This window comes from Equus asinus, chromosome 3, assembly GCF_041296235.1.
Source record: "Equus asinus isolate D_3611 breed Donkey chromosome 3, EquAss-T2T_v2, whole genome shotgun sequence".
Lineage (NCBI taxonomy): Eukaryota > Metazoa > Chordata > Mammalia > Perissodactyla > Equidae > Equus > Equus asinus.
Window position 1 is genome coordinate 33,295,656 of NC_091792.1, and position 288,358 is coordinate 33,584,013.

Below are 288,358 nucleotides of genomic sequence, written 5' to 3' on the forward strand. Positions count from 1 at the left end.
TATTGAGATTTTCCTTCATTATCCATGCTTTTTGTGTCTTATCTAAGAAATCCTTTTTTACATGTCATAAAGATATTTTCTCATGCCTTCTTTTAAAAGTCTTGAACTTTTTCATTTTTACCTCTGTAATAAATCTGGAATTTATTTTTGTAGCTATATAAGACAGCAATGTGATTTTATGTTTTGCATATGGATAACCAATTATTTCAGAACTGTTTGTTAAATGTTCATTCTTACCCCACTAATTTTAATGCTACCTCTGTCCTATTCCAGGTCCTACATACCCAGAGGTCTTTTTCTGGGTCTTCTAGTTTCTTTCATTGCTTATTTTTCTATACTTGCAGTAGTACCACACTGTAGGGGATGAAGACATATCCTCTACCTGCTCTGGGTACTTCTGGCTGGACAACAAATTAAATTCACATGAGACAGAATAATAGGAGAAAATTAAACAAAGTTTTATAACATGTATACATGGGAGAGGCTCAGGCAAACTGAGCAACTCACCAAAATCACTGAAGCCACCACCTTAAATATTGTCTTTGGCTAAAGACAAAGGGGATGTTGAGGATGGGGGTGTCGATCATGGGAGGTTACCAAAAAAGCACAGTAAACAAGAATAAGCTTATTATGCAGATTTAAGTCCTTGCCTTCTGCATTGATAAGGTCATCCCTCTTTCCTGACACAGAGAGGGAGACACCTTTACAGATGAAGATTTCCTCTACAAATGTAAATGTCTCTTAACAAAGGGTAAGTAAATTCTACTTTTCAGAGTTTCTTTCCTGTCTGCAGTTTTTAAAAAGTAGCCAGCCCAAAATAATCCTCATGCCAAAGAGACACATCTTGGGGTGGCCAATTCCAGTCCCCCACAACACTGTCTTAATTTTTACAAGACTTGACATCTGGTAGAGTTACCAGCCAAAGGCTCTCTCCACCTGTGCACACAGAAGCCAACACTGTGTACACCAGTCTTTGAGCAAAGAAGCAGTTTATTACACAACTGATTGGTAAAGAGACAGAAGGAAGGCTCTCAACTCTGTCTCCCTGATCCTGGGCATAGAGTAAGGTTTAAGGGATCAGAGAGGGCAGGCTAGGATGCAGAAGTGCTGGCAGGGTGAGTTTCGAGAGACAGATGAAATTTTCTCTTTTGCGCATACTCCTGGCTGGCTTGCTGTCCCTGAAAAAGAGCCCTCACATTCTGTTGTCAAGATGAGGCCAGCACAGTAAACAAGGGTGAAGTTGTTATGTAGACTTGTCCTTCCCTTCTCTACTGATAAGAGTTTCTAGAGATTTAGTCATCCTCTCCTTCCTGGCTCAGAGAGGAAGGCACCCTTACAAATGGAGATTTCTCTTATAAATGTAAATTACCCTTACAAATAATGGGTAACTTGTACTAGGTTTTCAGAGTTTTTCCCTGTGTCTGCTGTTTCTTAAAAATAACCAGCCTAAAATAATTCTTATGCCAAAGAGGCATATTTTGGGGTGATGAATTCTGCTCCTGGTCCTGTGGTTACAGTAGAGCGAGTCTCACGACATTGCTCTTAAAAATTGTTTTGGCTATTCTGGGCAGGCTAGAGGCTACAGTTGTAGACTAGAAGAAATGAGGTTAGCCAATACAGATAGATTAGGGGGTATCATGTGGCTCACACCATTAAACAAATCAAATACTGCATTCTAGACTCTATCAACATGTTTTCCCTTGACTAAATTTATCATTTTAAGTTTTTGACCTTCAACTTCAATAACCTTCTGTTCGTACTGGTTAATAAGTAACAATTACATATAATTCATCAAGTAGATAAGTGAATCATGAAACCCTTTTGTGTGTGTGTGTGAGGAAGATTGGCCCTGAGCTAACATCTGGTGCCAATCTTCCTCTTTTTGCTTATGTGGGATGCTGACAAGCATGGTCTGATGAGAGGTATGCAGGTCCACGCCCAGGATCTGAACCCAGAACCCTGGGCCCCAAAGCACAGTGTATGAAACCAAGCACTATGCCACTGGGCCGGCCCCTGAAACACATCTTTTAAAGCTGTGTTTTAATGACTTTACTATTTAGCCTCAAAGAAGAAATTATATTACAAAATGGTATGTTCAATCTGTTTATCTCTGAGTCGACTAACTTCCTTCAATTACAAAAAAGAAGTGTACATGTATGTACCTGTGCATATCCAGTTGTCTTTCAATTTCCCTTACCCTCAAATAACCTATTTTAAGAGTAAGTCTGTTTTTCGCTTAAATTTAAGAGTGATCCCCCTTTATACAAAGCATTCCGTAGAACTGACTCATTTAACTCTCACAATAAACATAGGAAGTAGTGTGTAATAAGAAACATAGATTTGGTCTTCTTCCCTGGCTCCTGTCACAGAGCTTCTAAAACCTTTGTAATTTCTTGAGTGATAAGAGCATTTTTTGTTATAGTATTTGGTTTCTGTACAGAATTCCTAAAACCCTCGTAATTCCTAAGTGATAGAAGTGTCTTTTGTTAGTCACAACAGGTCTTTTAATCACACTTGGGTTTATGCTAATGAAATAATTTAGGGTGGGGTCCCTACATAGCCTCAGGATGGGGCTGGTCACCAGAAAGACCAGTGATCACAGTCATGAGTTGCATAAGGACACTTCAGTCAACTTACAGACCCCATATACCTTAGTGGTCCCACAGATTATAATGAAGCTGAAAAATTCCCATTACCTAGTGATGCCATAGCCATTGTAACATGGTAAAACAATGCATTGCTCACACGTTTGTGGTGATGCTGGTGTAAATAAATCTGCACTGCCAGTTGTATAAAAGTATAGTACATATAATTATGTACAGTACAAAATACTTAATAATAAATTACTATGTTAATTTATGTATTTACCACACTATACTTTTTATCATTATTTTAGAGTGTACTCTTTCTACCTATAAAAAAAGATTTACTGTAAAGCAATATGCTGTGTTATGCTGGCAGCAACCTCATACATCTTGGGTTTACTGTAGCCTCTTGATTGCATCATTTTCTCTTGATTTAATCTCATGCTGTTTTGTTCGTCATGGCCCCTAAGCATACGAAGTCCACTGCTAATAGTGTCAATAAGAGGTCATGTTGAGTAATTTATCTGGAAACAAAATTAAAAGTGATAAAAGACTACAAAGGTGGAAAATCAGTGATGGTTATTGCTCACCAGTCAAGTATGTCTCATTCCACCAGAGCTATGATCTTGAAGAACAAAAACAAAGTGATGAAAGCGGTTGAAGGATCAGCTTCATTGAAGGCAATGATACTAACAAAAATTCAAGAAGGGCCTATACCATACATGGAGAAGCTTCTAAAGACCTGGATTGAAGACCATAAACAGAAGTGTATCTTTCTCAGCACCATGACAATCACAGCCAAAGCAAAAAGGTTATTTGTGATGAAAGAGAAGGCTGGACTCGACTACAAGGTTGAATTTACTCCTAGCTTTGGGTGGTTTAAATGACTCAAGAATTGTTATTCTTTACATAATGCGAAAGTGAGTGGTGAGTCTGTGAGTGCTGATGTGAAGGCAGCTGAAGAATTTTTGGAAACCCTAGATAAGCTGATTATGGAGGAAAATTACTTGCCAGAGCAAATATTCACTATGAATGAAATCTTCCTATTCTGGAAATGAATGCCTGAAGGGACTTTCATCCATAAGGCAGTCAAGTCAATGCCAGGTTTCAAGGCTTTTAAGGACAGGATAACAGTACTGCTTGAGCACAATGTTGCAGTCTGCAAATTGAAACTCTCTCTGATCTGGCACAGTAAGAACTCCAGGGCCTTCAAGCATATTAATAAGCATGCACTGCCAGTGTACTACAGGGGCAATAAGAAGTCATAGATGACACAGCTCCTCTTCCAAGATGCCCTCTTGAATTGCTATGCCATCAAAATGAAGAAGTACTACTTGAAGAATAACATATCTTTCAAAATTTCGCTTATTGTTGATAATGCTCCCAGACATCTTCCTTTTATTGATGATCTTCATCCCAGTATCAAAGTGGTGTTTCTCCCTCCAAACACCACCTCTTTGATCCATCCGATGGATCAAGGAGTTATAGCAGCTTTTAAGGTGGACTACCTGAGGAGGATCTTTCCCCAGGCTATTGTTGCAACTGAGGAAGACAGTGATGCAATTCTGGAAGGATTACAACATCTCTGACTGCATCAAGTTTCTTGCTACAGCTTGGGGTGATATTACCAAGGAGTGTATGAATGGCATCTGGAAGAAGACACTCAAGAGGTTCGTCCATGACTTCAAAGGATTTGCCGAGGATGAGGAGGTTACAAAAATCAACCAGGCTGTGTTTGAGATGGCAAACAACTTTAACCTGAATGTGGATGAGGATGACATTGAGGAGCTCCTAGACGTGGTTCCTGGGGAAATGACTAATGAGGAGTTGTTGGAACTGGAACAGAAACACATAGCTGAAGAAGAGGCAAGAGAAAAGGAAACTGCAGGATAAGAAAAAGAAGAAGAGCCCCCAAGAAAATTCACAGTGAAGGGTTTAGCAGAAGCTTTTGCAAACATCAACAACCTCCTTAAAAACCATGAAAACATGGACCCCAACACCAAAAGGTTTTCATTAATAGAGAGGAATGTTTATGGTACATTATCTGTTTACAAGCAAATCTATGATGAAAAATAGAAACTAACCAAGCAAACCACCATGGACATATTTCTGAAAAGAGTGACACCTCCTCAAGAAGAGCCTCAGGCAGGTCCCTCAGGAGGTGTTCCAGAGGAAGCATTGTTATCATAGGAGATGACAGCTCCATGCATATTATTGTCCCTGAAGAGCTTCCAGTGGGACAAGATGTGGAATTGGAAGACAATGATATTAATGATTGTGACCCTATGAAGGTCTATGCTAATATCTGTTTGTGTCTTCGTTTTTAACCAAAATTTTTAAAAGTAAAAAATTTTTAAATTTTAAAAATAGAAAAAATCTTATAGAATAAGGATATAAAGAAAGAAAATATTTTTGTACAGCTGTACAATGTGTTTGTCCTTTAAGCTAGGTGTTGTTACAAAAGAGTCAAACTTTAAAAAAAGTAAGCTTATAAAGTAAAAAATTTATAGCAAGCTAAAGTTAATCTATTATTGAAGAAAGAAAAATACTTTTTTATAAATTTAGTGTAGCCTAAGTGTACAGTGTTTGTGAAGTCTGCAGTAGTGTGTAGTAATGTGCTAGGCCTCCACATTCACTCACCACTCCTCACTAACTCACCCAGAGCACCTTCCAGTCCTGAAAGCTCCATTCATGGTAAGTGACCTATATAGCTATGCCATTTTTTTTTTAAAGATTTTATTTTTTTCCTTTTTCTCCCCAAAGCCCCCCCAGTACATAGTTGTATATTCTTCATTGTGGGTCCTTCTAGTTGTGGCATGTGGGACGCTGCCTCAGCGTGGTTTGATGAGCAGTGCCATGTCCATGCCCAGGATTCGAACCAATGAAACACTGGGCTGCCTGCAGTGGAGTGCGCAAACTTAACCACTCGGCCACAGGGCCAGCCCCAAGGTATGCCATTTTTTATCTTTTATATCGTATTTTTACTGTACCTTTTCTATGTTTAGACATGTTTAGATACACAAATACTTACCATCGTGTTACAATTGCCTAAGCATTCAGTACAATAACATCATATAAGGTTTGTAGCCTAGGAGCAATAGGCTACACTACATGGCCTAGGTGTATAGTAGGCGATGCCACCTAGGTTTGTGTAAGTGCCCTCTATGATGTTCACACAACACGGAATCACCTAACCACGGATTTCTCAGAACATATCCCCATTGTCAAGCAACACATTACTGTAGAGAGTTGGAAACTTCAGCCACAGCTACTGGCCTTCAGGAAAGGGGGTCAGGGGAGCTGGAGAATAAAGCTCTATAAAAACTCTTGCAAGATGAGATTTGATGAGCTGCCAGGTTGGTGAATGCATCCATGTGCAGGGAGGATGGCACACCCCAGGGCCACAGGGACAGAAGCTCCTGTACGCAGGATACTTCTGGACCTTGCCCTATGTACCTCTTCATCTGGCTGTTCAACGGTAGCATTTATAATAAACCAAGAAATGTACACAAATGTTTTCTGGAGTTCTATGTGCCATTCTAGCAAATTATCAAACCTGAGGCAAGGGTTGCAGGAATCTCTGTAGCCAAATCAGACAGAAGTTGTAGGTAACCTCAGGACGCACTACTTTCTACTGGTATCTGAAGGGAAGGAGGTCTTGTGGGACTGAGCTCTTAATGTGTGAGGTCTGACCTAACTCTGGGCAGTTAGTGCCAGATAATTAAGTTAAATTGTAGGACATCCAGTCGATGTCCACCAAAGAACTGAATTGCATAGTTGTAGGAAAAAACACACACATCTGGTGTCAGAAGTGTTCTGCGTGAGAGTGTAGAGAAAGTGTTTTCCCAAAAGTAGGCACTATTATAGCATGCCCATTACACAGAAGTGGAAAACAAGACACAGAGATCTTAAATAACCGGGCCTGGACCTCCCTGTTAATAAATGGCAGACCTGAGGCTTGAACACAGGCAATGTAGCTTCGTCACTCTCCCAAATAACCACTACAACTCTACTGCCTCTCATTAAACTAATGATCACAGAGATTGATAGTTACAACCAAAGACAAGTACTTACGAAGAAGGACAAAGAGCTATGAGAATAGGTAAGAAAGAGGACACGACCTAATCCGGAGAGAGGGAGCATGTAGTTAGGAAAGGTTGCATTGAAGGAGAAATACTTAAACTGAAATATGAAAGATGAGTAAGGTTTAGTTCCATGCAAGTTTGTTTGTTTGTTTTGACAAGGGGATGGGGGTAGTGAGAAGAACCTTCTAGGAAAAGGGTAAATACAAGAGTATAGTGATGCCTTTGAAGAAGCCAGCGCAGCTGGAATTCAGAGGCAGAGTGGCGTGAGCTGAAATTTGAGTGGCAGCTGGGTGGCCCATGTCACATTGGGTCTGGATGCCCTGGCAAGGGATTTGAACTTTTTTTTTCTTTTTGAGGAAGATTAGCCCTGAGCTAACTGCTGCCAACTCTCCTCATTTTTGCTGAGGAAAACTGGCCCTGAACTAACATCCGTGTCCATCTTCTTCTACTTTATATGTGAGATGCCTGCCACAGCATGGCTTGCCAAGCAGTGCCATGTCCACACCCGGGATCCAAACCAGCGAACCCCGGGCAGCCAAAACAGAACATGCACACTTAACCGCTGCACTACCGGGCCGACCCCAGGGATTTGAACTTGATCCTTCACCTCCACAGGGTTTTAAGCCAGAAGCGACATGAACAATATGCAGTTTTTAAAAAGATGTGTTGAATATGTTAAAGAAGGCACAATGCTAGAATTTCATTAATAAAGGAAAAATTTAAGTTTTCCATAAATAATTACCTTTATTAAAATTTTTCTGAGAGGCTGTAAATTTATCATCAAAATTTAAAGTTAGCACAGAACCAGAATAAAAGAACAAAGAGCACAGTCTTTGGAGAATTCACATCAGACTCTCATCCCAGCTGTTCAAATTACTTGTGTGATTCAAGGCAAGTAATATCATTGCTATGAGTCTCAATTTCCTCAGCAGTGAAAGGGAATACTATTTACTCGGAGGCGTTGTTAATACGATTTGTCTATCAGCAGGAGCACTCTAAGACTTCGAAATCTAGTTGAATTTGTCCCAACTCTCCAACCTGTGACCATTAAAAGCCCTTCCCACAACTTCCTGTAACTTCCAGTGGCTCATGGCCCTCGTTATCTCTGCCTCTACATCTCTGCACCCACCAGGCTACCTCCGCATATCAATCTGGAGGGCAGCCCAGCCCCTTTGCAGTCCCATCAAGTTTCCTGACCCAGACTTTGCATACATTTCACAAATGTACTTGAGATTTGATGGAAGGGCCCACAGGGAGGATTATATTGAGCACTGTGGTCTCCCATCACCTCACTGGTTCTCCTTTCTGTTTGCTTCTTTTCCTAGTCCCCTTTTCTCTCTGATTCAACAACAGCAACACACCCTCCCTCCACTTACACCTCCATCCTCTCACTGGCTCACCTTCAGTCATTGCAGTATTTTTCTAGCAAAGACAACTCTCATTTTTTTAAAAGGAATTCTGGTGAATTATATTTTCTTCCCATGAAGATTTCAAAATCACTAAGTATAGACAGTAGCTACTGTTATCAATATTATTATTCACGGGTGCAGATATTCTGTTTCTTAGTATATAGAAAAGCATGCCTTTAACTCTTTATTTAAGTTTTCCTTAAAGCAGAACAATCCCTTATCAGAGTCTCTGATCCAAACCAGAGGATGACTGCATTAGTTAGCTCTGTTGCATAAACAATGAACCTCAACTTATAACGGCTTACAAAACAAAAGCTCATTTTCTCGCTGACATTTCAAATGGACTCCAGCTCCACTGCAGCTGTGCTTTCGGCAGTGGGTAGGCTGTGGCTCTGCCCCGTGAGTCTTCACACAGGGGCTAGAAAAGCAGCCCCTATGTGGGACATGCCATTCTCACGGCAGAGGAAAGAGGGCCAGAGGTAAGCACACAATGCCTCTCAAACCTGCTCAAACGTGACATATTTAATGCCCACTCACGTTCTATTGGCCAAAGAAGTCCCATTGCTAAGCTCAATGTCAATGAGACAAAGAAATGGAGAGACTGAATATGCAAGTGGATAATGGCCAGACCTATGCAATAAAACTCTGACCCACAACCTCGACAGCAACCAGCCCAAGAAGCCAAACCACAACCTCTGTAGCAATTGGCCCCAGATGGTTAGGACTTGGTCGATGACTGCCAGATTTTTTTCTGTTCCTGCTTCAAATTCAGGATCAACCAGAGAAAGCCAAATATGCTCCCAAACCAATCACATACCATTCCCCACTTCCAATTAGCCCACCTCCAGCTTCCCCATGCCAATAGCCTCCAATCAGCACACCTGAAGCCTTCCCTTTCTCCCATTATGAAATAGCTCTCCCACTCCCCTGCTGCCTTTGAATCTCTGCCAAACGTAAGCGATGGAGGCTGACTGCTTTGCTGTATAGCAAACTGAATAAATGGCCTCTGTTTGTTCTCATTTGGGTGGTCTTTGCTGTTTCCACAAAATATACCCTCCTATGATGGCAGGGTCTGGTGGGGAGGGTTACTGCAAGTCACATAGCAATGGGTGACGATGAGTAATCTTCTTGAGGGAAGAAGAGAATAAATAGAGAAGGGACAATGACACAAGCTGCCAGAGTTCATCCTCTGGATCATGAAGCTTTGCTTTCCCCCTCTCCACATGCAAAATTCCATCCAATTATGAAAGCACGCTTCAAGTCCAGGATCTCCTGATAGTCTCTGTTTCACATTTGGATATGTCTACCCTGTCTTCAGAGACACATGAACTAAAACACAAGTTCTATATGCAAGATATAATAGTAGCTCAGGAGTAAAATAACGGTAACAAACAGTCTTCAGAAAGGGGAAGAATGGGAGCTAGATGGCAGAAACTTATCAATAGCAATTCTAAAATCCCCTGGGCAAATGTTGCAAAAGTCTCCTCCTCTGTGGGGAGGAAATGTTCCTAGATTCGGCTCTAGCTCTACTTCCTGGAAGTGTTTCTTCAGTCCATTTTTCTCTATCACTCTTGGCTCTACCCTCTGAGAGGCCCTCCCTTTTTCATTATCCTCCCTGACTACATCTAAAGAAGTCATCGGACAATATGCCCTCCTTTGTGGCTGAGCACTGTTAAAGAAAAGATTATTTTGACACTTGTTAAAATGGAAGACTTTATTCAGGACTATTGCAATAGGTGTGAAGACTATCATAACAGGGGAGAGAAATTGGGCTCAATTCTGAATTCAGTAAGGACAAGTGGGGATTTACAGTCAAGGAGCAGAATGAGGAGGTCAATGGATGGAAAATTACTAAGAGGAAGACATCAAGGTTAGGGGGGATTCTTGCTAACCTGACAATAAGATTCTTGCTGAAGGCAAGATAGGGTGATAAGATATCAAGGATGGAAGATGAGGAATTATTTGATCAGATATTGAGGGTGATCAGATATCAAGGGTGGGAGGAATTCTTGCTGGAGTGGGACTAGTCAAAAAGGGGGTTCCTAAGGGTTTTTATCAGCATCTTTTTCAGCCTGCTCTCTGCCTGTAGACATTTGGGAACCCAAAGATTTTCTTTTATGTCTTGGACAGTCATGGTCTTTTAAAATTCAGACTGGTGACTCTTTTGACAATCTCTCTCTTTCTTTCTCTGTCTTACAAACACACAATGCTGTTGGCTTTATATCTATTTGATTCCAGTTAGATCCTTGTGCCAATAGCCACAACTACAATCAATTTTTTCAAGACCCCTCTCTCTCTGTCTCCTTACAAGCACTTTGAGCCTATGTGTCTTTCATTGGGTAGACAGGTCCTCACCTCTTTTTTTCTGAGTCATTCTGTCCAGCTGAAGGGGTTTATCTGGGGGAGGGGACACCTTAATACATTTAGAGGGTTTAACAAGGAGTGTGGTTGTCACATCCCTTGAATTATTCTTTGGCCCAACAATGAGTTTTAGTTGACTTCTGTTCCTCAAAGCATTTCTAAATTTTATCTTTTACTGGAAGATAAGAGAAACGGTTATATATTTCAACCCTGCAAGTCTCAACACTTCCAAATTCTCTTTTTCCTCTCATCCCTGCTTGGCCAGTTCTTTTCTGAGTTCCTTTCTTCTTTATAGTTACTTGTCAAATACATCTAATAACAAACATGGTGCATTAGGGACATTCTGTTTCACCATATCTTAACCTAAAGTCACAAGTATATCGTTTTATCTGCCTTCAAATTATTGTGGATAGCTGTTGTACCAAATATTCACCACTCCATATCATAGATTGCCATTTTTTTCCTGTCTTTAATTAAAGTTTCCTTGTCATACACTGGCCAGAAGCCAATGCCACATCTTTTAGAATTTCTGTTATGCAGCATTTCACTCCTGGTACCTAGTCAGCTTTGCTGGAATAACAAATTATCCCCCCCAAATCTCTGTGGCTTATAAAATAAAGGTTTATTTAGTACTTGTGTTACATGTAGGCTGTAGATATGTTGTGACTCTATTCCACATGGCTTTTCATTCACAGAAGCAGCCCCTATCTAGGACATACTATTCTCATGGCACATGGAAGACAGCATTATAGCCAACCATTTAATTTCATTTATCACATCTGCTCAAATATCCTTGGCTACAGGAAGTCACATGGCTAAACCCAACCCCAAAGGGACAAGGACAAATACTCCTTGAGGGGTGGGAACTGCAGGACAAAAAGGTACAATCTTCTCACAAATTAAGACGAGCAAATAACTGGAGAAATAATAAAGCTGATCATATCAGTAAAGAATAGAATTATTTGAGGAATATGTTTTTGTCTCTTGACACTGACAAAGAAAGAGAATTAATAAATGAGTTAAAAACCGCCACTAAAACTTCGATAAGAAGAAGACTATGATTTCCTTTTGCTCTTTTTTTTAAAAAAAAGATTTTATTTTTCCTTTTTCTCCCAAAGCCCCCCAGTACAAAGTTGTATATTTTTAGTTGTGGGTCCTTCTAGTTGTGGCATGTGGGACGCTGCCTCAGCACGGCTTGGTGAGTGGTGCCATGTCTGAGCCCAGGATTCAAAGTGGCGAAACCCTGGGCCACTGAAGCAGAGCGCACGAACTTAACCACTTGGCCACGGGGCCAGCCCCTCCTTTTGCTCTTGATTCCTTTGTTTTCACTTCCTTTCTAGGCATACGTAAAGTGTAATAAGTCATATGGAATAAAAGAAAAAATGTTCCCCATTAACTCTGCTCACTTTACATTCCTAACACCAGCCAGACCAGAAAACACTGGGCGGCAATGGAAGAAAAGGATTATAGAGTCCACCTTCCAGGGACACACGCCTATCCCTCCCTCCTGCAGCTTATTCACTTTCACCAGCAGACTAGGCAATTCCTGGAATAGCGTGCAGATACCAGGGCCGCATCTACCCTTCAATAATAAGAGTTCTCATAGTAGAAGAGTAATCTGCCTACAGATTAGTAGCTAAAGGCCCAATTGCCCTCTATGTTAGTCTTTTCCTATGGTCCAATTTTGAGAGCACAGACTCAGTCTTCCTTCTTGAACAGGGCAGCTGCTAGCTTATACGTGCCTTGTGCCAAAGAGGAAAGAGCTGTCTCCTCTAGGTGGACAAATTAGAAAAAGCACCATTAAAAAAAAAAAAAAAAAAAAGATGCCCCTCCCTCCCATTAGTAAAAGATGCCACCTGAGAGAGAGAGCACATGGCTTAACTAAAGAAAGTACCTTTGTGGGATGAAAAAAAAGCACTCTGACTCCCAGCAAATGTAGCCCTCAGCCAGGGTTTTAGCTTGGCAAGTGCAACATGGCTTTGATTGCAGCCCCCACTCACCTCTTGGACCAAGTGCCTTTGTTCAGTGCACAAAAACAATTATAAGTGACAGCCCTACATTTGACATTAAGCATGGGATGCAAAAATCTCATGTAAAACTTGTCAAATGAATATTTTCCCCCAATAAATTTCATTCTCAGCTTCTGCAAACCAGTGTTGAGTGGTTTAATTAAACTCCACACTGACGTGAGCCAGTCACTTGCAACCATTCTCTATTGAGAAAGGAGCCTTAGGTAACTTCGTGGCTTGAGCACAATAAGACCTTTCTCTTCCATGTAGGTAATATGTCATGTTTAGTGCCCTCTGATGGAGTTATTTATACACTCCCTTAATGTAGAAACAAGCTGGTGAGCTGGGGTTTTTAAGTTTTCTTTTTTTCTCTCTCTCTTTCATTATCATTTTGCATTTTATTCTCCTTTCTGGTTCAATCCTCCACATTCAGATCTTTACCTTTTCTTGCCAATTGCCAGTAAGAGTATACCTGAAAATGTTCACAGGATTTTCTCCAGACACCTGCTGTCAAGTACCACGTAGGAGACTTGTGCAGTAAATGGCTTCTCATTAGAGAGATTTGCCATATGCTATTATAAAGAAGTCATTCTTCAACCCCTTTGCTTCGCACAGCATCATACTCAGCAGTGCAAATGTACAGATTATTTAATGTTTCATAACACTCACAAATGGAGTTTTAAGAAAAAATGATCAACAAACTAAGACTATTTACTTTTGGGAGAAGCCAGTGTCAAAGCATTGCAGAGGCCTGAACTGTAATGTGAGTTCTAATTTTTCACATTTGTACAGTGTCCACTCTGGCGATGTGTGTGTTCAAAGTGCAGAAAGAGTGGCTAGTAACTTGTTTTTCTTAAAATATACCTACTCACAGTAGAAGCAGTCATGAATAATCTAGGGCCACTCATCAGAAGCCACACAAAGTACATAAGATGGAAAATAAAAATAAATAAATCAACGTTTTAGAAACTTGCTCAGGTCTAAGATTTATCAGTGTAATTTGAAGACTGACTTTTTAAATACTACTTTTTTGAAAAACTATTAAAATTAAAGAAAATCATCTATTCACCCAGCAGAGGAGAATCAATGTGGTTGGTTCTTTCAGTGTAACCCAATTGAATTTACATGGCTTTAATAAGATGGTTATACATTTTCACTGCATTGTGATACTCCTGTGGATTCTAAGAACATCTCATCCAGAGATGACTGTCACCAGATCTTGTCCTTCTCATCTTTATTTGGGGTGAAGATGAAAAGAAGGATGTTTTCAGTTATAAGTAACAGAGACATCAAATCAAACTAGCCAGAATACTAAAAAGTGGAAATTATTTCACATAATAAAAGGTCCAAAAGTAGCGAGGGCTATAGGATTGGTTAAGTCAGTGACTAGCAATGTTATCAGCTCTATCTTCTCTCCACTCTCAGCTTTATCTTCAGGCTGACTACAAGATGACTTTGGTAGTTCCAGAGCTCATGTCCTAATAAAGTACAGATTGGATCTCTCTTAGGAGAAAGAAAATGTGCCCTAGAGGCTCCCTGAGAAGCTTCCATATTTCATTCCTAAACCACCAACGGCAAAAGGAATGAGATTACCCTTGAATAAAGCAGACCCACTGTTGGAGCGGGGGAGGTGTCAGTTATCCTGGGGCTCCGTGGTGTCAGGGGGCAGAGGGGTCAATTCTTTCACAAAACTGAGTTTCTGAAAGAAAAGAAGAGAAAATGGATACTAAGTGAGGAACCAATATGATCCTCTCTGAAAGCTAAATCTGTAAGTAGTTTAGCAAATCTCAGTAAAAGTGTCTCCAAAAATACTACTAAAATCCTGATTACAAAAACAAAAACTCTTCCTTCTCAAGAGATTGTCCAGTTTCTTCATAAGATTTAATATTAAAAAGAAAAGAACAGAGAAAAGAAAAAAGGAAAGAAAAACCCTATACATTCTTACAGATGTACTTACTGAGCCCATTCAACCTCAAAACTCAGAAATTTCTCACTCAAAATTTTAGAGTAAATATTTTGGCTCCTCTTAATTGTTGGATACTCACCATAGAGAAAGCTAAGGGACTAAAAAAATATAGATCTTCTCAAAAGATAAGGGAAACATTTCCAGCTTACTGTCAACTATGATTTTTTCCAATGTTACAGTTACCAATACACATATTTTTGGATCCCGTCTAAGTATTCTACAAGTTTTTTAAATAGTCTAGCATCTTGCTACTCCAAATATATTCCTTGAACCAGCAGCATTAGCGTCATCTGGGAACTTGTTTGAAAGGCAAAATCTCGGGCCCACCTCAAACCTACAGAATCTGCATTTTGACCAGATTCCCAGCAGATTCATATGCACATTAAAGTTTGAGGAACACTACTATAAGGTATACGTAGTCACTCATTGGTTCCTGGTGTCTGGGGGATACATATACATAATATGAAATCTAGCAACTACAGTGTATTATAACCCACATCACTTTAGCTTGGAACTTGAGGAACCAAGAAATGAATATCATGGACTCAGAACACATAATTCCTTCTCATCTCTTATCTCTATTCCATTAATCCAAATAACAAGATTCCATTTAAAATGATTGACTTATACATGAAGGATGCCAGAAAACTTTCTGACCCCTTCTTCTGATCACATTAAAACAGTCTGGATATTTGGACATGGGTTTGACGGTACATGGTGGGAAGACTAAAGAGCAGAACTTGCTTGGAGTCATTTAGATAAATGCTGGCACTATTTCCACCAAATACGGACTCAGGGCAACGTGGAGGCCAACACATGGCTGGTGCCCAGCAAATACCCCCATGTTAATTTTTTTAAGTGATAATAAGGCTAAAGTTACAGAGTGAAGTTTGTTCCTATGGTTTGATCATTTGGACAAGTACAGTATGTTCAGAGGCTTATCTACCCCACATTTAGCAAACTCCCTTTCTTGGCATTTCTCTCATTTCCTCGAAAAGCCTTTTCTGGAGAAACTTCAGATCAGAAGCCAAAGAAAATTCAGCTCAATTTGCCCTGCTCCCCATGGAGCTCCCAATGACTTAAGGCTTTCATTCCCTTCTCTCCCACATTAATTCTGGCCATGCGTTAGTCACCATCAGTGTTTCCCTAGGTTTCACGATGAGAAAGCACTGAATTCGCTGGCCTTCTCTAGCCTAAGTTAGCAGCCTGCTGCTTCATTTTCATGGGCATCTGTTTTGCTTTGCTTTGTTTGTTTCTGTAGTTGTTTTGTTTTACTGCACAATATTGATGAAAAATATAACCAAGGCTCTATAAAGGTATGGTCAAGTCTACAAATGTAAGATCTGCAAATAGATAGTCCCCAGCACCTTAGCTCTCGCCTTTGCCCTTTACCTGTGCTTTGTCAACTTCTCCTCCTACACCCTTGGCTTTTATAAGATTTCTTTTTCCCCTATGCTCAGTCCTATCCCTACTGCCTTTCCTCTGAACAGATGACCTTGCCTCCTGCTTCATAGACAAATTTGACGCTTCCAGGTGAGAACTGTCTTGGCTTCTGACCCACCAGCTACAATTTCTACACATCCCTATCTTAATTTCCTTTCTCTAGTCTGTTCATATCCCTTTGCTAGTTCCAGACCCATCCCTTTACCTCTACTCTTGAACCCTTCTGCGGGGGGCGGTGGGGGGGGGGGGGAATGGCAGTCACTAAAAATATATGTCCACATCCTAATCCCTGAAACTGTAAATTTGAAAAAGAGTCTTTGAAGATGGGATTGAGTTAAGGATCTTGAGAAGAGGAGATCATCCTGGATTATCCAGGTGGGCCCTAAATTCAATAACAAGCGTCCTGTAAGAGAAAGGCAGAGGGAGATTTGAAACAGACAGAAGAGGCGAAGGCGATGTGAAGATAGTGGCAAAGATTGGAGTGATGAGGCCACAAGTCAAAGAATGCCAAGGGAAGCTGGCAGCCACCAGAAGCTAGAAAAGGCAAAGTAGGGCTCTCCCCGACCCCTCAGACTCCAGAGAGGTGGCCCTGCTTATGTCTTGATTTCAGACTTCGGCTTCCAAAACTGTGAAAGAATAAATTTCTCTTGTTTTAAGCAACCAAGTTTTTGGTAATTTGTTATGGCAACCATAGGAATCGAATACACCCTCCTTACTAGAGGAAGATCTTGCTGTGTCAATTAGTTCTTCTTTCTCCTACATGTTTTTGTTCCATGAGGAAGATTTTGCCCTGAGCTAACATCTGTGCCCATCTTCCTCCACTTTGTATGTGGGATGCCTCCACAGCATGGCTGATGATTGGAGTAGATCCGCACCCAGATCCCAACCCGTGAAACCAGGCTGCTGAAGCAGAGTGCAGGGAACCTTAACCACTCAGCCACCGAGCTGGCCCCTCTCCTACATTTTTAATCCTTCTACTGCCTCGTTTCCCTTAGCCACACTTCCTTGAAATTTTCTTTCACCTTAAAAAATGTTTTGTTTTGTTTTGTTTTACTCTGTACCCCTTTCTCTTTCCTTTCCAGGTAAGCACTTCAAAAGCAGTTTGCAAGCTTAGTTCCCTCTCATATTTTATACTGCTACAATCAAACTTTTCTGCCTACCACGTCACTGAAATGTTCTTGCAAATGTCACCTGTGTCCTCAAAATTGCTAGAGCCAACAGATTCTTCAACTTTCACCTTATTTGACCTCATTGTTGTATTTGATACTACTGCCTCCTCCTTTCTTGAAATGTATTCTTTTCTTGAATTCTAAAGTGTAAATTTCTCCTAATCCTCTTTCTCCTCTCTGACCATCCCTTCTTAAACTCCTCTGTTGCTCCTGTTTTCCTAGTCATGTAAACATTGGTAATTCCCAAGGTTCTTTCTACTCATCACCTTCCTCTCATTTATATGCTCTCTGAATAACCCATCTTCTATGGCTTTAAATACCACCCATATGGATGAAAATCTAATCAATTTCTGGATACAACCCCTTCCCTGAAACTCTAAATACGTATAGCCAATTTCTTACTGGCTGTATATTAAGAGGTATCTACTTTAACACCCTATTAACACCTCAAATTTAATATTCCCCAAATTAAACTCATTGATTCCACCATTAACTGGTAAAAATGGGAGTTATTGTTGGGAGGCAATTCTCCATGCCATTTTTAGCTACACATCTCAGATTATCTTTTCAAGGATGTTAGTACAGCAAACAACCTTGGAAGATAAAGGCAGTGTCTCTCTCTGGGTCAGAGGGCAGATATTTCCTGACCAGAAAAATAAAGATAATTTCTCCCTTGAAGGCGAAGGTTGGCAGCTTTGCTAGCAGCACCTTTAAAAGATTAGAGCATTCCTTCGAGCAGAGTTCCTCGGCTCTGGCAGACCAATGTATGCTTAGCGTTCACTGGGTCTGCTCCACATTGCCCGTAAGACTTGGAGAATAAGAGGAACTGATGCAGACATGAGGCTCATACTGCCTGCTGTGCCATGAATAAGCAACTGTCTAAGACTGTTTGGCTTATTGTTTCCTTGTTGACTACATTTATGGACGTGTGGCCAGCAAGCCTAGCAGCTGCAGTAGTCACTGCTGCCTACAGACTGCTTGGCCACAAGACAGCTATACGCCTAGACAGGAAAGGAAAGAGGAAATGGCCAAGATATTGCATAAAAAGTTTGGCATTGGGTTAGTAGAGGCTGGAGTTGGAAATGTTTGGGCAGAGCAAAAGCCTGAGGACCTCAGCTGGAGGCTGGCCAAGAGCAGAGGTAGCAGATCCTAGAGATCCTTGGGTACTTCTGTCACTGAGGAAGTCATTAGTTCTCTAGCTTAAAAAGCACAGCAGAAATCTGTCTGCCATGTGAGAACCAGAGAGGCCTGACTCACATCCATCAGACTCGCTTCCTTCTGCCCACAGTGAAGGCTCTCATGGGTGAACAAGGTGTGCCACCTGTGTGGGGCATAAGTAAAGACTCAAGATCAATCAACAAGTAACCAAAAATTATTGTACTCTGGTATTAAGGCATTATTTGCTATCCCCCAAGTCAAAAGCCCAGTATCACCTTATACTGTTCTCTTCCTTTTATCTCCTCTCCTAACATACCACAGCAAATTGATGACTGAGTCCTGTCACGTATTTCTCTACAAGACCTTCATCTCACTTTTGTGGCTTTGATTCAAGTTGTCATCGCTCTGTACCCAGACTCTTGTTATAGTCACCTAACCCATCTCTTTGCTTCAAGTCTTGCTTTCTTCAGTTTTTATCCACTGTGCTGCTAAACTGATCACATCAGTCCTCTGCCTAATACTCTTTGGGGGTTCCTGACTGTCTACAAAATAAACTCCATGCTGAAATATGGCATATAGAGCCCCAAACAATCTGGCTTCTACCTATATCTCTAACCTCACCTCTCTCGCCTCCTAATGCCCCCTCCAAGTACCGATCATAAGAAATATCTCCAGTTATCCAAAAACCCAAGCCCTTTCCCACCTCCATGCCTTTGCTCATGCTGCTTCCTCTGTCTAGAATGCCCTTTCTCCTCTCCTGGTGAACATTTTACTCAGCTTCAGGATATTCTTCAAATGTGACCTTCTCTATGAAGTTTTCCTGACACCACGTCCCCATGCATGGGGGCCCTAACTGTATTCTGTATATTCAATCATAGCATTGGTAGCGTTTATTATATTTAGGAGTTTCCATGTTTATCCCCTCCCAGATTATTAGATAATTGAAGAAAGAATCTGCCTTCTTTGTCCCTAGCACCTTGCACAGTGCTGAACACAGAGTAAGCACTCAAAAAACTCTTACTAAATATGTTAATGAATGAGTGGCTGAAGAACAGGAACCCTGCTTGCCACCTTAGAGCCACGCTGGGTGTGCTGGAGTGGAACAGAATGAACATGGCGCCTCTTCCTATTGTGCCAGTTTTACACAATGGTAAGTAGTCCAAAACATTTTAAGTTAAAATGAGTAAGAACTTATTACGAATCATGGTATAAATGTTATGTTAATACTGAAGGTGAAGTGTTCCAAGAAAGTTTGAACTTGATTTGGACCACTTTGGGCTAAGACCTGGACTTTCCCAGGGCAGATGAATTTAGTGTTTGTGTTATTGTAAGTAACAACATGAAACTCACAATGTAGCTATTGTTAGCTAGGCGGTAGGGAGTCTGCATAAGAGGTGTGTATCACCTAAGCCAACAATACAGAAAGGCCTGGATCTATACCTAAATAGATTCTAGATAACTCTTTACAAAAAAACAAAAAAAGGAAGATCCAGCCTGGTGGTGTAGTGGTTGGGTTCATGCACTCCACTTCAGGGGCCCAGGGTTCACTGGTTCGTATTCTAGGTGCAGACATGGCACTGCTCATCAAGCCATGCTGAGGCAGCATCCCACGTAGAAGAACTAGAAGGACCTACAACCAGGATATACAACCACGTCCTGGGGGTTCAGGGAGAAAAAAAAAGAGGAAGATTGGCAACAGATGTTAGCTCAGGGCCAATCTTCCTCATCAAAACAAACAAACAAAAGATTCACCATAGAATTCTTTTAAATGCCAAATTCTACAGCATTTAAAATATAGTTCAAATTATAAACATATGATTCTCCTCAATTTTTCGTAAATATGAACATTTTTACATCTCTGGATTTTAGATCAAGTTTAGAGTCAGTGATGACAGTTCAGAGACCTAAGTTTGTACTGAGGACTCGAGCTTTGTATGCACTCTTGCTTCTAAACTGGTAGATAATTTCCTACAAATGAGGAAAGAAGTGAGCCCTGAAGTAAATACTGAGTTGAAATAGAGATTAGGGAAAGTTTAAAAATAGTTGACCATATTTGTACAGCAGAAAACACTTTAAAGAAAAAGCATCAAGGTTCATCTACTACAGAAACTTTAAAAAGTACTTTTTGCCAAAGGAAGAAATTGTCAAAACAAGTTTAGCTATGTTGGACCAATTGTAGATTCTCTTCCTGTCACCTTAGAATCCATTTGATGTGTGAGTGTATGTGTGTATACGTTTTACGTGTGTGCCTCAGTAACTATGTAGTTAGCAAATAACTTTGCTGCTCTATGACACTTCTTGAACCACTAGTAAATAACTAAGTGGCGACAAGAATTAGAAAACAAAAGCAATCCAAAAACAGAGGGTGGAGAAGCTGAAAAATTATAAGTTGCTCCAAAGACTATCTGGGGTCAATGCAAGAGGGAAATCTGAGAACATTTTCTTAAAAAGAAAAAAATGAAAGGAAACAGAGCATGCAACTTCAGACCTCAGCTTGTGCCTAATCTCGTTGTGTGGGATTTTTTCATTCCAACACGTACCTCCCAGGACAAGCAGAACAGCAACCCCAAAATCACGTTCATCTTCTGAGACTAATACATAATAAACATAGCCTTCCTTAAGGAGACATGAGGATCGGGACAAACCACCGTGTGGATCTCCCATCCTGCAAATCCAAAATGTTCATACAGATAATATCTAGCGAAAATGAACACAAATGGCCGCCGTTTGGGGGAAGAGAAAGGATGCAGATGTAACAAAAGAACATGTGACTTAGGGAATATGGAAAGGGTAAAGGGACTCTCATAGCTGCTCACAAATTGTACGGACTTTTGTGTGTTTGGTTTTCTTTTTTACTGGGTGGTGGGCACCACCTCCTCTGCCCTCTATCCTTTGCTCACTGAGGAAGTTCAGGTGCCTGGTTCTCACAGCATCGGAATATGAGCCCACCAGATTGTCAAGTCTCTGTTATAGAAACATGAGAAAACTATTTTTGTGGCAAATATGGCATCTGAAGGACACCTCAGATTTCTAGTCCTATTCTATTCCATATCTTTGGGTGACAAAATCTATTATAATCTGACAGAGGTGTGTAGAGTATACAGTGTTGTCTTTGAAAAAGAGTATTTAAATATCTAGAAAATCAATCTTTTGTAGATTGTCTTACTTCCTTTTTATCATTTTATCTGCATTTCAAAGTAATTTCAGAGCCAAAAAGAAGGGAGATATTATTACTATTACGCTCTACCTTGGAGAAAAGACAAAGAACTGATAGAAACCTCCAATCCCAGCCACTAGGTGTTTATAGCAGCCATTCTGTCGTCTTCTGGAAATCCTCTCCATGTGGTATGTATCTGAAGCTGTAAGGTGCAAGTGCTGGAGAAAACCCAGCTCTTTTCTCAGTGAAACGACCTGTTTTTCTGTGAAAAGAAAGGAGGTGTTTCTCTGAGACCACCATTACACCTGCTATGCTTTACTGAAATTCAACGCCCCCGCCCCCCTCGCCATCTCTCAACTACTCACACCTGGGAGCTGACTAGCAAAAACTGTTGGGTTGGGAGTGGGGGAAGGGCTAAAATATAACCATCTTGGTTACTAGGTAAATAACTCTTGCAAATGTCTATGGTTTTCTGTGTATAACCGAATTTGGGTCTAACTATATTGTGAAAATATCAAAACACTTTGCTTTAATTGACACACACCAAAAGAAAAAAAAATTGAAAAGATATTTGGCAAGGCATTTTGTTTTTAACATTAGTGAAATGCAGTCTAACAGTGTTCTTACTGTAGTCCTGCCCGAAAGTGATCATTTTTCTGTACTTTTCCTATGACAAATTTATTTTCCCTATATGCTTTTGTTGGCTAGCAGCTCTGGCATGACTTGACTGACAATGAGCCAGAAGATCTGAGTTTGGGAAAATGCACGGCTCGCAAGCCTTGGCACATGGTAGATAAGTGCAGAGCAAACGCTATGCATTCAAGCAGAGCCCTGTGTGTTGGCCTCATCAGCTCACCAAAGGACACCACAGACATCATAGGAAAATGACATACCACATAAACTTGTGGACAGAGATCCAGGGAAAAAGAAACAACTAGGTTTTCGATGTTAAAACAATTAAACAATTGCTAAAACTTCCATTAGCTTCATTAGGTAGCAATGGGTCATATGTTACAGGTTCTGTTTAGTTCACATAATTGTTGTCCTATACAAGAGTTGAGAAAGTTCCCCTCTGATGATTTACCTTTTCTCTATGAAGTAGGAGGGGAGGGTATCAGCTCAGAGTGAGGATGGAAGTGGCCAGGGTTGAAAGAGATTATCCTAAACCATGGATAATGAAAGTCTTTTTTTTTTTTTTAGGAAGATTAGCCCTGAGCTAACTGCTGCCAATCCTCCTCTTTTCGCTGAAGAAGACTGGCCCCGAGCTAACATCCATGCCCATCTTCCTCTACTTTATATGTGGGACACCTACCACAGCATGGCGTGCCAACCTGTGCCATGTCCGCACCCGGGATCCGAACTGGCAAACCCCGGGCCGCAGAAGCGGAACGTGCGAACTTAACCATTGCACCACTGGGCCGGCCCCGGATAATGAAAGTATTTTAACAGCAAATTCTTCAAAGAAGAAGATACGTGTAGTCTGCAGTGGCAATCTTATGAGGGTATTAGCATTTCAAATTGATCTTTTAATCTAATACACTAGCATTTAATCATAAGCAATGTGAAAAAGACTTAATTACCACATAATAGGTGATATATTATATGTTAGCATATACCTAGAAAAGAGATCCAAAGATTTCCAGTTCGCTTGACAAAAGTGTGCATAGGTATGCACACACACACACACAAGAAATGGTTTTTTTTTGTTTTTACTCTCCCTCTAACAAAAAGTTGTCTTCATCGGAATCTAAGTAATTTCACTCAATGGGTCTGGTCTGACATCTGGTATGTGATTAAGCCAATCACTAAACCAATAAGGCAATGATATATAAAACTTTTCTGGACCACATTTGTCTGAGGATTATTAAATGCTAAAAGTTCTTCCCAGAAAAACATACATACACACCAAATTTTACACAAAACTTCAGAGAGTTCACAGACCTCCATAAAACCTATTGCGTCAGTTAGCTATTGCTGACTACATAACAAATCAACCCAAATGTAACAGCTTAAAATAACACTATTTATCCGAAAATTCTTCGGGTCCACAATTTAGGCTGCACTCAGCTGAGCAGTTCTTCTGGTCTTGTCTGGGCTCCCCCTACCTCTTTTGTGAGCCATAGGTCAACTATGGGTGTTGCTTATGCTTCTGGGTGCTGGCTCCTAGAGAGTAGGACGCATTGACTCAGTTCCATGTGATCTATCATCCTCAAGCAAGTTGCCCAGACTTATTCTCAGAGTGGAGACAGATGTGCAAGAGAAAGAAGTGGAATGGCTCAAGGCCTCTTAAGAGCTAATTGCATAATTGGTGCTACAGCCTCATTCTTTTGACCAAAGCAAGTCACAAGGCCAGCCTAGATTCAAGGGGGTGGGGGACAGACTCTACTTCTTGATGTAAGATGTTATGAAATCATATTGCAAAGGGTATTATTACAGGAAAAAATAGAGAATTGGAACCAATTTTTCGATCAATTTACCATACCTATCATGAACCTACATTAATAATTTTTTGCAAGAAAAATGAAGTAATTGGGGTTAAAAGAAAAAGCAGGTGCTTATTTTTACTGTGATACACAAGTACAAAAATCAATAACTTTGACATTCCAGAAAGTGTCCTCATGTCAAGTCCAGAGCCAATAGAATACCTTTTTCCTAGCGGCAAGCAAGAAATCTTCAATGCTTTTCTGTTTCTTTCTTTTTGGTGAGGAAGTCTGGTCCTGAGTTAACATCTATGCCAATCTTCCTCTATTTTGTATGTGGAACACCACCACAGCATAGCTTGATGAGTGGTGTGTAGGTCCATGCCGGGGATCCGAACCCACAAACCCCAGGCCACTGAAGCAGAGCGTGCAAAATCAACCACTACACCACCAGGCCAGCCCCAATGCTTTCCTTTTCTGAAAAATAACATGTTAGAAAATAAATATGCTCCACAAACCTTAAAGTTCACACTTTGTTATTGAAACAAGACATCATGGATTGCACATATATTTAGGGGTGTGAATGTTAGGAATATTGATGGACTAGCTGTGGAAAGTGACGCTAAATATTCTAAACGTCTGTGTCAGTTTTTATGCCCAACTGCACTGAAGTGGTATGGGACTTCAAGTGTTTACATGTGTGTCATTCCTTGGGGATCCTATAGTAAATAACTCTAACATTTCCCACTAAAACAGAATCCTAGAAAGCAGTATTTCTGTAAAGCATAGGAAAACCAGGACAACAAAAATTCCAAACAGGAAGTATTGAACTCATAACGTACCCTGAGTGTGTGATGATTGATCCAGTGAGTGCCATAGCATCATCAAAAATCAACTGTCAGAGGCCGGCCTGGTGGCATAGTGCTTAAGTTCGCATGCTTCACTTCAGCGGCCAGGTGTTGGCAGGTTCAGTCCCAGGCGTGGACCCACACACCCCTCCTCAGGCCACGCTGTGGTGGCATTCCACATAAAATACAGGAAGATTGGCACAGATGTTAGCTCAGGGACAATCTTTCTCAAGCAAAAAGAGGAAGATTGGCAACAGACGTTAGCTCAAGGCCAGTCTTCCTCACCAAAAAAAAAAAAAATCAGCTGTCAATAGGTTTGAGTATGGTCATATTTTCTTCCCCCTAGAAAGAACAGCCAAAAAATAATTGACTAGAGGAAATTCAGTAATAAATGACAATAGTTGACTCAATTTAGCAAAATATTAAGTCCTTCTTCAGGAGTATTTAGTTTACATTAAGTCTGAGTTTGCCATTACCAAAGGATATATGTGTCTAGTTAGAAGAGATCTTCTTTGATACGCCAATGCTCTAATTCTTCTTACATACTTTTTTTCTAAATTAGAAGAGAATTGCTGTAATGGCTGAATCCACTTGGATGAATCCTCCATCTCATCCCAACTCCCTCTCTATAATTGTGTATTAGTTTCCTGTTGCTGTTACAACAAATTACCACAAATTTAGTATCTTTAAACAACACAAATTTATTATCTTACAGTTCTGGAGGTCAGATGTCTGAAATGTGTCTCACTGGGTTAAAATCAAGGTGTCAACAGGCTGCATTTCTTTCTGGAGGCTCCAAGCGAGACGGCATCTTCCTGCCTTTATGAGCTTCTACAGGCTGCCTGCATTCCTTGGCTTATGGCCTCTTTCCATCTTCAAAGCCAGCAATGACTGGTTGAGTCTTTCTCGCATCACACCACTATGACACTGATTCTTGTTCTACTTCTCACTTTCCCTTTTGAGGACTCGTGATAACATCAGACTACCCAGATAATCGAGGATAATCTCCTTATGCTAAGGTCAGCTGATTAGGAACCTTAAATCTGTCTTCTACCTTAATGTCTCTTTGCCACGTAATACGACATATTCACAGTTCCAGAGATTAGGACATGGACATCTTTGCGGAGACTGGGGGCATCATTCTGCCTATCACAAAACCTAGGCCATCCTACTTCTTTTCTCAGGCTACCTTAGATATTAATGCCTAATGGTGTGAACCAATTCTTCCCAGGAGAGGCTTTGCAGCACATGCTTATGATATCGAGACAGTTACTTTATGATGGTGAATTGCATCTTCCCAATGCAAATTCTGGAAATATCAACTATGTCATTATTGAAATGTAAAAGAATGTATCATGTTTCTTCAACTAGAAAAAGGACCATTTGAAAGAATATAATTGGATATTTTATATATTATTGATAAACTACACCCAGAGTCAATTCAATGCATCAAGCTTGATTATTGATAGTTCTTTGATTTACTACAAACCCTCTGCAAGTCCACTGCCTGTTTTTACCCCTTTCCTTATCAGCAAAGTGTATGACAGTAATTGCTGCCTATTTCGAAGTAGTGATCAATGTCTTGTCTTAATTTTTTTCAAATTACTAAACAAAGATGAGGAAGATTCATCTTTGCTCTCAATTTATAACAAAATAATACAGAAATGATTCTGCCCATCTGCATGCAGACATGAGGATTATTTATGTCCTGTGATCTAATTCTTTATCCTGTTAATAGCAAGTGTCATCTAGTCTGGTATTTAACCAGATATGGTAGGATGAAGGCAGAAGTTCTAAAGGCAGAGGAAAAAGAAGAATGAATTAGAAAATAGTAAGTAAAAAAAGAAAAAGGATGTATGGAGAAAGAAGAGTATAGCTATTGCAAATAAGTGAGAGGGAGCATTAATTTCCTTGGAATTTAAACAGTGGTTATGTAGTGGCTACCTTCTTTTTTCACTAGATATGACTTAATTAAAAACATTGGTATAGGGCCTGCCCGGTGGTGCAGCGGTTAAGTTTGTACATTCCGATCAGTGGCCTGGGGTTCACTGGTTTGGATCCCGGGTGCAGACATGGCACCGCCTGGCAAGCCATACTGTGGTAGGCATCCCAGGTGCAAAGTAGAGGAAGATGGGCACAGATGTTAGCTCAGGGCCAGTCTTCCTCAGCAAAAGAGAAGGACTGGCAGCAGATGTTAGCTCAGGGCTAATCTTCCTAAAAAAAAATTGGTATAAAATAGCATAATGTGGTATTGAAAACATAAGGAAATAGGAGAATAAATTAATGCCTACTTGAAAGTAGAGGCATTAAGGCAACAACTTTTTTGCTGATATTCCATTAGGAAAACTATCCATGTTTCCATTAAGAAATGTTCACTCAAAAATGATGTGGCAATTTTTAGACATTCCCATTACTAGTAGAAATTTGGGAGGAAAAAACAAATAGTCATGATCTGTGGACACTAACTATATTTATATAAATCCTGGGTGGTCTTCTAGTATATTCACTGCCTTCTGCTCAAGTTAGTTCTGATCAAAGTCGAGAACTTTCCTTCTAGACTGAGCCATTTGAGTTTCTCCAATCATGGCTCCTTTCATTCTATTCCTTTCACTTGGAATATCTTTCCCACTTTTTCCCAGAATAATTCCTATTCCACCTTTAGAATTTAGACATCACTGCATCTGAGAAGCACTCCCAGTCACCACCCCTCCTACATATTTCTGTAATGGTATGCTCCTTTTTATCACTACTCTTGGCACATTGTAATATAAATAACTATTCACTTGTCTTCCTCCACCCCTCTCCCCAAATCAGTCTTCCTGCTGCTTGAAGGCAAGGTCCCTATTGTTTTCATCATTGTACTCTCAGTGTCTGTCACATAGTGAGTGATCAATAATTGTTAGTTGAATAAATAGGTAAATGGACAATAAATAAATGACGGAAGAATGGGAGGGATGGAAGAAGTCTGGGAGAAAAGATGTTTAACAATGCTTATTCATCGCCCAACCATAGAGCTTTTCTGCATCTATAAGAGAAGTGCCACTTCTCACCATTTGTAATTTATAAAAAGGGCATTTATTGACAGACCTTGACCACTCTCAGCGTACTGCATTTTCACAGAACAGCACAGACTCCACAGTGTCCTGTGTAATTCAAGAGTGATTCCACACAATTGCTAGCAAGCAACCAATGTGACTGTGTGAAAAAGGAACTTTGAAAGATTTAATTTGCTTCTGCCAAAGAGGTATGGAATAGAGATGTAATCTCTCCTGATTTTGATAAGGCATTTTGATTGTTTCACAAAACAAAGTTAAAGACATTTAGAAAAGTAGGTTTTGAGTCATGTACATTAAAGGGTACATTAAATGGGTGCATTAAAGAAGTAAATAACTGATACAAGGGTTGCATTCAAAGGGCAATTATCAGTGATACATTGTCAATTTGGAGCAACTTTCCAAGGTGTGTTTCAGAGATAAACCTGTCATTTCTTATCTTTATTAATGTTTAGAATAAGGGAACTGAAAAGATGCAGTTGTTTGTGTTCTGTTAAAAACAAATTTCAAATGACTGATGAAATGGTTAAATTTCCTATAAAATGAGTTGAAAAATGGAAAGACAAAAAAAGTGTATATTTAGAAACCAAAATAAATAATTCATATGCAGAATAAAATACAATTGACAGGTAAACCTTAAGAACAAAAGAAAACAACTGGGAGATAAGGGACAAGACTAGATTTGACCATGAGCAGAATGAGTTAGCAACATAATGCCCTAAACCAGTCATTCACAATCAGGAATGACTTTGCCCCACAGGGCATATCTGGCAATGTCAGGACACTATTTTGACTGTCAGATTGGGGAGGGTGTTACTGGCGTCTAGTGGATAGAAGCCAGGGATCCTACTATACACCCTACACACAACAAAAGCTCCCCACAACAAAGAATGATCTAGTTCAAATTTTCAATAGTGCTGAAGTTGAGAAACAAACAAATGAAAAAATTGTATGATACAGGAATGTATTACAATGAATGATAATAGGCATTTAAACTTTCCGTCAACAATATTCTGTACCAAATCCTTATTAGAATGTTGTATCCTATTTAGGGTTTTACCCTTTAGGAAGTGTAGGCTGTGAATAACCAGAAATAGACTCTGTTAGGGGGCTGGCCCCATGGCCCAGTGGTTGTTTGCGCACTCCTGCCGCCCAGGGTTTTGCTGGTTCACATCCTGGGCGTGGACATAGCACGGCTCATCAGGCCATATTGAGGCGGCGTCCCACATGCCACAACTAGAATATACAACTATGTACTGGGGGGATTTGGGGAGAAAAAGCAAAGAAAAAGGAAGAAAAAGAAATAGACTCTGTTATGATTGCCCGTGTCTTGCTCTTCTGCTTATGTAAGGAACATTATGCTATTACTCTGTCTCCCACCTATTCAGAAGATCTGGAAATAATTCATGTCTGCTTAGAAGCTGAGTTCTGTGTCTTGCATTAGCATCAAGAAAATCTAAAATTCCTGGATTAAAAATATTTACAAATATACTGTCTGATGAACAGACTGAAAAAGAAAACTGAATTAAGTTTAAGTTGAATGTTCTAGAAAATTGTCAGTTCTCAATTATGTGCTAAAAGAAGATCTCTAAAAGTTAAAGCACATAGAAAAATATCAAATATACTGAAAATACAAATACCACAAAACTTTAAATGAATGAGCCAAAAATCTTCCATTACCAACATCAAGCTATCCCAAAGGCTCAACATGTTTTAATAATATGCATTTTATAGTTAGAAATGTAGTAAAAATGAAGAATGAGGGATTCTTAAGCAAAATAAACAAATCTTCAAGTCACTTTAGAGTAGACAACAGTTAGAAAAGGGATAAGGTGCTGGAAATGAAGTTAGAATCAACCATTTTAAAAAGTGGGAAATGACAAGCAAGTTTTTGTGGTGAGAAGAGTTTATTTTCGTGAAGCCACATTGAACAAAATGACACAGTGGAACCGTTTTGTGTGGTCCTGTTCATATTTCCATTGGATACGCACCATGCTGATTCTACCAGATGCTTTGCAGCCAAATACGACAAAATGTGACTTTAAGCAAAAAAATGTATAAAATATTGTTTATTATTTAAATTTCAAAACAAGTATTACATTCATTATAAGAACCACATACTAGTTAAGCATTATAAAACACACCCTAGGTATATATGGCCATAGCTTTAGTCTAAACATTTTCCAAATGTTCTTTGATGAGTAAGTTGAATTTATAATATTATTTAATTCATTAACCTGCTTGATATCATGAATGCACTAAATTCTACTTTAATAATATATAATCCAATTACTAAAAGGGCATAATTTGTATTATTGTAATATAATGTGATTTGGAAATGGAGAAAAATGTGAGAAGTCTTCAGACAAGTCTTTTTATCTCATACCCAGTAGTTTCAACCTCTTTCCCAACAAAATCTTTTCCCAGAAATAGCAACACAAAATTAAGGATCTTCTTAGAGTTTCCTTCCTTAGGCAGTGGGGAGACACAAGACTCAATTGTGTCAACTCGTAAATAATTAGGAATTAATCACAGTCAGCATTTTCTAAAGCAATGCCTTTCTCAGTTCTGAAAAACTCCCCGCCATTATCATTTCATATATGGGAATTGCCAGCTCTCCCTATCCCTCCCAGCTCCTCTTCTGGAACTCTTTGTGAAGCAAATGTTAGATCTCCTCATTTTAATTTTTTAATTAAAATTAAATTAATTTTAAATTAAAATCCATGTTTCTTAACCTCTCTTATTTTTTTCTTTTCTTACTTTTTTTTTCATTTTTCCCCTCTGCGCTGCATCCTTGTTACTCCTCAGATCTATCTTTCAGTTCACTAATTCTTTCTTCAGTTGTGTCTAACATACAGTTTAATCTATCCATTGTGTCTTGTACTTCCAATGACTATATTTGTCATTTCTATAAGTTCTCTTCACTTATTATTCATGTCCACCTTTTGTTTATTGATAGTATCTTTTAAACATTTTTTATTCCTTCTTTCATGCCTTTAACTACTTAATTTCTTTTAAAATATTAGTTGGTGATTCTTTTTTTATTTCCTCACATTTAAATCATGGAAGAACAAAATTCTAGCCAATGAGTGGATTGTGCCAATGTTGGACATTGCCCCTTTACTTCAAATATATACCTCTGCTGAATAAAATAGTAAACTCAAACAAAATTAAATAGCTGAGTTATAAGTTTAAAAAAAGAAATATGCAGGTGTTAGAAATGAGGAAGGAAATTGAAGAATGGTGTTATAGGTTGAATTGTGTCCTCCCCAAAATTCATGCATTGAAGTCCTAACCCTCAGTAGCTCAGAATGTGAACTGATCTGGAAATAGGTTCATTGCAGATGTATTTAGTAAAGTTAGGATAAGGTCATATTGGAGTAGAGTGGGCCCTTAATCCAATATGACTGATTGGGAAGAAGGGGAAATTTGCTCGAGACATACACATGCAGGAGAACACCAAGTGAAGATGAAGGCAGAAATTGGGGCAATGCTCCTACACACCAAAGAACACCAAAGATTTCCAGCAAAGCCCAAGAAGCTAGGTGAGAGGCATGAAACAGATTCTTCCTCCTAGCCCTCAGAAGAAACCACCCCTGCTGACATCTTGATCTCAGAAGTCTAACCTTGAGAACAGTGAGAAAATCATTTTTTGTTGTTTAAGACACCCAGTCTACAGTACTTTGTTACAGCAACCCTAGCAGACGAACACAAGGGGTAAGCTGAAGCCAAAGATATGGGGCTCACTGGGTAATCAGGACCAGTGGTGAGCCTTACTATCTAGGAGCTAAGGTTTGAAGCCTGGGAAAGGGCAGGAATTCAAGGATAGACCTTGTGCCCCCAGGGAGGTATAAGTGAGTTACATGCATAAGGCTAGCAATCTGGGAGGGCTTCTTTATAAGTAAAAGGAGACTAGAGAAATTCTACTTCCTCAGCTAAGAAAATAAAAAAGTATATCTTCCTAGTAGCTTGGCCAAAAAGAGAGTCTGCATGAGAGATCTTTTCATCTATAAACAGAGATCATTTTACTTCATTCTTTCAAATTTGGACGCCTTTTATTTCTTTATCTTGCCGAATTGCTCTGGCTAGGACATCCTTCACTATGTTGAATAGCAGTGGCAAAAGCATGCACACCTGCTTTGTTCTTGATCTAAAAGGAAAAGCATTCAGTCTTTCGCCATTGAGAATGATGTTTGCTGTGGCACCTTCATATATTGTTTTTATTATGCTGAGGTAATTTCCTTGTGTTCCTAGTTTGTTGAGTGTTTTCATCATGAAAGGGTGTTGAATTTTGTCAAATGCTTTTTCTGCATCAATTGAGATGATTATATGGACTTTTTTTTCCTTCATTCTGTTAATGTGATATATTACATTGGTTGATTTTCATGTTAAATCATTCTTGTATTCCAGGAATAAATCCCATTTGGTCATGGTTTATAATCCTTTTAATATACTGTTGAATTCAGTTTATGAGTATTTTGTTGACAATTTTTACATCAATGTTCATAAAAGACATTGGTCTGTAATTTTTTTTCCTTGTAGCTTCTTTGGTAGGCTTTGTTATCAGAGCCTCATAGAATGAGTTAGAAAGTGTTTCTTCCTCTTCAGTCTTGGAAAAGTTTGAGAAGGATTGCTGTTAGTTCTTCTTTAAGTGTTTAGTAGAATTCACCAGTGAAGCCACCAGGTTCAGGGCTTTTTTTGTTAGATTTTTGATTACTAATTCAATTTCATTACTAGCTATAGGTCTATTCAGATTTTCTAATTCTTCATGATTAAGTCCTGGTATGTTTTGTGTTTCTAAGAATTTCTCCATTTCATCTAAGTTATCCAATTTGTTGGCATACAATCATCCATAGTATTCTTATAATACTTTTAATTCTATAGAATCAGTAGTGATGTCCCCACTTTCATTTCTTAATTTAGTAATTTGAGTCTTCCCTCTTATTTTCTTAGTCAATCTAGCTAAAGGTTTATCAATTTTGTTCAATTTGAAGAACAAATTTTTAGTTTTGTTGATTTTCTCTATTGCTTTTCTATTCTCTATTTTATTTATCTTTGCTCTAACCTTTATTATTTCCTTCCTTCTACTAACTTTAGGTTTAATTTATCTTCCTTTCATAGCCCCTTAAGTTATAAAGTTAAGGTTGTTGATTTGAGATTTTTTTTGTTTTTAAGTGTATTTGTAAACATAAATTTCTCCATTAGCACTGGTTTCACTGCGTCCCATAAGTTTTGGTATGTTGTGCTTTCATTTTTATTTGTCTCTGTCTTATTCTGTCTGGGATGCCATAACAAAATATTGTAGATTAGGTGGCTTAAACGACAGAAATTTATTTTTCTCACAGTTCTGGAGACTGGAAGTCAAATACCAAAGTGCCAGCAGAGTTGGTGTCTGATGAGAACTCTCCTCCATGCCACACCCCTTTTTTTAAAGAGAACCCAGGGCCCATTAACTGTCACCCCCCCCCATTCACTTTCCCCTCCCCCAGACCCTAATAACCACAGATCCACTTTCTGTTTCCACAAATTTGTCTGTTCTGGACATTTCATACAAATGGAAGCATACACTATGTGGCCTATGTGTCCGGCTTATTTCACTAAGCATAACGACTTTTTGTTTGTTTGTTTTTCAATAAATTTATACCCCTTCACCCATTTTTCCTGCTCCCTTCCCCTCACCTCTGGTAACCACCAATCTGTTCTCTGTATCTATGAATTTGATGGGTTTTATTGTTTTTCTTTATATTTCACATGTAATAGAGATCATACAGCATTTGTCTTTCTCTGTCTGACTTATTTCACTTAGCATAAGGCCATTGAGGTTCATCCAGATTGTTGCAAATAGCAAGATTGCATTTTTAATGGATGTATAATATTCCGCTGTATATATACACCACATATTCTTTATCCATTCATCCATTGATAAACACTTAGGTTGTTTCCATATCTTCATTGCAAATAATGCTGCAATGAACATGGGAGTGAATATATCTTTTTGAGTTAGTGTTTTCCTTTTCTTCAGATAAATAGCCAAAAGTGGAATTGCTAGATCATATGGAGGTTTATTTCTAATTTTTTGAGGAACATCTATATTGTTTTCCATAGTGGCTGCACCAATTTACATTCCCGCCAATAGTTCACAAGGATTCCCTTTTCTCCACAACTTCAGCAACACTTGTTATTTCTTGTCTTTTTGATAATAGTCATTAAACAGGCATGAGGTGATATCTCATTGTAGTTTGATTTGCATTTCCCCAATGATTAATGAAGTTGAGTATCTTTTAATTTATGTCTTGGCCATTTGTATATCTTCTTTGGAAAAGTGTCTATTCAGATCTTCTGCCCGTTTTTTTATCGGACTGTTTTTTGCTATTGAGTTATATGAGTTCATTATTATATTTTGTATATTTGCCTCTTATCAAATATATGATTTGCAAGTATTTTCTCCCATTCAGTAGGTTGCCTTCTCATTTTGTTGTATGGAACCTTCTTAGTATGATGTAGTCAAACTTACTTATTTTTGCTTTTGTTGCTTTTGCTCTTGTTGTCAGATTCAAAAAATCATCACCAAGACCCATGTCAAGGAACATACTGTGCATGTTTTCTTATTGAATTTTTATGGTTTCAGGTCTTATGTTCAAGTCTTTAATCCATTTTGAGCCTCAATTTTTGTTTTTTATAACCATTATAGGTTATATCTTCTTATAGTATTAAACTTTTTTTATTAATATATAATGTACTCCTTTGTCCTTATAACACTTTTTGATTTAAAGTTTATTTTGTATGATATTAGTATAGCCACCCTTGCTTTCTTTTGGTTGCTATTTTCATGGAATATCTTTTTCCATCCTTTCATTCAACATATTTGTGGTTTTGGATCTAAAGTGAGTCTCTTGTAGACAGCATATAGTTGGATTTGTTTTTTAATCCATTCTGTCAATCTCTGTCTTTTGATTGAAGACTTTAATCCATTTACACATAAAGTAGTTGCTGATAAGGAGGGACTTCTTTCACTTTGCTATTTGTTTTCTATATGGCTTATATTCTTATCCTTCATTTCCTGCATTATGGTCTCTTTTGTATTTAGCTTTTTCTTTTTTTTTGTACTGATAAATTTTAATTGTCTTCTAATTTCCTTTTATGTGTATTCTATAACTAGTTTCTTTGTGTTAGCATGGGGATTACATTTAACATCCTAAAGTTATAACACTCTAATTTGAATTTACATCAGCTTAACTGCAAAAACATAGAAAAACTCTGCTGATTTACAGCTCCATCCCCACCTCTTTCAGTTATTAATCTCACAAAATTATATCTTTGTACATTGTGTGTCCAAAAACTTAAATAATTGTTTTTTAAAATGCATTAGTCACTTGAAATTGTGTATAAAACAAAATTTGGAGTTACAAACAAAAGTTACAATAATACTGGCTTTTAGACCAATAAATTTTAAAAATATATTAATTTCTTTTCATATATGTGTATATATAATTCAATCCTGTAGTTCCAGCTTTTTTCTTTTTTAAGGTTGGCCCTGAGCTAAAATCTGTTGCCAATCTTCCTCTTTTGTTTTCCTTCTTCTCCCCAAAGCCCCAGTACATAGTTGTATACCCAAGTTGTAGGTCATTCTAGTTCTTCTATGTGGGATGCCACCACAGTATGGCTTGATGAGTGGTGGTAGGTCTGCACCCAGGATCTGGACTGGTGAACCCAGGCCACTGAGTGGAGCACATGAATTTAACCACTTGGCCACAGGGCCAGCCGCTGTATTAGACTCTTAAGTCATGTGGAAAATAAAAAGTGCAGTTATAGACTATTGCTACAGTAATACTAACTTTAATAATTGCCTGTATGTTTACCTTTACTGAGATCTTTATTTCTTCATACAGCTTCAAGTTATTGTCTAGTGTTGTTTTGCTTCAATCCCTTCAGGATTTCTTGCAGGGCAGGTCTAGTGGCAAAGAACTCCCTTAGGTTTTGTTTATCTGGGATTGTCTTAATTTCTCCCTCACTTTTGAAGGATAGTTTTGCTGGATATAGGATTCTTGGCTGACAGAGTCTTTTTTTTAGTATTTCAAATATATCAGCCCACTGATTTCTATCCTCCAAAGTTTCTGAAGATAAATCTGCTGATAATCTTATTGAGGATCCCTTGATGTGACTGTTTGCTTTCCTCTTAATGCTTTCGAGATTCTCTCTTTGTCTTTGACTTTTGACAATTTGATTATAACATGTCTGGATCAAAGAGATCATCCTGAATTCAAAGAGATTCATTCTACTTGGAGTTCATTGAGCTTCTTGGATGTTTATATTCACGTCTTTCAGCAAATTTTGGTGGGGTTTGGCCATCATTTCTTCAAATAATCTTTCCTTCCCTTTCTCTCTCTCTTTTCTTTCTGGGACTCCAAAATTGAATAAGTTGGTCCACTTGATGGTGTCCCATAGGTACCTAAGGTTCTGTTCACTTTTCTTCAACTCTTTTTTCTTTTCTGTTTCTCAGACTCAATAATTTCAATTGTCCTATCTTCAAGTTTACTGAATCTTTCTTCTGCCTGTTCAAATCTGCCTTTGAAGCCCTCCCGTGAATTTTTTATTTCAGTAATTATACTTTTCAGGTCTAGAATTTCTTTTTGGCTTCTTTTTAGGTTTTCTATCTCTGTATTGGTATTTCTGTTTGGTTCATACATTGCTTTCCTGACTTTCTTCACATCTTCCTTTAGTTCTTTGAGCACCTTTAAGACAGTTAATTTAAAGTCTTTGTCTAGTGGGTCTTCCTTCTTATCTTTCTCAAAGAGAGGTTCTATTCATTTATTTCTTTCCTTTGAGTGAGCAATACTTCCCTGTATCTTTACATGCCTTCAGATATTTTTGTTCAAAAATGGATATTATTGAATCTAATAATGTAGTATCTCTTGAAATCTGATTCTCTTCTTTCCTCAAGGTTTGCTTTTTGTGTGTTTGTTTTGCTTCGGTTGTTGTAGGTTGTCTCCTAGTTGAGGATCAGCCTGAGGTATAAACTTAAGGTCTTTACTGGTCTTTTCTAAGCCTGTGCCTTTTCCTGGGCGTGTGTAATGACATTTTCATTTCCCCCAAATATGCTGCTGCTTTTGAATATCCTAGTCTTCAACATCTGGCTCCCAAAAGGGAAAAAGAGAGAAATGAAGGGGAATGCCAGCTCATTAAATCCCCTGGAAGTAGCTTGAGCCAAAGGGGAGAGGCTTGCAGCAAAGGATGGGGGATGGTACAACAATGGCTGGCCACTTCTGTGTCTGCACTTCTATGGTCAGAAGCAGTAAGCAGAACACAGATCTTCAATATTTAGAGGGCAAGGTCCTTAACATCCATCCTAGCTCCTGCGTGCTGCTCCAGGATCACATGCATGGATGCCTGCCTTGGGCTGGGGAGTGGGAAATAGGGGAGCTGCTACTGTGCTAAGAGTTGAAATTGATTAAAATTAACTGCAGTTTACTGTCCAAGCCTTCCCCTAGAAGCTGCAAGCCTTCAATAGACTCCAGAGTTCTAAAATAGTTACAGCAGACAGATTCTGCCAGTGTGATTGTTGTCTAGATGAGAAGAAAGATTTCTGGCATTTCATACTCCACCATCTTCCCAGGATCCTCCTTCCCAGTTAAATATTTTTAAGAAATACAAAGTCTGCAAATATCAACAATGCTATGAACTAAGCTGTTTTCTTTCCTTTAAAGTTAAAAAAAAAAAGAAAAGAAAAAGTTAACATAGCCACCTGTTTCTACTTGGGAGAAATTCGAGAGTGCAAACGCATTTATATGGAATAGTGCTTCATGACATCATCAAAAAATCATGGTCTGACCTCACATCATTCCTTTAACATACAAATATTATTCCGAATGATGCCAAGATTTTGTGATTCAAGATGTGGAGTGAAAGGAGAGAGAAATGAGATCTTTAAGCAAGAGAAACTTACCTGCATGTGAAATCTGGACTCTAAGAGAGCTGAAGTTTATGCTCTATCTTAGAACACAAATGGAATGTAATTTATTCATTCACTCCATTCATTCATTCATTCAACAAATATTTATTTTGTGCTATTATGTCCCAAGCACTTTCCTGGACACTGAATATACAAAGTGAAGAAAAAGACAAAGTCCCTTTCTCATACAGCTTACATTAAGACAGACCGAAAAATAGTAGACACAACAAATAAATTATATACTATGTTCAAAGGTGATCAGTACAAGAAAATAAAAAGCAGGGAAAGGGAATGAGGAGTGTCAGTGTGGTGAAAAGTGCTGCTATTTCTTCTGTGATGTTTAGGGAAGCCCTCACTGTAGTAAATAATCTAATATATTTGAGTCATAGTTAATTCAGTTAGTAGTCAAATCTTCCTCTCAATCAGTTAATATGCAATACCCAAATTAGCCTAACTTTCCCCACCTGGAGATTCTTTTGATCTTTTTTCCTTATTAAAATAAAATGTACCAAAATGCTGTGCTTGTTGCTTAGTGGGTAAGGCAGTTTGATGTACAAAAACCTGAATAAATACCCCTCCACCCCCAGCCCAAGAGGTGTGTGCAATTATTAGAGTGATTCTTTAAAGGACTTGTTAAAATGCCAAAATAGTGCCACAGAAAACACGTCAAATAAAGATTTAAGTTTTCTTTATGAAAAAAAAAAAGTGTTTAACGAGGGTTTATGGGGTTTTATAAAAACACCTTAACACCTTACAGACCTAAGGGGGAAAAAGCTCTATTTAAATATCATGCACCAATAGCAGACCACCCAATGCCGATGACTAGAAGCCTCAAACAGACCCATCCTTGGGAGCCTATGTGGAGACCCTAATTTTATGGTCATTTTAATTGTATTTGGGTTATTACCTCATGCCCCAGCAAACACCTACAGTATTTAATAAAAACGAGTGCAGAACACTGTTCTAGTTAAAGTATGTATTAACCAAAATCATAAACTAAGTATGCTTCACCATAAATTAACTGGGTGTTTAGTGTTTCTTTGCCTTTAAGTTATATTTATTTTCTTATAACATGGTATGCTTCACTATGTACCAAATCAACGTTAATTGACTTAGCATTTAGATACACTCTTCTATCTCTAGCTTATACATCCGCAAACACATCTGCCCTGCATATGATAAAGTGTAAGTACCGTTAATCAACCCTACAGATATCCAAAAGAATGACTATAAAAGATCACAGGGGCTGAAAAGCAAACAAATCTTGAAAATAAAAGGAAAACAATTCATTTTGTATTTGTCTAGAGTCTAGCTGTAGTGGTACTACTTACGTCATTGTTGATTCAGATACAAAAAGTTGTGGTCTTCCTCGGCAGAACAAGAGGAAATACCTAGAAAAGAAAAAATAAACTCCTTCACTTTATAATTTTCTAGAGTCTAGAAAATGGATTCTTAATTTTTTGCTTCAGTGCTCTGCAGAAAAAGAGTAATAGATGAGGATAACATGCATAATTTAGAACTGATGTTCTTTACCGCCACCACTATCTGACTAGATGTTACAGCATAACTCCCTCAATTACCAAATTTGTAGCTCCTTCTATTTCCTTACCTGGTCATTCCATAACCCATTAAATTTAGACCTACATAATCTTCCCCCTTCGACAGTTCTTATTTAAGTCCCCCAAAATCCCCTAGTTGCCAAAATTGCTGGTCTCTTTTCAGTCCTTAATCGATGTGACTTCTCTGTAACTTCTACCTTAGAAAGCACTTCTTCCTCCATGAAACTCTCTCTGACTTGGGCTTCTACACCATCACCTTCCTGGTTCCCATCCTATAGTCTTAGAGCCCCTTCTCAGTCTCCTACACTGGCTTCCTTTTCTCTAAGCATCTTTCAATTATCGACGATCCTATGTCATCCTGTACATTCTTCTCCTTTTACTCTGCAAACACACTGAGTGAGTCTATCAATCTTCATCTGCTGATTATAAGGTTACAATTCAAGTTGAATGGTGTGATGTCCCCCTCCTCCAAGAAAAATTGGCTCCTCCCCCAGTGTCCCCTATCCCAGTAAACAGCGATATCACCCATCAGGTGCTGGTGCTGAAAACCTAGATGTCATACAGGATTCTCCCTTTCCTTTACCCTCCGTGAAGGGATCCCAGATTTAGCAATTAAAAATCCAGGACTCTCAACTAAATTTTAATTTCAGATAAACAATGACTCATTTTTTAGTATTAACATTTCCCAAATATTGAAATTCAACTGAGCACACTGTATTTTATCTGGCACTTCTACCCCTATATCTAATCAAACACCAAACTCCTAAATATTTCTCAAATCTTTTCATGTCCCTTTATTTCCCATTGCCTCCATCCTAGACCTAGCCACCATTGTCTCCTGCTTAGATCTCTAAAATAGTCTCCCAATCAAACTCCCAGAATGTTCCATGACCCCCTAAAATCCATTCTCTATACAGCAAGCAGAGTGATCTTTTAAAAACCATGAGTTAGATCAAGACATTCTTCCTCTTATTTCCCCTCAACAAATTCCTTCACATCAACACCTCAGCACTGGCCTCTGCCTACCTCTCCAGCCTACCTTTCAGTGATGCTATTGACTTTATTATGTTTTGGTCACAATTATCTTATTTCAATTCTTTAAACTCTTTTAGAGACTTCCTGCTTCACACATACTATTTCCCCTGCCCTAGACTTTATCCACCACTGATAATAGAAGTTTTTAAGTAATTTATTGAGGTGAAATTCACTTGAAATAAAATTTACCATTTTAAAGTGAACAACTCAGTGGCAGTTAGTACATTCACAACGTTTTGCAACCCCCCCACTATGATGTTCCAAAAAATTTCCCTCACTCCAGAGTAAAATCCTTTATCCATTAAGCAGTTTCTCCCTATTCCCTCCTCTGCTCAGCTCCTGGCATCCATCAGATTGCTCTCTGTCTCCATGGACTTGCACATTCTAGACTCTTTATATAAATGGAATGTACAATATGTGGTCTTTTGCATCTGGCTTCTCTCATTTAGCATAATGATTTGGAGGTTCATTCACATTGTGTCATGTATCAGTTCTTCGTTCCTCTTTGTGGCTCAATAATATTCCATTGTATACCCCAATTTGTTTACACATTCATCTGTTGATGGACTTTTTGGGCTGTCTCCAAATTTGGCTATTGTGAATAGTGCTCCTTGAATACCTGTTTTCAGTTCTTTTTGTTATCTACATAGGCATGGAATTGCAAGTCATATGGTAACTCCATGGATTAACTTTTAACTTTTCAAAGAACCACTAAACTGTTTTCCACAGCAGCTGAACCATTTTACATTCTCATCAGCAATGTATGAAGGTTCCAATTTCTCCACATCCTCATCAACATTTACTATCTGATGTTTTTGATTATAGCCATCCTCGTGGGTGTGAGGTGGTATGTCATGTGGGTTGTTGTTGATTTTTTTTTTTTTTTTTTTGCTGAGGAAGATTTGCCCTGAGCTAACATCTGTGCTAATCTTCCTCTATTTTGTATGTGGATTGCTGTCATAGCATGACTACTGATGAGTGGTGTAGATCTGAACCTATGCAACCAAAGTGGACTGTGCCAAACTTAACCACTAGGCCACAGGGCCAGCCCCTCTCATTTGGTTTTGATTTGTATTTCCCAATGACTAATGATTTTGAGCATCTTTTCATATACTTGTTGGTCATTTCTATGTTTCTTTGGGAGATATGTCTATTCAAGTTCTTTGCCCATTTTTTAACTGGTTGTTTGTCTTTCTGTTGTTGAGTTGTAAGACTTATTTATATATTCTGGATACTAAGCCCTTATCATATACGTAATCTGCAAATATTTTCTCTTATTCTGTAGGTTGTCTTTTCACTTTCTTGATAATGCCCTTTTATGCACAAAAGTTTTTAATTTTAATGAAGTCTAATTTATCTATTTTCTCTTTTGTTGCTTGTGTTTTGGGTGTCATATCTAAGAACCAACTGTCAAATCCATGGTCATGAAGATTTACCCTTACATTTTCTTCTAAGGGTTTTATGTCTTTAGATCTTATATTCAAGTCATTGATCTAGTTTGAATTAACTTTTATACATAGTGTGAGGCAAGAGACCAAACTGATTCTTTTGCATGTGGATATCTGGTTGTCTCAGTACTACAACAGATGTGTTTCCCAGCCTTTTCCCCTGTCCCCTGTCCAGTCCTTATGTATCTTTCAGGGCTCAGCTGAAATGTTACATTCCTTAGATAGCTGCTCCCTCCCTCCCAGAGTAGGTAAGGTCTGCTATTATATGCTCACATTGCACTGTGTACCTAATTTCTGTCCTCCCTGCTACATTGTGAGCTCCAGAAGGTAAAGCCTACGTCTGTCTGATTCACCACTGCATCCCCCATTGCCTAGCACAGTGTCTGCCTATATGTTTGTTGAATTCAAAAATGCTTGCTGAATCACCCACTTCCCACAATTTATCTCCAAATCAGGCCTCTTTTCAAACACACTAAAGGACCCCTTATTTAAGGAACACAAAATCTTTTTCAGGCCTCCAAGTTTCTGTCTGAAATGACCTATGATCATTCTCTGCCCAGCAACTACTACTCATCCTTCAAAACATGCTCAAATGTCACCTCTTCTGTAAAAACTTACCTGACTTCTATAGCTATCTATTCACTCCCTTATAGCCCCTTGTAATTATTTCCATAATAACCCTTACCATATTATATTAGTTAATTGTTACAGGTCTGATCCTACACTAGGCTATACGCTTTTCATTGGCAGGGAACAACCATCTTTAACTTCTTCCAGCGCCTCACACAGTGCCAGATACGTAGTAGAAACCCAAGAAATTTTGTTCAATAAATGGATGAATGAATATGTGGACAGTGAAAAAAACATGAATCAAATTAATAATTAATTTTCCATGTCTCCATAAGTGCAAAGACCTGAAAGTTGCCTTAGAAAGATATGGGAGTTGCTCAGGTCTCCATCATAATCACCAGGTCATTTGTGGATGTGCCCTTCAAATTTTCTGTTTAATTACATATAAATCAAATTCCAGGGCCAATGAACTTGGGAGATAAGTCGATTAACAGACTTTTTTGAAATCTTCTAGATGCTTGGTATGTGCTAGATGCTATAGGACAGAGAAAAGAAACATAAGGCATGACCTTTGTCCTTGCAATCTAGATTAGTGGAAAAGAACTAAAGTGAAATAGTGAATTATGAAACACTTAATGGATAATATAAGAATAAGCTATGACTAAGTACTAATTATCTAACAGCTTACAACTATAAACACAATGGAATTCAGAAATAACCAAATAAGCTTTATTTATCTAAGAAACTTTTATGGCATACCTATTATTGTAACAGGCTCTGTGCTAGATGCTGGGGATACAGACATGAGTAAACATCCCTTTCTTAGTCAAAAATTCCTTTGAGTATCTGAATAAAATTATGAATCTTTTCTCTAGGAAAATGCACACACGTTAAATATACAGCCATACAAACACACTCATAACAATATCGTAAAAAATATTAGGAGATTGTCAGGGAAGTGGGAGAATTCTGCCCCCTGTTTTCCTTAAGGTTCTTATGGCTGGTCAAATAATTAAAAAGGCAGGTTAGCAGGAGAAAATCAAACAAAGTTTAATAGCATGGATACATGGGAGAAACTCAGGAGAAACTGAGTAACTCAGCCAACTGGCCAAGACTGCCTGTTTAAATATCTTGTTGTAGACAAGGAGGACATTTGGGGTAGTGATTTGGGATTTCAGAGGGGCAGAAGAAAATTTATATGGAGATGGAAAAGCAAATGTTTGGTAAATAGAACTTTGAGAAGAGTGGGTTTAGCAAGGATCCTCCCAGTCTACCGGATACCCAGAGTTATCTATGCTGATGGCCTGTCCTAGGGACCCGCCTTTATTTTAAATTTCTTTTAGGCAGTTAGGGGAGAAAGGTTGAATGTTATTTCTGAGTCTGAGCCTTTATTGTCTTCAACTTGAAAAAATCCGCATACCGGAGTGGCGCATCTTGGTGCAGCCTGCCCTGAGCCCCACCAAGATCATGAGTCGAGAATGCCTGATCTGGAGAATTTCTCTAGGAAATATAAGATGATTGAAGCCTAGAAGAAAGCAAGCTTCTCAGTTGTTGTTTTTTTTTTTTAAGTGTTTTGCTATAATCCATATGTTTAAAAGTAAAAGATTTACTATAGCTGGAAATAACAACAACAAAAAGGGCTCAAGGGTTGGTAGACAATTTCTACTCTATGGAGAAGGTACATACTATCCAAAGAAGGCAGCTTCAGCAGACAGGTGCCGCCCAAATGTGGGCCCAGCATTGCCTGATTTTGCAACTTTTTGTGAAAAGTCATAAATTCAGATTTTATGTGAATCCATCTGGTTTTCAAGTGTCGGTGCTGTGAAAGAGACTGTTCATTGCCTCCTCAACATCCAATGTCCCCTCCTTTCTTACTAACAGAACCCGAATTTTATTCCAGCTACAATGTCCCTGTTAAAAGACAACATTTCCTAGCCTCGTTTGTTGATGGAGTGGCCAATGAGATGTCAGCAGAATTGTTGGAAGACTTCTAGAGAGGGCTGAGTCAGTTGGGAGGAATGTTCCTTTTGCCCTTCTCCCTTTCTACCTTCTTCCAGTCTGGAGGCTGACGTGCTGCCTGGCGCTCTAATAGACATATTGATCATGATCTGAGGTCATGATATGACTTTGAAGATGGAAGCTATGAGTTAGGGATGGTAGAGCAAAAACATGGATGATGCCTAGGTCCTAGATGACTGTGGCACTTCTATACCATCCTGACTGCCTACTTCCAAACTTCTTTTAAATAATAGAAAAATAAAAAAAATAAACCTTTATCTTGTTTCAAGTATTGTTTGAGGTAGGCGTTTGTTTTATGCAGCTAAAACATTCTAACTGTTATTTCACGTTTTCTTTTTAAACAAAAGGTGAACCAGTAAAAAACACCTGTGGTCTATATTTAGCCTATAAGTCACCTATTTATGACCCTTGCTGGGGACACAGAAAGCATATTAAAAGTTAATGTTATAGAAGTAGTCATATATGCATATGCATATTTCCTAGCTCTGTTTACTGAGAGGCCTGGAAGCAACGACACTCCAGGAGAAATAAACACAGCAGATACCCAGCTCTTGGTTTCTAAATGTTATTTTCCTCATGGCAATGGAAAAAACCAGGGCTTTGGGGAGAAATGGCTGATTCCAGGGCTAGGGCAGGGAATATGCAAGATGAGTGGGAACTTTCCTGCCAGAAAGTAAAGAAACGCTAACAATGTCAATAACAGATCACATAGACAGGTTGAAAGAACACAGGAGCCAACTTGAAGTACTACCCACTGGCCAACCTTGGGGCTAAATATGGGGCAATTTGAATAAGAAAATATATAATGATAGTAATAGATTATAACCCCTAGAATAAAGCAAACATTCAGGAGTGATATAAATAACTGAGTAAATAAATAAATGTGGAAGAGACAGCTCTTTCTTACAGCAGAATTCCAATTAACAGATGTAGAAGGAATGCTAGAAATAAGAAAATTACCAATTGGCAAATACCTGAGTTAATAGTTATTGCAGGCTAGAATTATCAATGGATTGAAAAATTAGTGAGCAAAAGTATGGTAAGAAACATGATGTTGCATGGTCTCAACATATCGTTCCACAAAATACTTATTAAGCACAAAGGGGAAATAGTATCTTTAAGTACAGAAATCTTGCAAGACACCTTGTCAATCAAGGGATCAAAATTAACATTACCCATAATGATGATACCGGCTCAAAACAAGGTTGACATAAGGGAAGCCATATTGTAGAAAAGAAACCATATTGTAACTTTAAATGACCTCTAACTAACTAGCCCGGACATACTCTGTAGATTTTGTGGCCCCTCCCAGTTGCTCTAAGATGATAACTTTTACTCTTTTGAGTTCCTTAGGAATGTGATGACTCCCAGGCAGAGAGCCTATGCTGATAGCCATCATCAATGACAACTGAAAGATCAGGCTATAGGGCAGCTGCTCCATTCTCTGATGCATATCCAGTAAAACAAAGGACTGTCAGGAACTGGGACCAGATGTCTGCCCCACCCAGAGACCAGCCACCTCCCCCACCTGGAGACTGGCCCCGTATATAACTGGCCTGTAGTCTTTGTTCTGTGAGATGGTTCTTTCGGACATGAGTCAGCCATCTTCCCTTTTGCTAGCAAGCTACAATAAAGTCCTTTCTCTCCTACCACCTTGCCTCCTGACTATTGGCATGTCTTGCAGGGAGCAGACGAGCTCACTTGGGCAGTAACAATGAGACAAATAAATATCACGTACCCCCTGATATGGTGCACTTAAAAGGATACTACATCACTTTGGCAGTATTCTTGCCCAAAATGCAAAATTCAACATGCATATTTTAACATGAGGAAACATCAGGCAAAATCCAAATCAAGAGATATTTAGCAAAAATAACTGGCCAAAACTCTTCAATAGTGTCAATGTCATGAGAAACGAAGAAAACCTGAAGTACTCTCCCAGATTAGAGAAAACTAAAATGACATGCCGATTAAATGCAGTGCAGAATCTTGGCTTGGATCCCAGGCCATAAAAAAGACTTTAGTGGGACAAATAGCAAAATTTGAATGAAGTCTGTAGATTAGTTAATAATATTGTCGCAGTGTTAATTTCCTGGTGTTGATTACTGTACTATGGTTATAACATGTTAATATTTGGGAAAGCTGAATAAAGGGCATGTGAAAACTCTCTACTGTTTTTGTGACTTTTTTGAAAGTCTGAAATTATTTCAAAACAAAAAGTTAGTAGATGTGATATTGTGATATAAAAAGAAATATATATTTTGGTCTTTATCCGTGTTTCCTGGCTTATAGCTCCTAAAACCCTTGGAGTCTCTGAATGGATGTGTCTTTCCGTATGCTAATGAGATGACTGGAGGCTGGGGGCTCCTGGATAGCTTCAGGATGGGGGCTGGTTGCCAGGGGAACCAACCAGGTGACTAGAGCCCTGAAACTTTTAGCCACACCCCCCTGACCTCCAGATAGGAGAGAGGGCTGGAGGTTGAATTAACCACTAATGGCCAGTGATTTAATCAATCATGCTTACATAATGAAGCCTCCATTAAAAACCCTAACTTTAGAGGTTCAGAGAGTATCCAGGTTGATGAACACATCAAGGTGCTGGGAGGGTGGCATGCTCAGAGAGGGCATGGAAGCTCCGTACCCCTTCCCCTATACCTTGCCCTATGCATCTCTTCCATCTGGCTGTTCCTGAGTTGTATCTTTTCATAATAAACCAATAATTTAGTAAGTTAAGCACTTTCCTGAGTTCTGTGAGGTGTTGTAGCAAATTATCAAACCTGGGGAAGGGGTCATGGAAACCTTTGATTTATAACCATTCAGTCAAAAGCACGGGTAAAAACCTGAATTTGGAATTGGCATCTGAAGTTGGGGGGTAGTCTGGTGGGCCAGAGCTCTTAACCTGTGGTGTCTGCACTAACCCGAGGCAGTTAAGTTATAATTGAATTATAGGACACCCAGTTGGTGTCCAGAGAGTTGGCAAATTTCTTGGTGTGGAAAACCCACAGATTTGGTATCAGAAGTGTTCACATGAGTAGAAGAAGTAGTTTTTTCCTTACGCTAACATATTCTTTATGTCAACACTATACTATTCATTTCTTATAGAACTGGCTATCTCATACAGTATTTCTAGAAAAATATTTTTTCAAATAATTTTTAAGTAGATCACTGACAATGGGGATCTCTGAGTTACCAATGTTATCTTGCGGTAACAACTTCCGATCTATATATAAAATGTCCTGAAATAATATTAAATATTTCCTGAAGTGGGCAGTGGAATGACACAAGTGGAGTATAAGAAAACTCTACATGGCAATGGTAAGACAGAAAGATTGGAAAGGAAGAGGAGCATGGCAAGGTAATAGGCCACGATCTACATGAGAGTGGATGAGGATTTGAACTCTGGTTGGCAGTAAGGATAGAAGGGAGATATTAAAGAAATTCATATTTTTAAAGTTCAGGATTTGGCATTTGAAAAACAAGCAAGGAGCCACAGATGCTAGTTATCATGGAAAACAGTAGCATCTTGATAGAAATAAAGAACTTGGGAGGGACATATGATGAACCCAATTTTGGCCATGCTGAACTTTTAAGTAGTGACAGAACATTTGGAGATATGAGGCTGGAACTCAGAAAAGAGATTCAAGCTGGAAGTACATTTGGGTGTCACCAGCAAAATGTTAATTGCTGAAATCATTAGAATGTATGATCTCTTTGATGAAAAAATTGCAACAAAGAAAATCAGAAAAGCAGGGGCTACAGAGGAAAAAAGACTAGAAATAGGCTCTTCTTAAACTTTTATGGCCAATTATTAGTGGAAAAGTGACCAATTTAGTTTAAAAATTATGGCAGGCAACTTTTGCAACGGTACCTGCCTCTCAGTGATCCTCTATCTCTGGAAATGGCTTATGGCTCAACAGGCGAGGTCCAATGGCCGTGCTGCTACATGACCCTGCACCTTGGCCATTGATCAAGAGAATATAAACCTCACTCAAGCAACAATATTCTCCCTCTCTCAATGTCTCTCTCTCTCTCTGGTATTTAAAACTTGGAATGGAAAGACATTGCAACTGGGAGTCACATTTATGGCAAACTCCCACTGAAAAGTCAACCGAGTCCTACTTCTAAGGTCCCTGAAGCTTAATCCCCAAGGCTTGGTTTTCAATTCTCCATGATACACTAGTCTCTTTCCAACAAATGTTATCACTCCTGTTTTTGCTTTAAGGTACCTGGAGTCAGTTTCCATTGCTGTGAACAAAAGACTCAACTAATACCACTGTCTTAGTCCATTCAAGCTGCCATAACAAAATACCAGAGACTCAGTGGCTTATAAACAACAGAAATCTATTTCTCACAGATCCAGAGGCTGGGAAATTAAGCTGAAGGCACCAGCAGATTCGGTGTCTGGTAAGGACCCACTTCCTGTTTCACAAAATGGAGGGCTCAGCCCTCTGACCTAATCACCTCCCAAAGACCCTCCTCCAAACACCATCACATTGGGGATTAGGTTTCAACATAAGAATTTGGGTGAGACACAAACACCATAACCACCACAAATATTTAATGACCATGCCCTCAGTGCTACTCAGACTTTAGTGAGGATGTGAATCACCTAGGCATCTTGTTCAATGTAAATTTGGTTTCACTAGGCATGAGGTAGAGTGTGGGATTTTGCATTTGTAACCAGCTCCCAGACGATGCCAGTCTAAAGACACAGTTGAAGTAGCAAGCACCACATAACACTAACTCTGTCCCCAAGGATCTCGTAGTCTAGTGAGGCAGACAAGCCACAGACACGTGAAATAAATCATTCAGGATATCATCGTGCAGCAGAAAGTACCTTGGAGTGATTTTAGTCTTGTTTCAACCTTTAGCTCTATTTAAATCTACTGTGCTTAAACTTGCATATCACTGAATCAAATTGGACCTCAGTTTCTGCATCTGTAGAATGAGAGTGACAGGATAACTATCACATCCCTCTCAACTCTTAAATTCTATCTGTGATCATGGTTAAAATCAATTACACAAATGGGGGTAATATCAACTTAGACAACTGTCCATTATATGTATATAATAAGAAAAAAGTTATTTCTTATAAAAATACATATTTAATGATTTCAAAAATGTGCACAAAATATTGAGTGGAAAAATACTTTAACAAAACAATATATACAATATTGTCTTAATCTAAATCTATATATATATGTATTTATATGTGTATTATATATATACATATAAAAGCCTGGAAGTCTTTGAATTCATGGTTAATTCTAACTTTTCCTCTTTATCCTTTTCTGTTTTTCTACTATCAACAGGTATATTTTCATAGGAAATGCCAAAGTTATGAAAGATAGTGTCCATCTCTGTTAATTCCTGACTGTCCCAACCCCACCAAACTGCTCCGCACCTGAGCCCTGAGCTGGAGATGACTCAGTCTGTCAAGATGTTAGAAGCTTTCTTCTCATGAGTGAGCAGAATCTGGAAGTAGTTTGTCCAGTGTTGCTGGAGGTGAATTGAGACTCCTGGGAATAGAGCTACCATTTGATCTGACTGGCCTCCTGCCCAGCTTCTGGTTTCTACCCTAGCTCTCTGCTGGGATAGAAGCCCAGCCCTGAACCCCAGCCAAAAGAGCTGGAGCCCTCACTCCACTTAATTCTTGCCAGCCCAGGAGACCGACCCTGCTAGGGGTACCACCACCACTATCATCCCAACTTCCCCAGCTACCAGATTGTCCACATTAACCCAGAGAGACCTCCCAGGACTGCAGCTCAGATAACGGCTCCGATAGTGGGATAGCCTGCAAAATCTGAGAAATTCTCCCCCACGCCTGAGACATTAGCCTGCCAAAAGCCTTTTTACAAATGACTTCTCTACCTTCACAAGTAGACTAGAAACATAGCAACATATTTTGCAGATTAATTCACTGTACTGACAAAATAGCAGCTATAGCTTGAGGTAAAATTTGCTATTATAATTATGATACAATTACACACTTTGATATATATATCTATGCTTACATTATGGATGAATTGTGATCATATAACATCTTTGGGACTTGGTTTCCTCATTTGTAAAGTGATTAGACAACGCTCAATTCTCAATTAAAATTCTAGATAAATTTCTTTACTAAGCAATTAAACTCACTTTTTGGACCTGTTCTGCTTCTCCCATAGTGTTCAGACTGCTAAGTATGGCCATGATGTCACACTATTTTATGGTTTGCTATGCATGTGAGTTTTCTCCTGTGAGTTCCTTGAAGACAAGGATTTTATTTGCCTGGTCTCTGTAGCTGAGTGCCTTACATGGTGATTAGCTCACGGGAGGCCTCAGTAAGCACTGACTGAACCGCAAACATTAATAACTAAGTCACAACACGACCCCCAAAATACTCCACACTTGAACAAAATTTGCAAAATAAGTTTCCTTTATAATTCTTAACAGTTCCTTACATCCTGAAAATGTCATTTTTAGATGAAATTAGTCATGTTGAACTTCATCAAGGGAACCTTGAGTTCTTTTGGCTATTTTGAGAGTAGGAAAATGGGGGGGGGGGAGAAATTATTTCATGGATTAATATAGTCTACCTTCTTCAAAAAGAATTTAGGGCAGTTTACAATGTGGCAGAAGTAGTGGGAACTGGCAAGCTTCACCTTATCAACGCTCAGAAGCCCTGAAGCTACCTCTCCAGAGAAAACAGCTCACACGAATTTGGATGATAAGGAAAGAACAGAGGCACCTGAGAAAAGTACCAGATAAACAATAAAAGTGTCAGGCTAGTGGTGGAGCTTGAGTTAGGCTGGAGGAATTCTCTTCCTGACAAATGTGCCTCAGAGATTCCTTAGGTCACTGGAAGAATCTCCGTAAAATATGGAAGTATTAGTTTCTCTTGTTACCCCTAGTAGAGAAATGCTTTGGGAGCCTAGCAGAAGAAAGAGTTGTTAAAAGATCATTTTCAGGGGCTGGCCCAGTGGCATAGTGGTTAAATTCAAGGGCTCCACTTCCGTGACCCAGGGTTTGTGGATTTTGATCCTGGGTGCAGATCTGCACACCACTCATCAAGCCATGCTGTGGTGGTGTCCCACATACAAAATACAGGAAGGGGTTGGCCCAGTGGTGCAGTGGTTAAGTTCACACGTTCTGCTTCAGCGGCCCGGGGTTCGCTGGTTCAGATCCCGGGTGCAGACATGGCACTGCTTGGCACATCATGCTGTGGTAGGCGTCCCACATATAAAGTAGAGGAAGATGGGCACAGATTGGCTGAGGGCCAATCTTCCTCACAAAAAAAGAAAGGTAGATAATTTTCAGAAAAAGGTAAAATGATGGCTCCGATATAACTTTACAAATAAACACGTTAAGAATTTTTTTAACCATATGATATGAGGGAACCAGGCAGATGTTATAACCTGTTTAAAGGAAAAGTCAAAACAGCACAAATTTATAAGGAGTAAAGGAACATGGAGATGAACTGCAAATAGGGCTAAAACTAGTTTTTCCACATGGGAGAAGAAGTAAATTAAAATCACTACCAGGTCAGACATAATGTACATTATCTATCAGTAACCTATGACTTACAGAGAGTTGCAAAATAGCTCAAAGACAACAAACCAGGCTAGAAACTGATCATGTGGTACAGTATGCTATAGATGAGGCACAGTTTATCACTGAAACTCAGAATTTTTTCTACAGAGTTAACTTGACCCTCAGCCCTAAGAGATCTCTTCAACCTCAGAGATATTTCAGCCATGCTTTGGCAAGCAAATTGCTATCATTTAATAACAGAATTCTCTACTGGTATCTGAGATGCCAACAATGCATAGTACTCATTAGAAAAGAGCCACAGTTCTTATATCAGGGGTCCATGTGTGAGAGAGCTGACTTTATGTTTTTAAACTTCCTAAGAATCTGACATTCTCTACCCTTGTGCAGAAATGGGACACAGAGGTTCTCCTCATAAACAAGGACAAATTACTTTCTCAAAAAGTAATATTGACTCTGCTTAAATACTCAGGTGAGTTTTCAGTTGTGACCCTAGGATTCTGTGCCATGAAATATGGAAGATTATTTGGGCCTGAGAAGTTTTGAAGGCTGTTGTTACCTGTCACCAGACTTTGCTCTTGCAATGATTCCTGCAGGAGCAGCACCTCCCGGATGAGCCCACGGTGCTCCCACGGCTTTAGAACCACTCTCAGTGGTGTCTGTGCCCTGTTCGATCAATTGCCCAATTGCTAGAAGCAAAGGTACATCCCTGCAAGTTAGACCTCAGATACAAAGGCAGAAACAGGTTAGGGAGCAAGCCCTTCTTCCCTCTAAATCGCCCTCCCCTGAGGCACGCAGTGAGTGACCTCACCCCTTGGCCATGCGCCTCCTCCATCACCCTGGTGGTCTCCCCTTGTCTTCCTATCTCAACCCAGGCACTGAGGAGCCTTTGTTCACTCATCTTAACTTGTTCTGTGGGTGTATCTCTTCTTTCCGTTTCATCCCCTCAGCTCCCTCCAGGAGCTCCATCTCACCCCTTCAACCCCAGGCCACTCCCTCTTCTCAGGAACACTTCTCTTATCTATGTTCCTGTCCAGGCAGTTGGCAGCTTTATTCAGAATCTAAAGACCCATGAAATCTTGAGCAAGCAGGCTAGGAGGAGGGATTAGGATCCCCTTCCCTAAACCAAGAGGAGGGGTGGTTCCTACAGGGCCAGGCACGCTAAAAACTACCAATTGGCTGCCTTGACCATAAAAGCACTTCAGCCTGGCCTTTGGTGAATGTCTGATTTTTTTGTTGTTGTTGTTAAGTAGAATTGTATCCCAATGGACCCACCCGGGTAAGTTAGCTGCAAAATATACATTCCAATGGCTGAATGAGTTGACCTGTTGTATGGGGTTACTTAGTATTGTTCATTTAAATACTGGAGAATGTCTGTCAAATACAATGGTTTTCATTGTAGCACAGTTGATGTTAAACTGTTCTGACAGTAAATAGGCTACAGGTTCAGCTGCTTCTAAAGGAAAATCCTGGTTTGTGTTAATAAAACCATGTCATCAGCATCATGAAGGGCACGCACTCTACTCTTTACTATGCCTTGCAATGTTCTCCCCGTTTATTTAACTGCTGTATCAAGTTATATATAAATGAGCTATGATGCCAAATTAGGACACCACCTGGTTTTATACATTTAGAATTGGAATTTTATCCTACCCATAAGAAATTCAGAATGTACACCAGGATTATAGAACCTAATTCATAGATTCATTCAAAATATATTCATTGAGTGCATCACTGTTCTATGAACTGGAGATACGAAGTTGAATAAGACATGGTCTCTGTCGGGAAGAACTTAAGATGTAGTAAAAAAGAGAGTGCAAATGAGTATTACAACATTTTCACAGGGTTGTCTTGTGACTGTTGGTCACTGCTGTATTCCTAGTGTCTAGGATTCCTGAAAATTTATTAACTTGAATAGAAATGAAATTCAGTGGTGGTATTAGGACACACGGTCTTACGGGAGCATTAACAAGTGATCTGATCAGAAAATAAAATCACCATAAAAAGTCACATTATTTTGTTTTTATTTCTGATTTTTTTTAATTGAAATAATGAAAGTAACACAAGCTTATTGTAAAACATCATCCACAATCCCGTCATGTCATTAGTCTTAACTATTTTGTTTCTGAATAAAGAGAATAATATTGGTCAGTAGTAGATCACCCCTAAAACTTGCTCATCCTTCCTGTAAGTTATGACCTTACAGCTAATTAGGAAAACAGATTTGCCTAGAAAGGTTTGTTTTGTTTTAAGCTTTAAATGATAATAAAAGAGTTACTAAATCCCAATTTAGTAAATGGTTTGAGACTCTAGAATACAAAGAGATCATCATATAACTCTAGAGCTGAGGTAGACAACTTCTTACACTATTGGAGGTTAGTATGACTATGGTTCCTTTCAAAGATGCCTTCCGTGGACAACATTTTTCCTACACTCATATTCATTATTGGTTCTGTCAATTCAACCTAAAATCTTTCACTGACATCAATCATAACCATCCCTTTCCCCTCTAAAAGACCAACGAGTTTTAAAATTATCTGAACTTATTGAATCAATGTATCACTCCAGCTAAGCCATTTGAAGGGTTATTTTACAAAATCTGTAGTATGTATTTGACTTCTCAGAAGTCTTTCTTGAACCAGATGAAATATTAAAGATCAATGTGAAAAATGCAGATTTTTAATTTCTTTTTGTTTTCAATATCAAAAGAAATGAGTCTTTTTTTTAAAGGAGTTCTCCTCACGACTAGCACACTGAAATTCAACACCAGGCTTTTGTCTACCTTATTTCAATCTCTGACTTTGGCCAAGTCATCTCTTTGTACCTAAGTTTTCTCATCCAAAACATTGTAGGCATCACTAGAAGGTGATAAAACCAAATCATGACTAAAGATTAGACAGGATAAATAAGTTTATATTTTTAAGAAAAGAATAAGCTACAGATATCAAATCCCTTTAAGATAGCAAAGGCAACACCAATGACTGTCTTTTCACATCTTTGACCTATAATTTCTTCACCTCTAAAATCAAGTTAGGTTAAATGATCTCTTGGGTCCAATGTGGCGTTAAAATTCTATTAACGTGCTACTCTATTACCATGAGAATTATATGCAGAAAATTAAGAAATAAAATAGCAGATAACAAACATAAATAGTATATCCATAGTAAACATCTCTAAAATGTTTCCAATTTACCGTCTTTAATAAGAAAGTGAAATCTCAAAAAGGCTTAGCTGGTGGTGACAATGTACTGTGAAACCCAGAGTCTGACTCAGGTCCAAGGTCAAGGAATTAATGTAGACAGAACCACAACAAAGTAGACACAATGGCAAAGGGAATCACTGAGAGTAAATTGGAAAGGAATTTGCTATTTTCTCCATTCTGGTTTTGATATCAGACTTGGTGGGACCAGGGTCCCGGGTCTGACCTGGTCCTTAGTATGGGTTCTTGACCTCAAGCAGGAAAGAATTCAAGAGCCGGTCAGGAGAGATGATACAAGTTTACTGAGAGAAAAAAGCTAGGCTGATGAGAGAGAAAGTAGACTCAACTACCTGAGGAAGGAGAGTAGGCTGGGCTGACCGGGTAGAAACCCACCAACCAGCCCCAGGTGGGGTCTAGCGTGCTGATTTATAGTGGTTGAAGTGGGGTGTCGGGTTGGCAGCTGAGGATTAGTCAGTCTCTGGGCCAGGCGGTCATCTCCTGCAGGTCAGGCACCAAGCTTGTGATCAGGCTGCTGGTTGGCTACCTGCAGTGGTCAGGCATCTGTTGCTGCTTGAGAGACAGCTCTCAGGTCTGCCTTTTCCCTCTCTCAGTTTTATTCAAACCTATAGAAAAAATTACTTCCAAAGCAATTTTTAAATCGTACTTAATAATGAAATATCAAAGTAGATACAGCATTAGGCATTTCTCTAGGCCTTTTATATACTTCTTGGGTGGCTGAAGGCACTCAGCTTCCAGTGTATTTGAGGGGTATATTAATGGCTTAGTACAATGAAGTATCTTAATGGCATATTTACTGAAGCACTTAATCTACTCTTTGGGGGTGAAGAGATCAAGTGCATCCCTGTTAGAACAGAGGCTTCCTTGGGACAGTATCATGGTTGCTGCAGGCTGGAGCCCATAGACTCACCCTGAGTCTTGTTGATAACCTCAACTTGTCAAAGTTATAATTTGTCACCAGGCATTTTGAATTAGAACCTAAGATATTTCATCAATACCTGTCAATCCACACTCAGCAAAGAAAGCAATACAGTGTCAAGTAAAGGATTTAATTTAATGAGCTGGCCATAAACCTGTCAAGGGTTGTTTTTTCTTAGCTTCCCTTCTTTCACCACTTCCCAAGCCAAATCCAACCAAATACACAGGGTTCCATAGAACCACTGAGCTGAGAGAAACCCCCACAAACTTTCTCACCACCCATCTGTGTAACCTACTAGAGAACTGGCTGGCCAATAGGGCCCTAGTTTATTTGACTGTTAAATAAAGAGATCAAACTAAATGGTGTTTAGAACTAATATTCCATAATTCTATCTCATTTTTCTCCTTTGGTAACTAGTAGTTTGAAGGACCCTAAGTAAAGCCAAATTTCCAATTTTGCCTCAAGGAAATTTGATTTCTTTTTTCTTTTTTTTTCCAAAATAAAATCTCTATGGTACAAAAAAGCTGAAGGTAGCTTTATTCCTTTTGCTTTATTCCTTTAGGGCGGTATTTAAAGAATGAAACCAGGAATGGCTGGTATTTAAATAAACAGTCATAAAGAAAAGAGAATAAAAGTTATAATTTAGAATGAAATTATTTTTAATGAAATAATGCCACATATGAGTGTATCTTCTTTTTAACCTATCTATGTAGGTATAAATACCATGCCAGCATCCCTGTGTTGTAAATTGGCTCACAAAAGAAGGGGCCCCTGTAAATAAACTTTTTTTTATTGCAGTTAAGGGGTTAAAAAAAAAGGCCAGTTTTGAAAAGGACTTGGGAATTGAAAATCATTCCTATATACTACCTAGAGGAAAGAGTTTAAGAATAAAACTATATTCAGTTTCACCATCGGACACATAATTACTAACCATGTTATTACCAGCATCTCCAGTGCAAGCATCAGAAAAAAGATTAAAACGTTCTTAATATTGGCCTGTGAAGCTGAAATGACATAGAGTGAAAAGGCCAGACATTCATTCTGGTTTTCCCTATAAACAATGACATAAAGAACAACACGTTTAACTGGTAATTTCTGGGTCAGGCAAAGGAGAGGTCGTATACAAGAATCCGGTTTTATAACAAGGGTCTAATGGGGAGAAGGAGTGGGTTGAAAGAGCAGCTTCTTTAACCAAGTTGAGTTACTTAACTTTTAATCTGAAAAGGACAGAAGAGTTTAGCTAAGTCGCACAGAAGCACTTGAATACCTTCTCCATGAAGTGGCCTTCTCTTAGGCTGCAGTAGGATTAAACTAGTTATTTCTACGTTCCTTCAAGTCTCTCTTTTCAGTGATTCCTGGAACTTTCAAAGACCTATCCAAATGAAACAAATGTCCAGTCTGAAGGCAAATCTACCACAGTTCAAGCCTCCTTTCACACCCAGTTCTATCTCGCCTCAGTCCGTTTATTCAAGATTCGGGCCTTTCAGGTTTCTGAGCTCAAATTTTCATTTCAACTACTCCACCTCCTAGAAATACCTAATGGACTATTAAAGAATTGGCAAAGAGTAAGAGAAATATTTCATAACTGGTATTTTTATTTTGGTTAGAAAAAGTCACAGGTAATTTTAATTCACAGCTATAGTTCTTAGCCCATTTTAGAAGAGCAGTTGGGCCTGGAATTTTTTATTTAGCTTTGCTCTAGACTACCTGCAAATCATTAAAAATGTATCCCCAGTTGGGCCCATGGATAATTAACTGTTCTTTACAAAATCCATCTGTAAAGTTGCAGTATAAAACACGTTTTATTACCCATTTTGCTTGTGATCCTAAATTATTTGGAGCCTCTGCTTAGATTAACTAATTTTGACCTAATTCTCATAAAAATAAACACAACGGTTTTAGAGTTCACAAACTTTGAGCATCACAGTTGCATATCTGGGGCTAACACTGTTCTTGTGGGATGACATAAGAATATATAAAGCACTAAAGTTCTAGAAGTGACTTGAAGAGTGTGCAGCCCCACATAGTTCCCATTAATGCAGATGTTTAAATCTTATAAGCCTGAGTTAGGAAGCTCCTTCTGTATCATGTTGAAATATTCTTTGAAGCTGTATTTATTAAATTCTTTCCATCCAGCAGCAATAAGTTAAGTGTTTGTTTAGTGATAAGGGCTCTGTCTACTGCATTCACACGTGATCCTGCACTTCCGAGACCCAGTTTATACACAGGAAGAGAGAGCAAAGTCAGTGAACAGTTATCAACTATTCATTGTCCTTCTGATTAACAGAGACAGTTCTAATGATTCCTTAAAGTTTCAAAAAGTCAATATTAGAAATGAATACCCAAGAATCTAAATGAAAATGGAACCCTTTCATTGGCATTTAGTCAAGGAACAAGCTGAAATAAGGAAAGAGCACTAGATTAGGAGTCAGGAGACCTGGCCATTTACTCCCTGTGGTTCCAGTTTCATCTGTCTTATGGAGCGACACCTGCCTTATCTACCTAACAAGGTAGCCTTAACCATCTAAATGAGGCAATGGGCATGAATGTTCTTTGTAAACAATAAAGTACTTTACAAAATATGTGAATAATTCACTTTCCTGTTATATGTACAGAAAATGGAATACACTTCTAAAAGAAATTTTTATTTAAAAGTTTCAAGAGGACTGCAAAAGATTCCTAACAAAATTCTCTACTGTTCTTATCAGAAACATAAGGGAAGCGGGTAGTGAGGTAGCAGCTGCCCAAAGAATCAGACAACAGAGAACTCAAAATCTGGCATCAGGGAGAGTACTGAAAATATTTGAACCTTTCTAAGAAAGTTCAGAGAAAAGAGATTCATCATTTTCCACAAGATCTAATTTCTATTTAATTACTGATTTTTTTTTAACTACAAAGCTGCAAAATATTAGTGCAAGCAGAGCTCTTTATTGGTCACCCCAGGACACTTATTCTTAGCTTGGCCCCTCTTACATCTTTACAGTGTTTTTGGACACCTGTGAAATTCTGAAGGCAAAAGAAAACATCTGCTCACACCCTTACTAATGCCTCTGGGTCCTATGAACCAATGTTATTATTAACTTATTAATAATTATTATATTACTATCATAGTAGGATTTAGGTTAGACCACATATCCATGGCAATGGTAAATTGGATAGAGGAAGTATTTTAATTGAGATTATACTAGAGTAGTCCCCCTTATCCAGGGGGGATACGTTGCAGGCTCCCAGAGGGTGCTGAAACCGCAGATAGTACTGAACACTATATACACTATGTTTTTTCCTATAGTGTACACACATATCTGAGGTGTGACAGCAAAACTAGCATGAATTTCTTTTTCCTTCTTCACAATTTCTTGGATAGAAGATTTATTCTGACCCAAGATCTTAGCAACCTCAGCGTATGATTTCTTTTCTTTCCTTATTAAGTCAAGAACTTTTCACTTAAAGGAAGCACTTTGCAGCTTCTCTGCGGCATATCCGAATTACCAGCATCACGACTATTGTGCTTTGGGCCATTATTAAGTAAAATAAGGATTACGTGAACATAAGCAGTGCGATACTGCCACAGTCGACCTGATCACCCAGAGGACTACTAAGAAGTGACATGCAGCGTGGTAGTTATAGAGCATGGATATGCTGGACCAGATGATTCATGTCCCACCTGGGACAGAGCTGGACAGTGCGAGATTTCACCACGCTACTCAGAATGGCACAATGTAAAACTAATGAATTGTTTATTTCTGGAATTTTCCAGGTAATATTTTCAGACTGCAGTTGGCTGCAGGTAACTGAAACCGTGGAAAGCAAAACCGTGGAGAAGGGGGAACTACTGTAATTCATTTATGATTTATTGCTAATCCAATGAAGGGCCCCTAAATGTCTAAGTGTCCCAGGACCAGAATTACTTAAACAAGGCTAAAATAATTAAACACAAGCCTCGGTATGAAGTAGAAACAATAGCTGAAGACGAAGTTTGGAGATACATAAGTTTCTCTAAGAAAGATTGGCGGAAACAGACTCCTTGCTCTTTACAAGACTCAGTTTAAATTAAATCACATTGATTTCTTTCAACCTAAGTCGTAAAGTTGCAAAATAGTCATGTGAGGATCATCTTCTCTAAGAAGTCACGGAGAGAAATATAAGTGAATACTTTGCTCTGCATTGAATCAACCTTTCTTTCTCTCCATCTCTCCATCCGTGTCTCCATCCTTCCCACCATTCTTCTTTCTTTCTTTTTTTCTGAAAAGCAACAGGCTTAATCCATGAAGAAATAGGAAGCAATATAGCCTCATCAACTTTCCATATTTCTTTCTTTTTGTGTCCCCATCCTGCACCACCCCGTCTCTCCTAACAGTAGTGATGTGGTGAGGGATGGTTTTAATCGATTAGTTCAAAGGTGGAATCCCAGAACAATATTGTCCTTTGAATAGTCTTTGGGATGACAGAAAACATAAAACCAGAGGCCACATACCTATCTGATCCACATGTACCATCAACATCAATAGGTATTCTACTACAGCCTCAGGCGGTTTCTTCTAACAAGCATTCTGCCCTCCAAACACTCTTGTATCCTGGGACTCTGCTTTTGACCGCCCATCCATTCCTCTTATCTACTTTTGGCAAATAGAAATCAGCTAAATCCCACATTTCATAACAGCTACATGAATTTTTCTGATACTTAAGTAATATTTAAAGTATTGCTATGTGGTATCCAATACTAGATGATGTGATATAGAAGATATATCTATAGAGAGAGACAGAGACAGAGAGAGAGAGGAAAGTTACTTCAGGAGTTGCTCAGAAGTAAATATTCAACTTAGTTATTTAGTAGCTGTGCAATTTAGTCAAATTAATCAACCTGTTTCCTTCGTTCTAAAAAAGGGATAATGATAAATATAAGAACATTGAAGGAATTAAATCTAGTAACATATAAATAATGCTTTATCATAACGACTGGCACAAAGAAAGCACACAGTAAATGTTGACTATTTTTAATGTTGTGAGCACAAGAGGCAGTCAGTGTAAGGAAACAAGCAGAGTACCAGGCCTATGTAAACATTTGAACGAACATGGGTCTCTCTACACATGCCAACCCGCCCTTCCTCTTTCATATTTCAGTGTTAAAAGGTGTGAGTGAACAAGGTCACTAAACAGCGATGCTTGTAATTAACACGAACAAAGAAAATCAGCAGAGAATTTGATTGCAAAAATACTTAAAAGGGCCTTTTTAGTACAGAAGATGACGTGTTGCTATTCTGGATAATGCTAGACTTACCCCCCAAGTTGGAAATAGCATGATCACCAGATAGGTTGGAATTTGTGGTCAGTCATACGTCATTTTTAACAGGCATGGGGAAACAGAGTCTAATATGGAAATAACTAAATATTAACAGTAGTTAAAATAGCAACTTACTCCTTTACCTCTTTAGGATGGAAAATTATCTTTTCACTTGACAAACATGACAATGACAAATGCCCTATGTATCTTCCATTATATGAAGTTGAAGATATGGGACAATTTCACTGTGGTGATAATTCCTTTTACAATCTTTTTTATTATGAAATATTTCAGATTTTTTTTTAAAATGTAGAAAATACCATAAACCCTTGGGTATAGACTACTCAGCTTAAAAAAATAAAACATTACAAATATAATTGAAGCTTCCCTAATGATCTCATTTCTCAATTCCTCTTTCCCCTGGACTCCAAGGTAATCACCATACTGAATTTGGTGTTATTTATTCACGTGGGACGCATTCTCAAGGTTACTTTCTCAGGCCAAGATAAAAAGGCTAGTCTTCTATCACTCTTCAGAGTTAATTATTCCCTTCGTGCCTCTGAGAAGAATTTATGATGTGGCAAGATCTGGTGATACTAGAATTGGGTACTATTTTTCTTATTAAATCAAAAGAGGGAAAACACGCCATTTAAGGCCACTCCAACTGTGAAATATAATGTCCTTTTAAAAAAATAAAGTCAAGGATATTTAGAAACGTGGAGAAAAAAATTTTATAGATGTGGAAAGAATTCAAGATTTGAGTTTCAGCAATATGGCAGACTATACTTAAAAACCCCCTTGCTTGATCAACTGGAAATGCTGGGGAAAATCACACAAATTTTAAAAAAGTGCACAGCTAAGCTCATATAAAAGAAAAAATATCCAGGTGCCAGTAATAATGAAGCAACTGAAAACTGGACTGGCAAAGGAATAGGCTACCCTGTATTTGCCTCAATGGTGGGTGGTGAGTAGTGGCTGCAATCTAGGACTTTGGTTTTTAAAGGTATACAAAGGATAGGAGATGAGAACTTGGCTCTTGCAAGGTGGTGAATTGAAACTAAGATCCCTGAATAAAATTGGAAGGGCTAAACTCTCAGTTGAGGGGAAAAAATCTGCCCACCAGCAAAAGAAGACAGTAGACAATAGGGAAACTGGCTCATCTGTGCTTGGGCTCTGAGTGAATTCTTTGAGAATTCATACCATTGGCCTGCACAACACAGAGGATCAAATTTATGTCATATCTAGTCTAGGAAGCCACAAGTCAAGAAATTATAAAGAACTATGTCCTAAGTCAGGGATCCCCACTGAGTGCACACAAAAATAAACCAAAAACGATTCTGGGAGAACATTCTTAACCCAGGCTGCAAAGGAATTCTACAGATAAAGCCCTGTTGAAGGTAAGCTTATAATCCAAGATTTAAAACAAAAGAGAAAACAATCTATACCGGTGGATTCAGCAGCCAAAAGCAGCAGATTGAAACACCCAAGAAATTAACACACTAGAAATGTCTGATAGAGACTACTAAATAGTTATGACTAAAAGAGTTATCACATATTTTAACTAATTTGTTTAAATTCCCTAAAATTTTAACCACCACAAATTCTGCATTCCTTAGCATACATAAAAATGAAGAATGAGGGGCCAGCCCCATGGCTGAGTGGTTAAGTTCGAGAGGTCCACTGTGGTGGCCCAGGGTTTGGTCAGTTCAGATCCTGGGCGCGGACATGGCACCACTCGTCAGGCCACGTTGAGGCCCCATCCCACATGCTACAACTAGAAAGGACCTGCAACTAGGATATACAACTATGTACGGGGGGGATTTGGGGAGCTAAAGCAGAAAAGAAAAAAGATTGGCAACAGTTGTTAACTCAGGTGCCAATCTTTAAGAAAAAAAAAATAAAGAATGAGTAAGCAACTGTTAAGGGAAAGATTAATAACTGCATTTGGGGCAAGATCAGGGCAAACCAGTCATAAAAAACATTGAATTATTTGCCACTGAATTATTTTGGAATTATATAACAACATAAAGTTGTGAATGCACTTAACAGCTACTGTGGTGAATCATGGACTTCTCTTGGAAATGTGTAAATTGAGGCTCTTTCCTCAAAAAGCACCTCTCAAAATGGTGATATAGAGCAAATAACCACCTATGTAGGATCTGGAGGATGTTGGTCTACAGATCAAAGCTAATGTGGTACTTTGAAAGTTGGGAGAGGTGGTGGTAAAGAAAAATGCTATACTCATCTTTACATTTTTTCCTATATTTAACTATTTGTAATGCTTTATAAATTAATGATCAATATATTCACCATTGACTCCTTATCTAATTTATTCTTCTGAGGCCCCCATAGAATAGACACCTATATAAACATCTCAGCATGATATCAATATCTGTTGATTATCTTTAACCTAAAGTTAAACTTTCTGCCCAGCCACATATAAGCAGACAGTGAATTCTGTCTATTTTATACTTCCAGTCATTTCTTGTCACTTCCACTGCCACATTTCTATCTGGCCCCTCATATCACACCTGGGTTTTTCATTTAGTCATCAAATATTTTATTGCAAGCTTACCACATGGCAGGTACTGTTCTTCGAGATGTTACATTAGTAATATGGTTTCAGAACCTGTCTTTATCACCTTCAGTGCTTTCTGCCCCAGTTGAAACTTACTGATTCAACCTTCTCAAAATACATATCACTTACCTATCTGTTCAAAACCCTTCTATAACTCCCTGAAAGAAGATACAGGCTGAACTTTTTTACCTTGGTATTAAAGGGCCCTCCAAAATCTAGCCCAAAACTATCTTTCTAAAGTTTTCTCTCACCTCTCTCCTAGATGGTTGCTTGCATTGGTTTGGGAGGCAGTATCTTCCAAATAAACCATATAGATTTCTTTCTCCCAGAGAGTCAAATGGAGTAAAAAACAAAAGCAGAATATATTCTGTTTACAGAAAACATATACGAAATATAAGGATATGAAATGGTGGAAAGTAAAAGAATGAAAAAAGCACAACACTCAAACACTAATCAAAAGAAATCTAGTATAGCTTTCTTAAATCAAACAAAGTAGATTTTAAGGTAAAAAAAAATTACTTGACATAAAGAAGTACACTTCATAATAAATAGTTTGATTCATCAGAAAGATATAACAATTCTAAATGTATTTGTAATTAAAAACATAGCCTCAAAATATATAAAGAGAAAATGGACACAATTATAAGGGAAAGTAGACAAACCCACAATCATGTGGAAGATTTTCATACAACTTTCTTATTAACTGATAGAACAAGTCAAAAGACAAAAAATCAATAGAATATATAATATTGGATGACACAATTAATGAACCTGACCTAGTTAACATATATGGAGCACTGCACCCCAAAACTACAGAACAAATATGACTTTGATGAACCATTAATAAAAACTGAACATATGCTGGGCTATTAAAGCACGTTTCAACAAATGTCAAAAGCCGTTCTCTGACCACAGAGTAATTATGCTAGAAATCAATGATAAATGGATACTTTGAAAATTCTCATATATCTGGAAAGAAAATTTTAAAATGTACTCCTAAATAACCCATGGGTCAAAGATAAGCATCTTAATAGAAATTAGAAAATATTTTAACTTAATGACAATAGATAATTATGTATCAAAACATATAAGATCAACCAGAGCTGTGCTTGGAGGGAAATTTACAGTTTTAAGTGCATATTTTTGAGAAGAATGCTGGAAATTATTGATCTAAGTATTCATCTCAAAAACTTAGAAATATGAGGAAAATTAAGCCCAAAGAAAATAACAAAGAGAAGAAATTAATGAAATAAAACATATACATGCAATTGAGAGGATAAATAAAGCCAAAAGTTGGTTCTTAGAAAAGAGTAACAGGGGCCAGACCCGTGGCCGAGTGGTTAAATGCTTGTGCTCCACTTTGGCAGCCCAAGGTTTTGCCAGTTCAGATCCTGGGAGCAGACCTAGCACTGCTCATCAAGCCATGCTGAAGTGGTGTCCCACATAGCAGAACCAGAAGGACCTACAACTAGAATATACAACTATGTACTGGGGGGCTTTGGGAAAAAGAAGAAGAAGAAGAAAATATTACAAAAAAGAAAAGACTAACAGAATCAATGTTTCTGCTGAGATGGATAAAAAGGAAAAAAGGAGATATCACTAATAACCAATATCAGGAAGGATGAGGGATCTAACACTACAGATCCTACAGACGTTTTAAAGATCATAAAATGATAATACGAACAACTTTATGCCAAAAAATTTGAAAATGTAGATGAAATGGATAAACTCCCAGAAAAATATACATTACAAAACTTACACAAGAGAAAGTACAAAAATCTGAATAGTTCTTCACCTATTTAGAATTAGAAATCAAACCCATAATTATGTCTTCATAGTAAATCTTATAAATAAGGAATTATTCTAATCTAACACAAACTCTTCCAGAAAACGGAAAAATAAAAAAACTTTGCCATTCATTTTATGAAGCCAAAATAATTCCAATCCCAAAACATGATAAGGACAGTACAAAAAAGAAATATCACAGGCCGATCTCACTCATGATGCAAAAACTGTATGGTACACATAGATGAAAAATTCCTAAACTAATTTTCAGCAAACCAAATCCAGTGATAAAAAGGATAATGCCTATAACCAAGTTGGATTTATTCCAGGAAAGATAATTGATTTAACACTCAAAAATCAACCAATATAATTCAACAAAATGATAAAATAAGAAAATCATATGGTTATTTCAAGAGATACAAGAAAAGCATTTTACATACTCAATACTCACTCATGATTTAAAAACAAAAAATTTTTGTAAACTAGAAGTAGAAGGGACTAGCATTAATTTTATTAAGGGTTTCTCAAAAAAACCTAGGCAAACATCATACAAAATGGTGAAATCTTGAAAGCTTTCCCATTGGGATCAGAAAGAATGCCTGCTTTCAATGTTCAATTTAACATCTCAGACTTCTGTTTACATGTTACTGGAGGGCGCAGCTAGTAGAATAAGAAAAGAAAAGAAATAAAAGGTATAAGGAGAGGAAAAGAATAAAATAGAAGAAACAAAAGGAATAAAACACATCATTTAGAGATGTAAAAAATCTACAGAAAAATTATTTTAATTAAGAAGTTAGTTGCTGGATATAAAGTCAAGATACAAAAGTCAATTTTATTTCATTTTACCAAAGCAAACTTTTGCTTTTAAAAGTATCATTTATAATAGCATCAAAAAATATCAAATTCCAGGAATAAATCTACAAAAGACGTATAAGATGTCTCCCTAGAAAACTATAAAATATTATTGAAAGACATTAAGGACTCAAATACATGGAGGCTTCTGTAAATTAGAAGAATCAATATTGTAAAAGTGTCAGTTCTCAAATTGATCTATAGACTCAAAGCAATCCCAATAAAAATTCTATCCAGTTTCTGCATATGTGTGTGTGTGTGTGTGTGTGACCTGATAAGCTGAATTTAAAATGTGTGTAGTAATGAAAAAGACCAAGAACAGTTGAGACACTGTTAAAAAAGAACAAGCTGGGAGAACTTAAGCTACCTGATGTCAAAGCATATTACAAATCAACAGTAATAAAGACAAGTGTGGTCCTCATATAAGAATAGACAGATTGAATAGAGCAGGGAGCTCAAAACATAGCCTACACGTGTGGATACCCAATTTGAAACAAAGGCAGCATTGCAGAGCAGTGGGAAAAGATGGTCTTCGACAGATGGTACTGGGTCAATTGGATATCCATATAGGGAAGAAAAAAATGAAATTTAACTTCTATCATCTAAGGCGGATTGCAGATTTAAATCTGCAAAACAAAGCAAATAAGGCTTTTAGTAGATAATAAAGGAAAATATTTTTATGATGTTCAGCTTGGAAAAGATTTCTTGGCACACAAAAAACACTAAACATCAAGGAAAAGATAAATAAATTGGTCTATATAAAAATTAAGAATTTCTGTTCATTAAAAGATCTCATTTTTAAGAGAATGAAAAGGCACAACACAAGTGGGAGAAGGTAGTTAACAACACTTATAATTATCAGCGGGTTTATATCCAGAATATATGAAGCACTTTTATAAATCAATAAGAAAAATAAAGACAAATTTTTTAAATGAGCAAAAGACTAGAATATTTCACAAAAGACGCTATCCAAATTGCCAACAAACATATTAAAAGTGGCTTGACCTCATCAGTTACTGGGGAAAGAAAAATTAAAACTACAGTAAGATAGGGGCCGGCCGGGTGGTACAGCAGTTAAGTTCACACGTTCCGCTTAGGTGGCCTGGGGTTCACCGATTTGGATCCTGGGTGCAGACATGGCACCGCTTGGCAAGCCATGCTGTGGCAGGCATTCCACTTATAAAGTAGAGGAAGATGGGCACAGATGTTAGCTCAGGGCCAGTCTTCCTCAGCAAAAAGAGGAGGATTGGTGGCAGATGTTAGCTCAGGGCTAATCTTCCTCAAAAAAAAAAAAAAACCCAAAAAACTACAATAAGATAACACTACATTCACTAAAATGGCTAAAATTTAAAAGACCAACAATACTATAAATTGGCGAGTATATGGAGCAACAGTGACTCTTATACCCTGCTGTTGAAATGTGAAAGAGTACATCCACTTTTGAAAATGATTTGGCATTATCTACAAAAAATCCACATACCTATGCCCTTGAAATGAGGAATTTACTCTTATATACATGTCTAACAGAAATGCACATGCAATATGAGCCAAAAGACAAGTACTGGAATTCCATAACAGCACTATTTGTAATAGTCCCAAACTGAAACTTCTGATAACCAACAACAGAATGGATAAATAAATTATGATATATTTCCTACAATAGAATACCATATATATAGCCATAAAAATGAACAAAGTATAGCTACGTGCAGTAACATGGATATACATTACAAAAATCATGCTGAGTAAAAGAAAACCAACACAGTGGAAAATATATTGTATATTTGTATATACATATGTACGTAATGTATATTATATTAAACACAGGTGAAATTTAGCTGCACCATTTAACCCAGGGTAGAGGCTGGTCTTGAAGAGGAGGAAGGGCACAGTGGTTGAGACAGGACCTGAAGAGGGCTTCCAGAGAGCTGAGGTGTTCTAGTCTTTGGCATGTCCATGGGTGTCCAATTTGACCTAATTCATTGAGCTGGTGTTTGGTGTACTTCACTGTATATACATTATGCTACACACACACAAATTAAAAAGGAAAAAGGCTGACAAAATCGACCAAAGATTACAGTAGATAGGACTCAGGTGCTCATATAATTCCTATACTACTGAGTTACTTCCTTTTAGCTTGCAAATAATAGAGAAAAATGTTCACATATAAAATCTTTCCATTAAAATATTTCCTATTATATTCACCAGCTACACAAAGAGTATATGTCAGTGGTTACTATTATTTAAAACAAAAAAAATTGTGCCCACACTATATTGTCTCTTTATATCACTAGTATATTTCATGCTTCAGTTGACGTATCTTGAAAAAGGATTATAGTCTGAACAACACTATTTCAAAGACTTCTTCAGTTTTAAAAGAAGGCTTTCTTATTTTGAATCCAAAAGTAATTAGATGTAAGACAAGCACAAACTGCACCCAAAGGAATCAAGTTGTGCTCTGACTAATGATGATTTTGTTTAAATACACAACATGCCATATTCCAAGAACTCAAATATTTTTGTAATGACTATTGAGAGTCTTATTTGGAGCTGTGCATAATCTTGGATGGTCTTGCTTATAGTGGATTTTTCTAAGAATTCTATTTATTATCTAAATCTCTGGAATGAAAGGAGGGAACCTGGAACAATGGATTCAAACTGGGTGGACATTTCTATGATTCCACAAGCATTATCCTCTAAATGCCCCTTGGAAAAGCACAGATTTCTGCCCAAATTTTTTTACCTGAGGCAAACTTCTGATAGCCTTCACCATGGCCCAATCTTAGATAATTATATATGACAAATATTACCTAAATATTTAGATTTACATAAAATTGTTTCAAAAAATATAGTTTTTATCCCATAGTCTCCTTCACAACTTATAATGGTGGTGGGTGTTAGGCTACCCACATTGCCTCTTTTTTCCTCCAAAGTTTTAATATAGCACTAAATATAAGAATTAAATAAGGGTATGGGTATAAAACATAATAGGGTAAGATTAAACTTTCACCACGCTCTACCCTACCTTTCTTCCATCACTTAAGAATGCTACATGTTACTCATGTTATTCATGTTAACTCCCTGCCGTACTGCAGTCTGAATACAACCTTCTTATTCCCCCACCAATTTGCAGTTTCCCATGCCCAAAATGCCCTCCCATTTCATGTCTTTCTATTTAAATCTGCACAGTGTTCTGGAACCAGAGTATAAATTTATGGACATTTGTTCCCCACTCCTGATGATTCCAAACTGGATGGAAGCTCAATTCCTTTACTCTGAGTCTCTCTCCATCCCTTTACCCCATCCCTGAGGAGGTAAACATCTGACCTGTAAACATAGGAAGAATAATTGAGAATATATGGCTCAATTCCACCCTCCTTCTTCTAGGGAGCTTCCCGTCCATTCATTGCAACCAGCTATGACATGAATCTTACGGATTGTTAGAAGCCCAAATTAGCTAAGACTTAAAAATACATCTGTCAACCTGTCATGTCTCGGGAAAGGTGATATTTTGGCCTTCATCTTCATTATTTATTTCTCAACTTGTACATAACTAGGAAAGACACCTCTTCAGATACCCCTACATACATGAATTTCTCTCTCTTCCATAAGAACCTTACTGACTACACTGGGCATTGGTGATATTTGCCCTTATTAAAATAATCCTTATTATCTGTTTCACTCACTACTACCTTACATGGAGACTGTATGAATGTCTGTGTGTGTCCCTAGCCATCATCAGCTAGACTGTAAATTCTTTCTGAATAGGAAATGTTGTCTACTTATTTGTATTCTACAGAGGATTTAAGGCATTCAATGGTATATGTTGATTGTTTGAAAAAAGAGGCAATATTTTTCTCCTGGAAACAATATAATACCATTGATCACAGCATGACAGAGTAAACATCTTTTCTATTTGATAGGAATAAGCAGTCAAGTATCCTTAATAAATAAATAACATGACACTGTGGATTATTCTCTTGTAAGTAAATCTTTATAAAATGTATTGCACGTTTTCCAGCCGTAATAAACACTATATGCCAAACTGCCCTTATCTTTTTTCATTAGTGCAGTGTTACTAACATGATCAGTTATGTTATCTTATGTCGTTAGATTTAGTCTAGAATAGGGACTTCTATTCAGCAGATCAAAATAGAGAAAACGTACCCAAAGTGGCCTGAGAGAAGACAAGTTTAGAGTCGGAAAAATAGTGCTTATCATGAAATTCCAAAGGGCCAAGAAAAGACAGAAACAAGAAGTGGCCACTGGCAGCTAAAGGACTTCAGAAGTAGAATCAGGAGTAAGAATGGGTCTAGTAGACCAGCTTAGAAACAGTTACATACACAACACTGCGCTGGAGCTTCTCTTTTACTATGATGCTCATGTCCTACTTCTGGGAATGAGCACGTGTCTTAAAGAACTGACAAGGTTGTTCAGCATCTATTTCAGCTTACCACATTAGAACGTTTTATCAGATATCTTTTCCTCTTTGATAAGATTGAAAAGCACAAGAAATAGAGTTTTGATATCTTCCACGGGCTCAAAAGGACAAACAGTGTAGTTAATCTAGCTAAAAAGGTTGTGTTAGCCCCCATCCCTTGTAACAGAATTTGTGGAATTTAGAAATTCCTAGTGCTATGTGAGGTAAAATTCCATATAGCTGCTATTACAGTAAGGTGTTAGTACATAGTAGAGGATAAAATACAAGGCTGAAAAAGGGATTCTTTAGAACTTTGGTAACTTTAGTTACCGGACATGAAGTGCTGCAGAACTGGCGGATCTCTTCCCAAGTCCAGCAGAATTCACAGGGAAGAGAGAAAAACAGCCGTTCCTCTCCCATAGATTTCTCAGATCAAACCATATGAACCGAAGACAAAATAATAACACTAATACCGCTCCTTTTTATTGAATATTTGCCAGGCAGCGTGCTAAGCGCTGACATTTCTTATCTTACCTTGTCCTCTGAGGTGTACTGCTATTATTTTCAGTCTGCAGAGGAGGATGCCGAGGCTTAGGAAGGCTGTGTGTGGCAGATACCATTCACTGTCTATCTAAAAGACACTCTTCTTCCACGCATAGAAAATAGTTTTTTCATTTTTTTCAGGGAGAATGTGTTTAGCCCTAGAAAATATTCATTTGCCTAAGTCAACGAGGACAATCCTGCTCCCCGCTTTCCCAGACAAACTTGCCTCCCTTTCAGATAGAGGTGGCCACATGACCCAGTTCTGACCAATGAGATACAAGAAGTATGCTGGAGATTTCTGGTGAACTTTTTCCTTCCTGATAGATGATGGATATGGCCAGTGCTGCTCTTCTCCCTTCTCTCTCAAGTGCTAATGGGATAGCTAGGACTATGGCAACTATCTTTCGACCATGAGAGAATGATCTAAAAATTCTCAGAAAACCTCTGTTATTAAGCTGTTAGACCAATGAAGCAACCATGGATCTCCAGACTTTTTTTTTTTTAAAGATTGGCACTTGAGCTAACAACTGTTGCCAATCTTTTTTTTTTCTGCTTTTTCTCCCCAACCCCCCCCCCCCCGCCCCCCGCCCCAGTACATAGTTGTATATTTTAGTTGTGGGTCCTTCTAGTTATGGCATGTGGGACGCTGCCTCAGTGTGGTCTGATGAGCCGTGACATGTCCGCGCCCAGGATCCAAACCAGCAAAATCCTTAGCTGCTGAAGCGGAGAGCATGAACTTAACCTCTAGGCCACGCGGACGGCCCCTCCGGACTTTTTAATGCACAAGAAATATAAAAACTTAGTCCCTGTGGTAGGGATTTCTGTTATTCATAGTTAAATATAATCCAGACAGTCATTTTATGAAAATGAGATATAAGATGTGAAAGTATGTGAATGCATGATCTTATAACAAAATAATGCATATTTACTGCATGCCTACTATGTCGAGAATTGTAATAACGCAAATATAGAAGATTGATCCCTTGTCTTCAAGAATTACTAATATACACAGTATAACATTCATATGCTAACGTAGTTTTGGCAGATTACATAAATGCTGAGGGAATTTAGAATAAAAGAATGAACAAAAATATACAGGATTAAAATCAGAGAAGTAAAGGCATTCAAGGGAGTCACTTTTGAACCAGTTTCTGTTCAGGTAAGTGGGATCAATTGGTAGAATAGTGACAAGATTGAAGGTCATTAGATGCTACATATGAAAGAGTAAAAGTAAGAATGAGAGAGTTGTGTGCATAAAACAGACAAGCATATCTGCTTGGCTAGAGCAAAAAGTCTGAGAACAATGAAAATAAAGTTATCAGAGGCAAGGAAGATGCATGGTGTTGACAGGACGCCAGAGGACTTCAGGTCTATTTATGTAGGTAAATTTGTACAGGTAATGTGGAATTAGTATAGATATTTACAAAAAGCCATGTGATGGAATATTGTCAATATTTTTATCTTAGAATAAACTAAAGACCAAATGGTCCAGCTGGGAGCTTCCTGAAACTGGCCTAGACTGATTTGAACTGGGTGAAACTACAAGTGATAATTGATGTGGAGAAAGAAGATGTAAGACTTAGGGTTATTGAGTATGGAAAGATGAAGGAGAGGAGTCAAAATTAGACCAGATTACCAATCTAACAATTGACAATTTCAAGAAAGAAATGAGGAATTCTATTCTAAACAGCCTGATGACTCAGAAAAAAATCCCTGAAGAACAGGTTCCTTGTACCTTCTATTAGTTACTGAATACTACCTTAAAAATAGGCACTATTTTAAAATAAATAGTAAAGTTCTTTTCCTTTGTCTACAGTAAACACCTGAGTGTGTTATAACTCAATAGCTGGATGGCTCATTCTCGCTTTACTGAAGCTACTCTCCATTTCATTTTGTCACCATATCTATGTAATACGTGATTCTTATAAATTTTAACAGTTGAAAAACAAACAGCTGGCTGAACTCTCTGCTTCAGTCTTTTGGATACTTTGCTTCTTGGTAAGTGATCAGTATTTTGATACTGCTGTAGTAACAACAGGAAATGATCTGTTAAAATCTGGATCTCCAGCTATAGATGAATGCCAGGGTAAAGAGGAGAGCTAGTCTCAGAATAAAATCTATAAAAACAGTTTGGGGAGTTATTTCCAGGACCACAGGGAGAGAAGTGTAATTTGCTCTCAACATCGGAAAAGTAAATGCATAGTGGAAGAACATCTTATGGTGATCATTGTACTGCATCAGTGGAAAGCTTACAGCCACAAATGTAGTAATTAAAATGATTGAAATGGTACATGCTAGAGCTTCAATTATACATGATGTGAAATACCATTTCCTGAAATAATTCACTTGGAAAAAGTTTCATAAGCAGGTAGAGCACTTCTAAATTGGTCCAACTGTAATTTCGCTTATATTTGCAAAATACAAAGTTGGTTCCATTCATTAGAAAAGACAAGAGAAGACAAACAATGGTGGTGGGATTAGCCATAGATAAAGGAAGGACACTTTCACATAAAATTGAAAAACAGACTGGTTAATAGTACTAAAAAATCATTTTAACTTCTCATATAAAATTGCCACGGATTATAGATATTTTCTTAGATTTATATTGGGAGGTTTTCTAAGTAATTAGCCTAAAGATTTGTCCTGTTAATAGAATTAATCATTATCATGATAATTAATAAACTAATCCCTAAGGCCTTCTTCTTCCTCTCTCTAAGGCTTTCTGGACACCACTGCACAGAAACAGAACCAACCAAATGGCAAACTATGAAGCACAGAGAGCTTCCTGTAGCAGGCTGGTAAAGGGAGCTTTGTACAGCAAACATGTCCGAACACCATACTTTAGGGAGTCATAGTAGAAGTGGGGAAAGCCAGAACAATGTGGACAAAGGAAGATAATCTTGGTTTAAAGATCCACAAAGCAAAAGTGTCCACATACAATCACAACTACAAAGTTATTATTTTCCCTAATGCTTTAATGTAACATATTTTGAAAATTTTGTCATACTAAAAAGGTAGTTAATGAAATAAACTAATAACCAAGAGTTCAATTAAAAATAAGATTTTATTAAGAATTTTTTAACTCTAACAATTAAGAATTGTTAGAGCAGTAACAATTTTCTAGAACACTAGAAACATAAATATTTGTATTTGATTTGTAAAATTTTATACTCACGAAGATTTATACTGTAGTGTTTTAATCTGTACTAAATTAGTAGTCATAATGGCTAAAAGAACAGAAGGCATGGTGTCTAAAATTAGTTTTCAAGATTGTCTGTGTTTTAATCATTGAAACCTTCCAAACAAAAGTAATATACAAAACATCACTTGATTCTGAATACACAAATCATCTGTTTCAAATTAATTTTTGTTACTCATATAAAAGAAATGATAATCCAGATTCAAGAATAGTCTTGAAAAGTGAAGAACTAGCTGATATTACAAATAGTCTTTCTTTCCAAAACTCCACGTCCCCCACAATGTCTTCTTTGGCTTCACCTCTATCTTCCTGAACAGGAAGTCAACTCTCTCTTCTCCTCTACACTACATCAATCAATGAAGAGATCTTAGCACTTTAATTTCTGATTTGGTTGGTTAGAGACCTATTATTTCCCCTAGTAGGCTATAAGCAACTGAAAAACGAGGTCCGCATCAGATTTATCTTTGTTTCCTTATTATATCTAATTCAACACCCAATATCTATTAGTCTTTTTAGAGTTGTGTATTTATGAGTGTTCAACGATCTGCTATTTTAAAGTTCCAGTCCTATAAGTTTCTTGTGACAATACTTCCTCAGCAAATAAACTAATTTTGAAAGTCTCATACTTAGATTACATGTGAGATTTAAAAATTTAAATCTTTTAACTGCACAGTTTGTCCAATACTCAAAAACATAAACTAGATTACAAGTGAATTAGTGAATTTGCTGTCATTTTTTTAACTGTTAAAGGCTTTTCAATCTCAATTTTTTATTCTCAGATCCGATACAGTAAGACTTATAACTACTTCATATCTAGCATCTTTGGGTAATTCCTATGTGAAACAGGGAGAATAAGTTATTTTAAAATTAGCTATACTGAGATATAATTTACATGCAATAACTGCACATATTTAAAGTGTATAACTTGATAAGTTTTGGCATACATATATACCTGTGAAACCAGTACCCCAATCAGGATAATGAACATTTCTATCATCCTCCAAAATAGCCCATCCTTTCTTACTTCTCCCCACTCCCTATCCTAAACAACCACTGATCTGCTTTCTGTCAATTAGTTTCCACTTTCTAGAATTTTTTAAAAAATAGAATCTTATAGCATGTACTCTTTTTGTACAACTTCTTTCTCCCAGCATAATTATTTTGGAAATTTATCCATGTTGTTGCGTGTATTAATCGTTCATTCATTTTTACTGCTGAGTAGTATTCTGTTATATGGATATACTACAATTTGTTTATACATTCTCCTGTTGATCAACATTTGGGTTGTTTCCAGTTTTGAGGTATTACACATCCAGCTACTAAGAATATTCATGTACAAGTCTTTGTAGGAACAAATGCTTTCTTTTCTCTTGGGTAAATACCTAGGAGTAGAACGGCTGGGTCACATAATAGGTATATGTTTAACTTTTTCAGAAATTACCAAACTGTTTTCCAAAGTGGTTATACATTAATTATACCCTCACCAGGAGTGTGTGCTCCAGTTCCTCCATATCTTTGTCAACACTTGGAGCCATCTTTTTAATTGAAGCCATTCTAGTGGCTGTGAAATGGTATCACACTGTGGTTTTTAATTTGCATTTCACTAATGTCCAAGGAAGTTGAGCATCTTTTCATAAGCTCATTTGCCAGTCGGATGTTTTCCTTGAAGTGACTGTTCATCTTTTGCTCACTTTCAACTGGACTGTTTGTCTTCTTACTGTTGAGTTCTAAGAGTTATTTAAATATTATAGATACAAATCCTTTGTAGGATATATAATTTGCACTTTTAAAAGAGAAATGCAACTGCTTTAGCAAATTACGCTTTGTTAATGTAATGCATGGTGTACCTGTTTTAAATAATCCTTATAATATGGGGAAGCACTATCTCCGTAATGTTCAGCTACCAAATTTCCCCATGCCTTTAAGATGGTCAGCCAGCTAGCATAAGAAAAATAGGGGAAGAGAGTAGAAGTACAAAATATACTGATTTTCTCAACATTCTTCTTCATCTCTCCTGATGGTAGGAGTCTCTTAGCAAACTATTAGTAGTAGGAGATAACAGCCTGGATCGCGCAAATGATAATTAGTCCTCTTCCTTTTTTTCTTTTAAGCAAACTTTTAAAAAGCAGTTAGCAAATAGTAACATTATTACTAATAAAACTTTCTGTACTTATTAGATTTCTCTGTGACTTAGACTAAAACTCTGTTGTTTACATGAATGTTTTCCTTATCAGACTAAAGAAAAACATCTAATACAGTGCCTAGTACATACTGCTATTACTTTTTTGATTCTTTCCTTTTAATTCCTATCCATGTGTTTTCCTTCAATCTTCTCTTCTACCCTTCCGAGAATCTCACGTTTATAGTCGAATTAATTTGCTGATCCCAAGTGATTTTTGGTTATTGACTTTTGGGTAACCCTATAGATCACCTACCACGTTTCTTACTTCAAAAGACAATAAAATGAAAATGACAAAAAAAACCTCTTTGTGGAATTCATAGGAAGAACAGCAGAGGTTCTGTTGAGTCAAAAAGTGAAACCTTTTTTTAATAGTATCCACATAAGTTAGTACTCTCTGCTAGAATAAAACAAACACATAATTATTTTTTAAACTTTGCCATTTAAGACTTCAGTCTACCCAGTAATGCAAGAACCACCAAAGAATCTTTCCCAAACAAGAGCCAATCTGGGAAAGTTCTGTGGCTAAATAATCATCCTCCCAAAAAGTAACAGATATAGGGAAAAAGAAAAAACTATACAGAATCAAATCTACTCATTTTAAACCATGGAAAGAAAACACATGTAAGCTTGTTTAAAATCTTTTTATATATAAAGAACAATTTCATACATTTTAAAAATTTTCATGAGACCTATTATCCCTCAAGGAATGCTTCAGTGTCAGACACAAATTTGAAACTAATTGTTCTATAAGCTGCACTAGAATTAGGATACACAGCAGATTATACTGGCAATCTCGGATATAGTATCAGGATATAGATAAGTATATTTCATGGAACTAATTACAACATGATTAACTATATTCCCCAAATTAGAATGGTTCTCATCAGACACCTAATACTAAGCTTATTTTGACACAGTTTCTAAAAAGGCCAAGTATTAAAAGAATAAACTTCCTCTGGATAGAAAAAAAAGAAGAATAATTTTGACCTATTAAAGATAATATCTGTTGATAAAACAGTTTTGTTCCCAAACAGGGGCCAGCCTGGTGGCATAGTGGTTAAGTTTGTGTACTCCGCTTCAGCAGCCTGGGGTCTGCAGTGGATCCTGGGTGCAGACCTACACACTGCTCATCAGGCCATGCTGTGGCAGTATCCCACATACAAAAAACAGAGGAAGACTGGCACACACATTAGCTCAGGGACAATCTTCCTCAAGCAAAAAGAGGAAGACTGGCAACAGATGTTAGCTCGGGGCCAATCTTCCTCACCAAAAAACAAACAAACAAAACCATAGTTTGTTCCCAAACATGCAGTAAATCATTACTCTAATGCATGATCACTATATGAAATAATCACCTGGTTAGTAAAAAATCAGGTATATCTTGAAATTTTCAGTTCAACTGGTTTTCTTTTGATATAAGAAAAAATTTAATGACTGGCTTCAAATCCACTTCTGATAATGTAAAATATGTGGGCTTTATTATGTTAAAGAAAACAAAGATAATATAACCCAAAATTTCTTTATTAAAGTTACAAAAAAATACTTTTCAATGCATACAAAATTGTAAAATAACTGATGCTTTTTTCAATAAAGATAACAGATATAATATTTACTGAAAAGATAAAACAAAGATATGTTTAATGACTTTTGTTCTGTTTTAAGGTCACCTTATTGAACGATACATCATGAAATCAATAGTTGTACATCTAGGAAATTTACCAATGGAGCTCTCTTCCACTGGTGTGTATATTTTAATTTGTCTCATGTGGGTGTCTCTTCCATTTTGGTGATTGGCTAGAACAGCAATCTGTATCATGAATGTACGAGTTGGCTTCTTATGATTATCAGTTAAGGGAACGTGAATCCAGCCACTTGGTTCCACCAATTCCAGTTGCTGCCAAGAAAAGAAAATCAGATTATGTTTTCACCCAATGAATATAACTTATTATAATGAATGCATTCTAAAGTTAACTTAGAATTAACATTTTGCTCACTGTGATAATAACCATTATCAGTTACCAGGCACTATTACCATGGTCCCTTTTTACATTTGCTTAAGCATTTTACAGGTACCATCTTAGTAGACAAAATAAAAATAGATGTATGCAGTCTTAGTGTTTATAGAAACTTAAAACATAAACAACATACAACAAACTTATAACATAGCAGTAGAGTCAGACATGTATAAATGTATACAGCCAATGGAAGACCTCACTGATACAAGTAGGAAAAGAATCTAACACTAAGCTTCTGGTATATTTTATTTCAAGAACCATGCCTAAGACATCTAATATATAACAATATATCACATTCTATATAAATTACAAGAATATTAACAAAAGAAAATCAGTCATTAAATAAGCATCAGGCAAAGCTTTGTTCTTGGAAAATAGTGATTTATCTCATCTGGATGATAATCTAAACCTAAGATCTAGATTTTTAATTTTTTTCAATAAGAAATGCCAGATACATTTTTTTAATTTTTAATTTTATTTTAATCAAGAGTCCAAACTGTCCTTCCTTAACAAAGGAAGGAAAATTATAAGTCAGAAAGTAAACCTAAGTTTCTAAATATTTTCCTAAAGTTATGAAGTAGTTCCTAAAAGATAAATATTGAATTTTAAATTTTCTTAATTATTGAACACATATGAACTATACGCATCACAGGAAATATAGGCTTATCTTATCAACACAGCCAAACGGCAAAGAGTGTCAAAGAATCTGAATCTGGATTCCATCAGTCACTCTAGCAAAACAATTAAGTGAACACTGCTGTACCTTCTTCTTTTCCTCTTCCCCCCTCCTTCCTTTTCTTTATTTTCTTCTTTCTTTCTCCTTTTTCTTCCTTTCATTCTTTTTCATTCTTTCCTTCTTTATCTTTTATTTCTTTCTTTTCATTTTATGGAGAAGGAGGGTAGGTAGAAAAAAGCAAAGATAGTGCAAGAGAAAGAGAACCGGAATCTTTAAAAAAAGGTAGTTATTTCTAAGATTGAATGATTTCCTCCTTTTAATTACAAAACGTAAGAATAAATGATTCTCTGTCACTCATGGTACTTTTAGTAAGTGGCTTTTTATCAAATTCCATTAGCACTAACTTAAAATGAACAAGGCAGAGACCAGATATATCTGGTTTCTATCACTAACCTTTTATTCATTCAGGCAACAAATAGTTACTGATACTTAAAATGTTCAAGGTATTGTTCTAAGTATAGTTAAGCATACAAAACATTAATAAGGCCTTGTTCCTAACCTTAAAAAAAGCTTAGAGGCAGACAAACAACTTCTCTGGCTTCATTCAGTTTCTTCATGTATAAAATAAAGGGATTGGACAAGTTGCCACCCAAGATCCCTTCCAGCTCTGACATTCAATGATTCTAAATAAAAGAAGACAGATGTGGTAGGTAGAATAATGGACCCCCAACGATGTTCATGTCCTTCCCCAAAATCTGTGACTATGTTAATTTACATGGCAAATGGGGCTTTGCAGGTGTGATTAAGTTAAGGATGGGAAAATTATCCCAGATTACCTGGGTGGGCCCAATGTAATCACAAGGGTCCTTATAAGAGGAAGGCAGGAAGACAGAGGAGGAGATGTGATGACGGAAGCAAAGGTTGGAGTAATGTGACCATAGACAAAGAATGTCAGCAGCTTCTAGAATCTGGAAAAGGCAAGAAATAGTTCTCCCCTGAAAATCTCTAGAAAAGAATGCAGCTTGCTGACACCCTGATTTTAATCCATAAGGCCCATTTTGGACTTCTGTCCTCCAGAACTGCAAGATAATACATTTGCGTTGCTTTAAGCTACTAAGTGTGTGGTAATTTGTTATAGCAGAAATAGGAAACTATTACAATAAATACATGTGGGAGTTCAGAGAAGGGAGAAAGTACTTCTGGTTGGAATAATATATTCTCCAGGTAAATGTACTATAATGAACCTCAATGATGAATAAAAAGTAAAACTAAGATTCTAAATTCAATTCCTTACTAATAGAGAATGTTTTTGACAAATTTAACCATTATTTCTGATAGACTCAATGTTATTTTCATAGCATATCTTAAATGCTTCAGTGTACTAAAAGTTATATTAAGATTTTTATAGCACATATGCTTTTTTTGGAATGATATGTGAAGAATTATAAATGTAAATTATTCAATAAATACTATTAGTAAACTACTTCTTTAGAACATATCATAAGATTTATTTATCACAATCACTAAAACTACATTACAAAGTATGTATAATTATTAACATCTCTCAAATGCCTTCACAATCAACTATACTGCCTATACATAAACACCAATTCATGTGTCTATTTCAGTTCTGTTGTGCCCAGTTTAAAATTCTCAGTCATCTCTAAAGTTATTATTCTAATATTGCCATAACTTAACTTATTTCATAGATTCCAAAAACTCAAGTATATGTAACATATATAATTTTTATGATTTGTAAATGTTTGATTAGAAGGTTAATATATTTTAAGCAAAAAAATTATTTATAATATTTTTATATTTTAAACAGAAAATTAATGAAAAGTAATATTTTGCCAATTTAACTTTCTTTTTCCCCGCATTTCTGGTTTGGACCTCAATAAACAAAATTGGCATCACCATTAATATGTAAATTTTTCTATATTCTTTTTTGTTCTTTTTTTCTACCATCTCCCTTTTTGGCTCTTTTCTCCATAGATTTACTCAATTAACATTTTTTACTGGCATGTCTACTATATGGAAAAAATTCTGCTAGCCGTAGACGAGGGCATGTGTTGGCAAACTTTTTCTGTAAGGGACCAGACAGTAAACATTTTAGGTGTTGTGGGCCATGTGATCTCTATTATGACTACTCAACTCTGTCTTTGCAACGTGAACACAGTTATAGACAATGTGAAAGTGAATGGATGTGGCTATGTTCCGATAAAACTTTATTTACAAAAGCAAGCCACAGGCAAGAGTTGATCCATGGGCTTCATTTTGCTGACCCTTGACACAGGGAGTAGTTATTGACGGAGCCTACCCTCAGAAAGGTGAGATAAGTTTGTGAAATAGATAAGCTGTCTCAGTCAGGAGACATACAAGTTATTTTTAGAGAGAAATCACTAAGTAAGAATCAAGTTGTTAACAGGAGAAATGAAGAGGCCAAGGAGAACACTAAGGTCTCATGGAGGGAACAAGTACAAGAAGTGCAGTTCTAAGGCTGGGGGAACAAAGGAAAGAGGCTGAGATTATTAAAACTGGGAAGTTTAGAAAAGGGGTCCAGTGGAACTGAAACTCAGATCTCTGAAATGGGAGCTATTTGGCTGGTGTTACTGTCTCTGGAAGAAGACCTTTGTGAGGGTGGTATATAGACCTCTGAGGAATGGGTGCCGACTGGCTAGCGGTGCTAGTATTTCTGATGCGGGGCTTCATGAGGCTGGTACTGTGAGCGTTATAAAAACTACAAACTGGACTCAGGGATTGCTGTGGGAAGGAACTGCTGCCGTGAAGAAACAATGCTAGAATGACGGGAAGCAAAGAGGATACAAACAGAAAGAAGGAAGTCCCTTTTTCCTCTTCCTGCCTTGCAGTCTCCCTCGAGTGCCCCCTTTTGTCAGAGCCTAACAGATATGCAAGGGCTCCATGCATATCACATCTCTACTGGCAACTATTATGTGCCAAACAATGTTCTAAGGACTGAAAATACAGTGGTAAATAAGACAAATCATACCTGAAAGAACTACTCAAAGAGGTACAAATAGAATTTAAAGATGATAATAAGACCTTATGAAAGAAGTCATAATGAAAATACTAGCAGTGAGGAAGAAACCCAAAAAAAACAGTTAACCAAAAAGAATAAATTAATATGTTTATAAGATAAAATGTAAAGGTCAATAATAATTCCTTGAAAAGAATGCTAGGATAATAACAACAGCAAGCTCTTATATAGCACATACTATGTGCCAGGTACTGCTCTAAGTGCATTACATAAATTAATCTATTTAATCCTAGCAACGATGCAGGTAATATTATTATCCTGATGTTACAAATGAGACAACTGAGACACAGAATGGTTAAGTAACTTTGCTGAGTCACAAAGCTGGTAAGTGGCAGAACTGTGATTCAAATGGGCAGTGTGATTCCAGAGACTATACTTTTAAACACAGAATGTGTTTTACATAATGTACAGATAATAACTTAGTAGTAATAATTTTATCTGAAATCCTATACTATACAAATAAAACATGAAGCAAAGGAAATATGGGCAAGAGAAAATTGGCTGAACTCATCACAATGCAGTTTCCTTTATGTCACACATAACTATACATATACACATATGACATAAAGGGAACTACAAAAGGGAACAATAATAGAATTAAAAGTGGAATGCCAATTTCAAAATCTCTAGAGAGGAAGAAATAATATTATTTATTGTAAAAGAAGTTTTAAAAAAGGACATGGCAGCACGATATATAAAGAGCATAAAATAAGTTGGGAAAAGATGCGTATATCAAACACTGCTTTAAAAAAGTTCAGGTTCTGGGGCCGGCCCCATGGCCGAGTAGTTAAGTTTGCCGGCTCCGCTTCGGCGGCCCAGGGTTTCGTCAGTTCAAATCCTGGGTGTGGACACAGCACCACTCATCAAGCTATGCTGAGGCGGCATCCCACAGGCCACAACTAGAAGGACCCACAACTAAAAAAAAAGAAAAAGAAAATGCACAACTATGTACTGGGGTGCTTTGGGGAGAAAATGAAAAATAAAATCTTTAAAAAAAAAATTCTAAAAAAATAAAAAAGTTCACGTTCTCTTAAAGATATGCTAGTGAAATGTGCCAGTCACAAAAGAACAAATACTGTATGATTCCATTCATACGAGGTATTTAGAACAGTCAAATTCATAGAGACAGAAAGTAGAATGGTGGTTGCCAGGGGCTGCAGGGAGGGAGGAAAAAGGGGAGTTATTGTTTAAGGTGTATAGAGTTTCAGTTAGGGAAGATAAAAAAACCTCTGGAGATGGATAGTGGTGATGGTTGCACAAGAACATGAATATACTTAACGCCACAGAACTGTACTTATCAATGATTAAAATGGCAAGTTTTATCTTATGTATATTTTACCACATAAAAAAAAAAAAAACTCAGGTTCTCTGTTCAAAGTCAAAAAAAACTCAAACCATGTGGAAATACTGGAATCCTAAAACACTGCTGGTAGAAATGTAAAATGGTGCAGCCACTTTGGAAAATCACTCACAGTTCCTCAAAAGATTAAACATAGAGTTACCAGAACCCAGTAATTCCACCCTTAGGTATATCCAAGAGAAATGAAAACATAAGTTCATGCAAAAATGTGCACACAAATGTTTGTAACAGCATTATTCATAATAGCTAAAAGATGGCAACAACCCAAATGTTCATAAACTGATGAATGGCTAAACAAAATGGGATAGATCCATACAATGGAATGTTACTTGGCAATAAAAGGAAACGAAGCACTGATATATGCACAACATGGATGAACCTTGAAAATAGGTGAAATAAGCCACTCACAAAAGACTGCATTCTGGATGATTCCATTTATATGAACATCCAGAGTAGGTAAATCCATACAGACAGAAAGTAAATTGGTAGTGGGTTAGGGCTGGGTAGTGGGGAGGAGGTTGGGAAGTGACTACTAACTGGTACAGACTTTTTTGGGGGGGGGGGGCGATAAAAATGTTCTAAAATTGATGTGGTGGTGGTGGCACAACTCTGTGAATACACTAAAAACCACTGATTATACATCTTAAATCAGTGAATTGTATTGTATGTGAATAAAGCTGTTATTTTAAAAAACTCAAAATGTAACTACATATCATCTAAAAAAGGGCAAATCTGTGTTTTAACACAGGAATTAACAAATATTCTAAATACAAGCAAATGGTATAAATATATTTGACAGATGAAACCAAAAAGAAAGCAGAGCTAAATATTAATTAGATTCTAAAGTTTTTCTGGGGGAAAAAAAGGAGGGGTTTGAAGAGTTAAAATCTGAAAAAGAAAAATGGGGGTAAGGAATAGGGCTGATAATTCTAGACAGCAAAACCTAATATAAAGCTACATTAAATAAATGGTATGGTACTGCATTTCAAATCAGTAGGTGGTATCAGTGAGGATGCATCTGACTGTAGGTAACACAAATCTAACTCAGTGAGGCTTAAACAATGAGGAAATTTATCATCTCACACAATAGGAATGCCTGAGTTAACACAGTAACAGAGTAGGTCAAGGATGCTATCTAGGACTCAGGTCCTTTCATCTTTTCATTCTTCCAACGTGGGTGGGTTAGTATTGTCCCCAAGCTAGCTTCCCTTACAGTCACTAGATGGCTGCAGCACTCTTCCAGAGGCAGAAATCAAGTACTATTCCTCTCTTGGATCCCTTTTGAAGAACAAGCACACCTTTGCAGAAGCTCTTATTAAATATCCATCCCTAAGTCAATCATCAGCAGAGAAGCGGGACCACCATGATTGGTTTGGCTCAATTAGGATTCACTCCCTGGGGTTGGAGATGGTGGCAGTACATGGTTACTCTCTGGAGGAAATAGAGTAAAATTGGAATTCTATCAGAAAAAGAGTTAGAGAGAACAGTAATTGAGTAGAAAACCAACAGCTACAGCGAAGAAAGAATGGCTTAATCAAAAAATAGTACTGCAACAACTGGTTGCTTAAATAAAAAGTTTAGATTTCAACTTTATACCAAATACAAAAGTAGACTCCTAAAGAATTAAATATCTATACATACAAACAATCATAACAACATAAGTACAACAGCATTAGGAAAAATATATAGGAGTATGTTTATAATCTTTTGGTAGGGTTCACCATCCAAAGCAATTCACAAACCCAAATATGATGAAGGAAAAAAAACCAACAAATTTGACTACAGGAATATCAAAAAATTTTTATAAGACTAAAAACAAAGTAAAAACAAATAGTAAACTGGGGGAAAAAATTTGTAAATTTCACAACAAAGGATTGATATTTTAGTAACAATTATAAGAAAAAATAAACACTATTAAAAAAATCGACATATATCATGTACAGACCATTCACAAAAATAAAAGAGAAATGCAATGGGCCAACAAACACCAGAAAATTGTTCAATCAATCTCACTAATAATTAAATAGATACAAGTTATACACATAAAACACATATCAGATTCGCAAAGATTAAAATAATTAGGAACACTTGAGTATTGGTGAGGGAAATATATACTCTCATAGACTGATATGGAAATTAAATAGGTATAACCTTTCAGAAGAGTACTTTGGTTAACACCTATCAAAATTTTTAGAGTAACTCCACTTCTAGAACCATAGGAAAATACTTAAGACAAGGGCACAAGGATTACATGGATAACAATATTCAGAATTGGAAATAAGTTAAATGACCACCAATAGCTGGGTAACTGTGGTAGCCAGACCCCGAGATGACCCCTGGTAATTCAGGCTCTTGTGAAGTACCCTTCCACAATGGATTAGGGCTGGCTTTGTGCAACCAACAGAATATGTCACAAGTGACGATGTGTGACTTCTGCAGATAAGTCACAAAAGGCATTGCAGCTTTTGCCTAAGTCTACTAGATCACTTTCTGGGTCAAGCCAGCTACCATGACATGAAGACGCTCAAGAAGCCCCTTGGAAAGGTCCATGAGGAGAGAAACCTAGGTCCCCAGCCAAAAAGTAGCACCAATCCGCCATCCATCTGAATGAACCACTTTAGAAGTGGATCCTCTCATCCCAGTCAGTCTAGGTGACATACGACACTAACGGCATGAGAGACTCCAAGAGAGAAATGTCCAGTGAAGCTCCTTCCAAATTCCTGAACAGAAACCATGAAAGGTAATAAATGATTACTATTATTTAATACTACTAAGTTTTAATGTGATTTCTTATACAGCAAAAATGAAATATAGAGTGGTTAAATAAATTATGGTCCATCCATATCCTGGAATATCTTGTAGCAATTTAAAATGATGTATCTCTACATATATTTGCAGCTATTTACAGCTATATCTGGGTAATTTTAAAAAGCAAACTACTAAATAACATGCGTTGCATGATTTTATATATATATTTTTTAAAGATTATTTTTGTAAGGATAAAGTCAAAATATAAATAGGCAATATCTAGAACAGTGAGAATACAGATCATTTTCATTTTATTCTAACTCTATGTATTATCTATGTTTTTCTCAATAAATATGTATTTATCTTATTAAAAAAATCTATTTTTAATTTGGTGGTGGTTGGCAGAGGGACTCAAAAGAGGAAAAGTTTTCAGAAAGTTTCAGTATCTAATTTTAACAACTCATTGATAGCATTCCTTTACTCCACCAATAGAATCATCCTTCTTGGTGTTTTCAACATCCACAGAGATAATCCATTTAATGATCCGGATTCTCCTTTCCTCAACTTCTTCACTTCCAACAATTTTTATCTCCACTCCACCTCAGTTATCCCTCCCACAGTTATATTCTACAGTTGAAATCTTGACTTCAAGCATCCCCATCTCTATAGCCTCCTAAGTCACCAGCTTTCTCTAGTGACCCCACTGCAATAGCATTAACCCTAGCAAAACAGCTAGACTATTGATTCCACCTACTTTTTTGCTGTTCATTAACCCACACAGTATCTTCAGTTCCCACTTTACCTCAACAACATCCTATAGTTAATCATGATTATCAACTCCTGTACACACTTTATTCAAATGTCCCTCTCTCATTGGTTCATATTTTTTGAGGAAAAAAACAACAATCCTGGTTAAACCCAACTCTCTGCCTATTGGAAAAAAATAACCAACTGTGCTGACTGGTTCCCACTTTAAATTCAAGACGACAAGTCTATATTCAAGTGTACATTTCTTTAGAAAATTTGCTTTCACTGTCTCTGGGATGGCTGTTTCTGAGCTGTTCCCTCAAATCCTAACACTTGGTCTAACCTTCTCTAAGTTAATATCTTCTTTCACTAAGAAAATAGAGCAATTAGAAAAAAAATACTATCTTCTCATCAACTGTTATACAGTAGTTAAACCGCTACTGCACCTTTTTGAGGCCAGTTCTTCTATTTACTCAACAGATCCCATCCTTTCTTTCCCAACCAAAGACTCCGCTCCCACAATAAACATCTCTCCAAATCATTTTCTCTTCCCGCTGGATCACTGTCATCAGCATACAAACATTCCATAATACTTATTATCTTAAAAAATTAAAAATAAAACCCTTTCTTAGTCCTATGTCCTCTTCCACCTACTGTCCCAATTTTCTGATTCCTTTCACAGCAAACCCCTTAAAAAGTTGGTTTTAATTTTTCACTTGCTAGTTATCTTTATCCCACTCCAATGTGAATCTTGTCCCTATCGCTGAAACCAATCTTGCTAAATCAATTCCCTCTCAGAACATGTCTTTGATACAGTTTATCATTATATTCTGGATTTTATCTAATGATGTGCTTGACTAAGACCTATTTATATTTTAAATTTTAAGGCTTTTAAAGCTTTACATATCATAGTTTAAACACAGTTTTATATACAAAATATATAACATGATTTACTAAAGATAGTAAGAAATGTTGTAAATGACAGAGAAAATAACTGGCAATTCAGTAAAGACAGATAAATTTAAAGATTAATAAAGTTAAAACTTATTAATGCTAAGCTAAATAGGATACTTGAAATTATGTGCTTAAAAATACATCTACCTGAATGAGCTTAGAAGTGGATCCTTCCCCAGTGGAGCCTGTGATGAGACTGCAGCCCTGAACAATATCTTAACTGCAGCCTTGTAAGATCCTAAGCAGAGGATGCAGCTAAGCTATGCCCAGACTCCTAACTCACAGAAACTGGGAGATAACAAATACGTATTGTTTTCAGCCACTAAGTTTGTAGTAATTTGTTAGACAGCAATAGAAAACTAATACACAAGGGCAACAGATGAATACTGAATATTGAAAAATTTATATAAGACTGGTGAAAATTCTACAATAAAAAATATCTAGTGCTTTACAAGTGTTTATAACTAACCCAAATAGATAAAACAAACTGAGACCATTCCTAGTATTAATTTGAAATAAATATTTCTTCAATATTTCATTTCATTTCATTACTTGACCATGATCCTGTTTAGTCAACTTAATTTTACTTGTAAAATACATGTTTTAGGGGCAATGTGCATAGCAGGTATTCCACTGAGTGGCAGGAGAAGCCACATAATAGACCACAACTTCAGTACTGTCAGCCCAAAGCTTACCAAGTCACTTCTGAATAGGAGCTATCACCTTTCCTCAATATTCCTTCCTTGACATCAGCTGCTATGGTACAAAGCCCATGATGGTGAAAACTGTACGTAAATACAATCCATTAGTTTCTCCATGAAGGTTTCTCTCAGTCCGTCCCTGGGATCTTCTACTTCCTATCAGCAACCTCTAAGTCACTACCTGTACTCCAGCTGTGATTTATTTAAGAGCAGGTGTACCCCTCCAAGGATACACTGATTAAAAATACTAAGTCCACAACAAGCAAAGCTTACATTAAAACAGAAGTTATTCATCAATAAAAGTCATGTCAAATATTAAATACAAAGTTGTTTACATGTACTTTCTTACTGCTAATCACAGAGCCCTGGAAAATAAATGAAAGAAGAAACAACTACTTGATAGCTGATTCAAGAAAGCTATCCTCTGCTCCCCACTCTCACAACCTTCTCCTCCTTCATTAACCATAGCTGTGACTTGATGAAATTCTATAGAATCTCAATATCAGAACTTTCAACACGTGAAGCAGAAGATTCTGGAATTTTAACCATTCTTTCACTTAAGAAGGAACACAACCAGTTAACAGCAATGATGACCTACTTGTAGAGAAAGGAAATCTAATATGATCCTAAAGAAACTTCAAAAGTTCCAAATGTGTTAAAAGTAAAGATATCACAAAAGCAGCTTAAAAAAGACAGAATCCGACTCAAAGAGCTCAGTATAGAAAGCAAGGTCTTTTGCCCTAGTGAAGAAGGCGACCGCCTAAGAAGGTGAGTTTGAGGTCAAAATCAGTCACCCTGCTATAGATGGTCAAGACATTTATTTTGGACTAGAAACTGTCACAAAAAGTTTCTATACAGAGAAATTTACTCCCAAAAGAGATCCTGGAGAGTTAAGACTATGTAGCTTACCTGTTTTAAAGAAAGAAGAACAAAAAAGAGAAGAACTAGAAAGAATGTTCTACTAATCTACATGAACAATTCTGAATAAATCTGAAGTCAATATCAACTAAAATTAAACAATAATTTCATCAAAAGCCCAAAATAGTAAAGAAATGTTAAAAAATTGCAGAAAATTTTTGAACAGCAACAACAAAATACTACTTCCCAAGTTAACTAGATTTAACTATCATTAAAAAGAAAACCAGTAAATATAAACACATGCATAATACATAATAAAATTTCACCTTAGTTCTTTTACAAAAGCAAGGCTAAAAGTCTTATCTAAGTAATGAATAATCAAGAAATGATAGAAATAGATAAAAATACATAGTACGGTGGAAAGAACATCAGACCAGATGTCAAAAGAAGACCAAGATTTGAATTCACTTCTAGTCTTGAGTTTAAGTAAATTACTTCTCCTTCCTAGACTTTTACTTCTCCATCTATTAGGTTCAACCATCTAAAATTGTCATTTTTGTAGATCAAAAATAAAATTAGGGGTCCAGCCTGGTGGGACAACGGTTAAGTGCACACGTTCTGCTCTGGCAGCCCGGGGTTCGCCAGTTGGGATCCCGGGTGCGGACATGGCACTGATTGACAAGCCATGCTGTGGCAGGCGTCCCATATATAAAGTAGAGGAAGATGGGCACAGATGTTGGCCCAGGGCCAGTCTTCCTCAGCAAAAAGAGGAGAATTGGCAGCAGATGTTAGCTCAGGGCTAATCTTCCTCAAAAAAACAAAAAAAAAATAATAAAATAAAATAAAATTAGGATTTTATTCCCTTTTTTTCTTTTTTTTTTTGCTGAGGAAGATTCACCCTGAGCTAACATCTGTTGCCAATCTTCCTCTTTTTTTTTTAAAGATTTTATTTTTCCTTTTTCTCCCCCAAACCCCCCAGTACATAGATGTATATTCTTTGTTGTGGGTCCTTCTAGTTGTGGCATGTGGGACGCTGCCTCAGCATGGCTTGATGAGCAGTGCCATGTCCGCACCCAGGATTCGAACCAATGAAATACTGGACCGCCTGCAGTGGAACGTGAGAACTTAACCACTCAGCCATGGGGCCAGCCCCCCTTTTTTTTTTTAATGTGAGCCACCACCACAGCATGGCCACTGACAGACAAGTGGTGTGGTTCTGTGCCTGGGAATAGAACCCAAGCTGCCGAAGCGGAGCAGGACGAACTTTAACTAGCAGGCCACTGGGGCTGGCCCTGTACAATTTTTACGCTTTCCTCATAGGAATGTTGTAAGATAATAAGTTTCATTATTGCTAAATCCATGGGATCCTTTTCAGCACAAACCTTCTTATCCTTTCCATATAACTTGATGCAACCTCTTTATTGAAATGTTCTCTTCTTGTAGAATCCGTGATTTCACCTTCTTCAGGTATTCCCCCTACTTTCTTCTGTGTCTCTCTGGAGACCCCTCTGCCTGTTCCTTAAGTGTTACATTCCTCACAGTTCTGTCCGAAAACTAGTCTCACAATACACAGTTTAATCCACACAACTGTCCTATACAATCGTATCCAGATCCATGACTTTCAGGTACCTCAAGTGGCTATATGCTGATGTTCAAAATTCACATGGAAAAGTCTGGACTTTAAAAGTGTCTCTTTTTAAATTCAAGACAATGGAGTAGTTTGTGGCATACCAATGTTCCTGCTGAAAATAACTACAGGTAAAATTCAAAAATCATCATTTTACAGTTATCAAAAGAGTTGCTAAAGCAAAAAGGACTAGACAGGGTCAGGATTCCAAGGAGGAGAAACCTCAGACAGGTTGCTGGTCTTTCTGCACCCACTTTAACCACGGGGCAGGGGCATTTATTCACTCTGGGATGAGGCAAGATGTGGAGAACTGTTGTTTTGCCCAGGTAGAGAGTTGCTTCTTGAAGCCAGAGAAACATGCAGAGCTAATACTAGCAGTCTTTCAGAAAAGACACAATTAGAGACTTCAAGAGCTTCAAGCACACAGTCTATTTTCCCCTCAAAATATCTGCCACAATGAAGTTGCCTGGAATTGGAGGCTGAAGGAATAACCAAGGGGTCTCTGAGAAGCACAGCAGCGTTTCTGACAATCTGTCAGGGCTGAGGAAACAAATACTAGAGTCTAGAACCTGCCAGGGGGAAGGACCCCAGCCAACACACCAGGCCCCTAAATGAAAGGCCTGCGTGCTATGAGGTAAGAGTATTAAAGAACAGAGATAGACGCAACCTTACCAAAACTGCAACACAGCCTTAACTCAACTGAGAGACTGAGAGCAAAGCTTCTCAATCTGTCTGCCTAGCACAAGAAAAAGCAAACTCTCTCTAGAGAAAAAGCAATGAGAATGAACAATCTATAACTATCCAACTAAATAGATGGCTCTCACAAATATGCTGAGTAAAAGAAGCCAGACACAAAAGAGTATATGCACAACATGATTCCATCTTTACAAAGTAAAAAATAAAAAAACAAAAACAAAAAGATTAAAAAAAAAAACCAAGTGAAGGTAACCTATACTATTAGAAGTTAGAATAACGGGTAGCCTTGAGGGAGCATAAGGAAACATAAAGAGGTTTCTGGATTCTTATCTGGTTACTGGTTACATAGGTGTCTTCAGTTTATGAAAATTCAGTGAGCAGTTCACTTATTATATGTAGACTTTTTGTATCAATATGAAAATTAAAAATTAAAAAAAAAGACCCAGATCTTTCTGTTCTGTCATACTCTGTGTGTCTGTGACGTCTGCAGCAGCTGCAAGCATCATGTTCTCACACAAAAATGTTCAAAAAGGTTTTTTCCTCTTTTAATTACAGAGGAAAATATTTTCCAGAAGCTATCAGATCTCTCATTGGCCATGGTTGGATCACATGTCTATGTACTAGATGAAAGGGAAGTTGGAAATGGAGTATCAGGCACTTTCTGTTTTAACGGTGGAAAGTGGTCTCTGTTGGCAAGGAAGAAAGATGGAAGAATGTTGCATAGGTAATCAACACTATCTGCTACTCAGGATTATTATTAATGGCCACTTAACTAGTCTTGCTGTACTTTTGTTCTCCTCTAGTCTAAACTTGGATTAGCAACAGTCATTTGATAAAAATGTAAACTTGAAAAACTTTTCACTAGCTTCTCATGATAATAAGAATAAATCCATGATTCTTAACACAGATTGACAAGGCCCTTCATGATCTGGCCTCTACTTACCTCTTCAGCCTTAACTTGAATGGATGTTCACCTACATTTTAGCCATCTAATCCGAAATAAGGCAATAATTATACTGTGTAAGAAACTGACTCTAAAACTATCCCAAAGATCAAGAGATGGCAAAGAGGGATTAATTGTATGTCATTTAAAATGGGTCATCTTACACCATTCACAAGAATTAACTCAAAATGGATTAAAGACTTGAATGTAAGACCTGAAACCATAAAACTCCTAGAAGAAAACATAGGCAGCATGCTCTTTGACATTGACCTTAGCAGTATCTTTTTGAATGTCATGTTTCCCCAGGCAAGGGAAACAAAAGAAAAAGTAAACAAATGGGACTGCATCACACTAAAAAGCTTCTGCACAACAAAGGAAACCATCAACAAAATGAAAAGACAACCTAACAATTGGGAGAAGATATTTGCAAATCACATATCTGATAAGGTATTAATATCCAAAATACATAAAGAACTCATTCAACTCAATAACAAAAAAACAAACGACCCAATTACACAATTAAAAAATAGGCAAAGGATCTAAACAGACATCTTCCCAAAAAATATATATAGATGGCCAACAGACACGTCAGATGTTCAACATGACTAATTATTAGGGAAACGCAAATCAAAACCACAATGAGATATCACCTCATGCCCGTCAGAATGGCTATTATTAAAAGAAACAAGAAATAATAAATGTTGGAGAGGATGTGGAGAAAAAGGAACCCTCATCCACTGCTGGTGGGAATGTCAACTGGTGCAGACACTATGGAAAACAGTATGGAGATAGTCTTGAAAAAATTAAGAATAGAACTACCATATGATCCAGGTATTCCACTTCTGGGTATTTATCCAAAAAACATGAAAACACGACTTTGAAAAGATATTTGCACCCCGACGTTCACTGCAGCATTATTCACAATAGCCAAGACTTGGAAACACCCTAAGTGCACATCAATGGATAAATGGATAGAGAAGATGTGCTATATATGCATGTGTGTGTGTGTGTGTATATATATATGTATGTATATACACATGCACACACATACATAGAATGCAATACTACTCAGCCATAAAAAAAAAGATGAAATCCTGCCATTTGCAACAACATGGGTGGACCTTGAGAGTTATGCTAAGTGAAATAAGTCAGATGGAGAAAGCCAGACACTGTATGATTTCACTCATATGTGCAGGATAAACAACAACAATAACAAACAAACAAACAACATACAGAGAATAGATTGGTGGTTACCAGAGGGGAAGGGGCAGGGAGGAGGGCTAAAGGGGTGATAGGGCACATGTGCACGGGATGGATGGTAATCAGTCTTTGGGTGGTGACCATGATATAGTCTACACAGAAATCAAAATATAATGATGTACAACTGAAATTTATATAATGTTATAAACCAATGTTACTTTGATAAAAAAAATAAACTTTCAAAAAAAATAAAACAAAATGGGTCAAGTGTCATAAAGATAGATATTTATCCATATCCATATATATATATACATATATATATGTATACACACACACACATATGGAGATAGATATATGAGAGCAAAAATTTTAAAAATTAACCAAATTTAAATGAATTTCTTGGAAGACAAAAAAACAGAAGGGAGAAAAAATGAAAAAATCTGTGGCTCAATACAGGAGGTATCACAGCTAACAAATGTGGATTCAGAAAGAGAAAACAGAGAGGAAAAGTATGAAAGAGCATAAGAGCACTTCCCAGAACTGAAGGACAGGTGTCTCCTCCCTGATGGGATCCACTGACCACCTAGGGCAATGAAAGAAACACACACACACACACACACACACACACGCATGGTATAGCATCCTGAAGTTTCTTAACATCAAGGATAAGGAGATTATAAAAGCTTCTACAGAGAAAAATAGGTCACATGCAAACAATCAGAAATCAAAAGTGGCAGTGAATTTCTCAACGTTTACACTGAAAACTATGAGGCAATGGAGAATGTGCTTCAAATTCTGATGAAAAATTATTTCCAAACTAGAATTCCATACCCAGCCAAATCATCCCTCGAGGGTGAGATTAAAATGAAGTTTTCAGTCATGCAAGGTTTTAACAATTTTACCTCCCACGTGGAGGATGCATTCCACCAAAAAGAAAGTAAATCAAGAAAGATGAAGATGGGATCCAGGAAACAAGGGATCTACCAAAAGAGAAGGTGAAGGAAATTCCCAGGATGATGTTGAAGGGATGTCTTAAGAAAACAACTGTTAGTCTGGGTGCTCGGAGAAACAGGCACCAAGACACGAAGAGATGTACCAGAAATTTATTACAGGAAACATCTGTGAGAGAAAGTGAGGGGAGCTGGGGAGGCTGGAAGAGCTGTCAGACAGCGATGCAGGTCTGACCCCAGGGGAAGGAGACAGGGAAGAAAGGTTGAATGGCTATGTGTTAGATTGCAGTGCAGTTCTAGGTAAAGTTCAGTAAGACCATCAGGGACTCCTTGCGCCAAGGCTGCCTGTCAGAAGGGTCCAGAGTCCCCAGGAATGAGCCTGCTTTAGCGCCTCTGCTGTACTCAGTCACTGGTTGGGGACAGATTGTGGGAGACAGGGCCTCGGCACACACCTGTTGATGGATTTCAGAGAGCAGCAGCTGGGACCATCAGTCAGCTACTCCCCACAGTCAGAGATCTGACAGGAATATTCTCATGGCTACCTGTGGTAGCTCGGTAATGTGTCACCTTGGCTGGCCTAAACTATAATTCCCAGGATCTCCTTTCCCACATGTTTCTGGTTAGAGGGACACAAGAGATACTTTCATGTAAGATTTGGAGGGTAGAAGAGAAGCAGCAGCCACTTTGTTTTTTACATCCAAGTTGAGGTAAGCACTCCTGCAGATCACACATGTTGTCACTATCTGCTGGCTCATCTCACTGTCATGGAGCAGTAGCCAGGCCTGTAACTGCTCCACCTTCCCCTGGATCCTCCTGGGGCTTCTCTAACTCCTGGGACAGATGTATGTCTGCTCTATGATAAAGGGCAACAGCTTCTTCTGCAGGACACTCACATCACAAGGTTAGAGGCAGTGAGAACTGACATGGATTACAGTTCATCTTGTTTGTGCTTATGGGTTGCAGTTTGTCCTTGCTCTCTACCATTTTACATCTATCTTTACTTTTGAATTCCTGCCCTGTTGATTTCAAGCTCCAGCATCAGACATGAAAACAACAGCCTTACAGAATTGATTTAACCAACTCCTACTTGTCTAAGCTAACACCCCTGTTATGAATCCCTTATTATATACTGCCACCCACCCTCCCATACATGTACACATATGTACACACACATAAATGCTATAGACATCCCCCCTCACCAGTGCTCTGCTTCCCTGATTGAATTTCCACTGACACACTGACACAGTATCTGAGCTGGAGGTCCAGGAGGGGTATTGCCAAGAAAAAAGTAGGGAACTAAGAGAGCAATTGTGACTGTTTCAAGAAGTATTTTATAGATCTGTAAGAGAATTTAGGGATATATTAATAACTGGTAACATTTTAAAAATTAAGGAAACAATGCACAACTATTGATTCCAGGACAATAAAATTATGCCTAAAAAGGAAATTTAAGCATAAGACATGACATCAATCAGGTATAAACAATACTTAAGTCATCATAATAATGGAAATGTACATAACGATTTCAGCAAATACCATGAAAAACCATACTAGGAAGGTGAAGAGAAGTATACGAGAGAAGAAATGGGATTATAGAGCTAAATCCTGGTGTTTCATAGGAAGACATCATTAGATCATGTCTTTAAATATGGATACGTACACACACATCACTTAGAATTGTAATATCTATTACAAGTATCTATGTACATATGTTATTTAGAAATATGAAAGCAAATACCAAAAAAAAAAAAAAAAAAACAAGGCTAAAAGAACTAAGAGGATTGCTCCCAAGGAGTGAGATGGGCTGTGGGATAGGGAGAGAAGTACTGGTGTTCTAAATGCCACTGCAGTCCTTTCAGACTTCTAACCTATGTACATGTTTTACCATAGTAAAAATAAACTTAAAAAATTCCAAGTTAGTATAACTGAAAATTAAAGACTCATAAGCCTCATCAAGTTCACAAAAACAAACAAAGAGAGGCAGAAATACGATAACAACAAGTTTAAACCACTTAGAGTTCAAAAACAGGCACTAAACTATTGGCTTAGAGACACATACAGAGGTGGTAAAAGTATAAAGTAAGCTAAGGAAATTATTATAAAAAGTTAGAATAGAGGTTACTTCTAAAGGGTAAGGAAAGGATTGTGATAGGGAAGGGAAGAGGGTACACTGCCAGCTTCTGGGATGCTCATAACGTTCTGTTTCTTACATTAAACAGGTTACATGTAAACTGTATTTGTGTGTTTTACAGACTTTGGGGATGAGCGAACACTAAGCACACAACAAAAACGGTTGCAGAAACTCTAGCACACAGTTGAAGAACTTCTCGTGCCTTGTAGGAGGTTCAGCTTTTTCCTAGTCCTTGATATTCCAGGTAAATTATGATTTGCTGTTAAATGAGCTCTAAAGTAAATGAATGTATATTTAATTTATACTTTATATTAATCTTTTATCCCAAAGCAAAAATGAAACAGAATTTGTATGTATAATAGACATGAGAAAACCTTATGCAAATATACACAAATTTAGACTTTTCACATGCATGAGTAATTTTTAAGGTACAGCAAATTAAGTAGACTGTCATTCTATCACCTTAAATCTTAATAATAAATAAATACTCAAAACAAGGAAAGTTAAAGATAGCCTTTAAGTACACATGTCAGTAATATATCTACGGAAACAGGCTGTTTGATGGTCTACCATAGGATTATAAAGCTCTGAAAAATAGATGGGGAAATCAGGAATTTAAGATCCCAAAGAATCACAATAAAATATTTTTTATATAAATCACTTAACCACCAAGTAAGTAATTGCTTATTTAAAAAATCCAGTTGAAGCAGAAGGATACAGGGAGATCCAATTACCTTTTTAAAAAATGTTCAGTATAGCAATGAAGCCTTTGAAAGATTTTTTTCACAATCAAACTATCTTCAAAACAACTGTTAAAAAGCTAAGGCAAGACCTATGGGAAGCATGTGACAAACATGACAGATACATCTGATTAAGAGACATCTAGAGATTTTTACTGCAAGGATATCTCAATTCTATGGAGATAATGAGTAAAAAGCAGAATTCTAACTGCAATATAATCCTAAATACACTTTAAGGAGATGTGGAACTCTGAAGGGGACTGGAAAGAAAGGTAATGGAAATTACTTAGGAGTGAATGAAAGAGACATCCATTAATTAAGGCTGACTCCATTTGAGTTTTCTGGCTTTATGATTTTTTCTTTTCTATGAGACAATAAGTTAGTAACAACTAACATGTTTGGAGCACTTACTCTTTGCCAGGCATTGTTTTAAGAGTTTTACGTGTACTAATTTATTCGAGCCTTGCAACAGCCCTATGAGGTACACTATTTTCATCTTCATTTTATACACAAGAAATCTGAGGCACAGAGAAGCTAACTTTCCAAGGTTCATAGTTAAGTGGCAGAACAGGAACTCAGACCCCAGCAGATGACTCCAAAGCCCATGCTCTTGGATCTTTATCAACTCAAAGATATAAATGTATATCCAATAGTTTTGTGGAGCTAAAACTCAATTTCATGAGATTATATAGAAAGGCATATTGTGGATGCTTTTACAGCCTATAAAAACATTACCAATTTTCAAGGCTTTGCTCCTTTCTGCTACAATATATTGAGCTGCTACCATGTGCCAGGCACTTAACATATATTTGTTTTAATCATCCCAACACCACATTCCTAATTTATAGCTGAGGAACCTGAAGTTCATAGAGAGGTTATACAATGTGCCAAGGGTCACCTAGCTGGTGAAGGATGAAGCCAGGATTTGAAAGTCATTTCCCTGCCAAAGCTCTGAACATCACAGTAATAAAGCAGTCTTAAAGTATGTCTCTCTAGAATAAAAATAAGAGAAGAACATATATTCTGAGATGAGTACAAGTGAATAAATACTGGCAATTCAAAAATCTATATATGCTTTAAAGAGATGTGGAATTCTGAAGGAGATTGGGAAGAAAAGAAGAAAGTAACGCAACTGTGTCAAAGTCCCACAATACTCATTGTTTCCTATTAGTCATGGTACCTAGAAGTAAAGTATGACAATGGGGACAGATGAAGTTCTTGTTAGACGTCTAGGCAGAGGTGAAAACCCAATATATATCTCTATTTATATTAAAAGTTAAAATGCAAACATCTCTAGTATTCACAATAACAGCTTTTCAAAACAGCTGAAGTAGTCCCCCCACACACACTTTGCTTGCAAGATCTGTGATTTCCATTGGTCCCATAATTCATATATATAACATGTTTTGTTTATAAAAGTACAAAAAACTCGACCTCATAATTTACTTTCAGAAGTATTTATCCAAATCTAGAACTTCTGTCTAGAATAGGTATGGTAGAATTATAAAAATGAATATTTTGGAATACGAAGTAATGAATTTTATATTATATAAATTTTAAAAGCAGTGAACTAACTCTACTACTTATTGCTTAGATATTAGGAAGTTTGACTTCATTTTGATGTGAATTACTATCATTTTGAGAAAAATGTTAACTTGTTTCCTAAAACTGCAATCAGTGACAACTGAGTAAAAAAGCAAAGACATTTTTGTTCTATTCACAAGCACCAACAAACAGCTCAGTGGGGAAATGGCAGTGTGCCAGGTTGCCCTGTGAGCAATTAGGCTTCGTGGCAATCAGGAGACTCAGGCGTCTTAGGCCCTTAGAAAACGAGCATGTTAAGGACTTGGTGCTTTCACTTCCCTTTCCAAGAGGCACACGTGAGATATATCTTGTTTAGATGACCACCTCTCCCATCTATGGGACTGAAAGAAAGGTTAAGACAACTAAGAAGAAGCAAATTGAGGAGAACATGTGAGAGACTGGCAAGCATCATTGTCCACTAGACCTGCTGACTATATGTAATAACTGCTCTCAGATAAGACAGTAAACTCATTCTAATAATCAGAAGAAACAATAATTAAAAGATTCATACAATTATGAAATGCAAAAGTGCATTTTAATTGATCAAGAAAATCAGAGTGAAATTCAGAGGCAAACAAACCTGAAATTATCTCTCAATGAACAAACCTGAAATTATCTCTCAATGAAAAATAGTTGAAATGGGTAAAACCCAGTTTCAGCAAGGAATTTGTGTATTTACTCTTTTATTAACTTCTGCATGGAAAGTTTCTAAGAAAAAAAACAATGCTGAATGATTCAAATAAACCTTATGGGAGACTGTGGGTATCAATTTCATTTCGCTAAATTTAAACCTGAAGTTCCCTATTATCTGGTAAATGCTTTTTCTTTCTGATGTTTTATGAGTCTGAGTGAAAGGTTAAGACTGCCAACACACTGGACTACATTTTGCAAATTTGCTGTCTGTCTAATATGATACCCAGTAGCGTAAGAAGAATAAAAATGAAAGAAGTAAATAAGATTAAAAATTTTTAAAAATTAATCTAAGGATCCATAAATATACTTTCTAATACATTCCTTAGTTAGAATAATGTAGGATCAGTTGAAAAATTTTACTAATTCAATATTGTCAAGAAGCCACCATATTTATCTGAATTTCAAATGAAACATAGGACAAATTTATGATATTTTTATATTCATCTAGCCAAGATACACTTCACTTTATAAATAAAATAGATTTTAAAGGGCAAAAGTCAATATTTAAATCAATCCTTCTTCATATGTATCTTCAACAAAAGCTCATTATTTCTCCCTTTCAATACTGTCTCATTTCATTTAAAGTTTTTCATTATTTATAGTGCATAAACAGACATGCCTTTTCTCTACTTCTTGATGTGCCAGGGACAATCATGTAATATACATATATGACAACTTACCCTACAAACAGAAATCCTCACAAATTTAAAATATATGGACCAACAAAACATTTCACTACACTCAGAAAACACAGAGTCTTTATTCCAAGAGGAACTTTCAGTAAAAAAAAAAATGATGTGTGAACAGCAGACACTGATGTTCACATAAGCATATTGCAGACAACCCAGCAGGCGGTTTTCTGTTTTTTTTGGATTATGCTCTGGAGGTGCTGGCACAATGGAATTTCAATACCATAATTGCTTATTTCGCTGTGTATCTTTAAAATAACAGGTAAAGGAAAAAAATCAACTACAAAAATAACAAAATGTTTTTAATTCTTCTTTTCAAAGGGTGCAATTTATAACCATTACACAAATAGAGAAGAAGCACAAAAGGGGGGGAGAAAGAAATAAAGTAATGTTCCAAAGGTTCAGTTTACAAGGACCTCACACTAAGTTTTTTTTCTCTGCAACTCTTACTAGAAACAGTATTATTTGTTAAAAATGCGCTAGCTGCCAAGAGCCATGGTCCATCTAAAGCAAAATGCTTAAGATGGAAATAGAGTGTTAATACAGAAAAAAGGGCAAGATTCGGTATACAAATTTCTGTAAAACCTATTTTTAAAAAGAATAATAAGGGGAAGTTTTGATTTGATATCTTTTTGACTGAAAAATAATTGCAATAACATATAAAATACTAAAATATATAACACTGTGTTAAAACAATAAGATGTAATCAAATTTCAAACTTTCTAATTAAACCTTTTCTTTGTAAGTTATTGGGAATTCAACACTAGTCTTGGTTCACATGATAGAACAATGGGAAAATTTTCCGAATGGTTGAACACTAACTCTGACAAGTGTGGAGAGCCAACTACAATACATTATATGGTAGCATAACCTGCCACCCACGTTGCTGAGAGAACAGCTTTCAAACACATGCACTGAGCTGTAAAACCACAAAATCCCTTATTACACATTGTCTTTCTTACTCTAGGTGAAATATACCATCAATTCTTTCCATTATAAATCTTTTTTTATTACTATTTTTGAAGCCTATTTAACAATTTGACTGTCTTTTTCTTACATTGTAAAAGATGCCTTTTTAAAAAAGAAAATGCAACAGGAATGTTATCATCCTCCTATGGTATTATGATGAAGGCTGATATCTGCTGCAGTTTCTTACAGCTTATTTTGGGGACCCATATTACCTAAAATGAGTTGTAAGCTAAAGTTCTCTCTCTTTTTAATTTAAAGACCGAGCCCTGATATTAGTTCACCAAGTTTCTTAAAGTATTTGAAAACATTTGCTTTCTTTAAGAAAGACTGATACATTGCTTTGGCGGCTTTAAAAAAATACATGAGTTTCATCATCAGCAAAAGAAGAGAGAAAAACAGATTGTCAAAATTCATCACAGAGTGAGTGTTCTCTCTCTTTTTGTGTTTCTTCCCAACATTCCTCCCTTCCTTGGCACAAATCCAAACCTATACCAACCAACCAACAAACAAAAACAAAAAGTTATTCTAGATTCAAAGATACAATGGTATCCTAGACAGTGTTTGTCTTATATTGGTAAAACATGTAAATGAAGTAAGCCTGCAGGATGACAAACCCACGTCATCCTCAGTACAGCACTGTGCTTTGTCAAAGATGCCTTCTTATCTTGCAGCAAAGAGCTCACTGCAATAATGACTGTACAGATCTGTACAAAAGGGCTTGAGATACAGAACAATAAGGGTGAAAAAATAAAAAACTTAAAGACACTACTTTTACAGAGATTCCAGGACATTACTTTTTGAATATTCAAGATAGTTAAAGTCATTTCTAATATTGTGTTTCTCTGTACCATTTTCCCTGATTAATTTCTCTCCAAAATTCTCCCTCCTGTCCTTTACATTTCCCTCCCCACAACTCCAGCCCACCATGACCCACCTCCACTCACAGTCTGCTAAGTGAATCACAGCATTCCAGGACAGTTACAGGACATAATAGTTTCTTCTGGGGTTTTCATTTGCAATGTTGTTCAAAGTGAATTTTATTTGTAAGTGTTTCTACTATACTGACAAGGTCAATTAGTCCTGTGAACTATTGGTCTTTCTGCCTGATAGCTTGGTGGATTATTCAAGTGGGACCATTCATAACCTATAACTGAATATGCTGCCAATTAACCTCAGAAACATGACAATACCGATATCTAATGGGATTTTAAGTTTACTTAATAACATACTATGGTAATGTCATTTTCCCCAAATTGGTGGTATATTATTTGATAGAAACACTACATTTTTGATGAAACTCTACATTCAAATTATTCAACTTGTAAGTTATGGTGTAAAAATTACATAGAGTTATTTCTATTTTAGGGAAGTTCAATATAAAAATGTTGGAGCTTTTTAAAAACAATAGTTATTATTAATATCAGCATGCCTACATTTGCTTATATAATTTATACAACTAAATAAAGGATAAGAGAATCCTTTAATATGCAATATCCAGTGCTCTTATCAAGATTTCTCTTAAGGTACAGAAAGCACTACTACTCTCTCAGTAGCTAATGTGGAAATTAATTTGTATTTTACTTCAAATATTCAAAAAAACAAGTTTTCAAATATTATTTTTTAAAAACACTAAAGACAGGAGAATTTGCGTTAATTGAATGTTTACTATGTGACAGGCAACATGAATAAGTACTTTCCAAACTTTATCTTACTTAATCATCTCAGGAATCCAGTGAAACTGATACTGTTATCCCTATTTTATGCATGAGGAAACTGAGGTTTCAGAGGGGCTCAGTATGTCCCCAAGTTTCTCACAGCCAATAAACGGCAAAACTGAGACTTGACACCAGATCTGTCCAGTTTGTCAAAATGTGGTCTTTCAACATCACTCGGCCTAAAAAAATATGAGATAATCCCCAGTCATCTCCCAGTATCATCTTATAATAATTGGACCACAGAATACTGCCAAGCTTCAAAACCATTATATAAAAGAATGATATCCAATTACTACTGAGCAACAACTAGAAGGAGATGAAAGAATGAAGAAGGGTGTTTTGATATCCAGATAATTACATCAACACGAAAAGTTTTATTAACAGTAAGACAATACTCCAGTTTTTTTCATATCATTTCCAACGCAAAGGCACTCTCATATAAACGAATGTACATGTGGTCTACACGCGGCCCTGTACCCACACATTACCTGCTCACATACACACAAACTCATCCAAACTGTTAGACCCACTACTCCCAGTTTCTAAGCCAAAAGTATCGTCTATTATGTCAGGCCACAAAGAAGTGAAAAGCTATCTTAACACCACAGGTATCAAGGTATCAATTTCTCTGCTGAGAAGGATTTTTAAAACAAGTTGAATAACTTTTTCATGTAGTAATTTTTTTTAAAACTATCTGATCAAGTGAGCCAACTTAACATATATTCTAGCAAAATATGTATTGTGATACCTCTGTTTTTGCTTTACAAATTTCAAACAGAAGCAATTTGTTCAACTGTTAGGTCAAACTGCCCTAAAGGCAAATGCCTATTAACAGTAGCACGCCCTGTGCATTTCTAAAACTCAGTTACTACTCCCAACTTCCCAAATCAGGGAGGCTTCAGACTGGCTAAAGTAACTCTCAGGGCTTCAATCACTGCTATTCGTAAAACCATTTGTGCAACTAGGATAGACAGAGCTTATTTGAAAATATTGGCTTGGGTAAAAGTCATGACAGTCAAAATATGCATAAGTAATAAATTTTTAATGCCCATTTATACCCCCCAATTCTATAAATTTATTACTATAAATATTGTATTAACTTAAAAGAACACATCCTGCAGAGAAAGTATAAGGGATAAGAAGTAGACTTCAGAGTCATCAATGTTCAGTCAGCTTTGCTTATTTTTTAAATAAATTAAATCAAATCCCATAAGCATTTCAAGAGAGTACAAAATCAAAGGAAGTATCCAAGTGAGTAAACTATTACCTTAGTAAAGAAAAATCTAATATTTTGACAGAATGGATCAACATGTGATCCAACAGATTTTATGCTATTAACTGGTTCATATCAAAAAGATTAAAACTGCCAAATTATTCCTTTATAAAAGCCATAAAATAATAAAGCCAGTGATGCTATAGTTTCAAAGGATTAAGTCTATATATTCAACCCAATGCCAATGGAAATTTCATTAAAATAAAAAACAAAAAACTAGAAAACCTGCATGGGATGTATGCTCTGTCCAACTTTGGACAATTGATATTGAAATGCCAAATATGAACATCAAAAAATTTTTTAAAAAACCACTTTATACTTACATCTGGCAGTAAGGAATTGAATCCAAGACAACTTATCTACTCTCCATTACTAGAACATGCCGTAAGAATGATAACACATTTATCTAGCACTTTCCGACCTGTGCAGTCAAGTATAAGGATAAGGCAAGCAGCCACTACAAAACTAAAGGAAAAAAGAAATCCGGAAGGATATAAACTTATATTGATTGAGAAACCTATTATTTATTTGATACATCGCAGATGTTTTTACACAACTTATTTAATCTTCACAATCACCCAAACAAGATAGGTATTGTGATTCTTCTTTTTTAAATAAACACATGCTCAGAAAGGACAGAGAAAGTGCCCTATATCACAAAATAAAGAAGTGATAGTACCAAGATTCCAGTCTGATCTGACAGACTCCAAAACCCACAACTAAAGGACCATATGGCAAAGACAATCTAGAAACATGTTCCTTCCTCTGGCTTAGGTCTCATCCTTCTGTCCCACTTTAAATACAATATTTAAAACCCAGATTGCAGATTATGAAACAGACTGGGTTTCTGCCCCTGGAAGCCAAGGTTAGAGAACTCCATGTTCAGTGGCAAGTACAATATGACTCTGGGGGAATAGCAGCAAGTTTCAAATGACTACAACTTCAGGTTAAACGGAGTTCAGTGAGTCATGATAACTCCGTGCTTCTGATAATCCTGATCTTAGTCAACAGGAAGGTTTCAAATTTGAATTCCATATCTGCCTTAGACAATTCTTGCTCAACACAAGGCAAGTCTTCATACAAAATAAGTATTTTAAAGCCAGGAACACCTCTCAATGCCTTCACTAATTTTCCTCAGAGAAATGATAAAATTTTAAAACGGATAAAGCTAATGTTTAAAAACAAGATTTTATAAATTAGATGAGGATAATTTTGATTTTTTATCCTTTTATTACCATAAATGTAATGCCGCTCTATTTTATTTTATTAGCTTTTTTTAAGGAAAATCAGCACTGAGCTAACATCTGCTGCCAATCCTCCTCTTTTTGCTGAGGAAGACTGGCCCTGAGCTAACATCCGTGCCCATCTTCCTCTACTTTATATGTGGGACACCTGCCACAGCATGGTTTGCCAAAAGGTGCCATATCTGCACCTGGGATCTGAACCAGTGAACCCCAGGCCGCCGAAGCAGAACATGCGAACTTAACCCTGCGTCGCCAGTCTAGCTCCCTACTTTAACACGGATTTTTTAAATTAGAGTAAAATAACACTATTTAGTCTAACATTTTAGAGAGTCAGAATGTCTGTATTTTCAAAGTTGCTATCTAAATACAGATAAAGTAGATGTACTAATATACTAAAATCGTATATTAGTAGTTATGGCCATAAGTTTCTGTTATTATTATTTTATTGATTTCTATTATAAAACTGGAGATGTTTTCCTATAGAAGAACATATTGGGGGACTCATTATTATGAAATCTCATTTGCTTAGAAGCAAGTATGTAGTCTCAAGGAAGAAGTAGGAAAAACAGAAGTTGCCAGCATACTATAATTATCATTTTATATGAGCTCAATATGCCAGTCAAATCCTAAGAAAACTTCTTATCCTGAGTGGTGGGGAGAGAGATGGACAGTATATTATATACTTTCTTTTTTGTTTTGTTTTGTTTTGTTTTGTTTGAGGAAGATTAGCCCTGAGCTACCTACTGCCAGTCCTCCTCATTTTTTGCTGAGGAAGCCTGGCCCTGAGCTAACATCCATGCTCATCTTCTTCTACTTTATATGTGGGACGCCTACCACAGCATGGCGTGCCAAGCGGTGCCATGTCCGCACCCAGGATCCGAACTGGCGAACCTGGAGCCACCGAGAAGCAGAACGTGCAAACTTAACTGCTGCGCCATCACGCCAGCCCCCTCTTTTTTTTTTAAAGACTTTATTTTTTTTAGAACAGTTTTAGAGTCACAGCAAATTGAGAGGAAGGCACAGAGATTGCCCATATACCTCCTGCCCCCTCACATGCAGTACCTCCCGTTATCAACATCCCCCACCAGATTGGTACATTTGTTACAACTGATGAACCTATGCTGACTGACACATAATCACCCAAAATCCAGAATTTACATTAGGGTTCACTCATGGTGTTGTACATTCTATGGGTGTAGACAAATATATAATGACATGTATCCATCATTATAGTATCATACAGAGTATTTCACTGCCCTAAAAATCCTCTGTGCTCTGCCTACTCATCCCTCCACCACCCCTAACTCATGGTAACTCCTGATCTTTTTACTGTCTTCATAGTTTTGCCTTTTCCAGAATGTCACACAGTGAGAATTATACAGTATATTGCCTTTTCAGATGGCTTCTGTCACTTAGTAATATGCATTTAAGGTTCCTCCATGTCTTTTCATGGCTTGACAGCTCATTTCTTTTTTAGTGCTAAATAAATTGTGTATACCACAATTTATTAATAATTTTCTATATCACAATTTATTAATCCACTCACCTACTGAAGGATGTCTTGGTTGTTTCCAAGTTTTGGCAATTATGAATAAAGTTTCTATAAACATGCATGTGCAGGATTTTGTGTGGATATGTTTTCAACTCCTCTGAGTAAATACCAAGGAGCACAACCGCTGAATCACATGGTAAGAGTATGTTTAGTTTTGTAAGAAACCACTAAACTGTCTTCCAAAGTGGCTGTACCATTTTGAATTCCCAACAGCAATGAACGAGAGCTCACGTTGCTCTACCTCCTCACCAGCATTCAGTACTGTAAGTGTTCCAGATTTTAGCCACTCTAATATGTATGTGATGGTACCTTGTTTTAATTTACATTTCCCTGATGACATACGATGTGGAGCATCTTTTCATATGCTTATTTGCCATCTGTACATCTTCTTTAGTGAAGTGTCTATTAAGGTCTTTGGTCTATTTTTTAATCAGGTTGTTTGTTTTCTTATTGTTGAGTTTTTAAAAGTTCTTTGTATATTTTGGATAACATTCCCTTATCAGACATGTCTTTTGCAAGTATCTTCTTTCAGTCTATGGCTTGTCTTCTTCTCTTGATATTATATATAGTCAATCCAAGGTATTTGTCACTATGTGATGTTTGTTTATATGGTGGCAAAAAATGGGAGCCTATGGAATACGTAAGACCCAGAGCAAGAATTTATACATTTCACTATCAAAAATAAGTAACAGAAAATTTACATAGCTACTTAGGAAACACCATATTAATTTAGAACAAGATAAAAGACTGACTCAATAAAAGTTGATAGCTTACATATTATCTGAACAATTTCCCTACTATTGTTTCAAAGTTATGGTACCACTTAGTTTGAATCTAGATCTTCTTCTCTCATCAGAATTTCCTTGAGGGTCTCCTCTGCCTAGTGCTTCTGTCCTACTTAATTAAGCCCCAGAGATCAAGACAAGCTGTGCACCATTCAGTTAGCTAAGTATCACTCTTAAGAATCACGAAGTAGAGGGGCTGCCCAGTGGCCGAGTGGTTAAGTTCGAGCGCTCTGCTTCAGTGGCCCAGGGTTTCAACGGTTTTAATCCTGGGCGCGGACATGGCACCACTCGTCAAGCCATGCTGAGGTGGCATCCCACATGCCACAACTAGAAGGACCCACAACTAAAAAAAAAAAAAAAAAAACACAACTATGTACTGGGGGGCTTTGGGAGAAAAAGGAAAAATAAAAAAAAAAGTAATAAAAAAAATAAAAAAGAATTACAAAGTAGACAATTTGCTCTGAAAATGATGCTGAGATAGCTGGGCTACTGTTTTTGTTTTCTACCATCACCTATAATTGCAAACACGAGGAAAGCTCCCCTAAAACCTACAAACCCTTGTACGATGATTTTTCTTAATTTCCTTATAAAGGTAAAAATGGCCACAGCAGAAAGTATCGTCTTGTATTCCCAGAGTTTCTATTCTAATATTCTCACTCTTTTATTCTGAGATTCGAAATTTTTTTTTCTTAGAAATTTTATTCTCCAAATAACACTGTAAAGCTCTTTATAAAATCATTAAGCAAAATCAATCAGCAGGAAAAAAAGCAAATATTTACCCCAAAAGCATTAGCGTTAAAAGTATCAATCAAGGAAGTAAACAATTTTTAAATACATTTCAAAAACCTATAGTCAATCTATCCCCTGTCACTCACTAGTCATTTCCTCAGCTACACACTTCAATTTTTCTGAAAAACTTAAAGAAACATTTTGCTAATTTGTAATCTAATGTGATTGTAAGGAAAAAAAATGGAAGGAATATGTATTGTATATTGATTCCTAGCTATACCACTGACTTGCTGTGTGACATTGGGCAGCTCACTTCACCTCTCTGTGTCTCATTTGTAAAATAATGGGATTGTACTTGGCTAGGAGCTGCTAACTGGTGGCCCTTTGGCCACATCCAGCCTGTGGGCTTACCTTGTTTACCCAGCATGGGTTTTTCGTTTGTTTGTTTTTTGGTGAGGAAAATTCACTCTTAGCTAATATCTGTTGCCAATCTGCCTCTTTTTTTTTTTTTTTTTTGCTTGAGGAAGACTAGCTCTGAGCTAACATCTGTATCAATCTTCCTCTATTTTGTATGTGGGACGCCACCACAACACGGCTTGTGGTATGGTGTAGGTCCGCACCTGGGATCCAAACCCACGAACCTGGGCCGCCAAATTGGAGCACACTGGACTTAATCACTATGCCACAGGACTGGCCCCTCCCAGCATGTCTTAAAAATTGGGAAATTTCACCTTCAAATCCAGATTTCTGATTTTTCTTTCAAAACTGTAAGATTGGCAACACTAGGCCTACATTCCCATGTGTCCCACAAAGGCTGAAACTGAAGAGCAGCTGTCCCCTTTGGATAAGGCACGGACTTTTGGTGTTATGTTACCTGCCTGATTTCTTAGCATCTAAGTTTTTCGAAGAAATAGATTACCTCTAGAGTTTCTTTCAGCTCTAACATTCTCACATTTAGAGTGAGCCATATAGCAAAAGGTCCATTTATTCCAAGTCCTAGCTTTATTTGAATAAAGGGATAATAATAACATCTGACCACCACTTGAGCTTTGGAGAGACAAAATGAAATAGTGAGTAGAGACTGCTTAGCACAGTGACATGCATGTGTAAAGTGCTTAATAAATAACAGAGGTAACAGTAAACAAATTACAGTGAACATAATGACTCAAAAACAATTCTATGATGGTCAATTCAATCTAAATCAAAACTGATGTCCTGATTTTTCTCTTCTGAATGCAACACTGCTCCCACCAAAAATATCAACTGCAAGATTTGCTGCAGCTCTTTCTGCTGTACTACTGTTCTAATTAGGGCCATTTTAGTTGCCAAGAATAAAGATTAACTCAAAAGTTTATACAGGAAGAGGGGGCTTTCTGAGAAGTTTACATATCCATGGGAAGCCAGGAAAACACCAACAACCAGGTATCAGGTCAGTAAACGAAGAATATTGGGGGCACCAGCCACTTGTTCAACTCTATTTTTCTCTCTCCCGGTTATCTGTCTCCGTCCTTGCATCCACTCTATTCATTCCACACCATCCTAACTCCTTCCATGTCTTACATATTCTTCTCACTTTAAAACTTCAGTTTGCACATGGCCCTTCACCTTACTCACCCTCTCCATGTCACTATCTCTGTGCATCAAGTCTTGCTGCTAAGCTGCCTGTTTCATTTGAGTCATATTTTTGAGAGAGGCAAAAAATTAAAACAGAACTACCATATGACCCCCAAATCCCACTTCTGGGTATACACCCCAAAAACTGAAAGCAGGATCTCAAAGAGATATTTGCACATCTGTGTTCACAGCAGCATTATTCACAATAGTTAAGAGGTGGAAGCAACTCAAGTGTCCATCAACAGATAGATAACCATAATGTGGTATATACATACAATGGGGTAGTACTTAGCCTTAAAAAAAAAGAGAAAATTCTGTCGCATGCTACAACCTAAATGAACCTTAAGGACACTGTGCTAAGTGAAATAAGTCTGTCACTAAAAAGACAAATACTGCATGAGTCCACTTATGAGGTATGTAACGTTGTCAAATTCATAGAAATAAAAAGTAGAATGGTTACCAGGGGCCGAAGAGAGGGGAAAATGAGGAGTTGTTTAATGGATATAGATTCCTAGTTTTGCAAGATGAAAAAGTTCTGGAGATCTGCTATACAACAATGTGAAAACACCTATCACTAGTAACCTGTACACTTAAAAATGTTAAGATGGTAAATTTTGTGTTTTTTATCACAATTAAAAATTTTTTTTTTAATTTTCTGAAAGAAGGAATTGGATTTTCCCCAATAATCTTTTTGAAGCAAACTTCACAAGCATGGGTCACTGGCAAGCCCGTGAACTGACTGCTGGTATATTTATTTGACAACTTTTTATTAAATGCCTACTGCTTCTGAAACTGTGCTAGATTCTCAGCCAGGTGCCCACCCTTGCCCTGTTCAGCTGGCCATCCACGCTCAGTAGGCTTTCCTCATATAAAAGGGGTTGATAATCTCTATCTCTAAAACCATGTCATTTTCACTTTTATATTTCTATTATACCGTATTCTGCCATAGGGTTAAAAAAGGGTTTTTTAATTTTGTTTTTTGTTTTCTTTGCCCTTGGCTGTTACTACTGTCACTCTGCCTAAAAGAAACAGTGCAGCTCTTCCATAACTGATGCGAAAGAGCACTTGAAAAAAGCGACCTTACATACAGCACAATGAATGCTCTTGAAAGGAACCTCATCAACTTTGAAGTTTACTTTAAGTACGCATCAGCAGGACCAAACCTTCCAATGCAAAGCATTACGAAACAAAAGAATCCCCTTCAGAATCTTCTTACTTGGCACAAATACTATGGTAGGAAAAGATGGAATTTTCCTATTAACAAAAATAATTTCATTAGTCTCAAATCTAAATTTAGAAACTATTACTCCAAAGAGTGATTAAAATACTTGCAAGAACTGCCTTAATTCAGAATTGCATTAAATAAATTGCAATGAAACAATGTAACACATGCTTGATATGAAAACATGTAACACACGCTCGTGAAGGAAACTTTTCAGTCCCTATCTAACTGGATACTTCTGATCATTCTCAGCTCCTATGACAACATATTCTCTTGATTTTCTTCTCATCTCTGGCAGTTCCTCTCAGCCTTTTTCATTGGATAATATTTTTCTACCCAATACTTGAATGCTAGCATTTCCCGAGTTGCAGCCCTGGCACTCTTCTTTTCTACTATACACACTCCCTCAATGAATCAAAACTCACACTGAAGCTTCTACTTACACACTGATGGTTCCCAAATCCACACTCTTAACCTAGACTTGTGTCTTCAGGTTCAGATCCATATACCCCACTACCCACTGTTAAGCCCTCCACCTGAAAAAACACCAGAAATCAGTGACAAAACTTAATCTTATGAGCTTAACCTTTCTCTCTATCCCCAGTCTCAGTGTTCCTTGACAAGGTATTCCATTTCTGATTAACGGCAACATTCAACCAGTTGCCAAACCTGAGAATTCTAAATGCCTTCTTCTACCTACTTAAACCCCCTACACATACTCCTGGTATAACCCAGGTGGCAATCAGTCACAAGTCCTTTTGATTCCACTTCAAATACATCCCTTCCTCTTGAACTTCACTGCCACAGCCCTAGTTAATTCCTCATAATCTTCACCTGGATACTACCTGGTCTTCACATTGCTCCAACTCCAGCATTCCCAAGATTAGACTTTATTGATGTTTCCTCATTTAAAGTCTAAACTCCCTATAAGTCTGACGGTAAGCACAATCTAACTTTTGCTTACATATTTTCACTGTAGCAATTATATATTTATTCCCTACAAGAACGTAAACTCCTTATGTACAGAGGCCATATTACCATCACAATAAATGTGTTGAATGAATAAATACTTCTCCAGTCTTTCTTGTCATTCTCTTACACCTACCCAGCTTGCAGGCATACTAAACTACTTGCAGTTCTGCCATTATGCCATGCCCTCACTCTTTCACACCTTTGTGCATGCTGTGCCCCCTTTCAGAATGCCTCTACTTTCTTCTTCAGTTGAACAATCATCTCTTTCAGAAAAACTTTTTAAACCACTGCTTCGAATATTCCATTGTGTTCCCACAGCCTCCTAAATGCATCTACTAGACTATATTGTAACTGTTGATTTATTTCCCTGTTTCTTCCACTAGACCATGACGTGCTTAAGGGCAGAAAAAGTGACTATCTTTGCTGTATCTCCAGTACCTAACACAGTGCCTGGCACTTAGCAGGCCCTAAATAAATATTCACTAAATAAAGCATGAATCTATCTTTTATGGGAATGTCAGACTATATCTCTTAAAAAATGTAAAATCCAAGGGGCTGGCCCCGTGGCCGAGTGGTTAAGTTAGCGCGCTCCGCTGCAGGCGGCCCAGTGTTTCGTTGGTTCGAATCCTGGGCGCGGACATGGCACTGCTCATCAAACCATGCTGAGGCAGCGTCCCACATGCCACAACTAGAAGGACCCACAACGAAAAATATACAACTATGTACCGGGGGCCTTTGGGGAGAAAAAGGAAAAAAAATAAATAAAATCTTTAAAAAAAAAAAAATGTAAAATCCAAGTTTATGGTCAAACAAAAAACAAGAAGTAAAGGAATGTTTCTCTCTTAAAGATATGATATTCTACTGTGCAACATATTTCAGTTCCAAAAGGAGACATATCCCAAATGAATAGTTACATCAACTCCATTTTGGAAATAAGTAATGTATATAATCATGAATAATTTTTTAATTGCATATTTTACTTTTAAAGAGGGATAAGAGAGGACAATACTTCTGGCCTAAAAACTGTGTATCACATCAAAACATTATACACTCATTTCAAAGATTCCTAAAAACTAATTTAAAAAAATATATTGTCTTTTAGCTAACTTCAATAAAAACTTTTTTTCCAAAGGCTCAATAAATTAAACATTCTGTCTTACCAGACCAATTTATGTTTGTAGATATTACCTAAGTCATTCCACTTTATATCAAGTTGTTTAACATAGGCCCCTCATAAGAAAGTAAATACAAGTCGATTTTAAGATCAATGGATAGAATCAGAGCCTTTGTCTGCATCTTCTTACTCTACCCCACACATTAACGGAGCTCAAATTATAATAGTAAATGTTATTTTAACAGAAGAGCTGACTTATTAACCACTTCTGTCAAAGGACCATATATGGACTCCCACAGCCATGCCACTGATTTAAGACACAAGGTAGAGCCAAAAGGCTCGCCCACATGGAAGAAAGGCAAAATATCATTACAGCTTAACACTGAAGACTTGTTTCAAGCCTCCTCTTAAAAAAAAAATCACTTGGTAACAGCTTTATTATCTGAAGACAAAAACAAGGCTTAAAATTCACTTAAGTGCTCAAACTTGTGCTCCATCAATATTTTATCCTTTTGTGGCCACAAATTTTAGAAGCAGAATACTAACAATGAACGAAAGGACAACTTTCACATACGCTAAAAATATCTGCTTAACCTTAAGTTAACAAGTTGTTTTTTGTAGAACTGTACAGAAATAATCTTGAGAGTAGTCACTATACGTCTAATAAATCACATCAGTCTCAGATTTAAGTACAAAAATTTCTACAATAGTTTTTAAAAAGAGAAATAGCTAGTTAGCAAATTGAAAAGTATTTTAGGTTTTCTTAAATTTCAGCTGGAGATGTTTTCTAAAATGTTAAAATGGTCATATGTAAGATATACTAGTATTCTTTGGTTCCTTGCTCTAGATGACAAAAAATTGCCTACACACATATTCTCCCCTCTGAGAGCAAAGAAAAAGAACATTAAACCAAAATATAAAGCTAACATACAAAGGATTTAAAAATTTAAAAAGCACTGTATCTTTATTTGAAAACTTCTCTTAAATAACTTCCTGAACAGGAACAAAACTTCCTGCATAAAAGTAACACAATTGAGATGAAGTATTTGAAAAGATAATGCAATAAAGATTCTGAAATGCTAAATTCTCATTTCTATATAGAAATAGTCTCTTGTGGAGAAGCAATAAATTATAAATATCTTATAAAGTGTTCTTAGGTTGTTGGTTTCTGATTTGTGTAGGATGGATAATTTTGAAAACAAGAAAGTAGAATGAGCAGCAGAAATAAATTCAACTTTGGTGTCAAAGATGTTCTATGTGGTCAAAACCAGTTTTAGTATCTTGAAACCAGTAAGCAGAAAGTGTAAACTTCATTTCCATTTTAAGTCCCTCCTCAGGTATAGAGGCTAAAATATGCATTCTAGAACAGTAAAGGAAGGGCCTAATCTCTTTGTAGAGATTTTTGAACAGAGGTAACAAAATCTAGACATAACATCATGCTTCATAACTGAACTGAAGGAAAACATATGATAGAAAAAAATGACTTTGGGATAAATAGGGTAGCCACTACGTTTTCTCACCCTGAACTACAATTTTCTAAAAGTTACACTAGAAATCAATAATAAAATTACAGAAAATAGGTTTTTAGAATGTTTCAAGTAAACAAATCCATAATTTCTAGTAAAAAAGGAAAACCCATTAAAACACTCCAATACACACTACACCCTCCAGTGGGCAAACATCCATGGAAAAATATAAAAAGATTTAGTTGGATTTTCCACTCAGTTAAATCAGTCCTATAACTAATGAAATGATGGTTCTAAAAACCTCATAAAAGTTCACACTATTTTCATCACTTGTCTTAGTATCCGAATTAGAAGCAAAGATTTTTTTTAAATAACAATTTAAATCTTATAAAGGACTAATGTAAAAAAATAAAATCATGATCTGCTTATCTTTCCTTAAAAAACAAAGTGCTATCAGATTCTTATTTCTTTAACTTAGAAAAAAGGTAAACAGAATAAATCACATATAAAAACGTACAATTAAAAGATAAAGTATCCTTTATATCACGAGCTGCAAAGGCCGGCACTAATATTTTAAAGCAAAATCCAAAAATTATGGTTCCTTAGTGAGAACTGTGGCAGAAAAGCAGTATGTTCATTAAGTTTTTCAGGAAAACAACTTACATTATCACCTGGTAATATTCAGTATTACTGGTCTCATGAGGCTATGTGGTCACTACACAGAAATATAAACACACTTAGAATAAAATTAAGAGACTACCTAAAAGAGCCCTTATTCTATATGGGAATGTTTCAGCATTTAAATGATATAATAGTAGCAAAGACTAGATTAAAAGTATTCCACAATGGTCCAATACCATTTCAAGTTTCTCCAATTTACAACACAATACAAAATACATATTTAATACATAAATCTAGAAATCATGTATGAAGATGTACATTTCCCAAAATGCATCAAAGAATTTTTGAATATATATACTCTAGGAAAAACTAGCACAACTAAGACTCCCTGAGGTCTTGAACTTAGTACAACTAGGATACGAGACTAGCAATTAAAGGATAACAGTGACATCTAGTGGACATTTCAAACATATACCACACGTATGTTGGATGAAAACATTTTATTTTCAGCGTTTCACATATTTCAACCTGCCTGAGGAATTACATGACAAATCTTTAGTTTTAAACCAAAACAAGATGACTTTGCTCCCAAAAGGTTTCTCAATATGAGTTACCCAATCATGTGATAAATACAAAATATTTAAGAATTAAAGTATAAGAAGTGAATATCTCATCTTTAAAGCATTAAACACTAATTACATGTATTAGATAGATGACTCAACGAAGGGCTAGCAAAAGGTCCAATATAATCATCATAATAAAAAGAACTTTAAGATTCTGAATGAAAAAAGCACTGGGGTGAATGAAGAAACTTACAAAGAAAATTAAGAGCTTATCTATTTATGCATTTATTCAAATATGGGAAGTATGTATTAACCAGTATGGGATCTCAGATGAAATAGGAAATGTGTCTAAACTGAAAGAAGAATATCTTATCTACAACAATTTTTCAAAAACAAATTAGTTCTCAAGAAAATTTATAGGATTGTTTTTTAAAAGTAAATGAAGATAACTTTATGAAACAAGACCAGGCAGTCATCTCAAAAAGTGACAAACTTACCTCAAAGAAGGATGAAAAAACAAGCCAAAAACAACATCTGTGGAGAATGTCCTTACTCTTATTTGTCAATACATAAGCAAATTTCACAAGAGAACAACACTGTGCTTAATGAGAAAATAATGAAAGTATACATGATTTTTATTAAGTATTTTGTTACTAACTCAGGGAAGAAATATAAATGCAGAGACAGGATCTTAATATAAACAGTAAGTCAAATAAGAGTCCAGGCCACAAAGTAAGTGGAAGTCTTTCAGAAATCACAAGTGCTTCCCAGACCTCTCAAAACCACCTAACTCAAAAGATTTGAATGATTATTTGAGCTCAACGATTTTCTGACAAGAAAAAATGCTAACGCCAGAACTTAACAAGTATACAGTTCAAAATCATTGAAAATATCTCTGAAATATAAGTATTAGGGGACTAATAAAATTCAGGTCACAAAAGCCCTGTCCTAATAACTTCAAAAAGTTATAGAGAGGATAAATAAATTGTGGTATATTCAAACAATGGGCTACAACTCCATAAAATCAGCCAAACTGATCTATGGGATAAATGAATGAATGAATACATAAACAAACAAAATCACAACAACAGTTACCTCTGAGGGTAGGATGGAAATGGAGATAGACTGGGAAAAGGGATATGAGGGAATTTTCTGGGGTGATGGAAATGTTCTATATCTTAATAGGAGCTGGAGTTAAACAAATGCATTTGCCAAAGCTCACCAAATAACATACTTAAGATCTCTGCAAAATTTATATAAATTTTACCTTAAAAAATGAACGTTAAGCAAATATTAATAGCTCCAGTTATCATACACCATGCTGAAGTATTTGGGGTGATATGTACAGATATCTGCAACTTATTTTGAAATGCATGTAAAAATTACACGGATTGATGGACAGATTATAATAAAGTAAATATAACAAAATATCAACAATTAGAGAATCTAGGAGGTAAGTATATGAGGCTCACTATATAATTCTTTCAGCTTTTCTGTATGTCTGAACATTTCCATATTAAAATATTGGAAGAAAATAAAGATGACAATCAGAATTCAAAAGAAAATTAAAAATATTAAAAAGAATTAAAAATGTTTTCTTAAATATTAACAATTTTCCCTTTATATATTAACATTTAACCTGCTAATCTAATGTCAAATGAGATTATCCTCTAAAGAGCAACAGTTACAGGATAACATATTTTTAAAAACGTGAAAGACATACCCGAATTTCTTGAAGGTTGTGAAAATTATTTCCTACTCTGACTGAGATCTTGCTTGGAGTATAGCTTTCATCAGATTTGTAGTCCGCATAAATACATAATGTCTTCACAGTTGTTTTTCTTCTAAAAGCAATTAAGGTAAAAACAACATGCCCTTTATCATGTGGAAAGATTATATCCAAAACACCTTCTGATTTTAAAAATCACAGTTTGCTAAAACAAGTATTTGAATCAACAACTTCCAAATCCTTTAATTTTAACAGGATGAAAATGAAGAACATGTAAAAATACAGATACATATTTACTTATATAGACGTCTCTTATCTAGAACATGGTCAAGAACCAGATGTGAGCAAAGAAGGAAGAGTTAAGCCAAAATAGGTACCTTAGAGTGCAAACAACATAAAGGATTTCAGTCGTCTTGATTTGTATTTCAGGCAAAGAAATTATTCTAATAAGCTTGGGGTCTTTTACTAGTTAATTACTTAATTTCCTATGTTAATACTTGAAAATAACTACCTAAGTGAGAAATTAAGTCAAGCAAAGAGAAAAGTACTTTTTTAAAAACAGGAAGTATAATCTATTACTTAATGCAAAAAACAGAATTCTGTTGTTTTTAAAATACATATCTTAGGAAGATAAGCAAAGACTATATAACAGAAAATTAATCTCGGAAAAAATCCAAGTGGCCAAAAACCATGAAAATGTGTTCAATCTCTAATAATCAAAGCAACAGAAATTAAAAGACACATAGACATTAGTTTTATCATACTGGAAAATATCAAAATGACTGATAATACACAAATTTAATTAGAAAAGGTACTTTCATAGCCAGTTGAAAGCTGGCTGTACTTTCACAGCCTTTGACCCACAAATTCAACCTCTAAGAATACACTAAAAGATAATAAAACAACTACTCAGAAATGGATCAGATAAATGTTTATTGTCCTGCAGTTAAATTACTAAAAAATTATAAACAACCTAAATATCCATTTCAATAGGGAATTAGTTAAATAAATTATAATATATCCATTTGATAAAATACTATACAACTGTTTAAAATAATCATGCAGATATATAATTACAGTAGGAAAAAAGTAGACTATAAAACAGTATATACAAAGGAGTATATTTTGGGGAAAACTAAAAAATTTTTAAAGAAATATAAACCTATATGTATGTATGGAAAAAGACATAGAATCATACAAAAACAGAAAAAGTGGCTACTTTAGTGGGGTGCAACTATGGGAAATCTTTATTTTCTTCTTTATGATTTCTATAATTTCTGAATCATTTTTACAATAAGCAAGTGCTATTCTGTTGATTAGAGAAAAAAACAGATAATTTTAAACATCAACCAAAAAAACCATTAAGAAGTCTATTTAAATGTGCTTTAAAAGTTAAGTCTGGTATAAACTGGCACTAACTTAATAACAATGAGCTCCTTGAACAGAAGCAGTCTGTGTCAAGTCAGCCTATAAAAACAGCAGGGGATCTGCGGCTCTTAGCGAGGGGACCAAACTTCTGTAGACTGAGGTATTCATCAGAAAGGAATGGGGAAAGTTAAGGACTTTTCCTCAAATAATAAAGGCAGATCAAGATGTAAAATGCTAAATACCGAGGAACTGCTGACAGGATAAATACCATTACCAGGTTTTCAAAAGAGGCCAGAGGTATCAAACTGACATCTTTCTCCTTCTGCTGGGCCAGGAAGGAGGCATGAGTGGGAGCAAAGGAAGAAGGAGAAATTCTGGAGTGCATACCAAAGATCTCTTCCCTGAAGAGCCCTGAGCGGGCACTGAAAGGTCTTTCTTATTTTGGAGAGATCAAAGATCATGAGGATTACTCCTGAGGACTTTTTTCTCTTTTTTTTTAACAGAAGCAGATCTAAAGGACCAAGCTTTTTGCTCAGAACAATTTTATTTCCAAGTTATTAAACCCAATAACTTAGTCATTGGAAACTACAAGATGATCAGGGTGAGGTTAGAAAGGCAAAGAATAATAACACTAATGACTATAAAAACAATAGCAAAAGAGGCAAATAGCAGGTGAATATTCTGTATCTGGCCCAGAAGTAATGCTTAAATATATTATCCCATTTACTCCCCAATCTTGTGACACAGGAACTATTACCACCTCCATTTTACTGATTTTCTTTTTCTTTGGAGGAAGATTAGCCCTGAGCTAACATCCACCACATCCTCCTCATTTCTGCTGAGGAATATTGGCCGTGAGCTAACATCCATGCCTATCTTCCACTACCTGTGGGACACCTGCCACAGCATAGCTTGATAAGTAGTGCATAGGTCTATGCCCAGGATCCAAACCAGCGAATCCCAGGCCCCTGAAGCGGAGCACCTGAACTTAACTGCTACGCTACCAGGCTGGCCCCTGATTTTTTTTTAAATAATAATGCTCAGTGGTTAATAACTGGCTTAAGGTCAAAAAGCTAGCAGGTGGACACAGTCAAAGTTCAAAGGTGTGCTTGTCTGCTTCACGTGATCTTAACCACTATCCCCTTCCTATTAATTAACTGTACTTAGCTTATTCAACAGTCAGTGACACCAGTTTACAGTAAGATGCATAGTTCTTTAAATGTTATCTACACCATGGGTTCTCATTCTAAGGTCCACATATCCCCAGAAATCATATATAATTATGATACATACATAGTTTTATTATATTTGCAAAAGAAACTGTAACCAAACCAAAAGTTTAAAATTATTCCTCTAAAAGGTACCCATAAAGCCTTTTAAAATGATTTATCAATTTTATCTCACAGTAAATTTATAAAAGAATATTGCATAGAAAATCACACTGTTTGTCAGTAGCAATGCACATGGGAAGATGGAATGCATGGATTATGACACAGCAGAAGCTACTCAAATTATCATAATAATAATAATCACCATACTCTGAACGCTTACTACATTCCAGGCATCACGCTGAACTCTTAGAATGAGGAATAGCATAGGAAGGGAGAAGGAAGAGGATAATACTGCCCCATTTCCCAGCCTCTCTCTATCCCCTCCCCCACTACTCCCTTTCTGCTGAGAAAGAGCTGCTGGCAGGAAGCAAACATTTGCTTTGATCCTTCATGTCACAGATTTAATAGGGACAGGCTCTACTTGGTCCAGCACTTTCATAACTGGATGGGTAAGTCTGTTTAATTCTAGAGTTCAATATTAGGAAACACACTTGACTGCAGACACAAGCCCCTTTCTCAAAGATAATCTTTGTCAGTTTTATAAAGGTCTTATTTTGTTCTCCACCTGCTGATTTGGAACCCATGAAATTGCAACAGAAGACATTAGCAGCAGATACTCCTAGGTGCCAACAACCTAACAGCCCTTTTTTCTTTCTTCATAACATCCAGCTGAAAGACTATATTCCCCAGCTTCCCTTAAGGCTGGGTATGACCATGTGACTAATTTATGGCCAGTAATATTTAACCAAATGGCTGTGTCTTATAAAGAAAGTTTCTTTAAAAGGAAGACATGTCCCTTTTACCTTTCCTACCTACTCCTTCCTGCTGCCTGGGATATGGACATGATGCGTGGAATTCCATTAGGCATCATGAATCATGAGATAATCTTAAGAATAGAACCATGAGGTGGAATGGAAAGAGAAGAAATGTGGGTCCCAATACACTAAGAGGCTACCATACCACTCCTGGACTGCCAGGCTCCTCTTATAGGAAGAGGTAGAAGAAATAAATTTCCACTTCGTTTAAAACACTGTTATTAGAAGCTCTATTACTGGAAGTTCTCACTCCCATTTAAAGTAACATTCTTATGTCCACATTACAGATGAGGAAACTGAGGCTCAGATCAGGTTAAGCAAGTAGTTCTTATTTACATATCTAATAAAGCACAGAGCCAGAATTTGAATCTAGGTTTGCATGACTACACTTACATAAAAGTAACTACTAATTCCTGAGGTACAAGACTTAAAACTAAAAATAAAATAGTCATAAAATTCTGTTTATCATTTCATGTTAACATGCTAGATACATTCTTACCAAAAAACTGTGACATAAAAGAAACATAAAGAGTCCACATATTTGCCTAAAACAAAAAGCAAACAAATCATTTAATATATAAATGACTGAATTCTCCTTTGTTTCTGGTACATTGATGGAAAATGCCCTCTTTGTGTAAAAGTATGTTTCTAATCAATGTTAATAAGATGCTAAAATGAAAGTTTTCACTGAAGATTAACACAACAAAGACCTATTTTAATAGGACCTATTTTCATAGGACATATAAGAGTTTAATGTAAAACTTTCAGCAGATATAAACAAACAGACAAAAAGTCAGGGATGTCTGCCCATGAAGGAATAACTGTCACAGGACTTGCCCTCCCACCATAAACAAATAGAATACTAGACAACAGATACAAAGCACTGTCTGTAGACACTGAACGACAGGCAGCACAGGGCTATGAGGCCTGAGAGAAAGCAAACGGATGAGGTGAACCCTATGAACAAACGGGCTTTCTGACTGATGGCAATTTCTGGACTGCAGTGCAGGGAGGGAAAAGTCTAACAGAACCTTCAGTGTCACCAAGTTGAGAAAGGAGCTATACTGAGAAAAAACTCCAGCAATCTGCACAGAGTCCCTTGAGCCTTTGACTGAATACCAACCAGCACACACATAAGGTGAAACCTGACAAAGACATGCAAAGAACAGCAGTTGCTGGGGAAAGAACAATTACTGGAAGCAGTAAACCAAACAATTCCAAACAATCATTAGGGGTCCCAAGAACCAAAGTGGAGAGTCCAAATATCTCTTCAAATATCTAGGACATTCATTTGAGATCCCCGAAGGGTCAAGCCCTAGTATACCATGAGGCTAATTTTGCCCAAGAGAAGTGATCTTAAAAAGTGGTCGAGGGACCTAAGGGGGACCTCAAGACCCTTTCAGGAGATCAACAAGGTCACAACTATTTTCCTAATAATACTAAGATGTTATTTGCCTTTTTCAGAATCATTCTGAGTACAGAGTGAAGTTTTCCAGATGCTATTTGGCACAGGATGCTGCAAAAGATTTAATGAAGAAGCATATATGAGACTCCAGCCATCTTCTCTTACGCCAGACACTAAAAAGATTCACAAAGTAAAATAACACTCTTCCCACTATTTTTGTTTGCTTTGGAAGAGACAGTTATTTTTTCCTTAAAGAAAGTTATTTATGTTAACATATAATAGGTTAATTACCTAATTTTGATGAATAAATAAATACTTTAAAATTCCTCAGCTAGAATTTCTAATATGGTAAATACTGATAGATATAAAAAATAAAAGATCTTCAGGGGCCAGCCTGGTGGCACAGCAGTTAAGTTCACACATTCTGCTTTGGCGGCTCAGGGTTCGCCAGTTTGGATCCTGGGTGCGGACCCATGCACCACTTATAAGCCGTGCTGTGATAGGCGTCCTGCATATAAAGTAGAGGAAGATGGGCATAGATGTTAGCTCAGGGCCAAACTTCCTCAGCAAAAAGGGGAGGATTGTTGGTGGATGGTTAGCTCAGAGCTAATCTTCCTCAAAATAAATAAATAAATAAATAAATAAAAATAAAAGATCTTTGGAGAACTCAATAAAAGTTTAAAGTGGTACTGAAACCAAAAACTTGCAGAACTGCTGCCCTAAAGCAGGGATCAGCAAACCACAACTCACAGGCCAAATGCGGCCTGCCATTTATTGTTGTAAAAACACTTTTATTAAAACAAAGCAATACTCATTCACTTACATACTATCTACAGCTGCTTTTGCACCACAATGACCAAGTTGAGTGGTTGCAACAGGCTAAAACATGGTTTGCAAGGCCTAGAATATTTACCATCTATCCTGTTACAAAAAGTTTGCTGACCCCTGCCCTAGAGTAAAGGGTATTCTAGACCCACCATAAAAAGCCTTAAAATCAAGCCTCAAAAAGGTCAAGTTGATTCTTAAGTAACTTAACTGTCTGCCAGAACAAAGTCTAAGCCTCTTTAAAGAAAAACTCCAGCACTCAACAAGGTAAAATTTACTATATCCAGTATCCAGTCAAAAATTACTATGAAGAATCAGAAAAATATGACCCATAATGAGGAAAAATAAGTCAATAAAGACAGATATAGAAAAGACAAGAGATGATGAAATTAAAAGATAAGGACTTAAATAGAGAAAACATAAATATCTACCTATAGGTGTATATAACAAACCATTTTAAAACTTAGCGGCTTAAAAAAATCATTATTTTGTTTAGGAATCTTGAATTTGGGCAGGCCTCAGAAGGGAAGGCTCCTTCACAGTGTCAGGTGTGAAGGATCTACTTCCAAGATGGGTCACTAATATGGCTGGCAAGTTGGTGCTGGTTGTCAGCTGGGAGCTTAGCTGAGGCCTTGGGCTCTGGTTCATTTCTTTGTGGGCTTCTTCATTTGATGTAGGTTTTCTTACAGCATGGTAGATGAGTATCAAGGGAGAGAATCACATAAAAAGAGAGTGAACAAGGCAGAAGTTGTATCGCGTTTTATGACCCAGTCTTAGAAATAAGTGTTACAACATCAAAACTCTATTAGGCAAGAAATTCACAAAGACTTGACAATTTCAAGGGGGAAGATAGATGTCCTCTCTTGATTAGGTTGTAGGAGAGCACGTGTAACTGGAAATAATGTGAGCACGCTGGAAAATATGTCATAAATATGCTCAAATAATTAAAAGAAAACATGAACGCAATTAGAGATGAAAGATTTAAAAAAACAAATAGGATTTCTGGGCATGAAAAAGAAATCTGAAATAAGAAATTCACTAGATGAGATTAATAGTAGTTTAAACATTGCAGAAGACAGTGAATATAATGATATAGCTATAGAAACTCTGCAAAATGAAGCATAGAAAACAAAACACTCTCATCCCTCATTAAAATGAATAGAATATCAGTGGTCTGTGAGACAGTATAAAACAGAATATGTAATTAGAATCCCAGGGAAAAGGTGAATGAAAGCATTTCAAAGAATTATAGCCAAAATTTTTCCAAATTTGATGAAAACTATATACTCACAGATTCGAGATCAGTGAACTATAAGAAGGATAAACACAAAGAAATCCACACCAAGATAAGTCATAATTAAGCTGCTTAAAAAAAAAATAATGATTAAGAAAATCTTAAAAGCAGTGGTGGAGGGTTGAAGGAACACACTATATAACGAGAAACAAAATAAGAATGACAACAGACTTCACACTATGATGGGACAGTGTCTTTAAAGTGTTAAAAGAAAAAAACAAATAACCTAGAAATCTGTACCCAGTGAAATATATTTCAAAAATGAAGGCAAAATAAAGTCATTTTCAAAGAAACAAAAGCTATGAGAATTTATCACCAGCAAACCTGCACTATGAGTAACATTAAAGGAAGTTCTTCAGGAGGAAGGAAAACACCAGACAGAAAGGGAATCTATGAAAAGAAATAAAGAGCAATGGAAATGATAAATATAAAACATTTTTCACATTTTACAATTTTTCTAAAAGATAAATATTTAAATGAAAAATAATTACTATATACTGTAGGCTTTACAACAAATGTAGAAATAAATTACACAACAACAACAGCATAAAAGACAGTGTGGGAATGGAAGTAAATAGTTGTAAGATTTTTGTATTATATGTGAAATGCTATAATATCATTTGAAGGTAAAGTACGATAAGTTAAAGATGCATATTGTAAATCTTAGAGCAACCACTAACATTGTTAAAATAAACATTAAATAAATTTTTTAAAAGTATACTTAATAAGCTAATAGTAAAGATCAACAAAATTGATAAATCTCTAGCTAGTCTGACCAGGGAAACAAACAAACAAAAAGAAGACATGAATTACCAACACCAGGTATAAAAGAGAAGATATTACTACAGTTCCAACAGAAATGAAAGGTTAATAACTGAATATCAGAAATACCTTTAGGTCAACAAATCAGACAATTTAGATAAAATGGACAAATTCTTTGAGAAACACAAATTATCAAAATTGATTCAAGAAGAAATAGAAAATCAATTAAAGAAATAAGACTTTGTATGTAACAAACACTCCACACAAGAAAACTCTGGGAACAGACAGCTTCAATGTCAAATACTTCAAACATCTAAGGAAGAAATATCAATTCTAAATGAACTCTTTATAGAGGAAGAAACACTTCCCAACTCATTTTATGGGTCCAGTATTACCCAAAAATAAAAATAGACTAGGATATTATAATAAATGGAAACGATAAATCAATGTCCCTCCTGAATATAAACATAAAATTCTTCAACAAAATATTAATAACTCAAAACCAGTAGCATATAATAAAGGATTCAAAAACCAATCAATGAAATACGTCACCAAAGGCACAAAGCAACATAAAAAATAGACAAATTGGACTTTATCAAAGTTAAAAACTTGTAGAAAGGCAACCATGGGAGAAAATATTTGGAAATCACATATCTGATAAGGGATTCATATCCAGAATATATAAAGAACCCCTAAAACTCAACAACAAGAAAATAAAACAAACAAAAAAAAATTCAAAAATGGGCAAAGAACTTCAATAGCTATTTCTCCAAAGAATATATCAAATGGCCAATAAACACATGAAAAGAGGCTCAACATCACTCACTAATCATTAGAGAAATTCAAATCAAAAACATAATGAGATACCACTTTGTACCCATTAGGATGGCTATTATCAAAAATATAGAAAAAAAATGTTGGCATGGATACGGAGAAATTGGAAATCTTGTATATTGCTGGTGGCAACGTAAAATGGTGCATCTGCTATGGAAACAGTATAACGATACCTCAAAAGATTAAACATAGAATTACCACTTGATCCAGCAATTGCACTTCTGGGTATATGTATAAAAGAATCGAAAGTCAGGACTCAAATAGATATTTGTATATTCAAGTACATAGCATTACTCACAATAGCCATAAGGTGGGAACAACCCAAACGCTCATCGACAGATGAATGGATAAACAAAATGTGGTATATACATATAACAGAATGTTATTCACACTTAAAAAGGAATGAAATTCTGATACATGCTACCACATGGATGAACCTTGAAAACATTATGTACGCTAAGTTAAGCTAGACACAAAAAGACAAACATTATATGATTCCATTTATATGAGATACCTAGAACAGGTAAATACATAGAAACGGAAAAGTAGAACAGTGGTGACCAGCGGCTGGGGAAAGGAGGGGTGGGGAGTTACTGTTTAATGGGTATAGAGTTTCAGTTTGGTATGATAAAAAGCTCTGGAGATGGACAGTGGTGATAGTTGTACAACAAAGTGAATGTACTTAATGCCACTGAACTGAAGATTTAAAAATAGTAAATGTTATGTATATTTTACAATAAAAAAGCAATCAAATTCACTATCTCAACAGACTAAAAAAGAAAAATCACATGATGATATAAATAGATGCAGAAATGGCATTTGAGAAAATCCAACACCTATTCATTAAAAAAGTCTGAGCACACTTATAGAAGGGAACTTCATCAACCTGATAAGCTGAAAGGTTATATTAGTTTCTGCCTATTAAGGATGAACAATCCTCCGCAGGAAGCTGGATGTATCACCAGAGGCCTAGGATTTGAGGAAGGAATAAATGATAAAGGACCCTCATCAACAGAACTGCAGGTGAATCATCCATAGCATCAAGTGATTGCAGAAGTAGATTGTCTCAACCCACAAAAGCATCTATAAGACAGAGTCAGCTTTAAACACAGAGCCAAGTAGAGAACACCAATGCTAGACCACCAAGATAGAATTGGCAATTATGAATTTTTCTTCTCCATTCCCATACTAGCAAGCCTGGAAGCTCAGAAACTAGTAAAAAAAGATGGGAGGAAACAAATAAAAGGTAGGGAAAGAGAAGCAAACCACACCTTTCTTCTTCCACTTGCAAGAGATTCAAACTTACGGAGAGGAAGAAACTTCACAAGTCTGAGGCTTTCACTATTAGCTAGAATTACTCATTAACTTCATTATTCACTGAGACTGAATGTTTTCATTTCTAATCTGTTTTGCTATTTGAAATGCACAGAGATCAGAAGTGGGTGGAGCAAAATGGGGGGTGAGCTGACCCGGGATTCTCTCCCCTCCAAAATACAACAAAAGATTGGAAGAACTGGATTTTAGAGAATAAACATAATGCCAGCTCGTTAGAGACCTACAATACCAAGAAGGCAGAGATCATAAACCCTACTTATAGCCTCGGAGGTGCTGGAACGGTAAGAGAGAATGTAGCTCCCTCCCCTACAGTCTGCGATCGCTGTGGCGCCGGTGGGGAAGGAGTGGGGGAGGGGCCGCGTGACTGGGGGATCATCCAGGACTCCTGCCGCTGATTCAGTGGAGACCTGCTGACAGGGGGGAAAGCTTCCGTCCGCGGGGACCCCATAAATCAAGGGCCTTGGGAGACCAGAAAACAGAACTGATCTGAACCCAGACCGGCGCCTGTGAGTAACAGCCCCTACCCCCAGGCAAAGCCAGTGGGCGCAGCCATCTTGCCCCAAGGCGAGAGTTCATAACATGCGGCTCTTGACCCCCATCTAGTGGCGACAGGCTGTAACTGCAACCGAATTCTACCACCATGAGAAAAAACCGCTCCTCTACCATCCAGCAATTTATAAAAGCCCCAGACCAGAAGGAAAACAATAAAAACACAGAATTAAGTCCTGAGGACTTGGAATTAGGTAAACTAAGTGATAATGAATTCAGAGCAGCTATAATCAAAAAACTCAATGAGGTAGAGAGAAAGATAGAGAAACAAGCCGAGTTCTGGAGTTACTTCACAAAAGAGATTGAAATCATAAAGAAGAATCAAACAGAATTACTTGAGATGAAAAACACAATGGACCAGATAAAACAGAATACAGATTCCCTGAATGCCCGTGTAGACAACATAGAGGAGAAAATTAGCATAATCGAAGATAGACAGGCTGAATGGCACCAGACAGAGGAAGAAAGAGAACTAAGAATTAAAAAGAATGAGGAAAATCTCCGAGAGATAATGGATTCAATGAGGAGTAAGAACTTAAGGATCATAGGAATTCCCGAGAATATGAAAAAGGAAAATGGAGCAGAAAGGGTGCTTAACGAAATTATTGAAGAGAACTTCCCAAATCTAGGGATCAACGGAGAAATGTGTGTAGAGGAGGGTTTTAGATCTCCTAGATTTGTCAATGTAAAAAGACCTACTGCAAGGCACATAGTAGTAAAGTTGGCAAATAGGAAAGATAAGGAGAGAATACTCAGGGAAGTAAGGAAAAAAAAGAGAATAACCTATAAAGGAGCCCCTATCAGACTGTCAGCGGATTTCTCTACAGAAACCCTACAAGCTAGGAGAGAATGGAGTGATATATTCAAAGCTTTAAAGGATAAAAGTCTTCAGCCAAGAATACTCTATCCAGCAAGAATTTCCTTCAGATATGAGGGAGAAACTAAATCTTTTCCAGACAAACAAAAGTTAAGGGAATTTGTAACTAAAAGCCCTCCATTACAAGAAATCCTCAAGAAGGCTCTCATACCTGAAAAAAGAAAAAAGGGAGAAAGGGGACACAATCCACAGACTAGGGAGACCGATGGATAGAACCAGAACAGGATAGCAAATATTCAATTATAGCATTAGGGTAAAGGTAAGGAAACTACCAAAACAAGGACAATCTTAGCACTCTAACTACAAATTAATAAGACAAGTTGGAATAAAAAATGAAAATAATTATTTAGGAGGGGAAGAGCAAAGGGTCTAAATCAGTATTGGTGAAGTAGGTAAGAGACCACCAGAGAATAGACTATATTATACACGAGATTCTAAATACAAACTTCAGGGTAGACACTAAAATAAAGTACAGAACAGAGTCACAAATCATAAATAAGGAAAAATCTAAGAAACCCAGCATAAGAAATTGCAGTATTAAATGGGTAGTCTAAAGCAAACAGGAAAGGAAACACAGGAAAACAAGATAATGAGGGACAGATTAACAGCATTAAGTCCACATGCATAAATAATCACTCTCAATGTGAACGGATTGAATTCTCCAATAAAAAGACACAGAGTGGCAAAATGGATTAAAGAACAAGATCCAACAATTTGTTGCCTCCAGGAAACACACCTCAGCCCCAAGGACAGACACAGACTCGGGGTGAAGGGGTGGAGGACAATACTTCAAGCAAATAGCAAGGAAAAAAAGGCAGGTGTTGCAATTCTTATATCAGACCAAGTGGATTTCAAAATAAGACAGGTAAAGAGAGACACAGAGGGACAATATATAATGATCAAAGGGACACTTCATCAAGAAGAAATAACGCTTATAAATATCTATGCACCCAACACAGGAGCACCAAGATTCATAAAGCAACTATTAACAGACCTAAAGGAAGATGTTAAAAACAACACAATAATAGTAGGGGACCTCAACACCCCACTCACATCAATGGACAGATCATCCAGACAGAAAATCAACAAGGAATAGTGGAGCTAAATGAAAAACTAAAACAATTGGACTTAATAGACATATATAGATCACTCCACCCTGAAAGAGCTGAATACACATTCTTCTCAAGGGCACATGGAACATTCTCTAGGATAGACCATATGTTGGGAAACAAGGCAAGCCTCTACAAATTTAAAAAAATTGAAATAATAACAAGCATATTCTCAGATCATAGTGCTATAAGGCTAGAAATTAATTACAAGAAAAAAGCTGAGAAAGGCACAAAGATGTGGAGACTAAACAACACACTACTGAATAAGCAATGGATCATTGAAGAAATTAAAGAAGAAATCAAAAAATACCTGGAAACAAATGAAAATGATAGCATGCCATACCAACTCATAGGGGATACAGCAAAAGCTGTATTAAGAGGAAAATTCATCACAACACAGGCACATCTTAACAAACAAGAAAAATCCCAAATAAGCAACCTTAAAGCACACCTAACTGAACTAGAGAAAAAAGAACAAATGAAGCCCAAAGTCAGCAGAAGGAGAGAAATAATGAAAATCAGAGCAGAAATAAATACTATTGAAACAAAAAAGGCAGTAGAAAGGATCAATGATACAAAGAGCTGGTTTTTTGAGAAGATAAATAAAATTGACAAACCACTAGCCAGACTTACAAAGAAAAAAAGGGAGAAAGCTCAAATAAACAAAATCAGAAATGAGCGAGGAGAAATAACAACAGACTCTGCAGAAATACAACAGATTATAAGAGAATACTACAAAAAACTATATGCCAACAGAATGGATAACCTAGAGGAAATGGATAAATTCTTGGACTCCTACAATCTCCCAAAGCTCACTCAAGAAGAGGCAGACAATTTGAACACACCAATCACAAGGAAAGAGATTGAAAGAGCAATCAAAAACATCCCAAAGAATAAAACCCCAGGACCAGATGGCTTTCCTGGGGAATTCTACAAAACTTTCAGAGAGGATTTAATACCTATCCTTTTCAAGCTATTCCAAAAAATTAGGGAAGATGGAACACTTCCTAACACATTCTATGAGGCCAACATCACGCTGATACCAAAACCTGACAAGGACACCACAAAAAAAGAGAACTAGAGGCCAATATCACTGATGAACATAGATGCAAAAATTCTAAACAAAATATTGGCAACCAGAATTCTGCAATTCATCAAAAGAATCATACATCATGATCAGGTGGGATTCATACCAGGGACACAGGGATGGTTCAACATCCGCAAATCAATCAACGTGATACACCACATCAACAAACTGAGGAATAAAAACCACATGATCATCTCAATAGATGCAGAGAAGGCATTTGACAAGATCCAACAGCCATTTATGATAAAAACTCTGAACAAAATGGGCATAGAAGGAAACTACCTCAACATAATAAAGGCCATATACGACAAACCAATAGCCAACATCATACTCAATGGGCAAAAACTGAACGCCATCCCCCTGAAAACAGGAATGAGACAAGGATGCCCTCTATCACCACTCTTATTTAACATAGTACTGGAGGTTTTGGCCAGAGCAATCAGGCAAGAAAAAGGAATAAAAGGAGTCCAAATAGGGAGGGAAGAAGTGAAACTCTTGCTGTTTGCAGACGACATGATCTTATATATAGAAAACCCCAAAGAATCCATTGGAAAACTGTTAGAAGTAATCAACAACTACAGCAAAGTTGCAGGGTATAAAATCAATTTGCATAAATCAGTAGCATTTCTATACTCCAGTAATGAACCAACAGAAAAAGAACTCAAGAATACAATACCATTCACAATCGCAACAAAAAGAATAAAATATCTTGGGGTAAATTTAACTAAGGAAGTGAAGGACCTATATAATGAAAATTACAAGGCCTTTCTGAGAGAATTGGATGACGACATAAGGAGATGGAAAGACATTCCATGTACATGGATTGGAAGAATAAACATAGTTAAAATGTCCGTTCTACCTAAAGCAATCTACAGATTCAACGCCATCCCAATCAGAATCCCAATGACATTCTTTACAGAATTAGAACAAAGAATCCTAAAATTCATATGGGGCAACAAAAGACCCCAAATTGCTAAAGCAATCCTGAGAAAAAAGAACAAAACGGGAGGCATCACAATCCCTGACTTCAAAACATACTACAAAGCTACAGTAATCAAAACAGCATGGTACTGGTACAAAAACAGGTGCACAGATCAATGGAACAGAATTGAAAGCCCAGAAATAAAACCACACATCTATGGACAGCTTATCTTTGACAAAGGAGCTGAGGGCATACAATGGAGAAAAGAAAGTCTTTTCAACAAATGGTGCTGGGAAAAATGGAAAGCCACATGTAAAAGAATGAAAATTGACCATTCTTTTTCACCATTCACCAAAATAAACTCAAAATGGATCAAAGACCTAAAAGTGAGACCTGAAACCATAAGGCTTCTGGAAGAAAATGTAGGCGGTACATTCTTTGACATCAGTATTAAAAGGATCTTTTTGGACACCATGCCTTCTCAGAGAAGGGAAACAATAGAAAGAATAAACAAATGGGACTTCATCAGACTAAAGAGCTTCTTCAAAGCAAATGAAAACAGGATTGAAACAAAAAAACAACCCACTAACTGGGAAAAAATATTTGCAAGTCATATATCTGACAAAGGCTTAATATCCATAATATATAAAGAACTCTCACAACTCAACAACAAAACATCAAACAACCCCATCAAAAAATGGGCTGGAGACATGAACAGACATTTCTCCAAAGAAGATATATTGATGGCCAATAGGCACATGAAAAGATGCTCATCATCGCTGATCATCAGGGAAATGCAAATCAAAACTACACTAAGATATCGCCTTACACCCGTTAGAAAGACAAAAATATCTAAAACTAATAGCAACAAATGTTGGAGAGGTTGGGGAGAAAAAGGAACCCTCATACACTGCTGGTGGGAATGCAAATTGGTGCAGCCACTATGGAAAACAGTACGGAGATTCCTCAAAAAATTAAAAATAGAACTACCATACGATCCAGCCATCCCACTACTGGGTATTTATCCAAAGAGCTTGAAGTCAGCAATCCCAAAAGTCCTATGCACCCCAATGTTTATTGCAGCACTGTTTACAATAGCCAAGACGTGGAAGCAACCTAAGTGCCCATCAACAGATGAATGGATAAAGAAGATGTGGTACATATATACAATGGAATACTACTCAGCTGCAAAACAGAACAAAATCATTCCATTTGCAATAACACGGATGGACCTTGAGGGAATTATGTTAAGGGAAATAAGCCAGCGAGAGAAGGATAATCTGTGTATGACTCCACTCATATGAGGAATTTAAAAATGTGGACTAAGAACAGTTTAGTGGATACCAGGGGAAAGGTGGGGTGGGGGGTGGGGAAAAAGGGTGAAGTGGTGCACCTACAACATGACTGACAAACATTAATGTACAACTGAAATTTCACAAGATTGTAACCTATCAATAACTCAATAAAAAAAAAAAAAGAAATGCACAGAGAGAGAACTATATATATTACTCAAAAATGTAATGGCTGTCCCCACCAAGTTCTCACCCAGGGCAAGGAAAGAACTTGCCCCTGATTCAAAAGAACAACGAGGTATAAAAGTAAATGCTACTTTGTAATGGTGCACTACAAGTCTACCTTGATACATCAACAACATAAACCAACTGTTTCTAAAATCTATGCACTCACCTAGTTGAGAAATTGTGACAAGAATTAAGAGTTGCTTATTTTCTCTGCGAAAAAGAAGATCTGAGAAGTCAAATATTGTGTTTCATCTTAACAAAATATGAAGTCCAAAGTGAATCTTTTTCTAGCTTACTTGTAATATAATTTTTTTCAACACAGAAAGTCCTTTCTTTAATACATAATGTATTTATCATAACACATACGAAAATCAAATGGAAGAAAGTTGAACACTGGGCTTACATAATGGAGGTATGGAAGTTGGTTCCTAAGACCTAAAAAATTTACCCAATCCTAAATTACACCACGTGTTTTAGTTATAATCTTTGACAATAAATTCCTAACATTTCCTTTAATTTTTTTTCTTTTTTGTTCATAATTCAATGTGCAGTTGACTGCTAAAGTCCAATGAATATCTGGTTGAGGTTAATAATTTCTAATGTAGTCATAATTGTCTTAAGTTACTAAGCTTAGTACCTATTATTTCTAAAATACCTAAAATTTCTAAAAGTGCTGGCATCAGCACTTTGATTTTTCCATTTTTGCTCTACTTTTTAAAAATAAGGGAGAAATGCAATAAACTATTCAATAACTGCACAAATACTCTTTTACAAAGATGTCTAAATGCTGGAACTGTACTGCTACCATGCAATAGATCCTAGTGTTCATCTGTTAACTGATATTCTTTAAAAACCCACAACTAATCAAAAGAGATGACTGAGTAAAAAGTATAGTCTTTACAAAATTATAAAGTATAAAAGTTATGGACAGTCTACAATTTGGAGGGGAGAGGAAATTAATTTGTAGGATTTGGCTTAAGCAATTCAGTCATCCATGTGTTGGTATTTATGTGCGTATATGCTATTATTAAATGTATAAAGTACTTTTTGTTCAAAGTGTTTTAAATGATAATGGAATTTGTGGCTACAACATTCCCATTCAATTAGATTCTAGGAAATATGGATTTCTTTTTTTGAAATTTATAATTTATCTCCACCATTAAACTGTGAACCTTTCTCTTCAAAACAAAGCAAGTTAGTAGAACTTCTCAGTATTTTTCATAACATTTTTCCGTTCTTCACTATTTCAATAAATTTCTTTATGACATAAAAATCATTATGAGTGGCGTATATTTCTTATTACTATGATAAAGATGACAGTCAAGATCACATTCAATAAAACTTGCAGGAATTTTGATGGAGGCAGACCAAACACAAGTAGAAAGTTTATTCTGTTCCTGCTCAGCTTAGTATTTCAGTATTTACTCTTCTAAACTGTCAAGTAAGTACTTAAATGTTCCATATTGACATAAATCACACTCCAGGTTTTCTTTAGGAATTATTAACAAATTTCAAAACTGTTCCCAAGAGTACCACCCCTTTACAAATAGAAAATAATTCACTATATCTTTCATAAAGGCAAAAAGCTTCCCTATTTTCCATTTAATTACAGTATTATCCACTCAAAGAACATTTCATTTTCTTATGATATTTGACCCTTCCCCATCTTTGCCTTAGCATTTTTTTTCTAATTGCCAAGCTGAGATTATTTCTTTTTAGAGGGAAGTCATTTCCCTTCATTTATTTATTTAATAGATAATAGTTTCAAATTTATGCTATTCAAATTTTTATAAAGATCATTTCTTTGCAAATTTTCTGCTTGGCTGACAGAACAGTATATTCCTCTTAAGAAAAGGAGAGAAGTATCAAAGTTTTCCAAATAAAAGTGGATATTCAATGCATGAGCCCTACATGATATTTCAATTGCTAGAGTGTCTATTCTTGAGTTTAGAGATATTTAAATTATGTTGATATTCTAACATTCAAAGCTATTTCACAAAGAAGCACAGTAAACACACAGCAAAGTGAAATATAATGTACTTTAACTAGACATAATCAGAATCATAAGCCTATAGAGCTAAAAATAAGCTTAGAGAGTTGTGTGATCTAACCACCACTTGTACCAGGTAGACACCCAGGTACAAAATTTTCTTGACAGGTAACTCATTACATTATCTTCGATCAGTTCTAATTTTTAAAAGCTCTCCTTATACTAAGCCATAACTGGTCTCTGTGTAACTCTCATCTTTTGGACAAAGCTTTTTCTTATGAGGTCACACAAAAGAAATCTAATCTTCCACAAAGTGGAAATCCTTCAAATCCAACTTTTTTATTACGTGGTTTAGTTTCAACTCCCTAATCATTCTACACACTTTCTTCTGAGCACACTCTAGCTTTCTTTATCAGTGTTAGAGGGGCAAGTCAAAAGGAACACACACCAGGAGGTCTTCCTAGGCACTATGCTTCTGTTACTGCATCCTAAGATCATATTAGCTCTTGTGGCAGCCACATCACACTGCTAACTGAGATTAAACTTAACTGTCAATTAAAATTACTAAGCACTTCGCACTTCTTAGTTTGTGTTCCTTTCACATTTTGAGGTGCGTTTTTTTTGGGGGGGGCAAGGGGATGCAAATTAAATGTAGAATTATAGCTTAACATTATATTTCACCTATTTGGAATATAATAGTTTATTAGCCACTAATACAAGAACTAGTATCTAATGTTTTGATTTTAGAAACCATTTTAAGAAATACAATAAAACTTTTATTTAAAAAGAACTTCAGTGCTTTCCCTTTCTGAAATAGCTTTCCTAAAGCTATTAGAAGAGACCAAGCAAGACAGGCACCTGCACAAAAAGGGGATACTGGAGCCTGTTCAGAGCGAAGAGTGCGTTCACACGAGGGAGGGGGAGCAGCGTAGTACAGTGTCAGAGCCCACGTGAACTGAGCAGAGATTCTGAAGAAGAGAGCAGTCAAGTATGAGTGTCAGAGCCCAAGTGGGGCGATGAGGGCATGCACACCACGAAGTGGCCCAATGCAGAGTGTAAGAGCCTGTGGGAGGTGAGAAGTCATCCATGTTGTGGGGCAGCCTATCGTGGAGTGTCAGACCCCGAAGAGGGAAAGAGAGTATCCATATCAGGCAGTGAGGTTCTGGAGCCAAGAGAGTGAAGAAGGTGGGCTGGCATGCAGCATCAGAGCCCAAGCGGGCTGAGGAGAACATCTACACGAGGGAGTAACCGATGTAAGGTGTAAGAGCCTGGGCCAGGTGGAGGGTATCTATAAGTGGGGAGGAGCAGAGAGAGCGAAATGACAACAGCACAGGGCAAGTTGAGAGCATAGGTGGCATGAAGGGGCATCTGTGTGGGGGAGGGAATAATGAGAAAACTGGAAAACTGGTTACCATACAGCAGATTAATGAAATAATACAATAGGAAGGACAGGAGAACCAGGTTCTCATTATTGAAAAAGGAACTTAAGAGGAATAGAAAGGGAGAAAACTAGAATAAACCCTGTTTATTCTTGATTGGAATTGGAATTGGAAGTGTTGGTATGAATTTATGGTGTTCTATGTGTGTGTGTGTGTGTGTAGGTAGACAGAGAAATAAATACAGATGTAAATATGTTTATGCATGTATATGTGTTACATACATATATTCCCTTACTCTGTCCACTGAGAAGGCTCAGGAACAGCAACTCCAATAATTACCATGAGCCCATCCAACACCAGATGTGGTTTCTAAGTACTATTCTCTACTAAAATACACCAGATCTCCTTGGAGAAATGGCTGATTCCAGGACTGGGGCAGGGAATCTTTGTGCCAGAACATAAGAAAGTGCTCAAGTAATCACGCGGACATGTCAAAAAGCAGTAAGTCAACTTGAGGGAAAAAGAAATGAAAGGTATCCAAATTGGAAAGGAAGAAGTGAAACTCACACTGTGGATGACACGATTCTATATATAGAAAACCCTAAAGAATCCACCAGAATACTATCAGAAATAATCAACAACTACAGCAAAGTTGCAGGATACAAAACCAACTTACAAAAATCAGTTGCATTTCTGTACACTAATAACTAGCAGAAGGAGAAGTTAAAAATAGAATCCAATTTATAAGCACAACAAAAAGAATAAAATACCTAGGAATACAGTTAACCAAGGTGAAAGACCTATACACTGAAAACTATAAGAAATTATAGAAAGAAATTGAAGACGACATAAAGAAATGGAAAGATATCCCATGCACATGATTGGAAAGAATAAACATAGTTAAAATGTCCATATTACTTGAAGCAATCCTCAGATTCAATGCAATCTCAATCAGAATCCCAATGACATTCTTCATGGAAACAGAAAAAAGAATCCTAAAACTTATACGGAACAACAAAAGACCTCAAATAGCCAAAGCAATCCTAAGGAAAAAAAGAACAAAGCTGAAGGTATCATACTCCCTGACTTCAAAATATACTATAAAGCTATAGTAATCAAACCAGCATAGTACTGGCACAAAAACAGACACAGAGATCAATGGAATAGAATTGAAAGCCCAGAAATAAAACCACATATCTATGGATAGCTAATCTTTGACAAAGGAGCCAAGAACATACAATGGTGAAAGGAAAGTCTCTTCAGTAAATGGTATTGGGAAAACTGAACAGCCACGTGCAAAAGAATAAATGTAGACTATTATCTTATGCCATACACAAAAATTAACCCAAAATGGATTAACGAGTTGAATGTAAGACGTGAAACCATAAAAATCCTAGAAGAAAATACAAGCAGTACAGTCTTTGACATTGGTCTTAGCAGCATCTTTTTGAATGCCATGTCTACTCAAACAAGGGAAACAAAAGAAATAATAATAAAAAAAGGGACTACATCACACTAAAAAGCTTCTGCAAGGCAAAGGAAACCATGAGTAAAACGAAAAGCAACCCGTCAACTGGGAGAAAATATTTGCAAATTATACATCCAACAAGGGGTTAATTTCCAAAATATATAAAGAACTCATACAATTCAACAACAAAAAAACAAACAACCCAATCAAAAAATGGGCAGAGGATGTGAACAGACATTTTACCAAAGAAGATTTACTTATGGCCAACAGGCACATGAAAAGATGTTCAACATCACTAATTATTAGGGAAACGAAAATCAAAACTACAATGAGATATCACCTTACACCTATCACAATGGCCATAATTACTAAGACAAAAAATAACAAATGTTGGTGAGGATGTGGAGAAAAGGGAACCCTCATACTCTGCTGGTGGGAATGCAAACTTGCACAGCCACTATGGAAAACAGTATGGAAATTTCTCAAAATATTAAGAATAGAAGTACCATATGATCCAGCTATCCCACTAATGCGTATTTATCCAAAGAACTTGAAATCAACAATTCAAAGAGATTCATGCACCCCTATGTTCACTGCAGCATTATTCACAACAGCCAAGACATGGAAGCAACGCAAGCGCCAAGCAGCTGATGAATGGATAAAGAAGATGTAGTATATATATATACATGTATATATATATACATACACCATATACATACAATGGAATACTACTCAGCCATAAAAAAAGACAAAATCGTCCCATTTGCAACAACATGGATGGACCTTGAGGGCATGATGTTAAACAAAATAAGCAAGACAGAGAAAGACAAACACTGCATGATTTCACTTATACGTGGAAGATAAACAAACACATGGATAAAGAGAACAGATCAGTGGTTACCAGAGGGGAAGTGGCAGGTAGGCAAAAGGGGTAAAGGGACACACATGTATGGTGACAGACAAAAACTAGACTATTGGTGGTGAGCATGATGCAGTCTATACAGAAACTGGTATATAATAATGTACATCAGAAATTACACAATGTTATAAACCATTAAGACCTCAATAAAAAAATTGAAAAAAAAAAAAAGTAATAGTTGACTTGAGGGGACTCCCACTGGCCAAATCTGGAACAATTTGAACATTGACACAAATAATGATAATAACAGATTTTAAGCCATTGAGTAAAACAGGAAACTCCAAGTTCATACTGATCTTAATAATTTTGAATAACATGAAAGTAACTTTCCAGCCAAAGCTTGGCAGAGACCACCTTAATCATGTGATAGAAGTATAAACATCATCAGTAATGGGACAAAATCAAAATCATGTACCACTCTTGATAGGATGCAGTGAAAAAAGGATATAGCATCACTTCTGTGCTATTTTTCTCAAAGATCTATGACCTGAAGAAAGACTGAAGAAACTCAAATTAAGGGACATTCTTTGAAATAATGGGCCTATAATCTGCGAAAGTGCCAAGATTATGACAGTCAAGGAAAGAGTGAAGAAATGGTCCAGATTAAAGGAGAGTAAAGAGAAGTGACAACTAAATTCAACCTGTGATTCAACTTTATTGGAACAATTAGTAGAATTGAATGAGGTTGTAGAATTAAACGATAATAATGTACCAATGTTAATTTCCTAAGGATGTATTGTGGTTACGTAGGAGAATGTCCTTGTTTATAAGGATGACATACAAAAGTATTCTGGAGAGATGAAACATCATATTGGCAACTTATTCTGAAATGATTCAGAAAAAAGTTGTACTTTACTTGAAACTTTCCTGTAAGTATGAGATTATTTTAAAATTCTTAATGAATTCCCTTTTTTAAAAACACTTGTTTAAAAATGTGTTCCTCAAGACACAGGGATGGTTCAACATCCGCAAGTCAATCAACGTGATTCACTAGATTAAGAAAATGAGAAACAAAAACCACGTGATCATCTCAATAGATGCAGAGAAAGCATTTGACAAGATCCAACATCAATTTATGATAAAAACCCTCAATAAAATAGGTATAGAAGGAAAGTACCTCAACATAATAAAGGCCATACATGACAAACCCACAGCCAACATCATACTCAATGGACAAAAACTGAAAGCCATCCCTCTCAGAACACGAACAAGACAAGGGTGCCCACTTTCACCACTCTTATTCAACATAGTACTGGAGGTTTTGGCCAGAGCAATTCGGCAGGGAAAAGAAATAAAAGAAATCCAAATAGACAATGAAGAAGTAAAACTCTCGCTGTTTGCAAACGACATGATCTTATATATAGAAAACCCCAAAGAATCCATTGGAAAACTGTTAGAAGTAATCAACAACTACAGCAAAGTTGCAGGGTATAAAATCAACATACATAAATCAGTAGCATTTCTATATGCTAACAATGAACTAACAGAAAAAGATCTCAAGAACTCAATCCCATTCATGATCACAACAAAAAGAATAAAATACCTTGGGATAAATTTAATCAAGAAAGTGAAAGATCTATACGACGAAAACTACAAGACCTTCTTGAAAGAAATCGACGACGACATAAAGAGATGGAAAGACATTCCATGCACATGGATTGGAAGAATAAACATAGTTAAAATGTCCATACTACCCAAAGCAATCTACAGATTCAACGCCATCCCAATCAGAATTCCAATGTCATTCTTTACAGAAATGGAACAAAGAATCCTAAAATTCATATGGGGCAACAAAAGACCCCAAATTGCTAAAGCAATCCTGAGAAAGAAGAACAAAACGGGAGGCATCACAATCCCTGACTTCAAAACATACTACAAAGCTACAGTAATCAAAACAGCATGGTACTGGTACAAAAACAGGTGCACAGATCAATGGAACAGAATTGAAAGCCCAGAAATAAAACCACACATCTATGGACAGCTAATCTTTGACAAAGGAGCTGAGGGCCTACAATGGAGGAAAGAAAGTCTCTTCAACAAATGGTGTTGGGAAAACTGGACAGCCACATGTAAAAGAATGAAAATCAACCATTCTTTTTCACCATTTACTAAAATAAACTCAAAATGGGTCAAAGACCTAAAGATTAGGCCTGAAACAATAAGTCTTCTAGAAGAGAATATCGGTAGTACACTCTTTGACATCAGCTTCAAAAGAATCTTTTCAGACACCATAACCCCTCACATGAGGGAAACAATAGAAAGAATAAACAAATGGGACTTCATCAGACTAAAGAGCTTCTTCAAGGCAAGGGAAAACAGGATTGAAAGAAAAAAACGGCCCACTAATTGGGAAAAAATATTCACAAGTTATTTATCTGACAAAGGGTTAATCTCCATAATATACAAAGAACTCACACAACTCAACAATAAAAAATCAAACAACCCAATTACAAAATGGGCAAGGGACATGAACAGACATTTCTCCAAAGAAGATATACGGATGGCCAATAGACACATGAAAAGATGCTCATCATCACTAATCATCAGGGAAATGCAAATCAAAACCACACTAAGATATCAATAAAATCTTTAAAAGAAAAAAAAAAGGGGCTGGCCCCGTGGCCGAGTGGTTAAGTTCGCGCGCTCTGCAGCAGGCGGCCCCGTGTTTCGTTGGTTCGGATCCTGGGCGCGGACATGGCACTGCTCATCAGACCACACTGAGGCGGCGTCCCACGTGCCACAACTAGAAGAACCCACAACGAAGAATACACAACTATGTACCGGGGGGGCTTTGGGGAGAAAAAGGAAAAAATAAAATCTTTAAAAAAAAAAAAACTACACTAAGATATCACCTTATACCTGTTAGAATGGCAAAAATATCCAAAACCAAGAGTGACAAATGTTGGAGAGGCTGTGGAGAAAAGGGAACCCTCATACACTGTTGGTGGGAATGCAAACTGGTGCAGCCACTATGGAAAACATTATGGAGATTCCTCAAAAAGTTAAGAATAGAAATACCTTATGACTCAGCCATCCCACTACTGGGTATCTATCCTAAGAACCTGAAATCAGCAATTCCAAAAGTTCCATGCACCCCTATGTTCATCACAGCATTATTCACAATAGCCAAGTAATGGAACCAACCTAAGTGCCCAGCAACTGATGACTGGATAAAGAAGATGTGGTATATATATACAATGGAATACTACTCAGCCATAAAAAAGGACAAAGTCGTCCCATTCACAACAACATGGATAGACCTTGAGGGTATTATGTTGAGTGAAATAAGCCAGAGAAAGACGAACTCTGTATGACTCCACTCATAGGTGGTAGTTAACATATGGACAAAGAGAACTGATCGGTGGTTGCCAGGGGAAAGGGGGGTGGGGGGAGGGCACTAGGGGTGAAGTGGCGTACCTACAACATGACTAACAATGATGTACAACTGTAATTTCACAAGGATGTTAACTTTCATAACCTTAATTAAAAAAAAAAAAGAACTGAAAAAAAAAAATGTCTTCCTCAAAGTCCTGGGTTTCCCTAGTGAGGGCAGGGGCTGAGTTAAGTGGGGAGGGCCTTGAGTTTCTGACTGTTTTAATAAGAATAACTACATCTTTGCTGAGAAGCAGCTGAGTACTGACTAGAAACCATTTGTGAAGTCAAGCCTTCTAGATCAAATGCAGGCTCTATACCACAATGTATGATCTTAGTAAGTTATTTAATCTTTCTAAATTTTAGTTTCTTCATCAGTAAAATGAGAAAAATTATAGTACCTACATCTTACAAAACTGTTTTGAGGATTATTAAGAAATGATATATATTAATAACTATTAAATATTAAATTTAAACTCTTAAAGAGATAATACAGTACCTAACGCTTAATAAGTGCTCAATAAATGTGACCTATTTTTACTATTATTTGTTCAGTACATTGGCCTTCTGTATAAAATTGTATTTGCTAAAAAAACCCTGCTATTCCAATATAATACAATTGAATTAGGACACTCATTATACAACTTTTAAGTGATAGCCTCTGTTGTCACAGAGAAGAAATTTATCCTAGGCTACACAGCATAATGCTTAAAAGCACAGGCTCTCAGGTCAGAGTGCTTATGTTCAAATTGCAATTCTGCCACTCACTTGCTGTGTGTAATCCTCTGCTTCTGAGACTACAATATAAGGATAAAAATAGCTGTTAACGGTTAAATGAAATAAATGGGTAAGGTATTTAGCAAAGCATCTGGTATTTTAAGTCTTTAAAAAAAAAAACAGCTGCTATTTTTATTTCTGGTGCCTACATACTTAAGATTCTAAGACAGGAGTTGGCATACTACAGCCCACTGGCTGAACCCTGCCCACCACCTACTTTTGTAAGATAAAAGTTAATTAGAACAGCTAAATGCAGTCATTACGCATTGCCTACGCGTGCTTTTATGCTATGACGGCATAGCTACGTAGTCGCAAGAGAGACCAGATAGTTCATAAGACCTAAAATGTTTACTATTTGGCTTTTTCACGAGAAATTTGTTGATTTCTACCCTAGGACAACAAAAACAAACTAAAAATACAATGCTATAGAATGTTAAAATAGATGATATAAATGGAGCAAAACAACTGAGTTAACTGGTTTCCACCTATGTCAATAAATTTAAAGCAGTTGACAAACATACGGCTGTTTTCCTTTCCCCCGAAAATGAATAAGCATTTTCAAACTGAAAACATCTTTAGAGGTTCTAAGTTAAAATATTTTTTTTCCAAATGGAATTACAAATTTGAGAACTTACGTGAAGAGTCTACAGCTAAAGAACGTACTATCATCACTCCAAGTGTACTAAATGCAATACATTAAGGTATCACATTGGGTCATAAGCAAAGCATATTTTTCTGAAATAAATCACTGAGAAACATCTATGTAAAAGGAACTGTGTAAGGAATCATAAAGAATTCATAAAGGATAAGACAGTAAACTTAAAACATTTACAGTCTAGTTGAGCAGAAAAACAATCTCTAAGGCTGATAAAAAGCAGAATTAAGAGCATTTCACTATAATTTCCATACTCTTTAAATTTTATGTAAATAAAATAGATTTATTTATCCTCTTATAACCTACACAAATTGAAAAATTCAAAAATGTATTACCTGAATTGGATATTCACTAAATGAGGCTGGGAGCCATCTGATTGCCAATAAGTTTCTAGATTGTCATCTCGTAACTGATCCACACCAAATCCTAAAAACACCACAAGTGATGATAAATTCTCATGAAAAAGAAAGAGCTATATATTCAAAATATAAAATTACCATATATATTTGTCCAGAAAGAGCTATATACTCAAAATATAAAATTACTATATATATTTGTCCAGAAAGTCTGATATAAAAGATGGTCAGTACTATAAAACTTAAATTAACCAGGGGCCAGCCCCATAGCCAAGCGGTTAAGTTTGTGTGCGATATTTGGGCGGCCCAGGGTTTCCCTGGTTTGGATCCTGGGCACGGACCTAGCACCACTCATCAAGCCATGCTGAGGTGGCATCCCACATAGCATAGCCAGAAGGACCTACAACTAGAATATACAACTATGTACTGCGGGGCTTTGGAGAGAAGAAGAAGAAAAAAAAAAGATTGGCAACAGACGTTAGCTGAGGTGCCAATCTTTAAATTAATCAGAATTCTTCCATCCTCTTAATCAGACTTCAATTCTCAGAAGAAATATCACTTGCACACACTAAATCTTACATTAGGACCAAGTTTTCTTGGTTGTTGGCTTTAATTTTTGAAGAATATCTTCTAAATATACTCTAAAGTCAGTATGTATTTAAACCCAATTTCTTACAATTTCTAAAAATGAATGATCCCTATGTCCTGCAAAATCCTCAAAAATAAACCAGATGTATTAAGTTCAACATGCCATACTTATTTTGACAAGAAAAAGGACAACTTAGAAATACTTTCAAGTCATATACATTTTGAAACCAAGTGTTTCTCATTAACATCCTGATAAATCAAAAATTAAATTTACCCAGAATCCCATATCACCTAGCCATTCCAGATAACTGAAGTAAAACTATCCTGTATTGTTTTTTCCTGATTAAAACCATAATAATTCATACAAATTATAAATATAACTTAACAGTATAGATTTTTCAAAAAAATTTAAGGGAGAGATTTGATTTACACTTTATTTTCTGAGTAGTATATTCATTACAGATCAAATTCAAAAGCACAAAATGAGGGTGGTAAAAAGTCTCTATCCCTCCACCACCTAGTTCCCCTCTCCAAATATAATCAATGTTGTCAGTTTCTTACACACCCTTTCAGACACTAGACACATATACAAGCAAATACATACATATATATTCTTTCTTCCCCTCTACACAAATGATGGTGTACTATATATAGTTCTAGATTTTGCAGGTTTTTTCTTTTCACTTAACATGTGGAAGATTATTCCATATCAATAAATTAATAATAACACTAATATCACATTTACTATGTGCCAGTCACATTCTAAGCATTTTACATACATTAAACCATGTAATATTTATTAAGTCATATAATAGCTCAGTTAACCTAAATATCTTCCACATTTTTTAAAGATTATTCAGTATCCCATCGTCTGCAAATATCAGAATTATATAATCAAACCCCTATAGGACATTTAGGTTGTTTCCACTGTTTTCCTTTTACAAACAATATTGCAATAAACATCTACCTATCTATAATCCTTAAGCGCATGTTAGCATTTCTGGAGGACAGAGTTCTAGGAATAGAATCCTGGGTCATTTGAATCTTTCATTTGATAAATATTGCCAAATTCTCCGCCGAAATGCCTCTTCACCAATAATGTACAAGAACACCTATCCCTCTAATGTGGCTCGCAAAAATTGAGATGTTCTGAAATCTTTATACTAGATTTTGAAGACTTACTATTAAAAAATCAAATATCTATTTAATAAGTTTTTATATTGATTATATGTTGAAATCATATTTGGAACATAAAGAGGCAAATAAAATAAATTATTAAAATTAATTATACCTGTTTCTTTTTACTTTTTAAATATGGATACTAGATAACTTTAAATTACATATGTGGTGTACATTATAGTTCTATTGGACAGCACCGCTTTGTACTCATGATAAAATGCAATCACTCTTGTAAATATTTACTAACCTGACAGGTGAAAAGTTGTATTTCATATTTATTGATGATTTATATTTCTTCTTATAGAAAGTAACTATTCATACCCTCCTAAATTTTCATTGGACTTTCATCTTTTTATTGATTTATAACTCTTTCCTACAGTATTATGGATATTAACCCTTTGTCCATGTGATTCAAATACATTCTCGCCAGTCAGAGATTTGTATCTTAAATTTGCATATGCTGGGGGCTGGCCCCGTGGGTGAGTGGTTAAGTTCGAGCACTCTGCTGCAGGCAGCCCAGTGTTTCGTTGGTTCGAATCCTGGGCGCGGACATGGCACTGCTCATCAAACCACGCTGAGGCAGCGTCCCACACACCACAACTAGAAGGACTCACAACGAAGAAAATACAACTATGTACCGGGGGCTTTGGGGAGAAAAAGGAAAAAAATAAAATCTTTAAAAAAAAAAAAATTTGCATATTCTGCCTTTACTGTACACAGTAGCGGATAAGAGAGGTTTTCCCAGAGGAAATGATTTTTGCACTGAATTCTCAAGTAGCAGTAGGCGTTAGATAGGTAAAGAGGTACAAGGGCAAGGTTAAAGAGCATTTAGCAAAGAGAAAAACATGTAATGGCATGGATCAAGAAAAATGGCATCTAGAGGAAACAAAACTTTTTGGGGGGAGGGAAGATTAGCCCTGAGCTAACATCTGTTGCCAATCTTTCTCTTTTTGCTCGAGGAAGATCGTCGCTGAGCTAACATCTGTACCAAGCTTCCTCTATTTTGTATGTGGGATGCCACCATAGCACAGCTTGCTGAGCAATGTGCAGGGCCACGCCAGGGTTCCAGGTTCTGAACCCAAGGCCGTCAGAGCAGAGTGCGAGAACTTAACCTCTATGCCACCAGGCTGGCCCCCAAAGGTAGGTCCTTCTGGGAGGAAAGGCTACAAATTGGGGTGGAGCAGGAAATGAGTCAGAGAGGGATGAAAGGAGTCAGATCATACAGACTCTGGAGCACTAAGCTAAGGAGTATAAATTATCTTGAAAAATACACCAACCTACTGAAGAAATTTTAGCAGCTAAGTCATAGGAGCAAGAAATAATAAGATCAGGATCTTTAGATAGCTTGGTGTCAGGCAAAGAGAAAGTCATTGTAGTAATCCAAGTTGCAAGTGATCATGGTCTGAATTAAGATAGTGACAGAGGTAAATGTTTAAAAAATAGCTTTCTATTTCACCTAAGAAAAACTTCTTAAAATGTAAAAACTAGGCTCTCCATTACTCACTCTGTAACTCTGAGACCTGTGCTGTACAGCATGGTGGCCACTAGCCACATGTGGCTATTGAACTCTTGAAATATGGCTAATCCGAATTGAGATTTGCTCTAAGTGTAAAGCACACATTGGTTTTTGAAGACTAGTATGAAATGTAAAATGACTCATTAATAATAATAGTCTAGTTATATTGAATTAAAAACATTTTATCACAATTAATTTCACCCATTTCCTTATCTTTTTAATGTAGTTACTAGAAAAATTAAAATTATATGTGTGACTTGCATTATATTTCTATTGGACAGTGCTGCTTTAAACCATGCTTCTATTCTTTCTTTATGCAATACTGCTGGCTAATCTAGAATATTCAATTATGCAAGTTACAAGGTAAAAAGCTGTTTTGCTACCAATATGGAGTTTTAAGTTTTAAATCCCGTTTTCTTTTTACTAGTTTGAGTTCCCTAACAGAAGATAACTAAATCACATGATTCTTCCTTAAGAGCTCCACAGTTAAATGTTCTGTTGATTAAAAGGTTTTTTTTAATTTATTTTATTTTAGCTATTTGGCTAGTTTTCTTTCTCTCTTTTTTTTTTTTTCCTTTTTCTCCCCAAAGCCCCCCGGTACATAGTTGTATATTCTCAGTTGTGGGTCCTTCTAGTTGTGGCATGTGGGATGCCACCTCAGCATGGCTCCATGAGTGGTGCCATGTCCTCGCCCAGGATTTGAACTGACGAAACACTGGGCCGCCTGCAGCGGAGCGTGCAAACTTAACCACTCGGCCACGGGGCCGGCCCCTCTTTCTCTTTCATTTCATAACTTTACATGTGTATAAGCTCAAAGGATTTCCTAAAATGGTGTTTGTTCTTAACAAGCAAAATAAATATTAAACAAAAAACCTGAATAACTTATCCAGAATAAGAAATGTCCTGTAACTCATGACTGATCATTTTAAATTTGTTTCTAAGATATTGCTTATGAAACTATAACAGTGCAACTAAGTAGGTGCAGTCTCTTCAAGAACTGAGTAGTCTAAATCTGTACCTCTGGAATACTAAGTATGATTACCAGTATTTACTTCCTCAATATGTCTCACAAATAGAACCTCTTACAAACACCCGTTTATGTACCAGTGCCATGTCTCATAGAGTAGACTTCTTTTCCAAAGCTTCCCACTCAGTATTATATGTGAATTCTTTTAGTCCAAACAGAAGCTGTGACAGATGTGTGATAAGTGCTTTGACAGGTATTATGATAATGTACACAAATAACATTGTTACCCAGAAAAAAACTTTTATATGATGTACTGACTCTTAAGGTAGTGGTTCTCACAGTATGGTCCCTGGACCAGTAGCATCATTGTCACCTAGCAACTTGTTAGGAATTCTAGACCTACTACATCAGAAACTTTAAAATTAACCCCTTTGACAGTCTGTATTTTAACAAATCCTGCAGGTGATTCCGATGCATGCTAAAATTTTAGAACTATTACTCTAAGGTAAGGTTTCTCAACCTTGGCACTACCGATAGTTTGTGCTGGATAATTCTTTGTTGTGGGGGGTAATTTTCTACGTAGCTCACTGGCTACTTCTCCATAGTGCACTTTGTTGAATCCTATCCCTGCTGTTCTGTCAGATCCTTACATCTCGAAGTGCCCTGAGGCTTTACTCTTTAAATACATTCTCTCCCTAGGACTCTATCCAGTCCCCAGGTTTAGAATATCATCGATATACTGATGACCCCCAAATCTATATCTCCAACCCAGAGCTTTCCCCAGAACTCTAAGCTTCTATAGTCAATTACCTACTAAGCACCTCACTAGAATGCTTATGGGCATCTCAAAACTAATGTATCTAAACCAAATTATTTACTTTTTGATCCAAAATCTATTTATTCCCCCCTCCCTCTTTCTAAATTCTGGAAATAACACTGAGTTATTCAGCCAGACACTTAGGAGTCATTCTTTTTTGTTTTTTTTTAATAATATGTCCCTTCTGCCCTTCCTTTTTCAGGTAACCATTGATCTGTGTTCTGTTGCTATCTATTAGTTTGTATTTTCTACAACTTTCTATAAATCGAATCCTACAATGTGTACTCTCTTTTTGTTTGGCTTCTTTTTTTTTTAATTTATTTATTTTTTTATTTTATTGAGTTATTGATAGGTTACAATCTTGTGAAATTTCAGTTGTACATTAATGGTTTGTCATTCGTGTTGTAGGTGCACCACGTCACCCTTTGTGCCCACGCCCTACCCCACCTTTCCCCTCGTATCCACTAAACTGTTCTCTTAGTCCATAATTTTAAATTCCTCATATGAGTGGAGTCATACACAGATTGTCCTTCTCTCGCTGGCTTATTTCACTTAACATAATTCCCTCAAGGTCCATCTGTGTTATTGCAAATGGAATGATTTTGTTCTGTTTTGCAGCTGAGTAGTATTCCATTGTATATATGTACCACATCTTCTTTATCCATTCATCTGTTGATGCGCACTTAGGTTGCTTCCACGTCTTGGCTATTGTAAACAGTGCTGCAATAAACATTGGGGTGCATAGGACTTTTGGGATTGCTGACTTCAAGCTCCTTGGATAAATACCCAGTAGTGGGATGGCTGGATCGTATGGTAGTTCTATTTTTAGTTTTTTGAGGAATCACTGCTCATCAAACCACGCTGAGGCAGCGTCCCACATACCACAACTAGAAGAACCCACAACGAAGAATATACAACTATGTCCCGGGGGCCTTTGGGGAGAAAAAGGAAATAATAAAATCTTTGAAAAAAAAAAAAAGAATATTAGAAACTTCTGAAGCAGTCTAGCATATAGAAAGCTGGAAAAAGGCATCACCCCCATTCAAACAACAAGAAAAGTCTACACAAACTACAAACTCATAATTTTGCTGAAAACATGAGAGCTTTTAACCATGCAGCAACCAAACAGCCTGAAATCCAAGAAGAGGCAGCTCCTACCCTCAGGAGAAAAAAACATCGACAGCCTGTCCTAACTGTAGGTGAACATGGGAGGAAGGAAGAGCAACCAAATAAACACATAAGAAGAAATCAGGTGGAACTTTAACAAACTGCTAGAGGCCAAGTGTGGGCTAGCATAAAACTATAGCAGCCCTAGGAGTCCCAAATACAAGGTAAACTCATGTTGACTCTCAGACTCTTCTCCAAGGGCCCTCACTGTACACACAAGAGAAAGATTTGGGGGAGAGCAGGAGACTGGAAAGCCTACTTCAGTGGTTCATGCATGGAAGAGGGGACTGAGTGCCTCTGCAGGAAATGCAAAAAGCCCTACTCTCCTTCCCAAACCCTTCTCTCCTACAAAACAAAGGACTTAAGCTGCTGAGGGAGGAGCATCAAATCTGCTGACCCCAGGACACAGATACAGACCCATGCTTGCTGGGAAAAGAGTAAAAGAAAAAACCCTCTACACCTGGGAGAGAGGCAGGAAACAGTCCTTCGTCTGGGAGTGGGATAGAAAAGTCTCTCCCACAAAAGACCAGCCACAGATAGAAGGCAGAGTTTCACTAACATAGGTAGGAGGGACCAAAATGATAAGAATGCCTCACCCTGAAAGCTAGGCACACAAGGGCTGTCTAAGATTGAAGCTAGACAAGGAAAACAGAGAACAAGCCCTGCCTCTCATCCCCGGCACTGAGTATTACGAAGGCATAGCATTCTACTGCTGGAGGCAGGGCAAGAGCATGGAGAGAGACACCTCTGACGCACAGGGGTACAGAGACAGCTGAAAACTGAGAGTGGAGGAGGAACACTAAGATAATTCCTCTGGCACAACAGCCTCCACCATAAGCACTGAGCATCTTTAGAGGAATTTGAAGTCTATGAGGTACTGAAGGTAGCCATAGCAAAAAAAAAGAAAAAAACCCAAACCCAGCTGAATTCCTAACTAATTCAATCCCCACTATAAAGGACTAACAGTAGAAAAGAGGTATCCATTTCAATGTATAAATACCATCTCTCTCAGTATCTACTAATCTACATGTGATATTCGGCATTCAATAAAAAATTGATACACAAACAAGCAAGAAAAACAAATATTATCAAAAGACAAAGCAATCAACAGAAATACATTCAGAGGCAACCCAGACGTTGGAACTATCAGACAGGGACTTTAAATAACTATGATTAATACGTTAAGAAATCTAGAGGAAAAGGTAGATAAAATGCAGGAACAGACAGGGAATTTCAACAGATGAAAACTCCTTTAAGAGTCAAATGGAAAAGCTATAAATAAAAAACACCATTCAGAGCTGAAAGATTCCTTAGACAGAATCATAAAGAGACTCAAAAAAGCCAAAGAAAGAAGGAGTAGACTTGAAGCCAGGCCAATAAAATAACATCCAAAGCAAACGCAAAGAGAAAAAAAGAGTGAAAAAAAAAATAGAGCACCTAAAAGCTACGAGACAACACCAAATGGTCTAGCAAAATCAAATAGTCTAGCATATGTATAATTGGAGTCCCAGAATGACAACACAGAAGGAATGGGGCAAAAGAAATACTTGGAAATGATGGCCATGAATTTTCATAAAATATTGCAAGACATCAAACCAGAAGATTCAAGAATCTCAGTGAATCTCAAGCAGGATTAAACACACACACACAAACATATTGAATGTCATAGTCAGATTGCTGAAAATCAAAGATAAAATCTTAAAGACAGCCAGGGAAAAAAGTCACATTAGCTAGAGCAGACTTCTCTTCAGACACTATGCAAGCCAGAAGATAATGGAATGACATCTTTACAGAAGGAAAAGGAAAAACCAACCAACCTAGAATTCCACACAGAAAAAATATACCATGACAATAAAAGCAAAATGAAAACTTTTTTCAACCAAACATTGCTAGGAGACCTGCAATACAAAAAAATGTTGAAGAAAGTTCTTCAGGCAGAAGGAATGTGATATCAGACAGAAACCTGGCTCTATTCAAAGAAATGAAAAGTTCTAAAAACTAAACTAAACATAGAAGGTATTTTTTTTAATTTTATTCATTCCAAAATATAACGAACCTTTTAAAACAAAAGTAGCAACAAAATATGCAAAAGTAAAACGTATGACAAAAATGGCATAAAGGATGGGAGAAAGAAATTGGAAGTATACTGTTGAAGGATTCATATACCATACCCATAGTGGTATAATATTACCTGAAGGTAAACTGTGATAATTAAATATGTATATTGTAATCCTTAGGGCAACTGCTCAAAAATTTCAAAAAGGATATGTCAATAGTGGAGATGAAAAAAAATCATAAAAAATACTGAATTTATCCAAAAATAGGTAGAAGAAGAGGGAATAAACATCAACAAGAAGAGAATAAAAAATAAAACAAATTCCAAGACAGTAATTCTAAATCTAATTACATCAATAGATATATTAAGTGTAAATGGTCTAAACATTCCCAATTAAAAGATAAAGAATGTCAGATTAGATAAAAAAGCAAGACCCAATAATATGCTATCTATAAGAAATCCACTTCAAATGTAAAGAAATATATAGTTTAAAAGTAAAGGGAAGAACTTCTGGTTTCCAGTCTGACATGTAAAGAGCTTAGAAGATGTCATTCTCATCTTTACAACAACAACAAAAAGCTGAACTAACTGAAAACCAGTAATTCTTCTTAGGTCCAACAGAGAATCGAGGTCACATCACAAACCACCACCCAGAAAACTGAAGAGACAGGTGAACACACAGAATCATACCTTAAAAGGAACAGAAACTGCCACTGGAGTCAGCAACTGGTAGGAAAAACTTAAAGAGTAACTGACTAATTACTAATTGACTAATTGCTGGAGACTGAGTGCAGACTAGCTTGAGAGAGAAAAACTCCTGGAAGCCCAGCCTTAGAGAGAGCTCCACATTTTCATGAATTTTACCTCTCGGAGCCCCACCTACTCCAGCCTCCTCTAGCCTTCCTATCTCAACTTAGGGAAGAAGAAAAGGTGAGAAGCATTTATAAAGGTCACAACCATAGACACTGGCCCCCGAAAAGACTGAAATCTAGTCACAGGATTACAGAACACTTCTATTCCCACCATATCAACAGGGCTTCCATATAACATCAGGAGGTTACAATTGAAAGAATTTTAGCTTAGGGTCCGTTTAAGGAGTTTCTAGGGAAATCTAAAGATAATTGGGAGACAAAAACAAGGACACTAATGGAATTTTAGCCTCTGAATCTTAGCCCTTACCTACCAGACACAAAATCAGTAAGGATATGGTTGAATTGAATAGCATCATCAATCAGCTGGATCAAATTGACATTTATAGATTACTTCATCCAATAACAGCAGAATACACAAGCTTCTCAAGAATACACAATTCTTGGGGCCCGGCCCAGTGGCATAGTGGTTAAGTTCGTGCACTCCGCTTCAGCGGCCTGTGGTTCACCAGTTCGGATACCAGGCGCAAACCCATGCATCACTTATCAAGCCATGCTGTGGCAGGCATCCCACTTATAAAAAGGAGGAAGACGGGCACAGATGTTGGCTCAGGGCCAATCTTCCTCAGCAAAAAGAGGACGATTGAGGCAGATGTTAGCTCAGGGCTAATCTTCCTCAAAAAAAAAAAGAATACACAATTCTTCTCAAGCTTATGTGTAACATTCACCAAGATGGACCACCTTCTGTACCATAAAACATACATAAAAAAATACAAAAGAATAGAAATCATACAAAATATGCTCTCAGACCACAATAGAATTAAACTTGAAATCAGTAATAGAAAGATAACTGGAAAATCTCAAAATATGTGGAGATTAAATAACATATGAATCAAGAAAGAAGTATCAAAAGAAATTTTAAAATATTTGGGGGCCAGCCCCGGTGGCCTATTGGTTAAGTTTAGCCCATTCCACTTCAGCAGCCCAGCTTCTGTTCCGGAATGCAGACCTACACCACTCGTCTGTCAATGGCCATGCTGTCGTGGCAGCTTACATACAAAAAGAGGAAGATTGGCAACAGACATTAGCTCAGGGCTAATCTTCCTTAGCCAAAAAAAGAAAAAATATTTGAAATTGAATGAAAATGAAAATACAAATTATCAAAAATTGTAGATTGCAGCAAAAGCAGTGCTTAGAGAGAAATTCACAGCACTGAGTATATATATTAGAAAAGAAGAGAGATCTAAAATTAATAATCTAAGCTTTCACCTTAGAAAACTAGAAAAAGAAGAGCAAATTAAATCGAAAAGAAGCAATAATAATCAGAGCAGAAATCAATGAAACTGAAAACAGGAAACTAACAGAGAAAAAACACTGAAATCACAAGCTGGTTCTTTGAAAAGGTCAATAAAATCAATAAACCTCTACCTAGACTAACCAAGAAAAAAAGAGAGAAGACACAAATCTAATATCAGAGATGAAAGAGGAGCCATCACTATTGATCCTATGGAAAATAAAAAGAACAACACAGGAGTATTATAAACAAGTCTATGCCCACAAATTTGATAACCTAAATAAATGGACCAATCCCTTGAAAGACACAATCTACCAAAACTCACATAAGGGGAAATAGATAATCTTAATAGGCCTATATCTATTATAGAAATTGAATCAAAAATTAATAACCTTCCAAAAGAAATCACCAGGCCTAGATGGTTTCACTAGCGACTTCTATCAAACATTTAAGGAAGAAATAATACCAATTCTCTACAATCTCTTCCAGAAAATAGAAACCGAGGGAATACTTCCTAACTCATGCTGTAAGAGCAGCATTACCCTAATACCAAAACCAGACAAAGACTTTGCAAGAAAGAAAACTTAAAGAACAATATCTCTCATGAACACAGGTGCAAAAATCCTCAAGAAAATATTAGCAAATAGAACCCATTTATTAAAAAGAATTATACACCACAATCAAGTGTGATTTATTCCAGGCATGCAAAACTGGTCCAACATTCTAAAAATCAATTAATGTAATCCATCACATCAACAGGCTAAAGGAAAAAAAGCATATGATTGTTATCAACAGATGCAGAGAAAGCATTTGACAAAATCTAATGCCCATTCAACATAAAATCTATTGGGAACGTCCTCAACTTTACGTATCTACAAAAAAACAACAGCTAACATCATACTTAATGGTGAGAAACTAGAAGCTTTCCCACTAAGATCAGGAATAAGACAAGAATGTCCCTGCTCATCACTCCTATGCAACACCATACTGGAAGTCCTAGCTAATGGAGTAAGAGAAGAAAAGGAAATTAAAAATACAGATTGGTTAAAAAAAATAAAAACAATAGAACCCAGCAATTCCACTCCTAAGTATTTATACAAGAAAGATGAAAACAAATGTCCACACAACTTGTATATGAATGTTTACAGCAGCTTTACCCATAATCACCAAATATTGGAAGCAACCTTATCTTAGTTAACTATTGCTGCAAAGCAAATTACCCCAAAACTTAAGAACTTAAAACACCAAACATGCATTATTGCACAATTTCTATGAGATAGGAATTTGAAAGCAGCTCGGTTAGGCAGTATGGCTCAAGGACTCTCATGAGTTTACAGTCAAGTCATCTGAATGAATTGTCTGAAAGCCTGACTGGAGCTGGAGGATCCATTCTCAGATGACTTGCTCATATGACTGTTGACAAGAGGTCTCAGTTCCTCATTGGCTATTTTCAGGAGGCCATGGTTCCTTGCCACACCAACCTCTCCACAGGACCCCTTGTTTCCTCACAAAATGGCAACTGACTTCCCCCAGAGTGAGTGATCCAAATAAGGGCAAGGCAGAGCCACAACGTCTTTTATGATCTCGTCTCAGAAGACACACACCACTACTTCTGCCATATTCTAGTGGTCCCAGAGACCAACCCTGACACAATGTGGGAGGGGGTCAACAGAAGGGCATGAATACCAAAAGACAAGGATAACTGGAATCATTCTGGAAGCTAGCTACCACAAACCTAAATGTCCATTAACTGGTGAATAAACAAACTGTGGTACATCCATATAGTGGAATAGTAATCAACAATAAAAAGGAACGAACTACTGACACATGTAACAGCAGGGAAAAATCACAAATGCATTATGGTAACTGAAAGAAGACAAATCCAAAAAGCTACACGGAGTGATTAGATTTATATGGCATTCGGGGAAAGGCAAAACCAAAGGGACACATAACAGAGCAGAGGTTGTCAGGGGCTTGAGGGGGACAGAAGACTGACTACAAAGGGACAGGAGGGAATTTCTTTGGATGGTGGAAATATTCTGCATTTGATTGTGATGGTGCTTACATGATTGTTATGTGTTTGTTAAAATTCACAGAACTATACACCTAAAAAGGGTGAGTTTTATTGTAAGTAAATGATACCTCAATAAATTACTCATAAAAAGAGAGAGAAAGGAATCTTAAGGGGAAACAGAAGAATCTTGGTTGGGAAGAGAGTTTATGTGTAAATAATAGAAGTCTCTGAAGGAAAAGCAACTACTAAACCAATAACATTATAATTAAAGTTCCTCAAGCTAAAAAACTTTCTCAGAGATTGAGTCTACAGACTGAAAACGCCCATCAAATTATAGGTTAGACAAATGAGAAAAGATACGTAAGTATCCTGGCATATCCTGGCTTGAGCTCTAAGAATAGACAGCAAAAGCTTAAATGCTTCCAGAAAGAAAGAAAGTCACTTAGAAAAAAAGAGAGACTTTTTTTTTTTTAAAAGATTGGCCCTGAGCTAACATCTGCTGCCTATTTCTTTTTTTTCCTTCTTCTTCTCCTCCCCAAAGCCCCCCAGTACATAGTTGTATATTCTAGTTGTAGGTCCTTCTCGTTGTGCTGTGTGGGACACGACTTCAGCATGGCTTAATAAGCAGCGCTAGGTCCGTGTCCAGGATCCGAATTGGGAAACTCTGGGCCACCAAAGCAGAGTGTGAAAACTTAACCACTCAGCGAAGGGGCTGGCCCCAAGAGGGACTTTCACAGGGCTTCTTCTTTGCAACATGACAAAAAGGAAATGATGAAATAGCATCGATAAATTTTTGAGAGAAAAGGACTGCCACCTAAGTATTCTATCCCAACCAAAAGTAAAATAAAGTCATTTGGGGATAGATAATCACTAAAAAATGTTATCACCCACTCATCCCATCTACAGAAATAGCCAACAAAAAAATGTTAACCAAATAACTGAATCAGAGCAGAGATAGAGGAGGATAAAGAGGAGACCTTATGACGTACGCAGTTAAACTGAAGTAGATATTAGTAAAGTAATTGGGAAGAGAAATATAACAAATGAAAACTCAACTAAATGTATTTTAGAATTAAAATAAAGTGTTGAAACAACAAAAATATTAAAGTTCGTCCAATGTACAAGGAAACTGTAAGTAGTTAATACAAACAGCTTTTTTGTCTTGTTTTACCTGGTTTGCAAGATGAGAGTGACCAAACAGCTTGTGACCCAATTTCCCGTACTGTTCCAGTCCTTTCCAACTGCTTAGGGTCAGCACCAGGAGGTGTCTTGTTTGGTGTGGTCATTTTAAAAATGTTCTATGTAGAAAAAAAGAATATCCACATTATACCAGGATCTGAGCATCTTTCTACAAAAGGTAAAACTAAAAATTTAATAGCAAAGTGGATCACTAGTATGCCTTTGATATTAACCATTTATTTCTCAAATGCAGTCAACCTAACTCAATCATTGTAATTTAAAAATCTTGGGAATTCAGTTTTTGTTTCTAAAATATAATATATTATGACGTACATGTCATGCAAAGCAGCAGAGTATAGCAGTTGAAGGATACAAGATTGGGGTGCTAGCTTCAGCCTCTTCTTTAGCCTAGACTTTGGGCAGGTGTGGGATTTATTTCCTTTCCTGTCAAAGGGGCTGAGTTGATCTATAATTCTAGAAGGCTATGAAGTTCTATACCTCCATGAGTAAAAATTCTGAATTCAAATTAAGTTTTTCCCTAGAAAAGTCAGATTGAAATACTCTTATTCCAGGAATATGTAACTACTGGTCTCACTTTAAATAAGCCATTAAGTGATGCAGAGAAAGAAATCACATCTCCCCACTAGTTGTCGAAAGTTCCATTTATATGTGCTCTGACCATAGAAGATAAAGTCAGAAAATTGGCTTCAAGGTCTAGAAGTGAGTAACTGGCCTATTCTAAAGCAAAGGTTACTTCATCTTTCACATCTCATTAGTTAATCTGGGTAAGTCCAAGCAAACGTGAAAAAAGATACCTCTTGGATAGTAAACAGCATGTAAAAACTACTTCAGTAGTGTAAAGTTACAGCTAACTGAACATCGTTATACATACTACTATAAACCTGGCCCACCAGTTCTGTATACCATCTCCTCGACACCTACTCTTAGATCTCAATTGTTCCCTAATCTCCACACAAGCACTTGATATTCATTAAATAAGAACAGAGCCACTGGCCTGTAAACTTCAGAAAGGCCTGAGACCTAAAGTGTCCAGTTACAATTTACGAAATGGATGAGCGAATAGGTTGTCATAAACTCAAGTATTCGCGACCTGCAAGTTAAGTAAGGTCTAGAGTAAGACAATTAAACCTGTGACAATCATTACAAGCTGAATGACCTGTCATTGTCAAATGTCCAAAAATGTCAAACTGTCCAAAAAAAAAAAGGCCCATCTCTAACTGGAGCAGAACTCAACTGCCAGACCTGGTACTGGACGCCACCAAGTGGATAAAACACCGAGCTCGGAGAAGACTAGGCTCCTGGCCACACAATTCAAAAGGAGCTAAGAAGAGGAAAACCACAGCGAGCAGGGTCTGAACCAGACTCTGTGGGTCCTGCTTGACACTTCTGCTAGATGTGCTAGAACGGGCAATGGCTAACTCCACTCCTGACCCACAGGCCTTGAGGAGATCGGGAGCGGAAAAGGAGACTGAGATTGGGGAAGAGAACGCATCTGCTTACGCTAGAACCATTCTCCACGTCGGGAAAGAGCCCAGGAACTTACAGCTTGCAGACCCGGTTCGCCTCAACTCAGGTTTTTGGGATCCCCTGCAGCTCAGCGCCACTCCCACTCAGCGTCTCAGGACAGCCTGGCCTCCCGAACGACGTTTGGAGTCGCAGCACAATGACGTCAGCTCTCGCCGTCTCGCCTTACCTACCTCCAGAGCTCCGCCCGCCGCGCTCTGTCGCGCGTGCGCACTACGTCCCTATGGCATGCGCGAGGCGGTGGCTGGGTACCGCCATTTTGGCCGGCGGCCGTAGGAACACGCTGTGTGACTGAGAAGTGAAAGCAAGAGCTGATTTGGTCTCTACGCTCCCCTCCGCGAGGGGATCGTTTTCTCCAGGTACGTGAATAGCCCGGAGGTATTTGGCTGGTAGCTGTGGTCTGCCACGTTTTAAACACTGTAGGGACGTTGTCCGACAGCGTTTAGTTAGGCCTCAGGTGGCGGCGGCGGAGGCGGCAGCGGCGCGTGGCAGCCGGCTCGGGCGGGACAGCTGGAACCGCCTGATCGCGGGCGCCGCCGAGAGCTTCAGACACCTCGCGCTTCCCCTCCAGCTGACCTGGCTCTTGGCCGCTGTTGCCCGCTATCCTCGCTAAGGGCTACGAGAATGGACCTAAGTGCCATCTCCTCAGCGATCCAACCTCCGCCGCCTCCACTCCTCCTTTACCCCGCTCCTACCCTAGAGCTGAACCTTCTCGAGAGGGAGGCACATTCAGAACTAAACAGCATCCCCTACACCCCTGCCCTTCCCCTGGCACAGTAAATGGATATATTGTCACGTGTGTATTTGATTATGGAAAGTCGTGGCCTGTTCTTCCACCGTTTGGTGATTATGGAATGAGTCACGGCATCTTGCCGCCATGGACTCGAATACTCCGTGTCCACTCCCAGTTTTCATAGAAATGATCGCCAGACGTCGCTCTGCTGTCCCCCTAGAGTGACATGTCCTCAGCTATAACTGGAGTTATCCCAAGACATCTGCCAGTTGAACGCCTTTAGCTTTTTTGTTGTGCTTTTATAGCACTTAGCATTTTTCTCCTTAGTGATTTATCCGTTTTCGTCTTTATTAGGTCTTAAACTCCTTGAGATCAAGGGTGGTGTCTTTACTCAAAATACCTTTATTTTCTCGTGAGTAGTTCGTTCGTTGTAGGCACGATGGCCAAAGCCGATTCCCACATCCCATAAACTACATAGGCCTGTCTTCTCTTTTTTTCTGTAGTGAAGTCGGTAAGACTGAGAAATAACTGTTAAAATAATGGGTTTTTTTGGTTTTTCTTTTAACCCTCTCTTCCATAGGACTACCAAGTAGGCATTTATGATAGTGGCGTTTGTGCTGCAGTCTTCAGTGCATCTGTTCCATATACTGAGAATATTCATTCTCTACCAGCTACCTGACAGTAATGCTTTGTCAGTGTTAACCAAGGGCTCTTATCTGTATTTGAACCAAAAGGGTTTGTGTGTGGGGGCGGGGGGGGGGGGGGGGGGCCGGGGGGGAGGGGAGGGGTTAGTTAAAAACCTTGTTCTCCCTGGAAAAAAATTTTTAGGAAGAACATTTAGGGGGAAATAAAGAAAGCAATATTAATTTAGTGTCCCTTCTAAATTAAAATTCTGAAATAAGAGTTGTGCACCACTCCCGACTTAGATGTTTTATTAGACTAATAATCTACAGTAAGTATAGGTTAGAATGTTTCACATGATATCAAGCATCATTTGTTAACAGCAGTCCTTTAAAAGCTTTGACACAGCGTTATAATAATTTGGGTCATAGACTGCAAATGCTTTCCCTGTATGCCTCACTTCCTTTTTTCCTCCCAGCTGGAAGAATGACGGTGAGGGTCATTGTTTGAGTACCTATTTTGAACACAGTTTGTTTGCAGATTTGAAATACATTTAAAACCGTCTTTGTTCTCAGGAGTCTGTTACTATACTCTTCCCTTCCAAGCTTTACTGTGGTGTATCCTTCTTGAAAAAGAAAGTGGGATCCCCCTTCCCCAATTCTTGAAACTAATGTAGAAATTTAATTAATAGTGTTTACACAGTTAATTCACAGTTCTACAAAGAATCTATATTCATTTTCCCTAAATGTATTATAATTTATCACTGTTTTTTATGTAAATCAGCTTATTAGCCATTTCTGGTATGTTTTTATTCTTCTGTAAAAATTTTCTGTTACAGTCACTTGGTTTTTAAAATGGTTTGAAATGTTAGATGAAACATTTTATAGTTTGGGAGAAATAAGGTTTAATTTAAGCAGTTTCATGATAAAAGAATGTCCTGTCAAGGAGAATTCATTATACTCATTCACCAGGTAATTTGTATGATCACCAGTTTTATTTTAATAGCTAACTAAAGAATCTTCAGTTTTTAGGGAGTTGTCACTTCCAGAGTGATAGCTTTTTTGTAGCAATTCAAAAGTCATTTAATTTCTTCCTGTTCTAATCTTTATGAGGCCTAGACTAGTTTTGAGAGGTTTCAAAGGGGTAATGTGAACCTCTTAGTTAGCATAACTGTTTATAGCATAAATATTTAGTCTCCTTTTGGGTGATTTTTTTTTTCAATATATGCTTTAGTGGGTAACAGTCACAATAAAATATTGGTAACTTGCAAGATTTCTGAAGTTATAACCTATAGGAAAATTATTTACTTTATTTAAATTCATTTTCTCATTCATTCATTAGAAATGTTTGAGCTCCTACTATGTGCTAGGCACTGGTCCAGCTACTGGAATAAATAAACAGACAAAAATCTCTACCCTCATGGGGCTGGTCCACTGGCATAGTGGTTGAGTTTGTTTGCTCAGCTTCAGCAGCCCAGGGTTTGCAGGTTCGGATCCCAGGTGTGGACCTAGCACTGCTTGTCAAGCCACACTGTGGCAGCATCCCACATAAAATAGAGGAAGATCAGCACTTATGGCCAGTCTTCCTCACACACAAAAAAAAATCTCTACCCTCATGATGGAATACATTCTACTTGGGGAGGGAAAAATATTGTCTGTGTATGTAGAGAAAAAGAGAATGTATGATACATATATACACACGCAGGATAAGTGTGTCCATACACCATATATATACATATATGTATATGAAATATACCGTACATATGTATGACGTAGTATGTGTACTATGTATATACTCTATATACATATATATGAAATATATACTCTGTCACATAGTAGAGGGACAGAAAGGCAGTTGGGTATGTTTTTTGGTTATATAGTTAGAAAAAGCTCACTGAGAAATAAACATTAAAGACTTGAGGGAGTGAGCCATTTAACTCACAAGTGGAACTAGCATTATAGGCAGAGGGAACAGAAAATGCCAAGATCCTGAAGCAGGAGCGTGTCTGGCATGTGCTAAGAACTAGCATTATAGGCAGAGGGAACAGAAAATGCCAAGATCCTGAAGCAGGAGCGTGTCTGGCATGTGCTAAGAACAGCAAGGAACCGTTGTGGCTGGAGCAGAATGAACAAGAGCTAGAGTAGTTGGAGATGAGATCAGGAAGTTAACAGAGGTTGATCAGTGTGCCTCATTGGTTATTTTAAGGACTTCAGCTTTTACTCAGAGTGAGTAGGGAAGCCATTGCAGGATTTTCAGTAGAGGAGTGCCATGATCTGCTTTACACTTTAAAAGGATCATTCTGATTCCTATATTGAGAATGAACTGTGAAGAGTTGGAATAGAAGGAGGTAAGAGTAGAAGCAAAGAGAGAGATTAGGAAGCTATTAGAGTAATGCTGATAAGAAATAATAATGGCTTAGACCAGAGTCATGAGAAGTCAGATTCTGGATGTATTTTGAAGGTAAATTTGACAGAATTTGCTGTTGTGGCGTGTGAAAAATAACTTCAAGGATTTTGAGTAAATGGAAGACTGAAGTGGTCATTTAACAGAATGAACAAGGCTGCTAGAAAAGCAAATTTGGGTGGGGATTTTAGGACCTCAGTTTGGCAAATGCATATTAGACCTTTAAAAAAAGATGTTAGGTGGGTGGGTAGATAGATATACAAGTTTAGAGTTAGAAGAGGTGTCCTGACTAGAGAGAGAAATTTGAGAGCTGGCAGCATATAAATAGGATTTAAAGCCATGAGACTAGTATAGAATACCTTACAGAATGAGGATGGATAGAAAATATGACCAAGTATTAGAGCACTGTCAAGTTTTAGGAACCTAGGACATGAGGAGTGACCAGGAAAGTAGAAGGAAAAGCATTATTAGTGCTGTATACCAGAACCAAATTAAGGAAGGGTTTCTATCTAGTAGGAAAAAGTTGTAGTTTGTGTCAGACGTAATAGGTTAGATAATAGGGTAAATTAAGGACTGATAATTATAACCATTTGTTTTAGCCAGATAAAGAACAGTTATGGCCTGACTAGCTGTTTTGATGGAATGATGGGCACTAAAGCCTGGAATGGATTACAGAGAAATTTGAAACACTGACTACAGGCAACTCTTTCAGATAGTCTTGGCTATTAGCAGAAGGAGAAATAAAGCAGTGGCGGAAGATGGGGTCAGATAACAGAATGTTTGAATGCTGATGGGAGTAACCCAGTGGAGAGAATGATGGTGTGAAAGACAAAAGAGAGAATTATTGGGACATTCTCCTTAGCAGATGCCTTTTAGTGTGCAAATGGACTTAGCTATGGAAATACATATAGTGTGATTGCTGGTTGGCATAAGGGTTCACTTGAGATGACACTAGTCTACATGGCTTTGTTTTTTTTCTCTACCCATTTTCAGCTGTATGTGTGCAGGTGAAGAATTGTGTTTTACCAGGGTTGTAGTTAAGGGCGTAAATGATTGACAATGGAATTTGAGCTGGATATGGAGGGAAATGAAGATACTAAGCGCTGAGGGACAGTGGAAATGTGGTAGAATCAAGAGATAGTGATAGTAGATCTGGGGAGTGGGAGAGTTCAAAGAGTTGTTGGATTGTTGTGTACCAGAGTGGTGAGCTGAAAAGATAGGAGTAGTGGTTGGAGAATGGGGTATTTGAAATGGAGTTTATGGAAAGATTGCAGTTATTGGTAATGATGAAGTCAAGGATTTCTCCCAAGGAATGGGTGGCTCAGGTAGGGTGAAAGACCAAGATCGTTGGAGGAGAGAGGTTCATGAACCAAGAGGACAGGCTATTGGTGGAAGGATCATCTATGATTTTCAACATGTTGAAATCACAAGAATTATGACAGGAGTTGTAAAAGAGAGAGTGAAAGTTAGCCAAGGGCTGAAATCTTCAAAGAATGGGAGGGAGTGATGTAATGGTGAGTAATGACTAAAGCAGTTGGATGATCTGAGAGGCAAAAAGCTGACTGTTTTTAGTGAGGAGAGAGAGAATAATAGTCTGGGAGCAGCATTGAGGAGCAAGATCTCTTAGCTCCCTCCAAGCCTAATGATATTGAGGGGTGTGAGAAAGGGTTGAGAGTTCTACAAGGAGAGAATCAGTCTGTCAAAGAAAAATCAGGATTCAGGATCGTAGTCATTGATAGAAAAAGCCAGCAGAATGTCTTTGTTGATGGATAGTCTTTTGACTTCAGGGTGTTTCATTACATATTGGAATAAACCGAAGTTTTAAGGCACTTTTTAGAATTATTTACTTTAATCACCATCCTAAGAATATTAATGTCTGTCACTAAGCCCTATATTGTGAAAGATTTTTAAGTTCACTTTGACCTTAGCTGTGTAATTGATGGCACAATATCAAGACATAAAAGCTTTAAAAGTGAGCACAGTCTATAGCTAGAGTTACTTGGTCTCCTTTTCATTTCAGTGCTGTTAGCATAAAATTCATTTGGCTGTATTACAAATTCCCAGAAAAGTGAAGTTTTCACTTTTTCTAGTTGATCGACATGACAACCATAACCTTAATAATTTTTGGCCATTTGTATCAGTAGTGTCATAGTCAGATGGGTAAGACATGAAGTAATGCTTAGTTCGTGGGAGGGAATAAACATCTTTATCTTAGGTATTAGTTTTCATGTCAGGTCTTTCTATTCTGTCTTTTAGTCTGTATTCATACACTGGTATCAGTATTAATTACTGAGGCCTTATATCGTTTTTTTCCATCTCTCAAGTCTAGGTTCCCACGTCCCCGTTGCTCATTTTCAGTTTTCTTAGCTATTACTACTTCCTTTCTTTTTACATAAGAGCTTTAGACTTGGTTTGTCTGGTTTCTTTCTTTCCCCTTGAGATTGGGTTAAGTGTATAACCTCAGGGAAGATTGAAGTCTCTGATATTGACTATTCTCTATTGTAAAAACTGAGACAACATGTTGTTCTGTTTGTGCAGGTCTCATATGTCTTTCAGTGGTGTTTTGAAAGTTTCCTCAAATGTGCATATATCTTGTTAAGTTGATTCCTAGATCTTTTCTTTTTTGTGACTTTTGAAAAGAATGTTTTTTTCTTTCTTTATAAAAGTCTTCTGATGAATGGTGTATCTGTAAAATTCTGTTTTCCCAACCTTACTAAATTATTTTATTGCTTTTGCTAGGTTTTTTTTTCCTATTTCCAGATAATCATATCTGAATGTAGTGATAATTTATGTCCTCCTAACTTTATTTCTCTTAATTAATTGCATTGACTGTGCCATAATTTTGTTAATTTTCTTTAATAGGAGAGCTGGATATTCTTACTTCTTTAGAATTATGGCAGATAAATTGACGAGAATTGCTATTGTCAACCATGACAAGTGTAAACCTAAGAAGTGTCGGCAGGAGTGCAAAAAGAGTTGCCCTGTGGTTCGAATGGGTAAGCTATTCTTTGGATCATTTAAGAACAGAGGTTTCAGAAGAAATAAATTGGCTTCATAGTTCTCCAGGTTTTAGCATATACTTTTTTTCTCCATTAGTTTCTTTAAAATATAAAGATAAGACCACATTTTTTCCTAAATTTCTCTTGTTGCCTTATGATTAAATGATCCTATTTTTTTAAACTGTATTGTTTAATATATTTTAAAGTTGCCTTATGATTAAATGATCCTATTTTTTTTAAACTGTATTGTTTAATATATTTTAAAGTTGACTAAATCTAAAATCAAACCAGAGTTCAGGTTACTGAGATTCTTACTGTTCTGCAAAATCCTGTAATTACTTTAAATCATCGAGAGAAGGCTGCCAATATGTTTGTATTTGATAGTATTCTCATTTTAAAAAACAAGAAAGAAGAGCTTAATAAGAATGACAATTCATAAGGATTTGCTGTGTTTTCAAGATTAAATTTACAATTCATTCTTTGTAAGGGCTGTGTTAGTCTTTAAGGGCTGTGTTAAAGTAATTGTTACTTTAATGTACTCGGGAGGTGTAAGTTTATTGAATTGTAAGAGAAACTTTAGATGTCATCTGTTATAGTCTACCATGCTATTCAGAAATTCCATTATTAATATTCTTAATGCCAAGTTTAATTTTGTCTGTATATTAGATGGCTACATTCCTTTCTGGAGCTTCACTGCTTTAGCTAACATATTTTATTCCTTTCTCTGATGTACATTACCACTTCCAAGGCATATTTTGTGAATTAAATATTCAGGCCAGTCAGCTTAAAAATAAAACTTAGAGGATCTGCTATATTTTCACTAGCATATTTTCTTTTCCAGTAGTAAATTAAACAAAATAAGCATATTGGAGTCATCTCTCTCTTGCCTGACAAGAGTATTCATACAAGTAATAAATTCAGAAATCTATCCCCACAAAACACTGATTTAAGACATTATCTCAAATGTATTTCTTTGTGTGGCCTTTGTTTTTGAAAATCTGCTTCTGTATGAAAATTTTGAACCAGAATTGCCTAAATAACAATGTTCAGAAAATTGGAATGTCAAGAAAAATGACTTAATTCTGTCTTTTCCTTTGCCAGGAAAATTATGCATAGAGGTTACACCCCAGAGCAAAATAGCGTGGATTTCTGAAACTCTTTGCATTGGTTGTGGTATTTGTATTAAGGTAAATGCTTATTTTATTTATTGGATCGAATTTCTAACATGGAGATGAAATCTGAAAACTCTGAATACATTATAACTATTTTTTAAGGGGCAAAATATAAAACAATAGGAAAATGGTGTTCTTATATCAATAATCTAATATTCTTGCTCTTTTAATTAGTTAAACCACCTTATTTAAAAGTTATCCTTGCCATACTCGACTTTGTAAAGCCATTTCCAACGGAAATTAATTTCTTTTTTTTCACCCTTTTATGAGGGCATTCTCCAGCATGTCTTTACCAGAACTTTTTAGAAATATAAGTACAAAAAATGAGTCATATTACATGCATTTTTGGTCTGTATTTAATTTTAAATTGCACCTTTTAAATAGAAATGCACACAGCCAAAAATTTTTTGATTTAGCCTAATCCTTAAGTGCTGCTTCTGCTCTATTATACGTGCTTCTATGTTGGATTTAACCCAATAGTGAATTTTTTCAAAATACGTCAGTTTTTGTTGCAGTGAAGAGTTTGATTTGGGCTTTTGACTTAAGAATGATGGATTTCCAACTTTATTTCATAAAAGATATTTAAGAGCCAGTGCATAAAGTTCTTAATTAAGATATTTTTATTTGTAGATAATGCATTTTAGAGAGGAACTTTACCAGAATAGGGATACCACCCTGTTATTTATTCTAAAAAGGCTTATGTGTATTTTACATTGGTTTCTGAATCCTCGGTGAAGTTTCTGAATCCTCGGTTAAGTGTCCAGAAAAATTTCATTGGTACCTGAAAGTGTTTCCCTTGTTTTGAAAATATAAGCAGGAGACATTCCTTCTTATTAGTAAATAAGAGATTTACTAATCTCTTATTATGTACCTGCCAATGTTCTGGGTGCTGCAAATCTGATTTTGAACAGTATGTTATCTATTTTTTTTCTTTGCTGCTATTGAAAATTGAAATTCCAAAATTTGGGGTATGCACTTCAGTGGCTGAAAAGATACTAATGTGATGAATCTTTTTGGGAGTGGGAGTAATATATACCCCCAAACACTGAGATACTTAGATATGAACCTCATATATGGACAGTATGGATATTTTTTCCTTGTATATTTAGAGAAGTTTAAATTAGTGTAGCCTATAAGCATTTTATATGCATTGATGGAATAATAGAGAATTCTGTAAATAGAGATAACCTCATTTGCAGAAGAATATTTTATGTAAAAAATCAATAGTTTTTGGGGCCAGCCTGGTGGCACAGCGGTTAAGTTTGCAAGTTCCCCTTCCATGGCTTGGGGTTCACCTGTTCGAATCCCAGGTGCGGACCTACGCACTGCTTGCTGGCCCATGCTGTGGCAGGCATTCCACATAAAATAGAGAAAGATGGGCACGGATGTTAGCTCAGGCCCGGCCTTCCTCAGCAAAAAGAGGAAGTTTGGTGGCAGATGTTAGCTCAGGGCTAATCTTCCTGGAAAAAAAAAAATTGAAAAAAAAAATGAGAAAAAGAATTAGTAGTTTTGGTTAGAGGGTGGTAATTACTTTGTTAGATAATGAGTTTTGTTTTTGTTTTTTAATTCTCCATATTCTTTTATGAAATGAGAATTCACTGAAATCTTTATGTGCAGAGACTTTTTAATTGGTCCCCTGAACTCAGTGAACAGTTCTGCTAAATCTCTAATCTGAGGCTATTCTTTTTGGGTGTACCTTTATCTGTACAGTTATAGTTATCTGTACTCCTGAGAAATTTTTCTAGCAACAATACCACTCTTAAATGACCTTCCAGTTGTTGCCATTCTTGTCCCTTGGGCATTTATATGATTGATAGTCAACTGTTATTTGAATAAGTTCAACTTTTTTTTTAATGTGAATTTACTTAGTTGCCATATGAAGCATCTTTTTCATATGGGGTGGTTAAAATTCACAATGGAAAGACATTAATCCTTGCTCTGTGCACTTATCATGCTAGCTCTTGGTGGAACATAAATAGGCCAAAAAAAGGTACAATCCATGACCTTAGAGGACTTTACAAGGTAGAAGAGGAGGCATACAAAGACAGGAAGAAGGAAGTAGAGGGAAAGCATCTGTCATGGACTGAATATGAAATCGTATACTCAGTAGCCATGTTTTATCTTGCCTTAGCCTTCTGTCTAGTAATGTAGAAAACACACACATAGACCAAAAATTGCTCAAGTTCTGTAAGGTTTTTCATAAATATTAAACACACATTAAATGTCTAAGATTAGGCCAGTCACTAAGGGGAATACAAAATTAGTTGATAGGATTCTTGCCTTCATGGAACTTAACTTTTATTCTTTAAGTGAAAAAGAAAAGGAAATGAAACAATACTTTACATCTTTGTGAAACTCCCATGTTTGGAAGATTGCATATGAAAAATTCTTAATCTATCCATTTTAGTCATTTGTATCTTTCTAAAAATTAATTCTTTACTTTAAACAACAGAAATGCCCCTTTGGCGCCTTATCAATTGTCAATTTACCAAGCAACTTGGAAAAAGAAACAACACATCGATATTGTGCCAATGCCTTCAAACTTCACAGGTATATTTTCAAGTCAACATTTCTCTTTACTTCAGTCAAGAGTAAAATACATTTGGAATTTTCAGAGAAATGCAAAAATGGAAAAAAGTGGTATTCATCATCCATTAAAGAGAAATACAATATTATCATGCAGAATCATATTAAATATGTCAGTGGTTCATTCTGGCTAACATTAGAATTACCTGGGGGTCTTTTTTAAATTGCTAATGCCTAGCCTTCAGCCCAGTTGAATTATGTCATATCTCTGAATGTAGAGTCTGGACCTCAGTAAGTTGAAAAAGCCCCCAAGTGAATCTAATATACAATTGGATTTGCAAATCACAGTTATTTAAATACCCTTATCCCCAAAATAACGTTTAATGGAATTTGTGTTTGATTTTATTTATCTATTAATCTCATGATCTACAGAGAATATTACTCTGAACTTGGAGATAGATTGTTAAATCACAGGAGTTCTTTGAGATTTAATCTGCTGAACACTAATATTTTGAATCTGGGAGTCTAGATTTAACTAATAAAAAGGTATTTCTCAACCTGCCAGCTTTAAGGGGCCTACTGCAGCAGGGAGAATAAAGTGGAATATTTCTGGTTGATGTGGCACTTCTCTCCTTGTAAGTAAGTGGCAGGTCAAAATTAAAAAGAGACAGTGTGAGGTTGCACCTGCTATGTAATTTTGTAGCAAAGCATTTTGTTATACATTAAAACCAAGCCTTATATGTAAAGAAGAATCGTTATACTTTAGAATGGACTTTGAATGAAAATTGAGAAAATAAAATTTGGAGTAATATTGGTTATGGATGCATTTCTAACAATTAACAGTTTAAGTTAATCTTGGCTGTCTTTTTCTTTTTTTCTAATAGCCAATAATATCTGGCCTATATCTCTTAGCTTATTAATGGATGTGTGGAGTGCAAGTGGATTAAAATAGATCATTCAGATATTATGGTACTTTTTCTGCCTAAGTCTGAGTTTTATTTTTGTACGCTTATGACAGGTTGCCTATTCCTCGTCCAGGTGAAGTTTTGGGATTAGTTGGAACAAATGGTATTGGAAAGTCAACTGCTTTAAAAATTTTAGCAGGAAAGCAAAAGCCAAACCTTGGAAAGTATGATGTATGTATTACCGCCTTATAAAAATGAATGTCTTGGGTTGGTTTTATGAGACTTTGAAGGAGCGTATGTGTGATTTTTCTTTTACTGTCCTTGTTTTCAGGATTATTTGTGGAATTAATTCTGAGAAACTGCATATAGATGGAAGTCCTTGCTTTTTAATTAAAATCTGTTAATGCTACATAGCTAATAATTCTGAGCATTCTTAAACTGTTGAGTTGGTATGCCTTGATTTGAAATTAAATCCACTTCTAATCTTAAGTTAGATGCCAGAAGTATTCTATTTGGATATATGTTCTATTTTGTATAACAGCCATCCTCTTTGCAGTTGTGTTGTTAAATTCATGTAATTATACCTATATTTCTAGGATCCACCTGATTGGCAAGAAATTTTGACTTACTTCCGTGGATCTGAATTGCAAAATTACTTTACCAAGATTCTAGAAGATGACCTAAAAGCCATTATCAAACCTCAGTATGTTGACCAGATTCCCAAGGCTGCAAAGGTCAGTTTGGTTTTTAGGAGGAATTTATGCATTCTAGATATAGGTAGAGGTATAAAAGATATATCAAAGAAAACTTATTTTACTTTGTAACTCTTTATAATATTGGAAGAATTTTAATATTGATAGAAAATAATAGTAACTCCTGGTATATCATCACAGGGGACGGTGGGATCTATTTTGGACCGAAAGGATGAAACAAAGACACAAGCAATTGTATGTCAACAGCTGGGTAAGTGTTTATTTTGTGTATGTTTTAATAGGGCCTGAACTTAACTCATAAAAGTAATCTTTGTATGGATTACTGAAATAAATGGGAAAATTTCTAGTAATTGTCATTATTTACTTTATATGTTATACAGTTTTCAACTGAAATATCATTCAAACCCAGAATGACATGAAATATTCATTTTACTTAGAAGAGATAAAATAAAACTTACAACATTGAAGACAATGCCTCTATGTTCTTTGTAGATTTAACCCATCTAAAAGAACGAAATGTTGAAGATCTTTCAGGAGGAGAGTTGCAGAGATTTGCTTGTGCTGTCGTCTGCATACAGAAAGCTGATATGTAGGTTTCTTTATAACTTTTGTACATCTTAATCCTTATTGTAGAGTTTGTATTTGTAATGCTGCTAATAAAGCAGTAGTTTTGAAAGAAATTAATGGAAATTGGATCTTAAGTTTCTAATTTTTGAGGTAAGAGGTTGAAGCAGTTGTACATCCATTGTCCATTCGCCTTGTTATTCCCGCAGGAGAAAAAACTAAATAAATAAATAAAGATAAGTACTTTACAACTTATGGGTTCCAGAGTTTTTTAATATGAAGTCACTTATTATTTAAATTCTTTTTGTATATAAGAAGGATATTTTTTAAGACTTAAGCTCTCCAACCAGACCAGCATGTTTTTTAAATACTTTAAGTAGAACATGAGGTTTTTTTAGGTTACCCCAAGTCAAGGTGACATGCCATGTGGGAGAGAAAAGGGAAATGAAGAAGGCAAGTTTCCTGCCTACCTTCTACTGCCTCTCTTCTCCCAGATATTTATTGCTCCCGTCTTTTTCTGCATTTCTACTCTGGCATCCAATCCACGCTAGCTCTTCTTCACACAAAGTATTCTGTAATTTTGTGCTATGCCCTCCTTTCCAAAAACTGTGTTTGCATTAATGCAGCTCACTTTAGTTAATAAGAGATAAGCTCTCTGAATTACTTCTGACTATATCAGGATATTTTTCCTGAGGAGATAACATTTGGTAAATTAACCTAATCTGGGAATCTCTCTCCAGACTCAATATGCAGTCCTGCTGTTCATAATTTCTTTTCTTCTACTTCTGAGCAGAATACAAAAGTTTTTACCATTACAGGGTGGACTCCTCAGTAGTATAAGAGGGGATTTTTGTTGTTGTTAAATCAGAAACTATATTACAGTGCTTTAAAATGATATGCAAGGTAGAATTGTCATATTTGTCTCTCAAATTATTGTATTTGTTTTTCTTTTTCGTAGTTTCATGTTTGATGAACCTTCTAGTTACCTAGATGTCAAGCAACGATTAAAAGCTGCTATTACTATACGATCTCTAATAAATCCAGATAGGTAAGTACAGATTTGGTATATGCCTGTGTTATTTTGTTTGAGGAGTTTTACAGATTTCTAAAGATTAAACAGGGACCATCAGTGTCATATACACGTGCATGTTTTCCATCTTGGTTATTTGGAGCTACCACTTGAATTTACCTTCCTCTATCTAGAACAGAGGTTCTTAATGTAAGATTCACTTAGTACCATGCCTGGTTCCAGAGAGCCTAGGAATACTCTGAAATGATACGCAAATCCAGCATATATGTATGGATTTCTGGGAAGCAGATCCTTAGCTTTTACCAGATCCTCAAATGGATATGTCACTCAAACACACAGAAAATTTAAAACATTATAAGGATCACCGGAGTAATTCTGGTTCAGGATCTTTCTGAGCACAAGAGAGTTCTTATAACCTCTGTTAAGTAATCACAAAAACCCTGTATTTATGGGGTGCCTTTGTAGTTTGGAGAGTTTTTAAATCCATTATCTCATTTGAGCCTCTCATAGTAATCTTACAAGTTAAGATGTTTAGGTGGTATTCCCATTTTGCAGATGAAGAAGTTTAAGGTCAGACAAGCTAGTTATTTGTTCTAGGTTGCAAATTTACTATATGGCAAAGCTGTGACCAGAGCCCAGGATTTTTTATGCCTCTGCTTAGTGACTGATTTAATACACGGCTGATCTTAGAAGAAAGCAAGAGAAATCCCTAAGGATCAAAAACCAAAGAAAACTATAAAGAGAAGAGACAAGGACATGGCTTTCCTGAGGGATGATGTTCATCTCTGTATTAGGTCTTGGGCTTTAACAACCACTTGTGGGCAAGAAGCAAGGCCTTAAGTTGGATTATCACACATGTAATGCAAGGACTCTCAAAGGACTGCTTTCTCAGCAAAAGCACAAGCACATGAAGATGTCAAGGAAGCATATGTCTGCCACTCACTGAGCTCTTCGGGCTTGGAGGGATGGCTTCCCTTCAAATCTATTCATGGACCAGCGACTCAGTTGGATATGGAATTGAAATTTATATAACCAGGGGAGTCTAAGAACTCTTCCATGGCAAGAAAGTAACACAAAAAGAGGATCCTAGAATCTTTAGTCCTATTGTACCAAGCAGAAGCAAATATAAAACCACTCTGGAGGGGTATGCCCTCAACCCTGGTCACACAAGATTCCTAGAGGTAGACTTGTGAGCTCAAATCCACGGTTATAAATGACAGGAGGAAACTGTCTGCAAATGAGTCAGTAGACAACAAACAGCAGGATTAGACCTTCAGGTGACATTCTCAAAGAGACTATAACATAATGTTTAAAATAAATAAAAACATAAAAGGATTCAAACCCTAAGAATATGATACTACAAGCAATAGGTAAATGTTCAAAAAAAACCCATACAGATCTAGAAATCAGTATAGTCGTGACATTTGAAAGCTCACTGGACAGATTATAGATAGGTTAGGGACAGCAGAGAAGAACATTAGAAACCTGAAAAAGTTGATCTGAACAAATTACCAGAATGCAGCAGAGAAAGAATGAGTTTGAAATATGTAAGGGAAGTTCAGAGACATGGAGAATGGAATGAAAAGACTATTTACATGTAGCTTAATAGGACTTTGAAAAATAAAGCCATGAAAAACTTATGATTCAAGGAGCAAATGATTCACCTACATGCTTTGAAGTGAAACTTAGTATATCAATGATAAAGAGACAACCCTAGTTGGGCCAAATAGTACCCATAATTTTCACTTCATAGATAGCCTGGGCGTTATGATAGGCTCTTGGGGGAATGTAAGAATATGAAATGTAGGGGCTGGCCCAGTGGCGCAGCGGTTAAGTGCGCATGTTCCACTTCGCGGCCCAGGGTTCACTGGTTCGGATCCTGGGTTCAGACATGACACCCATTGGCAAGCCATGCTGTGGTAGGCATCCCACATATAAAGTGGAGAAAGATAGGCATGGATGTTAGCTCAGGGCCAGTCTTCCTTAGCAAAAAGAGGAGGATTGGCAGCAGATGTTAGCTCAAGGCTAATCTTCCTCAAAAAGAAAAAAGAATATGAAATATAGTCCCGGTCTTCAAGGACTTTACAATCTGGTAAAGAAAAGAATACACCCTAGCCGCTTTTTTGATATGTTTTTATACCTCTTTATTATACTGAAATGAAAGTTATAGATATCTGCCTGCACACACAATTTTTTTTTTTAACATCAAATAACATCCTAACCATAATAAAAAGGAGAACTGAAAGGATAGTAATCTACACCCAGGTGACCTGTATCTCAGTATGTAAATATTTAGGCAAATCACTACAGTCCTATATTTGACAGGGCAGTGACTTTAATTGTAATAGGGATGGCACATCAAAACAAATTAGATTGACAGAGTCAGTGAAATTATTGTTAGACATTTTTACAAATGTACTGGTTCTTATTTATAGGTATAAGGTTAAACTAATCTCTAGTGATTGATGATAAAAAGTTACAGGAAGTATATGTGCATCCTGAAATTCTGCATGTCAAGGTATACTTTCAGTCTTTAATGCTGTAAAAAAATTTTGAAGGTCATAAACAATAAGAAAGAGAGGATAGATTGGAGAGCGGAATAATAATGCAATAGGTTTTCTAAATTTGACCTCTAAGAAGATCTTCAGTGATATTAAAAACCAATAAGTAACCCAAAATTAGTTGTAGAGTGTAAATATTCACAGCATAGATTTCTCATTATGCTGTAGATTTCTGTTTCTTGCCAAACCCTCAGAATAGAATAGCTCACCTAAATCTTTTTTACATTTTGGACTTTTGCATAAGCTTCATTTGAAGGTAGGGAAATCAAGGAGATTTGACTTTTTTCTTTTCAAAGCAAATTAAAAACTAGTTGATAATAGCATGCTGCTTTACACTGGGCTTTGAAGATTTTAAGGATAAAAAGTAGAGAATTATTCCAGATAATGGAATATTGCCAACAAAGACACCAAGGCAGGATGAGTATTGGCTCACTTGAGTGATTTGCTGTTTTTATTGATGCTTAGCACCCTCATGGTAGAAAACATATCCTCTTAATATTTCCTGTTTATATTAAGCTTGCCCCCACCTTGTTTTATATTCCTGCTTTTGTCACCTGAGACCTGGATTACTGTGATAGCTTCCTAAAAAAAAAAATTCTTGCCAGATTAATCTTTCTGAAGTGTTTTTTTCATACCATTCTCTTATTCTAGAACTGTGCGGTAGCCTCTAGCTGTATGTTGCTATTTTAATTTTAATTAAAATTAAAAATTTATTTCTTCAGTCACACTAGTCACATTCCAAGTGCTCCATGTTCCAAGTAGCTACTTGCTACCACGTGAGACAACATGGGGATAGAACATTTCCACAATCACAGAAAGTTTTACTGGACAATGCTGTTTAAGAACCTACCAATTTCCCCATTGCCAATTAGCATAAGTCCAAATTCTTCATTTTGTCATTCAGCAACTTTATTAAATATCTGTTCGGTACATAGCACAAGACTAAAGATCATAGAGGTGCTAAAATGTATTATAGTTTGTCTTCAAGGTGTTTTATGGGCAAGTTGTAGGGGTACTCACAAATAACAAAGTCCAAGTATCAGTTCAGAGTTACAAGAGTTCAAGAGTGGGGGAAAGAAAGTTCATCTGCGTATTAGGGAGGGTGTTCCTACAAAGGTAGGATTTGAGATGGACCTCAGAGGGTTAAGGCGGATTTCAGCAGGTAAGGATTTAGGCATGAGACCATTTAGGAGAGAGAATAGCCCTTAGATACAAATATGGAAAAGTGGACTATTCAGGAAACAATGAGAGATCCATTTTTCAGTGTGTCCTACATATATATGAAATAAGAGAAAATAATAGCTGAAGTTTTGGAAGATTTTGAAAAAAGTCTTAAGGATGTTATATGTTTCATTTGGAGCTGCAGGCCACATCTGAGGACCTGAAGAAAATGAGATTTGTCAAAAGTCTGTTGCAATATTGGAAGGAACATAATGAGAGCCTGAACTAGAATTTAGGCAGAGGAAGAGAAGGGTGAAATAGACACAAGACATTGTTAAGAGTTCACACACTTGACAATTTAAAATATAGATCACTGTGAATAAAATGTCACTTTTTATGGGAGTGATGATTCCATTAATACAAATCTGGAGAGTTTTTATTTGTACAGGAAGCTGATAAATAAAGTTGGAATTTGATATGTTTGCAGGACATTGCTTTTTGAACAAATTGAACTAAGTTGAATAGGAATAAAGTGCTGCATAAAAGCTTCATGACTTGTCTAATAGTTTCTACACTAACAATACTTTTTCTTATCACTTCAAAAGTCATGTCATATCCCATCCCATTTATAAAGTGCTCCAGTACACACTAACCTATTTCCTTTCTGACCTCTTGGTTTTATCTGTAGAACATATTTTGCTATGTCATCTTTTGCTGTTGTTTCGTATCTATTCCTTACTTTCCCCAGCAAAATTGAAAGTTCTCTGGTTAAGGTTCTCTGTCATGTTTTTTATGTATCCTCTACTATAGCTAGTATGAGACAGGACAAGTAGAAGGGCTTAATGCATAAGCCCTTCTTGAATTGAGCCCATGTTGAATAGCATAAACGGTTTAGGCTACATCTGATTTAAGTCTGTTATATTTGTTTCTACTTTGTAAAGTTTAAAAGTACGTTCTTTATTAGCAAAACACATTTCATGTATCCATAAACTCTTTCATATTGTTTTCTTTTAGTTTAGGTAAACATTTTCAAATATGAACATTGATAATGAGTCTTAAAGAAAATGTTTTATGGCTTTTGCTTAATATGGTCTTTACACTTAATTTAAAAATACATCTATTTTCCTGAAGTTTATTCTATAGTAAAAAAAGTTGAGTTTTAATTATAATTGAATATAATTTTAATTATGTATGTTATATTACATTTAAAAATAAAAATCTATGTTGATTTTCAGATATATCATTGTGGTGGAACATGATCTAAGTGTATTAGACTATCTCTCTGACTTCATCTGCTGTTTATATGGCGTACCAAGTGCTTATGGTGTTGTCACTATGCCTTTTAGTGTAAGAGAAGGTAACTTGAAAAACTTTTCATAAATGCTGTATTTTTTTTTCACTCTGTTGCTTAGAAAATATATTATTGTTGATGTTAAGTAGTTACATGTTGCTATAATATTATTTATCCAAAACTCCAGTCTTATGGAATTTACTCACTGAACAGAATGTATATGTAAGGATATATACATATATATATCAGTTGTTATACAAAACCTCTTTTTGGAGAATTTTCTGTTGGGGTGGGTGGAAATGCTTTATCAACTTGCTGTATTAAAAGTTTCTTTTATATTTTGACTTCAGCATCATTGGCGTCTTCAACTTTTATCTTTGACAGGCCAATACCAGTAGTGAAACTCTTAAAATTCATTTAGTGCTCATCTTGTTTTCATGTTTGAAATTTATCTGTATCTTAAGTGTGTGGGAATAAGACTGTCCAAAAGTCTAATAAGACTTTTAGGCACTTTGACTAAATGGCCACTAAGGCTTCTTCCAGTTTATGTTTTAATTTGGGGTATTAATTTTTTAACCTCACACTTAAAATTTTTAAGTAGTCCAAGATCAAAAACATGCTAGTTTTGGCAGAGTAAATGTATCTATTTATTTATTCTGTCAGCAAATATTTATTGAATGCCTATGTTTTAGGCTAAGGATACAGGCCCCCTGATGCAGCTCTCAACTCCAGATGAAATGAGTAACAGTCTTAGGCTTTCTTTCAAGACCTTCCAAAACTTTAGCTACTAACTTTTTCTTATTTCACTTTTGTATAGAAACACTTTAAAACAATCTTTTCATTGTTTCCCAAATAACCTTTTTCATTTTTGTGTGTCTGCCACTGTGGATTTTAACAAGTTGTGTGGAGAAATTCTCATGTACAATATTTTAGTTTACTTTCAGTTACTAAAATCTGTTTAGATAATGGTGCTTATCTTTGAACAGTAAAGCCCAAAAAAATGTTAAATGAAGTTAGTTCATTATTATAAATTTCTTACAAACCTACAAAATTAATCTGAAAACACCACAGTAAATTGTAACCTCAGTATGTAGTTTTGTCTCATGTGAAAATGAATACTCTAACTCAAATTGTTTATTTGAAAAATTATTTCCCAAACTATTTTGTATCATTTTATGTCAATCTAGGAAAATATTCCATTTTTACTTGTCATTTTTCGTATAATATTAGTTTCAGGTGTACAACATAGTGATTAGACATTTTTATACATTACAAAATGATCAGCATAAGTCTAGTTACCATCTCTCACCATGTAAAGTTATTAAAATATTATATAACTAGAAGTTTATATCTCTTAATCTCCTTCACCTATTTGTTCTGTCCTCCTACTCTTCTCCCCTCTGGCAACCACCGGTTTGTTTTCTCTATCTTTGAGGCTCTTTCTGTTTTGTTGTTTGTTTTGTTTTTTGGATTCCACATATAAGTGAAGTCATATGGTATTTGTCTTGCTCTTTCTGACTTATTTCACTTAGCATAATACCCTCTCACTCCATCCATGTTGTCGCAAATGGCAAGAATTTAATTTTTTTTATGCCTGAGTGATACTCCATTGTGTGTGTGTGTATATATATATATATATATATATATACACACACATACCACGTCTTTATCCATTCATCTATCAATGGACACTTAGGTTGCTTCCATATCTTGGCTAGTGAAATAATTCTGCAGTGAACATAGGTCATGCATGAGTTATTTAAACTTGCATTAGATACATAAAACATCATGTTATCACTGCATGTTATCATAAATCCACAGAAATTTAAAATCTATGTGTAGATTGCTCCCAAGAGAGTTTAGGATTTTGGCTTATATGATAATTTCTTGCTGTATAAAATGTTTAATCTTTAATTGATCTTTACTAATCTCTTGTCAATGATTTTCCGACAGGCATAAACATTTTTTTGGATGGCTACGTTCCGACAGAGAACTTGAGATTCAGAGATGCATCACTTGTTTTTAAAGTGGCTGAGACAGCAAATGAAGAAGAAGTTAAAAAGATGTGTATGTATAAATATCCCGGGATGAAGAAAAAGATGGGAGAGTTTGAGCTAACAATTGTAGCTGGAGAGTTTACAGATTCTGAAATCATGGTGATGTTGGGGGAAAATGGTAAGTTTTCCTTATTTTGTGATATTTGAAAGTCTGTTCTTTCTATCCATTCGTTTTAACTATTCCCTGAAAAACTTTGACTCAGTCAGTCTGGGAGCTGGATTGAATCCATACTTTTTTGGGGGGTGGGGGGGCGGTTATGATAGTTTACAACGTTGTGAAATTTCAGTTGTAAGTTATTATTAGTCAGTCATCTTATAGGTGTGCACCTTCACCCTTTGTGCCCACTCCCCACCTCCCTTCCCCCTGGTAAGCGCTAAATAGTTCTTTGTCCATGTGTTTATCTTCCACATATGAGTGCAGTCATACAGTATTTGTGTATCTGGCTTATTTTGCTTAACATAATATCCTCAAGGTCCATCCATGTTGTTGTGAATGGGACAATTTTGTCATTTTTTTTGTATTGCTGCAGTGAACATAAGGGTGCATAAGTCTCTTTGAATTGTTGATTTCAAGTTCTTTGGATAGATACCCAGTAGTGGGATGGCTGGATCGTATAGGTATTTCTATTTTTGGTTTTTTGAAAAATCTCCATACTGTTTTCCATAGTGGCTGATACCAGTTTGCATTCCCACCAGCAGTGTGTGAGGGTTCCTTTTTCTCCCTAACTTCTCTAACATTTGTTATTTTTTGTCTTGGTTATTATAGCCATTCTAACGGGTATAAGGTCATGTCTTAGTGTAGTTTTGATTTCCATTTCCGTGATGATCAGTAATGTTGAGTATCTTTTCATGTGCCTATTGGCCATCTTTATATCTTCTTTGGAGAAATGTCTGTTCATATCCTCTGCCCATTTTTTGATCAGGTTGTTTGATTTTGCTGCTGTTGTGTGAATACTTTATATATTATGGAGATTAACCCTTTGTCTGATATAGGATTTGCAAATATTTTTTCCCAGTTGGTGGGTTGTCTTTTCATTTCAATCGTGTTTTCCCTTGCCTTGTAGAAGCTCTTTACTCTGATGAAGGCCCATTTGTTTATTCTTTCTTCTCTTTCCCTTGTCCGAGAAGACATGGTGTCCAAAAAGATCCTTTTAAGAGCAGTGTCAAAGAGTGTACTGCCTGTATTTTATTCTAGAAGTGTTATGATTTCAGGTCTTACCTTCAAGTCTTTGATCCATTTTGAGTTTATTTTTGTGAATAGCGTAAGAGAATGGTCTGCTTTCATTCTTTTACATGTGGCTGTCCAGTTTTCCCAACACCATTTATTGAAGAGACTTTCCTTTCTCCATTGTATGTTCTTTGCTCCTTTGTTAAAGAATAGCTGTCCGTAGATGTGTGGTCTTATTTCTGGGCTTTCGATTCTGTTCCATTGATCTGTGTGCCTGTTTTTGTACCAGTACCATGCTGTTTTGATTACTGTAGCTTTGTACTATATTTTGAAGTCAGGGATTGTGATGCCTCCAGCTTTGTTCTTTTTTTCTCGGGATTGCTTTAGTAATTCAGGGTCTTTTGTTGCCCCCTGTGATTTTTAGGATTCTTTGTTCTATTTCTGTGAAGAATGTCATTGAGTGAATCCATACATTTTTCAGTGTAGTTGACATTTGGTGACATTGTATGATTTAGTCTCACTGTCATTCAGTCAAGTTCATATTTCCTATTTTGGTTTGTAACTTTCAGTGAAAATAAGATGTTTTTCTAAGCTGGTTTTTCTTTATATAAATTGATAGAGCATTTATTCGTCTTGGAAACTGACTAGGAAGGAGAGGATAAAGATAAATTGGTAATTCAGAAGCAATCGAGTTTAAAATTTTTTCCTTACACTCCTCCATTTGGAGCTTTTCTTACTTTAAATTTAGGCTAGTCTACTTTTGTAAATAGTTATATCGCCAGCATTTTTTTTTTGGGGCTGAGGAAGACTGGCCCTGGGCCAACATCCATGCCCATCCTCCTCTACTTTACATATGGGACGCCCACCACAGCATAGCCTGCCCAAGCGGTGCCATATCTGCACCCGGGATCCAAACCGGTGAACTCTGGGCTGCCAAAGCAGAATGTGCACATCTAACCACTGCACCACTGGGCTGGCCCCTCACCAGCGTTTTTTAATATTAGATTGCTGTCATAAATATAACTGTGAGATGAATTTGAGTACCAAGTATCTGGTATTGCTTTCATGATTTTAAAAAAAGATTTCAGTTGTATACTTACAGCTTACAAAATTGTAAAAGAAAAACTTTTTATGAGGATTGTTGCAATGTGTCAATCTTTAGTTAATAGAGGAATTTTTAACTGCTCTGAAATTAACTTCAATATTTTATGTAAATGGACTTTATAAATGATGGTATCAATCATAACAGCAGTATACTATCTTAATAAATTGTGTGCATTATTTTAACTAAGTCTTTTAAAAGTAACCCAGGACTTAGACTTTATAGACCTACCATTTATTAAAATGGTCATTATAAGCTTTAACTAGTTTATATTTCTCCTAATTAGTCTAGAGTGATACTGGAGAACTGAATCATACAAGTATTTTTCTATATAACTTTCAGAATTCAGTAATCTCAGTGTATATCTTTAAAACTAATTTCTCAATTAAAACTCAGTAGTACATAGTGATTTACTCTAAATGTGAAGCCTGTTTCAAGTCAGTTTGTTGTGTGTTGTATTGCCAGGCACCGGTAAAACGACGTTTATCAGAATGCTTGCTGGAAGACTCAAACCTGATGAAGGAGGTACTGTTAGAACGTTGAATACTTTTACTCTTTGCACATAGTAAACTTTAAAGATCTGGGCGGTTTTCAGTATTTTATTTATTTGCCGTATTTTGCAGGAGAAGTACCAGTTCTAAATGTCAGTTATAAGCCACAGAAAATCAGTCCCAAATCAACTGTGAGTTATTATTCTGTTCTTTGGTTATTAAAGTTTTTATATATGTATATATATCTCTATCTATATATGTGTATACACACACACACACACACACACACACACACGTATAGCTTTCATCGTATCAAAATTCTTCTCCAAGTTAGTTTCTGTACAGTTTTATATCCATAGAAGATAGTGTTATTTAGCCATAAAAAGAAATAAAATACTGATAACATGTTACAGTATGGATGAACGTTGAGGACGTGAAGTTACGTCCTTCTGTTTCTACAGGTGTTGTAATGAACTTTTTAACTACAGTATCTACACTCAGTACCTCAACACGCACTCTGTTAGGCCTATTTGAGATACCTTAGCTTACAATAAAAATCTCATTGTTGATACTTTCTATTAGCTTAGCTTTTAAGTTTTCCAACTCAGCCCTCTCCTGAGATAATAAACAAAAGGCTTCTTAAGATTTGTCTCGATCACATTATCATACATTTTGTGTTATCTTACTGATTGCATAAGGTTATTGGATACTCACATTGACCTTGAGAATTATTCCTATTCTCAAAGGATTTTTCCCCAGAAACATTCATCATTTACTACTTTCAAATTTTAAGATTATTGCTTTTTTTAGTTGTCAGACATGGTGGATTTTTAATTAAAAAAATCTCAAAAGATGCCATAGATGATGGATAAGCATAAAAACACTATTGATATCTCTTGGTGGCAAATTGATATACTTTTGCTCTGGAGCTTAACTTTGTCAAGATTTATACTTAGAGTAGTTCTGTACTGAAATAAAATTTCAATGCTTTTTCCATTAAAAACAGGGAAGTGTTCGACAGTTACTACATGAAAAGATAAGAGATGCTTATACTCATCCACAATTTGTGACTGATGTAATGAAGCCTCTGCAAATTGAAAACATCATTGATCAAGAGGTACTCTAAAATAATTATTTTTATTGTTTTAAACTTTGGATGTCTCTACATAGTTTGCTAAACTTGTTCTCCAAATAGGTGCAGACGTTATCTGGTGGTGAACTGCAGCGAGTAGCTTTAGCTCTTTGTTTGGGCAAACCTGCTGATGTCTATTTAATTGATGAACCATCTGCATATTTGGATTCTGAGCAAAGACTGATGGCAGCTCGAGTTGTCAAACGGTAATGTCCTGCTCTTAAGAGTATTACTTTTGATTATATGTACTGGCATACAACTGTGCTTAATACTAGCATGTGACTGTTTCATGATATAAAACTATAAAAGATTTCAAAATCCTTTGTTTTATTAGTTTCATACTCCATGCTAAGAAGACAGCCTTTGTTGTGGAACATGACTTCATCATGGCCACCTATCTAGCAGATCGAGTCATCGTTTTTGATGGTATTCCATCTAAAAATACAGTTGCAAACAGGTAAACTACTTTCTAAAATATTCAAACCTAATTATAAGTTCTAACAATTAGAAAATTATTTAAAATTTCCAATAAGCTTTATAAACAGTCATACCATTTTAATTTTTAAAAAGGAAAGAGCCGGAAATCCTAGAAATGATTCTATGACTCCCAAGATTATTCATATCAAATACTGGATGGGCCCAGGTAGAACAGTAGTTTTCAGACTGTTCTCCTGACTCAGGAGGATAAGCATGCAGAGCTCTGGACCCCTTACCTTTTCTTTCAGATTAACTTTTGTCTGCTTCATTATTTGGATTTCCAAAACAGGTTAGGATTTTGTCTTTGCAAATAATTTTTTGAAAACCATTGATGTCACGTATGACAAATAAAACAAGATCCACTTGATTACATGATTCGCCTAACTAACACTGCTAGTGGTAAAGCTCACAGTAGACCCCAAATATCTGGTATTGGTCTACAGCAGCGTTAAAATGAATGATTTTACCTTCTCACCTTTTTTCCTCTCGTTTTTCCCTGTTGACTTAATTGAAAGCACTTAAAATATAGAGAAGCCTAACATTCAAATCAGTTTATAAGAAATTTCCTATACTTTTAGTGCTAAAACCTTAGATTAGGTCGAACCATGTGAAATTACTGATATTTGACCATTTTTGACCTATGAAAACAGCAATTTCATGTGATTTCAGCTTAATGGTGTCTAGTATTAGAGAGTGAGGAATGGAGTTGCCATTTGAATAATTCTAAGAAATAAAAGTGCCTTACTGAGCTCTTTCCCAGAATTCCATTGTTTTCATTTTAAATTTGTATATGAATTATTGAGAATTACATATTTCTTTGAGAGTTAGGGAAATTTCTTAGACTTTATAAAGCATATTTATTCAAATAATGATCCTCCCTTTCTATTTATAAAATGCTCAAAACATTCCACGTGTATGATGTGATGTAGCCTGATTTAAGAACTAGTTTGGGTGAAGAAGATGAATAAAGCATAGAAATTTAAAAAGGACTTCTTACTACTGAAAACCATTATGTTGTACATATTCCCTCCAGTGCCAAATTCCTAACATAAATATTACTTTTTCTGTTAATTCTCTTCTCCCCTAAAAAATATGAGATTTGAATTTTTGTAATCTCCTAATGAATGGTTTTTTTGTTTTTCTAATATAGTACGTCTGTCTTAAATATTTCTTTTTCCAGATCAGAAACACAGGTTAAACTGTGTGTTTTGCACAGAAATATTATAGCCAAACAAACAATTTACCTTAAACAAAGACCTATCTCAACAGAGAATTTATAATATGCTGTTATTGTATTATTATCGAGATGACTTATGATTGGGGAATTAGAAGGAACAGTGATTTTTAATACTCTTCATCCCAAAAAGTAGTTAAATTTGGGTGGTAAAATGTAATCACAATTGATAGATCTTATTTTTTCCCTAGTCCTCAAACCCTTTTGGCTGGCATGAATAAATTTTTATCTCAGCTTGAAATTACTTTCAGAAGAGATCCAAACAACTATAGGCCAAGAATAAACAAACTCAATTCAATTAAGGTATGTAGAAAAACTATGTTAAATTGCGGATAACTTCTCACTGTAAATAATTGAAAGGCATGTTTCAAATTGGAAGCCTGTTTCATTAAAAATCTACACATATTTCCTTAATTCTAAGATTCGTGTTTTCCAGTTAATCTGGTGGCATGCTTCAGTCTGGTAGGCAGCAGTGTGGTGCAGCTGCCGTTGCTGCATGGACTCAGAGCTGTTTATTAATCTGGTGGCATGCTTCAGTCTGGTAGGCAGCAGTGTGGTGCAGCTGCCGTTGCTGCATGGACTCAGGCAGAGCTGTTTATTAATCTGGTGGCATGCTTCAGTCTGGTAGGCAGCAGTGTGGTGCAGCTGCCGTTGCTGCATGGACTCAGCAGAGCTGTTTATTAATCTGGTGGCATGCTTCAGTCTGGTAGGCAGCAGTGTGGTGCAGCTGCCGTTGCTGCATGGACTCAGCAGAGCTGTTTATTAATCTGGTGGCATGCTTCAGTCTGGTAGGCAGCAGTGTGGTGCAGCTGCCGTTGCTGCGTGGACTCAGCAGAGCTGTTGGCGTCTCGTTGAATCGTAACCACTTGTACTACATGTGTTGAGTTCAATTGCCATTTAAAATGTCTTCAGAAAGATTACACTAATTCAATATTGAAACAAAGAAGTTTTTGCAAGTACTTTAACCATTTCTCTTATATATTTTTCTTCTTGTGCGTGCACAAGAGCAACACAGGATTAAAATGTATATTTTAAGAGTCTAAACAAGCTCCTTAAGTGAACATAATATTCTAAACAATGGAAAAGCATTTTGTCAGTTTAATTGGCAGTTTTTTTCTTTCTTTGTGGTACATAAAATAATTGTGCACCTTATGCTTGATATAGTGTGTGAACTATGGTTTGTTTTTAGAAGGCAGTAATCTCTTGGGCACTCAAAAAAAGAAAAAGTGAATGAACTCTAAAAAAGCATTTCTGTGTTTTTAGTATCCCCTGTAGTGCCTACTTAAAATGCTATTTACATTTCCTGGCCCTCTAGCCATCATCCTTAATATTTAGAAGCTTTAGAAGTCTGCTATACATAATGTGTAGCATTTACTAGTTTTTATTATTTTCATATTTGTACTTCTTTAGCTTTGCTACTAAACTGTGAGCTCTTGGAAAGCAGAGACAAGGTCATCGTACACATCGTGTCTTTTTAAGCACCTAACACGATGTCTGGATGCCTTTAGCCTTCACTGTGTATTTTCTTTATAAATGATTTATGTTACTCTCGCCAGGATAATGAAATGACAAGTTCTGACTTTAAATTGAAGAGTTTTCCCAGTTTTGAAAAGCTAATAAGCAGAAAAGAGGAACTAAATTCCAGAACACTTATTATGCACAGCTTAATTTTCCTAAGAATGTCTTCTGAAGCATTATAAACACTTTGTATTGTCATTTTCTTGTGTAGATACTCATGGTGCAGTCCCCAGGTACACCTATTCATCATTTCTCTATGCCTAGTCATATCAGACAGTCATACCATAATCCTAATGAGGGAGCAGCTAGGCAAGTAGGTCGATGGATCATTACTGGTCAGTCTGTAAACAGCACTGGGAAAAGTTATTTTTAAATACGTTTTGTGTAAGTTCTCAAACTGACAGTATGTTACCTTTTGGACCAGCTTAAAATTAAAATGCTGAAAATGAAATTGAATAGTTTTCCTGGAAACAGTATTTTATATAACAAAATTTTATATGTGTAAGTAAGGCGTTATGTGTAAAGGGGATTTGCTTGAGATGGACCAGGAGAGGTGTCCAGAGTAGGGATGGGTCGCAGAGGTCATAATGTCCTCTCAGTAGTGACCCAGGAATATGGAGAAGCAGACAGTGGGCGCTGTTGTGAAGTTACACTGTGGTAAGTCTACCCTACGTGTGGAAGAATGGCGTTGATTTTTGTTGCTTCTCTATTTTATTTTTTAGGATGTAGAACAAAAGAAGAGTGGAAACTACTTTTTCTTGGATGATTAGACTGAATCTGAGAATACTGATAAGCCATTTATTAAAAGAAACATTTATTGGGATTTTGTCATAGAAAACTTTAATCAGGTTTTATGCCTCACATACTCTGGAGCTTGAAGTATAGTTTACTTAATGTAACATCAAAAGCCAGTTGTGTTGTAAATTGTAGTCTGAATACAGAAAATGCCCCATTTCTGTTCTAGATAAGCCCCTTTTTGTGCATAACATTCTAAAATGAAGACATTTCAAGCTAAACAAATTACCTCCAAGTTTTCATGATGTATGGGAAGATTTTTAATGGGTGTATAATATTCATGTACCAAATGCTCACCAGTTTTGCCCCCTTTTAAAAATCTTGAAAAAAGATTTCTGTACTTACATGGTTTCCCAAGTATGACAATATAATGAAACTGCCCTTATTTTAAAAGCCGGTCGAAGACTCCACTGATGAAATTTGATAAATAAACATCAGGATTATATTTGTTATTTGTTTTCAGTCTTTGCACTATATTATCAGTGTGTTTAGGCTTTCAAAGGAAAATTACTACAAAACACCACTTTTGGGAAATGGCTCTTTGTTACCAACTTAAATATTGTTTACGATGTTTTTGGTGCTGCTGAATATCTATCAGAAAAATCATTTCAACACCTCTCTCCCCACCACCTACCAAGAAAAAACCCAACTTTAGTCTGAATTATTCAATTTTAGATTTCCATAAGATTGTATATTCTGTAATTATTCTCAAGGTCATTCTTTAAACATACATTTATGTAATCACTGATCAAGATTTAGGAAAAAGCATTTTAAAGAATATTTGTTTCCCTTTAAAGTACAGGCTCAAAATCTTTAGAGTTGGTGCCTAAGCACCTGTGTATTTTTAAACTTTCACAGATTTCTTCTGATGGGCAGCCAAGGACTATGAGCCGTTTACCTAAAGGCAACATTAATGCAAATGAATCCCCAGATAGCAATACAGAGTATCCTTTGGTACCAGATATATTCATTTCTAAGTCTGGATATAGGGGACATTATCTAAATCTATTTGACTTTTTGTTTTTTGCTTTTTGAATTTTGGATAGTGTGTAGTAAGAGTTCTGAAAACTTATCTTAGGTTCCTGAGTTTGAACAGTGGGATACCTGTAATGTGAAACCACTTCCATTTCTATTTCTGATTATACTAGTGCACTGAACTGGAACTAACAGAGTACAAGTGAGGAAAAGAGTTTACTAAATAAATTAATGGAGCAAGCAAAATAGGAAATTTAGAAGTTATTGAATAGACTTTTAGAGCTCCTTGAAACTGTAGAAGCTTTGATTAATATGCAAACAGTGGATAGAAGGTATGGTTTAACTGCACCCCATTAGGCCTTTTAAAAAATTAATTTATATGACTAATCCATAAGTACATGTTTATTGTGAAAAAAGCAAATATACAGAAATATGTAGACTAAAGTTATGATTTCCCTTTACATTACCCTCCCAAAGGTTACCTGTGTTTGCTGTTAATATATATCCTTTCATGCTTTGCACTTACTAAGTGTGAATATGTAAAGGGTTTATTTTGTACATAAATGGGATTATACTAAAATAAGTAGTGCCTACTTTAAGGATAGGTTAAATTTGTGAATGCTTATTTCATATATTGAATAAAATAAGACAAAAGCTATTTTTATTTACTGATCCATATTCTGTCCAAAGAAAATACTTGTGATATAAGAGCACAGTTCTTTCTACTTGTTGCTAATGACAGAATATGTTAGTTTTTCATGTAAATTAAAATTTAAAAATACGTATTTAGATTTTACTGAAATTTTATATAGCAATAGAAAAGAAAGGTCTTAGAGTTGCTAACAGAAGAAAAAAGTTTTTCTATAAAACCAGTTATACCAACTCAAATAGACCTTCAATGCAGATGTTAGCTATTAAAAAGAATGAGACTGCTCAGTATGTCCTGATTGGGAAAAAATCTCTAAGCAAAAAAGGTGGTGCAACACAGTTTATATAATATACACCATTTACATGAAACTATACAAAATACTAAAATACACAAAAGGATAGTCTAGAAACTTACTATTGCTTTTTGGGAAGGCTAACTTGATGGTTAAAGAATAGGAGACATAATACACATATACCCATTATCTTTCGAATTTTGTACATATCAACTGTAGAAATCATGTAAGTTTTTAAATCTTCAATAAAGAGATAATCCACTTTTTTTTTTTTAAGATTGGCATGTGAGCTAACATCTGTTGCAGATTTTTTTCCTTTTTTCTTCTTCCCAAAGCCCCCAAGCACACAATTGTGTATTCCAGCTGCAGGTCCTTCTAGTTGTGCTGTGAAGGACGCTGCCCCAGGGTGGCCTGATGAGCGGTGCCATGTCCGTGCCTAGGATCTGGACTGGCAAAACCTTGGGCCGCTGCAGCAGAGCACGCAAACTTAACCACTCGGCCATGGCGCTGGCCCCAAGATAATCCACATTTATTATGTTCAACTAGTGTACAGCAGTCTTAACAAAAGCAGTGTATGTATACAGTTTAAGTTAACCTAAGTTTAGACCATAGCGTCTTGAAGTCCAGTCCAATATCTCTTGCTTATAACTCAGTGTAGAGTTTGGTGTCTGGCGTGTACTTTGCCTACTGTGTTGAAGGAATGAATCTACTTGCCAGAGAGAAAGTAGGAAGACTGGACAACTACTCAGTAGGTTCTATAATTTCATATTCATTAACATTTAGATAGTGTATGTCAAGCTCTTAGTCCAGTGCCTGGTGTATTATGAGCGCTCAGAAGAGAAATAGTTCTGGGTTGGAGAGTCAGAAAGCGAGAAGGAAGTAGCTCCCAGGAAAAACAGCACCTCTAAGGATAAATAATAAGGTAATCCATGTAAAGTAGAATACATGTCAGGTCAGGTAGAATCAGCACAGGCATTGAAGAGGTTAGTGAAAGGATGCACACGGGCAGGTTGTAGAGGATTTCCTGTGCCTTCAAGATTTAAGTTCGAGGTTTCTACATGCTCAAAGTAGAGACTGAAGAGACAGCAAAATTAGAGAAGCAACAAGAATTTTCAAGATAGCAGTTCAGAAGCTTATAATTTTTTAATTTTTTTATTCCATTGTCTTAATCTTTTGAAATATTTAGAGCCTGTCCATTTAACTCATGCATTGCTTTGTAATGTGTCTGCTACCTCTTCCTCTTGGGAGGATCGTTTCCTTGTATTATTTTAATTTGTGAGCTGATGTTCAGTGAGGCTTTATCTGTGAAAATTCTAAGGCCAAACAGTCCCCTTTTCCTTCCAACCTCTTACTCACCAGCACCTCCTTCCTTGCCAATTTGATAGGGTAGGCAGTGTGCCCAGCCCCCAAGGGGGGGTCATAATTGGGCTAAGACAACCATGACAATCCTCTTCTATATTTTCCTACTCTCTTGCAGCTAGGCATGGCCATGTTGACCAGTTCTAGCCAGTAAGTTGAAAGTAAAAATCTTCTGGGGTGTTTCTGGAAGTCCTCTAGCTTTCCTAATAAAAGGAGATACATATCTGGTACTGCTTCTTGTGGATGTGTTGTGCATATAAGGTGACACAAAGGAAATGCCAAGAAAGCCACAAGGATGCTAGTCCTGACATCAAACACTGGACAATTGCTAGCAGCCACTTCTCTCCAGATTTCTTATGAAATGGAAATAAATCCCTATTTGTTTAAGTTACAATAAGTCAAACTGGTTTTCTGTTAAAGTAACCTTGGTTCCTTGGCTGAGGTCTGCCTTTCCAAAGGCTTTCTGTCTGCTTCTGCCAGGTGACCCAAGTGTATGACCAGTTTGGAACCACTTTTCATCTTAGCTTGCAGATTCCTGGACCTCAAACCTAAACAAATGTGATAACATTCTCAGGGTTTTGTTGTGGGTTTTTTTTTCCTGTAAAAATCTAGAACCCAGGCCAGGAGAGGTTTGTCTATAGAAAATGTCTACTATTACTGTTAGTGCCCTTTTTACTGGGGTGCTCCTGGCTTTAATGCAAATGTTAGTTCCAGCCACCAACCTTGCACGTGCCCAAGTCTGTCTCTTACCTACACAGTTCTCAGCTGAGACTGGCAACCATGTCCATCCATCCTTTCTCATGGAGTGCAGCCTTGGTGTCACTTCATGTCTATTGCTACTGGTTTCTGGTCTCCGTTTCTGGAACTGATGTGTAAACATAGCTTATAAAATTATAAAGGACTTAAATGCTTTTAACTAACTCCTAATGTACAAAGTAACTTACAGGAAGCATGCAACAAGTTACACACTAACAGGTATATCCCTAGGTAGGCACATAGCATTACATTGTTTTCTACTCCTGAAGGCAGTTAATCTAAAGCCAGTTTTAATTTAAAAGAAAAAAGTTACATTATACAGAATTTTTGTTGTTGAAATCTGTTAATAATTTGCCAGTTAGGTAGAATATCCAAAAGGATATGAGGCCATAAGAACCACACAGTTCACATCTTTAATCTGTATAAGATTTTTTCTAAATGTGAAAAATAAAATGTAATTACAGGAATGGTATGTATTTATAAAGGGTTGACTTTGAAGCTCCAGCTTCTCTAATAAACTCACAGGATTAATCTAAAAACTAACACGTTTGTACCAATGTCTGTAAGCTTCACTATTCTGGGGAGTGCATGATTCACACTTTTGGATGAGCTTATAAATTTAGTTATGAAGGGAAGCTGTGTTGACTTGTTTTGTAGTTTAGATTCTCATACTATTCCCTAGACATGAACCTAAAAGTCAAGTAAAAGTGTTAACAAATATTCAAAGTGAAAAGCAGGCCCTTCTAATATAGAAAACTTTCAAAGAAACCCTGTATAGGATATTTCTTGTGGAGCACTGGTCACCTGTCTCACCTTTTTATCCCATCCACTTCAAGCAACCAATTCTCCAAGGGCTCACCCAGCACCAACAGACATCCGGGTTGCTATCCTCCCCATCCTCTGGCTTCTGCATTGACTCGGTGGGGAGAGGCACTGGCACTCACCCAGCTGACAGATAAAGGCTTCCCCCTTTTCTTCTTCCTTTCTCCCTGCAATCCCCCCAAGGTTCTATACTGCCCCCCCTCACTCACCTCCCTCAGGCAGTCCCAAACCAGCCTATAGGACTAACCAACTTGTCCTTCCCTGCTTGCTGCCCCTTGTTCCTAGATCACCTTTCTATCAAACACTTGCACTGAATGAAGCTTTTTTTTCAGGCTGTGCTTTCTGGGGAAGCTATTCTAAAACAGTCCAAATAGTAAGTAGGTTAAACAAGTATTGACTAGCAATATTCTTAGGTGACTTGATTTAATGTAGAAATACAGCCTTAAGAAACTTGGGTTTTCAAAGTACCTTATGTATACTTGCTACCTTTGTTTTCAAATAAAACTTCGAAAAGATTTGCTTTACTTTTCTTCAGAAGACAAATATTACTGAATACTAACTTTTAAAAAAAGGGCCATTTAAATCCATAAATTCTTAGATATTCCACACATCGCCATTAGCTCTAAAACCACTGAGCTAGGTTCAAATCCACATTCTACCACTTGTTAGATGCATGACCTTACTCAAATTACTTGGCCTGTCAGTTTTATTATACAGTTGTGTGTTGCTTAACGACAGAGACACTTTGAGAAATAACATCATTAGTTAATTTCATCATCGTGTGAACACCAGAGTGTACTTAAACAAACCTACATGACATAACCTACACACCTAGGCTACGTCGACCACTGTCATATATACCAGGCATCGTTGTTCTGCAGTGTGTGGCTATATATATAAAGTAGGGAAAAGAAGAGTTACCTACCCCATGGATTATAAAGCCTATGTGTTTAGTTGCACATACTAGAATTAACTTCTGCCTGGATAAAAACCATGGAAACCATCTCCTACTTTTAGAAGTTTGACTAAAATTCATCTAAGATTTATATGCTATATTACTTGGTTAACCCTGGAACCAAAGAATCACAAGCAGAATCAAGAGACAAAATTTTATATATATGCACACAGTTTTATATATAATGCAGCATCACACCATGTAGGGCATTTACTCTTATTTTATACATTCAGATATGTTTGAAACACTTCTTAAGGCTACAAAACAGAACATAGAAAAATAAACAGGAATATATTCAACACTTACAAAAAGTGATATGATAAAGAATATAAAGTACTATTTTCCTTTCAACACTTCAAAAGATATGTATATATACTTTTTTACAAGTAACATCACAAATGATTACATCTTCACATGCTTTTAAGTATTATTTGTACTCAGTGTAAGGCTATTATTTTTCATACATAAACTTTTTTCTAGCTCTGTCACAATGCAATTTTTAATCCATTCAAGTAAATTCAACCCCAAAATTGCTGTTTCCCAGCATTAAGACATGCACCCACCCTCTTCTAGGATTTTCTAAAACATTTCAGGGGGAAAAGATCCCAATTAGTGGGAGAGTAAATGGCTGACACTAGTAGCAAAACCTTAGTTCTTTGAAAGTGACATACTGGAACTGAGCCATTAAGATTTTAAACAAAAACACAATAGCATTTAGACATTAAATAGGAAGCAAAATACAGTAAACAGAAATAGTGTAGCCAAATATGCATTCTCCTCAGCTACACTAAAATGGACCTTGCTTAGTACCCAGAAGTGAAAGACTAAGGTTACCTCATCTAAAAGTGAAGGTAAAATAAATGAGGCATAAATAAATATTGCTAGTTTCTAGGATGGCTGAATGTTTTCTAAACCAGAAATGGTTAGAAAGGAACTGTATTGCACCAAGTCAATCATAAGCAAGTTTGCAGTTCACAGGCATTTTAATTCAACCTTGAGTCACAAAGGAAACACTGCAAGTATAGTTTGCATCAAATAAGCTGTATCAGCATTGTGGTTTGGGAAAACCCACTCCTACCAGGTCAAGGCAGGGTTTGAGCTTAGGTCAGCCGTGAAAATGAACGCATGGGTTACCAGGAAACGAATGAGGACTACACAGATGCTAACATCCTGCTGCCAACCAGTACATGGAGCAAGAGTTGAAGATTGATCTGAGAGGAAATGAAATTGAAGAGAAATACACACGATACTAAAAGGAAAGGGACAGCAGTCAAGTTTAGCAAAAGCAACTACCTAAAACGAAAAAGAAAGGTGAGCTTTGGTCATTCTAAACATTTGTTCTTCAAAATGTGTAAGATCATAATACAGTCAAGTTCCATAATTTCCAACTCAAAATACAAATGATTCTCACTTCTAAGCTTTTGTTTTTCTCTTATATAGAAACATTATAGTTCATGTCAACATACCTCTGATTCAGTTAAAATGGAGGACGACAAAAGCTTGCTTGGCCCTAGTTTGACCTCAGCATAAGGCAAAATCCCCTGGGCTAATACAAACAAACCTAAAGGAGAAAAACAAAACTGACCTTCATACAAAGACTGATAATTTTAAAACTAATTAACAAAAGTCAGAGTTCTTTTATTCCAGAGGTCACTGAGTAAAGTACCATCTCCTAAACTTCTCTTTCAGCACTGTTTCCATCATGTCCTGGAGGTAAGTTATGGAAAACAGGAAAGAAATCAGTATTTCCTTCAGGAACTATAGAGTATTCTGTTACTCAATTGAGGTAAGACAGAGTGACAGTGAAGAAATGAGCAGTATTCTTTCCTATCCAATTTTTAAACATTTCCAGAAGAAACTGAGACAATCAAATCCCAGTCAATAAAACAAAGGACACTAGAAATAGCAATTTCTTTTGGACTCCTGAGATCACACTATTGAACTCTTAAATCTAGTCATTGTATGTAAATGTGATTTTCATAAAAATTATCAGGTTAGGCTAATTCTACATAATAAAGCATTAGCTGAAAGTGGAGGACCCTCTAATCTTCATTTCATAACAACTGTTGATGTTAACTAAGAAAAAAATGGCTTAAGGAGTACCTTCCTCAATTGTTCTAGCTTTAGAAGGTGACAACAGAAGTTCCTTTCAACAGGTTCTCTCAAGAATTTTTTTCCACACAACCATCCCAGTCTTTACAAATTTTTACCTAGCACCATCATAATAAAATGTTATCTTTCAAAGTGCTGTCTAAAATCCTATGTTACAAAACATCTAAATGCTAATCACTACTCAAATCAGCAGTTACACAGACATTAGGTAATTAAAACCACAGAGGTAAATAACCATTATTACAGTACAGCGGAGATTCACTGAGCCTAGCTGGCATCCCAACATTCCTGCGGGTTATCAGAGAACCCAGAAAACTCATCTGCTTCAGTTTGTCAAATTCAAGTGAATTGTATTTGCTTTTAAAGTAATTTGCTTTAAAAAAAAAAAACCCTATTTTTGGCTAGGTATATTACACGTGGCATGCAAAGAGAAATTACTACGTTATTTGCATAGCACTCAAACTTCCTGATCAAAAGAGAACATAAAAAAGGGTAGATTTTCACATTGGTATGTACAAATAAGAAATATAAGCTACAGTTATTTTTACACAGTAACACAGATAAATGAATATTGTGTTAATTCAGAGTCAAATCTCCAAATGAGAACAGAGTGCAACATGCAAAGGGAACTTCTAGTGAATACTGCAAAGACTGGAAGGAAGCAGGATCAGAGACATGTTACCAAAGGGTTGACAAGCTATAAAAATGCAAAGCAAAACCATTTTCTAGCAGCATCCTCTAGAAAAGAACTAGAAGTCACAATCATCCTTTTTTGTACAATAGTTCCAGCCGTGACAAATTGAACATGCAAATGTAAAGTGATATACATAACTAATGGTGCAAAGAGAAAAACAAAACACAGTAACTCTATAGAAACCTGTCAAGCTAAAAATTTAACTTTTCTTCTCACAAAATATTTAAATCTGTCAGTGCATTAGTGTTAAAGTGGCATTAAAAAATTTCTGCAGTTTTAACAGATGCAGATTATTTTCAAAATGCATAGCATCTACATTTCTTTCGAGTAGGCACCATGATATTTACACCAGTGCTAAGAATTCTTGGTGGAAACAGCCATTTCATTAGATTTCCTATTATTTCTTAAACATCTGTTCTTGTACGCGATCTCAAGTTCAACAAATACTCACCAAAATTCAAAAATATACCCTATGAATATTAAAAGAACTATATACAACATTTCTAAGACACAGGTTAATAGGCTGCCTTATGTGTAATATTAAAGAGAAGACATTATTCAAGTTTGACAGATACTGAGATGAAAGGCCTTTGGGTTGGAAGCATTTCAAAAGACAACAGTGTTTTAGGCTAAGAATTGTTTGAGCCCAGTTTATGACTAAGGCATTGCATAATAAAATATACATTTCTATTTGGTGCAATGTTATGTTTTGGAATCTATAGTGTGTCAAATGGTATATTTTCTTGTCACTTTAGTAAACACTATAAAGCACACATTTCCAACATTTGAAATTAAACTTATATGAGGAAAAAAACCAAACGCTAAATCTATAATGTTTTATATTAAGCTGTTTATAAAAAATACTTTAACAAACATTTTCTACTTTTTATGGGAGCAGTCACCCAATAAACAGATTTTGAACAAAGAAAAATGGCAATGCCAGGAATTCACCTGCCCCCTTGAATGCATATCCAAAATCTGTTGTCCAAGATGGGAGTGAGGGTAAAGGGGGAGGGGAGGAGAGAGTTCCAATTTGGGTTTTTATTTTAATGTATTTTTTTAAAGCCTTCAGAAACATTCCACCTAAGAAAGGGTTTCTGCTCTAAAATCCCGCAGCAACAACCATCAAGTGTGTTGTCCCCGATGGCCGTCTCCCATCCCTGATCTTCTCCTGTCCCCCCTATACGGCCGTCCTCTGACATTGCGATGGTACTGATAACCTTCGTCTCGGTTTCTGCTTGGCTGCCCTTTCCAGGACTCCTCACCTCTCGCGTGTTGATATCCTCCCCTACCAGAATAGCCCCAATCGCTTTTGTACTTCCTGCCTCCGTAAGTCTGATTATAGAACTGCTTGGATCTACCACTTCTCAGAATATTAGACACTTCACTTTCGTCTTCTGAACTCTCTTCTTTTGGTCTTTGCACTCTGCTATCCACAGAGTTGGCCCCACTGACCACGTCAGCAGCAGTCTTAGGATCTTTCACTTTTTCTGGTTTTTCTTTCAGACTTGGAATGGTCCTTTTAGGCTCAAGTTCGACAGGCACAGTTTCTCTCTCTCTGTTCAGAATCTGAGTGGGAAGAGGAGCCTTTCCCTCTGCTACAGGAGGGACGGAAGCCAATGCCAGATCTGCCTTAGGTGTCTGGGACGACTGCTCCACCCGGCCTTCATGCTTACTCACACTGGCTTCAGGGAGACAATGTGTGCCTTCACCTCTGGCCTCCTGAAACTCCTCTACTGCTGGACCTGAACCACATTCTTTAGACAGATCCAAATTTTCCAGGGGCAGATCCAATTCTCCTTTCTCATCAGAAGGCAAAACAATATTCTGCCTCATTACTGGATTTTCTACAAATCCCTGAAAAGGGTACCCATACCAAACATGAGGAAAGAAAGGAGGTGCAATGGGAACTGGGCCTAAGAATGGATTGGGTCCAAAGGACGGCTGTGGGAACATATTCTTGCCACTTAGTGACTCTTCATATTCAGCATGAAGAAGCTGTCCAGAGTTTTCAGATTCAAGATCAGCCTGGTAAGACAACTGTCCATGACTTTCAGACACCTGAGATGGAGGGATAACCAGAGGTGAAGAAAATGGTGGTGGTCCAATCTCTGCCTGTGGCATCTGACCATTAACACTGGCCTCAGTCTGCATAGGAAAGTGTGCGTCGGTACAGGTACAATCACTTTCATTCTGAGCAGAAGGAGCTTCTTGGAACCAAGGGTTTTGAGGATACACAGGGACAGGGACCTTTGGGTACATCCTGCAGGCTGCCAGATAGGCCTGGTGCAAAGGGTACAGGTAAGAGTGCGGGGCCCACATGGGACAACTATATGCCTAGAAGAGACAAAAAAACAGTTAAGATAAACAAAAAGAGGGGAAAAAGAATAAGTTTCTCATGCCTGCAAAGATCATATAATCTGCAGTCCAAATACCAGATCACTGTGATATGCAACATGAAAAGGAATTACAAAATTAAGTCACTGCTCTAAGACCCCATTCCTTGTTCCTATCCTGAAACCAACCCAAAGTCTTGGTATAGAGGCTGACAGGAGACAATATAATGAACCCATCCACAGATTATCATGATCATTAATTCCATCCTTTGGATATAAATGCATTGACATAATTCTGAGTGGTGCAGATCTCACAAACAACAAACATCAGCATTCGAGCCTCCAGCTTCAAGTATCTCTATCACTGGCTATTTAGCTTGACCTGCATTTGTGTTCTGGCTCTACCACTAACTCTCTGTGTGACCCCAAGCCAACTAGTTAACTGCTCTGGACCTGTTCTACCAGAAAAATGCTGGTACAGGAGCAGAGGATGCACAACATTAGCACTCCACAGGTCTAGGAGCCCCCAGAGCACTCCTCCTCCAAGATGAGAGTTAGACCTCTAGTCAGAGAAGGGTGAGACTGAAAACGAAATACTCCAAATCCTTCTCCTGCAGAGGTTCAGCTAGAGACCAAAACACAAAGAAAAATTTACCAGCTAATTGGCTAATTAACCAATTAGCTAAAGCCAATATTAACTAGATAAGCATAAAACTAGGCAATGAATGCAGTTGATGGTGAAATTAATCAAGTCTCCTTTTATTAGCTGGTCAGGAGGCTATAGTAGACACTTCATTTCATATTTTTAGTCTAGAACCCACAGAAACTAACCCAAGACAGGAGAGAACACAGCACTGACAAGGACGTGGAATTCTCCAGCCTCTTTCTAAGACAAGCTATTTCTAGGCTGACCACTTCCCAAAGGATGCCTCCACTCTGCTAATGAGCACACCACCTTCCATAGGAGTACTTTCACGTTACTTCCTTTGATCCTCTCAACAACCGAAGCAGGTGTAAGAATCCATAAATGAAAACAGCTAGGCTCAGATACACTAAATGACCTGCCCAGGGCTACACAGCTAAAAAGTGACGGAACAGAACTTCAAACCCAGATCTTTCAGTTAATTCCTCAGTAAGGACATTTCCACCAGGCTGCTCACGGACGGGGCTATTTCCTGAATATACTGACAACGTGAAACCGCTGCCAATTAAAAGGAAAAGCAAGCAAATACTGGAGTCTCAATCACCACCAAAACTAAACAATACAGTCCTGAAAATGGTAGTTCTCAATGAGATTTAATGAACCTTAGGTGATTGATTGACAGGCTAAGAGTTAATATTATTTAAATAGTAATAATAGTTAAGCTGTTAACTTAAAAAAGTAACTTTAAATGATAAAAATGTGAATACCTTTACACCAAGATTGAAGAAGAATCGAAGAATGTTCTTATCTGAAAAATAACATAATCATCACTAAAATTATACATTCAAAAAGCTTTTTTCCATTGTCCTCAAACAATATATAGTTCTAAAGACAATTTTGCCTACTGGAATTGTTTTCTCTAGCCTGTGATATAAAACATAGATTAAAAACTATAAAATAACCAGACCAGACTCTGCCACTGTAGGGTAATTCTAGGTTCAATATGCTTTCTCTATGCTAAGTCCCAAAATGGCTAAAATTGAGATTTTTTATCTGATTAAAGTCAAATCTGTGTGAAGGAAACTCAGGTGTTCGCTGTATTTCTTTTTTCAACTTCTCTGTGGAGTTTAAAAAATTATGACAAAAATATTGGGGGATAAGGGTAAAATCAACATAAACCTAACTCATTAATAACCTGAGATTTAGTAGGATGGTATTAGCCCAGGTATTCATTTGACATCAGCCAGTTACCTACAGACTCAACCATCAAACCCCTAATAAAACCAAATGACCCATAAAAATCCAGGTGAAGAGCATACAGTCACTGCATTACTCTTCCGGTTTTTCTACAGATAGGAAATTCTGCAAACTAAAATTCCCTTAAAAGGGACGGGGAACAGACAAATTTTAAAAGAATTCTTTAAAAAAATATATTGTTGCTTGTAGTACATTATATGATGACAGCTGTTACCTATTATATTCATTCTTCTCTATAACTTTTTCATGGATGAAATAATATGAGTACTTCCAAAAACCAGACCAGTTATGAGAAAACTCAGTAATATTTAGTTATCTGGTTAGTAACATTATTAAGACTAAATTCAAAATAGTTTTAGTCTGTTTTTTTGAAAAAATGACACAGAGGGAGGGGCAGTTACTAAACACACAAAGAAGATATTCCAATCAAACACAAGCTGAAACAGGAGCGTGGCTGACTACCAGCCAAACCTCTGCTGTCCTTCCCCAGGGAGTCCTCTGGCTTACTCGGCAAAAGGACTTCTGACCTCTGCTCACATTTCTCACTGAACCTGTATCAGTATGTGGTAAATAAAACAGACTGAACTCGGGAGAAGGACCTCACCTTTAGGCAGGTCCTCCCCAGTGTGACACAGTGAATAAGGTGGTGCAATGGCTCGATCTCCCTTTTCATTATAAGGAAACCCAGGATAGAGTGGGTCTTGGTAAAGGCTCATTGTCTGAGGCAAAGGCATCATGGGCTGGTTAACTGCCTGTATTGACACAGGAACTGGAGAGGGTGTTAAATGAGCTTGGGACACAGCAGAATCGGGTCCAGTGGTCAGAGTCTGTGTCACAGACAAAACGGGAATTTGAGCAGGAACACCTACAAGAGAGGAAAAAGAATCAAAAACTATATAAAGGTGAAAATAATTTTCCTCTACAAATATAAGTTTACACTAAGTTAAAATGTTAAGAATGCTAGAAGACAGCCTGGTGGCATAGTGGTTAGGTTCACACGCTCTACTTCAGTGGCCTGGGGTTCAAAGGTTCAGATCCTGAGCACACATCTACACACCACTCATCAAGTCATGCTGTGGCACTGTCCCACATACAAAATAGGGAATGACTGGAATAGATGTTAGCTCAGTGATAACATTCCTCAAACAAAAAGAGGAAGGTTGGCAACAGATGTTAGCTCAGGGCCAATCTCCCTCACCAAAAGAAAAAAAAATAACAAAGTAAAGAATGTTGTACAATTGATATAGCTGGTGAAAAGGTGTGTACTTAAGCAGTCTAAAGTACCTTTTCTATCAACCAAGGACCCTCCTGGACACAGAGGAGGAAATGAGCTCAGGAAACAAGCTGTGGGTCAATGTCTTCTAATAGTAGCTCTTATAAACATATGTAAGACATAGAGCCTGGCAAAGGGTTCAATGGGGGGCCATAAAGAGCTGGTCCATGAGGGATGCCAACAGTGGTGCCAGGGCTGAGAAACCAAAGCAACCAGTGGAGATAACCAGCTCAAACTTCCTACTCCTGGGATTCTGAAGGCTTATCTCAAATAAGTATCATATGAACTTGGCCCTCCCACACAGTGGACACACAACAAAGCAGAGGAGCACAAAAAGCTCTGTGAGGCTCCACACACCTAACCCTGCTCTGAGGTCAAGCTCTCACTCAAGAATTTGAAGTTTCTGACTTGGAAAGGCTTTTGTTGGCTGGTTTATTGGATTTTTAAAAATCTTATCTAACCTGTTGGTCCAAAAGTTGTAGGTTCACTTGGCCAGGCTGGCACAGTGGCTGGTAAAGAAGGCACCGCAGGAGTTAGATGTACCTCTGGAGAAACTAGAAGGGGAGCTGGATTTGACAAAGACACGTGTTCTGCTGGCTTCTTCAACAAGAGGGGTGGAAAAAGACAAGAGTTCATTTTGCTTAACACTAATTTTAACGACCAAATATATACCTTGAGTTGCCTACCTTTTACACAACTGCAATTTCTATATAAATGGTCTTTCTGGTCTTAGAAATGAAAGAGAAAAACACAGTAGCTAAAAATTCCACACAAACAAATTTGATCCTAACCAGAGACTGCCTACCAAAAGTCAAAAGTCACTGGCAGAGTTAGAAACAAACTGTAAAGCAACTTGAATGCACTGCTTTTAAGGCAAAATGACCTTGAAATTCATGAGTCTAGAACAGCGCCTCACTCAAAGATATACCATGAAATTATGTGCTTTCTGACACGAAGGATGTAAACAGAAAGGCAAGGACTCAGACCATTCTCTACTCCTGTGTTAGACCAAGAGCCAAAATGTGTGCTAGAACTCGGTGCGTCATCATTAAACTGGTAAATTGGTGCACTGCTTTTTAAATGTATATTTTTCTAATCACTCCAATCATTACATACCCTCCCTTCTATGAAATAACTTAAGGGTACAGACAACTCTTTTGTAAAGTTTTGAAATAAAATAGAAATTCATAATTTCCCTTCAAAAATCTAATTTTCAAACCAACTCACCGGAAAGGCAACACAAGGTAGCAAGTACAAACTTATTCAAAATCAACTCAGAAGAATGGCTTCAATGTCCAGGAAACGGTGATTAAAAAATAACACTCCATAAAAACCGAGAACATTCTAGACTAACCAACAACAGAATTAAAGAAAATTCATAACTACACCCAAATTATGATGCTAAAATAAACGTTCCTATTTTCTATACAGATGTTTCCTGTTTTTAAAGGATCATATACACACAGCTAAGAAACCCAGAAAATGGAGCGCTCAACGTCAAATGCAACAATATACTTACTTGTTCTGCAGGAGGTGGGCACTCCAATTTCTTTGACTTTGACGGTGATGAAACTCTTGCACATTTATCGTCACTAATATTCTTTGGAAGCAAAAAAAAGGAAAAAGCGTAATTTTGTATTTCAAAGGCCCACATTCTAGGAGAATCATGGTTGCCTTATAGTTCACCCCACCTGCACCTGACTGAACCCTCTCACGACTGTTTTTTCAATTATATCTGGTTCCCAACAGGTGGTGACTTTGCCTGTGTGTCTTCATGATATCAAAGTACTGGGCCACCATTGTTACTATGGGCATAATTTCAAAACAGCACGTTCTTCCTTTAAAAATCTCAATCTACTACAGAGTAATGGGAAGTACGAGCTACTTTCCACCAGTTTGGACAGGTTGTCATACTGTACCCTTGAAGAAATGGTTATATCTGTGAGTGAATTCTCCTCAAGCACTGTCATCTCTCCCCAATTTTTTTCCTCTGCTTTTCTACTTCCCTAACACTTAAGATATAAAATGATGACATCATCTCCATTTCCTCCTTCTACTTCTTCCTGCTATACTATCACAGTGTTAAGGAAAAAGAAAAGATGCAATGAGCATTTAAAACGTGTACCTCCAATGTGCTTGGCTCGGGTTTTTTATCCAAGTGAACATGCCCATGGATAGAGTCTGCAACAAATCAAGAAAAAAGACAGCATCAGCCACTAGTCAAGTTCGACAACAGAACAACAAAATATGAAGACAGAGAAAGCCAAGGGCTATCTGAAACATGTTTAGTCAGCAAATAATAGTTCTCAGAATGACATTTAACATGCTTTAGCTTGAGCTAACGTTTCTCTGCCACCATGAGATATGTGACAATAAACTGCTCCCTGATTTCAAAAGTAAGGGTTCTCTTCCCAATGTCTAACTTTAAATCAGACACAGATCTCTAGCATCTGCATTCAAATAATGAAGTAACACACCTTTATCTTTTCGTTCTTCGGGATCCCCTCTCCGCCTGCTTCCTTTTCTGTCACCCACATGTGATGATTTTCTCTGGACGCATGGGTTGCTGCTCTGAGAAGCTGACTGACTAACTGATGAGCTCTTAAAATGAACAAAACCCAACACTTTGTGTTAAAGATTTACCCACAAATATATGAACAAAAATCTTATAATCTTACTCTTAAAACATCTGACTAAAAATCTTAAAATTCATAGCCCTATATCATTACACTTCTGAAACTACAAAAAAAAGAATCTAGGCTTCCTATTTAATTATATACACTACAGTAATAGGCTTATTAATAAGTTGAAGTACTAGGCCATCAGACCCTGGGCCTAAATTAGTAGTAAGACTTCAAATCCCCATCTCAGGAAGCCACCCTGACCAAATGTTCACCTTGCAACTTACACTTACATTCTTTGCACAAAGAATAGCACCCTTCACACCAACCTTCAAAAGTAGCTGTTATACAGCATTTGTGGGAAAAAACAGCCAAGTGCAAAGAGAGACAGTGCACTGGATTCTTATCACTGAAGTGCTACTGACAGTCAATAAATCACTTAAGCTCTGCATGAGATCCAACCATCTCATTGTTGAAACAAAGGGACTGGACTAAGTCAGGTTTTTAAGCTGAAGTATCACTGAAGGCCCTTTCTGCTTCCAGCACTCTGAGAGAATGCTGCACAGCTGAGACAGGATCTCAGCCCTCTGTGGCAGGAGTTTTCTAGAAGACAAACCCGAGTCACAATCAAGTCCAAGAAAGAATCAAACTGCCTAGTCTAAGTACGAAGACCCCATTTTAACAATCAAAAAATTTTACAATCTATTCCCACATGACAGAAGTTGTATTTTTATCATTTCCAAATTGAAAAAAAGGACAAAAAGCTATGAGTACAACCGTAAATGATCTGTAGTTTTTTACTAACTAAATGTTATGGGAAAATAACATATGGCATAAAGATAAATATACTTAGCATACAGACCATGCCCAATTCATATATGGATGTGGGCACTTCTTCCAACCCCTGTGCAAGACTGAACTACTATTCCAGATCCGCTGCTTCCAACTAAGCATCTCACACCTCTAAAGGATTCCACAAAGGCCAGAGAACAGAGAATTGTGGTGTGGGGCCCTAACATTTTATATACATTTGTTTCATCCACTGTTAAGAAAAAGTGTCCAACCACCATTCTGGATCACAAATTATTTGGTACCACTTACCAATATTTAAAAGAACATAGGCTCAGGACTCCCAGTGCCCCCAAACTGAACCAGTTACCCCTCCCCTGTGCTGCCAATGAACCCTCCCCACAGAACCCTCCCCTCAGTAAAGAGCATTTACTTCACTCTACATGAGAACTGTCTTCCCTTCTGACTCCTCCAAAAGAATTAAGAAACCTAAAGGTAGAGAACATTTCTTTCATCAACCCAGTGTCCGACACACAGAGCAAAGGTGAAGCCACAGGGTTACATATACTATCACCTCCAAGAGGAAACACTCAGAGTGACAGCTCTTATTAGACAGTCTAGGTTATTAGGTCCTTGTATGTTTAATAAGGAACAGTGATTTTATAGATGTATCTTGTTAACTGAATCATGAACTTCTACTGCATATTACTCTAGCTAGCAAAATAAATGTGTTTTGGTTCAAAAGAAAATACTAAACTAGAAGTGAGGTAACCAATTTACTTGCCTCAACTCTGCCACCAACTAGTAATGTCTTTAGACCTAATCTTCCTCATAAAAAATGTGAAAAGGAGGGACAACTACATGATCTTTAAGATACCTTTCAGTTTAAAAAGATTTAGTCTTACCATCATTAGAAACTATGGCTTAATATAAAAACTGTATTAAGGAGAGACTTTTAAGCGATAACTTTTAAAATCTCTATTATACATACGGAAAGGGCTGGGAAAGCCTGTTCATCTCTGTTCTGAATCTCATAGAGTAAACGAGATTCTTCTATAGCTTGCTTCTCTCTGCGCTCTTCTGGGGAGAGGCCAAAATAGTTCGATTCTCGACTCGCGTGATCAGAATCCTCAGCTCTCTCACGATCAGGTTTTCTGTCAAATAAAACATTCTTGTCATGAGAAAAAAAACAAAATGTACTGCGTACCTAAAATAAAATAGCCGTTTTTGGAATACAAATATTTGACTAATTTAGCTATACTGTGATTATTATTCAACTTTTGGCGTCCTGATAATAAATGTTTAGCAAATGAAGTCCCTATAGCATTAGGATATGTTAGCGTTAAGAAGACAAACTTACAATAGGTGGAAAAATTTAAAAAGAAAAAGAAATATATAACTCACTTCCAAGTGATACAGAAATAATTCAGATTTTTTTTTTTTCCTTTTCATCAGGACAGAAATGTAAAGCACTATCTATATTCTTTATGCCATATTCCAATACTTTCATAAGAATTCACTTTCAAAAGAAAGGGAAAGTTATTAGTTTAGGTATCAAAAGCACTGCAATTTTTTAAGTAAGGGGAATGCTCAGAGGAGACACTTGGTCCATCCTCCTGCTTTCTGATGACACCACTAAGGGAGATGGAAAGGTGGGATGAAGGAAAATTAGCATGTACCAGGCTAGATACTAACTGCACAGATAAGACTACTGTCATCTCAATATAGTTTTGGTCAATGAAGGATGACAAATTAATGAATAGAGTCCAGTAGCCTATAACATAGTTATCTTAGTGTTAAGGCAATATAAAGACCATTTCTACTATGTTTAACAGTTCCACAACAGTGGGAAATGAAAATCTAAAACCCACAGGAAAAATACGTCGTCACAATACAAAGAGATATAATCTTCCTAAAAAGAGTGGGAAGAACACAATGATACCATCTGGCTTTTTTTACCTCCGAAATAAAGAAGAGTCACTTCACGTGCTCAAATAGTCCCACTTAAAATCATACCCTAATTCCAACAGGGAAAATGTCAACCCAAATGATACTAGGGAAAAAAAAAAAGTAGGAGAGCAAGTCGGGCCCCTCATAATCTTATACTAGTCCTTCTCAAAACCCAGTGGGAGAAGACTCCAAAGAAGACTGAGCAAGCAACAGGAGTCTTGGGAAAGTTAACAGCACCTTACCACCATGTCGCCTCACCCTAAACTGTCCATCTCATCCCCACCCACCACACAGAGACGCTAACTGGAGGAGAGGCATTGAGCAATGACACTACTATCATTTTCAGCACTTGCATAATGAAAGCATACATGGCAGTCCTGCCTGGTTTTTGTTATATTTCTTTTTGTTTTCTCCAAAGGAAGAGACAGTATCAATGAGAAAGAAATGAAAAAGTCACAGTTCATGAAGGTCTCATGCCCAACATTACAATTCTTTTATTCTGTAACTAGAATTCAAAACTCATGTGTTACACAGTAGAAAGAAAGTCAAGATAAACTCTAATGAGCTTAAATCAATTGGACTATTAGCTATAAAATTCTAAACTTTGCCTAGATTCAAAAAAAATCAAATATTTAATCAGCAGTCACTAAATTCGTCTGAATATACTAGTAAACTTTACTCTGGCAGCCACAGTGAATGCAGACAAACTGCAGATACAACTAGGTTGCTATATAATCTGTCACAATGTCAAAAATAATTCTCTAAAGTTTCATATCTATGTTATTACCCACTGTGTTCTGCCAACTTGTGTTTTTCTATACCAAGTAATACATAGCTAACACATAAAAAAGAAAAGGATCCTAAGAAGACAGACATTTCACATCTGTCTGACCATTCTACCAACTCCCAGCAGATGGGATATGACACCAGAAACACACTGGATACAAATTCAGTTTGTGGTAAACAAAAGCATATTTAAATTAGCTATTTAGTAGTCTGTGTGTACCTTCTTTTTTAATCTTTAAGACACTACAGGGTATCCCTGTGTTCAAGGGGACAAAAATGCTTAAGAAATGAGAATTTTATTAAAGAAAAGTCTCATTTCTGCCTATGACCTTCCTACATTTACTTCATATTTTTAGGTTTCCAAAGTCAATATTCAAAATAGGTTAGTCCTCCTAGGTACTTTGCTTGCATTGGGCAGGACGTCACCAGATGCTAATGAGTGGAATCTGGTCAATGTCCAAACAACTGACTTCAGCCTCCAATAGTCGATTAACAGCACAAATTCTGTTTCTTGGGAGAGGTAACCCACCATGGGCCCCGGAGGTCCCTTCACATTGTTGCGGGGTGTGTCAAGAATGCAAAGCCTCGACCATTCTACTCAGGCCAATGTTCAGGGTCGTGTTTGCAGTGACCAACTTCAAGTGATCAGGTAACATCTTTCTTCTGATTTTTGAATCACTTGTTCTCATTAGAACTTTTGGAAAACTGGATTATGAATATGCAAGTACTTTTTACACAGGTATAAAGTATCCCTGGGAGGATATGCAGGAGTCTGTTAACACTAGATGCCTCTGCAGAAGGAAACCAGATCACTGGGAAAACAGGGATAGGAAGAAGAATTATCACAATAAAGAAACTTTTGAATATTTTGGATTTTGAACAATATCAATTAATTTCCTATTCTAAATAGTTTGTTAAACTAAAAAGAAAAATGTAATATATTTGAAGTATTGGTATTCATTACAGATGGAACTGTGTCTCCCAAAAAGATATGTTCAAGTCCTAACCCCTGGTACCCGTGCCTGTGACTTTATTTATAAAAAGGGTTGAGTCATCAACTCAAGGTCATACTGGAGAAAGGTGGCCCTAAACCCAATGACTGGTGTCCTTATTAGGAGAGAGACAGACCCACAGGGAGAACACCATGTGATGATGGGAGCAGGAATGGGAGCGATGTATCTACAAGCCAAGGAACACCAAGGGCTGCGGGCAACACCACAGTAGGAGGGGCACAGGGAACAGATTCTCCCCTAGAGCCTTCAGAGAGAGTATGGCCCTAGTGACAACAAGAGCTCACACTTCAAGCCTCCAGAACTGTGAGAGAATACCTTTCTGTTGTTTTAAGCCATGCAGTTTGTGGTACACCTTGCTACCACAACCCCAGGAAACTAACACAGGACTAGTAACGTGTCAGCCTAAGAACCTAAAATTCTGTCTTGAAGATGTTACATAAACTATATTTAATGTCAAAATGTTAAGTACATTCCCAAGAAAGGGGAATGCCTAAACGCCAGAAATTAAGGAACTAACGACCAGAGCTTGGCAAGCACACATACTGAAGCTACAGCTGTTCAGACAATTGGGGAGAGGGAGCTTGGGTGGAGAAGGCATTAGTCACAGTAACCAGGAGGGCCCCAGCACGCGCAGGCCAAGTGTGCATGAAGATGACAGCCTCAACTTAAGGCACGCTTTCTTGGGCTGGCCCAGTGGCGCAGCAGTTAAGTTCCCATGTTCTGCTTCTCAGCAGCCCGGGGTTCGCCGGTTCAGATCCTGGGTGTGGGCATGGCACTGCTTGGTAAAAGCCATGCTGTGGTAGGTGTCCCACATATAAAGCAGAGGAAGATGGGCATGGATGTTAGCTCAGGGCCAGTCTTCCTCAGCAAAAAGAGGATTGGCAGTAGTTAGCTCAGGGGTAATCTTCAAAAAAAAAACAAAAAAGCCACGCTTTCTCACATAAAGCTCCTCCAAAGGGCATAAACCCCTCTGCAGAAGAGCAGATTAGAGAAAAAATAAAATTCACAGCACAGGAAACTATGACCCTGAAGTTCATCTGTCTCTGGATACTCAGTGAGAATGCTAATATTCATGATCACATTAACCTAAAACTGTAGCCCGGTTCAGTATTAGACCCATAACCACCAACAATCCAAACTTATCAGAACAAAGTAAACCAACTATTTTGGTCGATTCAAGTTCATATATAAAGAACACCCTCATCCTCCAATGAATTAGAAATGCAACTTGGAATTCAGTACTTAACACAGTGCAAGCTACCAGAAAACCATTAAGTGCCAGAATAAGATTTGGCTTGGATAAGATCTCCTAAATCATTTGAAAAAAAATATACATGCTTTACCCTACAAAATTACCTTGATTTGTTTAAAGAGAATTATAAAGGACTGAAATCCTCACATGGTATTTTATCAACAATATTTTTAATATTATGCTACAGACAAGTACATGAACACAAAATTGTAACTATTTAAATGTAATGTGGCAAATAAAAGAAATGCCCCTCAATTCTTACTTCTCTTGCATTCAGGAAGGTTACCTTATGATCTGTGAGGGTGTCCTGCTAAGATTTTTGTGCTCACTGGAGGGTTTCTGAGACGGAGATCCTGCAGGATGAGTGGAGAAGCCATGCTGTCTCACTCCTGAGGGCTGCTGCAGCCGAGGAGGTAGTGCTGAGGGGGCTTTTACTGGCTTGCCTGGATTCTTTGGCCCTCTGTAATCCATGTCTGTGACAAGAAGTCAAAAATACCTCATAAACTTTCCTATTATAAACAGCTCCAAGTACCATCCCCACCACTCTCACCCCCCCCAACTGTAACTCAATGTGCTCCTACCAGGATGGAAGTTTTGTCCGGAAGTAGAAGGTTTTTTCATCTTCTTCCCTGACACTGTGTTCCAGCTTTCTGAGGGAGGTGGTTTGAGATTCTTCGGTGAGTGTCTTCATGAGGAAGAAAAACATTTGTAATAACTTAAAGTATTCCTAGTAAGACTATGTACGTAAGTATTGTGCATAAATATTTTATTTTCAACTTCTGTAAGAATTTCCAGTTTTAGTTGTTATATTAAAAATTAAAATACAAAACATTTAGCAACCCAGATGCAATTCTAATCAAATAAGATGACAAACATCAAAAGCATATTCTCTAACCTAACAAAACAGAAGGCTAAAAGGCCTTAATGATAATCTACGCAAAAGATGAGACAAAGAAGGAATGGCTGTTACTCTGTTAGCTGTGACGATGGTACTGTAGTTGAGGTGGGGAAAGGGAGTCCTCACCGTGCTAGAGACACATATAAAGATCTGTTTCTGTAAGAACTGGTGTGATGTCTGGGATTTGCGTCAAAATATTCCAAGTCCATCCCCATTTAAAAAGGAAAAAAGAGGTTAGGGAGAATAGATTAGAAAAGATTGCCAAATGCTGTTAGCTGCTGAAACAGGGTGATGGTTATATTGAGGGTCCCTGTACTATCCTCCTTATATCTGAGTGTGAAATTGTCCATTGTGAAGTTTGGGTGTGATTTACCACCTTTTTCTCTAATAAACGCAGCAGCAACTGAAACAAAAGGTGCTCTAAAGTAACAACGTGTAACAGAAAGTCAACCATGATATTTTACTCTCCATCTGACAAACATTGACTGAAAACTAACTACATATGCAACACAGAGCTGAATGAAAGCAGAAGTGAATGTGGGCCCTATCCCCCAAACCTCCCACTTGATAGTGACAATATACTCAATTTCCCAAATTGCCTTTGTGAAGAATGGCACATTTTAAACAAGCAACAAAACAAGTATTTTTATTTAAATATTTCAACGTGCAAAACACTAAATTTGAACTCAAACTTCTTTCTCAAAAGATCTAGATAAATATATTTTCTACACGTAGACAATACCTTTTAATTGACTTCGCAAATACACAGTGCCATTTAAAAATGCTCATGATTACATTTGGCTAAATGGAAGAGACAGGAGAAGAGTGGTACATACTTCTTTCCAAGTTCTTCGACCAAAACTGGTCCGTTCTCAGAGTGAACGCCTTGAAAGTCTACATTAGAAAATTTTCCATTGTGATCCAACCTAACCTGTTGAACAATTCCAGAAACAAAAATCAGTCACCTGCTCCCTTTGCATTAATGATCAGGTTTTAAATTTTTATTTTGTTTTCAATTAAGGAGAAAATGAATGTATATCGTTAAAAACAAAACAAAGTTCAAAAGGGTGCACAGTAATATGTGCCTCTGACCTCCCAGACCTATGCATCTCTACCCAAAAAACTTTTCTTTGTTTACCCTTCCAAAATTTTTCTAAATTGTTTTTCTAAATAGTTCAGAGGGGCTGGCCCAGTGGCGCAGCAGTTAAGTGCGCACGTTCTGCTTCTGCTGCCCAGGGTTCACTGGTTCTGATCCCGGATGCGGACCTACGTACTGCTTGTCAAGCCATGCTGTGGTAGGCATCCCGTCCCACATATAAAGCAGAGGAAGATGAGCACGGATGTTTAACTCAGGGCCAGTCTTCCTCAGCAAAAAGAGGAGGATTGGCAGCAGACGTTAGCTCAGGGCTGATCTTTCTCAATAAATAAATAAATAAATAGTACAAAAAGAAGAGCACAATCAAACAAGGCTCCAAATGTTAGCTCAGGGCTGATCTCCGTCAATAAATAAATAAATAAATAGTTCAAAGAGAAGTACGAGCACAATCAATTCAGGCTCCAAACAAGAGAGGTAGCACGTCCTGGTTCTGAACCAGGGCTATGGCACCATACACACTAGGATTCAAGGCCCACTCTTCTACTTACCAGCAATATGACCTTAGGCAAGTTACTTATCTCAATTTCAGTGTCCTCATATGCAAAATCGGGCTAATAATAGTGCCTACATCATAGGACTCGTGGAGATGGAATGAGGTACATATGATATATGTAAAGGACACCAACTTGCACACAGCAACCACTCTAGACGAGAGCAACTATTATTATAACTACTATTATCTTCTCACTTTTCCAATATTTAAAATGTGTTAACTGTGACCTTTTTTCTCCCTAAAAATAGATCCACCATCTGTTCTCTAATAAACAATCGGTTTTAGCCAATAGCAAATCATGACAGAACAGTAAGCCTTTAGATTTCTTTCTGTGGTCAGATGGCCCCCATCGATCAGGGCATCTGCCAATCCTGCACTAGGATCACCACGCTGGGAGCCCAGGGTATGCAGCATGACTTTAAGCAACCTCCTACTTTTATTAGTAGATGAGAGTCCTCAAGCTGAGGTTTCATTCTTCATCAACCACAACAGGACACTTTGCCTTCCTCTCTTCAAAAGTTTAACAATAAAAAAGATTTTTCTAAAGTTAATTTTGATAAAGTTTAAAATACATCTAACATGCTTGAGTAAACAAAAGTCACCTTTGAATCACAGCAGTTTCCATAATAAAATTTCAAAGAAATTTTAGCCAAGTGAAATAGTTAAGTAGTAGAAATCGAAACAAAATACTCTAAAAAGGGAAAAATTAAAACAAGTCTCTGCTTTACCATCTACTTTATCAACAGCATCTACTTTACCAAAAGCAACTGAAACCTCAAAGGAAATACGCTTGATTTAAAATAACGACTAAAATGATTTTAGTGATGCAACATAAGATAAGCAACCTTCTCTTCTCTGTTGGGGCTGGGTGGTGAGGGATGGGGAGCCCTAAGCCCTGGGTTCCTTCTTCTAAGTTTTCCAAATCTCTTGTAAAAGATACCACAATTCTGTTCGGCCATCAGAGCACACTTCTGACAAGCCTGTAGGGAAGAACCTAAATGAATCATATTCTCTTCTTCCTCTCCTTTCAAATACCCTCGAATCAGAACAATAGTAAAAGTTCTTAAGGTAAAGTCTGTCACTTTACGCCCAGATATAATCCTGGTCAATCAGATACTTTTCACAAACCACTTCATCATAAAGGAAATGAGTGTTTCCGTCATAAGTCAAGAAAAAATGTTTGTCAATAGCTATTTTAAAGTAGTTGGGTTTTTTTTAAGTTACTTTATTTTATTTTATTTTTCTTGCTGGGAAAGATTCGCCCTGGGATAACATCTGTTGCCAATCTTCCTCTTTTTACATAACCTGCCTGTATAGCATGGCTACTGGGCTACTGACAGACAAGTGGTGCAGTTTTCGCCTGGGAACTGAACCCAGGGCTGCTGAAGCGAAGCGTCCTGAACTTTAACCACTACGCCACCAGGGCTGGCCCCAATGTAGTTTTAAAATGGCAAACCATTTAAAACAGAAACCATTTTTGATGAAAATTACCTTTCAAATAGCAATATTTTTGTGCATGTGCGTTGTTTCTGTTTTGGAAACAGCAGTACCTTTTCAAAAACAATGAACAAAAAAGGGACCTTGGAAATTATCTTATTGAGTTTCTCTAGCCTTGGTTTGACTGGACCAGATAATTGGCATTATTGGGAGCAGATAATTCTTTGGGGGCAGGGAGGCGTCCTGTGCACTGTAGGATGGTCGGCAGCATCCCTGGCCTCTACCCACTAGATGTCAGTAGCACCTTCCCAGCTGTGACAACAAAAAATGTCTGCAGACGTTGTTGGGGGGGGTGCAAAATCATTCCAAATTAAGAAACACTGACCTAACCCAACCTTCCACTTTAACAATCAACTACTTAAATGCACAGCAGCAGCTCACTCACAGTAAATGGCACTCTCCTTACTATTCACTAGCCTTTCTCAGTCCAAGAGAAAAATATTATCTATCCATCAAAATCTTCCAGGATTACTTTCATAAAGAAAACAAATTATAACGTCAAGTTTGAATCACCTTCAGTAAATTATCTGCCAAGTGTAATGAAACTATCCAAAAAGCTCAAATGTTACTGTTCCTTCTCTGAAGCACGTAATATCAGAGACTGACTCGTTAAAGATCATGTGATGGGATGCGATAGTTTTAGATACATAGAATTTTGGTTATGTATTCAAACGGGGCAAAAAGCTAAACATTTAAAACTATTAAAATGTATACAAGATAAAACATTCCGAAATCTTAAATTAACAACACAAACGTGAGCTGTTTTCTTGGTTCCTATTAGAATAAGTAAGATTTCAAGTAAAATCTTTTCTTCCTCTATATAATCACTTACTTGGCATTTATCTCCAACTTCATACTGTAAGCCAGCAGCAATGGAATAGTCACGTTTCTGTTGAGCTGTAAAACACCAGTATATATCAAGTTGACAATTATTTTCAAGCACCCACAAATAAAATTTATGGAAAATGCAGATTTTTTAACTCACCTTGTTTAGACTTCAGCCAAATTTCATACTCCACATTTCTATAGACTGCTGGATTGAGTGACTTAAGAACCTTTCTAGACAAACGCAGGTTAGGAGAGTTCCCATTGTTTTTCGGGTGCTAAACAAACAAAGTCAGGAAGTCTGATCAACACAGAAAAGCTTTTACAACATTTTCGTTTGAGCTATATATGAGTACAATCAAATGAAGCAGAAAACTTCAAAAATTAAGAAGTCAGCCAAAAAATTTCTTACTAGATGATCCTGCCTCTATTGAAAAGGTACCAGAAAAAAAGAAAACTACAAAGAAATACCTGATCACTCGACAAAGCTTTCAACCCATTCACATCATTAGCAGCGGCAGCTTCACTCCTACAAAGGAAGAAACATAACCATAATTAGGAGCACAAAATGCGTCTGCATGCATTTAACTTCTTCCAACATCATAGAAAAATCTCAGAAGTCAGCTATATTACAAAAAGCCAAAGCTGTATTCCAAGAAGCTCCTAAGAGTTTTAGCATAAGTGTGCACGGATGCGTGGGGGTGTTATGTGTATGTGTACACGTATATGTAAGATGTAAGTCAAAGATTTATATCCGTAACTCTTACTGGCTGAATCACCAGAAAAAAAGAAAGAGAAATAAACTGTGAAATCTGGGTGGATAGAATAATTGAGTTTATAAAACATTCAATGTAAAAATTTCCTTTCAATGTATAAATGAGGCTCCATTAGACAAAATATTCCACTACAACAAGATGTACAATCTAATGAGATGAGATACAACTATGAAATCAGTAAGTTAAATGCTAATAAGTGCTATGGGGTAGAGGGAGGGAGGAAGAAATGATAGTGTCGAGAAGGAGGCTCAAATAATAAAAAGTGGGATGAGGAAAGAACCTGCTGAGACATCTTTTTGAATACAGAATTAAAGATGATGAGACAGCAAACCATATGGATACTTAGTATTCCAGGCAGAGGGTACAGCAAGTGCAAAGACCCTGGGGTGGCCAAGAGGCTGGAGATGCTGGAACAGAGTGATGGCAGGTCAGATGAGAGATGAAGTGAGAGGCTACCTGTACTCTTCTCTCCTACAATTCCTCCTTAATAAATCAATCTCTAGTCTTCAGAACAATCTCTAAGTCTATACCCTTAAATGCAGCAATGTTTAAGAGACCCCAAGTATCTAGAGTCTAGACTAAAAAAGCACCCATAATTTTCAGTACTTCAGGATTGACCAATATGAATGTGACAAGAATCCAGGCACAAGACTATAGTGACATCATTGTACCTTCCTCCTTATTACCACACTATGCCTATTTATCCTGCCACGATTATGTGACATTCTTCCCTAGCTGAAGCCTTGCCCTCCCTACACCAGACATTACACAAGTAAAAAGAAATCTTAATAATGCAACGAAAAGTTAATTAAAAAGGCTCCCATGTCCAAGGGGCACAACAGTACAGTATAAAAAGAAAAACTGAGCATTACAACGTGCACATCCTCCCTGGTAAACTTCTCCAGGCTGCTAGCCTTTACTCCATATTTCACTGCGACTGCCGTCCCAGACCCAGCAATTGCTAAAACTATTAGCAGCAGCAACCACGAAGCATGTGCTGGAAGGCCGCCTACACCAATCACAGGTGTAAGACAACAAGCTAATCATTCTGTCCCAACTCCCTGTCTGCTCAATTACACATCTGAATCAGACAGGTGCCTGGAGAAAACCATGGAGCAGAATTTCTATCTGTGCAAAATTAATTAGTCTATTCTAGGATTATATTTACAATGGCAGACCCAGATTCTAACCTAAGTGACTCATTTCTTTCTTACAAAGAAATGGTAGTCAATCAAATCTTCAATCAGGATCAGAAAAATTTAATTCAACAAATGCCTGGAATTACAGATAAAAGCAGATATATTTAAGTATTTAATGAGGAATTAGATATCCTAAGGCTTAATTTCATTCCTTTCTCTAGTTTCACAGTATGTGACACTAAGTAGGATACTTTCATATTCTTAGACAAGAGAAATAACACACTTTTAGCTTCAGTGGGAATGGAATAGGCTTGGTTCTTATATAAACTTATTAATATTACTGATAAAAACTAACATATGTTGGACACTATATCTATCAACTAGGCTATGCACTTTACAGGTTATCTCATTTAATTCTTACAAATTCTCCCTTTCGAGGAAATACTAATATATCCTCAGTTTATAGCTACAGAAGTGAGGCTTGTTAGTGAATTTAAGTAACTTCCCCCAAGTCTAGTTAGTAGGCAGGAAGCCAGGTCTGAAACCAGGTTTGGAAGTCCGCAGCCCAAGCTCTTAACCTATGCATCCAGGTTAAGATTATACTTAACCTCTAATCTAAACTACCCCACACAGCCTGTGTGGAAAAGAAAAATAAGACTCAAGAGACTACAAGTTAAAAGGTGCTTATTCACAACCTAAAGAGTGGCATTATCCAAAGCTGTTCACATACCTATATCCCAACTTGGGATTTTTATTATCTAAAAAGAAAAAGAAGGGGGCCGGCCCCATGGCCGAGTGGTTAAGTTCGCACGCTCTGCTTCAGCCGCCCAGGGTATCACCAGTTCAAATCCTGGGCGCAGACTCGGCACCACTCATCAAGCCACGCTGACAAGGCGTCCTACATGCCACAACTAGAAGGACCCACAATTAAAAATGCACAACTATGTACCAGGGGGCTTTGGGGAGAAAAAGGAAAAATAAAATCTTTAAAAAAAAAAAAAAAAGAAAAGAGAAAGAAAAAGAAGTAGCATTATCTAAGACAAAATTTTAAAAAGTCAAGGAAATCAAAATGGCCATTTTTTCATCACAGGATATGTAAATAATTGACAGGTTAACCTTAAAATTTTACAATACATGCACATATAGGTAAGACCAAATCTATTCTACAGATACTCATCTAGATTACACAGAAATAGATTCTTATCAACCAAAACATCAACTTTCAAAAGAAAAAGTCCTGCAATAGAAATCAGGTAAAATTAGTGACAGGGAAAAAGAATCTTCCACCACAGGCTGCTGTATTTTAGGAATACCATAATATCTCAACATGCAAGGCAACTCTAGGCAGGAACATTTATTGAACATTTACAGCACTATAAAGGTATTTCAGGACCTAAATTCATTCTTACTTGCAACTATCATCCTCTGAATCTGATATTTCACTGTTGTTTTCATCAGCTACTTCGGAGGTGTCTAGTCCCATCAAGATTTTACTAACATCAGTTTTAAATACCTTCTCATAGAGCAATTCATAAAGGAGAGCTGCAAGTAACAAGAGAGAGATGTTATGCAATATTAACTAATTTTATATTCTAACATAAAATTGAGATTGTCTATCACTGAGACTTCTAAAATCTTAACTGACACTTGCAACATCTTATGGTCAAAACACAATTTAATCAGAAAGTTACACAGATAGAGAACAACTAGAATCTCGGTGTGTGCAGTTAATGAGTTCAAAATCATCATAGGAGATACTGCCATTTTTAAAACTAACAAAAACACAAAAAGGGTCACCACTGTGAAACAAGCATGACAGTAAAAGTTAAACATAAAAATTGAGCAATTACTCCATTCTACGCACTGTGCTAAGCCTTTACATATCTTCGTATTTAATCCCAGCACAGTGAAGTATTATTCTTCTAACTGTACAGATGAGAAAACTGAGAATTAGAGATGTCATACAACCAGCCCAACCCTAAGAGCCTTGGATGGAAAACATTAAGATTGCTAGAAAGAGGATAACTTTTCATTAGGGACTAAAAAGAAACTGTTATAAAATGTATTCTCAGCAGCCACTGAAGGAAAGAAGGCTATTTGGACAACTTTTCTGCTTTAAAAAAAAACAACTCCAGAACATGGAAATAAAGATTAGTAAACGGAGTTTAGGAGTCTACACATGGAGTTTAGGACTCTCATTTGGTTTTATTACAGTAATCTTTATGAAAACAAGTACACTAAGAATTCACCCACGATGGGTCCCCAGAGACCTCCTTCTCACAGACCATCTTTCTTCCACCCCTATTATCATCCAAACCACAGGCACTGAGAAAGCACAACAAAGGGAGGCTCCAGGAGCTGAAGCATCCAGATTTTGCCTAGCTGGGAAAGGAGGACGACACAGCCCAGGACACACACAGGTAGACTTTCCTATCTCAAAATACAATCAATCAATTTTAAAAAAATCTGCATTACACATATCTTTCCCGGTCACCACTAGCTTAAGAGGAAAGAGTTGTTACGTGTCCAGCACTGCTGCTTTGTATGCGTGGTGTGCACTCTGTCAGACCAGATGACAAAGGATGTGAAGGGTGGCAGGAAGGAAGGAACTACTAGAGTAGTGATTCTCAATCTGGGAAGGAGAGGGGATTTCATCCTCCCAGGAAATATTTGACAAGATCTGGAGACATTTTTGATTGCCACGTGGGAGAGAGAAAGCTGCTGGCAACTACTGTGCAGAGGTCAGGGATACTAGCAAACATCCTACGATGCACAGAACAGCCCCAACCACAAAGAAGTTTCTGGCCCAAAATGTCAAACAGTCCCAACGCTAAGAAACGCTGCTCTAGAGCCAAATACAACCAAATGCTTGATTTGCTCATTTACATTTTCAAGTTACACACTAACAACTTTAAAAATACATACAAATCCTTATTACTAAAATTATTTGGCCAGCCTAGCAGTGTAGTGGTTAAGTTTTCATGCTCTGCTTTGGTGGCCCAGGTTTCACAGGTTTGGATCCCAGGTGCAGACCTACACACTGCTCGTCAAGCCATGCTGTGGCAGCATCCCGCACAGAAAATAGAGGAAGATTGGCACAGATGTTAGCTCAGTAACAATCTTCCTCAAGCAAAAAGAGGAAGATTGGCACAGATGTTAGCTCAGGGCACATTTCCTCACAGTCACACACACACACAAATTATTTACGGCAGGAAAGAAATAACTTTGTATTTACAAGTCAAACTCTAGCACCTAACTCCTTTTTTTCTGTTGAAACAAGTTTTTATTATAGTATTAATATTTTGGGTAACCTACGGTTCTTAGAAATATCTTTTTATACAACAGAGTATATTTGCCCTGATTTGTTTCGTATTAAGACTGTATAGCTTGGGAATATAATTTCCTATACAAACAAATGGGTGATACTTACACTGACACATGGCAGAGCTCTCTTTATACTTTATGGGATAGACAATATCATAATGATTTCCATTTGAAAAACACAGTAATACCTGAAAAGGAAAAATAAAAGACACCTTTCAGCCCCTCATATAAAGTGGAGGAAGACTGGCACAGATGTGAGCTCAGTGCCAATCTTCTTCAGCAAAAAAAAAAAGGAAGGAAAAAAGAGACAAAAGACCAAGAAAATATTCCACAACCTTACTAATGCTTACCTCTAAGAGGCAGAATCAAAAGAAAATTTTTTCTGCTTCTTTACAGTTTTAAGTACTTTCTAAATAGTCAATTACTTACTTACTTAGTTAAGTAGTCAATTACAAAGAGAAATGCATACTGATTTCGTTTAGATTATATCATATTCCAAAAACTGTATTGAAAAGGCTAGAGCTAACCACCTTGGAAACCCCCAAGTCTTTACAAAGAGAGTATTTCACTCAATTCCCCTCCCCCTTACCACCATTAGCATGGTGACAAGATACTTCAACTTGGCCTGGATGATTCTAAAACAGCTAATTAAAACAAAGTTCTCTTAGAATGTACCAGTTGATTTTTCTTTTTCTTTCTAGGCGTCACATAATTTTTCAGCTGGTTCTGCTTCATGACAATAACACCTTCACCAGCAAATTATTTTTATAATGAGAAATTACCAAAGTATTTCTGGATGCAGTGGAAGAACCTGTTTTCACAAGTTATTTTACTATTTAATGTTTATATTGACACCAAACAGTAAGAGTCGTTAATCACATACACTATTTCCAAAATATATAAAGAACTCATAGAACTGAACACCAAAAAAACCAACAACCCAATCAAAAAACGGGCAGAGGATATGAACAGACATTTTTCCAAAGAAGATATACAGATAGCCAATAGGCACGTGAAAAGATGTTCAACATCACTAATTATTAGGAAAATGTAAGGCAAAACTACAATTAAATATCACCTTATGGCTGTCAGAATGGCTATAATTAACAAGAAATAACAAGTGTTAGAGAGAAGGTAGAGAAAAGGGAACTCTCACAAACTGCTGGTGGGAGTGCAAACTGGTGCAGCCACTATGGAAAACAGTATGGAGATTTCTCAAAAAATTAAAAATAGAAATACCATATGACCCAGCTATCCCACTACTGGATATTTATCCAAAGAACTTGAAAACACTAATTCAAAAAGATATATGCAGCCCTATGTTCACTACAGCCTTATTCACAATATGCAAAACTTGGAAGCAACCCAAGTGCCCATGAAGGGACAAATGGATAAAGATGATGTGGTGTATATATATACAATGGACTACTACTCCATAAAAACTGACGAAATTGTGTCATTTTCGACATCATGGATGGACCTCGAGGGTACTGTATTATGCTAAGCGAAGTAAGTCAGAGAAAGACAAATACTGCATGATTTCACTCATATGGAGAAGATAAACACATACACAGGTACAGAGAACAGACTGGTGGTTACCACAGTGGAAGGGGGTGGAGGAGGGTGAAAGGGCTAAAGGGGCACATATGTATGGTGACAGACGGAAACAAGACTTTTCATGGTGAACATGATGCAGTTTATACAGAAGCTGAAATCATGTACACTTGAAATTTACACTTATAAACCAATGTGACCCCAATTAAAAAAAAAATTTTTGATCACATACAATAACATCTCAATTTTTTTCCTCTGGTGAAATGTTATGATAGGTTCAACACAATGCTCTGTGGGGAAAATCAAATACAAAATAATATGAATCGATGATTAACAGGAACTTAAACTCAGTATCATAACCTTCATACGGAAATTTATTCAAAAAGTCACTTAAAAATTATAGCTCAGAAGGTCAAGGTGGCAAATGAGTAGTTCTTTTACTTAAATCCTTTAGAAACACTCAGAAAAATTCTTACCTTTTCAGGAAAATTATTTTCAGTTACTTGTGAAGGAGAAACATTTGGTTCTCGATAAATTATAAAATCTTTCCTGAAAATAACATTTAGAAATTACTCCTGACAGAATACATTTCATGAATTGAGATTTAATAGTTCATTAATTCATTCATCACAAGTCTGGCATGTGCCAAGCAATGTTCTAGGCAGTGGAGGTAGAGCAACAAACAAAAGATAGTAATGGAACACCTAAGTTGCAAATTACTACATAAAAGTATCTTTTAAAAAAATAAACTTTCAAATGTAACTTCAGATACAATTCTAAAAGGAGACCTCAAGGCACAGAAATTGTAAAGATGAAATTTATTTACATTTCCAAAAGAAAAAATAAAGCATTAGCCTCCTCCTCTCTTGGGCAACAGCAGTAAAATTGATAATACGGTACTTTGCCTCTCTTCCAGTGGCCATTCAATGCTACTGGCCCTGAGAAAGTAGGAAATCATTTCTCTACAAGGTTGATAAGTGATATAGTTTACAAGCCTGGAAAAATTTCTGTACTCCTTTCCAAAAATATTTTGAGACCTACAGCTTCTAAATGTTGACATATCTAAATGTCAAAATCTAAACGATGCAATTAAAAACGCAAAACCTTAGAAAAGATGCTTCACAACCAAGGCATATAACTGCTTTCTACTTTAACAGTTTTAGTACAACAGAATATACTAATTTCCCACTGATTTTATTTTTGTTTACTTATGTTATCACTGTTTACCTGTACATAAGAGAAAGGGCACTTATTTCCACTTGTCCAACCCATTCCTGTATTGAAGAAAAAATAGTTGGCACGTAAGTGTCTCATACTTTTTACAATATACCTCTATACAGTACATTAATACGTACCTTTACACATTATACCCAGTGAACTAGAAAAGCTCAATAATACTATTAGTATTGTGAATATTATAAAAACATTTTATAAAACAGGCTATAATATACACTAAAAAGCTGCCCAGGGGCCGGACCCCATGACCAAGTGGTTAAGTTGCGTGCTCCGCTGCAGCAGCCCAGTGTTTCGCCAGTTCGGATCCAGGGCACAGACATGGCACCGCTCATCAAGCCATGCTGAGGCGGCACCCCACATGCCACAACTAGAAGGACCCACAACTAAAAATATGCAACTATGTACTGAGGGACTTTGGGGAGAAAAAGGAAAAATAAAATCTTTCAAAAAAGAAACACAAAAAGCAAAGCTGCCCAACTCTCTGTTGCAAAAGTCCTCAGTAACAGTGTGGAATGACAGTGCCTACTGGTGGCAAGACCATGGAGTGGTATCTCTAAGTTGACAAAGTGTTGAAGGCAAGGGCTCTGTACTCCAACCTAGCACCCAGGACAGAGCCTGGACATGGTATGTACCCAGAAAATGAGACGTTCAACAGAAGCAGAACTCAGTAATCAGAAAGGATAAAAAAGGGCAGAAGGCCTCTTATCTTCAGGGAGACTGAAGGTATAAAGAGAGCAGAGTCCCAGCAAATGTTTTGAAATGAGGTAGAAATTCTAACAGTCCTAAAGGAGTCACTTTAAGTCTTTAAGTTTTTTAGAAGGAAATGGCCAGTATATATCAAAATTTAAAATATCCATATAGGGGCCAGCCCGGTGGCACAGTGGTTAAGTGTGTACATTCTGCTTCAGTGGCCCAGGGTTCCCTGGTTCGGATCCCGGGTGCGGACATGGCACTGCTTGGCAAGCTGTGATATGGAAGGCATCCCACGTATAAAGTAGAGAAAGATGGGCATGGATGTTAGCTCAGGGCCAGCCTTCCTCACCAAAAAGACGAGGTTTGGCAGCAGATGTTAGCTCAGGACTCATCTTTCTCAAAAAAAAATCCATATATCTTTGACCCAGCAATTCAATTTCCATAAATCTATCCTAAAGAAGTATTTCATCTGTCCACAAAAAGGTATATAAACAAGGATGCTCACTGTAGCTATTTGTAATAGTTAAAAAAAAATTTTTTTTAAAGAAAGCCCCAAGATGGCTGGCCCACTGGCATAGTGATTAAGTTCAAGTGTTCTGCTTCAGCAGCAGTGGGTTTGCAGGTTCGGATCCCCAGCATGGACCTACACACTGCTCATCAAGCCATGCTGAGGTGGCGTCCCATATACAAAGTAGAGGAAGACTGGCACAGATGTTAGCTCAGGGACCATCTTCCTCACCAGAAAAAAAAGAAAGCCCCAAGATCCCACTAATAGGTAAGAAATAGTTAAATAATTTATGGTTCGTCTACACTATGTATGGAATACCATGCAATCATTAAAAAGAACGAGGTATACCCACACAAACTGATCAGATTATTAAGTGTAAAAGGTAAGTCATAGTAAAATAATCGTATTGTATAAAACAAACAGAAAGGTATGTTCAATACGTATGCATATGTACATAGAAAGAGGACTATAAGGACACATCCTAAATTGACAGTGGAGACAGGGAATTCAAGATGAGGGAAAATGAAGGATATTCACTCTTCATTCTGTATTAAATCTTTTTACCATGAGAATATATTCCTATACTACCTGTGAAATTAGTAAAGACAATACCAACAGTCACTAAAAATAATGAGCTATGGTAAATGAATACTGCTGCTTTTTCCTTGAAATTTGAGAATAAAAGATTTTAGACAATGTTTTGATCTCAGACAAGGAAAATCTTTCCCTCAGAGACTTTCCATTTTAATAGTTCTTAAAAGTTGGCTCTGGTTTTCAAAATGAAATGAGTGCCATATATTAAAATAGATTTCTTAAAATAGGCATCTGCCGAACAATCCTAGCTTCCCATGAACTGTTACAAGCGACACCCTCTGCTCTAGAGGAAATCCTTCACTGAACCTGGTCTGCTGAGATCACAAACACAAGCTACATCTACTTTTCTGCAAAATGTGTTACATCACTTTGAAAAATGGAAAATTATTCTACTAGTGTCAACAAAATACTGCCTCTCAAATAATGTACCTTTTTTTTTAACGATTGGCACCTGAGCTAACATCTGCTGCCAATCTTTTTTATTTTCTTCTCCTTCTCCCCACAGCGCCCCAGTACATAGTTGCATATTCTAGTTGTAGGTCCTTCTGGTTGTGCTATGTGAGACACTGCCTCAGCATGGCCTGATGAGTGGTGCCATGTCCGTGCCCAGGATCCAAACTGGTGACACCCTGGGCCGCTGAAGCAGGGTGTGCAAACTTAACTACCTGGCCACAGGGCTGGCCCCTAATGTACCATTTAATAAGTATTTAATCTTCAGGATAAATTCTGTAGTAGTCTGGTTAAGAAAACAATGGCTATCATAATTATCTTCTTGCCTTCTCTATTTAAATTATAAAAAAAAAAAAATCTAAGTTCTACCATTGTTCTACCTTAAGGCTACATTTTTATTCACTCAGCACTTTTTACAGTGTTTGATGTACTTTCTTATTGTGTGTGAGAGTAAAGCATTTTTGCAAAACCTGTTTTAACTGATGAACTACACTATATCAAGAACAATTTAAATGTTCTTAAATAGTCATCAAAAGCAAACTTTTGTTCCTCAAAAGACATTATTAAGAAAATGAAAAGTCAAGACACTAATTGGAAGAAAATATTTGCAAAATATATATCCAATACAGAACTTATATCCAGTATAAAGAACTCTTATAATTCAATAAAACCAACATCATAAAAAATGGGCAAAATCTATAAACAGACGTTTCACCAACAAAAGTATATGGATGGCAAATAAGCACATGAAAAGATGCTCAACAGTATTAGAGAAATGCAAGTTAAAATCACAATGGGATACCACTGCACAACTGCTAAAATAGCTACCATTTAATAAGCTAACAGTATCGAGTGTCAACAAAGATGCAGAGCAATTAGAATTCTCACATATCGCTGAGAAAGCAAAATGGCAGAGCCACTTTGGAAAACAGTTTGGCAGTTTCTCATTAAGTTAAACATACATTTACCATATGACCCAACAATTCCACTCCTAGGTATTAATCCAAGGGAAAAGAAGACATATGTCCACACAAAGACTTAGAAGCAAATGTTCTTAGCAGCTTTAATCATAACAGCCCCAAACTGGAAAGAACCCAAATATCCATCAAATGGTAAGTGGATAAACAAATTGTAGTACATGCATACAATGAACGACAACTCAGTAATAAAAATGAACTAACTACTGCTACCCACAACAACATGGAAGAATCTCCAAGTGTTTCCGTTACGCTAAGTGAAAGAAGCCAGACACAAAAGACTACAAACTATATCATTCCGTGAATATGAGTCTAGAAAAGTCAAAACTTAGGAAGCAGATCAGTGGTTGCCAAGAGCTAGGGGGTGGGGGAAGGAGATTAAGTGCAAAAGGGCATGAGGAACTTTTTGGAGAGATGGAAATATCCTATATGGTGTTTGCGGTGGTGGTTACACAACTGTACACACTTGTCAAATCTTATCAAATTACACACTTAAAATTGGTGAATTTTACTGTATGACAATTTTACCTCAGGAAAGCTGACAAAAACATATTCTTGTAAAAGTCTGAGGCACTTTTCAAAATGCTCCACTGATATTTTAAGTAAAAGGATAAAGATGCTTTTTCTTGAGAACTGGATGAAGCAATGGAATTTATCCATCAACCGTATTTCTCTTTCCATTTCATACATCCCATATATCAGAGAGAAGAAACGAATGAAGACAAAAATATTGATGCTAACAATGAAGAATGAAACTGTTCAGAAGGTTTGATCAGACTGGGGAAGGGATTGTCAAAAGAATAAAAAATCTGGCCAGCCAGCATCCTAGGAAGAAGGGACCTGTCCCACGTGCTCAAAATCACAGCACCTCTCCCTCCTTCCTCTCGGCACCTCCCCAGTCAGTCTCAGTTCAGTTCACACCACCTCACTTCCTCCCTGTCCCCTTCTCTCCACTCCCATTATGTCTGCCCTTTCTCAGCCTGAACTGCTGCACAAGATCACCACAAAATAACATCCTGGGGTTTTTTTCTGATTAAAAAATTAATAAATGGTTTTTGTCACTGCCTTTATTTTCCACAAAGGAAGTAAAAATCAGCAGTAACATTACTGCCTAGAGATAACAACTCTGAACATTCCGGTTAACATTCTCTTAACATATAATGCAATGTGGATTTAACATTTACTCAGCACACACAAAGTGATCATCAATTAGGCACCCCAAATTGAAACGTAATGATGGAATTCCAAAAGCAATAAAATATCCAATTCCTGCTTTCAAAGAGGGTTATAAACTGAGAGGAAAAAAACATAAACTTCAGGAAAATGAATTTGTGACCATCATACATGGGCAAAACTCAGTATCAAAATCACTGAAATAAAAACGTAGTCAGGAGCAGATTTAGAGAAAAGGCCTTCAGAGGGTATCTGTCTCTAAAACTGGAGTAATAATATACTATCCCATTTTTTACACTTAATAGTGTGCAAATTTTTCCACGTATAAAACAAATTTTTTTCTTCTTTTTCTTTTTTTTTTGCTGAGGAAGATTTGCCCTGAGCTAACCACCACCATCAATCTTCCTCTTCTTGTATGTGAGCTGCTGCCACAGCATGGTCACTGATAGGCAAGTGGTGTAGGTCTGCACCTGAGAAGTGAACCTGGGCCACCAAAGTGGAACGCACCAAACTTAACCACTAAGTAAACAGGGCTGGCCCTAAACAATTTTTTTTTACACCATTGCAATTGGTCCTCCTGCCTCTAGTCTCATCTACCTCCAAACCATTTTTACACAATGTTCTTCCACCTACTTATTCGGACTGAACAAAAATGCCAGGCATTATTCTCAGTTCACAGCAGTGAACAAAACACACTCACTTCCTGCCTCAGAAAAATTGAAAGGCATCCCAATGCAGATTCCCAGGCCCCAGGCACAGAGACTTTGAATTAGGCCTGGAATAGAGGCCAGGGAATCTGCATTTCTACAACCACCTCAGGTGATTCTAATGCAGGTGATGTGTAGCTCAAACTGCGAGAAACGCAGGCCTAAAGTATAAACTCAAAACTACTGAGCCCAGCATGGAGGGCTCTCCCATGATCTGGCCCAGCCTGCCCTGACTTACTTCTCACAACGTCCTACCTTCACATGCTCTATATGAACTGAACTGCTTTCTGAATCTGCCTAGTTCAATTTTCACTACCTGGAAATGCCCTTCACCCCATGCATTTCTTATTCAGAATCTATTCAGACTTCAAATGCCAACTCACCGTCCAACTCCACTTTGCCTCCAGCTAGAAATAAAACTTGGAATGCCTACAGCATCATATCTATAATTCTTATGACATATGCACTTTCTCACTTATGTTAGATATTCTTCCCTACTACAGGGAAGCTCCTGAGAACTGCATCCAAATCCCGGTTCCCTCTGCATGCCCAGGGTGCCTGGCAACTCCTGGCCCACAATACCCACTCAAATTAGCATTAGGGAATCAAACGGAGGCACCGACTGCTGACCAAGAACCCTGTCCCTACGTTGTTATCCCCCTTCCTCTCTACCCGACTCCTCTTCTTACCTTCTCCCTTTGGTAATGTTATTTTAAACTTAACAGTGATTATCTCTGGGGATGATGGGACATTCTACAGAGCATTCTACATGGCATTCCATATTTGGATTTTTACAGGGACAACATAAGTTTTGTAAACAGGAAAAAAAAAAGACAGAAAAATTCCTTTAAACTTCTACACGACTGAGAAAGTGTGGCAGTGGGAGTTGGTGGGGAAATGCTGTTCTTTTACTCTCAAGTCTCTTCTTGCTTCTCAAGCTGATTACAGGAAATGGAACCTCCTTAAAGGAACCTGTCTTTCTCAGCTGCCTGAGGAGGCAATCAAATCTTGCCCTGTCTGCTAAGCCCCATATACATACCAACACAGCATCCTGAAAACCACCACCAGTGTTATTTTAGGTCTTTTATGCTACATTCACATGCTATCATGACAAAGATAAAGATAGCACACTCTGTCCTTAGTGAGGCAACATCCCCAGTGCACAGTACACAGCTCCAACTGTCTTCCAACTAAATGTTGCATAAAGTGTGCACCTAAGAAAGGTTTATAAGAAAACAGGGTAACTCATAGTGTATGCAACCCCTCCATACACTGTAATATTAATATTACTTTCTAATGAATTGTGAGTACATTATGTGAATATCTGAAAAATAGAAATGAGAAGATTACTACATACCTGTGGATTTTCCAAACGTTTTAAATACTCTTCAAATGACCCTTCTATAAACTGGGGGAAAAAAGAGTTTATTAGGAATACATCAAAACACCAGTTAACCTCTTCACTGTGAATTACTGAGCTCTCATACAAACCCTGGATACATTAATAATAGTAAAAAATATGTGTATAATCTAATAATGACAATATATACAAATCATTAAGTAAAGATCAGAAAAACACAAGAGTTTAGAGAAGGAAACACTGTCCGGAAAGGCTTCCTGGACAGCATCTGGATGGGTACAGGGACAATGTGGCATGAGGAGGCAGCGAGAGCACTGTGTTGGGAAGACAGGCTCGACAGGACCAGCAGGAACGTGGCAGCTTGGTGGGGAGAGCAAAGTGACAGCAATTCGAACTCAGCTGGACAGCTGTTTATGGAGGACCTTGAGTCCAGGTAGGACTTTCAACTGAGGGAAAAGGCAATCCAAGGTCACTGTAAGTGACATTAAGAACAGAACATGATAAAAACAGCACTTTAAGATTAACTTGGTAACAACCAATGCATAGAGGAGAATTAAACAAAGACAGATACACCAGCTGAGAAATATTAGTTTACTAATACAGATATGAATATTCATTGTCTCTTAGGTCAGTTATACTAAAGAGATGAGAACCAATAATGCTAAAGATATTTTGAAGAAGAATCAACAGATTTTTCTAATATAGCTTGCTTCTTTGTTACTTTAACATAAAAATAAAATTGAGTTTACTGAATCTACGTGATAACGTTTTTTGCTGTTCTCATAGTGATTGCACTAATTTACTTGACAAAGTTCTAAAAGACATTCATCTGAAATACCAAATTCAATTTTATTTAAATTACAGTCCCAGTTAATTTAGCAAAGTGATAACTTAAAAACATTAAAGTACACTCCCCAATCTATAAAAATATTTTAATTGCCCAAGGTTTTTAAGATTGAGATTAATTCCTTTATCGATTGTATACTGTCAAATTTCCAAAAAGTACCTTACATTTCAACATACATAACACTTACTTCTAGTAAAATAACCATACAGTTTAAATATCCCACCAATCAGAGGCTACTGTTCTGTATTAGGTGATTATTTATAGACTTAAGAAAAAACAAAACCACCCAGAGAACCATTTAAAGTTGGAAGAGAACCATTTAAAGTTGGAAGAGACCCAGGTAGTGTTCTGACACAGCAGGCATCCAAACTGAGATCTCCTTTCTAATCAGAAAGTACCATCCAGGCCCTGACTAACATGGTCCTAACAAGGCACAGCCCATCTTCCCAGGACAGCCTCTTCCAATTCTAGCCAATAGAAACTGTTAGAGGTACTTATTATAAGGAAAGTGAAACTTCCCCACTGAACTGTCCACCTTTGATCATCCCTTCTAAGATGGTCAGGGCTCAACATACGCAAAGCACTTCAAACAGCGCCCGGCACACAGCTGGCACTCAAGCAATGTGAGCAACTTCCATTACTGTCAACAGGATTTTACCCTCTGGGGCCAATAATAATGATTAATTCACTTGAAATTTCTTCAAATACCTAAAGACCTCTCCACTTCCTCCTCTCTTCACCACCACACCCTAATACTCTCTTATCTAGCCTCCACATTACCACTTTCTTTTTAATTAGACAAGTTCTCGAATCTCCTGCAGGTCACTCTCCTTCCTGGAATATATTACTGTCCATCTTATAACACGGCACCAAGAAAAATGTCACCATAATAGTATTTCGCTTGGATATAGGAACATTAACCCAAGAGCACATCCAAACTAAGAACTATTTACCTATTAAGTCTTAAAATTGAGTCATTTGCAAAGTATCAATGTTCTTTTGGCAGTCAACAGGGAAAAACACTACTGAAAGTTGTCAGATGACATAATTCTAATTCATACAACCAATAACTAGTAAATCCTATAAGGCTTTCAAAGTAAAATGAAAATAGGTCACTGTGGCATCTTATTTCACAGCCTACTGCATACTACTAAGAAAATTACAGTGAGCTGTTATACAACATTCTGTTAACTATTAATCATTATTTACATAATTAGCATTCTGATAATGTGATTCATATCATCACAATGATGAACCCTGAAAATTAAAAATCTACAAATTCCTTCTGATAAAATTAAAGGCTCAGTATTAACTATGCTCAGCATATTTCTTATACCCCAAGTCTGAAATTTTTTAAATTCATAGCAGGTTACCAACCACAGAAAACTCTATTAACCACAACACTTAATTCCATGTCAGACAAGGCTCACTCTTAATACGCAAGGATCCTGCACAAGTCATCTTCTCATTCCCCACAGCTCAGCGTCTTTTCCATCATAGAAGCTTTCTAAATGTCAGAATAAATGAATTCAACAAAATGGCCTAAAAATATCACAATTGGATTTAAATTCAATAAAGCAATTCCTTCTTATAAAAAAGGTTATTTTTCATAACCTGCACGAAGATCCAGCCTGTGAAATCCCACCAGACCACTTCTAAAGGCTGAAATGTAAATGCAAGTCAGGACACCATTTCATGTTTAAAATTACAAATTACCGCTTCAAATTTCTCTCTGTTCTCTCGGAGATAGTGAATACAGGCCATTCTGACTTCAACATGGCGAGACTGAGAGTGCAAGACCTGAAAAGGAAAAGCAACACACTCTTAATAAGCATTGTGTTAAGAGGATTTAAGTTACGACTGAGTGCCTTCTTTCACGCCCAAATTAACCTCACAACCAATACACATCAGGTTCCCTCCGGTTCCCGTTCTATACTTTCTAGATCTTTCTTCATTCCCACCTCTTCCTCTAAGCACACAGATGATATCACATATATAAACAGTAGTACTTAGTAAGCCCAATGTCATTCTATAAAGAGCTTGCTAACATTTCTCCTTTAGGTCAATGGACTCACTCCTTTGTAAACTTAAGACACTCCTCTCCTGGCCAGCCCTCCACTATAACTTTGCTCTTCACAAACCTGGGCTAACAGAATCTCTGCTACGCAGTGCTTAGCTTCAGCCTATGCTTGTTGGAAAAGCGAACAAATAGGCAACTTCAGCTGGAATCCTTGTTGAGGCTTTAAGCCTGAAAAAGATAGATTTATCTTTCCCAAAAATTTCTACGTGAGGCAAGTAATTGAAAATTAAAGTCCACCAAGGTTTCACAAAAATTAAGCCGCACATTCTTAAAATCCTTAGCTGTCAGGCCTACAGGACTCTTGAAAGAACGTCCCAGTGTGCAGGACACAGGATGCAAACGTGCTGCTGTGGGCTGTCATCCCAATAGCCTTGAAACTTGCTCTTATGCCCAAAATCTAAAAGTCCACGTGAAATAAGCCACACTACAAAGATGATGCAAATCTCACTTCGTAGCCTCTGTGTTCTTCTGTTAAACAACTAGTTCAACAGAAGGAATAACTAATTGGCATTTTGTCTCTTACTAAAATTCTAAAGCTTTGATTTGAAACAAACTAATATTATCAAATGCTTAGGAACCCTTTGGCCAGCACACAATATTTTAACCACCATGCTTAAAGGAGGAGACATATTATTTCCTATTACTAGCTGTTTCAAACGAAGGTGTTCCTGGTACCCTAAAGGGTTATGGTGGGGAAAAAATATCTGACACATGTAAAATAACTACATGTCAAACTACTATCAGGGCCTCCTGAGAATTTATATTAATATAAATAGCTTTAAGAGTTACAGCTCCAATTGAATGATTCTCCCTTATGCTCAGGGTGAGCAGAGAATCCAGCTGCACACTTTACAGGTCTCTCTGAACAGCCAAGGCTCATTTATACCCACAGAACCAGAAGTACAACTGTCTAGACAGCTAGTATGTCCCTTTACATTGAGATGCACTGAAGATGCACCAGCTGAGGTCAGCAACTGGGACACTGCCATCTTGGGAACTCTTAAACAGCATCCTTACATATTCTAAGCTTCCAGCACTGGAAAGACTGTCCATAGGTAAAAATTACCACCACATAATTTTTTTTTGCCAATTCAGCAAAGGACATTTAGCTACACTTCTTTCACAGAAGCTGTTAGACACTACTATGAATCAAGGTATTATTAGTTTGAGTAAACCACAGTGTCATCTGATACAGCAGCAGTTAGCAAAGTGAAGCTAGTCTTAAAGCCATTTACCTAGCAACAGCTGGGAGACATAACTGAATAAAGCTTATTTTCCATCAAAAACAATGGCAGGGATATCTCTTGTTTTTTCCTCTTTTAACAAAGATTTTATAGCACATGAAATCTGAACCTGTTCGAAGCAGCAATTTCCATAAACTGTAGGGTGCTGGTATTTACAAAGCCAAGCACTGCAAGAGAAGTAGGTTAAATGACAACTGCTTAAACAGTATAATACAGTGCAAGCTCAAGGATATTCGGGGAAGAATTCAAATGGTATGACAAATATCTCTGCAAATTATTATGGACACGAAAATAAGCTAGAAACAGGAGGCTTTCCAATCCTGACTTGGGACAAGACAGTGACAAACGCTGGGAAAGGTTGAGCCACTGCTGTAGCAAGTCTGCTAAGAGCGCCCTATTTTTAGCTCCATGGCCCCAGAGCTGATTGAGGTCAGGCCTCCTGCAGGCCCAAGTCGAGAAGTGTAAAAAGGGAAGGACCTACCTAAATCAGGTAATTTGGAGGGAAAAGCTGGTCCTAATTCAAGTCTCTCCCTCCCCGCTCCGCCCCCAACACTGCCCTTTAGATTACTTACTCTGACTCCTTCTTAGAAATGATCAATTATTTTGATATTTTTGGAGAAATCTGGCAAAAAAGTAAATCCTCTGCAGATTTTTAAAGGGCAGCCTGAAGTTGGTGTTACTTCCCTTCCCCATGCACACACTTTCCCTTTGGCCATGAAGCCACACCTTTAGTCCATGCCTAGTAAAGAACTGAGCTTCCCCCAAAATTCATGGTATGAAGCTTTCTAAGCTCAGTAGGCTAAAAACCAGTGTCACATAATTGGAGAGGATATTCCCTCAGGCCTAAATTAAATCCCGTTACAAGACACAACCAACGGCAGGATCTGAATGTTAGCAATGAGTTAACGCAACTAGCTCTTGCCCCTTTCCCCTTAAAAATAGAGATCCCACCACAGTAATAGAGAGGCTTCTGTAATAATCAAGCTTACCAATTAACCATGGCACCTAAGACTGAAATCAGATACCCGTTCCGCTTCAACATAAACTAGGCTCTGGATAATCCAACTCCAAATAAGCATCATACTTCCCTTATTTCTATTTGTTTCTACCTCCTTCCTCACCGAACTCTTGCTAGAGTTAACAGTACACATAAATAGGAACTGAATTCACTTCCACCTCTTCCCTCTGCTTCTGGAGCTGCTCTGGAGTCCAGGGAGCCTGAGGCAGAGGAAGCAGGACAGATGGAGATCCGGAAAATTCAGAAACGGGACAGAATGTTTACCTACTACTAATAGTAAAGACTGGGGTGGGTGGGTGTGAATATATCCCACAGCAACACAAGAACATCCAAAATTTCTGCTATAAAAGAAACCTAATAAACTGAAAAAAGACAGAGCTTAACATGGGGAGCTTTACGAAAGCTGTTTGAATGACAATGCCTGCAACATAATACAAAGGTTTGTATCAGCTGAATCAATTTCTTGTTTAAAAAAAAGATTTTATGCTACTGATGTGAAAACGAGGGCCTTTGGGAAATGGGTAACCTTCCAACGTTGAAAAAAATGAGAATAGACTGGTCTGAAGATGTTAAGTAAAACATTTACTCACAAATAGAAATTTTGAAAGCTATTTAGCATTCAAAAAAGTCGAGAAAAACAAACATAAAAACTCCACGGGAGGGGAGGGGAGGGAAGGGGTGGAGAGGGAAGGAGTGGATCTTAAGCCAAAGGAAAGCAAACTGTGAAAGGTATGAAAATACACACCAAGGCAGTAATGTGAAACTTTTAACCAACTATTTCACCAGCTATTTTTCAATATAGGATGGGTTTTGGGGACTGCATACCTACCAACCAGATTGTTAAAACATGGAATAAGCTCTTTTACCAACAAAACCAGAAACACCTTCCTAAACAACTGTGTTAGAAAGCGATTTTGACCATTCACAGGGAAAAATTCAGTCAAGAAGGGCCCAGAGAACCCCCAGTTATATCCTTCCCACTATCGACACCAAAATAGAGTTTCTTAAAAAATAAATTATTTTTAGCATAACCTACACTGTCTTGCAAAGCATAATTAAGTATGGAATGTACTCAAATACAATTCTTTAAAACATTCTGTATTTTTAAAAGGCTGGCTTTCCCAAACGGCACATTTTTCCCCACTTGACTCAACTGGACATCGGCGGGCTTAACCCCACATTCCCAAGTCCAGGAACAGGAAAAATAATGCTCCACGAGGACAGGCTGGCGCACCACCTCCTCCAGTAAACACTGGTGGACTGGTATGAACGCTGGGCTGACAAAACGAAGAGAAGGTGAATGCGGAACAGAATGGAAAAAGATCATTTCGCCAAGTCCCCGGCCACCCATCAACTGCACCCGCTCTCAGCAGGCCTCCCGGGTTACCCTCGACTCACTACCTCTCCCCGAGGAGGGGCGACACCCGGTTAATGGACGGGCTCGTAAGTTTCGATTTACTGCTCCCAGAACCAGGGCAGCGTCCCGTTCCGGCGTTACAATGGGCCGCTGTGACGCCAGCGGGGCCACGCGCGGCCCGGACGTGGGCGGCCGGACGGCTGCCCGCCAGCCGCTCTCCCACCCAGCCCCGCCCGCCCCTCGCCCCTCGCCCCGTTACCTGCTCCGCCACGGCCCGGAACAGACACGACCCGTCCTTGGCGACCAGTTTCCGATACAAGCCCAGCTTCCGCAGATAGGCATCCATGGGCGTCGCGTCCTCGCGGGGCCCCGCGCCGCCCTGCTCCCCGCCGTCGGAGGCGCCGACGGCCGCCTCCATGTTGCCGCTCCTGCTGCAGGCCAGGCGCGGCGCGGGCTAGCCCCACATGGCCGCGCCGCCGGCTCCTCGACGCCCCGGCCTAGGGCGGGCGGCGGCTCGGGTTCGGGCTCGGGGGCGGCGGGCGGCGGCAGGCGGCGGCGGCAGCGGCCCGAGGCGGCGGTCGGCGCTCTCCGCGCGCATAGGGGAGCCCTGCCTAATGCATGGCCGTGCGCACGCGGCCGCCTCCCGGGGGACCACGCGCCCAGGGCAACGGGGGGGAAATCAAAGAAACCCGGCGCGTGAGCAGTCACTTCCCCGTGGCCTCGCCGCCCGGCTCAGGAACTGGGCCGGGGGTCGCCGCCCCCACAAGTTTCCTGGTCCCGACGAGGGGGGAGGCGAGGAAACCTCCGCCGCGCGCGCGGGGCCGACTCAGGTGAGCGCGGCCTGCGTCCCCCGCGCGCTCCCCAGCTCGGGAGCCGAGGAAGCCCAAAGAGAAAGCCGCGGCCTTTCGTTTCCCCACCTCGCAGGAGGGCGCCGGAGGGGCGGGGTGCGGGGGGCGCCGGCGGAGGGCAGCACCCTCGCAGCCCAGAATTTGTTTTCGCTTTCGGCCCGACAGCAGAGAGGACGGCGGGAGGTGTAGTTTGGGCAGCGGCAGGAAGTCGGCCTGCGGCGGGCGGGGACACGCGGGCCAGCCTACCGGGGGAGGTGCCCGGGAGGCACGCGGACTACAAGTCCCTACAGCGCGGGCGGCGTGTCGCCGCCGCCGCCCGGAGCCGGCTTCGCGCTTCCCGGGCACCGCGTCCGCGAGCAGGCCGAGGGTCTCCGCCAGCCGCGAGCCGCCACGCGCAGACCTTCGCGCGCCGCCGCGCCCGCCTGCCGGCCCGGCCACCCACTGCGCCGCGGGGCCGCGGGGCGTGCGCGCGCGCTGCGTGGGTGGAGTTGCCAGGGACACAGCGGCGGCGAGGTCGGGCCTTTGTGTATTCCCAAACAGAGGGCGCACCTGTCTGCTCCCCTCCCCCCGGCCTCCTCTCCGGGCGTTTCCATGGAGGTGGCTTTAACGGCTTAAGCAGAAAATAGAGCTAATTGGCGAAGGCTCCTGGAACTGGCCCCGTGCAGGACGACGCAGGCTGTCCATAAATCAACCGTGGACTGCTGATTCCTATTAGAAATTAGAAGTACAGATCACGCGCTATGGCAAGATGATGCCTTTACCACAGACATTTTTGTTCACCCTGCCCCTGTAGTTGCGCACCCCAGCACAAAGAGATGTCGCTGGTCGGAAAAAGTTAGGTTTTTTTTTTTCCTTGAAAAAATTCATCTTGTGATTGCTTGATAACGTGCTGGACTTGCCGTGGGTTCCCAGCAATGCTCGAAGCTTGCAGCTCCACTTCCCAAGCTGAATGACAATTATGCCTTCGAACCCAGAATTTATCCAGCATGTTTCTGTGACACCAGAATTTTATTTTGCTAAAATGCAACAGCATCTGGTGTCTTTACTTATATACATGGTTAATCATAAAATCCCCTCCACTCTTGAGGGTCTGGGTGATGGGGGGTGGGGAGAAGAAGGGAAAAGTGGAGGATTATTAGATTTAGAAACGTAGTCAAATAAACTCTTTGGAATGGGGCAAGGCAGGCCAGATGGTGAGAGTCCAATGCGAATTGCTGAAAATTCTTTTAGAAATTTGTTTTTAGTACTTTGGGTGCAAGCACTTAATGGCTCGTGTATTCACTTGGTGCTTCTAAACTTAATTTCTTAATGTTTAAAGATTCTGTCTCCAATTGTGCTGTTTTCAGTGAATGCAGAAGTTACTGTGACCTAAATGAATTCTCTTGTCCCTGTATGAAATTTTATACATGTTGTAGAGAAACACTTTGGAATCATTGTTAGAAAAATCTAGTTTCAAGTCAAACCTGTTGCTTTTCTTTCTCTAAAAATATTTACATTGTATATACTTCTCATTCCACTCAAAAAGAATTACCCAGTATTGCCACTGCTTACAATATGGATTGCCCTTTTTTTATTTTCTTAACATGGTTTGCCTTTTAAACCCACAGAGGAATTAAAAGTAAAGTAATATCCAAACTGTAGAGCTTAAATATTGAATTCCTAAAATAAGTAGATCCTATAGTATTAATCTTATAAGCAACAGACTTTCTGATATGCCAAGAGAAAACCATGCCTTTCCTAACATTTATTTTAATATTCCTTCAATAAGAATTTCTGAAGCTAATCTCATATTCAATATGTATTTATGGGAAAGCTATTGAATATATCATGCTAAGATTGCGTTGCTGAATATCTTAAGGATATGTTAGAAACATATTTCCAGAGACTTCACGTTTGAAAATTTATCAACCCTTGTTTTGTAATTGAACTGTTCATGATTATATTGCTTTAATTTTTTTAAAAGTCATTCAAATAAAAAGTTTTGCTCACTTTTATATGCACAGTAATTACATTTTGGGTGGCTAATAATGTTTTGGATGTATTTTCTATTTTAAGGCTATTCATATTGTAATCTCATTTAAATGTGCTAATATATATATTTTTTAATAAAGTAATATCACCATCTTGTAAAGCCCAAAAATTCCTTTGAAATACTTTGAAAAGAAAAGGAAACCAAATATATCATTAATTCTACAATGTCTTTATTTTCCATTGCAAAAATTTAATTCACGGGCAGTAGTATGATCAAAATAAGAATGGACATGATCATTTAAAGAAGTGTTCTAGTCCAGAACCAGACACTAGAGTCCACTTTCAGTATTTTTTAAATGAATGATTAAATGCTAAGAAATCAGAGGCCTTTATCAGAATTCATCCAAATTCTATGTTTTCTTGTAAAAATGTGGTTTGTTATCAGAAGTATTAGAAGAAAAACACATTTTCCAGTCTTTTCCATGCTTGATGCCTTGGCAGAATTACTTAGTGTCCTCACTCCTGCTGAATGAGTGCAGGACAGCCTCACGTTAAACTGACTGCTTCTGGTTCCAAAATTAGAAGTGAAACACCTGTTGTATCTGACCCTGGGCCTGTTTAAGGAAATCCTTTAGGTATTTTGAGACCTAATCCAAGGCAGACCCTCTGTATGCCAAATCCCCAAAGATAGCTCACTGTTCAGGCATTGTTAAAGGATGCTACAACTTTAAACTGTACCAAAACTTACAGAAGTTCCCTAACTTTCAAAAGATCTTTACTTATTAACTTGTGAAACTTTTCAAGAAACCATATCTGATTGAAAATGTTTGCTCTGAGGAAGCCATTTCTGAACAGCAATAGTGAAAAACTCTTTAAACAGACATTTTAATCAAATTAAACCTGAAACAGTCAATGTTTCTGAAAACCTAATGAAATTAATCGAGCTCATCTTATGCAAATATGTCAACTAACGATTTTTTCTTGTACACAGTTAACACCTCAAGTTTGTTTATTCTGACAAACTTTGGAGCTAATAATTGTACTGGATAGAATTTTTTTGTTTCAGAAAGTGATAGATTTTCTGGAGTGTTTTTCCAATAAAAGGCGAGATATTGTGGTAGGCAGCCTCTAAGATGGCCGCCACCAATCCCTGCTTTCTGGTATTCACACTCTTGTATAATCACTCCCACATTGTACCAAGTTTGGTCTGTGTGATCAATAGGATAGAGCATGACAGTATGTCACTTCTGAAATTAGGTTATAAGAGACACTTCTGGCGTTTTGGTTGCTCTCTTACACTCCCTCTCTCAGGGTAACTCACTCTAGCGAAAGCTGGTTGCTGTGGGTCCTGAGCAGACTTATAAAGAGGGTTCTCGTGGTGGGGAGCTGGAGCCTTCTGCCAGCAGCCATGTAAGTCAGCTTTGAAGCGAATCCTCTAGCCCACTCAAGCTTTCAGATGACTGCAGCCCTTGCTGAAATCTTGACTGTGACCTCATGGGAAACAATGAGCCAGAACCAACCAGCTAAGCTCTGAGATTCTTAATTCTGAGCTTCTGCAATTCTTGACCTCAGAAACTGTGTGAGATAATATGTTTGTTGTTTTAAGCTCCTAAATTTTGGAATAATTTGTTACACAGCAATCCGTAAGTAATACAAATATAATACTCCATTGTTTTTCTTTACTAGGTAGACATAGAATGCATTTCAATAATTCATGAAAATTTTTTTCTTAATTATAAACTCCTTTACGAAAATAGAGTAACCTAAGAATGTCTGGGCTTTATTGCCACATAGCATTTTGGTTTGTTTTCTATAAAAATTCCAGTAACGGGTCAGTCTGGTGGTGTGGTGGTTGGGTTCACACACTGCACTTTGGCAGCCAAGGGTTCACGGGTTCAGATCCAGGGTGCAGACCTACACACCGCTCATTGGGCCATGCTGTGGCAGCGTCCCACATACAAAACAGAGGAAGATTGACACAGATGTTAGCTCAGGGCCAATCTTCCTCACCAAAAAAAAAAAAAAGAAAGAAAAATTCAAGTAATTGAATCCTACAAAAAACCTATTTTATGAAGAAAGACCTATTTCTTTCAGATCCGATGTGTTAGGGACTACTACCTATCCTCCACTTCGCGTTTTATTTGTTCTGAATATTAGCTGAGTACATGGCCATCCAGCTTTGGACCACATTTCCCAGCCTACCTTGGCCATGTGACTATTTAGGGCAGTGGGATGTGTGCAGAATTGATGCGTTTAACTTCCAGGGGTCATCTCCTTAAAGAAGAAGCCTCCTGCCCTCTACTCTCTTTCCTACATCCTAGGAGCTGGTTTGAAAACATGGTTGAAACTAAGCCAGCGTTGATCATACAAAAATAAACCTTAAGAGATAACAGAGCAAAGAAATGAAGGAACCAGGGTCCCTGAATGCTTCATGGCCTGTAAGGCTTGCTCCACTCGCCCCTAGACTATTTTGTGAGAGAAAAATAAACTTATTTAACTAGCCATTTTTTGTTTTTATTCTTGTTACAACTACTTAGTCTATGTATTCCAGCATATTTTTCTTCCAATATTAAATAGGTAGTAACATTTGGGGCCAAATAAAATTTATTTACAAAAGTTACTTCCTGAATTGAACAGAACATAATTTTTTTTCTGAAAAGTTCAGAAATTTTTTTTTCTGAAAATGTGGGAATCGCAAATGTTAAAGGACTTCCAAAAAGGTTTTCTGATGTTTTCAAACAATAACTTTCTTCATCACTGATCCACATTCTCCTTTAGGTTCTAATTTGACACTGTTGATCACCTCCTCATTTTGAAACTCTCCTTGGCTTTATGAGTATATCCATCTCAATATTTTGGCTACTTGTCCTTTGCTGGTTCCTTTTCTTTGCCCACCTCCGCTACCCCCATCTTCTAAACGTAGAGGTTCCTCAAAGCTCAAGCCTCAACCTTATTTAGTCCTATTCTCTTTTCCAAGCTTTAATCCACAACTCCAATCCATGCTGGGCATTTTGACCTAAACACATTTCTAAAAGTAAACTCATCTTCCTGTTAAAACCAATCCCCTCAAGTACGCTAACACCAAGCATTTGTGTTTATGTAATAAGTACTAAAAAAATGATAAACACATATTAAATGATAAATCAAATGACAATGATAAATAATTTACTGTAGTAGTTATCTCTTATTTTTGCTTGATCGTCATCCATTCTCTGTGGAGTAGATGAGAAAAATTAAGGAAGTACATTATAACCAAAATAAATTGATAAAAACTAATTTTGTAAGAATGAGATAGTTTAAATGCTCAGGCAAAGTGAAAAAAGATTTGTCTTGGGGCCAGCCTCGTAGCGCAGTGGTTAAGTTCACACTTTCTGCTTTGGTGGCCCGGGGTTCGCCAGTTCACATCCTGGGTGCGGACATGGCACTGCTTGGCAAGCCATGCTGTGGTAGGTGTCCCACATATAAAGTAGAGGAAGACAGGCACAGATGTTAGCTCAGGGCCAGTCTTCCTCAGCAAAAAGAGGATTGGCAGCAGATGTTAGCTCAGGGCTAATGTTCCTCAAAAAAAAAAAAAAGAAAGAAAAGATTTGTATCATGGGAGTGCACTCCAATTTATATTTTAGGGAGTTATCAGAAGAACCTTATCTATACTTTAATGACAGAATGAAATGAGAAAAAAGATATATGTTATTGCTAACGTTTCATTCTCAAACTCTTCACGGGAAGACATGGTTCTAGAAGGCTTTAGCTAGTAAGCCTCTGATTCTGTGCCTATTTCTCACTTTCTGTGGTAGCTTGAAATATCAGCCTTAGCAAGATCCTTCATGAATCTTTTAAGTCTTCAATACTACAGATTTCTAAGTAGCATAAAATTATTTAACATAGCACAAATTATTTAATCATTTTGCCTTTTCCTTGCTCCATCAAAAGGATCAAATGAATGGTGGAGATGAGACACCTTCTGACACCAAAGATTTCTTCTTACCTCAGGAGAGTATTTCAAGATCACACTCTGCTAGCCTTGAAGGAAAAAGGAAACCACTTTCTTCTTTTAATTAAAAAAAAATTGGGGGGCCGGTCCGGTGGTGCACAGGTTAAGTCCGCACGTTCTGCTTCCGCTGCCTGTGGTTCTCCGGTTTGGATCCTGGGTGCAGACACTGCTTGTGAAGCCATGCTGTGGCAGGCATCCCACATATAAAGTAGAGGAAAATGGGCATGGATTTTGGCTCAGGGCCAGTCTTCCTCAGCAAAAAAAGAGGAGGATTGGTGGCAGATGTTAGCTCAGAGCTAATCTTCCTCAAAAAAAAAAATTTGCTCTAGCTTAATATGACTCAAGACCAATTCAAGAAGTTTACAAAAAAAGAAGAAGGAAGGAGGGAAGAAAGGAGGACAAACGGGCATGACCCTGGTGCCAACTGCCAGCCAAGTGTCAGGTGAATGGACCTAGAGAAGGATCTTGCAAGAAGTTTGGCTAGAAATCTCAAGAGCTGGGGTAGCTGAGTCGTTTGGCCCACCACCTAGCCTCCGCATGAGGGAGCATCTCCCACTGGCCATTTTAGTTAACTGCGCTGGTGCTTTACCCCTTGACTGCTTTGTAGGACCACAGTGGGTCTATGCCATGATACCCTTGTCCAGTGCCAATGTGAATACCTAGAGGAGAGGAGAGGGAGCACGCCCTTGTGCTTCATGGGGTGAACTAAGTTCCAACCCCCAGCACTCAGAGTGTAGTCCTGACACCCTATTACCAGTATGATTGGAGGAGTCAACCTAAGCTATGGTTTAGTTTCTTCTCGTAGCTGTTACTTCCTTGTGAGGTCAACGCATTGCCATGCCCAAGCTGCAAAGACTAATAAACCTCACAGTAGACTGAAGCTCTTGCGCAAACAGCCAGTCAGAGTCCATCATCTCCACAAATAAATCCCCACATATTTCCAGCCTTTTACCCCTCCTCCACCACCACCTCTCAATTCCTGCCCTGACAAAAGCAAACTCACAAAGTCACATTATAAGGAATTTCCTTTGGATCCCCAGTGGGATTGTAAACTCTTTGTAAGCTTGCAGAATTTAAGATTACTTTGTATTCCCAAGTGTCTAAGAGTGTGTTTGTTTTTGCATATCAGTTTAACAACTCAATAAATACTCATTAGATATTTTTATGTATTCCCAATACATCTCTCAATGTGGAAAATATTTACAACTAAACTTTATAATTACGGAACCTGTAGTTGACGCCTAAATATTTGACCAAGATTATGTGTTAGGTTATACATCATATCCTTCTTTATAAACAAAGAATTGAAGAAAATCTAAATGTTCAGTAGAAAATTCATTAAATATGTTTTAATAAGCAACATAAATTAGAATACTATTAAGCTTTTTAATGATGGGTGTATCTGTGTGTTTGTTATCACAATCACCCAGAGAACTTCTTAAAACCACAGATCACTGACATTGAAGGGAGAGGATGGAGATAAATGAATCAAAGATTGGGCCATGAGAAAATTATTGTTGCAATTAGGTGATGAGTACATGGGTGTTCATAATGCTATTCCTTCTACTTTGTATATGTTTGACATTTTCTATAATAAAGAAGATTAAAAACAAGGTTTTTGAATCCTGCTCTAGATTTCTTGCATCAGATTAACAAGGGATGGGGCACAGGAATCTGTGTTTTATTGGTCTCCCCAGGTGATTCTGAACATCAGCCAACTTATCTAGGAACATCTGAAAACTGGGATGGTGGCAGGGGGTTAATGCACACCACCCAAGAAAATGAAATTATGAATTTTTAAATTAATGTGAGAGGAGGAAATAGACAGCTGACCTATATCCAAAGTCTATAATCCCTTTCTAGATGATCATGAGAAATTCTTGAAGACTCCAATCTTAACATTGCACTCATAGTTTTATATATTGTACCATCAGATAAGACATCTAAAGATAAAATTGTATTTCTTAAGATGGCTGCAATATGTAATACCAATATTTTAAAATTAAAGTAAGAATATACAATAAGGCATTGTTATAAAAAAATGCAAAAATGTACCATAATAATTGAAACCACATAGATATGGAACATACTACCTTTAAGAACAATGTGAAAGTTAAGTGCAATAATTTTTAATAGCTTTATTGAGGATGCAATTGACACACAATAAAATGTATATATTTAAAGTGTACAGTTCAAGGCTTGACATAAATATATACTCATGAAACCATCACCACAATCAAGATAATGAACATATCCATTACCCCTATAAATTTCCTATTCCCCTTTATAATCCCTTTACCTCAACTCTCCCCAACCCTCAACTCTCCAGGTAGCTACTCATCTGCTTTCTGTCACTGCATTAGTTTGCTTGGGCTGCCATGATAAAATATCGCAGCCTGGGGGGCTTAAACAACAGCAATTTATTTTATGGCAGTTCTGGAGGCTAGAGTTGATTTCTTTTGAGGCCTTTCTCCTTGGTTTGTAGACAGCTGTCTTCTCTCTGTGACTCCACAGTCTTCCCTCTTTACACATTTGAGTAGAGATTTCCTCTTATATAATGACACCTAGTCAGATTGTTTATCCATTCACCTGTCGATGGACATTTGGATTATTTCCAGTTTTTGGCTATTAAAAATCAAGCTGCTATGAACTTTTCATTTCTCTTGGGCAAATTACTCAGGAGTGTGGTGGCTGGGTCATATGGTAGGTATATGTATAACTTTCTAAAAAACTGCCTGTGATATTGTAATTTATAATATGAGATATATATTTGGCCTTTGTCCCTCTCAGTTCCTGGCACAGAGCTCCTACAACCTTTGGAATTTCCTAAGTGAAGAGAGTGATAGAAGTGTCTTTGTTATGTTAATGAGGTGATTTTTGGAAAGCCCCTAAGTAACCAAAGGACGGGTTGGTTGCTATGGGAGCCAACCCTGAATAAAGGGTTGGCACTTTCAGTACCACCTCAACCTCTGGGGAGGGGAGAGGGGCTGAAGATTGAGTTCAATCACCAGTTGCCAATGATTTAATCAATCATGCCTGTGTAATGAAGCCTCCATAAAACCCCAAAAGAACAGGGTCCAGAGAGCTTTGGGGTTGGTGAACACACTGCTGGGATAGTGGAGCACTCAGAGAGCATGGAAGCTCCGCACCCTTTCCCCATATCTTGCCCTGTGCATCTCTTCCATCTGGTTGTTCCTGAATTAACCACTTATAACAAACTGGTAATCTAGTAATTAAAATGTTTCTCTGAGTTCTGTGAGCTGCTCTAGCCAGTTAACTGAACCCAGGGAGCGAGTTCTTGTATCACCCAGGGAAGTCCCTAAAATATTTTCCACGTCTAATCCTTTGTTCTTAAGTTGTACTTGCTTATAGAAATCAAGGCAGAACAATGGCCAATGGCGAAATGGCAGAACCAGTCCAAACCAGAAAGGTCCAAGATAAGGATGGGGTGCCACATGCAAAAGGTGCCATGCCCAAGAAGGGAAGATCTCCACATGCCCCAAATGCCCCTACCCCGAGACAGAGGACGTGGAGACCCCTCACCCTTCACATCCCATAAGAACTCTGCTCACCTTCCCTTGGGGAGAAGGTGTTTTAGAGCATGAGTTCTGCCTCCTCCATTCATTGATCAATGAATAAAGTTTCTGCTCTGCTGTTCCAAATGCAGTCTCATTCTTTTGGCGTGAGTGGCTCTGGGCAAAAGGACTGATTTTCGGGTCACTGGTCCCTTAGGGGTCAGTAACACTTAGAACCTCCAATCTATAGCTTGTTGGTCAGAAGCACAGGTGACAAATGGTCTTGCGATTGTGTTTGAAGTGGGTGTGGGAGGAGTAGGGAGACAGTCTTGTAGGACTGAGCCCTTAACCTGTGAGATCTGACTCTGTCTCCATGTAGATATGGTCACAATTGAGTTGAATTGTAGGACACCCAACTGATGTTGGAAAATTGCTTGGTGGTGTGGAAAAAAGTACGCATTGGAATTGGTGGCAGAATCAGACTACCAAACTGTTTTCTAAGTGCGTTGTTTCATTTCACATTCCCATCAGCAGTATATGAGAGTTCTAGTTTCTCCACACCCTCACCAATGTTTGGTATGATCAGACATTTTAATTTTAGCCATTCTAATAGGTATGCAGTAGCATCTCATTGTGATTTTAATTTGCATCTCCCTAATGACTAATAATGTTGAGCATCCTTAAGTATGCTTTTATGCCATCTGTATATCTTCTTTGGTTGAATGTTTGTTCAAATTGTTGGAGTCTTTTAAGGTTTCTTAGGTGGGAGCAGCATTTAGCCTAGGGATAATTTATCTCCACTACAAAGCAAGACCTTTCTGGGGACATTCTACCCAATGTCCCATGAATTATGAGGTTTTCCAGTCTGGCTGTTGGGACACAACATTATTCCTGGATCTGTATGTACATGGGGCATTGTTCTCTCTACTCTTCTCAGATGTTTCTTTCCTTGACCATGGGTAGCTTCCCCCCATGCACACATTGGTGAGAGGACACTTCACAAATCTACCAGAGTTCTCTCTCTGTGCAGCCTTCTCATCTCTTACAAACTGTCCAGTGAATTGTAGCAGCCTTGATCTCCCCCAGATTCTGCTGTATCTCCTCAACTCACAGATTGCTCGGACTTTGCCTGGATTCCCTCTCCCTGTACCTTGGCCTGCAACCTCTCTCAAGACATTAAGCTGGGGAAATCGTAGAACTCATATCATCTGTTTTCCATCTCTCAGTGATCACTGTCCTTTGCTGCCTAATGTTCAGAGTCTCAAAAACCATTGCTTTAAGCACTTTGTCTGGAATTTTAGTCATTTCAGGAGGAATGATAAAGCAAGATCCCTGTTATTCCGTCTTGGCTGGAAGCAGAAGTCTGAAGTAATAATTTGAAAACAAATACAGAACAACATAATGAGTATCATTATTTTTGTAGATTTTTCACTTGGGCCACAAAATAAATCTCGATTTCCCTAATTTTGACTCCAAGACTGCTGCACTATCTTGATTCCCTCTGGGGATTCTCTGATCCCAATCATCTCCGCATCTTCATCTGTCATGTCTTATTGATGTATCCAATCTCTCTATTAGAAAATACCCTCAATCTTCTTCCCACCATGTGGCAATGGACAATCACAAATTGGTGTATACAAAGACAATTTTTCATAAACATTCTAATTTTGAGCAACCATTTGCCTCATTACTTTTATATATTGATGTATGTTTGTTAATCTGCTTGTGTGAATATACTTTTATTTGAAGATTTGTTCAGTAAATCTTTGAAGTGACCTAATTCACAAGTTATACAAATATAGTGGAACTGTAAGAGGAGCAAGAGTTTAAACAAAAGTTGATGATGAGTTGTAAATGGAGAGAGAAAGTTTTCTAAAAGTGAAGGAAGTACATATATGAGATACATACCAAAGATACATTTTCATTCTGAAAAAACAAAATGAAATCCATCAGAAAACTTTGAGTATTAATAAACGAGTTCAGCAAGGTTGCAGGATATAAGACGAATACAAAAAACAATCATGTTTTACTCATATGTAGAATATAAGCAAACTTATGGACAAAGAGAATAAATTAGTGGTTACCGGGGAAAGGGGGATAGAGGGTGGGCACAAGGGGTCAAGGGGCTATACTTATATGGTGTATGACAAACAGTAATGCACAACTGAATTATAACTACGTTATAAGCTATTATGACCACAATAAAAAAAAACAATCATATTTCTACACACTAGCAATGAACAATCTAAAAATGACATCAAGAAAACATTTCCATTTCAATAGCAGCAAAAAGAATAAAATCTTAGTATTAACTAACAAAAGGAGTTCAAGACTTGTGCAAAACTACAAACATTATTGAAAGAAATTAAAGAAGACATAAACACATGGAACGACATCACATGTTCATGGATTAGAAGACTTGACATTGTTAAAATGGCAATACTCCACAAATTGATCTATAGATTCAACACAATCCCTATTTGTTTCTCCAAAAAGATATATAAATGGCCAATAAGTGCATGAAAAGATGCTCATTATTCATTATTGATATGTAAATCAAAACCACAATGAGATACCACTTCACACCCACTAGAATGGTTACAATAAACAAGACAGACAATAATGAGTTTTGGCGAGAGTGTGGAGAAATTGAAATGCTCATACATTGCTGAAGGGATAGTAAAATAGTGCAGCCACTTTGGAAAAAAAGTTTGCCAGTTTCTCAAAATGTTAAACATAGGGTTACCATAAGATCTAACAATTTCTACTCTAAGGTATATATTCAAGAAAATTAAACCATATGTCCACACCGAAACTTAGACACTATTGTTCATAGTAACACTATTCACAATAGAATACAACCCAAATGTCCACCAAATGATGGATAGGTAAACAAAATATGGTATATCCCTTTAATGGAATATCATTCAGCTATAGAAATGAAAGAGGTGTTCATACGTGCTACAAAATGAATGAACTTTGAAAACATTGAGCTAAATGAAGGAAGCCTGTGACAAAAGTCCACGTTTGATTCCCTTTATATGGAATGTTCAGAATGGGCAAATCCACAAAGACAGAAAGTAGTCTTATGGTTGCCATGGGCCGCCAGGCGGAAGGAATAGGGAGTGACTGCTTACAGGTACAATTTTTGAGGGGAGATGAAGATGTTCTAAAATTAGATCATGGTAATAGTTGCACAACTCTATGATTATATTAAAAACCATGAAATCATGCACTTTAAAAGGGTGAATTTTATGGCATGTGAATTACACTTGCATACAGCTGTTATAAAAAAATAAATAAAATGAAGAGTAAGCATTTAAATTAAACTTAAAAAGCCAAGAATGGATGCATTTTATTATTTGCCTTCAGCTCTACTACAAGGTTCAGTTTTACAAAGTGCATAACATTTTCTTGTGCCAAAATCTATTACGTTTTCAATCAATTCAATTAGTGTTGGTTTCACTTTCCTCAATTAGTAAAAACAGTTAAAATGTTTAGACCGATTAGTTTGGTAATATAATAAGCTTATCTGGTATTAGTCTTCCAGGATAGATATCTGTAACATTACTGATAACACATTCAGTCCTTTAATTATCCGTTTTTATAAAAACTTTATCCACAGATAGTGTAAGATGTAAAAGTGGAAAATAAAGTGCCAAGAAAAAATAAAACTTAATGTCAGCAGAATGAGAGAAATATAGCAGAGTATGAACTTTCTACTCGTTTTAATATGTTTTCTTTCCACATTTTCTTTCCTTGCAATAAACACGTGATAGGGAAGAAGGCACTTCCACTGCCACTCTTGAGTACAGAAGGGACCAGGCATTTCCTTTACTTGTATAAAGAATGATCACTAGGCTATTGAGCTAAACAGGGGTTTTAACAGCCATCAAGATCTGTTGTGAAAGATAAGAAGAGGACATTTGATTTGTGCGACTATATAAACGAAATAGAGGACAGAAAGCATGTGGGGGGAAGTGAGATAGGGGCTGGTGCTTGGGATATAAACATAGGAAAATATGTCATAGAAAGAAGGAATCTGGTGCCCAAGAAGTGCCAGATAAATAGATTAAGGATTACTGTGAGACCTTACCCGCCAACCAGCCCCCAGACTTCACAAAGGTAAACTCCAGGCCTTTGTACACAGTGACTCCCTTGGCCGGCATGCTGGCAGACACCCAGCTTAACAGCTGGTTACCAGCTGAGTGCAGAGGTTTCATTCAATGACTTAAGTCTGGTCAAGGTCCAAGGAGGGCCTTGGACACCTAGCAGAGCGATGAGGGTGCTGAACTAAGAAAAAGCCATATTCCCTCCTCCACTGTGGACCTGTGGTGTTGCCTACTTTTTTTGCTTACTGAAATATGGAAAGACAAACAAAAAAGGAGAAAAAAATTCTTCAATGATGCCCCTTAGCTAGCTTACTGGAATGATTATTAACTTATCGTCTCTTAACCCCAAGTAGACCCTTTTGTAGCTTCTCTATTGACGCTAGGACTGGGACTTTGCAAATTAACTTCCCAGACACCTTTGCCAGCTGGGTGTTCAATTCTGCCAATAGGAGGCACTAGAGCAAGATTAGAAGATGGGAGGAAGAGGAAGAAACCTCTTTCCTGATTTTTTGTTGTTCCTGACTGTATTGGCTCAGCTTCCTTCAGCAACACCCCCACCCTCTTCACCGCCCCCTCAGAGGTAGCCAGGCAGCATGCACTTCTCAGAGGCCTGATCCCAGCTCCAAAAGGGCCCTTCGTCCCAGAAGGTGAATGGTAATCCCAGTACCTTCCCTTTTGTTTCCCCAGCCCCAGATGTAGCTGATGCTTCTGCTGTTGTCTCTTGGTCACCTCAGTGCTCCATTCTTGTTCTTTCAGCCCTACAACCCTGGAGTAACCAATTCTCTAGGTAAAATCTCCCGTTAAAAGATCTAGTGTTTCCCTTTTCCTTTTGTCTCTTTTTCCCTGACTGGACTTTGACTAACACAATACTATGTTCTGCATGCTGTAACCTGAAGGGACATCTACCTCTTCCTTTATAAAGATATAGAAAAATTGAACGAAAAAAGAAAAAAAAAAATGGGGTTTTGCTCCTTAGCTAGCTCAACTCGTATTATATTTCTAATTAATTTTTAAATTCATCTTAGTTTGAACATGTCATACTTGTTTTTCAACATGCCTAATCACCACCTATAAAGCCTCTTATACCAGTGAATGAATTCCCATATAAAATAAACAATTGAGATTCTTTTTTTAGAGTATGCAGTGTATTTTTATAAAACAAAATTTTACTTTAGCTGTAGTTTCCATTGCAATGCCACCTAATATATTTCTATGCCACTCCTTAGATCAAAGAGACTAACAAATTTCCATTTACAGCTATCTATTCTGAACTGAAAAATCTCCTGTAGTGGCAAGATTTCAACCCCTCCTTTGACATTTTTAAGTAGTCTCCTTTCACCTGCAGAATTCGCAGAGCCTCTTGAGACATTATAAGCCTTCCTCCTTCTCTGGCTAGGTTGTATTTAAGTACAGTGGAATAAGGCTGATGGTGGTATTTCTTCAAGATGAGTATTTAGGAAAATCCCATAAATACTCTGTGTCAGTTACTAGTTTATTGCCTCTCAGCTCCAAATCCACACTTCATTGCCTGCTCTACAATAATGAACCTGGACTTTCTCCTTGGCCCGTTGGCATGATGTTAACCTTTCTCCGTATTGGGTGCTGGCAGCACACTGGAGGAGAACGAAGCTTCTCTTCCTGAGAGCAGTGTCCTCTTCTCTAGCTCCAGCAGTGGCCAGCAGTGCCCAGGACCATTAGTATATGGCGTCTTCCTATAAGCAGCTTTTCATGGCACCTCTTGGGTGACTTTACAGCAGAGTGCTGGTGGTAAGGTATTTCCCCCTGGAGAGCTTTTCCCAGCACGTTAGGGAGTGGCTTTCCAGCAAGTTTCACACTGTGAAGAAAAACTTTGCAATCCAGTGTGCTGAGGACATGCTGTTTCCAATGAGGTCTGGACATCGGCACTAAGGGGCCTGTTCCTTGGTGATTCATCTCAGCCCTGTCGGGATAGTGGCTGCTCCCTAAATCTGCTATTCGCGTATCCCTTGGAATTCTCTCTACCTCTTACTAGTCAGTCCCTTATTACTCCAATCCCCTTTTAAAGTTACTAATTCTTTATATTAAACTTCTGTGTTCAAATTACTATGTGATTTATCTCTCCTGACTGCACCCTGCTGATACATACTTATTTGCTGTATTTTGCCTTGTTCCATCTGTTGCCAATCTGTAACTCAGCAAGTATCAAGCATCTTCTATGACTAGTGATACTCACGAATCACAGCATGAATGTATATTAGAGGGGGAAGCAAAGTTTTTATTTTTTTATTTTTATTTTTTTTAAAGATTTTATTTTTTTCCTTTTTCTCCCCAAAGCCCCCCGTACATAGTTGTATATTATCCGTTGTGGGTCCTTCTAGTTGTGGCATGTGGGATGCTGCCTCAGCGTGGTTTGATGAGCAGTGCCATGTCCGCGCCCAGGATTCGAACCAACGAAACACTGGGCCGCCTGCAGCGGAGCGCGCCAACTTAACCACTCGGCCACGGGGCCAACCCCGGAAGTAAAGTTTTTAAAAGGCTTGATTCATGTTAGTGTAGGTTTTCAGCCTTTGTCCTATTCTATTCCTGCTTTGACCAGACCATTATATACTCACCTAGCTTTTAAACTTTGGCTTTCGTGTTGCACATCAATTGTTTTGTCTGCCCTGCACGGCTGCCCTCTTATTTTGGGAAATGCGGCTATTCCTTTGAGGGGTCTGCTCCTCTCCCACTCACATCCACTCTTCTAAATGTGTGAGTCTAATGGAGGCTGACAGTAACACACCCTGTTAGAGGATTGGGCCAGAACTTGAGTCTGGCTAGTCCGAGACTTTGCTGAGGATTTTTCTGAATTAGAAGTTAAAGAAACAAGTAATTTCCTCTCTGGCCCAACTGGGAAGACATAAACTTGGAGCTAGTGCTAACTATGGTTCCAGCCTTACGGAAAAAATCAGGCTAAGAAACTGAAGTTGATATACGGAAAAAAAGCAACAATAAGAGGAAAGAGAAAAAAATTTCATTGGACGTAAAGTACTTGGTTTTTGTATTATCAGAGGGACAAATGCATGCCTGCCCTTCCCACAATTTAGTTTAGTTGGTTAGTTAAACCAACCAATTCCTTTTTTCCCTAAGCTACTTTGAGTTAGCTTTCTATCACTTATATATAAATAGAGTCCTAAGGTGTTATCTTGCCTGCAGACCCCTGACTGCATTCTTACTTCCGTTCTTTAATTCCTTCAGCACATTTTATCTGTACTTACCATTTGCTACTTTATACTGTTTCCTTCACTGCCCATACGGCACAATTTAACATTTAGTTCATGGTATATAAAGCCATATTTGTGTATACACATCTTGGCCTTACGGGTTAGATGGTACTCTTCACATCTACTACGGTGCCATGCACCTAGTTTGCCGATTAATTGATGAGTGGGAATTCCATGGGGTTACACATGTGGTTATCTATTTCCCTTTTGGGATCTTGTTTATCTATTATAGTAAATGGTACCTAAGAAATCTTCAAGTAGCATACTGTAATAACAACAGCCTCTATTTATTAGAGCTCTGTTATGTTTAAGGAAATATGTTTTGTATACATTATCTTATTTAATTGTAACACAATGAAGCATTATTATTTCCCTTTTAAATATGAGAATACTAAAGTTAAATTAACTTGACAGAATTTGAACCAAGGCTTAACTGACTCCAAGCTGCATCCACTACCCTACGCTGCTTCACCTGTAATGTATATACATTATATTTTAAAAGGAAGACTTCTATCTTTTAAAGGAAGTATATTGTGTATACTTCTACTTTTAGCTATAGGAAATGGTTTAGGAAGAATAAGTAGGTGGAGCCTCAGGGTAGTAAACACCGGACATTGTGAAGACATCTCTTTTTTTTTTATCTTTAAAAGTATGGAACCTACTCAAGATGGGGACCCTCTTCACCTGCCTGCTTAATGGAGTACACACAATGGGGTGGGGGTGGTGTTAGGAATGTGGTCCCATCAGCCTCATTTGCCTTTGATTCTGCTCTCTTTTGCAGCGAAGAGAAGCCTTGGACACAGTCTTGAAATAAAACCAGTGACTATCTAAAGCTAGTTTTATTTTTCTGAGAAAAATAGAAAATAGATACATACAAGTAGACCTGTCGTTGGTCTTGTCTCAATATCCCCTTATCAAATTGCCTTTCTTATTTTTGTTTAAATTTTGCTTGACATATAAAAGGAGACCATTTTGACTTTTATATCAAATTAAGTTTATACATTGATTAAAAAAAGATACACAGAGCAGCATTTTCTCAATAATTGCCACATCTTTGGGTATGGGGTTAAAAGTCAAAATTACTTTTAATTTTAAAGCGTTTTTTTTTTTTTGTTAGTTGACCCAAATAATTCCTTTTTTTCTTAAGCTACTTTGAGCAATTATCCATAAAAATGTACTTAACTGGAGTTTTTATTGCTAGTTTCTTAAAAAGGACTATAATTGAAGTAAATAAAGTAATTGCAATTCACTTGCTGTAGTTCACATTTCAGCTCTACATCTGTTCCTGGAGAGAAGCTTGAAAAGATTGGTGGAGCTGTAGTGACTACTTGTAGTCAGAACATGTTTTTGTAGCTATATTTATGTCAAAACAGAAGAAAAGCAAAACATTTGTTATACCCATCAAGTTTTTGTTCTCGAGTATGGCAGATAACTGATTTGTGTTATTATTACACAATAGACTAAGTTTTGCTTTTATTTTTCTCTCTCTTTTAACTGAAATTACAAGTCATCCAGAATTCAAAGACTGGTTTTGTGCCAATAAAGAAACAGCAAGGATAAAAGTCTTCACTCTGAAAAGCATCATAAAGCTGGACCAACTAAATCAGGCTTCACTTAATGTTAAATCTGAGTTTAGAATCCTCTCTGTGAAAGGAGATTCTAGTGAAAGCTTAAACCCTTAGAAGCTTTTTGTTTTAAATACTTTTCTACGGTTTGGTCCACAGACAGAATACAATTAATCTGCAGATGGACACACATTCACCAGTACACTGCTCAGTGTTGCAGACAAATACGTTCACAGCCCATCAAATCCTTTCTGCAAATGGACAGATTTTCACATATGGACCCCAAGTGACAGGAACACACACATATATACCTCTCCGATGTTTTTGAAGGACATCTTAGAGGGACTTTTTTTTCCGTAACTAATAACACTAAGGATTGTACACGTGTTACTTCTGCCCTGTGAGAGTTTCAACAGCTCACTTGAATTCTTTTTTTCTGAGTACTACTGAAATGAAAAAGAAAAGTAGACAAGCAGACACATTTTTGTCCTTGGAAAAGTCTGTTTATAACAATCTTAACTCTTAGTAGCAAAAAAAATTCAAATGCATTTGAATCATCAGGGGCCACGCCAGAAAATAGCAAAATTCTCTGCTTAGACGAGCTGAAAATTAAGGGCAAACCTATAACCACCCCACTCCCACCCTACTCTCTCTCCATGTTCGGCAGTAAAGAAAGCAAATTAGAGTCTCTTTCTCAAAAGCCGGAGGAGGGCAACACTGAAGAGAGCCTGAGAGAGCAGAAAAATATACCCTAAATACATGTTAAGAAAATGCCTAAGTTGAACAATCCCCAGCCATATGAAGTAATGTGTGTACCACTGTTTTCCTATGTGGATTTTTCTTACCTCTTTCCTATGTAAAACATGGAGTGGGCAGAATGTTTTAATCCAGAGTTTTTACTGTTGTAACCTAGGAACAATAATTTGAGACTTCTAAATAGGTAAATGTCACCATGGAGACAAAAAGATATGCTTCTGCCTGGAGCTGACACTGAAAAAGGACACGAAGCTCAAAGTACATGTAGATTGACTCATGGACTGTTGAGCTAGCTGAACCTTTGGTCTGTGATTAGCCCTGAAAATGGATTTTTAAATGTCCAGATACATTGTCAGTTGGTATATAAAATGATGTAACCTCTATGGGGAACAATTTACAAATAATCATATAAATTATAATTACACATACTCTTTGACCCAGCAGGTCTTCTGGAAATTTATTCTACAGGTATGTATAGCATATACATATATGCTCAGTAATGCATACATGAGGTTATTTGTTGTAACATTCTTTGTGATAGCCAAAGTCTGGAAACAACCTAAATTTATATTAGTAGAGCACTGGTTAAAATAAAGTATGGAAATCTATGCAGCCTGATTGGTATGGAACGATAGACAAGGTATACCGTGAAGCAAAAACAGCAAGTGCTGTAAGAAGCAATGTGTATGGTATGCCACTATTTGTGTAAGAGGGAAGGATCATATTCATATTTATTTGTTTGTATATGCATAACGTGTCTTTGTATAGATTCACCGGGAAGTGCTAACATTGGTTGCCTCACAAGGAGGAGAACTGGGTAACTGGGGTACAGAGATGGGAGGGAATCCTTTCACTATATACTTCTTAGTACCTTTTGAAATTTGAACCATGTAGATGTACTATCTATTTGAGAAATAAATAAATGTAAGCAAAACAAAACGAAAATATATACAGGTGAACAAAACTGTTCACTGACCCACAAAAATTTCATCGGCTCTACCCACATTTGAGAATGTCTTATCATCTGTCTTTCACCCTGTATAAAAAGATTTTCTAACATGGAAAAAGTATATGTCCTGGAAAATGTATTGAAATAGTAATAGCTGGCTGAACATATGCTCTGTGCCAGGCAATATACACAGCTCTTCACATATATTTTCTCATTTAATTTTCACAACTCCATGAGACAGCTACTATTCTTATCTTCATGTTACAGAGGAGGACGTGGATGTAACACAGCTAGGATCCAACCTCAAGTCTTACTGACTCAAAAGCTTGTATTTAATCACTCTGTCATACTGTTGGTCTTTTCTTCTTTCAACATACTTAAATGCTTCAAAGACTTTTGGCTGTACATCAGCTCATTAAAATTGTCTAAGTGGAAAAAATGCATAGGCCTTATTTGGCAACTGGTTATCTCATTTGATCAGTAAAAAAACCTTGTTTCAGAATAGAGGCCAAACATATTGGCTGCATTCTTGCATATCAACGCAGGGTAATCTTGAAGTCATCTGCTCAAAATCATGTCATTAAATATCATTTGTGATTGAACAGGAAACTTCAACAAGAATAGAATTAACCAAATCAAAAAAAACCTCCCCAAACTCACTCTTCCTTGGTGGCTTGGTCTCAAGAGCCAGATGTGAAAACCTCAGTTAGCTTTGAGCTTTGTGCAAATTTAAAATTTCTTAGGTTCACTGGACTTGAGTCTTGTGTAGTTCAAGTTTCAGTTAGCACTGGCAGTACTCAACCTTGGTCTTCAAAGGATAAAGATATTTGAAAAGCATCATAGGACTTCAGAAGTTTTATAACAAACAATGCTGATTACTTAAATATAAACAAATCAGTAACATCTGGATTATTTGCAACTTCACATGTAATTTTAAAGAGAAAAAATAAAATGCCTAATGGAAGACATTTAAGGTTTGGTCAAATATAAAATCTGAGGAATAGACTTCTTTGGGGTAGGTTTGGGGAATTTCACCCATCAAAAGATGATCTACGTTTGTTGTATAAATAAAGAGACTAAAATTTAAAAGGTCATTTCTTTGCCATGTTAAAAGAAAAATACTCAATGATATTCATGTAAATAATAACACTCTATTACATTCAAGTACTTCGTAGTTTACAAAAGGACAAAGCTTTTTTTAATACTTTATAAAATCAATAACTGTGACTTAAAAGAGATGATTGTGATAAAATTTCAAGCATTTAGATGATTTTAATATCTTTTATTTTTTAAAACTCCTATTTACTTCCGAAAGAGTTTGAGGTAGTTTATAATGAAATATGCATATTATTTCCATCATAGTCCGAGCAAGAAAGCAGAAAACTTCACTCAAGATCTTTACAAGAGGAAATCTTAATTCAGAGACTTAGATGGTCACAAACAAGTGACAGAAAAGCTGAGATGGCAAGCATAGGCATTGAGGCAACCCAGGGATTAGCAACACAGGACACTACCACCATCCAGGGCAAGAAGACCACCGGAAGAGGTGGACTTACCACAGTCCAGAAAATGGGCTCGAGTGGGGACCTGTTCCCACTGAGCTGGGACAGGATAGGCTGCCTGGAAGAAACCGAAACCAGGAAAGTGACACGACCACTTCTGCAGGTGCTGCCTGAGGCAGAGTAATGAATAATTTACCTCCCCTCCTCCTGTTCTTCAATCTTCTGCCACTGCCTCTCAATGGCTGAACCTGCCTGGAAACCAGACGAAGAAGAACTGGGAGATGTAGTTCCCTCTGATCTAGAGTTGAGCACAGACAGGGCACAGAATGGATTCTAGAATCTAGCCGTTTTGTTATTCATTATCCATTCTTACCCTTACACCAACACAACAGCAACTTCATGATTCTGCCTAACATGAAGCAACTATCCATCATGCAAAGATACTGACATCTTCCACCAAGGAGAGACACAAAGACTCCCAAAGTTCATCTCAAGGTTCTCTGGGTAATATGCAATCCTCCCTGGATGTGGCTTCTCTTAGTCCCAGTGACCTACGAACTCAATTGTGAAATTAAGCACTACTGATTCTCAGTCAACATAGTATGGAAGAGAAAGGAAAAATATCTGAAAGACAAACAAAAACCTGGTGTATATACAGATATATATATATATCCCACACTTTGATTGCTTGGGATTCTCTATCTGATTGAGTGACTACAACCTTTTTTTTGTAAGGATGAGCCCAAAATAGCCCAACCTTTATTGGGTTGCTTTATATTAGGATAGAGCTATCTCCTCCTGGATTGGACCTTGCAATTCTCCCTCTGGGGCATAATGGCATCTGACTCTAGTTATGGGCCAAGAAGCATGATAGATGAAAGCTAGGCAAGTTGGTAATTAAACCGTTGCAGGATGGCTGTTCCTCTCTCCAGCAAACGTGGGATACTCTGTCACTGGAAGAGGCTTGAGAGCAAGGTCCTAGGTCCTATTTAGCCATCTCCACCCATGAACTGCAGCCACAGGTGCTGGCCCTGTTTTATATTCCAGACTGGATAATGTGTGCTTCTTAGGCTGTTCTCACAAGTGGCCTCCCCTGTCTACTTTGAGTACACATTATCTGCACACTAGGTCATTCCTAATCACCTCTAGTGTTACCTACAAAACCAATGACCAGCCTCACTGCCCCAGTGGTTGAAACAGTGTTGAAAGAGTGAAGTATGAAGTATAGAGGCCAAACTTAGGGATCTGATTTGCTGGGGAGGTACTAAGAGGTGAGGGTGAATTTGTACAAGACAGATACCCTTTGCAGAAGGGTCTTCCAGGAAAAGAGTTGGCTTTCTGCAAAGTTCCATGGAAACTGATTACAGCTTAGTGCATAAAGGCACTGGGCAATGACAAGTGTTGGACCCAGCCTCCCCCATCCTCATCACACTAAGGAATGGATTGGTGTTCTTCTACTTTCTTCTTCTTGAACAAATGTTAAGGTGCTAAGTCATGCAGCCAGTTCACCACATCATAGAGCTTCAAGGCTTGGACTCTACTCCCCATTTCATGTCAGGAGATAAGGGCACAGTGCTGAACTGGCAGGAGAGGGCTAGAACCAAGTTTCTGCCCTGTCATTTTGCTATTGTGTCCCAGGCTCTGATCATACCTGGTGGTTAGGGAAGGGGCTAATGCTTTCCTAATAATGCAGCTTAAAAGTCTCATAGCCTGAGGGTTGGAGTTCCTCTCCCGCAGGCTGATTCAGCCAGAAGTCTCTGCACTGCCCCAGAATGTAAGGGCAATGGAAGGATCTCCTGAGACTTCTGTTTCCATGAGTCTTCCCCTATGAATGCAACTATATGTGTGTGCTGCATGGTCATTTTCGTTATTTGCTCAATACTCATCTGGAGGCTCTGCTGCATATTGTTTGGTTAGAGTTATTTCTCAAGTATTTTTCTCGGATTGAATACAGGGATGACATAGTCTCTGAATCTCTGATTATAACTTTCTTTTCTAGTCAGTGAATTGTTTTTTAATCTAAGTAAATTATCCTAGCATCTCATTTCTTTTTATAGTAATGTATAGATGTCATTCTATTAATTTCTAGCTTCTGATATTACAGATTTGAAGTCAGATGGCAATTTGTCTTTCTTCCTTTGTAGGTAAAATTCTTTTCTGACTGGAAGCTTTGATGATTATCCTAAATTCCTTTGAGTTTCAAGTTTACCAGAATATGCCCAGGAATGTATCTTTTCTTATTAAAACCATCTGCAATTCAGTGAGAACTTTCAGTCTGCACGTCTTTCTTCAGCTCAAGGAAATTTTCTTCTGCTATGTTTAACTATTCACTTTTTTCCATTATTTCTTTTTATTCCACTGTGGATTTCCTATTATCCATATGTTGGGTCTTCTCGACCTATCCTTCAAATCTCTTACCATTTCCCTAATGATTTCCATCTTTGTATTTTTGTTCTATGCTTTAAGATCTCTTTCATTTGATCTTCAGGCCAGGAATTTGAGTCTCAACTTTAAATATCTTCTCTTTGTATTAATATGCTGAATTCCTAGTCCATTTGTGCTATTCATGAAACTCCTTTAGAGTTCTCATTATACTTTTAATTCTCTTCTAGCAGTTCCCTTTTAATAAGGAATTGTTGTGAGTATTCTGTTTATTCATCCTCTCCCTGGCTGCTGGACCTAGTCATTTTGACCTTCCACCCCAGGGGTCTGATTATCTTTGAACCACACTTTCTACAGGAACTGTGGATTTCAGATGCTGGCATGGGCATTTTCTAGGGCAGGTCCTTAGGCTCTCATCTGGGTAAGAAAGGAGAAAGACCTACAGCAACTCCCTCCCAAGCAGGAGTTCTGTTCATTATTGGCCCCACTTCTTCACCCCTGCCTATACCCATGCTCTTGTAACTTTGCAATACCTTCCTATTCTGGATGGGACTTTCTGCCTCAGGATTTATACTGGTCTCAGCCACCAGGTGACTTGGTGTGACCAATGGGATATTTTTGAGCAGAGGCTTGAAAAAGCACATGCACACTTCCACTTGCTGTCTGGTTCCTCCGCCTTCACCATGGGAACAACTCTGGGCTAACCTGTGGAAGGATGAGACATACGAAGCAGAGGTATGTCATCCGTTTGACCCTCCAAATGACTTCCTATCTCATTTCAGGGTATTCATGAAGTCTGAAAACATAGGCTAATGTGTATAATGCCATCAGGGACATCTTCAATATGTAAAAAACAAAATAACATAAATAGTATTTATGTTTCCAGGCTTCATGGACATTTTTGTGGAATAAAAGCCAAAGTCCTGATAATGATCTACAAGGAGGCCCAATGCGAGTGCCTACTCCCTCCACCTCTCTGATCTCTCAACATCTCTGATTTTCCCTCTTGCTCATTCTGTACCAGGCACAGTGGCCTCCTTGCAGTTCTTTCTCAAAAACAGGCATTCTCTTAGCTCAGGGCCTTTGCATGTGTCTGGAATGCTCTTCACCTTTTACCCAGATAGTCAAATACATGGTCTTCTCTCTCAATTCCTTCATCTCTCCTCAAAGGTCACCTTCCTTCATTATCCTACTTACTCCCCTCCAACACTCTCTATTCTCTTTTGTTTTTCTCCGTAGTGTTTCTCATAATCTAACAAACTCTATACTTCCTTGTGAGACTGTGTATTCTATAAGGGCAAGGATCCTTGTTTTGTTCACTGCTGTATCTCTAATACCTACACAGTACTCAGTAAACACTTATTGAGTTGAATACAGCAATGAATATTTTAAAACTTTATCTTTGGCATAGAGCCAAATGCTTATTTTTATTGTAACAGAACAAGCGTTCTGTTCATCTAAAAGTTGTATCATATCATTTAAGTCCAAGCAAAGTCTGATGGTGGCTGCAGAAGATGGTGGATTTAGATACAATTTATTTAATTTATTAAAGGCCTATTACAATTTCAAGATTCTCATAGTGGTAGATATAATCTGAATTTTTAATACATTTGAATGTCCAAATAATTTTTTTCATGAAATAAAGGGTTAATTATATCTAAACAAAAGGCTTAAAAATTCTTCAATGATCCATTGCTTGTTCAGTATTGTGTTGTTTAGTCTCCACACCTTTGTGCCTTTCTCAGCTTTTTTCTTGTAATTAATTTCTAGCCTTATAGCACTATGATCGGAGAAGATGCTTGAGATTATTTCAATTTTTTTAAATTTGTAGAGGCTTGCCTTGTTTCCCAACATATGGTCTATCCTTGAGAATGTTCCATGTGCACTTGAGAAGAATGTGTATTCAGCTCTTTCAGGGTGGAGTGATCTATATATGTCTATTAAGTCCTATTGTTTTAGTTTTTCATTTAGCTCCGCTATTCCTTGTTGATTTTCTGTCTGGATGATCTGTCAATTGATGTGAGTGGGGTGTTGAGGTCCCCTACTATTATTGTGTTGTTTTTAACATCTTCCTTTAGGTCTGTTAGTAGTTGCTTTATGAATCTTGGTGCTCCTGTGTTGGGTGCATAGATATTTATAAGCGTTATTTCTTCTTGATGAAGTGTCCCTTTGATCATTATATATTGTCCCTCTGTGTCTCTCTTTACCTGTCTTATTTTGAAATCCACTTGGTCTGATATAAGAATTGCAACACCTGCCTTTTTTTTCTTGCTATTTGCTTGAAGTATTGTCCTCCACCCCTTTACCCCGAGTCTGTGTTTGTCCTTGGGGCTGAGGTGTGTTTCTTGGAGGCAACAAATTGTTGGATCTTGTTCTTTAATCCATTTTGCCACTCTGTGTCTTTTTATTGGAGAGTTCAATCCGTTCACATTGAGAGTGATTATTGATGCATGTGGACTTAATGCTGTCAATCTGTCACTCATTACCTTGTTTTCCTGCGTTTCTTTTCCTGTGTGCTTTAGACTACCCATTTAATACTGCAATTTCTTCTGCTGGGTTTCTTAGATTTTTCCTTATTTATGATTTGTGACTCTGTTCTGTACTTTATTAAAAGTCTTAAAAATTCTTAAACATTCTCAGCAGATTTCTCATCAACTGAAAACAGAATATAGTTTTGGTCATTAGTATAATGTGACATGAGTTATTTTGAGGCTTTGCTGAAATAAAATAACTGCATAATGTATTTCAAGTAGACAATTAATTCAATTCTTTCATCAAGTCACAAATTGTTTATATATACACACATTTTTTCTGATTAACAGTGAGAAATGCTTATATGGAATGTTTGTAAAACACAAAAACAAAAATAAATCACACAAGAATCCCTTCTTTTCCATTTAATTCTGCATGTCATTAAGTATTCTTCATAAACATCATTATAATAGAAGCACACCAATCCATATGGGTTTTCTATCATTTATTTATCTATTCCCCCATTATAGGATTTGTAAACTGTTTTCTACTTTTCTCTACTATAAATAAGGCTTTGATGATCATCCTTGTGCATAATTCTTTGAAATTATGTATCTTTGTTACGTATATTTTGGATAGAGCCCTGGATATAGAACTAGGAAATCAAAGGATATAAACATCTAAGAATTTCTTGCTACATATTGTCGTGTTATTTTCCAGAAATATTGCATCACTTTTTACTGTCATCAGCAGTGTTTTAATGCATCTCATCCCTCTCACATTATCACTGATTTTTTAAAATTGTGTTAAAATATACATAACATAAAATTTACCATTTTAACTATTTTTAAGTGTACAGTTCTGTGACATTAAGTATATTCCCATTGTGCACCCATTACCCCCATCCATTTCCAAAACTTTTTCATCTTCCCAACCTGAAACTTTATACCCATTAAACACTAACTCTCTCTCTTTCCACTCCTCAGCCCCTGGCAGCCACCATTCTACTTTCTTTATCTATGAATTTAACTACTCTAGGTCCTCATACAAGTAGAATCATACAATATTTGTCCTTTTGTGACTGGCTTATTTCACTTAGCATAATGTCTTTGAGTTCATCCATGTCGTAGTATGTGTCAGATTTTCCTTTCCTTTTAGAGCTGAATAACCTTCCACTGCAGATAGACACCATATTTTATTTATCCATTCACCTGTCAGTGGACACTTGAGCTGCTTTTAATTTTTTTTTTTTAAAGATTGGCACCTGAACTAACATTTGTTGCCAATCTTCTTCTTCTTTTTTCCTTCTTCTTCTTCTTCTCCCCAAAGCCCCGCCCCCAGTACATAGTTGTATATTCCAGTTGTAAGTCCTTCTAGTTGTGGTATGTGGGACGCCACCTCAGCACGGCCTGATGAGCGGTGCTAGGTCTGCGCCCAGGATGCGAACTGGTAAAACCCCCGGCCGCTGGAGCAGAGTGCGTGAACTTAACCACTTGGCCATGGGGCCAACCCCTGAGCTGCTTCTACCTTTTGGCTAGTCAGCATTAAATTTTATTTTATTTTATTTTACTTTATTTTTTGAGCAAGATTAGCCCTGAGCTAACTACCGCCAATCCTCCTCTTTTTGCTAAGGAAGACTGGCCCTGAGCTAACATCCATGCCCATCTTCCTCTACTTTATACATGGGACACCTACCACAGCATGGCTTTTGCCAAGTGGTGCCATGTCTGCACCCGGGATCCGAACCGGTGAACCCCGGGCCTCCAAGAAGTGGAACATGTGAACTTAAGCGCTGCACCACTGGGCTGGCCCCAAGCATTACATTTTAAAAAGACTTTTCCCCATGTAGTTTTAATTATATTTATTTGATTTATGATAATGCTGAACACATGTAGAGAAACATACTCATGCACATTTTTTCCCCTCTTGATTAGTTATTCGTATATTAATTTTGCTTATGCCGAATTTTTGGATAACAGCTTCATTGACTTTAATAGGTATTATATGGAATCAATACAGGAATATATTAAGCTAAGAACATCTCATTTACATTTGTATCTGGAATGAAAAGCTTTACTATTTAGTCATGTATTTTTTTTTTTGCAATTTGCCATAGCTGCCTTTAGATGGCATTAAATGCTCAGGCATGTGTTGCGGACATTTTCGGATATTGCACGTGGATGTGTATGTTTTGACAGCTTGATGGATTTAAAATCTGATCCAAATGCTATTTGGGGCCTCGAATGCAAGATAAGCCAAGATAAAAGCTAGACATCTCAAGCCCTCTTTCAGCGCCCAGGCTATATTCTGACTAAGTTCTGTCCTCTTGCTTTTTCCTACAGCAAATATTCTCTAGGTCTTTGATTAGATAGGTCTTGGATTAGATAGTTGTAGAACAAACATCTTTAAAATATCTGAAGTTCAATGTGAGGTCCTAAGTGGAAATAGAGACTATCCTCTCTCCCACACATGGTAAAAGTTTGGGTTGAAATGGGGTTCTTTCATGTATGCAAGGAATCCCTTACAGTCATTTTTCTGAATCAACACTTCAGACACCAGATTTTCCAGTTCTGCTTGGCATAATGGACGCTCACGCAAACACCTAGCAATAAAGGATGTGGGGAACGGCCATCTCCATGATTCCGACGTTTGGTTTTGATGTGAAGCAATGACATATTTATTCTCATTTTCTTTAAAGATTGGCACCTGAGCTAACAGCTGCTGCCAATCTTCTTTTTTTCTTTAAGATTGGCATCTGAGCTAACAGCTGTTAGCCAATCTTTTTATTTTTTTCTGCTATTTCTCCCAAAATCCCCCATTACATAGTTGTATATCTTAGTTGTGGGTCCCTCTAGTTGTGGTGTGTGGGACGCTGTCTCAGCATGGCCTGATGAGTGGTGCCACGTCCGCGCCCAGGATTCGAACCAGCAAAACCCTGGGCTGCCAAAGCAGAGCTCGAGAACTTAACCACTCAGCCACGGGGCCGGCCCCCATATTCTCATTTTTTTGTGACTGCATTCAGAGTTTCTTTTGCTGAAGGATATCTTTTTTCTTTTTTTTAATTCTCAAGGTGCTTTTCGGCCTCTTTCATAGATGTTTTACTCTCCGGAAAAGGGAACCTGACTCTAGCACATTTCACTTTGTTGTCATGGGTTTGACTGGGGCCTGGGATGTCAGATTTGTCCAGGGTCTCAGCATCTGTTACTCTGTGGCTAGCCTCCCCTACCCTGGGTTGGAATCAGCTGGCTCCAAGATCTGTGTTCTGTCTAGCCACCAGACCACACTATCTTTCAAATGAAACCAAAGTACCACTGAAAGCCGGAAGGAAACTCTTGAACTGACTGGATTGTTTTCACAAAGACTTCTTTTGAGGCAAAGCAGTGGAGGCAGACAACAAGAATAGCTTTTTTTTCATAAGCGAGTTTCTTGGACCATCTCTACCTTTTGAACCATTGGCTTTTTCTTTAGTAAATTACTGCTGAAAACACTGTGCCTGTTTGTAAAGATCAATGACATATATCATACATGTGATAGTACTTTAAAGCCTTTTTAAGAAAAAAACATGTTTCCATCATATCTAGGGTGGAGGGCTGACAAATTTTAGAAACCTGTTTTGTACCAGGTGTCTCATATTTTTTATTTCAAATAATATTAACAATAACCCGCAATCACAATCTCTATTCTATTGGTACAGAACTAGAAGTTCAGAGAGATTAAAAAAAACTTGTTCAAGTTCGCAATTAGTGAATGACAGACCCAAGATCATGGTCCATTCCCAATGAATATGGTGAAGACAGAAACAATTTATTTACGTTTGAAACATATTTGGTTGCTTAGCCCAAACTGACATCTTTTGAATCTTTGTAAAATTCCCACACCTTTTCTCTCCTTAATAGTCTCAGATAACAGTAAATGAATTAGATGTATTTCACAATTTTTCTTTCTATAGTTACCCCTTAATCATAATTGGCAGCATTTTGTAATTTTCCCATGAGTTTGTAATTAGTCTATGTGGGAGTTTGAGGGATGTGGGGCTGATCAAGGAAAAAGACGACTAAGAGAGGCAGTAACCCACAAGCTTTATTGCATAGTGCTTGAACAAGGCTGCATGACAGAAGAAGTCCCTCATACATGAGACATGCAGAAGCTTATCACAGGGGACCACCATCCAGAGGGGGAGAAAGGCAAGGGAACTCCCGGGGGAGAGAGGGACGAGAGGGGGCTTACGTGGAGTCTCTGGGTGAGAGAGATCCACGAGGAGCAAACGCTTGGGGTCTTATCACTGCAAGACCCTGTCTTATCGATAGGTAACAGCTGTTGGGTGAGGTCTTGGGGGTATGCAAAGCAGGCAGGAGCTAAGAAAATTTTATTGTTCAGGCTATTTTTTTTTTTTTTAGGAAGATTAGCCCTGAGCTAACTGTTACCAATCCTCCTCTTTTTGCTGAGGAAGACTGGCCCTGAGCTAACATCCATGCCCATCTTCCTCTATTTTATATGTGGGACGCCTACCACAGCATGGATTTGCCAAGCAGTGCCATGTCTGGACCCAGGATCCAAACCTGTGAACCCCGGGCTGCTGAGAAGCAGAACGTGCAAACTTAACTGCTGCGCCACCGGGCTGGCCCCTATTCAGGCTACTTTTAAAATGATTGAATGTGTATAACTTTGAGTTTGGTACCAACAGGCTTTTGAGCTAATGGATCTCAGCCTGCAGTGAAGAAATAAACAACCTAGGGGCCAATATACAGAGGCCATCTTTGACTCATTTACATAACAGTTTATCTCAAGGTACCAGAAGTACTTAATTATTCTGGGAATGGAGAATAGCTTCTTTTGATCATAGAAAGTATCTGATTCAACTAAACTAATAGTTTATGAGTTCAATGATACTACCTTTTATGGTTTTATTTACCAAACTCCACAGGACACATGACGAGCTTCCCTAGAAATTCTTAGTCATTTACCCCGCATTTGAGTCCTTGTTGCAGCCCTGAGCCCCTGCAGCTGCAGTGTTCTCTGCTCTCAAGAATTCCAGGAAGGAAATCTCTTCTCAAATGAATCTCTAGGCTCTTGGTGGATGCTGGTTTTTGCACCAGCTTGGCTGTCTCCAAGGTGATGTATCTAGTTTCTCTCTTGGAATGTGTGGGCACTTTTCCCACTGGCCTCAACGTTAAGGCCTTGTCTGATACTCCAAGATTACCAGAAATATTCCATTTGTCATCCTATTACCGACATAGCAGATTACTATTTACTGAAATAGAAGAATCTGCTTAGGAAAAACAAAGAGAAGGGAACTGACATTTGTTGAGCACCTATACTATATGAACAGGTACGTTATATGAATCATCACATTACTCTTAATGAAAACCCTAAAAAGTAGGTATCATTTTGTCCCTTTTCATTATTGAATAAACTAAAGCTAGGAGACTTTACCTATGATCAAACCAATGATTCAAACTTAGATCTGTTTGACTTTGAAATATGAGCATTGAAACTAATAGCATTTAAAAATATATATCAATAAGCGTTTCCAAATAATTCGAAGACAGAAATAGAATTAAATCAATTAGAGATTGAGAAGTAACTGAGAAGGGTGACACAATTTATAGAATAACTCACTTTTCCATTCATAATATCAATTTTTACCAATCTAAAGTCCATGGTTTTCTTTGAGAAACTTTGCACATCTATCACACAAGTGAAATATGAAAAATAAAGGATGATTTGGTAACACATTATTTGTTGAACTAGGTAGTTATCAGCAAGAATTTTGTCTAGTACAACTGATCTTAATTGTGTCCTTCACCTCCTATACAAAAAAAATTCATACACATATATTCACTGAAAACCATGAATTGCAAAGTTGTATGTCTTGTGTTGTCTCCATTTTTGAGCTGCTTTATGCAGATATAATTGACATTTGATAAACTGCATATCGTAAAGTGTACGCTTTGATAAGTTCTAGTATATCTCTATACCTGTAAACTCATCACCACAATCAAGATAGTGAAAATAACCATTACTCAAAAGTTTCCTTTTGCTCCTTGATAATCTCTCTCTTGCTTCTCCCTCCCACTCAATCACTGATCTGCTTTCTGTCACTATAGATTAGTTTACATTTTCTAGAGTTTTAAGAAAATGCAGACATTTAGTATATACTCTTTTTTGTCTGGCTTATTTCACTCAGCATTTTATTCGTCCATGTTGATGTATATATCAATTATTCATTCCTTTTTGTAATGGAGTAGTATCTCATTGTATGGGTATAGTACAATTTGTTTATCCATTCACCTGTTGATGGACATTTGGATTGCTTCCAATCTTTGGTAATTTCATAAAAACCTTTTATGAACATCTGTGTTACAAGTCTTTGTATGCACATATGCTTTCATTTCTTTTGAGAAAATACTCAAGAGTGGAATGACGGGATCATAGGGCAGATGTATGTTTAACTTTTTAAGAAACTGTCAAACTGTTTTCCAAAGTGACTTGTACCATTTTACATTCCACCAGCAGTATATGAGAGTTCCAGTCTTCAAATCCTGGCCCACACTTGGTATGGTCAATCTTTTTCATTGTAATCATTCTAATAAGTGCTTGCTAGAATCTCACTGTGGTTTCAATTTCTATTTCCTTAATGACTAACGCTGTTGAGCTTCTTTTATACGCCTATTTGCCATCCACATCTATTCAAGTCTTTTCTCACTAAAAAAAAAAATGTAGTTTGATTTTTAAAAATGAAAAGGAATAAATACTGGTTAGTATGGGCAGGGAAGAAGATCTGGAGAACCATTCCCCAAACCAATAAAGTTAATATCTGTGAATATTAGAATTAAAGGGAAATTTAAATTTGTAAGTTATGCATTTGGAAATTTTTGATTTTGATTTTTTGCAATAAGCAGAGATTACTTTTCTTATCAGAAAAAGAGATTTGTCTTTGTTTTGCAAACATGCATTCAAGACAATCTTTACAGATTTGATGATTTGGTGAAGCGGGTCCAGAGAATCATTTTGGAATAATGGGAAACAAACTATATACAGCTACAGCTGCCTCCTCTCAGACAGCATTTTAAGGACACTTCCTGAGAACAGAACATCTGGGGACATTTGATGGAAGGAGGGTCATATTAGAGCAGTGTTTTGATTGGTCTTTGCCTGCTAACAGTGAGGTGGGGTGGGGATGCGGGGGTGCTGAGCCCAATGTCTGCAAACACAGGTGAGTTCTGGAGAGAGAAGAGAGGATGAGAAGGCTGCCCCTACGAAATCCTTTGACTAGCTACTCCTCACATAACTCTTTCACCTTGTAATAACCTTAACCCTGCCACTCTTCTCCCCTTCTTTACCAACAATGTCCCTCATGATTATTTAACACTGACAGATCACCTCCTGACCCCTTGTGATGATCTACAAGAAACTCCTTTGAGTGACACTGACTTCTCATGGTTCATTGATGGTTCTTATTTAAAAGGTGACAATGGTAAATGTGCTGGATATGCAATATCAACACCCTTTGATGTAATTGAATTAGCACCATTGCCTTTGGCTACAAAAGCGCCAAAAAGCTGAATTGTAGGCACTCACATGGGCCTGCCCCCTAGCCAAAGGCAAAACTGCCAACATTGACACTGATGGTAGATACTCTTTCCTGTTGGGAGTGGTTCAGTAATTTAGCAATGTTGTGGAAGCAACGTGGCTTCGTTACTTCCAGTGGAAATAAAATTAAAAATGGCCCTTATGTTCAGGAATTATTGGATGTTATACCAGTAGCCATTTGATAAAATTATTGTGAGAATTAGCTTAATTCAGATAAAGCCTTATAAGAGGGGCAGCCACCTTTTGTTATTATTCAAATGGCCACATATATCTGGAAGGCTATGGAAAAATTCTTTCCTGCCACTCACTCTTCTGTTGATTCATTCCCGTATTTCTGAATATTTATTGAGACCACCGTGTTCTCAGCGCTGTGCTGTGTGCTAGAGATAGAATAATCAACTAGAATAGATCAGTTCCTGGTCTCATTGAGTCCTTAGTCTAATGGTGAAGACAGATATTAATCAAATAATCACAACCACAAATATGAAATTACTATGGAGGAAAGGCACATAGTTCTATGAGAACAAATAATGAGGAGATATGACCCTAAGGAAGCATTGTTTAATCTGAGATCTTGAGGCCAATAAGGAGTTATCTACCCCGAATTCAATTAAATGCTGCTGGACTTACCTTTTGGCAGCCAGGGAATTTCTGCATAGCAGAGGAGAACTTCATTCTGCTTTCCCAACAGAACTTCCTGAAGAGACAGAAATTCAAGGCTCTGACACTGAAGAGGTTGATGACTTTTGTGATAGTAAAGAAGGTTTAATTCAGGATTTGTCTTTGACACTCATGCAAGACAGTGTGAAACAGAATGAATCTCAGTGATGTGTAGAGTTTCTTTCTTCACCACGGCAGAAAACCCAGAGGTACTACCAAGCCTTGCTGGTTCTCCAGCCATGCCCACTACCAATGTTTGAGTTGAAGCTTTGTTTGGCAAATAAAGTTTTTACAATTTCAAAACCACAGGATGCCTCTGAGCTTTCCAAAAGAGTTCCCAAAATAGGAATCCCCATTTGATACTGTCCTTGTGCAAATAACATGGAAACCAGGACTTGGCTCTGGTTAGAGAAGTCAATAGTTTCATGATGAAGAGAAATAACAATTCTTTTACGATCTGCTTCAAAATACTGGAATAGATTTTAGTGATTCTGAGTGGAGGAGAATGGATGAGAACATTTGACAGAGGCGTTGTTTTGGTTTCAAAATTTTGTTCCAAGGCACAAATCAGCTTAACAATTTCCAAGACATGTTGCTTCACCAAGGTCTTTTATCTGGTAATGCAGCAAGCAGTTTTGTAGGACGACTCAAGACAACACTCTTTATGTTGGAGCAAATCCAATTTTGGTTAAGTTTGTCTGTTTTTGGTGAGGAAAATTGGCCCGGAGCTAACATCTATTACCAATCTTCTTTTTGCTTATGGAAGATTGTCCCTGAGCTAACATCTGTGCCCATCTTCCTTTATTTTTGTATGTGGGATGCCGCCACAGCGTGGCTTGATGAGCAGTGTGTAGGTCTGTGCCCGGGATCCAAACCTGCAGACCCTGGGCCCCTGAAGCAGAGCATGGGAACTTAACCACTATGCCACCAGGCCAGCCCCTAAGTTTTAATGTTTTCCAATTGAGCCGTTGACTTAGGTAAAAGAAGTAGATTGTGAAATGTGTTTTCAGGATGTAAGAGGCCATTTCAGCTCTGTTGGCTTCCTACTTCCATAGGAAAGAATTTTGCCACGCAAGATGCCTTCTGATTTTTGTGTTCCATTATGTTCAATGATACAAATAAAACCCAAGGAAATATATATCTTTTTTGTGATATTTCCTAGCTTAGCTAGTATCAAGTACAGATCGATAGATATTCATCATCCTACTGACATGTCACATTTTCAATTCATATCAAAGGAAGGCCTGGTAGATATTATCACTGGCCAATGGTGACAATTCCAAATTACCAAACTGTCCTTTGCTTTGCATGCTGCCTTTTACTTGTTTAGTATGAAACAATGCTTTAATAGAAACATCAGTTGGGGCCTGGCCAGTGGTGCAGCGGTTAAGTTCACACATTCCACTTTAGTGGCCCGGGGTTCACCGGTTCGGATCCTGGGTGTGGACATGGCACCGCTTGGCAAGCCATGCTGTGGCAGGCATCCCACATATAAAGTAGAGGAAGATGAGCATAGATGTTAGCTCAGGGCTAATCTTTCTCAAAAAGAAAAAGCCAAAAACAAATCAGTTGTACAAAAAGTCTTTTCCTCTAACTATAATTTTAAATATTGGAGAAGACACAAAAGAAAAATATATTTTTCCCCAGGTTTGTGGATTCTCTAAAAGCTGTCCATGGGTGCTCTGGGTCAGAAAGCTCAGGCTAACAACCCCACCATCTAGTCTTTAATCTTAGAGTACTAATGTCTCTCTCTCATTCAATTTCACCTTTTCTTTATCTCTTAAGCATAACTGTCAGAAGTGAAACAGAAAATAATTAAAATAACTTGGAGTAGTGATTTATAAACTGTGGCGCAAGGGATCTCTGAAAAGCCTCATTAGTTCTCCCAGCCTTCCCGGCCCTTCCAATTTTCAGTCCTCTTGCCATCTCCTCCCCTCTCCTCAGACTTTTTTTTAAACTCCAATGCTCCTCTGAAATTATGATGAGTCTCTCGAGAGTTTTTTTTTGTATCAAGATCGACTATTTGCACATCTCAGAGAATATTGTCTTCTCCTAGCAGGATTTCTTGACCTGTGTAGGGTCTGTGAACTCTCAGGGCACCCATAGATGTCCCTTAAGTGGGTCTGGAACCGAAACCTCCATATTAATTTGCCTATCTGGAGTTTTACATACTATGATTCTTTCCTTGCTATGACTTTTTCTCCTGTCTTCGGTCTTGTTTTTCTAGAAGACTAATTACTTCAGCCTGTCATTCATGATCACTTTAATCTTGTATTCTTTTTCTTTCCTCATTTTAAATCCTCATCCACTTAAGTTTTTGAATTTGCAACCTCCCATTTACCTTAAACCTGGCCCTGCTTGGAAAGCCTTTCCCTTCATCCGTCCAGCAGGGGTCACCCTAATTCCTTCCCAGAGAGCCGTATAGTTGAAATAGCCACTATTAAGTTAAAGAATCCACTTTTTAGTCTTGACATAGTTCCTGTTTCCATGTAACATTATAAGTACTTAAGGCTCAACATTCACATTGTAGCCATCTCCATCATCTAATACCGGGTAGCACTTTAAGCATTTTTTGAAGAAAGTATTTGTTTTGCTTTAAAATTGTATTTATTTTTGCTATAATTCCTACAGGAGAGATAGACTCAAAATCATGCCTTACACATTGTAGATCAAAGTTCCTATTCTTAGAAACAAGCATACCACGAAGTAAAATTACTGCACTTCTCTCTCTCTCCTTGTTTTTGTCTTCAACTCATGCTTTCTCTTAATACATTGGAGATTTATATATAAATGTATTTGAAGCACTTAGCATCTAAATGATATAATTTAAATAAGATTAAATTAGGATTATTTTAATTGTTTTCTTAAATCAAGCATTCTTTTTAAAATTCTTTTCTGTAATTATTTATGCCATATTTTTAATGCTCTGTTTATTTTTTTTATCATACTAAATAAAAAAGAACCAGGAAAAATTAGCTACATGATAGCTAGTTATGAAAACATAATAAAGTGTTAATGAAAGTAATTTCTTTATGCTCAGGAACAACTGGATCTAAACAAAGATATCACACCAAAAATTCTACCTTCTTATTCCTGCGTCATTAAATTAGATCTTCCCACAAGCATCAGACATATTATTTTTCTCACCTTAAAACAAACACTTCTTTTGAGGCTACTTCTCCAGTTATTGCCCCAGTTCTCTGCTCTTCGCTGAAACAAAACTACTTAAAAGAGTTGCTTATATTTTCTGGCTTCCTCTCCTCTCATTCTCTCTTACATCCATTCACATCAGGCTTTTTCCCATCACTCCTCTGAACTTGCTCTTGTCCAGGTCACCAGTGACCTCCATCTTGCTAAATCCAATGGTCACTTCTCAGATCTCATCTTACTTGACCTATGAGCTGCATTTGACAATTAATTAGTGCTTCTTACTTCAAACATTTTCTTCACTTGCTTCTAGGACAGTTCTCCTGTTACTGTGTTAATCCCTCATTGTTGATCTCTTTTCCTAGATTCTCTTCCTCTTCCTACGGATGTTAGAGTTCCATAGGCTCTGGAGTGGTCCCCTTCTCTTCTGTATCTCCACTCGTTTCCTAGATGATCTCTTCCAGTCCCACGGCTTTAAATACTATCTGTTCTCTAACGAATTGTGTTCCACTGCCAATCACAGACATCCAATTACAATGGCTTAAATACATAAGAGTTCATTCTCTCACATACTAGGAGTCAGAAGAGTCAGTCCACAGCTGATATGGGGACAGATCCACAAAGTCATCAGAGACTCAGGCTACTTCTGATTTTCTGTTCCATATCCTTGCATGTGGCTTATAGCTCAGGTTCATCTTATGATTTGAGATGACTGATTTAGCTCTATGCATCATATACTCATTCCAGGAAGAAGAAAAGGAGAAAAAGTCAGCACCCAGCAGATCCACTCTTTTAAAGAAGCCCATTTGGAAGCAACCCCCCAACCCTTACCCACACACACACATTTGCATGTTTATCTCATTAACTCAATGGCTAGACTAAGTCATTTGTAGACTAAGTTTAAATCTCTCTGCAAGGGAAGCTAGTAGTTGTGGCCTTTACTCCAGGCAGCAATATGCTTAGCAAAAATTGAAGTTGTATACTGAGGAGGAAGAGGAGAAAGATTATTAGATAAGCAGCTAGTAATGTCTGCTATAACATCAATATATTAAAGAATCACGTATTAATATCTCCTGCCCTGCACTCTTCTCTGAGCCTCAAGACTACTTACCCATTATCTCTGCTCGATGCCTACTTGGCAACTCAAACTTAATAGGAACAAAACATACCCTTTATAACGCTGTCTCAGGCATCAGTGCCTGATTAGATGGAGTTAAGGAAAGAACGAGGAATGAGAAAGTGAAGACGATGAATATAGAGAACTCTTTCAAGGAGTTTTGGTATAAAGGGGAGCAGAAGGGCAGAGAAACAGCAAGTGGTTGGAGAAGAATATGAAGTCTAAGGAGAGTTTTTTAAAAATAAAATAGGTGATATTTCAGCGGACTTGTGTGATGTTGGGAATGGTCCAGGAGAGAAGCAAACAATGATTCAAGAAAGAGAGGGAATAATTGCAGGAGCAAAGTCCTCGTGAAGACAAGTATGGATGAAATGCAGTGCACAAATGAGGAGAGTGGCTTTTGATAGAAACAAGAGGGAAGGGAGGGCATATGGATACAACTTTTAGGCAAGATGGCTTACTGAGTTCAAGCTTTGATAACCCACTCTGCTCCGAACATAGACAATAATAGATCAAACCTAAAAGGAGGAAATAACAAAGATAAATCCAGGTTCAAAAACAAGACAAACATCTCCTAGATGGAAATAGAACAGAAGTGTCAAAGCGAGTAGCCAAAGCCACAAAGTTTATGGAAAATCAGAAAGCATAGAGTACCAGCCAGGATTTCAGCTCCTGAGGGGTAGAGGACACTAACGTTGCTCCATGAAAAACTGGACCCAGCTTTACAGCTCGAAAACTCCTCCCTTCTCAGGAGTGAGGCCAAAAAAATATTAAAACTCTAGATGACTTCTACTTGCAGACATGGCTTTTAGAAAGCTGTGGACTTAAGGAGATGTGGGTACCTAGATACAATCTTACCATAAAATATTGAGCCAAGCTGCCTAATTGCTCTGTGACTGGATCTGTGGAATCTACAATATTACCTTAGGGCAGGAATTCCAAGCTGGTACTATAAGGCTTGGCTTTTGATTGAGGGTCTGCTGACAGAGAAGGGTGAGCTCATGGTTGAAGGCATGGGGAGAGATAGAAAGAAAAATGTTAAAAGCTTCCAAATGCTTCAATATGAGCCTGACAACTCAAATTCCAAAACACGTGGATAAATCTAGTGCTTAGAAAGAAAGCCAAGAGAATCAACAACTATAATGTGAATTGACTATAGATAAAATCAGTTTTATCTCTAGAGCAATTTGATAACATTTTAGTGTAAATATGATTGAGATGATCAAGGAGATAAAAGTGTAACTTCTTCTAAAAAGAACAAGAAATTATGGGATAAAGATAAGCAAAAATGAAACACAAAAGAGGTGATCAAAAATTTGTAAATGAAGGGGTTGGCCCTGTGGTTAAGTTGGCACACTGTGCTTCAGTGGCCAGGGGTTTCGCTGGTTCAGATCCTGGGCGCAGACCTAGCACCACTCATCAAGCCATGCTGAGGTGGCATGCCACAGAGCAGAGCCAGAAGGACCTACAAATAGAATATACAACTATATACTGGGAGTCTTTGGGGAGAAGAAGAGAAAAAAGAAAAAAAAGAAGAAGATTGGCAACAGATGTTAGCTCAGGTGCCAATCTTTAAAAAAAAATTTGTAAATGAAAAACACTGTCATTGGAGTACAAATGTATGAGAAGATTTGAATTGTAATATAGTTGAAGGGAGAATTAGTGATTTGCAACATTGTGAAAAAGAATGGCCTGGAACACAGCAAAGAGAGAGGACATATGGGTGTGGACACAGGTGCGTTGGTGTATTTGATGGTGGGAGATCAGGTGGGTCTCTTTGTATTAGTTCTATTTTCTCAGCAAAAGTAGAAGTGAGATCATCAGCTGAGATGGAGGAGGAGGTGTTGAATGTTAGAGGAGAAAGGATAAGGTGCGACAATCCTTTTAGAAAGTTGGAAAGTAAATTAAAGAAATATGAAAGGATTGCCAGGGAGTGCTGGGGGCCCACTTATGTCTACTAGGATTTAGATCCCCTGAAAAAGTCTTTGTTGTTAATGGGACAAATTCCAGGCAAGGGACAACAAGGAAATTGAGTAGAAAGACAAAAAAAAAAAAAAAAAAACCGACAAAAAAATAGGAACACTTTCAATTCATTGTGATTATTTTCTTTGATAGTTGAATAAAAAGGTGGGTCCTGTCTATAAAAAGCCAAATTTTCAAATGACAATATAGAGAAAAGAGGAAATAGATGACCTATGAAGAAAGAAGAGCAAAGACGGAGAGAAAAAAGAAGAAAACAGTAGAGCTATGTTACAGTCACATTCATCAGAAGCAGGAACCGTGAGTAGCAAACACTCAGAAAGTGGAAAGAATAATTTAGAAGACAGACCCACTTAGTTCTTGGAGGGGGGATCCAATAGCCACCCCTAGATCCATATCCCTCAAAAGTTCCTTTTTAGTATATTTTGGAAATTTTTAATCAAAATAAATGCTAAGTTTATAATCTTGTCTTTTAAGAGTTAAGTGCCTATCTGGAAAAGTCTCTTGAAAGCTCGTTCCTTGATGATGACAGTTATTAGAGGTATGGGAATGTTTCTTTTTCCTTTTCTCATTTAGAAAAGAATCTGGTAGTGGTCTAACTACTTGAAACATAGAGATCTATAGGTGGTTATTCAGTCAGTCAACACGTATTTATTGCCTGTGTACTTACGCACATCAGTGGTTTCACTACAAGGAAACACCATGACAAGTCAATTCTAACAGCTGGATTCCATTCCAAGTTTCACTACTCAATACCATTGTGAACTGGGATTGGGTGACTTATTTAAACTCTCTGGGTCCCAGTTTCCTCTTCTGTAAAATGCAGATGACGATATTGACAATACCCTCCCCCATCAGGTTCTTGTGAGTGTTAAACGCTATAAGATATCTAAAGTGTTTAGTGCTTTGCAAGCGCTCACTAAATGGTACTGTTATTATTATCTACGAAGTAAAATTCCAAGGAGCATATTACTCTGTCCTTGACAGTGATACTAAAGTTGAATATTTTAGAGTGGGTCTAATGCATACATTTTATTATGTATCCCAGTGCACCTAGCATCATCTTGCTAGATGCTCTGTGGATGGTCAGCAAGTAACATCTACCGCTATTATTCATAAGAATAGTACTTTGAGTTTGATAGCATTTTAAAATTCTCAAAATGCTGACATAAGCATTACCTAAATTGATTCTCACTGCACCTGAAGAAGTAGATATAGGATGAATGTTATCTTCTCAGTTTAATAGATGAAGAAGCAGAGACACGGAGAAAAGCTAAATGACTTCACCAAAATCACATGGCTTGTAAACTGAAGAACTCAAACTAGAATACAGGTATTTGTTCCTCCTGGTTGTTAAAAAGCATCATGGAGATTGAAAGCAGTCATTAATGGAATTGTCGGTTAGCTTAGTAATTGCCCTAATCATTTCTTTGTTTTGATATAGAAATTGTTTTATTTCACTTGTTGGTTATTAATATATCTAAGGATATCCACAAACCACAAAGTAACTTCATTAGTTCATGTGCTGTATGAGGCATAATTTTTCTTATACATTTAAAGTGGGAGCCACTTCATTTTTTAATAGAACACATACTTCTTTTACCCAAGAGTTTAAAATTCGTATTTCCAGCAGTCTGTTTCCGGTTACACAGTCTGCTAACAAAAACAGGACTATTATTCTTGCTTTACATCTTTCTAGTTATTGTCTTTCTTTCCTTTTCCCTCTTCTGTTTCAGATTGAAGATCTGTGAAATCTGTGACGTTTGTTTTTTTTGCCATATAGCACCAGATGGAAATAATTATTAATATGTTTTCGTCCCAATCCTTCTATTATTTATTAAAGGTGGGGAGTTGCTGGCACTTTCTATGAAGCTGTGTTAAACATTTGCCTAGAGTTTGGCCTTGCTATGATTTGACCTTTGCCCGTCTTTCCCTCTACTCTTTTGCTCAAGAAGGAGAGTCCTCTCCTGCTTGAAAAGAGGATGGGTGCTTTCACGGCCTGTGCAGAAACGTGCCGAGCTTCAGACCCGCAGGAGCCTAGAAAAGGGGGTGAATGTTTCTACATAAATAAGGTCATGGGGTGTCTCTTCTGGAATAGGCAGGAGAGACAGGAAGGAAATTGCGAGGACAGCAGCTGCCACGTGACGTGGGACTGAGGAAACATGGTGGTGTGTACTTGAGGGTAAACTCTCTTAGCTGCTCCTTGAGAACACCCGTGAAGATCTAAATTTTTCTTCAGGCTCTTGGAGTCGAATCTGTACATTTTTCAGATGTGTCACTGTCACTAAGATCAGATCAATGCTATATTTGGATTATACAATCGTATACACAAAACTAATTAAGCTATATTTGATTAAATACAACTTTGCTCATGGCCCTATTCTAGATGCTAATATAAGAAAAAAATGTTTGTGTTTGGATGATAACCTAAAAAAGTTGAGAACCTGCACACTAAGGGATTCCTTTTGAAGACCTGCCTAAATAGAGTATAAACTAATTCTTTTAGATTTTTCTAGACAAGTACCAGAACTTTGTTAGTAATCTTTAAAACTAGATGGAAATGGCCTTTCCTAGATGGATGAGTTCCTCTGAAAAAATAACCAGTACTAGTGTTGGTATATGTTGCAGACTATGGGCTTTGGTTTATAAATTTATTCAGAAAGGCTTTTAGTCTTTCTGGAAATGAGATAGCAGCGTTGTTCCAGCAATTTTCCTGAGTTGTCCGTGTGGTTGGCTTCACTGCCCTCTTTGCTAGGAAAATTTGGCCTGCAGTTCTCCCGAGTTAGCAGAGTCAGTGAAATTTAGTATACAGCTGTCATTTTTTCCACTTAACCAATTTTATTGTCAAATGGGAGAGTCTCTCTGCTGATTGGCTCCACCACAGATTTATGATTTCCAGCCTCGGCTGGGTCCTCAGGGCTGCTAGGCAATCATTCCTGTGGCGGAGACTCTGGGTGAGCTCTCCAAAACAATTTCCAGTCCCTTCTCCTTTATCTTCATCTATAACTCAGGCTAGAAAACAAAAATTCCCCACTTCCCAGCCTCCTTTGCAGCTAAGAGGTGGCCACATAGCATAGTTCTGGCTGATGGAGTAAAGGGTTTCCCTTTGCAAATAAAAAGGCATTCTAGGAGAACACTTTTTCCCTTTAGACCAGCATTTTCCCCTTTTCCTTTTTCCTGCCTTGAACTTGGATGGAAAGCCTGGCAGTGCATCTTTCGACCATGAGATAATATTCAGGAGAAAGGAATCGAGTTCCAAAGGGCCTCACTGAGCCACTATACCCATCTTTGATGGCCTACCCATTGTAGCCTTTTTGAGTAAAATAAATAAACCCCTGTCCATTTATTCCACATCAGGCTTCTGTTGTTTGATTATACTTTGGACTGAAATACTCCTTAGCCCCAGTCAGCTCCTTTCTTTCCTAACAGTGGCAGATCTGCAATCCTACCTGAGTGGGCACTTCTTGGTGGCCTCTCCAGCCATCCCACGAAGCTGTAGTTTCTGTTCCAGAATCTACTAGGTTTATGAAAAGCCATTCCATTCCTGTATCTAGGGGTGAAGCACTTGACCTAGGATAAGCGAATTGGTTCATTCCGTATTCCAGACATAATGTTTTGTTCATGATTGAGTGTATGACCTAAGATAGTCCAATCAGAGTAAGTTTCAGGACTTTTACTGGGAATTCTTTCTCTCCCTTTTTCCAGTCAATGTGGTGTGCAGATGCAACATCAGGAACTGTTGCAGCCATTTTGATACCATGTGGAAAGGCAGCCTGAATACACAGTTGGCACACTGAGGAGGGCAGATCTCACACCGACATAGAGAGCCAGCCTTCTGATTTGACTTCACTTGAAACCTGTTCAGTAACTCCTCTTTATAGTTTAATCATTTCTTTTTTTAAAGTTTATTATTTATTTATTTTTTAATTAATTTTTTTTTTGAGGAAGATTAGCCCTGAGCTAACATCCACTGCCAATCTTCCTCTTTTTGCTGAGGAAGACTGGCCCTGAGCTAACACCCATGCCCATCTTCCTCTACTTTATATATGGCTTGCCAATCGGTGCCATGTCCGCACCCAGGATCTGAACCATCGAACCCTGGGCCACCGAAGCGGAACGTATGCACTTAACCACTACACCACTGGGCCAGCCCCTATAGTTTAATCATTTCAGGTAAACTAAACTCTTACTGATACGCTGTTCTAGTGTGACCTCTAACTCTCAGTAGAAAACTTCACGTGCAGCATAGCTTCCATTTGCTCCTCCAGATCCATTCTACTCCTTTGCTCCCTGTTCTGTGCCTCAGGAAGCTGAACCATTTTGACCACATTAATAGGCATCCTTGCCTCTGACTTCCAGTTGGATTTGGCCAACAGGAAGCACCAGCAGGTGATCAGAGGGAAGGAGGGAGTGGAGTAAGATCAAGATATTTATTTCCCTGGATCCGTCCTTGTGGGGTCACTGCAGGCTGGCTATGTTTCTTAGCCAAAGGCCAGATCTCCTGTCGGGTGGTCTCTCTGCATAGACCTTTCTAATAACCACACCCTTCTCTTGTCCTTCACTCCCATGTGTGGCAATGGTTCCTCACTCATGCAAACTATAGAATTGCACCAAGTCTTGTTGTTTCCCTACACCCTGAGCACTCTTTTGTAAATAGTCCATTTTCTTAAAATCTTCTCAAATTATCCAATTTGACCATGTCATCTGATTTCTGCTGAGGCCCTGACTGATACACCCTCATTCTCTACTTCACCAAGGAAAAGGAGGTCATACATGTCTGTATGTCCAGCCATCACTCAGAGTTCTCATACATATTTCAAACATCATTTGAGACTTCACTCTTTGTTTCTGAGATTGCTGGGGGGTGTGGAACAAGTCTGTGCCTCTTTTCCTTTTAATAAGAATGGGAATAATGATGCTTTTCCTGCTTATCTTGCCAGGAATGTTGTAAGAATCAAATCATGTAATGGCTGTGAAAGTACTTAGAGAAGCCGAGTACTAGACATACACAAAGCATTGTTATCATTATTGTTACTACCAGAGAGTTAAATGCCAACCCAAGTTTGACTGTAGCCCAATGAACGACGTTTGAATGTTCTTGCGCTCTCTCTCTCTGGGTTTACATGCTACTATATAAACACATGCATGTGTTTTGGTGACAACTGCAAATACCTCTAATTACTGGCCATAAGCTGTCATCAGCCATCATTTTGGTACAAATGTGCTTGCCCTTCACATCCTCTCCTCCCCGGGTGGTTATGTGGTAGGAAGAGCATGAGCTTTGGAGCCCTCCAGACTTAGCTTCAAGTTCCGCTCTGTCCTTTACTAGTTCTTGGTTACTAGCAAAATCACATAGCCTCTCTGAACCTTAGTTTTTTGTCACTGAAATGGTGATCACTGCAAATGTTGAAGGAGACATGGTATAGAAAGGACCTGCACTGATACCCTTCCCTTTTCCTTACCTAGCTGCAGGAAGAGCTGTCCCCCAGTGGTGCAGCACACTTTCCTGGACCTGGAACAAGAGGGCCATGGCTTATCTTGTGTACAAGGGACAGAGAGTTAGAATGCTGAGAGATGGACTCTGAGATGATTGTGGGAAAAGGACTGGGAAGTGACAGCGTGCTCATGTCAGGGAGGGGACACTCTCTTTGATTGAAGCTTACTGGAAGCCACACACTGTGGGTGGGACTAACTGGCCACAGAAACCCTTCCCAGAAGTAATCCATGTGATTTGAGGACATTTTACTGATGAGATTAAGATGCTAAGATGCCATCATGAAGCAGCCAACCTAAAGTGTAATTAATGTCTAACCAGCTATACACTTGGAAATTGCAATGTTCTATGGATGTCCATTGAAGTGATGATATTGGGATAAGGGAAATAGTATTTATAGAGCATCTACATTGGGTCTAGTAGCTTCTGTACATTATCACAGCTAAGTCTCATATTAACCCCATGCAATGGATATTAAAGTCCTTATTCAACTGATGGGGAAATTGACATTCCAATGGCACAAAGCATGTAAGTAGCTCTGGATCAAGCTTTCAAACTCACAGGAGGCTCAAGTATTTAATACAGTGGGTATCAATCTAAGCCCATAAATTTAGGTGCACAGAAATATGTCAACTTCATTCTTACGTAAGTAAGCTAAATTTATATTCTGAGTCACCATTCCATCCGGATGGCAGAAACTTAACCTCTGACAATTTGGATTCCTTCCCCCTCCCTTACATGGGATTGTATCTGAGTTCTGACTTCTTATGGTTTATCTAAGTTTACATGGATATATGGGTTATATGATGCCAAAGTGTTGGTTGTGGTAGGGCAGGGTAGGAAGAAGTCTTCATTGAGGGGGTCAGGGGGAAATCTATTCCTCCCTAATTGGTCCATGAAGATTGTCATGGAGACATCTTTTGTTCTCATCTGTGCAACCCTTCAAATCTAGCCAGTCCCTCTCAGCTATTTCTTTGCCTCCTTTGGATGCATGAGAATCATTCTGTTGCAGCCCATCGTGATAGCTTGAAGGTTAGACGTTCAGGCTATCTGCCTATGCAGACCACAGAGATATTTCTTCTCTGGATTATGCTGTTTCCCCAGGGTTCTCCCCAGTGCTTGGGCACAGATCTCTTCTCCTGTTGGATTCCATAATCCCACCTGGGGGTTTTGGTCCTGGTTCACGTCCCAGCTCTCAGCCCGGAGGGTAGGACACAGACTCCCTTTCTCAAGGTCACACTGGTGTTATACTTTAATCATTTCCCTTTAATTTTTTCTTTTGCCAAATGAGAAGAACCCTTTTCTAGTTGGTAGAAAAAGTGGACAAGGAAGGACTGTTCTTGCTGCTCTCAAACCTTGCTATGATCCTTTTTTTTTTTCAAATTCTAAGGAGTTAGCTTTTGAAATACAAAGCTAAAAGTTTCCATTTTTTCCCTGTTTTCCGCCATCACGTCTCTTCCCTGAACTAACGAATACCTAATGGTTTAGCTGTCTTAATAGAGAGAAGGAAACGCTAGGAAACAAATAAAAACTCTTTCAGAACTGTTATCTTGTCCATATACAAATGACTTTATTTTTTATTTACCTAAATACAGGAGGAAATATGACTACAAGGTGGATTGGACTCACCCCTCACTCCACTCTCCCTGTGCTGATTGAGACGTTTTTTCTATAGACAAAATACATGGGAAGCCAAATGACCACTAGAAACTTGCTGTCAGAGCAAGTAGAGACAAGTGGAGGATGTTGCTTCACTATGATGGTCTAATTAATGCCTTCTACTACTCCTCGGGAAAGACCCGGCAGAGACTGAGACTTACACTGACCTTGGGAGCTGGCCCCTAAATGGGGACAAATTCTTGATTTCCAACTCTTGCTTTCCTTGGCTCCATAATGCTCATCTCTCTTTGAGTTTTCCCATCACTCTGTCCTTGGCTCTCTTATTGGCCACTAGGCACTCTCCAGGCAGGGCACCGTGGAGCTGTGTAAGCCTTCACTCTCTGAAAGTTGTATATCTATTCCAGGCCTGCTTCTGAGACACTGCACCCAAGGCAGCTTGGCTGAGGTTGAGTGTGCCCCAAACGCCTGAGCCTTGCATTTCTGGGCAACCTTGTGCACTTCTGTTTTGTTTTGAAATGAAAATACATGCACATGGTTAAAACACACACACACACACACACACACACACACACACATATACATATGCTCACACAGAGAAAAAATGTATGCAGCAAAGAAGTCTACTCTTCAGCCTTGATCTCCACCCCTCAACCCAGTACTTCCATTCCATTTCTCAGAGGCAACATTCTTACTGGGTTCTTGTTTTTCTAGAGACACTTATATCATACACACACACACAGATACGCGTGCCCGCGTGCACACGCACGCATGCACACACACATATACTCCACAAATTGTATTATATTCTATGCATTGCCCTGCCCCCCGCCTTTTTCCTTTCACACTATATCTGTCCATTATGTTTTGAGTGTCTCACTCCCTGACCTTGTGTTTGGATCATCCCATCATTACTACACCTCTAATTGTTGCTCCTAACCTCTCTTTAGCCATCTACTCATCATTAAACCCATCTTCAGAAGCCACCTTCTTCCCTATTTGAAGTCAGCATTGTCTGAGGACAAACCATTATAGAATTATTCAGTATACACTATTAACAAACCACTTGAAATATATTATTTGCAAACTTAACAGTGAACTTAACAGTACCACAAACATGTGACTATTTGTAAAGTATTTTCTCATGAAAGCAGAAAAAAAAGGCATTCAAATCTTTTGAAAAGATAGAGACCTATATTTGTTCCATGTTTTTATTTCTGTACCTATAATCCATGACCATGTATCGCACATTAAAATAATGTCTTCTAATATGCTATGACTGCAAATTAGACTGTTCCAAGTTCTGGAAATGGATGGCTTATCCTTTATATTTAAAATTTTTCTACTCTAATAGTATAAACTTTTTGTAAGCTTGCACATCAGCATGGAAGTCTTTTTTTTAAAAAAACATTTCTTATTAAGAAATGTCTTGGGACTAAACTTTATGGTGTAGAAAGGAGATCTAAGAGTCTGAAATGAGCCTTCTAATTTCTAAGTTCTCATGCTAGAGATGCTGTGGAAC

At 37.5% G+C, this 288,358-nt stretch overlaps 3 protein-coding genes across 7 annotated transcripts; 1 reads left to right on the forward strand and 2 right to left on the reverse strand.

Annotated features, from left to right (window-relative positions):
* Positions 1–13,670: 13,670 nt before the first annotated feature.
* ANAPC10 (anaphase promoting complex subunit 10) lies at positions 13,671–161,035 on the reverse strand. 3 transcript variants are annotated; one of them, XM_044767191.2, is made up of 6 exons: positions 160,850–160,980; positions 159,278–159,404; positions 145,619–145,709; positions 118,685–118,805; positions 38,944–39,003; positions 13,671–14,148 (listed from the first exon to the last, which is right to left on the reverse strand). In XM_044767191.2, exons 2-5 carry the CDS (start codon positions 159,390–159,392, stop codon positions 38,956–38,958), a joined length of 375 nt encoding a protein of 124 aa, XP_044623126.1. In that variant the 5' UTR covers positions 159,393–159,404; positions 160,850–160,980; the 3' UTR covers positions 13,671–14,148; positions 38,944–38,955. The 3 variants fall into 3 exon arrangements, with proteins under 3 accessions (XP_044623126.1, XP_014693600.1, XP_044623124.1); XM_014838114.3 differs by lacking the exons at positions 13,671–14,148; positions 38,944–39,003 and adding an exon at positions 78,258–78,646 and having other exon boundaries at positions 160,850–161,035; XM_044767189.2 differs by lacking the exons at positions 13,671–14,148; positions 38,944–39,003 and adding an exon at positions 78,258–78,646 and having other exon boundaries at positions 160,807–160,948.
* A 16-nt stretch (positions 161,036–161,051) lies between these two features.
* Positions 161,052–189,933, forward strand: ABCE1 (ATP binding cassette subfamily E member 1). Its single transcript, XM_014838119.3, has 18 exons — positions 161,052–161,189; positions 167,450–167,583; positions 168,688–168,773; positions 171,211–171,308; positions 172,303–172,420; positions 172,786–172,923; positions 173,083–173,152; positions 173,395–173,491; positions 174,425–174,514; positions 179,454–179,575; positions 181,463–181,684; positions 184,302–184,361; positions 184,460–184,518; positions 185,334–185,444; positions 185,523–185,665; positions 185,794–185,916; positions 187,362–187,473; positions 189,411–189,933. Exons 2-18 carry the CDS (start codon positions 167,481–167,483, stop codon positions 189,456–189,458), a joined length of 1,800 nt encoding a protein of 599 aa, XP_014693605.1. The 5' UTR covers positions 161,052–161,189; positions 167,450–167,480; the 3' UTR covers positions 189,459–189,933.
* Positions 189,934–195,431: 5,498 nt separating this feature from the next.
* On the reverse strand, positions 195,432–238,474 carry OTUD4 (OTU deubiquitinase 4). Of its 3 annotated transcripts, none has more exons than XM_014838117.3 (21): positions 238,183–238,474; positions 233,941–234,024; positions 231,375–231,425; positions 224,907–224,953; positions 224,156–224,228; positions 222,232–222,313; positions 220,211–220,343; positions 217,358–217,415; positions 217,047–217,164; positions 216,894–216,958; positions 213,752–213,846; positions 212,599–212,702; positions 212,304–212,490; positions 208,008–208,170; positions 206,084–206,207; positions 205,732–205,787; positions 205,126–205,206; positions 204,068–204,203; positions 202,938–203,198; positions 201,844–201,884; positions 195,432–200,434 (listed from the first exon to the last, which is right to left on the reverse strand). In XM_014838117.3, exons 1-21 carry the CDS (start codon positions 238,339–238,341, stop codon positions 199,223–199,225), a joined length of 3,330 nt encoding a protein of 1,109 aa, XP_014693603.3. In that variant the 5' UTR covers positions 238,342–238,474; the 3' UTR covers positions 195,432–199,222. The 3 variants fall into 3 exon arrangements, with proteins under 3 accessions (XP_014693603.3, XP_014693602.3, XP_014693604.2); XM_014838116.3 differs by having other exon boundaries at positions 204,068–204,206; XM_014838118.3 differs by lacking the exon at positions 238,183–238,474 and adding an exon at positions 237,968–238,000 and having other exon boundaries at positions 204,068–204,206.
* Positions 238,475–288,358: the final 49,884 nt, after the last annotated feature.

What these genes read in the sequence shown, in the direction of transcription:
- ANAPC10 (XM_014838114.3), bottom strand. Translation starts at nt 159,392, where the DNA reads ATGACCACACCAAACAAGACACCTCCTGGTGCTGACCCTAAGCAGTTG. An exon ending in ACTCTCATCTTGCAAACCAG is followed by an intron (nt 145,710 to 159,277) that starts GTAAAACAAGAC and finishes TGGTGTTTTTAG; the next exon opens with GATTTGGTGTGGATCAGTTA. An exon ending in TTAGTGAATATCCAATTCAG is followed by an intron (nt 118,806 to 145,618) that starts GTAATACATTTT and finishes AATTGCTTTTAG; the next exon opens with AAGAAAAACAACTGTGAAGA.
- ABCE1 (XM_014838119.3), top strand. Translation starts at nt 167,481, where the DNA reads ATGGCAGATAAATTGACGAGAATTGCTATTGTCAACCATGACAAGTGT. An exon ending in TGCATACAGAAAGCTGATAT is followed by an intron (nt 173,492 to 174,424) that starts GTAGGTTTCTTT and finishes TCTTTTTCGTAG; the next exon opens with TTTCATGTTTGATGAACCTT. An exon ending in AAATCAGTCCCAAATCAACT is followed by an intron (nt 184,519 to 185,333) that starts GTGAGTTATTAT and finishes CATTAAAAACAG; the next exon opens with GGAAGTGTTCGACAGTTACT.
- OTUD4 (XM_014838116.3), bottom strand. Translation starts at nt 238,341, where the DNA reads ATGGAGGCGGCCGTCGGCGCCTCCGACGGCGGGGAGCAGGGCGGCGCG. An exon ending in ACAGAGAGAAATTTGAAGCG is followed by an intron (nt 231,426 to 233,940) that starts GTAATTTGTAAT and finishes TTTTTCCCCCAG; the next exon opens with TTTATAGAAGGGTCATTTGA. An exon ending in AGGCTTTCCCAGCCCTTTCC is followed by an intron (nt 206,208 to 208,007) that starts GTATGTATAATA and finishes GTTCATTTTAAG; the next exon opens with AGCTCATCAGTTAGTCAGTC.